The 288,358-nt window shown below is 47.2% G+C and overlaps 2 protein-coding genes and 1 non-coding gene across 8 annotated transcripts; 2 read left to right on the forward strand and 1 right to left on the reverse strand.

The window, feature by feature from the left end:
* Positions 1-4,299: 4,299 nt before the first annotated feature.
* Positions 4,300-223,454, forward strand: MEGF11 (multiple EGF like domains 11). Of its 6 annotated transcripts, XM_041744104.1 has the most exons (25): positions 4,300-4,402; positions 8,702-8,803; positions 12,856-12,956; positions 50,002-50,094; positions 148,709-148,955; positions 150,158-150,278; positions 157,698-157,834; positions 162,481-162,693; positions 169,976-170,150; positions 190,628-190,748; positions 191,704-191,867; positions 192,933-193,035; positions 198,344-198,490; positions 198,857-198,991; positions 204,188-204,316; positions 205,337-205,465; positions 205,966-206,094; positions 206,809-206,937; positions 208,466-208,702; positions 210,235-210,353; positions 212,408-212,474; positions 213,095-213,196; positions 215,604-215,660; positions 222,275-222,481; positions 223,108-223,454. In XM_041744104.1, the coding sequence occupies exons 1-25, from the start codon at positions 4,305-4,307 to the stop codon at positions 223,266-223,268; spliced, it is 3,423 nt and encodes a 1,140-aa protein (XP_041600038.1). In that variant the 5' UTR covers positions 4,300-4,304; the 3' UTR covers positions 223,269-223,454. The 6 variants fall into 6 exon arrangements, with proteins under 6 accessions (XP_041600038.1, XP_041600034.1, XP_041600039.1 ...); XM_041744100.1 differs by having other exon boundaries at positions 222,275-223,454; XM_041744105.1 differs by lacking the exons at positions 210,235-210,353; positions 212,408-212,474; positions 213,095-213,196.
* An 8,512-nt stretch (positions 223,455-231,966) lies between these two features.
* On the reverse strand, positions 231,967-249,921 carry RAB11A (RAB11A, member RAS oncogene family). The gene is made up of 5 exons (XM_041744107.1): positions 249,653-249,921; positions 242,898-243,093; positions 242,470-242,663; positions 241,425-241,505; positions 231,967-232,353 (listed from the first exon to the last, which is right to left on the reverse strand). Exons 1-5 carry the CDS (start codon positions 249,690-249,692, stop codon positions 232,214-232,216), a joined length of 651 nt encoding a protein of 216 aa, XP_041600041.1. The 5' UTR covers positions 249,693-249,921; the 3' UTR covers positions 231,967-232,213.
* A 237-nt stretch (positions 249,922-250,158) lies between these two features.
* Positions 250,159-250,230, forward strand: TRNAQ-CUG. Its single transcript has one exon. It is a non-coding gene; the product is annotated as a tRNA-Gln (tRNA).
* Positions 250,231-288,358: the final 38,128 nt, after the last annotated feature.

Genomic DNA, 288,358 nt, shown 5'->3' on the forward strand with positions numbered 1-288,358 from the left:
GGAGCAGAGTGTTCCAAACCGGTACCCTGAGGACCTCTCCTTCTGGAAAGACTACTTTGGAAAACAGTGGATCAAACAAAGTACAAACAGATTTCTTTCCTTTGGGTCTTCTCAGAGCCTAAGGTATGGTCAGATAACACTGGAATATTTAAAATGTGGAAATAAGCACACGCAGCATTTCCTGAACTAATTCGCTCGTGGAAGTCTTTGGGAGATTTCTATCAATATCTCATGGGACTAGCGTTGCACAGAACCTGATTTTGGAAAATGCTTCCCAGCATCGCCCATGTGGCCAACCCCTGCTCTGCAGTGCACACCCTCTTCTGCCTCCAACACCACCTACACGTCCCTGCCTCCGTGTGCTTGCTTATGCTGTTCCTGCTCCCCAGATGCCCTTTCTCTGCCTGCCCCCTTTCCCTGGTCTGTCCCTCTTACATCCCATCTACTCCACAGAGTCTCCACGAGCCCCCCTGGGGGACTTCACCGCTTGCTGGTGGTGGTCCAGGCGTGCTTGGCTGATCAGTGCAGCCTGGGGCAGGTGTGCAGGTGGATCACACCTTGCGGGCAGGCGTGAGGGCTCACCTCCAATCGCCTTCTCTCCCCTGCAGCCTGTGGCCTGGTTCATCAGGTGGGAAGCAGCCATACCCCACTGCCAGGAAGGAAATGTCCCCATGCCTGCAACTTCACTTCATGCCTGCAACTTCACTTCCATTCTCTGCTCCTTAATATGCAGGGAGCATGGACCAGAGGGAGGGGAACCAACTGATCTATTTACATGTTCTCTTTCTCTGAAGTGAAACCAGGGGCATTTTCTTATTTAATTATTAATGCCCTAAATCAGATGGTGCCCGATACGTTAACCTCTGTCACTCTGAATGGAGTCGGCCTAATAACCACAGTGGCGGCATCATTGATTTTCCCTCAGTCATCTCGTGAGCATATGTCTTTGGGATCCATCCTCTGAGCAAGAGCCCAGGGAAGCCCCACTCTGGTTCATGGCCAGGAGTCCCTGCCCCCATGGGGAGGCGGAGGTGACTCCTTTCTGGTCGCTCTTCGCTTAGCCTCAGTGAATTGTCTGAGACAAGTAGAAATACTTTTTCTAAAATTGGTTCCCGAAAGGAGCTGACTAGCTTGGCCTGGGACTGGACCCAACCTTTGAGGCATTTCTGCGGCACGTGTGAAAGACGGAGTACACAGGCTGGAAAAGCTGGCAGCGTGGGATGGGAAGTGGAAAGCACTGGGCCATGTGGCCCAGGCTATAAGCTACATGCGTGGAGCATGCCTGGCACCCAGTAGGTGCCATGCCCAGCAGGGGAGCCTGAGCTGGACCTCGAGTTGATGGTACTTGGACATGCAAAGTTGACAACAGTGACGGGGTGTTGAGGGCAAGGGGGGGCAGTGTGAACAAAGAGCAGGAGAGACCAGTCTGGGCTGGAGGGGGAAGTGTGGGTGATAACGTTGCATCTTTAAGACTGGGCCAGGTTTCAAGAAAGTCTGAGGGGCTGAGGGAGTCCAAGGGAGGGCCTTCCACCCTCAGGCTGGGCATCCTTCTTCCTTACTCCCCTCCCACACTTCCACAGAGGCAGATGTAATCGCAGATGGGGGACTATGTGGCGGCTGGTAGCAGGGCTGTTCCAGGCTTGGGGGTGAATGTCCCCTGCTCTGCTGGCCTTAACACGACCGCATGGACAGAGGTTGAGGTCGCCTGGCTGCCCGTGTCCCTGTGCCCCCTGTCACCTCCCCTTCCCATGTGCTTATCCAAACACTTGTCCCCCTCCCCCTCTCTGCACCTAGCACCCAGGTGTCTCACTGCCAGTGGGCATCAGCCAAACTGTCCTGTCCAGATCTGACTCCGAGAGAAGAGGTTTTCATGAAGATTTTAAAAGATCTCCCATATTCTAGCAAGGATCTGAAGTTGCCTCCATCTCCCACCCCTCTCCTGTCACTGTGGATCTCTCCTGTAATCCAGGCAGCTTCATCCTTTGATGCTTGAAGCTTCTGAAATTTGAAGATGAGGTTTGGGGGGGGTGGTTGGCTCGGGAGATGAGAGGAGTGGTGGAGTTAGTGAGTCTGGGGCCATAGAGAGAACCAGAAAGGGGCAACCTCTCCTGCGGGCATTGTGATGCTGTGCCTTTCAGAGCACTGTGTCTCTTCCTTTATTTCTTTATTTATTTGATGGCTGATCTGCCCAAATTCCACGTGGAAGATGATGCTCATCCTACACTTGATTTTCCCCAAAACTTAATGCCCTGTCTGGGCAGGCTCCTTCTCATCCGGACTGTGGCTCCTCCTCTGGGAGGGGGATGAGCTGAATTGTCCTGCAGCCCTAGAGCTGTGTGTGCTCCAGGCTGTCCCCTGCCCCCTGTGGGCCCCTTAGGCTTCCAGGGACTTGGGGGGGGGGGGGCGGATGGTGTTGAGTGGGGAGGGGAGATGAGGGGCTATGACCTGCATCCTCTTGGACTTTGCTGAGTAGAAACACCAGAATTGCTTTTCTCTTTCCGAACTGATTTTCAGAATTTGTTTAGCCAGATTATTTTCAGATCTCAAACAGAAAAACCTCATTAATCATTAATTTGGACCCCTACAGTTATACAGAATTTGTGACAATTTGTTTATCTTTGAAGGAGCTGTTAAGAAAGAATTTGGTGAGGAAATTACTGGGGACAAGGAGGAGAGTATTTAACCTTTCACGAAGATGGGGGCTCTATTTAGCTTCCCTCCTGGTACAGATGGGGGTATGAGTGACGTGCATGTCACTCTTGTCTGTCCCTGAATGGTGCGAGTCCTTTCTTGTTGGCAAGCTCAGGGCCAATGGACTGGATGCTCAACCATTTCAAGCGTAGGGACCCCTTTCCAATGTCAAAATATTTTCTATACCATCCCCACCCCCCAGTTCTTAGAAGTTGCATTTTTTTTTTTTTTTTTTTTTTTTTAGCGTGGCAGATTGAGAAGAAAAGCTACTCTGAATTCGGTAAAGCTTTTAAGCAAATCATGATAGCATCTGTGTATACATGAAAAATAGTGCTATCTTTCTGAGTCACGGTGTTCATTCATTCTATAGCTGCTGTTTGAGCACGTATGAATTCCAACTCCCCTGGGCGAGATCCCCCCACCCCCACCCCAGATCCCCCCCACACACAGGTGGGAACCCTTGCTCTAGGACCACAAGGTCCTGGAGTGCCAGGGCTGGAAAGAGCCTAGGGGGTCACTGCTGCTACACCCACCTTAATGATTCTCTACCTCTATGAAGAGCCCTTTGTTGGGGACCTTTTAGGGGACTAAGGGGACGGATCCCTGTGTAGGCTCACTTGACACCTGCCATACACCATAACTTCAGGGGCCTGAATCAAACGCTACAAGCTGCTTCCTGCAAGCCCCCCAGCAGCCCTTCATTCCTCAGTGGGAGTGATAGGAGTGTGGGTCAAGCTAGGGGGTGGGGGTCAGTGATAGCCCATAGCAGCAAGAGAAGCAAGGGCCAGCCCCTCTGGTTGGCCTGGGAGAGTTTTCCCAGCTCAGCTTCCCCAGGGGCCACTCCAGACACCATTCTTCTCTTTCTTTGTTGCAGGAAGGAGTCCGGGTGGGGAGACCTGGACATGCAAAAGTAGATCAAAGATGAGGGGGAGGGGACAGAGGAAAGACACTGCATTAAGGCCAGGACTTCTTTTACCAGTGTGAGCTCAGGGGCCTGAGGATATCCTGATCTTAAAGCCAAAAGTCATGCATATGGGCATTTTTCTGGGGAAGATTCCTTGAACTTTCATTAGATTCTCTCTCTCTCTCTCTTTTTTTTTTTTTTTTAAGATTTTTATTTATTTGAGAGAGAGAGAGAGAGAGCCAGAGAAAGCACAAGCAGTGGAAGCAGCAGGTAGAGGGAGAAGGAGAAGCAGGCTCACAGCTGAGCAGGGAGCCCCAGGCGGGGCTCAGTCCCTCCCAGGACCCTGCAATCATGAGCTGAGCTGAAGGCAGATAGAGGCTTTAACCGACTGAGCCACCCAGGTGCCCCCCTTCAGGCAGATTTGCAAGCCAAAAAGCTTACAGAAGCCCCGGCCCGGAATATCATCTTTTCCCTGACTCAGGCTTCCCACTCCTTGGTTACTCAGAACTGGTGAAGTGTAGTCAAAGCCTGCAAGTGTGAAATATCAAATGCTCATTACATGACGTCGAGGGCAAACTTAGTCTGTTTAGCAAGTCTGTTTTGCTGCTTCATGTGAGAAGTTTCAGTGGTGAACAGATGCCCAGGAAACCGGCCTGATTAATGAAGCTGCTTCTTTGCCCCCCCACCCCACCCTTCCACAGGGCCCGGGATGGCACTCTCAGTGACAGAGCTCCTTGTCTTCTCCCTCCTGCAAACTGCCTTGTCCCTGAACCCCGAGGACCCCAACGTGTGCAGCCACTGGGAGAGGTAAGATGTGGGTCTCAGAAGGCCGGGCCCTTCCCTGGGGGGCCTCCCCATGGGCTTGGTACTGTTGGGACAGCAGCTGCGTCAGGAGGCACAGAGCTGTCCTCCATGGGCGTGCAGTCTGGCTGGGGACACAGCACAGGCGCCGAGAGCCGGGCCCCAGCTGTGTAGATTCTGACTCTCAGGGCTGTGGGAGCTCCAGGTGGAGGGCCTTGACTTGGGGTCGCTGGCAATGAACCCTTGTCCTTCCCTGCCTTTGCCCTTCCCAGCCATTTTACAGATGAAGAAGTAGAGACACAGAGGGGCTCGATGCCTGTGCACAGCCAGGCAGGGTGCAGCGAGTGACTGCGGTCCCGTTGGGTTACTCTCCAATACCGTGTCGCCTTTCCTGGTCTCCCGGGACTGGCAGTGGTGCAGCAGCTCACTTGTGCAGCCAGCAGTCAGTCCCAAGGAGGGCGGGTCAGGGGACTCTGCTGCTTCTGGCTCGTGGGGGTGGGAGGCCTACCCGGGGAAGAGCGGCCCAGGGCCTCTGCAGAAGAGCTGGCTGCCTTCTGGCTGCGGTGCTAGGTCCGTGGGGAATGGGCCAGGGCCCTGCAGACAGCCTGACTTTGAAGTACAAGGTTAAAGTATTGATTTTGGTGAGCAGAAAGATAGTGACCAGAGACCCAATCAGGAAAAACCGAATTAAACCCTGGAATTGATTGGCTGTGCTGACCAGGACGACTCTGCCACTTAGATGTTAATAAATCAAATGAATAAAATTAAGATGAGGGCCCAGTGGGGGAGGCAGATGGTAGAGGACAAGGGAGGGGGGCTGTCCAGGCTCGGTGAGTGCGAGGGTGAATGTCCCAGCCCCACGACGGGCAGCACCAGGTCCCAGAGGGCTGGGCTGGGCAAATAGAGGACCTCTGCCCATACTGGCATGATCACTGGTGACTGGGCACTCGATGGGAGGCCCTATAGGGTCGAGGCTGGAGCAGAAGGCAGTGCTACAGTGTGTACCTCTCAGGTGAAGTGGGAAGAACACGAGATCTGTAATGAGAAGACCTTGGATCATTCCAGTCTGGATCTTGCCACCTGCTAGCTGTAATGATTCAGGGGAAGTCTCTGAACCACTTTGAGTTTGCTTCTACCTCTGTAAAGTGGGAAGAATAATTACCCTGGCCTCACAGGCTTGTTAGAGGATCAGGGTACCAGTTTCACTGAAAGGGCTTTCAGGACTGTAAGGGTCAATTACTGTCCTTTCTTGCTGATACCTCTGGCTTTGCAGGAACTGCTTCTCACAGACTAATGCCCATCAGGCTCACTGGAGGCATGGATGAGAAACAGTCTCCTGGGTCCTAGCCCCAGAGACTCCGATTCTGTAGGTCTGGGGTAGAGCCTGGGAACATGCATTTTTCATAAGCTTCCCGCACGACTCTGCAGTTACTCAGGCCCCTTGCACCTTCTGGTCTTGGTGCACTTAAACCTTTATTTCCCAGGAGGTGAGAGAGCTGTCAGGTGAAGTTGCATATTATTAGTCCCTGGTTTGTAGACTCCAGCTTCAGAAGCCTCGTCCCGGCTGAGACACACTTGCTTCCTGCCCCTGGCTTTGCTATATCCCCACCTCTAGAATACCCCCTCCCTGTCCGCCTTGCTCTGCCTTCCCCAGGTCCTCCCACCGGGCCTCTCTCCTCCAAGGAGCCTTCCCTGATGGCAGAGCTCATCCTTACTTCCCTCTTCTTGGGGCCCCCCACTACGGATCACTCTGAACAGTGGATCAGTTCAAACTCAAAGCAAATTCTCTAATTTTTGAAACCTCCTCAACATCAGTAAATTTGGAATGTGAAAGCACTTTGAGCTGAGCCCGCACTGAGCTGGCTGTTAGCCGAGGCGATCATTCAATGGGAGGACCAGGACCGAGCCTATAACTAAGGTGAAGTCCGGGCCCTCCCCAGGGCTTCTCTAGTCCCTAGGGAGGAGGCCTTGCGGGCGGTGCCCCATGACATGGTGTGTCTTCTTCTGGGCTTGCCCACCTGAGCTCCCCTGCCGATGACACGTGGACAGATTTAGTCTGTGTCTTTGCAGAAACATGCCCTGGTCCCCAGAGACCGCTTAGGGAGAATTTCTCAGCTGGATTAGTGCTTTTGGCAGGTTTCTTGTTAATTATGTCCCCTCCACCATAAAACCCAGTGGAGAGACCTCCCCTGGCTAATAAAGCCCAGCTCTACAAGATTAATCTGGTCCCTCATTAGCATGTTGGCAAATGAGCATGTTAAGCTGCCCAGCCATGAAACTGGGGGCACCCACTTCGTCTCGGGGACTTGGAGTGGATACAAGGTCTCATTTCCAGACTCGGTTGGCCCTGTGCACCCCTGCAGACCTGGGACCTGCCCTGGTGACACTCTCTTGCCCCTCTGTCGGGCTGATGCCCTTTCTCTGAGCGCCCACTGTCTCTGGTAGGACTGGAAGGGGTGCTTGCACCCCCCACCCTGAGTGCTTAACAAAGGTGGGGAGTCGGTTCTGTGCGTGGGTCTTTCTCCTCCTCCTCTCTGCCACCATGTTCAGGGAGTTCATCTCAGTGCCTAGCACAGGAGGTGACCTACGGTAGTCACATAATAGTGGTGACCAGCATCTATTAGATGCTGTGCATCCATTAACAACTTTCCATGCGTTATCTAATTTTACGCATCTTCTCTTGCTTTATCTTCCCACCACCCTGAGAGGTGGACACTCTTATTGCCTGGCTGGATCCTCAACAATGACTATGTGAATATTTGTTGTGGATTTACAGGTGAGGAAAAGGAAGCTTCCGTGAATTAAGTAACATGTCCAAGGACGTGCCACTGACAGGTGACAGGGTTCAAATGCGACCCAGAGCTCATGCACTCTCAGCCATTTATTCTCCTGACCTAAAGGGGGGTATTCAGGAGCCATGTGTGAGCTTAGGGTCATGGAATCTGAGAGTTGGAAGGAGCCTGTGGGAAGCCTGGGGTGGTTGTTGAGCTGCCTCAGTGTCCCAAGCCTGGAGATAGAACCAGATTTGGCCCATGTCTGCATAGATGTGTGCCTCTGACACATCTCCATTGTGCTGGCTGGTAGAGGATGAGCAGGGACCCTCCTTACATCCTCAGTGCTTCAAAGAGCCAGAATTTTCCAGCACCCTGAGTCCCTGTGCCTTGCTGACTGCTCCTGGGCCCTCTTTCTGAATTCCAGATCTTTGACCTTTTGGGCATCAGAGAGCCTGCTGAGACCCACTCAGGGAGCTGGCCTGCCCAGCCCCCTTGCAAGCAAACCAACAGTTTCCTCAGGCGAAGCAGACGGGCTTTTATAGCCTGGATCTGGCCATCTGGCCCAGGTCAGTGAGCCGTCTGGGGGGAAACAGTGAGGAATACCAGCCTACATAAAAATGAATTCCTGATGTCTCAGCTGGGGCCCTCTCCCAGCCTGCATAGCAAGTGTGAATCTTTCCTTCAGCATCGAGGCTTGACCGCCTTTTCATACAGCTCCTGCTGGGGGCAGGCAGGTAGAAAGGCTTATGGGTTAAGGCTGAGATGTTCCTCCCCGTGACTTCCACCCACTGTTCAGGTTTACAGCCAACAGGCAGTATAACAAAATACTACTTCGATTAGGAGGTCTGGGGCATGTACTTGATGTTTCCCCAGCTTTACTGGAGGGAGAAGAGAGCAGGAGGTAACTGAGTGACCTTGAGGAAGTCTCTTATTTCTTCACTGTCCTTGTCTGTAAAATGAGGATAGCCATGCCACCTACCTTACAAGATTGTGAGGATTAAAATGGCTTAAAACACTTAATGCAGGGCACTCAATAAATATTAGCAGTTACTGGTATCGGCTGTGGGGTCCTGGACAGTCCTCTCTGTGCCTTCATTTCTTCAACTATGACATGGGACCACTTACTTCATAGAATTGCTACAAGGATCAGCTTCCATGCCTGTACTTTGAAAACTGTAAAGATCCGAACAAAATATTTTAAAACTTGTTGGCTCTGCCTTCCAGAGCCTTATAGAATAAACCTAATTTCTCCTTTATTCATTCTCTGAGAAATGAACAAATGAACTAGGATTTCAGAAAATGAGCTGGGTCACAGGGCAGTAAGGGATATGTCTTGGATCCAACCTGGGGCCAGGGAGGTTTAAATGCGGAGGGCATCCAGGGCATGAGGAGGATGAGGGGCAGGGGGAGGTTGGAGCCCCCAGACACTTGCCAGTGGGCCTGGATCTGCTGGGGAAGGAGAGCCCATCTTGCATATCAGCTCAGCCTCACACTCATTGACCATAGCTTCCACCTCCTGTCTGGTTCTCAGCTATGCCGTGACCGTCCAGGAATCATACGCACACCCCTTTGACCAGATCTACTACACGCGATGCACAGACATCCTGAACTGGTTCAAGTGCACCAGGCATCGGTGAGTACCTCTCTCAGGTGATGGGGCAGGGGGAATGCACTGGGCCCTCGGGGCTTGCCTTTGTGCCCGTCAGTAAACGGCCCCTGGAGCCAGGGGGCCCCCAGCTCCCTCACCCTTAGGATAGAGGGGAGAACTCTGAGGAACATTCTGCACATATCCTGGCATATCTTGACTTGGCCACCTTTTACCCCTGACTCTTTCCCCGCCTCCCCTCCCAGTGCTTCCTTAGATTACCTCCTGAAGAAATTGCTTTTCCTTGAATCTTTGCCTCAGGGTCAGCTGGGGGAAATCCAACCTAAGACAGATCCCTCAGAGCAGACATAGCCCCCTGCCAGGGCATCTGACTTGGGGAACTGAGCACAAGGTAGAATTGGACGCCCTCTTGGCACCTTGCAGGCTGCCCATAGGAAGCACTCATCTTTTTTTTCTTTTTTAAAAGATTTTGTTTATTTATTTGACAGAACCAGAGAGCACAAATGGGGGAGGGGCAGAGGGAGAAGGAGAAGGAGACCCCCTGCTTCAGCCTGGGGTCATGACCTGAGCCGAACGCAGATACTTAACTGGCTGAGCCACCCAGGCACCTGGAAACACTCAAACTAAATGGCTACATGTGGGTCTCTCTTGCTCTCTTGTCCGCGGCCCTCCTGCAGATCATGCTAGTCTCTCATGTCACTGGGGGAGAGAGGAGGGAAGGAAGAGAGAATACATTTTATTGGGTGACCTGGGCAAGTTGCTTTATTTGGGGATTCCCAGTGTACTCATCAAACATACAATGTCCCTTGCCCTACCTACTCACAGGGCCCAGTGAGGTCAGGGATGTGAAAATGCTTTGAAAAGTGCAGGGAAAGAGAGAAAAGTGAGCTATTAGATCGGGGCAAGGTGGCACTATTATTTGAGGGGTGGAAACCAGCAGATGAAGGGTTAAGTGAGTGCATATCAGGGAGGCCACCTGTTAGGCCTCTTTCCTAGTTGGCGAACATCTGTGTTGGTTCCAGATATCTCTGGCTTCCTCCTTGTGGACCTAGTCCCTCTTTGTGGTTTATGTCTGAATCATGGCAGGTAGTATTGTGGATAGGGAAACTTGCTCTATGTGGAAGAGGCAAAGTCCTAGTATTCTTCGGGGTTTCGGTCATAAGTTGCTGTGAGTGTTGACATAATAGCTGCTTTAAAATCCTTATTTCCAATTCTAACATCTGTGCCACTTCCGTGTGGTCCTCATTCGTTGTCTTTTCTTTTATATAGGCAGTATTTTCCAGTTGCTTCGTGTGTCTAGTAATTTTTAATTGTGTTCTGGGCACTGTGAACGGCAGAGACTATAGAAAATGAAATCGGTTACGTTCCTCCTGAGAACATTGATGTGTTGTTGTTGTTTGTTTCAGCAGTCAGCTAACCTGGCTACATTCAATTCCAGACCCTGCAAGTTCAATATTTTTTAGCCCTAGCTAGACTGCATGAGTCCTGCCCTCTACACCCACTATTCAGGGGCCAGAAGTTTGGGAAGAGATTTTACAAAGAATATGGGGCCTCCTCTCTGTGGCCGTCTTTTCTGGGGTTTCAGTGTTCACTTTCAAGTTGCTGGATTCACTCTGGTCTTGTCTTGTGGTCCTTCAAACCAGTGAGGCTGTGTGTTTTCTATCTGGATTTTAGCCACCTGGAACATGGCAGATTGGGGCCTGCCCTTGAACTAACCTCGCCCCATGCCATTTCCTTCTTCGAGTGTCTCTTTCTCTCCAGTACCCACCTTTGTTCTCTCCCTAGTGCCTTCTGGTAGTTGTTTTTTATATTTCCCCCAGATTGTATAATTGTAGGATCTTTGGTCAAATAGGAGCTACTCCACCATGACTGCAACCCCTCCCCCTAGCCCTTGACTGTGACATGAGGAGGTGGGAGCAAATACCTCCTTCCAACTTCCCTTGCTGGGCCAACTTAGCTGCCTGTGGCCCTAGTCAAAGTTGGAGGCAGAAATAAAACTCCTCTTCCCTCCATGAGCTCTGTCAGGCCCTGTGCCAGAGCCAGGTTTGCTCTGAGGTGTGGCTTTGTTGGGTACCCAGAGGCCGGGGCTGCCATCCATCAGCACGGGGGGCAGGAGGGGTAAGGTGAGTGAGTGGCTGCTTATTAAAATAGGCTGCATTCCTGGAACATGAATTATTTTGCTAAATTATTGAGTTGCCTTGCAGCTTTCCTGCTGACCTGGGGTATGTGTGCTGACAGCCACACCGTCAGTCTGCTTTAGGGTGGAATGGTTTGTTTAAATGCAGCACCCCTTTCCTGACAGCCTGGCCGCTGGTCTCTTCCCTCTCCTGCTCCCCACCCCAGCACTGGGAGCAAGTGAGGTTGGGACAGCCAGAAGCAGTGGGAGATATCTCTCTCCTGGGAGGCTTTTGTGGTGCTGAGGCCACTTCTCCACTGGAAGGGCTGGGGGATAAGCCAGTGGGGTGGGACGACTGGGTTGAGATGAACTTTGAGCTGAACCTGACTCTTTCTCTGAGAGGCTTATGCCACCCCCGAAATTGCCAGGAGCTGCTTTCCTGTGCCAGGGAACTAGCTTCACTTTGAGGCTGGCTCACTTTTCATTATGGGCTTTTGACAAAGTAGAATGACCTTAGTTTACGACATTCCCAAATATCACAGATTTCCCTGGAGCCCTGCACTGTCATTTGTCATAAAGTGAGGGCTTTAAGGACTGGAGGGCTGGCCCAGCCTGTGCTATGGGACTCCCTTCCCACGTTGGCCTAAACCTCCATGGAAAGCATCTCCCATGTCTGGACCCTGTTACTCTGCCCCTTAAGGAGGGGTCAGCAGGGCAGGCTCCCTTGGGGTGTGGGTGGGGATGTGAAGGAGCTCTGGCTTCAAAGCCTGAGGACTTGGCGTTGAGTCCTAGACACACATCATGACCTTGGGAAGTTACTTCCTCCCTCTGTCCTTTAATGGCACTTCAATCTCTTCCATTTGACCCTAGTGTGGGGAAGGGGCTTTGTCTACCAATACCCCATTTTGACTTCCTCCTAAGGACTTGGTCCTCCCACCACCCATTTACCTGGTCTTCCTCCATCGCTATGGCCATCCTATATGGCCAGCCACCCACCCTATGGGAACTGGCACAGAGCGTGAGGTTAAGCCTGGTGGCACTGAGATAAGAGTGACTTGGGTTAGAATCCTGACTCCGAAACCGATTCATTGTGTGACCTTTTGTGAGTCATTAACTTCTCTGAATAACAGTTTTCTTATCCATAAAACAGGAGGTACATAAAAATAAGAATAAAAACTCTAAAAATAAAATAAAGATAACACAGCAGTGCTACCTGCCTCAGATAGAGAATGGAATGAGGTTTTGCCTATAAATCCCTCTGGCACAGGATGAAGTGTCAATACCTGTGTCAGCAGAAGGGCCACACTCCAGGTCTCTGACTCCCTGTCCAGAGCTTCTCCCTGGGATTTGGCTTCTTCCTCTGCAGAACCAGGGGGTCGGTTCTGAGCCTTCCTGGGCATGGCATGTGAAGCTCTTGCCCAGGACCTGTTATTTGTGGTGTGAGGGGGCATTCGTCTGCTGTCTGGGACTGAGTGAGACTCAGAGGGCTCTTTGCTGACTCTGTTTCAGTTCTCCAGCTGGGTGGACCAGTTCTCTGGGGGTCATGAGCTCTCTGGGGGTCATGAGCAATCTGCTTATTCGGGTGGTAGCCATGGCAGAGATGCTCTCAGGGCCCAACTCCAGTCCAGTTACCCCTGGGTCTGGAGGTTTTAAGGAAAAGCCCCTGGTTACCTTCCATGATCACGCCAGAAAGTATCTTCCACAACCCTTCTCAACATCATGCTAAAGAGTCTGGGGAAAGTCAGCAGGTATAGCAAACACCATGTCAGGAATACATCCTGCATCACAGTGGCCCAGATGCAGCCATAGATTTTTCTTTATTGTGTTCCTTCATATTCGAAGCTGCCATGCATTTTAAAGTAATTATTGAATGGCATCCTCAATATAGCTTAACACAAATATCATTCTAACAGGAGTGATTGATTTTCAATACTTTCAAGTGGCTTTCTCCCTTGTGCCTTAGGATCAGTTATAAGACGGCATATCGGCGTGGCCTCCGGACCATGTACCGGCGCAGGTCCCAGTGCTGCCCTGGCTACTATGAGAATGGAGACTTCTGCATACGTACGTAGGAGCTGCCTCTCTTTTGGCTTCACTGGGGCTGGGAGGTGAGGGGAAGGAACCAAGGGGAAGGGAGGTAGGGGAGATAGGGCTGTTATCCAGGCCCTGGGCAGCAGGCCTTGGCTTACTGAGGGCTCCAGAAGCCCCTGCCTGCTGCCAGCTCTGGGAGGATCATGGGTCTGGTCAAACACATTAGCACAGATTTGTCCATCATATTGATCTCCTAAGAGGAGACGCAGGTCTCCAGGAATGGATGAGCACATTCCTTTTCTAATTTCCATTAGAGGTTGTTGGTAAAGCTCTTGAGTAGACGCAGGTCAGTTCTAGGCCCTGAGGGTCAAGAGAGAAGTGGACACTTTTGGAGAGTGCTCTGAGGAGCAGTGGGGAAGAAGGACTGAGTGTCTGGCACAGATCTGAAGGGCTCAGAAAGCTTTGCTGGATGCAAGGAGACATGAATGGTGAAATGGGTGGCAAGATGGAGGGGGGTGGATGGATGCAGAGAGGGTAGAAGGGAGGAAGGAAGGCAGCCGGGATCGTTGGACAGCAAGACCATAGTACCTAGAAGGAGGATGGCAAGAATTTGATAGATCACAAGGGGCCAGTTCTAGGAAATGGGAGCATTTCCAGAAAGGATCAGGAGACACTGAGGACAAGGTGGGTGCATAAAAGACACATGCAACCTTCTTCCCTATTTGTCAGCCAGTGGCTTAGAAAACAGAAGCCGTAGTATCCCCAGAGAGACTCTGAGATGGAAGGGCAGTGCTGTACAGTGGGAGATAGATACCCAGGAGTCTGCAGATCTGGGCTCTGATCCCAACTTCCCAGGGATGTGCCTTTGGGCAAGTCACTTAACCTCTCAGAGAGAATGGCTATAGGGTTAAAGTCTCTTAGAGTCCAACGGACTCTCTCCCACCACCTCTGATAGGTGCAGTGGGGCCAGTATGGGCTTTCCAGTGGTGGTCAAGGGTTGTCTCAACTGCAGGAGAGTGTCAGAGAAGCTTTGAGTCCTGCCCCCATTAATGACAGAGGGGAAGCCACCCCCAAAACTTCTGCCTCTTAATTTGGAAGCAGATTTGGAGAGGGAATTTCTTTGTTAACATTCTCCTTGCCCTTCAGGTGGGCAGAGTGAGCCAGTGTGAGAGAGATAATTTGGGCAGGGTGGGCGTGTTCGTGTAGGGAATGAAATGACAATTTTCCCCTGCTGATGTTACATATCCCCTCTTGCTGGAGAAGCTCGATTCTAATTGCATTACGGGAGCGAATGAAAAATCCTCCCACAAATGGGTTGAGTAGTAATAGTTTTGCAGGAAAAATACAGAGATACTCATGCAAAGTAATCCCCCAAAGGCTGTGTCTCAGGAGCAGAGCAGAGGACTGGGCTGGGACTAGGTGTTGGCCAATACCTCATCTGGGATGGGGCTCCCACGGGGACCTGGGTGTAGAAGTGAGATCAAGACCAAGGTTTTACTGCTGCTGCTCTGTCTGCCCGGAGGAGAGTGTGAGGCAGGAGTGTGGTGTGACCTAAAACTCATAAAGCCCGAGCAGAATGGATGTGAGTGGCCGGCCCTTCAAGGCTCAGGGCCCAAGGATGGACTCGGGAAAATGATGAAGGGAATTCAGATGTCAGCACAGGGCTCCAGGAATGGATGAGCACATTCCTTTTCTAATTTCCATTAGTGGTTGTTGGTAAAACTCTTGGAAAATGAAGGGCAGGCCAGAAGCACTGAGTGTCCTGATTGCACAGGCTAAGTCTTGCTGACAGGGAAGGGCAGCTTATAACCTCCCACCTACTCCTTATGTAATGGCCAGGTACTGCTTGTGGGGCTGGTGGCCGCAGGCCATCCACCTCCAGGAAGCCAATTTTAGGACTCAAGCCTCTTTCTGTAGGGGACAGGAGTTCCAGCACTGAGTTGGGTCACTGGCATGCGGGGTGCTGGTGGTGATGATGCAGAGGGGCCTGGGTTTGAGTCTCAGCTCTGCCCCTCCCAGCTTCTTCCTCTTATGCTCCTCCTCGTGGTCTTCAGAGCACACCCTACCTCCACTTGATACACATCAATGCATCAACTCCTCATAATAGCCCTCTGAAATAGGTACCCTGCTCTCTCCCATTCTATTGGAAACTGAGTCACAGAGTGGTTATGTGACTTGACTGGGTTCATGCAGCTAGGAAGTGGTAGAACTGGGATCTGAACCTAAGCTGTCTGGCCCCGGAGTCGGCTCTGACCCACTTGGACAGGCTGCTTCTCTCTCCATGAGCCTAGCCCAGATGCCACCTCTTGGTACCTCAGTTTCCATTCATGTAACATAGGGATAGTGATACCTATACCTCCAGATGCAGGGTAGGGGCTTAATAAATGCCAGCTCCCTACTCCATGGCTTTGGGTCTTACCATTTTTTTGATCTTGGCTTTTGTTTTAATTTCTCAGACCTCCAGGAACCCTGTCCCTGGGAAAATGTGCATGACATATATAAACCTACGTGCGCATACACAGCCCTTTGCACATAGTTTCCCTGGGTTCATGGAGCCCTCAAATCCCTTACAGAGTCTTTGGACCCTCAGTAAATAATTTCTGCTATATGTTCATGTTTATCCATTCAATTTACACTGTTGCTTGTCAGCTTGTTTCCTATGCAAGTGCTTGTTTGCTAGACACAAAAGATAGTTGCTACCTCGAGGAGCTTGCAGCCTAGTGGAAAGAGATGGTCGGCACGTGGATAACTGCCCCCAGAGTTACAGATGCTTCAGTGGGTATCTTGGTAAAGTAGGGTCGAGTAGAACGGAGAGACTGTCTTCTTCAGCCATGCCCACTTACCGAGTGTTAATGAGGAATCAGCTCTAGACAGAAGAGTCAAGGGGGAAGCCCTCGAAGGGTGTTCAACCCAATATTTATTAGATGCCTACCAGGGCCCATCCATAGTGCTAGGCCTTGGGATATAAGAGAAGTGTTAGGAATAGTTCCTGCCCTCATGGAACCTACAGTCTTATTGGGAAGGCCAGGCCATATGCAGAAAAATCGGTGGGTAGCAGCCAGAGGAGAGCCTGCCTGGACTGGCCTGCTCTCACTCGGGGCACCTCGTGAGGGTTTGGGCTGGATGGAATGGTGTCTTTGGGCATGGATGAGATGGGGAACCCCATCAGCAAAGATGACTGGCCCGACCATGGGGGGTGGGGCTGATCTGGGTTGGGAGGCCGGCTGGGTGAGGCAGTTACTCCATTCCCGAGGGTTGCTGTTTCAAGAAACACAGCCTGGCTGGCTTCATCAACAGGAGCATCCTGCCTTACCCCACGGGAGGCTTGAAGTCCAAATCAGGGGGTCAGCACGGTTGGTTCCTTCTGAGGCCTGTGATGGGAGATCTGCTCCAGGCCTCTCTCCTTGTTTCTGGTAGCCCCGTGGCCTGTGGCGCTGTAACTCCATTCTCCTCCTGATCCGTGTGCGTGGCTCCAGGTTTCTCCTTTTTATAAGGACACCAGTCTGACTGGATGAGAGCCCACCCTGATGGGCTTGTTTTAACTTGATTTCCTCTAGAAGACCCCATCTCCAAATAAGGTCACATTCTAAAGAATTGGCGAGTAAGACTTTAACGTGAATTTTAGGGAGACATAATTGAGCCCATGAACAGGTGAGTGCCGCCTATTGCTAGCGTTCTCTTGTTCCTGCTTATTGTCATGGGAAGAAAGGAGGGGGAGCAGCCAGGCCTTGTCAGCTGTCCAGAGGCGAGTGGAGACCTCGGAGTCAGGGAACTTGTGTGAGGGGTTGTGCCCAGGGTTCTGGGTGCCAGATGAGAGGCTTGCAAACCCAGAAGCATTCAGGAGTTGATGACCTGCAGCTCCTGCCCCACCACTTCTCCTTCTCCACCCCTTGGGGGCCAGAGAACCTCCAGGTTGTTTGGGACGCCTGGGTGGCTCAGCGGATTAATGCCTGCCTTCAGCCCAGGACGTCATCCTGGAGTCCCGGGATCGAGTCCCACATCGGGCTCCCTGCATGGAGCCTGCTTCTCCCTCTGCCTGCGTCTCTGCCTCTCTCTGTCTCTCTCTGTGTTTCTCATGAATAAATAGATAAACAAATCTTAAAAAAAAAAAAAAAAGAACCTGGTGAGAACCCATCTGATGCCAAGAGTCCTCAGGACTGTGCACAAAGCATCTGTGCTTTGTTCCCAGCTGAGGGGACATCATCCTCCCTCCAAAGCCACCTTCCTGGTGCTCATTTCTTGGCAGAAGGTAGAAGGACACAGGCTCAGAGTAAAAGCCTTGACTGACTCTGCCACCAACTTGCTGTGCAATCTTGGGCAAGTCCCTTTGCCTCTCTGTGCTCACTGTGACATAGGATAGATCATTCCCGTGTGTGGAAGGAGTAAGATAAAACAATGAGTGAGCTTGTCCCAGAACACACCGTCTTCAAGCTAAGGACTCACGTGCTTTATAAGTTCTGGAAAATTCTCAGCCATATCTCTTCTAATATCTCCTGTCCTTCATTCGCTCAGCTTTCTCCCATTAAAGCTCCAAAATGTTGGACATGCGTTTCACTCCCTCTCTCTCCTAGGCTCTCATTTTTCATCTCTGTATCTCTCCATGCTGTATCCCGGCGATTCTCCTCGGATCCATTTATCAAATCCTTTAGCTTTGCTAATTAACCTGTCTGTTGAGATCTTAATTTCAATACCAGTGTGTTTCATGCCTAGGAATTCCATTGGTCCTTCTTTAGGTCTACAGGTTTGCTTTTCTGTTTTTATGTTTTTCTGTAGTGTCCTATTCTTTTATTATAAATTCTAATCCTTCAATCATTGCTTTAGTTATTTCAAACATATTTCTTTTATAGTCTTTTTTTTTGGATGGTTTCATCTTGAGCTATTCGTTCTATATGGTCCAGATAGTTCTATCTCAAATCTGTGAGTTTGGTTGGCTCAAGTTCCTAGAGTATCAGTCCTCCTGGGTGTGGAAACTGCTGATTCTCCCTTGTGGTGGATTATTTCTCTGTTTATAGGTTGTCATTTCTTTTTTTCTATTTTTTTATTTATTGCTGTGAAGGCTTGAGCTTTTTTTTCTCCTCCCCGCACACTCTGGGGTGTATGAGTGCCCCACACATCTGTCTTGCATTTTCTTATCAGGAACACTCATGGTTTTCTTTCTTTTTATTTTTTTTAAAGATTTTACTTTATTTATTTATTCATGAGAGATACAGAGGGAGAGAAGCAGAGACACAGGCAGAGGGAGAAACAGGCTCCATCCCAGAAGCCTGACGTGGGACTCGATCCCGGGTCTCCAGGATCACGCCCTGGGCCAAGGCAGGCGCTAAACCACTGCGCCACCGGGCCCACACTCATGGTTTTCAAACCAAACTTGGTATGGGGTTCTATGCTGAGGCTGGAACTATGGTAAAGGCTTAGGGTTTTTTTGTTTGTTTGTTTTTTTGCTTATTCCTCTGAAAAAAAATTGATGTGAAATTCAAATAATACAGTAGTAACAATTTTGAAGTGTGCCCTTCAGTGGCGTTTAGTGCATTGACAATGCTGTGTTCCTATCACCTCTGTCTAGTTCTAAAAGGTTTTCATCACCCCTGAAGGAGACCCTGGACCCATGAAACAGTCACTCCCTATTCGCTGCTCCTCGTTTTTTGTTTCTTATGGAAAACTTTTTACTTATGCAGAATCTCTTATTTTTCACTTAGGTGGTGGGAGCATTTTCAAGGTTGCCCTACATGGAGCTGGCAACTCTCAGGGCCACATCTGCCCCTGCGTCGGTGTTAAACTTCAGTCTCCTAGCCAGGGCTGGGGGCAGCGGGCAGCTGACAGCTGCTAGTGGGGTCCCACATTCCCTGGGCTATCTCAGCTTCCGCATCTGCCCTTCTGCACTTCCTATAAACTCCCCGCCTTTTCCTACACTTGGGGGAAAGTTAAGGTCACATTCTAAAGAATTGGCGAGTAAGACTTTAACGTGAATTTTAGGGAGACATAATTGAGCCCATGAACAGGTGAGTGCCGCCTATTGCTAGCGTTCTCTTGTTCCTGCTTATTGTCATGGGAAGAAAGGAGGGGGAGCGGGCTCATTAGAGCTCAGTAAGATATCTATATTTTTATTTTATTTATTTGGTTATATTTTGGGAGCATTTTTGTAGCAGGAGGGGCCTACCTCTGAACTTTGTCCCTGTCACTGGAACTATGCCTGTTTTATAGTGAGCAGGGGAGTGGGGGCTTTATGATCAGACCCAGTGACATTGAGTTCAATGCTTTCTTGGACTGATTGTTGACTTCCAACAACAATAATAAAACAGTGTAACGTCTGGCAGGGGACCTGCCACTTTTCCATGTGGTGTTTCACTTGTTTCTCACAGACAGGCGGAGGGTTGTTAGGGCCCCTGCAAAGTGGAGGGAGCTGACACCAGGGGATCCTGAGTGCCTTTTCCAGTGGAGAAGTACAGCCCAGGAATTGAGATCTGTGCTCCCCCACCAGCCCTACAGTTCCTCTCCTGCAGGGGTTTTCCTCTCCGGAGGAACCTGTGGCCAGGAGAGACAAGTGGGGTCAGACAAGAAGGTAGGTGGAGAGGTTTGTAGGGAGAGGAAGGGACAGAAGACAAACTGGTTTGATTTCAAAATTTTGCTAAGGTAGGTCTCAGTAGGTGCCAGGATGGAGGTAAGGAGTGGGGGATTGCTGCATGTATGTAGACACAGACCTGTAGGTCTCGTAAAATAATTCCCTGCTGACCCTCTAGAAGGCTCCCCGGGGAATGCAGCCAGCTGCCAGCCCCAGAAACAGCGCTGACGCTCCTCTCCTGGGTCACCAGCACCTGGTGCTGAGCTTTGCTGCCTAGAACAACATTCATCCTTCCATCTGTCCATCCATCCATCAACATTTATTAGCTTTCTAAGGCACTGCTGAGTCCTGGGGTTAGAGAGATGAAGAAGAAGCATATGGTATAGTGGGAAATATATAAAATTCCAACATAGCCTGATAAGCATACTTTAAATAAGTAGGCAAGGAAACTGAGGGTGTCACCGGGGGGGTGGAGGTGGGGAAGGAATGGCTGTTTAGCTGCCCCAACACATCCTCATCGAGTGGGCAAGGTTGATGCAGCCACCATGGTCTGGTCTCCATTCTCCTGGGCTTAGAATATTCATTTAGGACGCCCGGAGCGGCTGAGCTCCAGGTGGTGATTCACCCTGACCAAACTCATAAGGTACTGATGCTTAACCCTACTGCCGATTAATTCATTTACAGTGAGCACACAGAACGTTTGCTCCTGTCCACTTGTTAGTGCTTTTCAGGCCCTCATAAAGAATTGTTGAACATGCAGATTCATGGTAACAGCACCAAGGCCCAGTGGGTTGTCTGGACAGCCCGGTTGGCACCTATTTTAGATTCCTTTGATTTTACTGTAGAAGACCACCTGTCTGAGAGCCACATGGTCCCTTCTGTCACTCAGTCCCACTGGTTGTGATGCTACCTCACCTGTCCATCTATCCCACGCAAAAGCGAATTCCCGAAGCAGAGGGACCATGTCTTCTACGTGGGTTATTCCCTAGGCAGGCACAGTGCCTGGCGCTTAGAGTGATTAATTACTGAATGAGTAAGAGAATGTGTGAATAAAATAAACTCAGACCCCCAGCACTCAGAAACCTCTTTGGGAGAAGCAACCATAACTCTGGGGAATTATGGGGACTGGGGCATAGTGGGGATCAAAAAATACTCTTTTTTAAAAAAACATTTTATTTGTTAGAGAGAGCATGAGTGTGGGGCAGGGGCGCAGAGGGAGAAGCAGACTCTCCACTGAGCAGGGAGCTCAGCGTGGGGCTTGATCCCAGAACCCTGGGATCTTGACCTGAGCCAAAAGCAAATGCTTAACTGGATGAGCTACCCAGGTGCCCACCCCCAAAAAAGACTTCTTAAAGGAGGTTAGTTCTGAGTGGAGTCGCAACGATGAGTAGGAACTTGCCAGGAGGGCAGGCGATGGGCATTGGTGAAGACAGACCCTGAGTTTTAAAGCCCATTCCTTCCCCTGGGAGACTCCCAGAGCATGTTATTTGCTTCTCTGTGCCTCGGTTTTGTCATCTATGAAATAAGACACTCGTATTAAGTACCTGCCCCTCTGGGCCGTCGTGAGGATGAAATGAGTGACTGCAAAGAAAGCATTCGGGACAGAAGCTGGCATATGGCGAGGGCTCAGTAAGTGTAGCTGCTGCTGTTTGTGTTCTGGATGTGAGGAGGACACTCTGTGGCAGAGAGGCCAACGTGCGCAGAGGTGGGAGGTGGGAAGGAGCAGACGGGATCAGAGAACCATCAGCAGGCCTCTGTGGCCAGAGCATGGGAAGTGTGGAAGTGGTGCTCAAAAGGGCTGGGTGGGGATGGATATGGACCCTGAGCACGACCCCGAGGATCCCAGGCAATCTCATGAGGGCACTGAAGGGGGAAAGCAGCCATGGTGATGTCAGGGAGCCATCGGTCTGGGGGCAGCAGCCAAGAGGTGGAAGAGGAATCAGGAGGTGCGTGGGGATGGGCCAGCCATGGGCAGCTATGCTTGGTCAAGAAGACACAGGAACTCTGGGGTCTGGCTGGCTGCATTTTGCTGGCCTAGCCCTCAAGTTCCCCGCTAGGCGTTTCCCCTACCTGCAGCAAGTGCTAGCAAGGTCCTGGATGCTGACGCAGTCACGTGGAAGGATCTAGGCGCTGCTCCTTAATTACCAGCTGCAGCTGTAATTAAACCTCTCCTATTGGACCGGACAGCCTCTGAGAAGGAAGCCTTAATTGAGGCTTAATCAGAGCAGCTGGGCATTTGTGTAAAGTCCCTTTCTGGGTGTCCTGAGCCAGGTAATGCCTGGGAAGGAGTAACCTGTCCCCTGCCCAATTCTCTGTATCTCTGCGGAACTTCCCAAAGGCCCCACTTTCCGTCTTCTGAGTTCCCTCAACATCTATGGGATGCGGCTGTGATTTCTGGTACTTGTTGGGTGTTGGCTGCTTCTCTGATGGCCTCACTGTGCCGGCCCCAGCTGACTCCAATCTGCCCCCCCCAACGCCCCCACGCTGGCCTCCTTGCTCTTGTGCTCATGCCCCACTGCAGCACAGGGGAAGCCTTGTGTGCAGTCCCCTCTGCTGGAGCACTCTTCCCCCAGAGAGCCAGGTGGCTCTTTCCCTTATTTCACTCCATCTCTTCACAAAAGTCATATCATCAGAGTCTTTCCTGACCACCCTATCTGAAATAGCAGTCCCCCCACCATCTTTCTATTATCCCCTTTATCCTGTTTTGTCAATTAGTGCCATTGCTACCTGATACAGAGACGTAGAACACGTCAATTTTTATTTTTGGTCTCCCCCAGCTAGATTATGTGCTCAGTAGGGATCAAGGACTTTGATTTGTTCCTAGCTGGTATCTCTGCTCTTAGAACAGCCCCTGGCATATAGTAGGTGTTCAATAAATAACGAATGAATGAATGAACAAATGAAGTATAAATTCCTAAGGGCAGGAGCAGCCTTTTGAAAACATACCACTGTGTGGTCTACAGTGGCTCACAGGGGCCACGGACGGAGTAGGGTGGCCCTACTTCCCTCCGGTGGCCCCCCACTGCTGCTTACTCCCAATGCTGTACCCCAGGCCCCTCCATGCTGAGACTCCTCATTCTGTATCTTGCTTCCCTAGGGTCCCATTGTGGTCTGTGAGCCTTTCTGCCCCAGCCAGGCTCCTGAATTCTCTGCACAGTCTCTCTCTGGGATCTCATAGCAACTGCCCGGGCTTTTGGAACCCCCGGTACTGCATTTTCTAGCAGCTCTTGGAGACTCAGTGCAGAGCTGCATGGTCTCTGGGGAGCCCCACCCGACACCTCCTTCTCCCCTCCCAGTCCTGACCTCAGCCGCCTTCACCCTACCTGCCCTTACTTATTCTCTTTCTCCTTGAACAGTGAGCTTCTTGAGAGCCATGGCTGTGGGACCCGTCCGTGTCCCTAGCACCCACCACAGGGCCCAGCAGGGACACGTGCTTTGTGTAGCCTTGTTGACTGGAAGGAGGCCATGTGGGCTGGCTTTTCCTGGGGACCCTCAAAGGAGCTCCTTGAGAGCCATGGCTGTGGGACCCCTCCGTGTCCCTAGCACCCACCACAGGGCCCAGCAGGGACACATGCTTTGTGTAGCCTTGTTGACTGGAAGGAGGCCATGTGGGCTGGCTTTTCCTGGGGACCCTCAAAGGACACTCAAATGAGTGGTCCTTGGGTGGGACCCTGAGATCCCAGAGTGGAGAGTGGCCTGCCTCAGGGTCCTTGTCCCCATTTCTCCTCCTCCCTCTTGGGTTCCCAGAACCCTCCAGAGTTCTGCTGTCTGCACCCAGTATCACACATGTGTGCAAAGAGCCTGGAGACCCTGCTCTGGGCTCTGCAGGGATTAGCCCACTGTCCCAGAACCCAGGAGGCTAACCCTCTGGGTTGGAGCTAAGCTTCCAAGACAAGCAAAATTCCTCATGCAATGCTTCCTGGCTTGTCAAGCTCCTTCTTCCCTCCTGGCTCCTGGCCTTTGTACTAGAGAGGTTTCAAAACACGGCCATTAATGGGGCTTTGTGGGTGATGGACAGGCCAGTCCCCAGGTCTCTTCCACTGTGTGTTCTTTGATTAAGGGAAGCTGCGTGGCCTCTGTGAAAGTGAAAATGACATCTTAGGGTCTCCCTTTGCTCCAGTGTCCACTCAGTACTCTTGTCTTTGAAGAGCCTCCATCAGCTATTCATCAAGTGGATGGGATGGGGGCCAGCTGGGAAAGCTGGACGCCCCCTCATACCATGCTGGCTGGGCATTGGCCAAGACTCACAGAAGGCCCAGGAGCCAGGTCCCCTAATCTTGTTGCAGGCACACAACTGCTCTCTCCGGCTTATCCATACCTGGGGATAAAATTGAAAATATTTAACTACATGTGTGGCTGTCCTACCAATAGGTTAGAATGGAGTAGGGACGTAGAGGCCTTGCTGCGGTGCCAGGGGTTAAGTCTGTGGGTGCCCGATGAAGGGCAGGTAGGCGGCCGGGGGAGGGGCAGGCCTGGAAGCACTTACCAACTAGAGCAGAAATATTTAACTGTTTTATGTTTTTAGTTTTTATTTTTTAAAAAAGATTTTATTTATTCATGAGAGGCACAGAGAGAGAGAGGCAGAGACATAGGCAAAGGGAGAAGCAGGCCCCATGCAGGGAGCCTGACACGGGACTCGATTCCGGGTCTCCAGGATCACGCCCTGGGCTGAAGGCGGCGCTAAATGGCTGAGCCACTCGGGCTGCCCTATTTAACTGTTTTAATATCCACTACCCTTCTACCCAGTCTAAGTCTTTGGCCTGAACCTGAAGATGTGATTGATCTGGACCACATGCATGATATATGGATGCTTGAGCTTCCGGCTGTGTGTACGTGTGTGTGACATTGTGAGTCCACATGTGTGGATGCTACTCCCAACCCATGAATGGGGGTGTGTCTCAGGGTGCCTGACTGGCTCAGTCCGTAGAGCATGTGACTCTTGATCTTGGGGTCATAAGTTTGAGTCCCACATTGGCTGTAGAAATTACTTAAAAATAAAATATTAAAAAAAAAAGGGGGGGGAGTGTCTGTGTGACATGTTGTGCCAGACAATGTAAAGGTCAAGAACACAGACTCTAGAACCAGACTGCCACCTCCTGCCTCTGTGACTGGGGGCGAATTACTTAGCCTCTCTGTGCCTCAGTTTACTCAATCATAAAGTGGTGTAACAATGATACCTTTCTCACAGGGTTGTCATGAGCATTAAATAAGTGAATAAATGTAAACCAAGCACATGGTAGGTGGTGTGGAAATGTTAGCTTTTATTATTGCACACACACTGGTATATTTGTGAATATTGGGTGCGTGAGGAGCTCCCCCTCTCATGTGTGTGTGCGCATGCGTGTTCTCGGCATCTAGACTTGCTGCATGTGTGTGTCACATATATACCAATGCAAAGGGCCCCATACCCCTCATGCCGAGTGCAGATCCGCATGCTCATGTATTTAGAGAGTGTGTGTGTTCACGTCTCCTCTGGTTCTCCTGAGAGTCACCTTCCCCATCGTGCTTTCCTACTTTGTTTTCTCCTTTTCAAGCAGCCAGTGGTGCTGAATTGTCACCAAGGGAGCCAGAATTGTGTCTTTGCTCTGGATGAGGGGGGAAGGGGGAAGCAAATGACACCATCAATCTCCTTCTGGGATGGAGCAGACCTGGATCCAAGGGCAAAAGCCAGGGAGGCCCTCCTCCCACCCCTGGCCAGCCAAAGAAGTCCACCTCTGGCCACCTTTACAGGTGGGCTTAGCTGATGGCAAGAAGAGGGAAAGTCTCAAATCTGGGAGTCCGGGGGACCCCAATTTAAAGGCAGCCCTCATCCAGTCAGTCTGGTCAGGTGGAAGGACCAAGGCCTTGGCCTCTGTTTATCCACAAGGTTCCATCACCAAACAAACTGCAGAGGCCTGATAGTAAATCAGCAGTGAGTGTGATTTAGAGGACTGTTTGTTTGCTCAGCTAAGCTTTTGGCAAGGTAAATGCATAAGCTGCAGAAAATCTCTTTGAAACAGCCGCAGGGCTCAAACGCCCTTCAGTCCTCCATAAAGGATTCTCAAAATTATATGGACTAGATTAGTATCTCTATTACATAAAACCATTTCAATGCCTGCTCTGGGCTTTGAGAATAAAGTCACCGGACAGACCTTTTGTTGCTGTGTGCCCCTCCGGCACATGGTAATTGAAGATTTCCCTTTAAAAGTGTGTCAGGTGGAAAGAGCTCCTAATTTACTAAGTGGAGGGGCCTTTGTTAGGGAGAGTGATGCTTTGTTCTGCTTGTCCCTTTTAATCTTGTTTTTGCACAATGGACTTATATAAAGCACTACCAGCTGAATTGGTTCTGGAGGCAGGAAGGAAGGCTAGCAGGGCCTTCCCTTCCCTCTTCCATCTGAGGCTCTCCTCCTCCTCCTCCTCGCCGTCTTGCTCTTACCTCTTCTGGGCCCCGACCTCGATCCCGTGGGGCAGGCACAGGCCCTGGGACAGACTCTGTGGCTTCCTGGCAGTGGCTGCTCTAGCTTTTTCAGATCAGAACACACCCTCCCTCTTTTTTAATTGCCTCTCTGCATGAAACCCCAGAGGCAAGATGCGGGGTTGGGACTACATTCTCTGCTGGTCACTGGGTCTGAATCGAGATGAGATTTTCAGCCCCAAAGTCAAATGCCATCTGGTGCCTGATGGGACGGTTTTGGTTGGAGGTCCTCCCCAGCCCTGGGTCATTAAGTAGCATTTGTTGTTGGAGAGTCCTCCCCATGCTGGCTTCTGGCTCTGAGGAGGAGGTCGCTGACCCTGGCTGAGAGGACTCTCTAGCAGGGAGCCACCCCCTTGGGGCTTGAGCCCACCAGGGTACTATCAGATGCCAGCCGGGACCTGGCTTTCAGAGATGGAGCTCTGCTCACTCTCTCAGCTATCATCTTGCTTTGCCGGATACTGGATTCCACCTCCCTGGGTTTTAGCTTTCTCAGGGTAATTAGAAGACCTATAGGCTCTGAGCTTCTTTGCAATGCGAGTTCCAGTGATGGAGACTGTGGGGCAGAGGGTTTTCCCATTGCCAAGTTGATGGACACAGTTAACATGAGCCCTAGGACCACGGGAATAGTTTAAAATGGAAATAAGCAACTGGAGGAAGAACCAGATAGCAGAGTGGCACCACGATTGGCCAAGGATCATGAAACCGAGACAGGGAACTCTCTGGAAATGCTGCAAGGGGTGGATGTACATATTCCTGGGCTTATCATGACAAGTTTCCTACGGCCGAGAGGTTCATAAGCTTCCCGAGGGCAGGACCTTCTGGGGGTGACACAGGCCTTCACAGTTTCTCCTAAAGATTTAACTACCAGACGGGGTGGGAGAGGGAAGGGGAAACTGTTGGAGAGGCTGTTTAGGCACCAGGCCCATGGGAACACATCCTCTATAACGACTTCCTTTGGTGGGCATTTGCCTTCACAAAGTGAGGAACTCAGGGAGTTACTTTTTTTTGGTGTCAGGCTGTCACATATGTTACCTCATTTTATCCTCAGAATGACTTTCCTTTCTAGGAGCTGTTGCTCTCTTCACATGTGTGAAACTGAGAGGACTTTAGTGTTTTCACCAAGGGCCAGCATCCAGTAAGTGGTGAGCCCATTTCCAGTGGCCTGGCAGAGAGGAACCTTACACACTGGGGCCCCAGACCAGGCTAGGGGCAGGGGTGACCTGTCATTATACTCAGGCTCCGTAGCAGAGCCTTCAGCTCAGGCTCAGGAGCCTGGGTTGCAGCCCTGGCTGTCCACTTCAACTAGCTGAGCAACCCAAGACACCTCATTCCCGCCTCATTCCCCTTGCAGAGTTTCTCTTGTGTATAAAATAGTATCAAACCCATCCTGCAAGACCACGTGATGGGGCTTTGTAATCACGAGCCCCTGCTGACCCCCACCTTACCCATGGGGTGGCAGGAATAATGATCTTCTCCTCCCTCACCTCTTCCTCCTGCCACTTCTTGGTCATCATTGTAGCTAACACTTATATAGCACGAACTATATGCCAGGCCTCCCTTCTGTATTCACTTAATCCCTACAACACCCCTGCAAAGTAGGGACTATTAACATCTCATTTTGTAGAGGAGGAAATGGAAGCACAGGGAGGTTGCATAACCTTCACAAGGCCACCCAGCAATGAAGCAACACGGCTGGAAGCCAAACCCAGGCATCTGGTGTTGGTTCTATACTCCTGACCAATCTGTTACAGCCAGTGGTCTGCAGGCTCAGCTGCCACAAGGCCACATTTGGAAGCTTCTGGTATCTCTGGAAGTTGAGAGTAGGTAGTATTTAGGTAATAGGACAGTGGCTATGGAGTCTCCTGCAGCGTGGGGCTACTCCACTCCCCAACCTGGCCATCTGTCCCACTCAGTTCCTATGCTCCTTCCCATTTCCTACTGAGATGAAACCTCATCTAAAGGACCCCACTATGTGTCTTCTCTTTGCCTCACTTTCCTTATCTGTGTAATGGGGTGATAATAGTGCCTTCCCCTTAGACTTACGAGGATTAGGTAAGTTCCCAAATGCTTGGGACCATGCCTGGCACACAGTAAGTGCTTAATAAGTGTCAGCTCTTGTTTTCTAGTATGGCAAGATAATGCAGAGAGCGCTTCCCCGCTAGGCTGAAGGCAAAAGGAATCATGGTTTTCAGATCTGGGAGGAAGCCCTGTGTGTGTAAGCATAGGGTTGGGAGGTGGGGTACATGGCCCCTTCCCATATCCTCCTAAAGACAATGTTTGAAATTGTCAGAAAGAATAGCAAAGAAATCTTATCAGGCTCTTGGTACGTGTCAGCTTTGTAGGTGGTGAGGCCCCCGTCACGGCTCTGCTTGCTCCAGAACAGAGCGCAGATTGCAACATTGCCTCCTAGAGAACAAAGACAGAAACTCTATTTCTGCAGCACCAGGGGTCTGGGGTTCAGCTTACAGGTGTCCCAGGGAGAAATGGTGATTAAGAACCCCAGATGGGGGTCCGAGGAGCCAGCCTGCTGGTGACAGCAAGCATCTCTGTCTGGCAGCACTCTTTATTTTCTGAGGGGCTCGGTGCCTTCTTTAAATCACGAGTTAGTCTTAAAGGTCTTTGTTTTGTTTTTAAGATTTATTTATTTATGATAGACATAGAGAGAGAGAGAGGCAGAGACACAGGAGGAGGGAGAAGCAGGCTCCACGCAGGGAGCCTGACGTAGGACTCGATCCTGGGACTCCAGGATCGCGCCCTGGGCCAAAGGCAGGCGCCAAGCCGCTGAGCCACCCAGGGATCTCCAAGGTCTTTGTTAATAACTTTACGATTCAAATGGTGAAAAGGTACACCTGAGCCGAGCCTGTGTCCTCCTGTCTGTGCTGAACGAGCCTCCATCAGAGGGTGGACAGCGTGACCTCTGAAGGTCACTTCTAGCCCGGAATTCCGGGGTGCATCAGAGTGGGGTGAGGACTCCCCATGTGCAGAGGAATGGCCAGCTGAGTTCCGGGCAGCCTCTCTCTGAGTCTGTGATGGTTAGAGGCTCCCCTTGAGTAGAAGACAAAGCTGGCAGGCCTCACGCACCTGTATTTACCTTGACGGAGCTTTAAAACGCTGCTCTGACATGTGTACAAACCACACGTGGAGCAACACGGATGCCTCAGCTGGAGGTCTTAATGACCCGCTAAGAACAAGAGACGCTTCTAAGATCTGGAAGCTGCTGTGCGAAGTGGTTCATTTCCCAGGGCAGGGTGCGGAGCAAGGGGAGCCATATGGCCCAGCGGTGGAACAGCTGTCTCTTGAGAAAGAACAATTCGGCAGCTTCCACCATCTGGGTGAATTATGAGACTTGCAGTTCTCATGCATATGTTGGGGCAACCCACCAACCCAGCAGGCAAGCAGGTGGATGATGGAGGGTGATAGAATGCCTGGTGCTTGGTGCGCTGGCCCCCTGCATGGCCAGGCCACCCCCAGATACCCCAACTTAGCGGCCTCCCCCGGCCCGGCTGCCCTGACCAGAGCCTTGCCAGCTCCCTGGGAATTTCTAATCTCCACCACCAACCCCCGGCTGGTGGGTCTTCCACTTGCTCCAGAAAATATACATGTCATTCCCTTAACTCTGGCCACCGCTTGCCTCTTTGGCAGGGCAGGGAAAAATCTAGTTGAAGAGTGGTTAGTGGTTTGGGGCTGTTATATTTTTTCTGCTCTATGATCCGTGTTAGGTTAAAAGGGCCAGAGCTGCTTTTCCTTCCCACAGAAGATAACTCAACCTGGACAGGCTCCCTCTGGGAGAGTTAAAGGTGATGAGGGACTTCTGGTTGGCTGGCACCGTTAATATCCTTCCCCCAAAGTGGCCCTCTCCTGTCCCCAGTTCCCCAGCTGGTTGGAATGACGAATATATTCCAGTGTGTTCGCATCCCAAATGATAGCTCTCTTCTTTTGCACGTGCTGCTTATCCAGTGGGGCAGAAGGAGAATGACGTGATGGGTCCCCCCACCGCCTCCGTCCACCCCGCCACCCCCACCCGGTGTGCCAGCCCCATGACAGGTGTTCCTACAATCTGGCAGTGCTTGGTGGTGAGTTGTGTCCTCCCAGTTCACAGATAAGGAAGCAGAAGCACCTGAGAGGCCAAGTGACTGGCCGGAGATCCTTGAGCTAGGAACCGGAAGAGAAGACTCAAAGTTAGGTCTGTCTGACTCCAAAGCCAGTCTCTTTCCTGGAGACTGTGCCAGGCCTGGACAGAGGCGGACCTACCAAATCGGTGTTCGCTAGGGGCGTGTTCTTAGGACAAAGGCATCATGCAGGTTGCTGTGTCTCAGGGCTTCTCAGTATCTCTCCCACTGACAAGCCAGGAATTTTCACATTAGAGTCTCCTGGTGATTTCCTGGTACTCCAGAAGGTTCCTGCCAAAATGTAGCCCTGTTACCTGGGGAGGTAATGTGTTCACCTCCATGCTCCCCAGGACAGAGAGAGGTTGGTATCGGTGATAGGGGAGAGGAGACCTAGATGGAGGGTAGTAGTGGCCTCATTCCTTTAACACTTGTTCCGAAGCTATCTCTGTCCCTATCCTCATCCCCACCTGCCTCTTATTTTGAGATTGCACAGTCAAGACCTCACAACTGACCTAAGTGGGTTGGCCTTAGATTGACTGCCCTAGTTCATTGCCAGGACATCCCAGCAATGAGGGGACGTGGCCTGTGGCCTCCTTCACATCCCTCATTCTCTGGCTCGTGGGGTCGAGACATAGGCTTAAGGTCCCCCTGTCTCCCAGCCAGAAGAATATGCTCTCCCCAGAGGCCCAGGGCAGGCTCGGGGTGCCCTGCTGTTTTACCCGTTGTCCTTTGTGTGCACTCTGTCCTTGTCACCTCTTCCCCTTTCTTGACTTCCACTCTGTTTGGGGAAGTTGCCTGGAAGGCCTGTGAGGCAGGGTTTGGGTCTGGACATTTCTATGTCTCTGTGGAGCAAACAGGCCATTGGAAGGGTTTCTTGACCATTTCAGTGTCTGCAAGGAGGGGACTTTGGGGAAATCCAACTAGCCCCTCCTAAAAGAGGCTGGGGGCTTGCTTATTGATCTCCAGTAGCAGAAGTCCTGATCCTAGCCCTTAGGGGCCACAGTTTGGGTCTCCCCCTCTTTCCCCCCACCCTGAGACAGAGAGGTCTGGCCCTGGGAATGGGCATGGGGATCCAAGCCTATGGGACCCTTTGTTCTGATGTGGTATGGCAATGGCTGCCAATCAGTGAAGCCAGGGAGGCTGGACTTGAGAACTTTCCTGCTTGGCTTCCCCCTCTCTCCTTCTCCTTCATGAATTTCTCTTCTCCTTGTGTGGAGGCCATCTGAGAGTTCTCTCTAGTTACGCCCACTGAGTGGGGAGGACTGCAGGTGACAGCTGTATCCAATGACCTTCAGAGGCAGCTAAGGGGCTGGCACCCCATCCCGAGATGGCTGCCTCCCCTCCCCTTTGTCTCTGGGTCCGACTGTACCTTGGTCTCCCCATGCAATGGTGCCTTCATGCTGGGGGAGGAGGGGGCACCTGGGAGCTGGCTCTCAGGGATGGCTTTTAAGGGTTGTGTGAGAATGAGATTATGCCCAAGTGGAACCCACAATAAGGGTGGAGTTTCGGTTTTCTGATCCCCAGTGAAATGGGGTAGCTGAGGCTTGGAGCCAGGTGGTAAGACCCTCTGGTCCAGAACCCCAGGCTTCATGTCCCCTGGAGCTGGGGACTATGAGTGGAGGCATGGGGGAAGATCCTGATTCCTTTCTATTCCTGGATCAGGGAATCACATGTTCTCAGGATTAAGTGGAACCCTGCCGTCCACTGACCCTGGACATGCCTCTCTGGATGCTAATCTGCCTGAGGCTCTGGGCCATCATTCATACTCTGGTTATGTAAATAGTGCCCTAGGGTTCCATGTAACCCAGAGGCCCTGCTGCTATTACAGCCAGAGATGGTGGTTCTGGCTCAGTTTGATTACCTTGGCTGACAGGGAACTCCCTCTCCCCTAAGGAAGCCCAAGTGGTTTGAACTACTCTCACTTGGAGAAAGGTATTTATTTTGGTCCTAGAACAAGTCTCTCTCTTCCACATAACAGCTTTTTAGATGTTTAAGAACTGTCCCCTCTCCGTCACCCCCTCCTTCCCATTCTCTTTTCAAGGTGAAACACCATTTGTGGATTTAGCGATTTATTTTTAAGTGATGTGCCACACTCTAGGCGAGGTGATGGAGAGACAGAAATTAATGAAACAGAAATGGTCATTCACTTTAGGGAGCTCACAACCCAGCAAGGCATCATTTCCAGACTTCTGTCCTCTCCTCTTGAATGTGGGAAGGGCTGCAGGTCTGGCTTGATCAGGGCAGAGGTGACAGCCCTGCTGTGCTCTCCATACTTCCTTTAACCTCCGTGTAATGCTGCGGAAATCATGTAGCCTCCCTGACCACCATCCTCAGGATAGCGGCACCTGCCTACCTGCCTTGCAATGCTAATGTGTGGGATCTAATGGGAATTAGAACCTTATTTTGTTACACACAAATGCAAGGTGCTATTTACATCCAATCCCGTGGAGGCATGGAGTGGGGGCAGGAAAAGAAAAGTGTTTATTTTTGTAGTGTCTTTATGACAGTAATTACTGCACCTTTTCAGACAAAAGAGTCATTTGTTTAATGCATTTGTTGAGTGCCTTCTCCAGTAATGTATTCATTTATTTTTTATTCAGGCAACGTGTATTGCGTGCTTACTGTACTCAGGGCTGGGGCCAGGGATAGAGGTTCAAGGGTCAGCAAAAGAGATGCGGTACTTACCCCCATGAAGCTCATAGCCTAGAGAGAGACTGGCTTTCAACACTTGCTCCCCAGGTAAATGGAAGATGCCGTTTTCAGTGGGTGCCCTGAAGGGAAAGAGCATGGGGTGCTGAGAGCCACTACCAGGGAGCCCTCCTTCACATAGGAAGATGGGGACCTCAGGGAAGAAGGTTTGGGGCTGAGATGTGAAGGGTGAGGAATGAAGCCTGGGGATGGAGTGGGAGCTCTTGGCTGAGGGAATCACATGGGTGAAGACCCTGAGATGGAATTGAGATTCATGCACCTAAGAAACTAGAAATTGGCAGAGAGTAGAAGAGAAGAGGCAAGCAGGGCCAGATCCTACAGGGCTCCTGTGGGAATAACCCTGGCCTTGGTGTCATCAGCTGGCCCAGAGCTAATGCAAGCAAGGGCCTGGAGCAGAGCTGGGGACTGTGGAGGCGTCACTCTTGCTGCAGGTAGGAATGCTGTGCCCTGAGAACCCCCAGGCCATCTGGGCTAGGGAGTGGGGGCCACTGCCTTGTGCAATCTTGCAGGGCTCATCTCTTCCCTTTGTGGGAACAGGATTCCTGCTGTGGGGTGGGCGGTGCCCCATTCACCTCTGGCTCCCTGTCTAGATGTTCCTTTTCCAGGACACTCCGGTGCCCCGTGCCCAGCTAAAGCAGGCTTTGCTGGACTGGGTTCTGTCTGTGATCCTGCGTGAATTTGTTGTGTCACCTGCCTCCTCTGAGCTGTTTGGGGGGTCCTCCTCCGTGTGCACCTGACAGTCCTGGCTATGAGCAGTTAGGGAGGGGAGCAGGAAAGCAAGGTGGTGGGAAAGAAGGGTTCTAGCACTGTAAGGTGCTAGGGGGATGTAGAGTCCCTCTGGTAGTGGACACTGGCCCTCAGGGTATTTTTTGTTCCTCCTTTTGCCAAGGCCAGGCTACCTTTACCTGTAGTGCCTGCCAGCTGTTAGTTCCTGCAGGCATGAGGGGAAACAAGGCAGCCAGCAGCTAAGTGAGTTGCCCTAGTAACTAGCTAGTAAATAGTAGATTGGAAATTTGAACACAGCAACTCCAGCTCTGGGGCCTACAGTTTAGTAGCTATATCACACCTTGTATTTTTTGCAAAGCACTTGTTGTTCTGTGTACTTTGCTGCAAGGAAGGTGTCAACCTCCTCATTCTCCAGATGAGAAAACACGGGCATGGAGAAGCACTCACCTGGTCTCCTTCCGGGAGGGCTTTGTGGGGGCCCAGAGGAGCACGGAGGAGAGGCAGGGGTCCGAGTGTGCACCTGCATGTGCAAGGAGCCACGAAAGCACGTGGGCTTCAGCCCTGACTGCTGCCTTCTGAAGGCTTGTCGGACTCCATGGCAACCCACGTACCACCACTCTGGGCCTGATCTTGCCGCTCGTTGTTTGGGTAAATGTTTTGTTGAGCGCATGCTGTTCATGCCCTCTGGAAGTGGGTGCTCTGGGACAGGGGGTAGAAGAAGCAACGTTATTTATGTGTTTAGAGGCCGAATTGTCACTTTTCCTGTACATTTGTGTCCTCAGGGGAAAACAAGTGCCCTGCCTTTTCAGGCTTTCTGGTTTCTGGAAGCATGCTTTCTCAGTCCCCAGGGGAGGCCGAAGCACTGTGGTTCACACCCCATAATGTGAGGCCCGGTCTCCTGGCCTCCTGCCCAATACCACTCCTTGCTGCTGGACCTGGAGCAAGGCTTGCCTTGTGAAGGCTCTCAGCAACCAGCAAGCATCCCTGGGCCACTGGGCCGTGCCAGACTCTGGGCTATGTCTCTGCCCTGGAAGGAGCATCAGGCAGGGGTCTTTGCCCTCCAGTGGCTGATAGTTCAGCTTGCAAGATGAGCCCTCCACCAGGTGGTATTTAATCAGGCCAGCTGCTCCAGGAGACAGGTGGAGAGAATGCTGCAGGTGAAGAGAGACTGTGTCAGCGCCAGGGGGTGAGGAGCCGGGAGGTCAGGCTCTCAGCTATCTCTGGTGTGGGTGACCCTGGGCAAGTAGTACCTTCATATCTCTGAGCCTCGCTATCCCCATCTGTAAAGGGAGTCTAATAACAGACCTGTCTTGCCTACTTCTTAGGGGAGTTGTGAAAGTCGATGAAATGGCAAACATAAATGTGCTTTAGAAATGCCAAAGTGCCAGATGAGTAGGAACGATTACCTGCGTGGAAAATTCGGAGGCAGAAATCTGTTTTATCTTTCCTTCAGCTTCTTCTGTCTGCTTTTCCTCCTTCCTTTCTGCAAATAACTGGCCAAATGGCTCTCCTCTGCAAATACCACGCTAGGTAATGAGTCAGGGTTGAGGGAGAGAGCGGGGCACAGATAAAGACCCGTTCCAACCTTTAAGGAGTTTGCCATAGGTAGGAGCCAGAGGTCACCGGAACTGTGATACAGAGTGGAGTGTGCTCCCTCCCTGACAGCTGGGCTTCCAGGCCGGCTGCCTCAAGAGCAAGGGCGTAGGCTGAACCCTAAAGAAAAGGTAGAAAGGTAGATGGGCAGCAGAGGGAAAGGACAGTCTGACATTCCAAGGGGGAGTTTGCTCTAGTGGGGAGAGCACAGAGAAGGAAGGGAACAAGGACCCAAGGAAGATGCTTTGTCAGCAGGCTGCTCTCTGCTGGAATGCAGCTGTCTCTCAAGAGCTGATGCTGACCAATGGATGGGCCGGTGGTGGGGGGCACATCAGCTTCCTTCCTGCAGGGTTCTCTGGGGAGGTTGGTGTCTGACCTGAAATGACAGGGCCCTCTGGGCCACGCTGCAGCACCCCACCCTTTGCCCCACCCCATCCCCCACCCAGGGCCAGAGCTACTGGGTGTGAGCGAGCCCACTGTCACTGGAGATGAAGGAAAGGTGGAGCTTGTGAACAGGGCTGCAGATTGTTGAGTTAATGAGGAAGGGAAGTGGAGCCAGCAAGGTGAGGGAGCAGGGAGAGAGGCAAGAGAGAAGGAGAGAAGAGAACAAGCAAGGAGGCCAGAGGAGGGGATGAGACAGAGGCAGGCGTCTAAGCAGATTAGGCTGATAAAAGTGGGACTGAGGGAGAGCCAGGGTCTTATTTGGAGGAATCAATACTGCTCTCTGCATGATGCAGGAGTAACCGCCACCTCGGGAATCTGTGCGATTGTATTTTATTGGGTCTCCCAGTGCTGTGCTGAGGCCAGCCGCAGCCCTTCCCTGCATGCCAGGGGCCCCCTGGGGAGCCCGCTTTTGGCAGGTTGGGGAGTGGGCCACGGAGACCTGGTCATCATAGCCACAGAGGTGACGGCCAGGCCCTAACTCATCAGGAGAACCCACCTGCGCTCAGTGCTTGACCCCTTGACTCAGATGAAAACTTCCGCAGAACTCCTCCTTCCTGGGTGGCACTTCGGGCCCCACGGGGCTGGCGGGCACTCTCACCTGGGACTAGTAAGTGTGACACTGCCGGGTTTCCTCTCCTGGAGGATTCTTGTGCATGGTGGGCCTTATTATTATTATTTTATACAGTTTTAGTAATATTTATTTTCCGTGCAGATAATAACCTTCACCTGGTTCAACATTTAACCGCTAAAAAGGGGAGGCACTCACTATAAGGCCTTCTTCCCACATGCCCTCCTGGAGGAGACCCCTGTAACTCGCTTCGGTGCATCTTTCCAGTGCTATTTTATGTACAGATGAAGAAATAGATGTGTGCACTCTTTGCCAACACATTTTCATTTTTACACCAGTGGCAGCAGCTTCTAAACCCTGCTCTGCCTTGACTTTTTCCCCCCCTTTGGCTCTAGCTGATGTCCTCTGTATGAGAAAAGCCATCTGGTTCCTTTGTTTCGGCTGCACAGTATCCCACACGGTGTGGCTCCGTCATCGTTTCTTTGCCCCTTTGCTTGTGGATGGACCTTTAGCTTATTTCCAAGCTTTTGCTCTCCTGGACCAGTGGCTGTAGGAAATGACCCTTGTTTTTGTCATTCTTCAAGGGCAAGGATGTTGACGTGATGCAAAGATACAGAGGGTGAAGTATTTAGGGGTGAACAGAGTCCCTGCCTGTTGTGTCTCGGCTGTTTTTCCTGCGTAGCAGAGGGCCGTGGGCTGGGGAGGCAGGGGGAGGGGGTTCAGGGTGTCAGGAGGGCGTGAAAGTTGGGGACCTCCTGCAGAGTGAGACTGGAGGGTCCAGGTGGGATGTTGGTTCCCTCCACCCAAGTTGCCAGGGCTAGAGAGCGATGGCAGATCCTGCCCAGGAGCAGTGAGAGGCTGGCGACCCTGCTCTGGCCATTGGAGTCCCAAGACCTCAGCCTGCCCAGTGAGACGCTTCATGCCACCCAACTGAGGGGTTTTCTCCTCCTCTGGGAAGCCTTCCCTGCTCACCCAGCCCACGGGCAGCGCTCTTCCTTTACCTGACTGCCAGGCAGGCCTAGGTCTGCTCCGGAGGCCCTGTGACAGGGTGCAGAGGGGAGTGCCTGCCCTGGGCCTGCAGAGCCCTCGGCTGAAATCCAGACTTGCTGCTTCGAAGCTGTGGGACAGGGCATGGTGATTTAAAAAATAAAAAGGTCATTTAAAAATAACATTTTCCCCCAAGGATTAGATGTTCAAAAATTATTCTTTGGAATGTAAGGAAACCCTCCTGGCTTGGTGCTGGGTCAGGGATGGTTGGGGTCGGGGTTGGGTGAGGGAGCTGGAAATCCATGGCTGTGAACCATGGATCCTCCATGGATTCATGGAGCCTGAGCAGGGGAGGTCTGCAGATCGCCATTCACAGGACCTCAGAGGACACAGGCTCCGAGCCTCTGCCTGGTCCTCTCACCACGCTAGTGCTCCAGCGGAGGCTAGGAGTGATCCCCAGGGTGCATTAATCACAGAACTGGGGGCGGGGATGGGGGGTGGGCCACAGGCAGAGTCTTCTAGACTCTCAGGCCAGAGTCTTTCTAGAGAAGACTGTTGAGGTCCTGAGGTAGCAGGAAATTCCTAAACAGCCCAAGAAGACCCACATACACCCCGGCTGTAAAGGGGTATGGATTGAAAGAGGATTGACTCATAAAAGCACCAACTCCTCTTGGTGGACTGTCAGGGAATTTAGGCATCCTCAGGCTGGGCAAAGAAGTGGAAGGACCAGGCAGGAGTGCAGGGGGGTGGGGTGAGGGTGGGGGGAGCAGCTGACTGTGACCTTCGTGGCTGCCTTTCCTATTCACTTTGCATTATTTTTATTAAAGCCCTAAATCAGTGGTGCTAAGTTGCTCCTGATTTAGCTTCTCAGTAGGAATAAGATTTAAGCCCAGCAGGACGTCAGGGCCCCTTGCTGCTGGGGGCACAGGGCAGTGACAATGCTCCTATACTTTGGGTGGGCTTCATCGTGCTGGTGGGTGGCAGCTGCCTGGCTAGGGTATCCAGGACAAAAGACCAGCTTTGAGAGAAGGAAGGACACTTCTCCATGGGCAGGCACCTTGGGTGCCAGCCACACGCTGCTCAGAAGCCATGGGGTCCTATTAATGGGTTTCCGATCTGCTTCTGTTCTGAGAGAGAAAAACTCCCCAAAGCCTTGTTATGTGGAATCAGGAGGAGACATAGGAAAGGGCAAGACGGTAGCTGGGCAAACTCCGAGGAGGCAGATTTCAGTTCAGTGAAGCAAAAAGCTTTCTAGTGATCAGAGCGGTTTGTTAAAGGAAGGGCTTCATTGATTCATTCATTGGTAGATTCAGCAGATGTGTATCAAGTTTCTGCTTCGTGCCAGGACTGTGCTGGGCCCTGGACTAAAGCCAGTGCTGAAGACAGTCAACAAGCCAAGTAGTGACATGTGACCTGTGCTTTGATGAAGAAGGGCAGGTGCTAGGGGAGCACGTATGAGAAGCACCTAGTCTATCAAGGCTGGCTAGGGATGGCTTCCCAAAGTAGGCACCGTGGAAGGTGAGACCTGAGAGATGAGTAAGCCAAAGAGGAGAGGAGAAGAGTGGCTCCAGGAAGCAATACAGCATGTGCAAAGGCCCAGAGGTTGGAGAGAGCCTTTCCCACTTGAGGGTGTGGATGCAGTTGAATGAGTTTGGGGCAGAGTGACTGCATTCCTTGATAGCAGAGGCATCTCAGTCGAAGTTTGGCCTAGGATGTAGGAGAGGGGCTCCAAGCTCTGGATGAGGTGATAGAAGTGAGGACTCTAATTACGTGGCCTCTTGTGCTTCAAGATGCTGTGGTTCAGAGCATCCACTGAAGTCCCTGAGTTCAGTATATTCAGGTGTCACGTATCGACTGCCTCCTCTAAAATGAATCATGATAGTAAGAGCTGGGACTTACGGGGTCTTTGCTAAACACCCACTCTGTCAACCGCTCCATTATTTCAGCCAGCCCCCCGCCAACAACACTCTTGATTTAGGCAATGCTGTTGGTCTAGTTTCACAGATAAGAACCCAAGGCTTTGCAGTGTTGGGTCCTTTTACTTGACTTTACTTGACTCAAGAGCACACGGCCAATTAAATGGAAGAACCAGAACTTGAACCAGGTCCATCCAACCTGGAGCCCATGTGCTTAACCACGTCCCTCTGCCTGGGATCTCTCTGATATCCATCTGCCCATTTGCCCAGTGCCCCCTCCTTTGGGACTCTGTCATGCGTGGCCATGAGAAGGGGCTAGCTCCTTCAGGAAAGGGAAGTTGCAAGACAGAACCAGGGGACTGGTTTTTAAATCAAAGCATTAAAAAAAAAAAAATACTCGACAAGCTTCATGTTTTGCTTTCCTCGTAGGTGATGAGGATCAATTTCCCAAAGAAAAAAAATCAATCAGTTGGAATGTGTCTTTCTAGAGAAAGCCTGGCATCTGTCAAATGGGAAAAAAAAGACCCAGAAAAAGATTTTCTTGGGTTGTGTGCTGGGGGTTGCTGACTCAGGCCGTATGCTCCAACATCATTAACAAGTTGAAAAGCTGTTGCTCCTTGCAGGAAATGCAGCATTGGTGGTTTGAACAGCTCAGTCCAGAAAATCCTTTACAAAGCAAAGTGAGGTGGACTGAGAGTACCAGGAGCATCCACCAGCAGCTCTGGGGCCTGCAGGATGGATTAAGGAAATTGACTGCAACACTGGGGCTTTTGTCAGGCCCAGTGGTTGGACATGGCTGCTCTATGTGGAAACCCATTAGGGACATCCTGACAAGTTGGCAAATTTAATTGATAAACCATTATTAACAATCAAGCCATATTGAGGCAAGCCATGAGAGGCAGGCTTATATCTTAGGGGTGATTGGTAGAGATACAAGAAAGGTTCCCAGGGGAGTCTGGGATCTGATACTGGTGATGGATGATTGATGGCTCCCAGGCTAGACGGGGGAGGCCCAAACCCCAGACCGAAATCCTTCGTGTTGGGTTTTGCTGGATAGCTCTTGTTTATTAGCTTGAGTCACTGGAATTGTTCTAAAGAGTGTTTCACTCTGCCACCATGAGATGATTTGGGGCCTGAAATTGCCCTGGTCTCTTAGCTGAGTTAGGTATTTAATCCCTACCAGACTTGAGAGACATGTAGGGCTCAGGATGAAGGGAAAGGAGAGAGATCCTTTGTGGATTCAGATACATATTCAACATTTATTTATTGAGCACCTGCTGTGGGCCAGGCACCATTCTAGGTGAGTGGACATAAAGGTGAACAACAGAGACCCATTCTTTGCCTTTGAGGGGTTTATAAGAGATAGGCAAGTGGATAAAGTAGTCAGTTCTCCACCCTATGGGGCAAACCAGATGTTCAGGAGCAGGGAGGGAACCAGCCCAGCCTCGGGGTAGGAGGGTGGGCAGTGTAGTCAGTCAGTGAAGGCTTCCTGCAGGAAGTGGCATCCAAGTTAACGTGAAGGGTAAGCAGAAGCAGTAAGGGAGCTGGAGAGCTGGGTTGCAGATGGAGTTCTAGGCTCTATGAAGGCCCAGGGTAGGGAGAGTTGAGGCTCATTCACAACCAGAAATTCCATGTGCCAAAGACGAGAGGGCAGGATGGACTGCTGTGGCTGAAGAGGTGAGAGATGGGCAGGGGGAAGGTAAAGGAGGTTTTCTTCTAGTAGAAAACCCTAAGAAGCAAAATTTCTGTGATCTGGGAAGTGTAGGAAGGCTGATACAGTATCTGGCATGTGCTAGATACTCTATAAATGCATTATGAATGAATGAATGAATGTCAGGTCAAACATCCCCTTCTCTGTGAAGCCTCTCCCCTGTCTGCCAACATGCAGAGTTGCCTCCCTTCTGTTGGCACCCATTCTGCGTTCTGAACTGGCTGTGACCAGAGACCTTTTATTTTTCATTTTCATTTTCATTTGTAGGATTTACTTATTTATTTTGCGGCAGGGAGGGGCAAAGGGAGAAAGAGAGTCACAAGCAGACACTGCGCTGAGCATGGAGCCCAATGCAAGGCTCGATCTCACGACCCTGAGATCATGACCTGAGCCAAAAGCAAGAGTCAGAGGCTCATCTGACTGTGCCATCCAGGCACCCCCAGCACCAGACACATTTTAGTGCTCTTGCTTGCTGGCTCACTTACTCCCCTGTCCCCCACTCCCCCCATCCACCTGGCTATCCACCTACCAGCTTGCCCATGCACTCAGCGGCTTGCTCCCTCTCCCAGCATCGCTCTGTGGAAGTGGGAACTCTGGCCTACTTGCTTATGGTAGCCCATGTGCTTAAACTAGCACCTAGCACAGTGTCTGGTACAGAGTGGGTGCTTAATAAATGCTTCTGGAGTAAGCGATGCTCAGAGGTAGGGGGATGGAATAGATGACCTTGAAAAAAATAATAGCTAGGTCCCTATGTGCCAGACAGTGTGCTAAGAAGTAAGCGGTTTGCTTGTATTGATGGTTTAACTTTGCAACCAAACTATAAGGTAGAGAACCAGTGTCCCCATTTTAAAGATGAGAAAACCAAGGCCCAGAGAAGAAAAGTAACTTGCCTGAGGTCACCACTAAGAAGTGGGCTTGAATCTAGGCAGCCTGGCTCCCAAGTCCATTCTCTGCTGTCTTCTCAGTCTTGGCCCCTGTGGAAATTCGAGTGCAGTTGCCTTGGGCACAACTCCCTGAGAGGGTGAGGGTCTGGTTCCCAAGGGATCAGGAGGAGTAGCACTGCCTGGGAGTCCCATGGGCAGGGCAAGGCCTCTGCGTTTTGGACTCACCTTCATAATCCCTACCCCGGGGGCGGGGGCGGCCCAGCACACAGCACATGCTAGCTAAACACTTGTCCAGTGAACACATGTGTGTGTGGGGGGGTGCATGAATGAGCAGAGGGTGCAAGGGGGCAGGGAGGACACCTGGCAGCAGGTAGCCCACCCCCACTCAGGTTCACATTTTCCCCCAGAAGCATGGCCAGCAGTCCTCTAGGAGAGAAAGAGCCTGGCAGCCAGACTGCAGCCTCCTTTTGTTCTAGACTTCTCTTCTCTGAAATGACAGTTGTAATTCACCAACGAGCCACGTGGGGACCCCGGGGGGGGGGGGGGGCCTTGTCTGCCCGTAGTACCCACACTTCCAGTGTTCCCAGTGCTACACCCCCGCCTCCCTGCCTCGGTGAACGAGGAAGCCTCTTTAGGTCTCACCCAGGCCTTTCTGTCATCCTTTGAGCTGGAAATGAACCTAAGAATGCTTTGGGGCTGTGGCATCCCAGCTTCCCTGGCCAGCCCTGGGAAAAGGAATATTAATAGCACCATAAAGAACAAAGCCAATCAGCAACAACTATAATTGACCTCTGGTTCTAGGTGCTTTGTGTGAATCAACTCATTTATTCTTTGTAATAACTACCTAAGTCCCCAGCCATCTTGTAGATGGGGAAACTGAGGACAAGCTGTGTTGCTTAAGGACACGCAGCTAATAAGTAGCAGAACAAGGACCAGGCTTTTATCTGTCAAAGACTAAAACTCATCAAAGGCACCACCAAATTAGGATGAATGGCTATGGGCTGGCTTGGCCGATTGGTGGGGGCAGCCAACCCCTGGTTACCTGTGTGAGCCCTCCTAGTGCTCATCCCTACCTGCGCCCCCGCCAGTGGGAAGAAGGGGGACCTATAGGCCCATGGGCTCCAGACAAGAAGAGCTCTTGGCTCCTGGTATCATTTCATCGTATCAACTCTGCAGGTGAAACACTTCCTTTCTTTTGTTCTAATTGACTATTTATGTCTTGGAGTCAGATGTTACCAAAGCAATTCAAAACTCTAGATGTGCTGAGAGGAGGAGCCAGCTGTTGTCGCTCTTCCTGACCACCCAGGGGACTTGGGGCTGGCAGTTATAAAGGAAGGAGTAATACACGTCGTCGGATGAATTGTTTTGGAACTCCCTTTTGGTGACTCCCTGACTCGGGTACCTGTACCACTCCCCCACCCCCCCTCCCCCCCTCCCCCAGCGACATGCCACATGACCTTGGGTGTGGCAAAATCACTCATGCTAAGTGTGTCACTTAGGAATTGGCACTTGGGCCCACTTGGATGTAGGTCATTTTATTTCCAAGCAGAATCAGATGACAGCCTGACCTGTGGCTCCTGCCAAGAATGCTAATGGAGGACTGATCAATGTACCTGGGGGCACCAGGGACACTGGGTTGGGGGGAAGCTCCAGAAGCCATGTGCTGCAGAATTCTGGGAGGCCACCACCTCCTTTCCCTGGCTCCCTAGTCTTCTTTCGTCCTAGCTGAATATCAGCCCCGTTGGCTAGGGAACATGGAAGTTGTCTTTATTTATCTTGACCTTTTCATGTAAGTAATTTTTATAGTTCCATTAACTAGTAAGACCATTTCAAAACCGCCAGGCAAAATATATTACTGTGAATGCCCCAGGGACTTATGGGTTTTCTTGGGTGGAATGCTAATAGGAGTGAGAATTGATTCAGAGGGCTCACCATGAATGAGGGACAGCAGACGGGGTGCCTTGGTCAGGGAAGGGCCAGGATGTCTCAGCGGTTTGTTTGCAGAGAAGAACCTAAGTCTGACCTAGACACCTTTGCTTGATGCCAAGATGCCTGGACTAGGGGATGCTCCAGCCTCACATCTGTATCTCAGAATACATTTGTTCAATGACAGGCTTTGTGTTTGCATCTGTGGAATGGATTCTTCTCAAACTTGGTATAAATCAGTAAACCAAAAAGCCAATTGCTGCTGCAGTGGGGCCCTAGACTCCCAGAGCTGAAGGAACATTTAGATCATGTCCTTCAACCCCTTCATTTCATAGAGAGGGAAGCTGAGACCCAGAGGAGGGAATGGACTTGGCAAATCCGTGACAAATGTGGTGCTGGAACTTACTTAACTTATGGTTCAGGTGGTGGTGGAGCATGTGGGTTAAGAGCCTGTTAGCATCACTTAGATGTGGGCTCAAACCTTGGCTTGGCCACTGGATCAGTTAGGGTCCTGGCAAGAAACAGATGGCATGTTAACTGAGGGGATTTTAATAAAATGATCACAGATATCCACCTCTATTTGTGTTACACCATTTTACATTTGCAAAAAACTTTTACATTAGGACCTGTTTTTGCTAACGGGAAGAAATCCAAAGAGGATTTTTACTTTCATGAAAATGGTGAAAGTGAAAATAGTGCTCGAAATTTGTTTTGCAGCAAGTGGTTATAAACTTAGCACGCACCCTGAGGAGTAAGAGTGATGCCCCAATCTGCTTCCCCAGGAACTACATTTAGCATCTCAGCATCAAGCCTGCATGGCTTTGAATTGTGTCTGGGCATCTGTGCTTTATCTCAATTTAATTTTGTGCATCTGTTAGCAAGACGTGTCATAAGGTATCAGAAAAGCCTAAGAGGTTATTTTCTGGGTCAAATTTTTTTTTTGTATAAATTAATGGTAATTGCTTTTTTTACTTGATGCCATTTTTGGCTTACAGAAGGGTTCATAGGAATGTTCTACTTTCATAGAGGAGGAGGGATCAGTATTTATGACGGCATGGGAAGGGATAAAGAAACCAAGTGGAAATTTAGGTCTAGCAACCAGAGAGAGCCCCTCCATGCTTGGGCTGAAAGAGGCTCCCCCCACCCGCCCTGAGCACCCTGACCAGTACTGTCAGCCCTTACCGTCCCATCTCCTGCTGGTATTTTCCATTGACCAGACCCATCCAGAAGCCAGAGGGCAAGGAGGCCCATTAATGCAGTCCATGGAGGTCTTCTTCTCAGGGCACAGAGGGGACGGGCACAGAAGGGCAGAGCATGATCCGGGAGGGCAGATGGAGACTATGCCTTCTCAGGGGGGTAAAAACTGGTTCTCAGTCTGTTTATACAGAAAGCACAAACACACTGTATATCTGGGTAGGTACTGGGTATATATCTGTGGTATCACAATTTCATGGGAGGGAGCGATTAAGAAAAAAAATGTCTAAAGTGGTTCCCCAAGGGGAGGAGTTGATGGTGAAAACACGGTGGAGAAATACTGACCTCGCCCAGTAGCTGTGGGAATCTGCACAAGTTACTAAGCCCTTCCTGTGGTTGATTCCCAACTGTAAAAGGCGTAGTCATTCTGTCTGCCTCAAGGATGAAAGGGGGCAACAGGAATGCGGTGCCCGGCAGAGAGAAAGGATTCATCGCTTGGCTTTTCCTCACTGACCACAGTGATTAGTGTCTGATGAGAGTCATATGGCAGGTGGTACAGAGCCCGAACTCACACTTAGGTCTCCTGCCTCTTAATCCCGTGCCATTTCCAAAGGAATGGAGGACAGAGACCGGGGTCCCTGTGATGTCAAGAGCCCTAGAAAGAGGATGGGGCTTGGGGGCCAGGAAGTGGTACTAGGGCAATGGCAGAGATCCGGGCATTTCCTGGAGGGGGTAGGGCTGGGTAGGATGCTAGCTCATGATGATTCTTAGCTGAATGGGACTTTATAGACCTCATCTGGTCTCATCTCAATTTATAGGTGAGGTTGCAGGGCCCGGAGAGGAAAGTGGGATGCTGGGTATCATTGAAATATATGTGGTGGTTGCATACCCCGGATCCGCTCACACCTGTAACTCGGCTTGTTCTGTAACCCCCTACAGCACCATTGCTCAAAACCACCAGCCACCGTAGGCCCCCATGGGCAGAAACAGCCTGAGCCAAGGGACAGGGCCCAGAGATTGGGTGACTGCTCTGTGACTGAGCCGTGCCCTCCCTGCATGTGCTCTGAAGCTCTCTCCTTGGGACCCACCAAAACTGAGACACCTGCTTTGTCTCAGGCAGCATGAGAGCTTCAGAAAGGCTGAATAGGAAGTGGCTTTTGTCCTCTCAAAGGCCAGGGATTCACAAAGGAGAGACAGATGCTGTGATGGTTAACTCCTTCAAGGTGTACTGGGATGGCCTGTGTTGAAAGTTCTGAGGCCTGGCACACAGTAGGTGCTCAGAAAATGGTAATGGACAGGAAGCAGCGATACCAGCTGTCAGCTGGACTTAGATGTCAAGTCTAGACCACATGTAGCACACGTATGTGTGTGTGTGTGTGTGTGTGTGTGTATGTGAATAATCAAGGCAGCTCATGCTTACTGAGTACTTGCTGGACACACAAGTACTCAGCATTTGGCACTGGCCTCAGCACTTTACACTGCATTTCATTGAATCTTTGCAGCAACCCATGAGTTAGGTACGATCAGTGTCCCCATTTCACAGATGAAGAAACTGAGGCACGGAAGGTTAGATACTTTGCTTATTGTCCTGTAATTGTAATTGACAGACACAGAATTTAAACTCCGGTCATTGCATTATCTCACCCCGGCCTCCCCACCAGGGCTGGAGATGGGGCCACCCTCCAGCACACCATCCCCAAACAGGGTTTGTCAGCAGATCACTACAGCCCTCCCCATGTGTCTGGGGCCTTAGTGGAGGGAGGGAGACAGCTTGTGTGTGAGGACCCCCACTCAGGTCTGAGGACATCCTACTACATAAGAGTAGCGAGACCCACACAGTACTTTACCCCAGGCACCGCTCTGGGTGTTTTGTCAACTCCTATAATCCTCACACACAGCCCGAGGCCCGTCTTGTGACTGGGTCACTGGCCCCCACTGAACAGATGGGGGCTGACACGGAGACGACGTTAACTTGCCCGAGGTCTAGAGCTACTAAGTGGCCTCCCTGGGTCCAGACCCGGCTTCTGGTGCAGTCTTTGCTCTTAGCCACTGTGCTGTGCTGCTTCTCCCTAAAAATGCCTCTAGCACCCGGATGTTGGAAACGGGACTGAGGCAGGAGGGTAAGGTGGTGGGAAGCCGAGAGAGCAGAGGTTCAAATTTCTGAGTGGGGCCGGGAGAGGGGAGGTGGTGGTGTCAGGGCCAACTGCTGCTGGGGGTACAGCAGTGGAGAGAGGGACTCAACTAAATGCCCCTGTTTAGAGTTGCAGGAGCCAGAGAAGAGGGCGACCAGGGTGGAAGAGCTCTGATTGAACCCCTTGTAGGGGGTCAGCCAGCATGAAGAGCAGGGTCAGAGAGAACTTAGGGGACACATATGCTCTAGGGGTGGCTGCTGTGTCAGCCCCTGCCCTCTGCAGAGGGGCTGCCCACCGTCAGGCTACGCAGAGTCAGGAACCCCAGCCCCAGGGAGGGACAGGGATCTCCCCTTCTTTCCCCCTCAGGAGACTTCCCTCACAGCACCCACGTCCTATGGCCTCCCCACCAGGTACATAAGCCCACGGTGGCCCGATTGCCAAATATGGCCATCTGAACCTCGGATGTTTGCTATCAAATTTCATGCCTCAAACAACACTGTCTAAACAACACCTGTGAAATATGAATGGATCGAGGTTTTGACGAGCAAATAGCCCAGGCATAAACCCAGGGCGATGGGGAGGGGAGGGGGATAACAAGGTCTGGAGGGGCCATGGGGATGCAACACCATCCCTGGAGCCAGGCCCACGGTTTATGCAATGACTCCTCTCCACGTAGGGTCTTTGGGAGCCAGTGGGCTGGATACAGGGCTGAGCTGAGGGGAGCTCCACAAACTGTCCTAGGGGTCCCTGGGGTTTGAGACAGAGACCAAAGGGAAGGGTGGTGTGGAGTTTGGCTAGAGCACCTGAAGGCCCTGCCCTTCCAGCTAGGAAGAGGGTTCAGGAGATAGGCCTATGGCCAGGTGTGTAGGGTGAGCAGGGCCACGGAGAGGCGAGGGTTGGCAGGGCACTTCATTAGCATGTCAAGCTTCCTCTCTGCTCCCTTGAGCTGCTCTGAGCCCCCTGCCCAGCTCCCCTGCAGGGCACTCAGTGTGTTGAAGCAGCTTCTCTGGCTTCTGCCTTCATGTCTCACCCTCCCGGGGGGCACCCACAGTACCCTGTGCCATCCCCATGGGCTGGCTCCACCAGCCGCTGAGCTGTCTAGGCAGGGGAAGGCACCTCTCCCTTCCCTTTACCTTCAGGAGGCTCATCTCCAAGCTCCTTGCTTCCTGGCAAAGAAGCCACAAGCTGTCCACAAGGTCACAAACACTTGGGCCTCTGTTTCTCCATGCATAAAATGGAGGGGCTGGACATGATGTTCTCTGAGGTCTGTTGAGCCCTGATAGTTGGCAGATTCATTGTTCGCTATCTGCCCTCACTGCACCCCAGCAGAGCCCCCAGGAGTCAGGGTGTCACTGTGCAGTCAGAAAGCAGCAAGAGGTGTCTCGAGCTGATCTGACAAGTTGATGGGAGGGTCTGCTGGATGGCTGAGGGCCCCAACAATGGATCAGCAGGGACCTCAGCCTATGGGGGTGCGGATAGGTGAAGGAAGCAGCCGAGGCCAGGGCTTGGAGCTGGCTGGGCTGAGGTGCTGGCCTCTGAGAGGGCCTGGGGATGGACAGCTGGTGTCCTTTGTGTTCTGGACACATTGACCCATTTGAGTTTATTTGGAAAGTCCAGTGAAGCAGGGTGAGCCAGGGCAGCAGGAGCGGTCAGATGAGGTCTTGCTAGCTGGGTGAGCCCCTCACTGTGGCTCTAAGTGGGATTGGTCACTGGAGCCCGGGGCCATCCTAGTTCCCCAGTGACAACTGGGTTAGCCAGCCATTCCCCAGAGCTCTGGGGCTGTAGAAAGCTTCACATACCAGAACCTTCCCTGAGAGCCACCTGTACAGATGATAGAAGGACGTGGGTGCCAGGGCCCTCCCCCAATATACCACAGCTAGGCTTGTAGAGGATAGGCTGACTGCAGACCACTGACCATTGGGGCATCTGACATGGCCCTCCTGGATGCCTTTGCATGGGGCCTTGCGCAAAGCCAAGGCAAAGGCTTCAGAGTCAGCATCTGGGTTTGGGAGGGCCAGAGGACCTCACACCAACCATAAAATGAACTTTGTTGTCTAACCTGACAGTGGCCTCTCAGTGGGCATTCAGGCCAGGCAGTGGGCATGGCAGTGGAGTGGGTGTTTGGAGATCAGTGGCTGCTCCTCAGAACTCACCACTGGGGGCCACCTGTCCCCTCACCCTGGGCCAGTCCCAGGCAAAGAGGTCTCTTATTGCTTGTCAGGAAAAAGCACTTCATCTAGGTCCCGTCTAAGAAACTGACAGGGCTGATGGTAGCTGCTGAGTTCCTGAGCTTACAGAATTGGCCTGGGTGGCAAATGGGAGTTTTTTGTAATCCCTCACTGATGGATCAGATGGTGGGGCAGATCTCTCAGGAGCAAAAGATGACCTTGAGAACATATAGATGTCAAAGGAAGAGAGAAATAATCCCCCTTCCTCAAACTGCTGCCAATAAGCCTTCTTGACACTGGAGGAAGTCGCTGGAAACTGCGGCTGCTGCCTCCCAGCTCAGGCTGTAGCATTTGCTTGCATGATAAGAAATTGCCAGGCACTTTCTAATTACAATTATCATCATCATAGATGTCTCTCTTAATTACTTTCTTATAATTAGCTGTTGCTTTTTCCTCGGCATTTGTGTACTTTGCAGATTTGCTGACATTTGAGAGCCCCCAAAACAGGGGCATTTGGGGAGGAGAGCAAAAAAAGGTGGAGGAAATACAAGAGGAACCTATTCTTTTCAGGCAACCTGATAAATTCCGGCGCCTCTGTAAGAAAGAAACTGGGAAAAGCAAAAGATGGCCATGACAGGTCACTTCCCGAGCTCATAGGAAAGAGATTAGGAGTGTGGATTTAGGGTTGGGGTTTGTGGAGGGTCTTCAAGTGTTAAATCTTGGAGAGAATATTCTTGAAAAGCTAAGGCTGACGTCTCTCGGGCTTGGGTTTCCTTTTAAGAGATGAGACTGGGATGAAGCACACTCTTGTTGGATCCATTTCAGAGTTAATTAAATGATGCGGGTCAGGAGTAGCTTGATTTTCCCCAAAGTCAGTGATGCATTGTGAGCATCCCTGGGCCCCGGGGGATCATTACAAAGTGGTTCATGCTCTTTGACCAGATGTTTGGTTTTCACTCTCTGTTTCTGTGCTTTCTCCCTCTCCCGGCCCCCTGCAGCCCTGTGTACGGAGGACTGTGTGCACGGTCGCTGTGTTTCTCCGGACACCTGCCACTGTGAGCCCGGTTGGGGAGGGCCCGACTGTTCCAGTGGTGAGTCTGGGGTCTTTGGGGGCCAGGAGTTCCCTTGGCTGTGGCGTGGGAGGGGCCATGCCATGTGCATGCTGAATTCTTTGTGTTGGTCTGGGGCAACCTAGGGGAGTGTGGACATCGGGGAGGAGGCATACCTGCAGTTTACATGGTGATGCTTGGGGTGGAAGTCTCCAGAGGCATGGAGGTAATGGTTTGTGGGGTCTGGAGAAGCATTGTGCATTGCATTTATTGGAAACTGTGGAGTATTTGTACAATTCTGACTTGATGAAATACTTCGAGATACAGTCTTTTAAGGGTTGAGATGCTCTTGGGACCGATGGACAGGGCCAGAGACTGCTGCCTCCCACAGCAGCACAGGGTATTGTATCTGCCTTGGGGCTGGCCATCAAGAGGGTGAGGTGCACCCAGCAGCTGCTAGGGGAATTCTCTGCCAAAAACCCAGCTGGAGACAACTCTTGCTCTTCTGGCTCATTCCCCTTAAATGCTCACAGATGACCCTCTTCCCATTGGCACATTTTGCACTCGATGGTTGGTCAACATGATGGTCTTAGATGATTTTCGAGCAGGCTTTGATTAGTGTTGAGACCCAGTTTTCTTCCTGCTTCGAGCTGGGGTAGAGCATCTTCTTTATTGTGACTTGAGTAGATAACATATCTAAGCTGATCCATTAGGGATCTGACCCCCAGTATTGACCCATCTTGGGGAGCCACCTCCCTGGTCCCTATCCCAAAGTAACTCTAATGGTCATGACAACTTGAAGAGGGGAATGATAGGTCCATGTTGGCCCAATGTGCTGCTCTTGCCCTTTTCTGCTATCTCTGTTGTGGTGGAAACATCTAGTTATGGTCCTTTTTCCCAAGGTCCTTGACCAGAGCCTTCCCATCTACCCAGTGCATTAGAACATATACCCCAGCAAGGCTATGGGATGTGGTCTTATTTCAACCCTGGGTGGTTATTTTGGTTCGGGGAGTTCTGGGATCTGTTTGGGGTACTTGGGAAAGTCTTCAATGCACTGGGGCCTTGGTGGCTTCCTCCTTCCAGCTGTTTCACTGCTTTGAGTTGGGCCATGCAGAGGAACAGGGCCAGGGGTTCCTCCAGACAACGAAAAGTAAGTTTGAGGGTATACGTGAGGTAAAGGAATGTGCTCCACCAGTCTTTCTGTGAACTACAGCAAACATCTTAAAAGTTAAAAGGTTTAAGAGCTTGTCCCCACACCTTGTCCATGTTTTGTTCTATGTAACTTTGCTCACAGTGAACCCTTGATGAGAGCTAACTTGGATTAGGTGAACCCTGCAGGGACAGGTCTGCTTGTTGCCTACTGGACTATAACATCAAGGGCAGGCTGTTGGAAGTTGGAAATATAGCCGGAGTCTCGGGGGCCCTGAATGCATATAAACCCTCGGTCAGTGCAGGTGTATATGGTCCTCACTATATACTGGACTGTGCCAGGCCCTGGGGTGGGCCCTGGAAGGTCTTTCCAATACAGTCTTTATCTTTCAGGGTTACCCTCCTGGTGAAAGAAGTAGAATGAAGGCAGCACTCGATGCAGCAGACCCAGGCAGTTTAGAGTAGATCTTACCCTTAGAGTGAGTTTACTGAACAGACAGGGAGATGGCCTTGCTAGCTGCCAGTACAAAACTGTACTGCCTAATTTGCCTGACCTCAATTCATTCATCAGACTTAGGGATGAGCTATTTCCTCAATTAAATCCATTTCCATGGGCTGAAGAGTCACCCCCCTCCCAAGTCTACTCAAAGGCATGTACTATTGAGCCTGTAGGAAGTCCCGGAAGATGGGTTCGAACCCTCTGCTGGAACCAGTGTGGAATGAAAGGTATTTGTAGATTCTCACTTTCAAAATGATTCAAAGCACTAAATGCTTACCTGCTTCCAAGAGCCTTCCAACTTCTGCTTGTGTCCCTCCAAGTTGCTCACTACGTCCTGTGAAAGTATGTCCTTACTATTGGAAAGCTTCCCCTTCTGTTGAGTGGAAATCTGTCTCAAGCTTTTATTAGTCGGTTCTCGCTCATGATGAAGTCTAGGGCAGGGTGATGGATCACCATGACTCTCCTCACCATGTCTGGAATTTCTCCCAAGGAGATCAGTGGATAAGGCCATGGACTGGGTATGGGAAGATGTTCATCAGAGAGTAGTTGATAATAATCACTGAGGCTGCATAGAAGAAACTAGAGTCCCTTTGGGTATTAGAAGACAGCAAGCACTTCCCTCCCCGAGTTTTTATTCTTCAAGCTCCTGTGTTTATCACCTGACATGGTCTGATCTGCCTTCCCCATCTGATTCTTCTCCATTGACTACGGCCTTTATTCCTCTTAAACTCATTCCTAGGTCTGATCACACAACTGCAGGCTGGTATGAAAAAATAACAATAGAAGTAGGTCCTACTTACTGGATTTTACAATGTACTAGGGGCTCCAGTTATCTTCTCACATAATCTCTGCAAGGACCCTGTGGAATAGGAATTCTTATTAGCCCCATTTACAGATGAGAAAGTTGAAGCACAGAAAGGCTAAAGAGCTTTCCACAGGCACACAGCTGGTAAATGGTGAAACTGGGACTGTCCACCGAGCAAAATCCTGAGTTCCAAAGATCACGTCCTACCTCTCTCTAGATGCTCAACCTCTATTAATATAGCCTAAGGTTAAAATAGGTCTTTGATAAGAAAACTGTGTTGCTCACAGTAGAAAGAAGGATCAGCTTAGAAGATGTGGCCCTGAGATAGTGTTGTGGTGGTAGATGAATCAGCCATAGGACACAAACTGTGAGCAGATGCAATTTGAGCCTGTTTGCTAGTGTGCCGCTGGATGCCTGTCTGCCTGAGTGTGCCTTAGGATCTTTGTGGGGGCCGTGCCCATCGGGATGGGTGTCCTGGTCAGTGTGGTGGGTACCTCTGGAGATTTCTGCATGAGAGCTGCCCATGTACAGGTCTATACATATGATACCCTTGCAGGGTAGCTTGAATTTTTGTTTAACTGAAAGCATCATTCTTGTTTTTTTTTTTTTCTCTCATTCTAAAATTACACCTGTTCATGTTCAAAAGGAAATCCAAACTGCACCAAAATCCTACAAAAAGGTGAGACACACACACCCAGAGATAGCCACTTCTGGCATTTGGATGCTTTTCCTCTCTGTCATTTCTCTGTATTTGCACCAAGAACTAGGCCTGGATACAACTTTTATGAATTAGATCATGAATATGTGCCATTCTGTAACTTGCTTTTGAAATTTAACTTTATGTCATGCACTGATATCTTTGTCAACAAACATGAATATCCCTTTAAAATTTTTAAAACCTTTATAGAGTTTCCTTCTGTGAATTACCAGAGGTATTTGACCAGTCTCTTGTTGATGAGCTTTTTAGTTGTTTGGTGGGGTGGGGGTAAGGGTTCATTATTGTAGGCCCCATCATCCTTTATTCAGGATCCTTGGGGCTTGTTGATTTCAGAACTTCAATTTTTTCAGAGTTTAGAAACATGTATGGTGACTGCATGTATACAATCTAAACCTCCAGTGGGGTCTGGGCTGCATCCTGGGATGAAACATAGTAATATCTCTGAAAGTGACTAATCCCATCTAGTGACATCAAGACAATACACAACCACAAACCAGTTCCATGAAGATCGGCCTCTAAATGAATTTTGGTGCTGACCTTTAAAAAAATTTATTCTTTTCTTTTTGGCTTTTTAGGGAGTTTTGGATTGAAAAATGCTACAGTGATTCTTCTCATGCGTATATCTTTGCCTATTTGTCCTGATTTCTTCTTAGGATAAATTCCTGGAAGTGGCAAGGAAGGTTATAAAGATCCATCATCCTACTGCCTGCCCTGTCCTGCCTTTGTGGCTGCCAAGGGATTTATGACTTTGACACTTGTGAAGGGGACACATCTAGTACTGGGGTGGAGGTGGCAGACTTTTCATCCTTTCCAGACTTACAACCCCATAGCCTAATTTCTTTCAGTCCTGAGCTAAATTCTTTCTGCTCCATGAAGAAAGTGAGGTAATGCTAATTTGCCTGGGGAGTAGGCACATGAGCTATTGTGGGTAATTCTGAGATGTTAGAAGGACTAGTGTGAGGAAGCGGAGTGGCTGCGTGCATGGTCATAAACCTCCATCCCGTTGAATAACGAGGAGTAAAAGGATGAAATGTCAGTTTACACTGAATAAAGACAAGAGTGACTGTTATTAAATTGCACTAATCTCACAAGTGGAGATAAAAAGAAAAAAAGTTTTCCTATATTGAATATCTAGCTTTTTAAAGTAATTAGGAATATTAAAGCACTGACAATGATTGAGATAGAAACATTATTCATAACTTTTATTTCCGCACTGGGCACTGATCCAGTATATTTCATTTATGAGGTTTCAGCTGTAAGGAAGAGGACGTGAGCCAATTCCTAAATTAAATAGGCCCTGTTAACTTTTATAAATGATACCCCAAGAATCAACTTGGAAATTTTAGCCTTCATTGTGCTATTTAATTATTGTGTTTCCTGGGTCCTGCCTCTCTGCCTCCCAGCCCCGTGGTGCTTTGTAGTTTGGGTTCCAGGCTCCAGCGTGGTGCTTTGATTTAGGTCTCAGGTGCTTTGATTGGGGTAGACATGAGAGAAAAGCCTGCTCCTCCACCTCCTCCCCTCCCCTGCCCCCACTCCACCTCCCTCTTCTTAGATTCCACTGGACTCATCTCAGCCATGTGTACAAAGTGCAGGACAGTAAAAGCTCCCTTGCTACTCAGTGTCTCATTGTCTGAGTAAGCCTCCTCCCCACCCCACGCTGGCACCGGGCAGGACTGCAGTCTCCCAGTATTGAAGGCAGCAGGAACCACGCTGGGCCACCAAGAGCAGCTCCTGCCAAATCAAATGTGTTCTTATCTTGAATGGTGTGTGAGATCCCTGGCCTGGCCGACTTGGCTTGCAGATTAAAATGAAACATTTACCTGCTCAGAAATATGTCTACCCCCCTAACTAGCCTGGGACCCTTTAGGTCAATGCTTTTCTTTTCTTTTTTTTTTTTTTTAGGTCAATGCTTTTCAAATGAAGGTGTGTGTTTACTAGAGGGGTGTGTGTGTGTGTGTGTGTGTGTGTGTGTGTGAGAGAGAGAGAGAGAGAGAGAGAGAGAGAGATAAAATTTATGTAACATAAAATCTACCCTATTTTAGCCATTAAAAAAAAGATTTTATTAGAGCATGCGCACAAGCTGGAGGAGGGGCAGAGGGAGAAGCAGACTCCCCTCAGAGCAGGAATCCCCCCCTCACCCCACTACGCCAAACAGAGCTCGATCCCAGGACCCAGGATCATGACCTGAGCTGAAGGCAGATGCTTGACTGACTGAGCCACCCAGGTGCCCCTCATTTTAGCCATTTGAATGTACAGGTCTGTGGCATTACGTACATTCACGCTATTGTGCAATCATCAACACTATCCATGTCCAGAACTTTTTCATCTTCTAACTGAAGCTCCGTCCCCATTAAACATCAGTTCTCCCCTCCCCTTAGGCATAGAAGCCACATTCTATTTTCTGTCTCTAAGAATTTGACAATTCTAGGTACCTTATATAATACCTGTCTTCCTATGGCTAGTTTATTTCACTTAGCATAATGTCTTCAAGGTTCATCCATATTGTAGCATGTGTCAGAACTTCTTGGCTTCATAAGGCTGGATAATATTCCATTGTCTGTATTTGCCTCATTTTGTTTATCTGTTCATCCATCAGTGGACACTTGGGTTGCTTCCACCTTTTGACTACTGTGAATAATGTTGCTATGAACACAGGTTTACAGATAGTTTTCCTGCTTTCACCTCTTTGAGGTATATACTTCTTTGCATTGCTGATCCAGAAGTGGATTGCTGGACCATATGATAATTCTACGTTGAATTTTTTGAGGAATCATCATACCTCATTCCATAGCATCTGTACCATTTTGCATTCTCACCGGCAATGCCCAAGGGTTCCGCTTTCTTCCCATCCTTGCCAACACTTGTTATTTTGGGTTTTTTCCTGATTAAAAAAAAAAATCCCAGTGAGTGTGAAGTGATATCTCATTGTGGTTTTGATATGTATTATTTCCCTAATTAGTGACGTCATGCTTCTTTTCATGTGCTTGTTGACTATTTGTAGATCTTCTTTAGAAAAATGTCTACTCATATCCTTTGCCTGTTTTTTAATTGGGTGTTTTGTTGTTGTTGAGTTGTAGGAATTCTTTATATATTCTGGATATTAATCCCTTATTGGATATATGTATGATTTGAAAACATTTTCTCTCATTCCATGGATTGCCTTTTCACTCCATTAATTAGGGTCCTTTCTATGCACCAAAGTTCTAATTTTGATGAAATCTTTTTTTAAATAATAAATTTATTTTTTATTGGTGTTCAATTGCCAACATACAGAATAACACCCAGTGCTCATCTCGTCAAGTGCCCCTCTCAGTGCCCACCACCCAGTCACCCCCACGCCCCGCCCTCATCCCCTTCCACCACCCCTAGTTCATTTCCCAGAGTTAGGATCAATTTTGATGAAATCTAATTTATTTATTTTTTCTTTTGTCGCCTATGCTATTGGCGTCCTATTCAAGAAATCATTGCCAAATCCAATGTCATAAAACTTTTACTCTGTTTTGTCTAAGAACTTTATCATTTTAGCTCTTGCATTAAGATTTTGATCCATTTTGAGTTAAATTTTGCACATGGTATAAAGAAGGGGTCCAACTTAGGTTTCTTTGCACATGGGTATCAAGTTTTTGAGCACCATTTGTTGAAAAGACTTTTGCTAAAGATTTTTGAAGCTATGTAGTTTAATTTTTTCACCATGCAATGGTACCTTAGTTATCTGGTAAGTAATTTAAACACTGCTCCTTAAATTAAAACAAATAAAGATTTATTATAGAATTCTATAATAAATAATATATATATTATTTATATATAATATAATATATAATATATAATAAGTGCAGACTTGGCATGCTTTAAAAAAAATGTGATTATTTGAGCCTTTGGTAGAACTTTTGGAGCTATGCCACCAGACCTCCCTGGGGCAGGGCTAATTCAGGGGAAAAGTTTGAGAAGCAGTAGAAAAGGCAAGAAGTCCATATCCAGAATTAGCTCTCCCGGTGTTGGTGACTGTTTGCAAGGATGGTTGAGAGATCAGGCTCTGAACCCCTTTCCCCACTTGAATTCTTTGGCACTCTGTCTGCCCCCCAGCATGCTGGGCTATCTGCATCCCCCACACTGTGTCTGGCTCCTTGGCTCTGGATTAGCATGAAGCTTCTGGCCCAGCCCACACTACCTCATCTTGGGTGGTTCCAGGGTCTCTGCATTTTCTGTAGTGCTCAGTGCTGGCCCTCCAGAGCTGTGAGTCATATTAATCTCACATTGCTGTTTTCTTGAAGATCTCTTCACATCTTTTTCATTTAGCCACCAATTCCTGGAATACAGTATTAGAAAGTATGGTCTGGAATCCTGGAACCAAATCCTGGAGATCTCATGATTTAACCTGAAACCACTGAATCAAGAGCTAGGAGGGACCACAGAAATTGTTGGGTCTACTTCCATTTTACAGATTGGTAAACTGAGGTCTAGAGAAATGCTTCTGGAATTCTCAGGGAGGTAGTGGAAGGCTGTGCTTGATCCTGGGTCTCCTGACTCCCGTGCCTTTGGCCTCCCACCAACTGCTCTAGGAGTTCAGGGCTAGATTGTCTTAGAGGCAGATGGAGCTCATTATACAAAAGCAAATAGGTCATGTTGTTCTATAGACTTTTGTGTGGATGATGTAAAGGTTCCCAACCCTCCTAGTTCCTTCTTGGCCTAGGTCTAGAGCACAGATTCATGACCACAGGTCATGGCCAGGGCTCTGGGATTAGAAATTTCCAGAGGGGGCAACCCTGCCATCTGCCTGGCTTGAAGAGTACATCAGAGAAGAGTCCCCATTTCAGGGGCCCCTGGACACACTTCTCACTGATGACTATCACAGTCTGGCAGCCCAGGACATGGGGGCAAAGTAAAAAGTACAGGATGTGGGCCAGGGTTCCTGCCTCTGGCCTGGGGCAGGTGAGGGGGACCCAGAGGAGATGAGCAGGGCATGAGGGGGGAGTGAGTGGGCCCAGCCACATAGGTCTCCTGGGAAGGGCCACTGCCAACACTTAGGAGATCCTTCTCAGTGACAGATGGGGTAAGGAGCCCAAGTGTGAGTAGTGGGAGAGGAGCAGGAAGCGTGAAGGGGCCACAGGGTCTGAGGATGAAGGTGAATGGGGACTTCCTGCCCCTACCTATGAGCCGATGCCAGACATAGACAATATCATTTCATCTCCCAGCAGCTTGGAGAGGTCACGTGTGTTATCCCTATTTTACAAAGAAACCAAAGCTCAGAGAAGTAGAGTAATTTCTGATCTTCACCTCACTAACGAGTAGCAGATTCAGGATTAGAACCCAGAACTGTGTTCTTCCCACAGCCCCATGCTGCCTGCAAAGAAATGGAAGTCCTGTGCTGTAAAGCACAGGAAATCTGGCTTCAGGTCATACCTCTGCCTGGGTGACCCTAGCTAAGTCCCTCCTTCTCTGTGAGCCTCAGTTTTCTCATCTGCGAAATGGGAAGGTTGGCCTGGATATTCCACTCTCAAATCTTGTAGTGCTATTTCTGGGAAGTCAGTATCCAGCATCGCCTAATCAGGGGCCCTGGTGACCTTCCCACTGACCTCTGGGGAGGGGGGGGTCTCCTCTCCCCTGCCCCCAGGCTGGGCCTTCCTGAGATTCTCTGTGATCATTCTGGGACCTGGGAAAGGAGTGGAAAGGGGGCCAGCCATGGGGGGCGGGGGCAGCCACATGACTCCCCTCCTTGCCTCCCCGGGTGGGGAGCCCTTGGCCGCCTCTGCTGGGACGGGGTGTGCGGAGGGGTGTCCTGCCACCCAGAAGCCTGCAGCTCCCCGGTTGTGTTTTCACTACACTGAGCAGGCTGTCAAGGTTAAAGCAACTTCAGATGAATCACCACAAAGCAATTACACTTGCTTTTTCTCGCGTGCTGCCCTGCCCAGCCCGCGGCCCCTCGCAGACCGCAGACCGCCTGGGCCGCCTGCCGCCGGCATCTGGTGCGCCTGTGGCCTCCCCGGGCCGGCGAGCCCCGTGTCAGCAGCGCACACTGGGGTGCAGCCACCGTGACGGGAACAGAAGGGAGAGGCGGACGCGGCAGCAAATGCTTTTTCAAGGTCTGTGCGTAAGAGAAGCTGCTATTCACCCCAGAATTCTAATTTTGAACAAAAAAGAAGTCTGTAGCCAGGGCCATGGGCCCCCCGGCTCAGTGTTCTCCGTCCCTTGATTCCACTTAATATACATTATTGAGCTCCTCAGAGGACAGCCTTGCCAGGGGGCCAGGGCTGAAGCAGGGGGGAGTGGATTTAGGGGTGTAGAGGGCAGAGCCCCCAACCTCAGGGAACTTTGAGCAGAAGCCAGAACTACTAGCACAGAGAGGAGGCAGTTGGAAGAGTCCAGGGAGAGAGAAGGCCCTGGCTTTCAGGGGTGGGGGCACCTGGATGGCTCAGGAAAGCCCGCCTGGGGAAGGTGCTGGAAGGAAGGAACCAGTGTGCACTGTGCCCCCGTTCTAGGCGAAGAGACAGCCACAGAGAGGTGAAGTGATGGTCTGAGGGCCGCGGCTGGGCCTGAGGTCAGGGTTGGGTCTCCCTGGCTTTTTCCCACAGGCCACAGGGATGAGAACCGCAAGAGTCATACTCCCTTGTGGAGGAGCCTATGGGGGAGGCTGAAAGAGACCTCAAGCCAGAGGCTGCCCCAGTCCTGGCAGCTGGGGGCTTCTGGGGAAGGATGGCCAGGAGGCCGATTTGCCTTTGGCTGTCACCTGCCCCCAGCCCCAGCCTCCCTCCTTTCAAGACCCCCGTGTTCTGGAAGCTAATGAAAAGGCTTATTCCCTCCCTTCTGGGGTTTCTTCCTCTCCTCTCAGGAGAAATGGGGAATGAGAAGGAACAGATGCTGGTGTGCTCTGCCCTTATGGGGGCCCAGACCATTGTAGGGGTGAGGATGAGGCTGGGTGGGGGCAGCCTGTGGAGAACCCACGACGAGCCCGAGGGCAGCTGGTCTCCCCACCCCATCTCTACCCTAGGACTGCCTCTTGCTCCTGCGATGACACCTACCAGGAAAAGAGGGGAGACCTAAGGACCTCCTTCCCAGGTGGAAGGGAGGCAAGCCATGGGGCAGAGGGGGCATGGACTACTGCAGCCCCTCAGGCTCTCACCCCATCCCCCTCTGCCCCTGTGCCTCTCAGACCAGCGGGGAGGGATTGGGACCAGCCCGATCCGAGCAGGATCACGGGTCAGGCAAGACCTATACGGCCAATCCTAAAATTCAGTTTTTGTCTGAGAATTCCAGAACCTGGGTAGCCTGGAGCCACTGTGAGCTGCATGTTGGAGGGGGCTGTCACAGGGTGGGGGAGGGCGGTACCTTCTTCCAGACTCAGCTCCGGCCATCTGCTCCCTGAGAACAAAATTAATAAATAAGTGACACACTGGGAGTCTCACGAACCCGGGAGAGGGAGGAGGGTGGGAGAGCCCGCGTAGAATGTGGCAAAAAGCAGAACAGAACGGCAGCAGCCAAGCTGGCGTCTTCGTGCGGGGCTGGCAGGCGGTGCTGCTCCCCTCCCCGGGCCCCCCTCAGGCATGAAAAGGACACCGTGCCCACCCCCGACACACACTCACACGGAGGAGCACACGTAAGCGCTCGGCCTCGCCTCCAGGCTGGGCGCGTGGGCTGCGTCTCCATGGGAAACACAGGCCCCCCAGGGGAGGGAATCGCCGACTGTGCCATCTTGGCCTCACCGGCCCAGAGAACTATCTGGAACCCTGACAGGGAAGGGGAGGGAGGGGGCGCATCCTCTCTGGGTTCGTTCTCCAAGCCCTGCCTGGGCCCCCTGGGACTTTCAGCTCCATCACAGGCAGCACACTGGGCCCCCCGAGATGGGGGTTCATCTCCCTTCATCCTCCTGCAGCCCGGTGAGGTGGGGGTGACCACCTTTATGCTGCTGGTGAGGAAGCTACGGTCACTCAGAGGCTCCAGAGTATGTGTCCCCTTCATTCAGAAATATTTCCACCAGGGTGTGGGGCTGTGGGAGAGGTGGCTTTGAGGCTGAAAGGGAGGGAGGCCTGGACTTGGCTCCCACGTGGACCTCTGTCCCAGCTCACCTCAGCACTTCCTGTACACAGCATCCCATTTATTATTTGGGGTTATTTGTTGTTAGCCCATCCTTCAGATGCGGGAACTGAGACTCAGGGAGGCCTGAGGGCACACAGCTAGCAAGTGGCAGAGTCACAACCCGGATTCATGCTTGTTTGCAAGGGCTCCCTGCCTTCCCTCTCCAGCCCCTCCCACACCTGGGAGGTAGGGAGGCAGTGAACAAGCCCATTAGCCCAGGTCCCTTTCCCACTTCCCTTTGTCTGCCCCTGCTCCTTGGCCAGGCCTCTGTGGCTCCTTTGGGTCTGACGCCTGCCTAGTTCTTAACCTCATTTCCCATCACTCCACACACCCCCCTTTATCCACTGACCCATTGCTCTTTTGCTTTTAAAGCGCAGCTCACATGTTACGACACTTCCTGATTCCCATCACACAGCCTGTGTGATCCATGCCCTACTGAACGATTAGTATTTGATGGCGTGTTTGCTATCCTCTCCGTACCCATCCCCTGCCACCTTCCCCATGGCAGGACCCAGGTCTTATCTCTGTGACTCTGGGGCCCTGCATGCCGCATAAACGTGCCACACACTGCTAAGTTGGACCCAGTAGATTCATTTTATCGTGGTTTCCTTCCTATGGATGGTGATCCAGTGGTGGTGGTAGGACTGGGGAAGATTATGGGGCTCTGCGCTGGCTGCTTGGGAGAATTCAAAGCCATGTCCCTTCATCTTCCAAAAGTTCTCACCTACCAATGTCTCCCTGGCATGCGTTCCCAAGGATTGTGATGTTGAGGCCCGGAGTCAGGTTGGCCCTTCAGAAGAAGCAGAGGTCACATCTAGCTGGAAAAGTGGGAAAGATGCTGAGAAGACACTGGAAGCAGAGCTCAAAGAAGGGTGAGATTTGAAGTTTGAGTAGTCAGGTATGGAGGCAGAGACAAACCTAAGCCAAGGTGCTGAATGATGAGCAAGTCTCTGTGGCTGAAGCAGAGGGTGCCTGGTATGGAGGAGTGGGAGCCAGGTTAGGTGGTGTGGTGCTTTTATAATAGCCCTAGGAGCTCGGACATTATTCCATGGGCCCTGGGAGCTCCAGAAGGCTCACTTTTCATCAGCTGAGTCTATTGTTTCCTGGCGAGGCAACCCCTGAACTCTTCCTTCTCCCAACTAACCTATGCCCAGGTCTGGGCCCTAGGAATGGGAACAGAGAACATGCTGGAGCTCTGATCTGCCCCTCCAGTCCTGGCTAAGCCCCCAGGCCAGCTGGGCCACGCTCTTCTTCCCCTGGCCCTGACTGGAGGCCACTGAAGAACATATGGAGGCTACCTTGGCGTGGTGCAGGGAACAGATTGGAAGGAGTGTGGTGGAGGGGAGACTGCCATGATTTAGGGTTGGTGAATGGCTCTGGGCAGAGGGTGACTCAGAGTGGCCCAGGTTGGATATATTTTGATACCCTCCTGCCTCCTTGGCCAGACCAGGGAAGACAGTTCTGATGCCCAGCTTCATTGACCTCCAGGATCTCTGAGTCCCAGCCTGCCTGTCAGGGGCAGCCCTGCCATCCACCTTCCATCCTCAGACACCAGTGGGGTCCCCGGGCAGACAGCAACTGCCCAGCAGGGCTACACAGAGGTAGCAGCCGAACTGGGGAATCTGTCACCCTCTAATAAGGAAAGCCCATTTTGGCAGGCTCGGTAATAGGCCTCAAATTGAATAATTAATAAAGTTATAAAAATATGTCTACGATATGGCCAGAATAATTCAGCCCAATTAGAAGCAATTATTTCTTGCAGTTATGCCACTTGGTATGTTTTACGAACAGCTGCAGCAGGATTCCCAGCTTTGGCCGCCTGCTTGAGAGGTTCTGTTGACACCAAATCTTCCTCTAGGGCATTTTCCAGATGAGGAATATCCATCCATCCATCCATCCATCCATCCATCCATTTAACTATGTATCTATTGGTTTATCTCTGTATCCATCCATCCTTCCATCTGACCATTCATCTATCCCTCCCTTCCTCCATTCCTCCATCCATCTGTGCTTGCATCCATTTATTCATCCATTTATACATCTGTCCATTCACTCAGCAGATACTTCATGAGCCCCTTCCTTGTGCTAAGTTCTGGAAACATGGACACAGGTTAAGACCCTGCCCAAAGATCCCCCAGACCAAGCAAGCAGACCTTTGAGTAATGCAAGCTGTCATTTCTGCTCCTGTTCTGAGGTCCTGCTGAATAGGACTTTTGTCTTTTATCTCTTTTTTTGTATCCCAGGGATACACCTAGAGATGTTTGGACTTAAACCTGGCTTGTGTTAGGTAAAAAGTTCCTTCTCAATACTGTCAGCTCATTCCCCTACGTTTGAGTGCTTAGGGGTCATCTGGCTTCAAACTACCCACTGCTCTGGCTCCCAACCTTTTGTCAGGTGTAGGTTGGGAAACACGGGATCCAGCCTTGCCCTGGCCCCCACTTTCAACTGACCCAGACAAGACATTTACTTTTCCTTGGTTCACCTGTAAAGTATGAAGAATCACTTGCTACTGTGAGCTCACAGGGATGACCAAAGTCAAAATGCTTGGGGCCACCTATTGGAGACCCAAATTTGCTTTCTGGAACACTGGACAGAAGTTGAATTCTGAGTTAAATCAATAACGTTATATGAACATCCTGCAGGAAATCCTTCCATAGAGCCAATGCTCTTTGGGCAGTGAAGATAACCCTCTTTCTGATTTCTCTGCATGGACATTGAGACTTTTCTTGTACTGCAGCAAACGCATAACTCAATTCATTAAGTCTCCATAGGAGCCTTGCTGTAAGCCCAGCTGTCTGCAGGACAAATCTGACAATTATCAAGTGAGTTATATTATGGGCACCAAACATTTACTAGAGGTCTGTTCTGGGCATGCAAAAAGACCTAAGCTTTTACCGTGCTCTAGAGTCAGCAGCTCTGACATAGGTCCCCTTTTGCCTCATTGTGAATCAGAATGTCAGAGCCGGCAAAACTAAGTAAAAAGGCAAGCCACTGACTGGGACAAGACACACGTAACACATACAATCCACAAAGGATTAATATCCAGAATGTGTATTATTGAATCCTACAAATCAATAAGATCAATCAAACACCGGCCAAGACTATAAACATGCATTTCACAGGAATAGGATATATATATATATTTTATGATAGTCACACACACACACACACAGAGAGAGAGAGAGAGAGGCAGAGACACAGGCAGAGGGAGAAGCAGGCTCCATGCACCGGGAGCTGGACGTGGGATTCGATCCCGGGTCTCCAGGATTGCGCCCTGGGCCAAAGGCAGGCGCCAAACCTCTGCGCCACCCAGGGATCCCAGGAATAGGATATTTTGATGGGCAGTAAGCATAGGAAAAGACACCTCACTGGTAATCAAGGAAATGCAAATTCAAATTAAGAGATGCCCCCTCATCACACTCAATGATTTGGGGAAAATCAATTTCTCATAATACCAAGTGTTAGTGAAGATACAGGCAAATGAACATTCTCACGTGCTGCTGGTGAGAGAAGGTGAATTGGTGGTAGTACCATTTTGGGGAGCAACTTGGCAATTTTAAATAAAGCTGAAGATAATACCAACCCCATCACAGCCTGTTTTTCCAACACTTTTCATATCACAACCTGGATTAAGAAACACATTTCATAGTGTGTCCCAGCACACACAGAGGCATACACTGATGGTTTAAAATCTCTTCAAGTTAATTTTTTTTGAGTTAATTTTTTAAAAGGGTCGTTGTGACCTTTGATATTAATTTTGCAGCTCTCTTTGGGGTTCCAGGCTGCAGATTGAAAGGCTCTGCCCCAGAGAGCTTCTCCAGCCCGTGTAACCTGCATCATTGTTTGCTAGTGGTGAAACGCTGCAAGGAACATAGAGGTCCCTCAAGAGGGGAATGGATGACTCATAATATATTCCTACAGTGGAATCTCCTCAGCAGTTAAAAGGAATGAACTAGTGCTGGATCTGTCTACTTGCATGGATCTCAAATATGTAATACTGAGTGAAAAAAGCCAGTTGCAGAGGGCTACATACATCCCACATAATATCATTTATATAAAGTTCAAAAGCCTGCGAAATAATGAATATGCTGTTTGTGGGTACACTCAGATGTAGTGAAAGTATAAAAACAGGCATGGCAATGATAAATGCTGGAGTCGGCCTTAGGTTGCTCCCGGGAGGGAAGGAGAAGGAGGGCTACACAGGAGTTTCAGCTGTGTGCTGTTTTATTCGAAAATGAAAACATGTGTAGCAAAACTGGGGGAATGATAAGACTTGTTGGGAGAATATGCTCTGCTTTAATTTTCTCTAAGCTTTATAAAGCGCTTGAAATATTCCACGTGCAGAAGAAAAGGCCGTCACCTCCTTCCGTCACCACCTCCTGTACCTGGCAAGCACCCAAGCTCATGTGAACAAAAATAATGTGTTGGTTTGTGTTGGATTTAGGTGTTTGTTTCATTCAATTTAGTTCAACAGGTGTTTATTGAGCACCTACTAAGGGGCCTGTCAATGTCAGGGGTGAGGGACAGAGCAGGTGGGAAGGCAGGGAGGATATTGCAAGTAAAAATTAGGAGCGTGGCTAGGGCACAGGCCGCCCATCACCTCTGCTACAGAAAGCAGATAAACCTGCATGCCACAAAGAAGGGCCTGGGGCTCCCTGTGGGATCAGGGAGGGCTCCCCGCAAGAGGTGAGGGCTGAGATGGCCTTCGAAGGATGGACAGGGATTGATTGGCAAGGGACTCTGGAGACAAAAGGAATCTTTTGAGCTCCAGAAAGCTCCAGGTCTGCATGGGAAAGAAGAGGGGACAGGGCAGCTCAGGCTTCTGAACCGAAACACTGCAGCTGAGACAGTGAAATGCACCTTTGTCTGCAGCGCCCAGCAGGCCAGACAAATGGAGTGGAGAGGTGGGTCTAATTTACCCCAGGGGCTGAGGTGCATGGGGTTCCTGGAGGCTGCAGGAGAGGGTAGACAGCCGGCCCACCACAGAGGGGCACAGCCTCTCAGGGACAGCCCGCTGCACTGCCCATTCTCAGGCGAGGGCCCCCAGCAGGGAAGAGAGGGACAAGGTTCTGTTCAAGTCCCAGACTTCAAGTAAATTTATTTGACCAGCTCCCAATAAATTGCTCATGCCAGAGGCCTCACCATCCATCTCAGGGCGGTGGGGCAAAGACAGAGATGGGGGTGGACAGCACAGGAGATGTCTGTCTTAGGTTGCTCAGGGACCTGTCCACATGTCTTGCCAGAAGGCAAGCCCCTAAATCCTCCTCTGACTTGCTTCCCTCCTAGTAAATCTGAATAGTTTAAAATAACTCCCTCCGACCTTGAGGATGATGCCAACTTTGTGTCATCCATAAGCCCTGGCCGATTTCTTATTAAGGTTTTGCTGCTCCCTTGGAAAAGTCGCCACCTTAAATCAAAAGGGCTGGTAGGGCAGGGGAGAAACAGAGGAGCTGGAGACAGTGGGGTGACAGCAAGTTGGGATGGTGAGACTCTAGTCCCATAGCAGGCGTGAAATGGATGACCTGCCTGGAGCCCTGGTTCTGTGGCATCCCCTGGGGGCCTAGGGACATTCGTCGTCTAAGGTCTGTACGGCTTGAAAGAGCTGCCCAGGGAGCAGCTCGGAGATGAGCATCTTCCCCCAAGAAGGCTCAGGTAAAGTGGGCTCACCGCACTGAGTGCACTTACCCTTCACTCACGCACTCACCTAGGAGTGCATTTCACCTCGTATGTTTGTGTTGGGTGCCAGCTGTGTGCCTGTTGTGGGTGCCTGAGAGACAGCAGCAAACAAGACAGAGTGTACGCCTTCATGGGGCTTACCTTCTAGTGAGCAGCAGGCACAGAAATAAATGCGGTAGCTTTCAGATGTTGGTATGAAAAAAATAAAGCAGAGTAATAAGTTTAAGGGAGGTGAGGCAGGGTGGTGAAGACCTCCTCGAGAAGGGACATTTGAGCCAAGACTTGGATGATTAAAAGAAAAAAAAAAAAAGCCAAGACCAAGGGTTCATGTGTTGGTAAAGTTTACGACTTGGTCTATTTTTGACTCAATGGAACAGAATTTATTTATGTGTAGAGGACAGTGGCTAAACAGGTTCTCCTTAGGATTTATGAATTGCCAGGCAGGTTCCTGCCCACACAGTGCCTTCAATCTAGGGGGTGTGATTACCCCACCACCCGAGGAACGACGGGGCGGTGTGTTCAGGTGGGACCACAAGTTGTGCTAAAAGCTCAGAGAAGGTGCGGGGCCCTTCCAGTTGGGATAAGCAGGAAAGGGCTCCCAGAGGGCAGAGTGCCTGTAGGGAGTGGGCTGGCGGGATATGTGCTCTGCCAACAGTGTTGGGCCAGGTCAGTTGTCATTTAACCCTTCAGGTGTGGGCCCTGGGGTGGGGTGGGGTGAGGGGTGTCCCCAGTGTGTGAGCTGGGGCAGGGAGGGCCTTGGATTGGAACCAGTTTGCTTCAATAATTGGCAGCAGGATGAGTGGCATGTGTTGTTTTTTTCCTTACTATCGCTGCCCCCAAAGGAAATCACTGAGGCTTCCCCTCTTTGCTGCACCACGTGTTTCTCGGCTCTGGGTCACAGCCCTGATGGGGAACCGGGAGCCCTGGATGGGCCAGAGCATGGGAAATGACAGATCTCCAATACAGCTGCAGGGCTTCTCTGGGGAGAGCATAAACCACAGAGGCAGGGCTGCTGTGGAAGTGAACAACTCTCTTTCGTAAGTCAATACAGTTTGCTTAGCAAATAAGATTAGCAGGACAGACTTGCCTGCCTCTGCTCTCAGCTCTGAAAGTCTCTCAACATTGGTCACAGCCGGAGTGTCCAGAGGACAACCCAGAAATGCAGTGACTTTCGGTGTCAGCTGACTGGCTGGTGACTTTAAGGGCCGGTCCAGCACTGTAGCTCGCTGTGGGAGCCCCCAGAGAGCAGGCTCGAGGTCAGGTCTCGAGGAGACGAGGCAGTAGGGTGCTACCCCTTCCCTTAAGGAACCTAGAGCCTAGTAGAGGGAGATAGGCGAGTGAGTCCGAGAGTGACCATGTTGTAGGTGCTAATGTCCGAGTCCAGGGTAGGCGGGCAGGGAGGGGGCAGTTCTATAAGGTAGGCCTTGGGCAGACCTTTTATCTCTCCTGCTCTATGCCCACGCAGTGCTTGGAACAGAATAGGACAAGCTATGAGACATCATGGCCACTAAATGAGACCAAGAGGAGCCACAGCTGAAATGAAAGACAGGTGTCTTTTCCTAGTTCTTGATGGAGAGGTAGGTAGATCAAACCAATACATAGTTTTCTCCCAAATCTATGTGTTTCTTTTTTAAAATCTTCCTATAGCTGCTTGACTGCACAACAATCTAGGGACGGGGAAGGAGCATCAGTAAGTGCCTACTACGTGGCAGATTCTGGGCAGGTCCATGTCTGTGCTCATTTAATCCTCCGGACCGCCTTGCAAATTCTTCTAATCCAAGAGATGAGGATGCTGAGAAGCAGAGTTGTCGAGGTCTCGTGGCTGCTGGAGGAGAGGCAGATTGATCTGAAGAGCATGTCCGTGTAAGATGACATTCGCCTTAGCTCAGAATTATCTAGTTAGCTCTGCAGCAACTTTGTAAATGGCGTTAGACAAAGGCTCCCGCAGCACCAGGCCAGCCTCTTCTTGAGTACGGGGTCACAGATTGTGACCCATAGATTGTTGGGCACCCTTCTCGTGCAATGGTGATTCCAGAATGCTGAGCCCTCCTCCTTTCCTGCCTGAGTGGATCTCGTTGTCACATCAGGCACCCTCGGCCCAGCCAGGGCAGGTTTGGCCATGAATGAGTCACAGTGTGGCAGGTAACATCCAGGGCAGGTGTGCCTTTGAAGTTTCTGGGGCCCAGCTCTCTGCTCACTGCAAGGCTCTGGTTCAAAGGATAGCCAAGTCTGACACGGTTCCCACAGCTTGCACGCCCCAAGGACTTTCACCAAAGCTGGGCTTCCCGAGCCCTCACCACCTGTGGGGGCAGCCTTGGGGCTGACCTTCCCTGCCCCACAGTCCACATGTATGACTTTTACTCCAGTCTTTCCTGAATGTTCTTCCCAGACCACATTGGGCTCATTTCCCCTGGGCTGGAGAAAAGAGAGGTACCTAGGCACTCTCCCTAATTAAAGTAGTTCTCTCAAAAGGGGTCGGCAAACTAAGGCCTGTGGGCCGTATCTGTTTCCTAGCCTGCCTTTGTAAATAAAGTTTTATCAGAACCCAGCCATGCCTATTTTGTTTCTGGAGGTCTCACAATATCAGATAATTTTCTCACAATAGCGGCAGGGTTGAGTAGTTGTGACAGGGACTGTCTTGCCCAAAAAAGTAAAAAATATGTATTGTCTGGCCCTTGACAGAAAATCTTTACCGATTCCTATCTTGGAACATTAGAATCTTTTGCCTCACTGTTTTTCCCCATGAAAAGCATCAAACAGCTTAAAGAGAGGATCACCAAACCTTTTCATCACCGAGGTGAGGATATTATCATCATCACCACCACCACCATCATGATCACCATCACTGCCCCTGCCACTACCACCACCGTAGCAGCAGCAGTCCTGGGGTAAATGCTTAGTCCTGGAAAGCTTAGGGCGTAGGTTATGGAAGCAGACGGGCTCACATCTGGTTTCCCTTCGTTCCAACTGTGGGGTCTTGGACAAGTTGTATGACCTCTCTGTGCCCTGATTTCTTCTGCTATAAAATGGTAGCTACTTTGGGCGCATGTTGCGTATAGTTCTTAGATGGCGTCTCAACAAAGTGTCCAGCAAATGCTGGTCTACACATTTAATCCTCACGGCAGACCCCTGCCGATCCAGAGTTTTGCTATCCAATTCAGGAACAGAAAAGAGGGACTTAACATTTTGGCTTCATCACTCACTATGACCACGTCCTCTGAGCTCAATTGGCCTTGGATGGCGAGGGACCCTTGTACTTGTGATCTTAAAGTTGGTGCCATCATCACTCCCATTTTACAGATGCAGAAACTGATGTTGAGGCCAGGTGAATGTCCACGAGAAACAGGATTCTCTCCACAATTTCTGAGCGCAAAGCACCCAGTAACTACGCACCTGCCCCTCCCTGGTGACTCCAGACCAGCTGAGTCCCTGGTTAATAGTAGGTGCCCATGTTTGATGAACATGAATGAGAGGCACTGTAAGAGCCATCTGATCACACAGGTGGTTGCGCCCCATGCATTGTCACCAGAGCTGGGGACGTTGTACAACTAGTGACCCAAGCCGCCCATGACCAGTACCTGTGTTATCGGATAACTGCAGGACAGCCCGGCAGCAACTGGTTTCCAGTTTGGAGCTCATGCCCATCCCCCGACGGGAGGGCTGCCACAGTGAGCCACTGAAGACAAGGGTGAATGGAAGAAGCACTGGGCTTCGAATCAGAACACCCGGGTGTGAATCTCAGCCCTCCCACCAACTTGCTCTGTGACTTTTGGAAGTCGCTTTCTCTCTCTGGGCCTCAGCTTCCTCATTTTTCAAATGAGGCCATTAGATCAGGTGAAGAGGGAGTTGCCCCTCCGGGGACACCTTACAGTATCTAGAGACCTTTTTTATTGTCCCAGATGGGGGAAGGGTGCTACTTGGTATCTAGTGGCAGAAGCCAGGGATGCTGCTAGACATCCTACAGTATATAGGACAGACCTACAACAAAAAATTAGCACAGCCCAAATGCTGGCGGTGCTACTGTAGAGAAACCCCGCAGTCTATAAATCCAGCTCTAATAGTCCACCCTTCGTTTGTTCATCAAAGATAGATTTATCAGGGATCCCTGGGTGGCTCAGCGGTTTAATGCCTGCCTTTGGCCCAGGGCATGATCCTGGAGTTCCAGGATCAGATCCTGCATCGGGCTTCCTGCATGGAGCCTGCTTCTCCCTCTGCCTATGTCTCTGCCTCCCTCTCTCTATGTCTCTCATGAATAAATAAATGAAATCTTAAAAAAAAAAAAAAAGATGGATTTATCAGGTGCCTGTTATGTGCCAGGCAGTGAACAGGGCAGAGTCCATAGATTAGAAAGATAATAATAGGAGTTCGTAGCGGCTGAGTGCTGACTATATATGGAGTTCTTTACGTTAACCGGCACCCCTAATCCTTGCAAAGTCCTGTTGCTCCCATTTTACAGATGAAGAAATGGAGGTTCAATAAAATAAAGCAGCTTGCCTAAGGCCACACCACTAGTAACGGGTGGCATTAACATTTTTATTCCAGAGCCCAGGCTCCTAACCATGCATACTCTTAACTGCCCCAAAACAAGAAAAAGGAGGACAGGTCCCCGCTAGCCAGCGCCTCCCTGGAGGAAAAGCAGCTCAAGAAGGCTTAGCCCTGTGGTTGTTTTATCATGCAAACCGTTTGCAAACCTGGGAAAGGCCTCACGACTATAAACCAGCTGGTAATGACCTGACAGGCAAAGGGGGCTGAGAAGTGTTAGGGCCACGGAGACATTAATCTGCTTTCAGCCACTGCTGCTGGAAAGACATTTGTTAGACCTGTTATGGGAGCCATAAAAGGCTATTTGACGGCAGCCCTCCCTAGGCGGGCGCCTCAGTAAGTAAAAAAGGCATCCCTCGGGGCTTAGGTGTTACAGGCCCTGTTGGCCAGAGGCAAATGCTTCCTTCTGCCACAGGTAGGATGCTTGGGAGAGTGACAGCAGAGAGTGTTGCCCCAGGAGAGCTGGATCCTGGCCCCTCCTGTGATTCTAAAACAGCCACAAGGCCACTAGCAGGTCCTGGCCATACTCTGGGCCTCAGTTTCTCCATCTGTAAAATGGAGACATTAATGTTTTTGCTCACAGGGCTATTTTGAGGCTTTAGTGTGGTGACAGATGGGACAGTGGCTGTGACCTGTTTTACAGAGGCGTTAAGCATCATTATTGCTTGCAGTAGAAATAGCAGTAATGGTTGCTGCAGCAGCAACACGCAGGGCTGTCTCTCTGAGATTTAATCCGACGTTAGACCTGAGTGTAGCTTTATAGATTCCTCTGGTTCACCTTCCCCACCGGATAAGTAATAGCTTCCATTCATCACACACTGACTATGTGCCAAACATCATTCTAAGCACTTTCTCTGAATTAACCCATTTAATCCTTACATTGAAGCTATGAATGGATATTATCTCCATTTTGCAGATGAGGAAAGCATCCCCCTAGCTCCACCCTCATACACGGATGAGAAACGGAGTCGGTTGAGGGGTGGCAGGCAGATAAGCACGTCCTTCCTGGGGGCCTCCATGGCCTCGTGATGGCTGGGGTCACGGGGTATCACCTGACCTCAGCCTTCCTTCGGGGAGACAGTGGCACACTGGTTTGTTTTTGAGGGTTTTGACTCTTTTCCCAGGAAGTTGGAGGGCCCCAAGCCTCAGCTCTAGGTGGGGTGGGCTAATCCAGGGCCATGCATTCAGGAGGCAGGGCTCAGCCTTCTGGCTTCCATCCAGAGGAGACATTCTGGACCTCATGAGGGGCTTCACCCCAGGGAGCCCAGAGGTCTGGGCGGTTTCTGTGATTGGAGCTTGGTGTGAGGACAGGGCAGCAGGCTCGCCTCAGACTGGAACACACAGGGGCTGGCAATCTCCATTCGGGAGCAGGCCAGGAGCACAAGAGAGCAGGCCCCCACCCCAGACAGACACAGCCTGTAAAGCAAGGCGGGTGGCACGAGGCTCAGATACAACGTGGTCACCCAGGTCTGTCCAACATGCTGATGTTTGGGTTTTTTAAATTATCATTGAAATAGACACATAAAAATGTTAAATTCCTGTACATTCCTTCTGGGCATCCAACGATATGATAGCAGCATTACTCTGGAAGAATCCCAGCACCTGAGTAGGGGAGGAGGCCGGGAGTGGGAAGGGAGTGTCCAGCAGGCTCTGGGACTGGGACCCTATGATTTACTCTGTCATGACCCCAAGTCCCTGGCCGCTTACTGCAGCCTTTTTCTTCTCCCTGCTTCTGTTCTCAGGAAAGTGTCCTCCGTGCGGCTCTCGTGATCACAGTCCTGAGCTGTCGGAAACCCCACTTTGCAGTCTCCCTCTATTCAGAACCTTCTTCTAGGGTTTGAGAAGTCCTCAGGCAGAGGCTAACCTCCCCATAGCCTTCCCTTCATGTTGACTGTCCTTCGGGACCCCCTTTTAGAATGGTCTGGAAGAAGAGATGGACAACATGGCTTTTCCAGTCTCAAATGCTGTTAACTTGAGGTGTCTCTGTACAAGGTGATGGGTCAAACTGCTCATACCTGACCCTAAGGTATGATCCTGAGACTGGGGCCACAGCCCCTCTGCAGCAGGACAGTTGGGTAAAGGTCTCCCCTGTTCCTTAGAAGATGACAGAGGGAACCCCAAGTGCTCCCCACTGCACCGTGCCCTCCTCAAGTATCCCCACTAGGGAAAAGTCTGGGGAATCTTGGTGTTTGCCAAGTGGAAATCGATAGGAAAAAAAAAATCTCATTTTCAAGCTTCTAAGCAGGTATTGTAATCAATAATGCAAAGAGCAGCAGGAGGCCATTAAGCCACACTTGGCAGTGTCCTCCCAGCCCAGGAAATGTTTGCTGAGGAGAGAATTTCTAGGGCATCTGGGCACCCACCCCTGCCTGTCCCAGGGCAGTGTCTCTTAGGGAGCTGGTCTGAAGTTTCATGGGGGAAACACCACTTGGAAGTGAGCTAACCAATCCCCCGGCCCCAGTGTGGACCCCAGTGTGGATCCCAGTGTGGACCCCAGTGTGGAGGGCCTGCAGATCCAGACATGTAGAGCCAAGGGCAGTCAAATAGGGAGGAGTGGGGGCAGAGGCAGGGGCTGTGTCACCAATGATTTGGCAGTAGGTGGTCTCACCAGGAGGGGCCGCTCACCATTTTCCCCCTCTTTTTTTCAATTCTGGTGATAAACTTCTTTTTTTCACCTCCACTGAACAAATAGACTCATGGTTTATGTTCCCTAATTTCCTAGTCTATTAATTATACTGCAAAAGTTTCACTTTTAAATCCTATTTCTGACAATTGCCCAAAAAAGTAGGTGCCACAGTGGGGTCACAGGGTGTGCTCTTATGGTGGGCCTGTCCCTTCCTGCTTCATCCATGGAAAAGTTTGCTTCTCCTCTTGCCTGTGTCAGCTGCAATGTGCTTCTAAAACCTGTAGGGTCCATATGGACACAGGGCCCAGAGAAAAAAATAGGGGCTGTGGATGGGGCCTAGTAGGCGGGGCTGGTGGGGGGCTCCAGGGGAGGGGCTATAGAAGGGTGACGCTGGTCCCCCAGAAGCTCTCAGGTTGGTGCAGGGGGCCCGAGGCTCTGACTCACAGAGCTCCCAGGATGAGGGAGGAGTCTAGACCCTGTCTTTAAGACAGTGGAATAATAGCACTTAAATTAAACATGTAATCCACAAACTTCCACCCTCCTAAGAGATGGTCCTAACTCAAGAATTATCCTGGAATGCTGTTATTCTAGGTACTGCTTGGGGGAAAGTGGGTTATTTGGAGGAGGTTTGAAGTTGTTTTATTAAGTGCTTTATTTTGGTGTTTCATCCAAGCGCCAGGTGGCTGGCATGGTGAGAGGTTCTGAAAAATGCACCTGGAGTCAGATAGACTGGGGTCAAATCCCAGCTGCCGAGCTGAGAGTTTCTGTGCAAACCTGGGCCCGTTACTTGACTTTTCTGAGCTCGCCTCCTCATTAGGAAAAAAAAAAAAAATGAAGGCAGTCATGCCAATCACACACTTCACTTCAGAAACGAGTGCTCCCAGGACACTGTCTGATAAGCAATGGGTTCTCATGCAACATTTGTTTTACTTCCTTTATTCCTGTCTTCTGTGAGTTTTAATCTGAATGAGGCAAATTTAATGGCTAACTCAAGTGTGGGGAACAGGAAGTGTAAGGAATACTCCCAAGTGTGGGGGATTTATCAGGAACAGCTCCCTAAAAAAAGCTCAGCATCTGCCCTAAGCACAACCTGGAGTCTTCCTAACCTAGGCAGAAAAGCTAAAGATGAGGATCCTAGCCTTGCACATGGTAGGAACTTGTACAGTACTAAGGGCTTGCTTCCTGGTTTGGGCTAAAGGTGTGGCCTAGAGGTTTTGCTACCCAAGGGTGGGGAACAGGCTGTGTGATTTGCCTTGCCTTTGCAGGCCACCCCAGGGCCTGCCAGAGACCAGCCAGGCTGGTTGGTGGGAGGGGACGGACAACAAGGTCCCTCATCATTCACCAAGGCTTGTGCGGCTGGCTGCCTCCCACCTGGCTGCCCTGCATCTACCTTCATCCCTCTACAACCCATTCTCCACGCAACAGCCAGTGTGGACTCTAAAACCTGAGTTAGATCAGGTCCCTCTTCTGTTCAAAACCTCCAGGAGCTGCTTAGAAATGATATTTAGAGCTTCAGGTATATCCCAGAGGGTTTGAAAATAAAAATATCACTTTAAGTACAAAACCATTGGTTTCAAATTAGCATTTGAATAAAAATGAAATTGGGGGGCAGTGAATGTACACTGTTTACCACTGTAGCTATGGTTCAGGGGGGATATCTTAATTGCTCTGAATCTCTTTATCCATCCTAGTTGTTTTTGTAGATTATATTTTTAAAGTTTTATTATTTGTTTTTAAAAGTAGGCTCCATACCCAATATGGGGTTTGAACTCATAACCCTGAGATCAAGAGCCACGTGCTCTACCAACTGAGCCATCTAGGTGCCCCTGTAGATTGTATTTTTAAAATCCACATCTGAAAATATGCTTTTTCATAATTCAAAGGGATTGTTTAACAAAATATCTATCAGGATAAAAACAAAAAAAACCCAGGCGCCTGGGTGGCTCAGTCAGTTAAGCATCTGTCTTCAGCTTAGGTCTTTATCCCAGGGTCCTGGGATCAAGTCCCACATCAGTCTCCCTGCTCAATGAGGAGTCTGCTTCTCCCTCTATGCCTGTCCTCTGCTTTTGAGCTCTCTCTCGTGCGTTCTCTCTCTCTCAAATAACATTTTAAAAAAATCTTTAAAAACAAAAACCCTCAAAAACAAACAAAAACCCTCCATGTCACTCAGTCATGTCATTCAACTTCATCTACAATTATTGCCATGCATGTCTGTCATTCTGACCTCCTTGGGATTCCTCTCCTGCTTCAGGGCCTTCGCACTGGCTACATTGTCTTCCTGCCATTGTTCTCTTCCAAACATCTGCATAGCTCTCTCTCATCTTATTTCATTTTCTACTGCTGCATAATAAATTACGACAAACCAGCGTGAGCTTACTACCTTGTAGTTTCCGTGGGTCAGGAGTTTGGGCGTGATTTAGCTGGGTCCGGTACTGAAGGTCTCACAAGGCTGCAACCAAGGTATCAGTGGGTTGTAGTCTTCCCAGGGAATCAACTGGGGGAAGATCTACCTCCAAGCTCCCACCAATTGTTGCAGAATTCAACTCTTTGCAGCCATAATATTGAGGTCCCGTTCTCCTGCTGGTGAAGGTGAATGCAGGACAACCGGGTGGGAAGATATGGGTTGAATAAGTGAATTAGATCACATCTCACCTACTAAAAATCCTCCACTGGCTCCCCTTTATCCTTAGAAAAATCCAAATTCTCCCAAGTCTTGGCTGTGCTGGCAAGACCCATCACTCCCTCACCCTGGGCGGCCTCCTCCAGCCTCCCCACTGCAGGCTGTGCATCAGTCACATTGGCTTCCTGCAAGCCATTTTCTGACTTGAGGCCTTTGCACTTGCTGAACCCTCTGCCTGGAAGGAGCTTCCTCCAATCTTTGCAGAGCTAGCTCTGCTTTGTCCCTCATGTATCAAAAGTCCCCTTCCCGGAGAGGCCTTCCCTGACCACCTGGCCCAAAGGAGGTGCCCCTACCCCAGGCACCGTGTTTCCCCCCCACCCCCACCACCTCCCCTCACCATACCAGCTCTGAAGACCATCTGTGATAATTTTATTGACCAGCTTACATGGCTGCTGTCCCTCTCCCCTGTAGACTGTAAGCACACTAAGGGGCCTCCACTGGTCGTCTTCACCAATATTAGCCCCAGGACCCAGAACAGTGTCCCCTACTCAAGAAATATGAGAATGAATGAATGAATGAATGAATGATCCCAAGGCTGAGATGTGGGTGGTGAGGTCTTCCCAGGTCTAGGCCGAGGATGCAGGTGGAGATATTAGGGGAAGGGGACAGTGTGGTGGGAAAGCTGCCTTGCCCTGAAGGCTTGGGGACGGCCTGGGATGGCTCTCTTCCCCTTCCTGGGCTTCAAGTCCCTTCAGCAGTTGGGATGGAGCTACAGTTTCCCTGGTTGTCTGAGCAAAGTCAGGGCTTAACCCCTTGGCCCTACCCATAGAAGTCCCCCAGGGGCTTTGAGCGGGTGGGAGGGCAGCCTTCAGTTACCACAGTTTGGTGACATGCCTACTAAGTCACATTTCCCGGTCCCTCCTGAGGCCCTAGTCTCCTCTCTCCATGTTCCCCATCTTCTGCTACTCTAGCAGAAGGGCTAGACTGGGGGCTCTCTGCTTTCCAGCCCCCAGTCTGGCTGCTGCCTCCCTCAGGCCTACTGGGAACCAGGGCCATAAGGGCAGACACGTGTAGAGAACCAGATGACCAATGTGTTGGGCAGGCCAAGTGCCTTGGGGACCCAGAGGACAGGTGCAGTGGAATGGAGGAGGGCACTTGGTAGAGGGCTCTGCAGAAGCAAAGTGCTTAGGGTCACTCAGGAGCAGGGGACTGGAGCAGCAGGCACACTGGGGATCGAGATAGGTCTGTGAGGGAAGAGACCGTGGCCAGATTGGGGACCTTAATGTGCGCCCACACCCCCACTCGTCTCTTCCCAGGTGCCCACTCAGATCCTCGCCCATCCTTCCCTGTGGCTCAGCCTCCCAAGAACCCAGGCAGGGAGGTGTGGCTGCTTTCTGAACAAGAGCACAGATCCACCTTAGTTTCCAGCTTGCTTGTTTTACTGTAATTAGGGAAATAAATCAGCACATTAGCTCCTTTCTTGGGAGCCTGGCTTCTAGAAGGAGCAGGTCTGTCTTACAGAGAGCGGGCAGGGGAGTCTCTGGGGGGCTGAGACCTAGCCCCAGCATTTCTCGAAGATGAGCAGGCCTGCCGGCCCTCCCCCTGTCCTGACAGATGAGAATCACTGGAGCTCTGCCTCTCCCAAGCCTGCGCGACTCACGTTCCTCTGACTCAGGAGCCCAGAGCAAGTGGTTTGCTAGTCTCGAGGGGTTCTTTGGGACTGGGCAGGACAAGCGGGCTCAGGGCGCGGCTGAGCCAGAGGCAAGTGGTCATGAAGGCTGCAGGTGCTGCTCCTGAAGCCATGCTCCCCCTTTTCCCCCCACTGTGTCTGCAACTGGCCTGAGGCCAAACACAGCAGCCAACAAGCCCATCCTGCTGGCCAGGACCATTAAAACCCAATTAGTGCAAAGAGAGCGGGGTGCTGTCTTCCTCTGCAGGAATGCCAGGGGCTGGGAGAAGGGGCAGGGGGCCCCTAATGAGGCAGGACTCAGCCAGAGAAAGTGATTCTCGGCAGCAGCAAAGACTCAGGTTAGAACTGAGGGAGGATGTCCAAGTGATAAGGATGGGGGTGGGGGTGGAGGGGTGGGAACCCAGCACCCAGCCTGGGTTTGCCCAGGCCATACCACTGGGCGGGTCACACCCTCCCACTGATCCTCCATGTGAGGGAAGGGGCTTAGGTACATGGTTTCTAAGTAGGACCAGGTCCAGAGCTGCTCCTCCAAGGGGACTAAAGGTGTTGTTAGAAATATATGTGTGTGTGTGATGAGGGTACTGACCCAGCCACCCTCAGACCTCAAGCTGCCAGGCCGGGGCAGGAATGAATCCTTTCACTGCTGGCTGGTTGGGAGTCCTAGAAGGGCAGGTCCCAGTGAAGGGGGTGGGATGGCTGGGGCAGTGGGGAGGAGGACTTCCAGGGCTCAGGGAAGTGGGTCTTTACCAACCACATATGGACATATTTCAGGATTATAGGAACTGGGACAGATGTGCTGACGTGTACCTGCTGAGGAACAACATCACTTGTATTAAGGGAGGCAGCACTGTCTCCTCTTTCCTGAAAGAGGGGTGGGCGTTGCCCTGGAATCGGGCCACCCTGGAAGGAGGGGACTGGGTGCAGTGACCAGCTGAGGAAGGAGTCGGGGTGGGGTGGGGGGGGTTGGGAGAGGTATATAGCTGGGACATCCCAGCCCTGCACACCCTGCCCCAGATCTGCTCCTGCCTCATGGCACAGGGGTCCCCAGAGCCCAGCCTACAGCTGCCCCTCGACCCCTTGGAGTAGATGTTTTTAGCAGCTCCCCAAAACTGCTTCCTCAGCTCCTGCCTTGTCTTAGCCTAAGGAGGCCTTTTGAATTTATTAGTTCTGGAGGTGGAAAGAAAACAGCTCCTCCAAAGAAGTGTGTTTAGTGCCACATTTCAAACTTCCAGACTAGATTGAAGTGGTATTTAAAACATTGCAAGGTTCTTAGGTGAAGTTGCATTTGCCTTCCGCAAGGCCTGGATTCTGATATTACCCGTTTACAGCGGTTGCCCCCATTCTATTACTGAGAGGCATGGCTTTATCGAGAGCTGTCAGCCCATCTTGCAGGGATGTGGCCCCAGCTTCCATCTGTGAGCCCATCTCATTGAAGCCACCAAGAAAAAATAAAAGTAGAATAATTGTGCATTTTAATTAAGCCTCAGTGTGCACCCTGTCGTGGAGATGCTAATATTAAAGAATTCTTTCCACTTTGCAGGAAGCTGGGATATTTGTTCCCCATGTCATTTTTATATTCCTTTTGTGTGGCAATTAATATTTAACTCCTGGGAAATAAAGCTGCCACCCGATATGGTCTTTATGGCCTGGTATTAAAATAACTGTTCCTGATAAACTATTGTAATAAAGTATTAGGAAGACCCTGCTGGAAGGGGGTTTAGCTCAGGTATTAATTCTACTCAAGGAGCTGGGCCCTGAACAAGCCTTTTTATCCTAGTTCATTGCATTTTTCACCATGACATGTCAATGAGCCTAAACATAATCATAATAACCCAGGAGAAGAGAATATGATGTATTTAAGGGATGGGGGACCTGGTCCGCCTTTCTTCCCTCCCATCAAGCTAGCTCCAATTAGGGTGATCACCTAGTAACAGTGGTGCCTGGAACTTGGCCTTCATCGGCTTACATCACCTCTAGCCAGAGCGTGTCCTTGATGTAGGAGAGAAGGTGAAAGCGGTGCATTTGTAGTCACTGGTAGGAGTCCAGCTTTACCTGCTATCAACCGTATTTAACTGGGAGACCTAATTTGAGTTTACAAGTGATTACAAGCCGTCCTGCGGGACTCTGCTTACCGATGAATTCTCAAATAAGTTGCAAAACAGTGACGAATTAACTTGTTATGCTGTCAAAATCAATTATTACAGAAGACAGCTTAACTTCCTGGCCCATTCTCAGGGCCCGAGCCAGCTCCGCTACCCTCTGCCTTGTGAGGATAGATCGAGGGAGAGTGCCCCATCCCAGCCTCCTGTCTTCCGAACCTTCCTACCCCCACCTCCCCCTCCCCCTATTTCCCATCCTAGCTTTCCTTTCTCCAAGTCCCCAGCTTGAATTTTGGAAAGTAAATTCTCCAGAGCAAGGAGTGGGGGCAAGCGGGGGGGGGGGGGGAGAGTCAGCCTGACATATGGTCCCCCTTGCCCCCCGAAACGATGTTCTCTCCCATGAAGGCTGGGGGAGATTGATTCTAGCTGGGGCTTTTAGTAAGATAAACATCTGAAGGGCCCAGGATCTTTCCTTTGCAGCATTGAATGGAAGATGCAATTTATAAATGTTCCCTTAATATTTCTGAAACAGATTGGCCAGTAATTTATAGACTGCAACATTGAGGACTGAATTAATTTTCCCAGTGAGAAAAGTCTGTGTGCAGCTTGGCAAGAGCTGTTCCCTGCATCTCGGAGCAGAAGCAGAGAATGATAGGGTTAGAAGGGCCCCTGGAGATAATGAATTCCACCCTCTCTGTGGCACAATTGGGGAAACTGAGACCCAGAGTCACACTGTAAGTTTCTGGCTGAGTCAGGTCTGAAGTCCCAGTCCCCTAAGTCCTAGATGGTATCTTCTACTTTGTGCCCCTTATCAGTAAGTGACGCCTCCCTTGTGGAACTTGCCTGTCTGTGTTATGGGTACATGCAGCCTGATACCATTGAGGGGGTCCTGCTTATTTCTCTGGCTTTTATTTCCTTTTTTTTTTTTTTAAGATTTTATTTATTCATTCATGAGAGACACACACACAGAGAGAGAGGCAGAGACACAGGCAGAGGGAGAGGCAGGGTCCATGCGGGGAGTCTGATGTGGGACTTGATCTTGGGACTCCAGGATCATGCCCTGGGCCGAAGGCAGGCGCTAAACCGCTGAGCCACCCTGGCTTTTATTTCCTTTCCTCTGAGGAGATGAAAGACTTTTGGGCCTGAATTAGGAGTTGTCGGCCTATGGGCATCTGGGTGGCTCAATCGGGTGAGTGTCCGACTCTTGGTTTCAGCTCAGATTGTGACACCGAGCCCCACATCAGGCTCCGCACTCAATGAATGGGGAGTCTGCTTGAGATTCTCTTTCCCCCTCTCCCTTTCCTTTTCCTTCTCCTACTCACATGTATACGGTCTCACTAAAATAAATAAATAAATCCTTTTTCTTTTTTTTGAAGATTTTATTTATTTATCCACGAGAGACACAGAGAGAGGCAGAGACATAGGCAGAGGGAGAAGCAGGCTCCCTACAGGGACCCCGGGATCACGACCTGAGTGAAAGGCAGATGCCCAACCACGGAGCCAGGCATGTGCCCCTAAATAAATAAATCTTAAAAAAAAAAAAAAAGTTATCAGTCTAATGCTCAAGATCCAGCCAGGCTAAGGGGCTTGGCTGCATGGCTGTCCAGCTGGGTATGTAGGGTTCATGTAGGCAGGGACTAGCATCAGGCACAGGGCTGGACACTAGATCTACATTGTTTGTAACCTTCACAATAACCCTGAGTGAGGCAGGTATTTTGGTCTCTCATTTTACAGATGGGAAAAATAAGGCCAGAAGGTTAAATTCTGCTTACTTTGCGCCATCCATAGCTCCTTCCCCTTCTCAAGCCCAGAACAGTAAAAAAATGAGATAGATCAGAGACTTCCTGTGATTGAGAGGAGTCACTGGGACCTTAACTAGACCAGAACTCCTTAAATTGTAATGTGCACCTGTGTCACCTGGAGCTCTTACTAGAATGCAGGTTCTGATTTGGTAGCTGGATTAAAATTTAGGGCCTAAAATTCTGCATTTCTGTTAGCTCCCATGTGATGCCCTGTGGCTGGTCTGGGACACATTTCAAGTACTAAGGGCTGGATCACCCTATCAGGGCCAGCTCCCTCCATGCTTTCCAGAAGCCTTTGACCCAGTATCATGCATTCACATACTCCTGCTACTGGCAATGCCTTCCAGGGGTCCTGAAGTCCATTCTCTTGCCACTGGAATTTGGAGCATCCTTTTTATCATGAACAGTCTCTAGGAAAGAGATGGGAACAACCCCCCCCCCAACCGCCCCAAGAGATTCCCAAGTCAGAGAGAGGCTGTTCTGTATTTAAAATCCAAGCAGTGTGGCCATGGAAGGCTTCCCAGTGTTGTGATTTAATAACTAGTAATTGAACAACAAATTGGTGCCTTATATTTACTCGATCCTGGAATCACAGTAGCTTGCTTCAGGGGTAAGATATTTACTGTGAAAATTGAGTCGAGCCCGGAATGTTACCAAACATTATAAATAGCACCAGGTTTATTTTCCAAATGCTACATATTCTGAAATGAGAAAAGAAATGCACAGAGCCTAGAAATCAAAGAGCCTGCTCCTTTCCTCCTCGCACAGTGGTGCAAATATATGCCACCGAGTGAGGCACCCTCCGCAATTAGGTTGTGGATCACGTTTGAATGTCTCCTTGTCCATGACATTTACAAAGAAAAACACTTGCAAACTAAATGTTTGATTAATATTACATCTTTTAGAGTTTAATATGGGCAAGTGTAATTGAAAGCTGCGTTAGCTAACGCTTATGAGCTTCAGAGGAGTGTTGTCCTGGGTCTGTGAATCTCGATAGTCCTATTGAGTCCTTAGTGCCAATGGTCCAGAGTATTTATACTTTATGTTTCATGAAATAATCTAAAAGGACAGGAGTTTGCGGCCTGTGGGAGGAAAATTGGCACAGTTGGAATATAAATCTCATCCAATGGCAATGGGCGATTCACTTTGGGGCTTGGGATGGTGAGACGTACTCTTGTCGTGTGTGGTTCAACACGGGAGGGATGGCTACCCAGTTACCCAGATTCGGTGTCTACACCCACCACTTATCCAGATTCCATGTGTCTGTCAGTAAGGTCACCTGCTTTTATTGCCTGCTTCTAGAGAATAGCCTCTTTTGTAACCTCAAGATAGAGACACACACTTTCTGGGCTATTCCCTTCTTCCTTTTCATGTCTCATCCTCTTTTTTTTTTTTTTTCTTCTTTTCCTTCCTTTCATCTTCCCCTGACCACTCCTGTATACCCAGTGCTGCCTCATGTTTGAGGGCTGCATCAACTCTTCTGAGGTAGGTCCCTATTTAGGGCCCCCCCTTCAGTGACCTGGATGTGGTGTTTAAAGGCTAAGTTGAAGAGGATCAGGTGAAGAGGCTGGAGCAGGGAAGGGAATTCCAGGCAGTGGAAATAGCATATGTAAAGGCCTGGAATTGGAAAAGTGCCCAGCATGTCTGAGAGATGTTGAAGACTCCATGTGGCAAGAGTTTGGGCTTGGTGGAGATAAGGGGCTGGAGCTGGAGCTGGAGCTGGAGGGGCCTGTTAGGATCAGGCTAGAAGGAGCCCTCAGAAAAGAGCCCACCGAAACTTTTAAAGCAGGAGAGGACCCAGTCAGGTTTGCATTTTCAAGATCCGTGGATACCTGGAGTGTAGGATGGACCATAATCTGGTGGCAGGGCCTGGGTGGGAGCTGCTGCCTCAGCCCCACAGACTGGTGTGTTGGAGTCCGGGCCCATGCTGGGCAGCACTGCCAGAGAGCCTACTGGGAACTGAGCAGAACTGGGAGCTGAGGGTCTGAGCAGAGCAGGGGTGCTGGCCAGGAGGGGAGAGCTGGGGAGAGAAAGGCTAAGGCCTCAGGTGGAAAGCAGAGATGCCAGGGTGCTGAGTCATGGCCCCTTGGCTGGGAATGGAGAGGGGTCAGTGTTAGGGGCCCAGACATTCTGCAGGCCCTTGAAACCTATCTCCATTGGTGGGGGTCTGGGCCCTCAGGGTAGCAGCTAAAATGTCACCAGAGTCAGGATGGCATCTATCAGTGATGCAAGGGAGGCTGGGGACACTGTGTTGAGTTGGGGAACAAAATATTAGAAATAATGGTAATAATAATAACTCTATCCTTCCTGCATATTACACATTAAAATTTATCTGGGCCACTCGACCTTAACAAGTTGGCAGGGGTTATTATTACTGTTATTGTTGTTGTTTCTAACTCCATGAGAAACCTAAGGCAAGTTGACTGGATCAGAGTCACAGTAAATGAGGGATGCAACCTTTATTTTTTTTTTTTTTTTAAAGATTTACTTATTTATTCAGAGAGAGAGAGAGAGAGAGAGGCAGAGACACAGGCAGAGGGAGAAGCAGGCTCCATGCAGGGAACCCAACGTGGGACTCGATCCCGGGTCTCCAGGATCACACCCCGGGCTGCAGGCGTCGCTAAACCACTGCACCACCGGGGCTGCCCGGGATGCAACCTTTAAACCCTCGTCTTCTCCTAGTCTGGTGTTCTTTTTTTTTTTTTTTACTATTTTATTTTTTTATTATAAATTTATTTTTTATTGTTCAATTTGCCAACATATAGAATAACACCCAGTGCTCATCCCATCAAGTGCCCCCCTCAGTGCCCGTCACCCAGTCACCCCCACCCCCCTAGTCTGGTGTTCTTGCCATGCAAGGGGGTTAGGACTTCCTTGAGCACTGGTTGTCTCTGGCTCTATGCTGAGCATTATTGGGGAACATAAAAGATGTGAAAAATCTTTGCCCCAAGAGAGCTCACAGTTTTGGTGACAAGAGGTCAACCCAATGTAAATAGCAAACAATGGCAAGGAAGTATATCACCCACCCAATCCACCTATATCCATCCATCCATCCATCCATCCATCCATCCATCCAGGCACTCACCCTACCTGTCTATTGCTCTACCTACCCATCCACCTATCCATCCATCCATTTAGCATCTGTTATAATAATTATAATTTGGGCTATCCAGATCCCAAATGGGTTCTCCTAACTCTGGCTGGATATTAGAATAATGTAGACATTAAAAAATACTGCTGTCCAGGTGCCATCCCAGATATTCTGGTTTATTCAGTGAGGAGTAAGTCTAGGATTTGGTTAGAAAATTTAAGCTCCTTCGGTATTCTGATAAGTAGCCAGATGTGAGAACCCTCGAAAGAGGTTTAGAAGTTCAAAGATGGGAGGGCCGGTGAGGATGGGCCCTCCTGGGACTGGGATGTTCAGTAAACTTTAGATCTGGAAAGGTCCTGAAAGCCCTTTGTACAGCCTCCCATTTTAAAGAAGAGGAAACTGAGTCCTAGCAATGAGAGGCCTGGTCAGTGTGGAGTCAGGCCATGGCCCCTCATCCTCATCTTTGTCCTCTCAGCTCAGAGCAAGCATCTCCTTCTCTTCCTCTCTTTTGACAGTCAGGGAAAGCATCTGGAAGGAGGTATGACTTGAGCGGAGCTTTGAGGACTGGGCAGGCCTGGGATAGGCAGGAGGGAGAGAGGATTTCGAGTTGGAGTGACAGCACTGCCCAGGATCTGGGACCGGGAATGAGGGTGCTGTGTGTGCTTGGAGGGCTCTTTCAGTGCATAAAAAAAGTGCCCTTTTCAGAGCATAAAAAGCTCTGCCCAAACACCATGGCATCCCTTCTGTGGAGAGCCCTGACTCGGGCCCCACACCTTCCGTGGATTCTGCTGTGCTCAGAGGGAATGCCAGGCCCCCAAGCCCCTCAGCACAGCCCCACCCAAAGAGCAAGGGGGAGAGCTGAGTCTTTGCGGGGAGGAAGCTGAAATAATTACTTTGCTCTGATTGGGAAGGGTAATGGCTCTCTTTGAGGAGCCACTTTCCACGTGAAGGTGGAGATGATGGATACTTGCCCCCCCACCTCCGCCCACATAAATCTCACCTGTGCGCCTTGGTTGCCTCCTCATGATGCATGTATGAGATAAATTCTCCAAATCTATTTTTGTGCCGTTGCCAGCAGCCTGCTGATGGAGTAAATAAGAGTTATAGCTGCCATAATGGCATCACTTATGAGAGGCTAAAAAAAGCAAACATGTCCACACAGTTCTTATAAATCTATTATAAATGTGGGCTCAAGTTTCCGAGGAAGCCTCGTGAGACTGCGCTGTACACTCGCTGTCCCTGGGTTCAATGAGTGACCAGGTGGGCCGAGCCCAGAGAAGGTCATGGAAGGGGGAGAGAGTGGGCTGAAATGACCAGTGATCACTTCCCTGTCACTTCCTCCCTCCGAGTTCTGAGCCCTGGTCAGCCACGAGAGCACAAGCCACACAGGGCCCAGAGCCACGTCCCAGAGGCTCCAGCCCCCAGGGGCTCAGTGGCTTCCATCAGCACCTTCACCCAACGACTCTGGGATAGGCAAACCTGAGGCCACACGCAGGGACCCATGAGGAAGAGCTGGCTGGGGATGAGCCAACCCTCGTCTTCTTCCCATACCTTCTTCTCCTGGGTGGGATGGAGCCAGGTTCCTCTGTGGGAAAGGGGGTCTTGGACCTGGCAGGGCTTGACTGGACCAGGACTCAGAGTCACCTCGTGGATGTCTGGTGTCTGTAGCTGGGAGGAAAACGTTCTTTGCTCTTGCCATCCCAGTAGGGAGAAAGGGCTCACTGGCGTAGGGGGTGGGGAAGCAGCAAGACTCAGGACCCTCCCCACCCCAGGCTCTTGTTCCAGCCTCTCCTCCCTGTCCTCACTTTCTGTCCCCCAACTGAGGCCTCAGTTTCTCCACCTGCCAAGCAGAAACAATAACAATAAAAATAAAAGGAGCTAACTTGCAGGATGTTGTGAGAGGCACATGAGCTAATGCAGGTGGGAGTACTTTGCAGGTGTTAAAGCGCTAGGAGTCATGGAGCTTATTCTTTGGGGCTTTCCCTCTCGGGAAAGGGGCCTGAGTCGTGTGTGTCTAACTAGGGGCCTCGGTGACTCCCTGGGGGAGAGCGCTTAGCAAATGCTGCAGTAAGGCTAAAGACCATTTAAAGCAGGCGTCCTGTCATCCAAAGATAGGCTTTAAGCCCCCAGAGGGCAGTGCCGACCTCTGTAATGGCTAGAAATCCCAGCTGAGCCTTATTAGAGAACTTTCTCAAGGTCAGGATGGGCCCCTGTCTGGGGAATTTAAGGATCACATTCCCCCCTGGGGTGGGGAGTGCGAGGACTTCTCGCTTGGGTTATTGCTAACACCTCCTCGCTGCTCTCTTTCCGTCTCTCTGAGCCCCTGTAATCTCTCTACAAAACTGCCTGAGCAGGGCATGCCGGTTCTCCAGCACTCCTCACAGAATGCAGAGTAAGAGCCAAACCCCGTTGGAGACCTGTGTAGCCCCGTGTGACCCTGGGCTGCTTCTCCCCACCTTGTTCATTCATCTCCAGCTGCACTAACCTCCTTAATGTCCCCTGCACGTGGCAACCTCAGGGCCTTTGCACTGGCTATTCCCCCTGCCTCCAGGGCTCCCTCCTTACTACTTCAGGACTTTGCTCTTCTCCATAAGGCTGTTCCTGTCTGCCACACTGAAAGTGCAAGTCTTCCGCTCTAGCATGCCCTCTCCCCCTTGCTTCCCATATTTTCTCCCAAATACATTGCACAATTGATATTCTACATATTAATTTTGTCTTCTTTACTAGAATGTAGGTTTTGTGAAGACAAGGACCAGGTCTGTCCTGTTCTGTGTTGCATCCACAGTGCCCAGCACGTAATAAGCCCTTGGTAAATGTTAGCAGCTTGCATGGATAAATGGATGGGTAGACAGACAGATGGACTGTAGAATCAAGGCCTCTGGCTGGGCTGGAGGAAGGTGGCCACATTGGCTGGAGTCACAAGGCTGGACACGGTAACCATGGGAAGGCATAATCTTTCCTGGGAGGAGGGTGGGCTTGGACCAGAAGGCAGGCCAGGAAAAGAACCCTGATCTTTTACTTTTTTAGCTTGTGAGAGAGTGAAGCCTCCAGGCCCGCTCCAGACCAGAGCCATCCTTTCTGCCTCCTCTTCCTGGCATGGACCAGTGCAGAGAGAGGGTGTAAGGATGCAAGATCCGCTGTATCTGGAACCCACATGTAGAAAACTTCCCAGAGCCCCTGACAGTCACCTCTCCAGAAAGCCAACAAACCTGTTAAAATGCAGCTCGACCCACACCCTGTGAAGTATGCAAATGACACAGGCTAGGAGAACACATCCACAGGCTCTGAGTCCCCATTAAAAAAACATTGCCTCCCTCGCTGCAGCACTTGGCTTGCAGATTCTAAATGTCAGTAGTTCCCCCAGTGAAGGCAGGCAGAAGGTTGAAAGGTTGGCCGTCTTAGGAAGCTAATTGCCATCGGTAAATTAGAACTATGAACACACCGTCTCTTTTCATTTGTCACCTCTCCCCCCACCATGACCCTCCCCCTGGCCCAGGATCAACACGAGTGGGAACCTCGAGTACAGTCTTTCTGTGATAAGGAAGATAATGGAGGGATAGGTTCCTACCTCCCTCAGAATATGTGGATCCTTGGGTGGGTTGTAGCCAGGCTGGGCCACAGCCACCAGTCCAGAAGTCCACACTTCCCAGTTCCAAAGGCCCATGCCCCTGCCATTGCCCTTGCCAAAGGGGCACAGGGGCTACCTGCCCCAACCCCTTGGCTCCCCTCAGTAGCCCTTCTGTCCTGTTCCAAGAAACACCCCTAGTGGTCTCTTCTGTAAAGCTGGACTGAGGAGCATCAGAGTGCCTTGGTTTCCCTAACTGCAAAATGGGGATGATTGAGAGCGTGCTCCTCACAGGGCTGTTGTGAGGTCCAAAGGGAATAAGGCCGTTAGAGCACTCACTCAGTGCAGGTCCCCTGGAAGGTTCTATAAATGAAAGCAATTGGGATTTTGTCTTTTAGTTCTAGTGCCTCCTAGAACTTGCAGTATCATTTGTGGGGCACGTTCACCTCCTGTGGTCTCCCTTGGCCCCCTGGGACCCTGGATGTCCAGGCCTTTCCGTCCTGTTTGCCGCCCACCAGGGTGGCAGGGTGGGCAGGAAGCTCCGTCAGCCAGTGTAGGCCAGGCACTGGGTGTCAGTGGTCCGACCCACAAATGTTTCCATCCATTGTCTCCTTTGAACTTGACGGTGAGCTGAGAGGCAGGTGTAATAGGAGGAGGAGGTGGTTCCTGAGACTCAGAAGTAGACCTGCCCATGGTCACATGGCTGCTGTGCCCTGCAGAGCCCTGTGCTACAGAGAAACCATCCTTGCTTGTCAACCCCCACACAGATAGCTGTCTTTTTCTTTGAATCTCCAAGAGAAGGGCACCTTCCAGATTCCCCCCACCTCCCAATGACACCATGCAGGATCTAGAAGCTTAGAGAGACCCATCGAGCTCCCTCCTTGGGAGCTCCACTGATCCCCACTCCTCTGAGGCTGCTCCTCAGAGGTCAAGTGGGAAAACAAACATTCCTCCGGGGCGGGAGGGTTACTTCACGTCCCACAGGCTGCGATCATCCCACCCTGGGCCCAACATGGCACCTTCTGGGTCAGTCTACACTGCTGCCCCACTGCAGGATGAGTGGGCCAAGGAGTCAGCTCAGCCTCAGTCCCGGAGGGTGGCCTGTGGGGCAGGCAGCCTGGCATCCCATGCGACCTGCTCCGCCTAGACTCTCCCAGGCTCACCGGAGTCCTGTCTGCTGCCAATGCCTTTGTTCTCATCTTTCAAACAGTTTCACTAGGAGTTTGGATAGAGCTTGTGGGCCGGGGATAAAGGGGTCCTAAGTGGAAGGACATGAAAAGAACTGAAGAAGGTATCTATTCTAGATACTGTTCATCTTTGTGGAGTGAAGTGGGCCAGTAATGAATAGGCCGTTGTAAAGCCAGGAGAGCCAGAATTTATTACAGCCCAGTACTCTGCAGTGTGTGTGTGTGGGGGGTGCACACGCATGTGTATGCATGTACAGGTGTGCACAGATTTCATTTGATCCTTACGATGAACCCACGAGGAAGGCAGTTCCTTTTGGTAGATGAAGACACCAAGGCTCAATTAAATAACTTGCCTGGTTAGCAATTATGGAAGAAATAGCAGTTCGGAGATGTTTAGTAACTGACTCAAGGTCACCCAGCTAGTCCGGTGTGGAGCTGGCATTCAAACCCAGTTGTGTGTCAGGAAAAAAAGAAAGGACTTTTCATGATGCCGTGCTACAAGCAAGCACACAACAGCTGTTTAAATATTTGTTCTAAACAGCAGGCACTGGGGATCCCTGGGTGGCTCAGCGGTTTAACACCTGCCTTCACCCCAGGGCATGATCCTAGAGACCCGGGATCGAGTCCCACGTCGGGCTCCCTGCATGGAGCCTGCTTCTCCCTCTGCCTGTGTCTCTGCCTCTCTCTGTGTGTCTCTCATGAATAAATAAATAAAATATTTTTTTAAAAATAAAATAAACAGCAGGCATTTGGGCCTGCCTTCCTCTGTTAGGAAGAGCTTTTGCCTCCCAGGTGCCTCTCTTGATGGACATAGGGGCAGCACAACAGCCTGGATGATTCCCTTTAGACCCCAAATTTTGGATCTGCTGAGCTGAGGATCAAATGAACTTACGAGATGCACTGAAATCCACATTTACTGACTTGGTGCATTCACCCCCAGAGGGCACTCTGGGAGGAAGACCCTCCCTGCCTCCTTTTCCCCATTCCTGACAGGTGATGGTAGGGGATAGGGTATGGACTTAATGGGCTGATTGTACATACCTGAGCTTTGGGCAGAGTCAACTAGGCAGAGACAAGAGAAAGGTGTTTCTGGTCCAAGGAGTGGTCTGGGCAAAGGCCATGGAGCTGAGCAAACAGCAGAGGCCCGTGTTGGCAAAGCCAGCCTGGGTCAGGAGGGATAGGGAGGGGCTGCCCCTTGGCATCTCTCTTCACCACTGCTCCAGGCATTCTCTTCTGGAGTGGGCACAGGATACACCACAGATGAACAAATCCCCTAAGAACAAAACAAACAAGGAAGCCCTGCGACCGTGACCCTCAAACTCTAAAGCCTGTAAGAGAAGCCTCTCAGTCAAGAGTGGAAGCCCTCCGCTCATGGCATCTGCAGGATGCTGAGCAGTGACGGGCCAGAACCCAGCTCCTCCCAGACTTGCTTCTGCGAAGCTCTGGAGGCAGCCTGACCATCAGGCCCGCTGCAAGAGCCACGCCCTGCAGGCTGAGTGCCCACCTTCTTGAAGTAGGGCTTCCTGGGCCTGGGTGGGACCTCCCTGCCCTCTGTTAGATTAGAAACTTCCAAGGGTAATTGGGGATATTTGGCATTGGGGATAGTGGAGATAGTGGGTTTAGAGGTGGGGAGGTAGGAGGCAAGCTAAGGCAGGAAAGAGAGTGGAGGATAGCTCCCTGTCACTTAGCTGTCATGTGACCTGTAGCAGGTCGCTAGGCGTCTCTGAGCCTCAATTGCCATGACCACAAGATGAGGCTATACTAATCCTTACCGCACGTGGTGTGGGGAAGCTCAAATGAGATCATGGTAGGGCAAGTGCTCTGCAAACTATAAAGCCCTGTGCCCACATGAAGCTCTGCGGCTGTTGGAAAGCAAGGGACTGTGCCAGAGGCACACCTGTTCTTCTGTGCTTCAGTTAGAGGTGACACATGTCACACCTCTCACGTCCCACTGGCCAAGACTATTCTCATGGCCCCTCTTGGCTACACGGGGCTGGCAATGGGGCAGAGCACATGGATACTGGGTGAGCATTCATATCTCTGCTACAAATGGCCAAACTGAGATGCCAAGCTGTGGGGCCCTGAATCGGAGGAAGCTTGTGCAGAGGGAGACTCAGGCCATGAAGTAGGAAGGTGACCCTGAGGCAGTGCCTCCAGTGGACCAGTGGGCAGCAGCAGGCTCCCCATCCTTCTACCCTCTCCAGCCATGCCTAGAGTCCTGCGGCATAGGACCTTTGTACAAAAGCCCTGCTGGGTCCTATGGCCACAGGACTCTAGGTTCAGACAGGAGAAGGAGAAGGTATGATGGGGGTATGTGCTCTCCTCTTCTGTGGGAGACATGGAAGCCTTATGTTGAGATGGTGGAGCCACAGAATTAGAGCTGTCTGGATTGCTGACCCTGGAAATCTGCCTGGACCCCCAATAGATTTTGTGTGAACCAAACATAAATCTTTGTTGTGTTGTTCTTCTTAGATTAGGGAATTGTTTCTTATAGCCGCATGACCCAGACTCTCCTGACTATTGCACTTTCTCACCTTGCACTATTTGGGTGTCATAAATCAGACTGTCCCCTCTGCAGAGCACTGTGCTAAGACTTCACTCTGGTTCTATGTCCTATAGACACAAGCCTCCAAGGTAATACACCATGCCTCCATTCTTCCTATCCTCCAGTTTAATTTCTTTTTTTTTTCTCTAGTTTAATTTCTAAGACCAAGTGTCCCCAAAGGCAGACATAAGAGAACTTCCCATCACCCATTTACTCTTTAAGATTTTATTTATTTATTCATGAGAGACAGAGAGGCAGAGACATAGGCAGAGGGAGAAGCAGCTCCCCCACAGGGAGCACTTGAATCCAGGACCCCAGGATCGTGACCTGAGCCAAAGGCAGATGCTCAACCACTGAGCCCTCGGGTGCCCCCATCACCCATTTACTCTTGTGAAGAAAATCATGGGGCCCTTTCTGAGACACTGGCTCTGTGTGTGACATCAAGGATATGAAGATGTACACTCTCCCCTTCTGCCTTAAAAGAGTCCATAACATAGAGTGGAATACAAAAAGAATGCAGTGTGGTGATGGATGATGGATAAATGTATGAATAAATAGATAATGGATGAATGGGTAGGTGGTGGGTAGATGGGTGGTTAGATGGATGGATGATGGATAGAAGATGCATCATACCTACTGATGATGCATCAGTAGGCAGATAGATGGATAAAATGATCATTGATTTAGTGCCTACTGTGGACAAGGCCCCTTCTTGTCCATTAGCTTTCTTAATGCCAACAATTCTGTTAGGTAGGTGTTATTTCCCCAAATTTATGGGTGGGATTTGAACTCCTAGCTGACTGATGCTGGATACCGTCTCCTTCTACATCATCTCGCTATAACAGAGATGCCTGTTTTATAGAAGTTCCCCAAGTATAGAAGCTTCCTCTTCTTTCTCAGATTAGACCCAGATTACTGCCCCTTCTGGGAAGTATTTTTTAAATATTTTATTTATTTATTCATGAGAGACACAGAGAGAGGCAGAGACACAGGCAGAATGAAAAGCAGGCTCCATGCAGGGAGCCAGATGTGGGACTCGATCTTGGGACTCCGAGACCACGCCCTGAGCCAAAGGCAGACGCTCAACCACTGAGCCACCCAGGCACCCCGGGAAGTATTCTTAATACTCAAACTCCACCCCATGCTCAATACACTGAGTTTATTTTATTTTTTTCCTTATGGAATATTTAAAATATATACACAAGTAGAAGAATATGAATCCCATGTAACCATCACTGAACTTCAATTAGTATCAACTGCCGGCCAGTCTTGTTTCACCTACATCTCCACCTGCTTTGTCCAGGTATCTGTTTATCTGTAAATACTGTAGCATAATTTACCTATTTCTGCATATCTTTCTCCACTCTGGGGCTGGGATTATGGTCCTTTTCATCCTTAAATTCCTAGTGCTTGGTTGACTAGCAGCAGCTCAGGGATGTCTTTGTTGAGTGAGTAAGCGACTGGGTTCTATGGGGGGTGGGGTGGGCATTAGTTGGTGCGTGGTGCTCTGTGCTGCCTCCAGATCGGCAGGGCCAGCCCTGTGGCTGGCATTTCTGGATGGCACACTCCTTAGATTATGTGTGTGAGAGAGAGAGCCTTTCTGTTGAAGAAATATGGGACTTTTGGGGTGACCGATAAGGTCTTCTCAAACATGGCTCGTTTTGCATCAACTTCTCCAGGGCATAATTACATTTGCTGTGCAAATGTGCAGGCAAAGGGCCACTGGGCTGCACATTATCTGGCATTAGAGTGGCCTCTACCCAGACGTCCCTCAGAAGCCCTGCCAGGAGAGCAGATGGGGCCAGTGCAGGGCCCTCCTACCCCAGGACGCCCGCGGCATCCCAGCTGGCCTGGCAATGCCTGGTTTATTTGCATCTGATTTCAGCCGAAGAGGAGCCACAGAACTGGTCGGCCCCATGGCCCTGTGACCTAGCCACTTTTCCAACAGAGGCATTGAGAGGCAGTTTGACATGATCACCAGGTTGCCAGCTACTACTGAACACCTACCGTGTGGAGGCAAGAGGGAATAAGGCCCAGCCTCAGCCTCAAGGAGCTTTCGATCTATGGGGACAGGGAAAGTCTAGAAGAGGACATTTGCCATGGAAATAGCCATGAACTCACCCCACCCTCATTTCCTGAAGGGCTCTGTTGCCTCTCTCTGTCTCTGGCTGGCTCCCTGACACAGAGAAGGGTTGGGACAGCCCCTTCAGAGTTTTGAGCTATTCCTTGTTATGGGCTGAATTTGGTCCCCCTCAAAAAAGCTCTGTGAGGTCCCAACCCCCAGTACCTCAGAATATGACCTTACATAGAAACAGGGTCATTGCAGGCGTAATTACTGCAGTTAGGATGGGGTCCTGCTGGCATAGGGTGGGATCCTGACCCAATATGACCAGTGTCCTTACAAGAAGATGGCCATGTGTAGACAGAGATGCGCAGCGAAGGCAGAGATGGAAGTGCTTGCCCATGCACTTGACCAAGCAATGCCGAGGCCTGCCCGCAAACCACCAGAACCAGGAAAAGGCAGGGAAGGATTCTGCTACAGGTTTCAGAGAGAACACGGCCCTGCTAATGCCTCGATTTCAGACTTCCAACCTCCAAACTATGAAATGTCTGGTGCTTTGTTATTGCAGCCCTAGGAAACTGATCTACTCCCTCAGGGCTCTTAGCTCCCCTGGAAAAATTGGGAGAAGTTTATTCGAACCTTTCTTGGCCTCATTGCCCATTTCAGCCCTGACCAGGGCTCCCCTGTGTGATGATATCTGCTCATTCTCTATCACGCACAAGCAAGGACCCCCTTCTATTTGGCTTTAAGCTACTGCTCTCGAGCATCCCCTTTGTCTTTGGGGTCCAGGACCTTCTAAATTGGCCGCTGCCCATGCCAGTTTGATTCCCAGCCCTACCATTTCCCCTCTGTGTGACCCCAGACAAATGATTTAACTGTGTCTCAGTTTTCCTATCTGTAAAATAGAGGTGATAAAATTAGTACTTAGTATATAGGGTTGTTAGAAATGTTTAAATGAGTTAATACAAGTACTGGCGTACTTTTTCTGGAAAGAACCAGATGTACATATTTTAGGCTTTGTGAGCTACATGAACAGCTACTCAACTCAGCCATTGTGGAGTGAAAGCAATCTCAGACTATACAGATGAATGGCTTAGCTGTGGTTCAATGAAACTTTTTTTTTTAAAGATTTTATTTATTTATTTATTAGAGAGAGAGAGAGAGGCAGAGAGACAGAGGAAGAAGCAGGCTCTATGCAGGGAGCCCGACATGGGACTTGAATCCGGGTCTCCAGGATCACGCCTTGGGCTGAAGGCGGTGCTAAACCACTAAGCTACCGGGGCTGCCCGGTTCAATGAAACTTTATTTACAAAAACAGGTAACAGGCTGGATTTAGCCTATAGGCCATAGTTGGCGAACCTTTGAATATGTCTGAGACACTTAGTCTAGTGTATAGCAAAAAACTTCCCTCAATACATGGGAATGATTATTGTGTGGCTCTTCAGAAGTTACAAAACCCTTTCTCCTACTTAATTTCATTTAGTCTCCCTGTGAGATAGGGATGGTGGGTATCCCCACTTTACAGACAAGAAAACTGAGGTCCAAAGTAGTTATGGGAAGTGGAGAGCCTTGTGTCTTCTCAACAGCATATGTTTGTTCACCTTTCCGGCTCAGGGTGGGTCTTAACAGACCAGGTTTCTCTCTTTCCTAGCTGATCCATTTACCAAGGCCCTGTTGTGTGCTCCGAGCTCTGTTTAGCTTAGAAAGGGGAAACTGGAAATGTTGAGAAATACTCAAGAAAAGTAAAAGTCACAGCAGTTCCTGCCCCCATGTTCTAAAAGCTGGGTTCTCATTTTTGAAACGGAATAACACACCTGCTTCTTTCAAAGCTTTTCTTTCTTCCCTGTAGTCGTTCTTGGATTCTTGCTTAGTTTCATGCCTTCAGGAATGCAACAAACATGTACTGAGGACCTACTGTGTGCCTAGAACTGTGGGGGGGCGGAGCAGGGATACAGCCAGGAGCAAACAGGCACAGTATCAGGCAGGGACACCACCAAACCTAAATGAACCCTTTGTGAAGACTGCAAAAAGGCAGCCCTTCCTCTGAGTGGACTCAGCCCCAGTGACAAGCTGAGGGCAGACTAAATATCAGCCCATTTCCCTTTGAGCCAGGCACCTTGAGCAGTGCACAACTCCCACAACCATACCTGGTGTTCCTGTTCTTTGTTCCCTATAGCTTGAGTCTAGTAGAGTTTTGAGGCATGGAAGTGAGTGATTACAGTAGTGCTGTGATTTCTCCAAAAGAGAGGAGAGTACAGTGCTCCGGGATGCCCTTGACTTCCCTCCCCATCTGCTGACTTCTGACTCCCCATTTGGAGCTGCCACTTCTATGCCTACATGACCAACCTCGGCCTAGACCTTCACCACCACCCCCACCGAAGAGTGCCTGCCTCACCTTGTAGCGCTGGGAGGGGCACCACCTGGAGAACTGAGTGCACATTTGCTGTGAAATATACTTCCCGACGTACCCAATTTGCATTAATGTGTGCCATTAAAAGATAATTATTGTATGGGAAAGAGGCCGAGGAAACATCTGGAATTAGTTTAGAGGACTGATGGAGAGCCAGTCTGAGGTGCCAGACTTTGTGCAGCCACCACCACTGCCGCTGATCTGGCCAGAGTCTGAGCCCTGTAGACCCACCAGGACCCTGCCCCTGCACCCAGGAAACCCTCCCGCCCTGCTCCAGGGCACCCTCCTCTGTCTCCCCTCTCGAATTGCTAAACCACTCTTGTTGGTCTTTAAGCGCTTACTATCTAGCCTTAGGAAATGTTTCTGTTGGGTTACATTTTTCTCCCCAGTTGGCCTGTGAATCCCTCTAATCCCACATCTGGTATTATCACCCTTGACCCCTCAGTGAGCATAAAAGACTACCAGGCCCAAAGCCCTACTTAAAGTGAAGGAGGGTTTGCTAAGAAGTGGAGGTGGGCCAGGGCTGGCTCCCACCTCATGTCCACCTGACACAGCTCAGAACCCTCAGCTGATGGCTTTGCTCTGCCCTCCCTGGAGGTACAGGCTTTGGGGCAGGGCCAGGGTCCTGGACACTGCCATCCAGTGGAGAGAGTAAGGCTGAGGAATTTGAAATCCTCGAGACCTGGGTTTCCCGTTCCACCCTGGTGCAGCCACTGGGGCAGGCTTTGCAAGCTCTCTGGGCCCGTTTCCCCATCCATAAGTGCGGATCGTGCCGCCTACCTTTTGTTTGCAAGAACTAGATGAGCTGGTGAAAGTCAAATGTATGGCTCAGTACTCAGCTCATCAGAAAGCCACAGCACATGTCCTTCCTCTCCCTCTTCCCGTAGCGGGAGATTGGGCTCCCAGGCCGGCATTAGGCTGCATCCCAAAAACATTGAGCTCCCCTCCTTGGCTACCAATGCCTGTGCTGAGCAAAGTACCTCCACCACCTCTTGGCACCGGTCCTGCTCCTGGGGCATTTACCCGGCTGGCCTCCTCACCGTGGAATGAAAGCTTCCCTCCCTTGTCTACTGCTCTTCGTATCTGCTCACAGGAGATATTTTTTGGTGCAATTATGAATCCTGGCATTCCAAAAATCATATCACCTAGGTCGCCACCTTGTGACCTTGTCTAAAAGTGGACCCATTTATCATTCATTTCTGAATGATAAACAGATTCAACAGGTCTGAGGTGGAGCCTGGGACTCTGCATTTCCAACAAGCTCCCAGGAGACACCCCTGCTGGTGCTGCTGTCTGAGGACCACACTTCGAGAACTACTGCCCTGGGCTCCGCTCCAGCAGGAGTGTGCGCCGTGAATGAGCTGGGAAGCCCCACTGGTGCTGAAGCGTTAAGCTGAGTATTCCTTGCTACTTCTGTTTCTTTTCTTCCCCCTCCCTCTTGCTTTGGATCTGGGTGCTGCTCAGCACAGGTGTCAGTGAGACCCAGGTGATTGGATTAGCAGACTTGGCTCTGTCCCCCATCATCTGCTCTGTGAAACTGCATCATATGGTGGAGAGAACAAAGGCTTAGAGGCCAAAGCTGGGTTCAGCCTGGTGTTTGTTCCATGACAGGGATGACCTTGAGCTGCTGGTAGTTGAGATTAAAGCACTAGTGACCTCCCTCATCTGTGCCTCAGCTTTCTCATCTGCGAAATGGGGACAACAGTGTTCTCCTGGCACATCTCTCATGTTCTCATAGGATGTGCTTGAAACGGCTTGGTTACGCTAACGTGCCACACAAAACTATGATCTTCTTATTCCCGATGTGAAAGAAGAGGAAGGAGTGAACACTGAGCTTTAACAGCACAAAGATGAAAGCCTTAGCCACAGAGGGCACTTTGGGGGATCACATCCTTCAACATCTTCCCATTTTTCAGAGCAGGAAACTGAGGCGCAGAGACAGGGAAGTGACCTACTCGTGGTTGAAGAACAAAACCAGGAGAAGATTCCAGCTTCCCCCTGAGCCCCGCTCTTTCCTCCATAGCAGAGTATAAACATCCCCCCACTGCCCCAAAGCTGGCCTCAGGAGTCCTACATCTCCCTGTTACCCCATCTTTGAAGAGAAACAGGTGCAGGCCTGGATTTATCATCCCTGACCCTCTTAGGAAGTCTCCACTCTTAATCTTCTTAATTACTCCCTTCTTTTCTCGCCCTGGTTCTGGGCCTGTCTCCTTTTCTGCCTCTCTAAGCCAAGACTGAGACAATTAAAAATTTTTATTACACATAAAACTGCTTTGGTAAGTGCTGCCATTAGCTGATAATAAAAAGAATATTTTTGAGTGTTGCAACCAGCTGTTTTGACCTTTCCTATTAATTGTTCAAAACTTTAGAGCTGGTGTGGCCATGGGATGTCAGGTTGAGGGTGCCTCCTCTCTGTGTCCCCAACATCTGCCCTGCTAGGGAAGAACTGGCCCTAGGGAGGGACGCTGCCAGCAGCATCTTGTCCTACCCCTGGAGACGTTCAGTCGGCTAAGGGAGGTCAACTTGCATCTTCCCCACCTCAGGGAAAATCCAGTCTCATGAGGGGATTAAGGCCAGCCTTCAGAGGGCAGTCAGGAGGATGAGAGAGACCTGGAGGGAATGTGGCATTTATCCACTGTTCGGATGAAGGAACTCATTCCTGAATTTGAGACCTGTCCTCTGTCCTGCCCCCACCCATCAATCAGGAGGGAAGAGAATGTCCAGCCTGTAATAGCTAACCCCCAAGGAGCGCTGACTATATGCCGGCATTGTTCTAGCTACTTACACATGAGAACTCATTTTGTCCTCACAACAGTTTTATCAAGTGGAAGCTGTCCTTATCCCTGAGGAAACTGAGGCACGGAGAGGTTAAATCACATGCCTGAAGCCAGCCACCAAGAAAACAGCAAGCTCAGATGTGAAAACTGACAGGCTTGTTTTAGCAGATCATGAGTTTGCTCAGTCCCTGACTATAGTAGGTGCTCAATGAATGCTTATGAGTCATTGGCTCTGCAAGTATGGGATAGAAATGCTGGATTTTGGTGCCTGGGAGAGTCAGGAAGGCTTCCCAGAGAGTGTGGGGTTTGATCAGAGGGAGGGCTGGATGCTGCAGAGACAGTCCCTGGCTCACCTGCCCAGCATCACCCAGGCTTGGCCAGTAGCAAGAGCTTGGAACTGCTGCTTGCAGGCCATCTGTGTGCAGGTGAACAGGCCGTGAGGTATCATTACTAGTGTGGTGTTCCAGAAAGTCGCTCAGGTTATTACCGGCGATGCTGGCAGACCTGCCTGTGCCAAGCAGTGCAGCCTCTGCCTCTGTTCTTCTGCAGGAAGTCCGTGGGGCCTGCGAGGACCCCTGGGGAGGTAGGGAAGGAGGAAGGAGGAAGGGAGAAGGACAAAACACGGAGGAATTAGGGGGAGGAAGAGGAAGTTGATGGAGTCCTGTAATCCCATTCCGTGTGCCCAGCACAGCAGTGTCTACTCTGGGAATGAATGGGCGATCATTTGAGACTCGATGGTGATACCCAGCTGGATCCGGTGGGGGGTGGGGTCCACCAGATATCCCTGAGCTTATTTGGTGAATTAATTTCCTTCCTTGGCTTCCTTCCTCTGCCTTCAAGGGCTGGCCTTTAGGTAGGGAGATGTGGGCTTCAAAGAGCTGCATGGCAGTGGGAGCGGAATGGGACTTGGAGTCAGGGAGCCTGATGGAGAACACTGGGGATGCAGGAACCGGGCAGGAAGGCTCACCGCGGCTCTGTCTGTCACAGCGAAATGCTGGAGGCCACGTAAGTGTCCCTCAGCTCAAGAGGGGTGTATGCTCAGACCTGTACCTTGCATGGAATACCACGTGGCACTGGAACGGAATAAAGGAGCTGTATGTAAGAACGTGGATCGTTCTCCAAAGCGACGTTGAGGGCAAAAGCAATACTGCCTTAGCTGGGGTGCCCGAGGACAGAGCTACATGCACGGAGCTCCTTTGGGAGCTGTCCCTGGGGGAGAGGGAGGGAAGAAAAGGGGAGACCAGGGAAGAGGAAAGCCAGCCAAGGGGATTACCAAGCAGGTCACTGGGGGTGGGGGCCTTGGTGAGGAACCAGGTAGCATGCCCCTGGGAAATGGCCCCTGATGGCCACCGGGTACCCCAGGTGGTCCCCCCACCCTCAGCTGTGCTGAAGGCAGCAGGGCCGAGGGCACATGGCTCTACAAAGAGTGCCTGCTACAGATTCCATACATGTCTGTCAAGCTTAAAAACATGCAAAAGTACAACTGGTATCGACAAGGGTTATACATGTGGTAAAAACCTGGAGACAGTCCCGACAGTGATAAACATCACACTCAGGATGCCAGTTCCCCCTCTGGGAGGACAGAAAGAAATGCAATCAGGAGTGAACTGCGAGACCTCAGCCGCATCTGTGATTTGCCTTTTCTTTCTGAAGCTAAGTGGTAGATACATGGGTATTGGTTTCATTACTTTTTTGTATGTTTGAAACATTTCACAATATAATGCTAAACACCATAGAAATGCATGTGGAGGGACCTCAGGTCGGGGGGTGAGAGTGGGCAATTCATGGTGGAGTTTGGGTGAGAGGCTTGGGGTGGAAGGAGAAAAAAGGTTTGGTTAGACAAAGGAGGGAGAAAAAAGGTTTGGTTAGACAAAGGAGGGAGAACGGCCTGCCCAGCAGGGGAAACCTCTCGAGCAAAGGCATGGAGGTAGGAATGAGCAGGGGAGACCAGCATAGTTGTGTCAGGGAGCTAAAGGGAGGCCATACTGTGGCTCACCATCAGTGCCGTGCTGAGTCTAAACTCCCCAGAAGGAATGTCAACGAGGCTGCAGTATTAGTAGAAATCACAACTAACAATAATCTATGACTAAGAAAACAACGCTGTACTACTAATCATTAAGCTCTTACTCTGTACACATTGGTTCATTTAAATTGCACAACGACCCCACGAGAAACATTCTGCTATTATCTTTTTTAAGGTTTATTTATTTGAGAGACAGAGCGAGCAAGAGCAGGGGGAAGGGGAGCGGGAGACAGAGAATCCCAAGCAGACTCCCTGCTGAGCACGAAGCCCAACGTGGGGCTCAATCCCAAGACCCTGAGATCACAACCTGAGCCAAAACCAAGAGTTAGACGCTTAACTGGCTGAGCTACCCAGGCGCCCCTGACTGTTCTATTATTGTCATCCCATTTTATACCTTTGGAAACTGAGGCCCAGAGAAGATATATAGGTGCCCAAGGTCACATGCCTAACAGGTGGCAGGATGTGGATTTGAGTTGGCTTCATGCCAAACTTTTCTACCATTCTTCCTTTACTGCCTTTCCATGATTTGCATATGGATGCTCTCTCCTCCGTCCCCAGAAAGTTGCTGAATGTGGCAGCATTTCTCCTGGATTGGCACATAGTTCTCCTGCACATCACCTCTGATCCAGTGTTGGGTTGAGGGAGAACCCCAGCCCAGGCTCGGGGTGGGCAGTGGGAGGAGAGTGGGGTGATCAACAAGCAGCGCTGGCCAAGAGGGTCTTGTGTTTACTAACCCTGCACATAGGCCTCCTCTCCCAAGGCCGCAGCCTTGCATATTCTGTGCTATATCCCAGCAAGGGAAACCAGCCTGAGCCTAGGAGGACATGGCTGTGCATAAATGGATGAAGCACCCCCACACATCAGGTAACAAGGAGTATCAGAGGTTAATGGGTATTGAGAAGGGCCTCTTTTCCATGCAGAAGTGGAGGGACCTTTACTTGGGCTGAGCACAGAACTCATCAAAAGATGCTTGTAAGACATTCTAACTTTGGTCTTGATGCTGCAGGAAGGCAGGCAGAAAGGAGACCCAGCCTCCCTCCGCTCGGACAGGGTCTGGTACTCTCATATCAAACTGATCATCCTAGTGGTTTGGACTTGGGGACAGGATCGGCAATTGCAAGTGGGCCCCAGATCCCACTAACCCTACTAAAAGCACAAGCCCTTTTAGTTCTCCATTTATTTTTCCCTAAGTGGGAATCAGGCCCTGGGTCAGATCCTCAAACCAAGGCTGGGAATTAATTAGGCATGTAATGCTCATTAGCAGTAATGAACATTCCTTGCTGAAGGCCTTGTACAGCTTGGTGGGGGATGTGGCCTCTGGGAAGAATCGAGCATTTTTCTGTAAGCAGGATCTTGACACTGCAGGAGCCCCAAAGCCTTCATGTGAGGGTGTGTGTGTGTGTAGAGTGTGTAATGGATGTGTGGTCTGAGGCATATATACAACATGACATATATGTGTCATGCATGTTTGCATGGCATGAGTCTTTGGGGGTGGGTTTTACCTGCTAAGTTTTTGGTATATGTGTAGTGTGTGTGTGATGTAGAAACGTGATGTCCGTTGAACACACAGTGTGAATGCCTGCAATTTTGCATGTGGCACATATGTAGTACGTATACGGCAAATGTGTGGCATGGGGTATGTGGGAAGTGGCCCCTGAATCTGTCTGTGAGCATTTGCTCAGGTATCCGAGCCTGAGGACTTTGTCACTGTCAGAAGCGAAGATTGCTGAGAATTCCCATGACATTGGGCAGAATTATGATCCCGCTTAGCGCTGAGATAACATTGGTTGGAGAAAGGACGGGTGAAAAATGTCCCCAGGAATAGAGAAAGGAATTCAACTGGCTCAGCAGAGGATGACCCGGGGTGGGGGAGGCAGCAAAGAATACCTGATTTAAACGGAAAATCTGGGACGCCTGGGTGTCATGCTCAGCGGTTGAGTGTCTGCCTTTGGCTCAGCTCGTGATCCTGGGGTCCTGGGATCGAGCTCCACATGAGGTTCTGGGCAGGAAGCCTGCTTCTCCCACTGCCTCTTTGTGTCTCTCATGGATAAATAATAAAATCTAAAAAAAAAAAAGAGGAAACAGGAAGCCCAGGGGGCCATGAATGTTGAGGGGAGGGGGGCAGACAGAGGACATTTCAGGAGGGGAGAATGAAGGCATGGATGTCCCCCACGAGGCCCCCAGAAAAGAGACAAAGCACAGGAGCTATGAAATAGGAGGGGCAGGTGAACCGGGGCCCACCTGAAACACTTCTTGACATCTCTGGACCTGGGTCCCCCAGGAGAGAGATACCCATCCCCTCACATTATTGGTCTTTTCCTCTCTTTTCCTGCTGGCATGCAGTTTGAATAATGTGACCATGTCCCAACTGGGACACTTTCAGGACTAAAAGGGGCTATTAATAATTATGCCAGGACAGCAGGTGAAAATGGGGACTGTCTCAGGCACAAGAGATGTCATTGCTCAAAGCTTGAAGGTGGGATCCCTGGGGGGCTCAGCTGGGATCCCTGGGGGGCTCAGCAGTTGAGGGCCTGCCTTCGGCCCAGGGTGTGATCCTGGAGTCCTGGGATCGAGTCCCGCTTCAGGCTCCTGGCATGGAGCCTGCTTCTCCCTCTGCCTGTGTCTCTGCTTCTCTGTGTGTGTCTGTCATGAAGAAATAAATAAAATCTTTAAAAAAAAAAAAAAAAAAAAGCTTGAAGGTAAGGATGGGTGGATGTGGAGCGAAAGCCTTCTCCCTCCTCATTGGGGCTCAGCCTGAGTCCTGTGTGAGAGACCCTGGCAGGAAAGACCTTGTGTGCAGTCAACTCCTTGAACTTGAGCATCCTCTTGAATCCCTCCTGGGCCCAGCCCCACACTGCGGGGCAGCATGGGCTTCTGGGAGACTGAGGAAATCCAACCTTCCCAAAAAGGTACCTCAAATCATTTAAGAGCACCCAAGAAGGCAGGGAAATTCTGCATTGGCGTAACCACGCTTCTTTAAGGCTCAGGCCCATCCGGAACTGCCTTGTTTATCCAGACCCAGGGAATCAGGCCCCAGATACTCTGGGATAGAGATGGAGCTGGATCCATCCCCTCACCCCCCTGCAAAATCTCTACTCTTCTTCTCTCTCTCTCCTTGCATTTTTAACAAACATTTATTATTTGGCTAGTTAACTTTTGCGTTGTGAAAATGGCATTATAACAATCTTACCAGCAGCGTTTAAAAATAAAAGTAAATCACCTCCAGTCCTACCACCTTAATGCGATAATTAATTTCATTTTTGCGTAGTTCCTTCTGATCCTTGTCAGCATGCCTACGTTTTCATTACCTAGTTATAGTTCGCATGTAATCTCACATTCCGCGTTTTTGATTTCACATTTTATCATAAGCATTTTTCCATGTTACATAGTTTTCATAAATATTTTAAATGGCTACATAATAGTTTGTGGAGTTTATATACCATAATTACTTAACAATTCCCTATTGTTGAACATTTAGGTTGTTACCCGTTTGGGGCTATTATAGATAATGTTGCAGTGAATATCTTCATGGATATATAACACTTGTTCTTTTGAACGATTTCCATTGGACGCAGTATTAAGGGTGGGATTACTAGGTCAGAATGAATAAGCATTTTTATAACCCTGATAGATACTGCCATATTGCTTTCCAGAATGATCATTCCAATTTTCAGCATTATCAGTAATAGGTGTACCAATTTCCACAGAACACTGTCAGTGGTGCATGTTGTCATTTTCCCTCCTAAATTGCTAATTTAGGAAGTATAAAATAGGACCTCCGTGTTACATTAATTTGCATTTATTGGCTTGCTAGCAAGGGCAAACATTTTCTGTGTTACAGAAGACTTTTATTGGCTACTTCCTGTGTGCCAGGGTCTGTGGTAGGGGTCTGTGCTTTGCAGGCTCCAGAGATGCTAAGACAAGGGTCCTCTTGGGCAGCTCACAGTCCAGTCCAGGCTTACATATAAGTGGCTGCTAGGAAGAGGAGACTGAGTACAGTAAGAGACGTCTTGCTGGAGCAGATACCACTGAGGAGGCTCTAGAAGAGTGGCTGAGCTTTGACTCCAGGGAGGGAGGAAGGGCAACCCATGCAGAGGTGACAGCTTGAGAAAAGTCATGGATGTGGGAGGGCATAGGGTGCAGGGTGCTCCTCAAAGGGGATGGAGGATGGGAGGGAGAGCCAGCTGCAAACATGAGGCACAGCCAGTAGGGAGAGCCTGCACTGTCAGGTAAAGGGCTCTCCGGGGGGACCATGGGTGGTGCTGGCTGGCTAGCTGGACCTGGGGTGGTGCTCAGGGAGGGACCCAGGAGGATGCTGGTGGGTGTCCCGCACCACACTTCTCAGAGCACCTTGTATGTGTGCGTACATCCATCTTTTCAGAGTGTTTCCAACTCCTGATCCTTTTTTGACCCTGTATGTTCTCCCAGGATAATTGGCGTCACTGTCCACACTTTACAGATGAGGAAATCGAGGCCCAGCTCTGTTAAGTGACTGATTGTATGTAGGTCATGGCTTAAGGTGCAGAGCCAGAACTTGAACCTGGGGTTTCTGATCCCAAACCCAGTGCTCAATGGAGAAGGATGAGTTCTAGGTGGTCTTGCCTTGTCATGGGTCCCCTGTACCCGGGTTTTGAGCCTGTCGGTGGGCGTCTATGGGGTCAGCTTGAAGAGACACTGTGGGCAGACACCAACCCAGGGCTGCTTCAGAAAAGGGTAATTTGGAGGCTGGTTGTTTACGAGGGCTGCTGAGAGCCCGAATGTGGGCTCAGCCTACGGCCAGAATGGGCAAAGGTGAAATTCGAGCCCAAGTCCTCTGGGTCTTTGTGTGCTTATCAATCTGGAAGGATGCTTGGTTTTTTGTTGTTGTTTTGGGTTTTTGTTTTGTTTTGTTTTTAAAGAGTTTATTTAGTTATTCATGAGAGACCCACAGAGACAGAGGCAGAGGGAGAAGCAGGCTCCCTGCGGGGAGCCCAATGTCGGACTGGATCCTGGAATTCCAGGACTACACCCTGAGCCCAAGGCAGATGCTCAACCACTGAGCCACCCAGGCATCCCAGCATGCTTGTTTTTCAGTGCGCTTTCTGGCCTGGCCAGCGGTTCGGAGTCGGATGGGCAGGTCTGGGCTGGTCTGCATAGCTAGTGTGACCAGTGCATGCTGGATTCCAGGGCTATTGGGGTGCTGGTTCTTGAGGGTTGCCAAAGATAGTCGGCCAGATTCGAGGCACAGAGGGGTCTCTGAGGGTGGGCTGTGTGTTGTATGTGCCCTTCAGTGGCAGGTAGATGTAGAAAAGAATATTGTATCAACTGACATTTCATTAACTTGATACCACATTATTCTCCCACTGGTCTTATAAGGCTCCTGGGGCATTAACAGTGTACCTGTTTTACAGAGGTGGATACTGAGGCCCGTGGTTGATAAATGCCTTGCCCTAACAGAGCTAGGACAGTTCAACTAGGAATCAAAGTGGCCACCAGGCTCCAAATCCATTGCCATTTCAATTATGGGTGCATTACATTCCACAAGTGCCTCCTGAGAGGGATGCTGTGCAGAAACCGGTTAGGGCTGGCAGGGAACAGAGATGACCAAGCCAGGGTGCCTTCCTCAGCGTGGCGCTACTCAGAGTGTAGTCCCCGGACCTGTAGCATCTGCATCAGCCGGAGCTTGTTGGAAGCACAGAATCTTCAGCTCCACCACAGGCCTCCTGAATCAGAAACTGCATTTTAACAAGCCCTCCCAGGTGATTCTCGCACACATTAAAGTCCAAAATGCCTGGTCTCTAGGCGGAGGTTCTGCATGCTGGCTGCACATTAGAATCACTGGGGAGCTTTGGCAAGAAAAAGCTCCCCTTCCCTGGGCTCCACCCTAGAGATCTGAGCCGAGATCTGGGGCTGGACCTTGGCATTGCCTTTTATAAGTTCCCCCAGGTGATTCTCATGTGCAGCCAAGGTGGAAAAGCTGGCCCTAGATGCCCTAACCAATTCTGATCAGGCCTGTCTCTCCTGACTGCCCCCCACCTCCCCACACCATGCCCTTTCTCCTTCTAAGTGTTCGGTGCAATGTGCTATGTGGTTGGAGGCATTGTTAATTATTATCTTGGGGAAGAGGTGGACCAGGAGTTCCCCAGTGTCATGGAGTCTAGAGAGATGGATCCTGAAACCTGGGAAGCTGGGTGATGGGTGTGAGGTCAGAGGTTCACAAAAGCTCAGGTCTGCAAGCCCAGGCTGAGTCTCGGGACAGGAGAAAGCTCTGAGGGCCCTCCGAGGGGCTCCACCACTTCCTGATTCACAGAACACTGCCCAGCAGGAATCTGGGTGGCAGTTTTATAATTTCCACTTTATAGATTAAGAAATTGAGACTTGGAGACTTTTTTATTTTAGCTTGAGGTCACTTAAGTTTGTAAGAGCTAGACTTGAACTCAGGTTGACTATTGTGCTACCTTTGTTCTCAGGGTAAAGACAGGAGACCCAGTGGACCCCAGTGCTGCAGTCCCCTACCCACTGCTCCTAGGCTGACCAAGTGGCCCAGCAGGGGTGTCACTAAGCCAAGCTAGAGTGGGCCAGTGGGAGGCCCCACCCAGGAGTCAGTGTGGGACCAGCCCCTACCAGAGGCGGGTGCCAGTGGCCAGGGATGGGGGGAAAGAATGAGTGTGCATGTGGGCGTGTGTGCTCCCCCTTTCCTGGGCACTGGCCCGTGTTGCATCTACATGCTGGAAGAGAGAGTTCAATTTGGCCTTGATCCAAACTCCACAGTCACTGAACTGCCATCTTCATTTAGTTAACGCTCTTTCTGGGCAGACCTGGCCAGGATTCATCTTCATTATCCACTGAGGGGGCTCAGTCTGGGCCAGGCTTTGATCTAGGAGCAGCAGAAAATCACCTCTTGCAGATGATTTCCCCTGTAGGCCATTAGCAGGGGTGGGGGTGGGGGTGGGGGTGGGGGGGCTGAATTACAGGGAGGAGCCTGCCACAGTTGTCCCACCAACACAAACCCCTCATCCAGAGAGGTGCCCAGTCCACCTCCAGTAAGACCCCGCTCGCATCTGGCCTCCCTTAGCTAAGCTGAGGCAGACTGAGATCCTGGCTTCTTCCTCTCTCTGCTCCCCAAGTACCCCCTGCCCAGCCCCAGCACTGATGACTGACACCCACAATGCACTTTACAAATCCCATTCATGTTTGATTTTCATAAGCTCTGCAGCCAGACCCACTGGAGTTCAAATTCTGGGTTGGCCACTGACATGCTGTGTAACCTTGGACACATTGCTTTACCTCTCTGAACCACATGTGCAGAATGGGGTGATCCCCCCAGCCTACAGCTTTCCTGAGATGAATCTACAACACAGTGTACATTTAGGGCCTCAGCACAGGGCAGTAATCAGGATTGCTTCCATGAGGCACATGCCCCCATACCTGTTTCACAAACAAGGAAACGGGCTTGTGGCATCGTCCACGACCAGCCATGGGACTCTGGGAAATCACTTTTTTCTGAGCCTTGCTGTTCTCCTCTGAGGTCCAGTGGGTAACAGTCCCACCTTCTGAGGTTGCTGTGAGGGTCAGGTGAGATCACACTGTGGGAGGCCTAGGAGCCCCAGAGAGCTGGTGCATGTTCAGAATTCTAGAGATTGTGGGGCTGACCTCAGGGGGGGTAGTTTGTTCTGGGCAACCACACTGCCCAAAGCACTTGGACTCTAAATAGGAGAAGGACTTCAGGAGACTCAGTGGCTCTTATAATTCTTCCAGTGATCAGTTTGGGCTCTAAGAACACAGATAATGCTGAGTCAGTGAGATTCGGACTCTGGCTCCCAAGAATAAGCAAGCCCTATCCTGAGCCTACACTGTCTCCCTGTTGTCCCCCACTCCTTGATGTTGTTCGTGACCTCCATCCCCTCTATCTGAACCCTCCCTGCCCTAGTCCCAGCCCCTGCCCTCTCCATCCTCAGCCCACCAAGGCAGGCCTTCCCCAAGGCCTCCAGGCTGGACCACCCCTCCCCACCCCCATCCCATCTTCCCCAGCCCCATTCTTGGCTGCTAGCTCAGTCACAGGCCTTGCTCTTGGGGCCCATGGCCCCTGGCCGGTTTTTAATCCCTTGTGATTGGCACTTTCTGACAGTGCAGGGTAAGGACGTTTGGTCAGAGCAACTGGCAGCTTCACTGCTATTACCTGCCTGCTGTGGCGGGGTCTCTAATCCAGCCCATTGATTGAGCCACTTTCCTTCTGCACACGCACAGAGGCACTCCAACCCCACTTGGATTTCTGGGAACTCTGTGGCTAGCAAAGACAGAGGAGCCTTTTCGCAACTGAGGGCTGTGAGTCTTTGGGAGGCTTCTCCATTCAGAAAGGCCAGCTAGGAAGGATTCATAAAGTGCCTCACAGAGCTGAACAAATGCCTTGTGTTCCCCAGCATGGAGCCTTGGCCAGCTTCCTCACACCTGACCACCCATTAATCTGCCTTTTAACTGGGGCTGCATGTGGCTGAGGCACATGGTTACATTCTCCGGCCCCAGCTGGGCCTCCTATAAACTAGGTCACCCTGCAGGGTCATGTTTAGTGGCTCGTGTGGATATAACCCTACTTCTTCCAGGCAGGCATCAGCCCCAGGGCCTGAGTTGATGGGCAGTTTATTGCTACCTGGAATTCAGGGCAAGAAGCAGCTGCCTTTGGAGTCTGTCCAGAGGATGATCAGAATAGGCTCTCCATCTGGGCTTTTTTTTTTTTTTTTCTTCTGAACCCAGCGGCCCTAGAAATTTAAACAGAAATTCAGAACCTGAAGTCTGTGGACCAGAGCCCTAGGTAGACCCTAAAGTCCTTGAAATGATTTGCAACATTGCATATTACGTGTGTGTGTATATTTTGGCAGGGACAGTCCATGGCCTTCATCAGATTCTTAAAAGTATCTGAGACCTAACAGTGTGGTCAACGCACAGCCACTGCCTTAGACGATCAGTCCTGACCAAGAGCACAGATGGGAGCTTGGGGGTCCCCCAGACAGAGCCTCTAGCTTTACAGCTGAACCGAGTGGGCTAGAAGGTCAAGTCTGGGGAGCCACATGGAAGGCAGAGGCAGTGATCTAGCTGTGAAATAGTAGGGCCTGAACGAAGGTGAGTGGGCATGCGAAGGGGGTACCAGGGAGTTCGGGGAAAGGAGGATTGTTAGAATTTGGTGACCGATGAGTTCCAGAGGGTAGGGGAGAGGAAGAAGATGCCTAGAGTGGTTTCCAGATTTCTAACTGGGATTTGGGAGACAGGGGCTCGGGAGGCGGTACTGAGATCAGGAGAGAAGTGGAAGAAAGGGGAAGGAGGAGGAGGTTTTGCAAATTGGATGGCCTTTCTTATTTTTTTTTTTTTAAATCTTGTTGCCACCACGAGCGAAGATATTATCAGTACTGAAAATTTGGCCCCAGCCCTAGGCCAAACAGACCTTGGACCGCACACCCTTCTCTTCCCCTTGGATGAGTTTCCATGTTGCACTGGATCCAGGAGAGAATGTATTTGCGGGGCTGGTGAGAGGTAGGGGGACCGGCCCATGGTTTGCTTCTGGGAGAATGTGGTCCCTCTGTCTGGCCATACAGGGAGAAGGGCCTGGGGTATGTGGTCAGACGGGGGACCATAGTTCAGCCCAGCCTCAGAGAAGTTGGAGGATTTGCCCATGGCCACAGCCAGGGAGGACAAGTCAAGACAGCGCCTCTTCATCTCTGCCCAGCACATTCCCTCTGTGCTCAGGACTGTTTGCTTCCATGTCTTGAGAAAGAGCACAGAGCCCACCCTCACAGCACCTCTCCCTCTGGATGGACCCGGCCCTATGCCAGGGCACACGACCTGGTGAGTGAGGTCCAAGCCAGGCCCGGTCCCCGCTGGCCCCTCCCACCGGGCACCCTTTTGCAGCAAATATCCTGCACTATTTGACATGGTGGCCCACGGGGACACATGTGACAGAATAGACAGCTGGCCCCAGCTCCTGTCACCATGTCTGGGTCCCAATCCACCAGGTTCTACCTGCAGGAAGGAGCCCTGAGCTCAGCTAGCTGTGGCCCAGGGCCGGGGTGGCTTTATGTTGTTTGCGGGGCTCTTTATATCTGGCCTCTTGCCTATCTCTGATCCAGAACCCTGACAGAGACCCCAGACTCACCCGGCTGCCTGCTAGTTCTAATCTCCCCATTTGCACCCCCTACTCCCTTTATACCCAGCTGCAGCTCTTTCCTGGACTGTCCCCTCCTCACACTCCAGCCTCAAGGCGCCCTCTGACTTTGAATTTTTCTCTCTTGCCAGAAACAGCTTTGACACTTGCAGACTTGTGAGTGAGGAAATAGTGAAGAGAAATGAGCTCCCCACCAGTGCCCGTGCTCCCCCTGTCCTATCCTCTCTCCTCCTCCTCCTCCTGAGTTTTCACACCAGCTCACTGGGGTCTTGGCTCCACACTTTGCCAAGCCAGCTTGGAAAGGCAGAGGCATCTGGGAGACTCCTCCGATGCCCAGAACCTTCTGTAGAAAACTGTTCGGGTTTAAGGTCCCTGGTGCTGGCTGCTGCTTCTGTCTCCCTGAGACATAACCTCTTTCTTTCTCACAGATTCTGAGAGGCAGAGCAGAGCCTGCAGCCCACTCTGGCCAGTTCTCCTGTCCTTCAGGTTTTGCCTTTAGGACAGCATTATTGGTTGTTTCTTTTTGTTGTTTGGTTGTTTATTTGGTTTGCTTTGGTTTGGGGTTGGTTGTCTTTTTGTTTTGGAGTTGTTTTCTTTTTCTTTTTTTCTTTTTTTTTTTTTTTTTGCCTTATTTTAATGTGTATCTCCTAGTCCCAAAGAGATTGTGAGGTCAAGGATAGGATTCTTTCTTTATTTTTATTTCTCCAAGTATCTAAAATATAGTAAAGACTCATAAATATGAATGATGTTAGAAATAGGTTTGAGTTCATCCTATCCAACACTCTCATCTCCCTGGCTGGGAAATAGACTCAGAGGGGCATCCAAGCTACCCAAGCTTCCTGACCCTGAGCCCATTATTCCACTTTATCTTTGTTGTTGGTTGCCTGATTGATGATGACAATACTGAGGAGCAAGAGCCACAGGCCAGGTAGGGATGGGGCAACCCCAAGAGTTGTCTCTGTAGGATCCTACCCCACCTCCCTGAGGTATGCTGGGAGTTTCACAGGGGAGCCAGCACTACAACTGCTGATTGCATTTGAATTCTTGAAGATGCATCCAGGGTTGAGGGGACTGGGACCAGCCAGCACGAAGCCTCCACCATTTCTTCCAATTGGATGCCCTGCTTTCCCCAGACATTTCCCCAGGGATGAAGAAGGTTTTAATTAGTGAAATGAAAAGACATGCTTCAGATCCCAGGCATTAACCAGTACTGTTTTATTGCAAGTGACAGAAACCCAACCTAAGATGGCTTAGGCAGAAAAGGGGATTTATTGTCTCTTGTAACTGGAGAGAACAGAGGTGGATATTGCTCTGGACAGAGCTGCATCACAGGGCTCAGATGATGTCAGTAATCTGTCTCCACCTTGGAGCTATTTTCCATTGTGTTGGCTTCATTCTGAAGTGTTCTCTTCCTAAGAAGTACCAGAGATGGACCCCCATAGCTCCAGAACCACAGTTTCCCAACCTAACATCCCCAACAGAGAAAGAGAGAGAGCACCCTTTTACCCAGTTATTCCAGCAGAAGTCTCAGGATTGTCTCATTGGCCTGGTTGGCTCCCATGCCCATCCCAGAGCTAATCACTACGACCAGGGAATAGCATGTTCTGATTGGTCAGGCTTGGGTCATGTGCCCTTCCTCTGGGGCCAGGGGTGAAATCAACCCTGCCCATTCCACATGGCCTGAGCCCAGGGAAAAGGTAGTGGTTTTATGCTGTCAAAACTATAGGGGCATCTGAGTGGCCCAGTCTGCTGAGTGTCTCACAGTCGTAAGATCGAGCCCTGCATGGGGCTTGCAATCAGTGAAGAGTCTGCTTAGTATTCTCTCCCCTCCCCATCTCTAATAAAATTAATAAATCTTAAAAAAATCAGAACAGAGGCCTACTGTCCCCTTCCCAACCCCACTTAGATTTGCTTACTGGAGGTGGCATGGCCTGGTTTGGGATAAGGTAAAGAATGTGAGTGAGACAGCAATAGAAATGGCTTAAAAGCATGGGTCCAGAAGAGGGTAGGTTGTTTTTGGGGGGATAAAAGTTTTTGGATAACTCTGCCTTGCTCCCAATCCCAGGAAAGGATAATCATTGATGTACATAAAGTTGTTCACATCTGTTGTGTCTTTTCTGACCTTCATTAGAATGTTGTAAGGCAGAGAGAAGGAGCAGGTGCAGAGAGCAAGGTCACATGACTAAGGTTACCCAGGAAGTCAGCGTTGCTGCGAGTGTTCGAACCCAGCTCCCCATCCCAAGCTCTCAGCATTGCCCTAGTCTTAAAAGTGGGCCACCACCCCTGAGAAGCTGGTGATGGCCAGGAGGCTGGAGGGGCCTGCCATTCCCTGTCTACTCTGAGAGCTTCCCAAAGCACTGGCGCAGGGGACTGCTGCCCTACCAGGGGAAGGGAGGGCAAAATTGGCCTGAGACCAGGCAGGCTGAAGGAGGGGGACAGCCTCCTGCAAATGAAATATTCATGGTGGTTATTGAATCAAGTTTTATTGGAATAAAAATACACTTGCTGAATACATTTATTTCCCCTGATTCCTTTCAACCCCCTTCTTTCCCTGAATGATTTGATTTGGGGGCCAGAGAAGTTTTCTTCCCCAAGTAAATTAGACTTAAGTCAGCAGAATACCCATGTCGTGTCAGGATTGGGGCTTGGCCAGAGAGGAGCCTGCTGGGGGCTGTCGAGGATGATTGAGATGTGAGGGATGTGGGGGTGGGGGGGCGAGGAGGGAGGGGGCCAGGGCCCCTCTGCAAGGCATGCACCTGGCTGATACGCACAGGCCCTGCCCACCCAATCCATCCCCATGTTCAACAGACATGTGTGCTTTCCCCTCTCCTTCGGCCTCTGCTCTTCCCTCATCCCCCACCCCCACCAGAATAGCAGGGGCCAAGGCTAACACGGGCAAGCAGAGGGAGTCCCATAGCTCTGGGGTGACAGGGACTGGCTCCTATGAGGCTGACCCTCAGGTCCATCTCAGGGGTCCCCCATCTAGGGGATGGGCCCTGACTCTCTGCCCTCTCTGCTCAAAAGCCATCCTTGGACGGCTTCCCTTCCTCTCTGTCTCTCCTCTCCGTCTCTACAGATCCCCATTCTCTTGGTCGTCATGCTGGGCCTGTCTCTGGGGCCTCTGCCTCTCCAAATATTTCTCTTGATCTCAGCGTGCCTTTGGCTCTGTGTCTGCCCGACTCCGTCTGTAAAGATCTCTTTAATTTTTTTTTTTTTATTTATGATAGTTACGGAGAGAGAGAGAGAGAGGCAGAGACACAGGCAGAGGGAGAAGCAGGCTCCATGCACCGGGAACCCGACGTGGGATTCGATCCCGGGTCTCCAGGATTGCGCCCTGGGCCAAAGACAGGTGCTAAACCGCTGCACCACCCAGGGATCCCTGTAAAGATCTCTTTGTTGCTCTCACCTCACATCCTGAACTTTTCCCACAGGTGCACGCACAGTCTCACACACACACACCCCTCAACGTGCTCTTCACTCTCTGCCACATTCACATTCGCAGTTCCACAAGCATATATATGCACTCCTGCACACGCGTGCAGTCACCTACTGTCACTCACAGCCTGTCTCACGCTGTCAGAGCCTGGCTTCCCTTCCTGTCTGTCCCTGACCGCCGCCTCTGTGGCCCCCCCAGCCTGGTCCTACAGGTGGCGCTGCTCCCTGAGGCCTGCAGGACTCTATCAGGTCCGAGAGGCCCTGCTGGGGAGGCACTCTATTTGGATGTGGCTCCCTATCCCTGGGGCTCATCTAGCATCCCTGTCACACATATCCTGCCCCCTCTCCCCCCAACCCCCCCCCCCCACAGTGTCCTACCTCTCACCTCCACTAACTCCACTGTTTCCTGTTCCTACCCCACCTGGCTCCTCTCCAGAGAGGTCTGAAAGTCAGGCTCTTTTCCTTCCTGGAAATCTTCTCAAGTCTTATCTCATCTCCCTTTGCCTGGCCTTTACCGCTGGCTCCCCTGGGTCAGGCTCCGAGTCTGACTGCGCAGTCCAGCCTGGCTGACCGGTCAGGTTCTCACTGCCTCACGCCCCCCCTGCACACATGCACCCACGGGATCTCTCGGGACACCTGTCAGCAGGGACCTGACCAGCAGGCCTTAGAGGGTGGAGAGCCCAGGCCGGAGTCATTTTTGTGCCTGCGGCAAAGACAGCAGCAAATATGCCCCCTGGCTCCAGCTGCCCAGGCAACTCAAGCAGGAGGAGTGCTGAGAGAGGAAGGGGCACCCTGAAGTCAGCACTTCCTGGGGAAGCTGAGAAGAGGAGAAAGGATAGGTCCAAGGTCAGAGGACCATAGCGTGATGAGGGGAGGTAAAGCCAGCTTTTTCTGAAAGCGAACATGGTGGCTAGACAGACCTGGCCCTCATCCACCTTCTTCATATATTGGCTGTGAGACCTCAGTGTCTCTGAGGGTCAGTTTCCCCTCCTGGAAAATGGGCCCAGTAACACTCATGTAGGCGCTAATGTATGAATTGTGCTTGGCCCACAGAAGGAGCTCAGTTAATGGCAGTCACTATTGTCACCATCATTAGCAGCGTCCCAAGAACCTGTGTGTGCCAGCAGTTCCTTGACGTGACACCCAGGCCTCCTATCAATCTGACCACCTCTGCCAGGTTTGACATACGGCTGTCTCTCTACAGATGACAGATCCATTTTGGTGGTAATAATGGTCCTGGCTTGTGAGTCCTCCCCTCCTCCATCCCCCTGCTGCTTATGATAATTTAATTGATCCAGCTCACACCAGCTGTGCTTCTCCAGCAGCATTCCATGGCTTAACTCAGACAGGAAAGAAAGAAAAAAGTAACCCCTCTCCAATATCCCTGTAATTAGGTGGTTTGGCTCAGCCCGGAGTCAGATGACCATGAGTAAACCAGAGGGAGCTGCAGAGTCCTCCCCATGGGGAGGAGGAGAGAAGTCAGCCGCAGCCCAAGCCAGGCCACCTTTGGGACAACATCTGTCTCTGTAGGCATTCCCTTTCCCACTCCCAGGGAGTAGATAATTAAACCGGAGTAATAAAGACTCATTCGTTGCTAATTCCTGCAGTGTTGAAGCAAATTTACATTCCTGTGCAAAGGGGAAAGAGAGAATTAAAAATTGAAAATAAATAGAACCTCAAATACTTGCATAGCACTCACTATGTGCTAGACACCCTTCTAAGACCTTTACAAATAATAACTCATTTAAACTTGTCGTTCTGAAGGTGATATTTGGCTGTCAGCTTGGATTTGTAGCTGGAAGCTTTGTGAAAGAAGGCAGTTTGGATCAGAGACAATTTGTCAATGTTGCAGGTTGTCAAGGGCGTTGCTAAGAGGAGTCATTGTGTTTAAATTTTGTTTTAACTCTTTGCTTCCAGAGGAAAAATTGGATGGATGGGAAGGAAATTCTTTTTTTTTTTTTTTAAGAACAGATTGTTTTATTTTTATTGGAAAATTGAGAGTTTTGATTCTGATCTCAGATACAGTTCTTTGAACCATGTAAAACAGACAGCTTGCTGCTCTCTGGTGGCAGTGTACAGGTATTGCAGGAAAAGTACTCAGGAGGTTCTTTTGCAAACCTGGAGTGATAAAGGAGTAGCAGCAAAAACGCAACCAATCCTAACTGATCATTGAAAGAGAAAAACCAGGGGGGAGGAAGGAGAGAAGATAGGTTGAAGCAAGATTGGCCGTATGCCAATGATTACCAAAGCTGGGAGAAAGATTTTTTTTTTAATTAGTTAAAAAGATAATTGTATAAGTGAATTCTTTGCCCTATCCCGTTCTGTGGTTTGAGGCCTAGAAATGTCAAAGGATCTGTCCTATCATGAATCAAGCCATCTCCTGCCTACCTACCCCAATGGGTAGGCACTAATGAATCTGCCAGAGGTTTCCCCCAACCCCCAACAGCAGATGGGGAAAGAAGATGACCACTGGATGAGCAGAGATGAAGGGACAAGGGAAAGGTGCAACCTTCCCATCATCTTTCTAGACTGTAGCCCAATGGCCATTTTTGCAGTCCCCAGAGCTCCCAGTGTGAAACCTTACCAGAGCAGGTGTGTACCATCTATTTAATGATTTCCTGCTGCAGATTTGCTTTCCAAGATTTAACAAACACTTGCTGAGCCCCTAGTCTGTTCCATGTACTGTGGGAAGCTTTCTGTGTGTGTTCTCATTCCATTTTCTGGAGTAGATCCCTGACCCCCACTAGATGAGACTGATACCAAGCCCACGCTGTTTGAATTTTTACGACTCTCTTTCGACTGAAAGATGAGTTTCTTGACCCAGGGACTATGTTTTATTGTTTATCTTTATTTCTCCATCATCCGTAACAGTGAAGCTTCAAAAATTGTTGAGCAAATGATTAATCACGCAACAAGAGGCTATGTGACTCACCCAGGTCATACAGCTGGTGATAGAATCTGGATTCACATCTGTCCCCGAGCACCTTTGCAGTGCTACACCTGCCCGAATTATGCTGAACCCCCACAATGAGTAAGAATTTTGCCACTTCTAAGCTTGTATCCATTGGTTGATGACCACTGCAGAGATGCCTAATCCCAAAGGTACTGGCTGGTGAGGAGGGGGGGATTGTGTGCATAGACCCCTCCTTGCAGATGACTGTGTGCAGTGGTGATCTGAGCTGGCTCATGCTCGCTCATGACAGCTGATAGTGTACATTTCTTCCCAACTCTGTGTTCTGTTGCTTCATAGTGGTGGCTTGAAATTGGCCACGATAGAAGTATTTACACCATAGAAGTGAGTAAATGCTATAAATCAGGGCTTTTTTCTTTTTTCTCCTGAACACCTGATTATCAGACATTCACAAGCATCCCACTGACTAGGTAATTGGGAGCTTCTGGAGTGCAATGTGAGCATGAGGTATGCATCCGCAGGTAGTTATTCTCTCTGGAGAGACCCATCAGTCCTGCCACTTGGCGCACAATGCTTACAGGAAGTCTGTAGAAGCAGAAGATGAGAACTTGAGGAGTGGTTGGGGAGGGCTTGCCAGGGCACTCAGTGAGTAATGGGCAACCCCTGGATTTCCTTGGATACCCTGTGTTCTCCTTGGGTACTCCAGGAATCTCAAGGTGGATTTTGATGACGATCACTCTCCTGCTGGGATTTGTCCTTCTAAATAGTCTTTCTCAGGCTTCCTGGCTAAGGATTCTGGAGCAAGCTCTGTACCCTACAAGAACAGTGAAAGTTAGGTAGTTGTTTCACATAATCATATCTCAGCCCTAGGAAGGGACCACACTGTGGGGCAGAAGTATTATTCCCCTGGGTGCTGCCCTAAATGGTGACCCCCAAGCTCATATCCACCCGGAGCCTGTGAATGTGACCCCATCGGAGAGTAGGGGCTTTGCAGATGTCATCAGGTAAGATGAGATCCTGCTGCATGCCAGTGACCCAGACACAAAATCCTGGAGACTCCACATTCAGTCAAGCTGCAGGTGATGTCAGCCCTACCCATATCTGGCTGTTGCTTTCTTCCTTGTCCCCACCACCACAGCCTTGGCTCTAGGTTTCATTAGCTTGTATCTAGACTATTGTAGTAACTTTCTAATGGTCTCTGCTTCATCCAGGCTCTCCCCACTCTTACCCACCCTCATCAACTCAGGGTCCCTGAACAACCACCCTGGCCATGGCCCTTCTCTGCTCAAAGCCCCAAGCTGCTCTCACTGGCCCCAAAGAGGACATCCAGGTTCTCCTCCGTTCATTCATGAGTCTTCAGTGATCTGGCCCCAACTGATCCCTCCAACCTTGACCCCTCTTTGCCTTTTCACTTGCCTTAAGTCATCCTGTATCTGATCTGAACTATTCTTGTTTATTCCCCTATTTCCCTGTCTTGGCCAGTTTCAAAGTGTCACTCTCCTGTTTATTGACAGGATGCCCTTACCAGTGTTGTTATGAGGACCATGTGTATCTTCTAGTCTCCACTATTATATGCCTCTCCTGACTTCTTTTCTTTCTCTCTTCTGTGAAGGAATCATGATGGGCTTTGGAGTAAGACAGTCCCAGGCTCAAATCTTTGCTCCTTATTCCCAGGGGGAATATGGCAAGCTACTTTATCTCCCCAAGCCTGTGTCATTATACACCTGTTCTTTGGCAAATTGTGGAGATTAAGGTAGATCACGTGTGTGAGGTGCCCAGCACAAAGAAGGCATGTAGGCAGGATGTGGCAGGGAGGGGGCAGTTCATCTGATCTCCATGGCCTCAGGAGTAAGGTGTGTAACATAAGTCATCATGTTGATATCAAGAGCAGTGTGGAGTCCAGAGACCTGGGGCAGGGGTGGGATGTCTGAATTCTCAAGGCCCAGAGGGCTGATAACAAGAAGCAAGCTCAGAGCCAGGGTTGGAGGGTACAGCTAAGAACAGACAAACCTGGTTCACCAAGGCCACAGTAGTACCAAACTTCTCTGCCTGATGACAGACCCCATGGTAGAGGATGGAGACACAAGATCAAACCTGTCCCTGCCCTCCAGCCTCCACCCAGCTCCATGTGGGTGGGACAGGACAATGGTGGCCAAAGACTCAAGCTCCAGCCCCAGCTGCATGATGACTCCATGGGCCATCATGGGCAAGCCCGTGCTCTCCATGGACCTTGGTTTCTTCATCTACAAAATAACAGAGCAGGAGAGGGACTTTCCAAGATTCTTACTACACAAGGGACACTGAGATGGAAGTTAATCTCTACCCACCAATAGAGCAGCAGAATTCTGAACATGTTCTAAAACAAAGCCCAGAACTGCCATAACCCTTTCTGCAGAGCCCCTGCTCCGGGACAGCCCTGTTGTCACTCCCCTGCCCTGCTTCCTCAGGGAAGCTAATGAGGTCAGGGATGGCCTCCCCAGAGCTCCTAAGGGAAGTGCTGCTGCCTGGTGGCTGTGGCAGGAGGGAGTGGGGGGGAGGGGCAGGGGCAAGACAGAGATGACATCTGCATCTGCCCTACTCGTGTTTTCTTATTTGTTCCCAACAGGAAATCGATGATGTCAGAAACTGTGGGATAACTCTGCAGCCCCAATCAATAGACCCTGATTAATTCAGTCATGGCTGTTGGGTAAATTTGCTGCATCATAATTAGAATTATTAATTAAAAATAGGAAATCGATTGACACAAATTAAGCAAAGGAGGAGCCAGTTGGGCCACTTTGACATTGCTTGGGCTGGTGCTTGAGGACTCTCCGTGCTCAGCTCTAGCTTCAGGGTCCCCCATCCCCGAGGTGTCTACACTGTGGGGGGGTCCAGCCTCCAGGGCCCCGCAGCTAACCAGGGAGCAGAGAGAGCCCCCAGGCCTCCACATACAAGAGCTGGAGGCCTCTCAAGAGCATCTCACCCAATACCCTTATTTTTTAACATTGAGAGATGGAATTTGGGGAGAAAAAAGTCTGTATTTCTGCTCATTATTTTACATTCTCTGTTCACATGCATACATCATTTTATCATCATAATGTATACATATGGTATGTGATAGTATGTTTTTTCCCCTCTCATCAGCATGTAGGTAGGATCACTCTTTTATTTGCCACATAATTATCATTTGGAATGGCTGCATAATATTCCATGAATCTGCTTAATCAGTTCCCTATTGTTGGCTATTTGAGTTGTTGAATAATAGTAATAATAGCTAAATTCATTGGAAGTCTGTTCTCACAGCTTGCACTGTGGGCTTTACAAGCATTGTTTTATCCTCACAACAATCCCATGAACTATTATTATCCACATTTTATAGACAAGGAAACTGAGACTCAGAGGAGTTAAGAGACCTGTCCGAGTGAATCGCCCAAGGCCACATGAGGCTTGTTGGAGGTGGAGCTTGTAAGAAACCAGGACTTCTTGAGCACAGTGCTGTTCTGCTTCCAATTTGTCTATATTCACATTAGCAGGTAGCCATACACAGCTTCGCACATCGTTTTTCTTCTGCGCATGTCATTTTTACAGACAAGGAAACTGAGGTCTGAAGTAATTTAGTCCAAGTCCCACAGGCTGGGCAATGGCATATCCAGTAAGCAAATCACACTTCCCATCTCCCTGGTTGGGACTCTTTCCACTGTCCCCATCTCCATCTCATGCCTCCTTCCTCCTCAGCCCTTCCCTCCTCATTGATCCCTCGGGGTCTTCTAAAATCTTGTGGTGGCCACATCTGGCCAGAGCAATCCCTGAGAACATCTGTCCTGAATGCAGAGGCTGAAACCAGTGGAGGGGACAAATAGAGAAGTTCTTACTACACCTGGGCATTTCTATACCAGCTGTGAGGCAGGTCCCACATGTGACTGCCTCTGCCGGGTCCCTTTAAACACCCTCATAGCATGCCACATAGAGCTACTGGGGATCCTACCACTCTAGCTGGGTGATTCCCATCTTCCACCCTCACCTAATGGCTCCCCACCTATCAGTAATGGACCATCTGATGGAGTCTCTTCAACAACAGCTTTCTCAATCTTTATTCCACTGAGACACAGTGACATATGCTGTTCATGTGGGCTAGGGCCAAGATGGGCAATCTCAGGGGCTCCTGGTGGTAGACCTCTGCCCTTTCCCTCCCATTTAAGAAAACATTTAGAAATGCAGGTAGTATAGAGGGAAGTCACTGCACGCTTACAACCCTGACACTTCTGTTGCTTAGTATGAAAAATAAATTATTCACCAGCTTTGTACTACATTAGTAGCAAATCATTTGTGACAAACCTCACACTCTATTGATTTGTCACACACGACACAGAAGGAAGAGCACCTAGTCTAAAATATACAGATTGCTCTGCACTGGTACCAAAAATCATTCTCTAAAATACCTGCAGCTTTGGGCAGAGTCTTCCAAGGCTTTCCTCCAATATCCCCTTTTGTTTAGAAGACCAAATATGACAGCATTTTCACTCACTAGATTCTACTCAGCGCCCCCAGGCCCTGCTTTTGAAATGCCAACACTCTGCCACTTTCTTTCACTCTGACATCTCTCCTTCCTGAACAGGGTCATGGGCTTACAGTCGCAGATGTCAGCCAGGTCAGTGGGCCTCGAGTTTTAGCCTCACAGCCCAGACTACATCTTCCCTCCTTTCTCTGCCCCTTTCTTCCCATCCCCACAATCTATAGTCCCCTGGCCCCTGGGAAGGGGCCCCCAAGGACACTCCTTCCTCTCAGAATGAGGTGCATGGGCCCCTGTGCATCCCAAGAAATACCGTTAAGGGACCGGTCTTCCTTCGGAACCAGTAATTTACTGTACTCATGTGCCATAAAAAAAGTTAGTTTGAAGTGTTCTCTAACCAACTTAATTACCACGAGCCTCCTTCTGAAGATCGTTCCAGCTAGTTGAATATTAATCTGCAATTCAAAGAGTCCCCAGGCACAGATTGCAAGATCTCGTACACGCAAGTAATTAAGACCATAAGTAGACAGACTCCAAAGAACCAGAAATTTTCTCTCAGAACACAAGAGTGAAAAGCTCTTATGAACTTTAGGTTACACTGCTGTCCTTCTCATTAGCTTCCCAGCCCACCTGGCAGGCCAGGCCAGGCCAGGCATGCAGGTTTTGTTATTTCATGGGTTCTGGAACAGGCAATATTCTTTGATAGAGGCAGCATGATTTAGTGGAAAGAGCACTGGACTGGAAGTCCCGGAACCTAGTTTATAGTTAGCCTGTGACTCTTACTTTTGGCAAGTCACTCCCCCTCCCCAAACACAAGAATCCTGATCTATAGAAGAAAGGAGTTTTATCAGGCTGTAAGTCCTGTGGGTCAGGAATCTGTATGCACACAGGTGTATGTGTGCATGCATGCTTGTGTGTGTGTGTGTGTGTGTGTGTGTACACATGCACTGTGCATCTATGTGTCTGTGTGTGACTTTATTTTCCTAAGGTTGTCCCAAGTATGGGTTTGGCTATTTCTTGAAGCTAAAGTTGCTTAAGTCTCATGCCAGTAATTGCACATGTTAACTCTGCCCTTTGCATGAGGAGATGGCCAGTGACTCACCTGTACTGACCCAGGAGCCTTCCTAACTTAGCTCACTCAGTGCTGGCACTGCTTCCCAGGAAAAGCATGAAGGTCCCTTTCCCATTGTGTGTCCACATGTACAGACTCTACTTTCTCAGACACTGGATAGACTGCCAGTGGGGAGCTGTCCTTGGCTCTCTCCCAGCCCACCTCTCGTGCTTACTGTTCGGGCCTTTAGAAAGGACTTTTATATACAGGTTACTTAATGTCATTCAGATATCTTATTCCTGGGATATAGACTGGAACAAAAAGCAGAATGACAACAGCAATTAGTTTTCCTGTCGAGGATGCCAGTAGTAGGGAGGGAGCTGGGCCAGAGCCAGGGAGCTCAGTGAAACATCAAGATTTTGAATTCACAACCCAGGCTCTGTCTGTGGTCTCTGGGGTCCACTGTGTATGAATCATGCCCGCTTTGGGGTTTAGCCACAGGTGCAGGAGAGGAGAGAAGCCTAATTACTCTCTGGACTTTGATGCTTGACCCTTCCAATCAGAGAATGAAATGAAAAGAAAGTTGTTGGCTCGGCCACTTCTCATCTCCCTCAGAGAGCTCTAGGCCAGCATTGCTTTAGCTTTTATGGACTCCGACAACTCAGCAAGAACCCCTGTGCTTGGGTATGTTGTACATCTTAGCTGGCAGGGGACCAAGTCCCATCCTTCACTTTTTAGATGTGGAAGCTGAGGTCTTGTGGTTGAATAGGGTAGAGCAGAGACTAGAACCCTCCTCTCTCAACTTCCAGATCATCATCTCTCCTCTGCCCCATTCTGCCTCCCCCTTCCTGCCCCTCACAATAACAAAATGAGTGCAGGTGTGTCATTCTTCTCACCCTTATCCAACTTATAAGGTCAAGCCTTGTTTTTTCCATTTTGCAGATGATGAATACTGAGGTTCACAAAGGATAAATACCAACCATCATATAGCAAGCCCTTTGTCATCCAAGACTCCATTTTACTCTTATAACTATCCTTATAACCACAACTCTTTATTTTATTTTATTTATTTATTCATGAGAGAGACAGAGAGAGAGAGACAAAGACACAGGCAGAGGGAGAAGCAGGCTCCATGCAGAGAACCTGATGCGGGACTCGATCACGGTACTCGATCCCGGGACTCCAGGATCACACTCTGGGCCAAGGGCAGGCGCCAAACTGCTGAGCCACCCAGGGATTCCCTATAACCACAACTCTTATAAACTTTAATATACCCATTTTCCACCAGACAAAACTGAGTGTTGGAAAAGTGAAATGAATTTCACCAGGTCACACCACTAGTCAGTGGATAAGCTGGACTTGAGTCCAGATGCTGTCCACTATGTGAACAGGTTACTGGCAGAGAGCCAGGACTAGAATGTGGGCCCTGATATTCAGTCCTCAAACCCTTTATGTTTTCCTGGGAGGACCCCATTTCTCTACCCAGTGAGACTGCCCCTCAGCTCAGTGAGTCCATATAACACCACACCACTTAGAGATGCTTCATTACCCACCTCCACTCTGAAATTTTGTGATGCTTGCAAATGTCACCAGACACCATCTGAAAAGGTTTTCATTTACCTACAGGGAAGCAGTTTTTCTCTAAACTTTCCCAAGTGTTCCCTCAGCTTCACTTGACCCCCAACACTCACTGCCTTCTTTCTTTCTTTTTTTTTCACTGCCTTCTTTCTTTCCCACTCTGAGAGATAGTTCCACTTCATATTTATTGGAGCAGGAATCATAATATTATTACCAATTAATAATTCTGTTTTACTCAAGTGTTTTCAGAAGCATGTTCTCAAGCATTCTATCACCTGGTGCAATTATCTGCACTTGACAGATGAAGAATCAGAGGCTCACTATAGTGAAGGAATTTGCTGTGGGTCATGAAGCCTATGGTTAGCTGATCTAGAACTCAACCTCAAACTTTCTGTTCCCCAGTTCCGTGCGTTTCAGTGTAAGGTCGGGAAAGAAGAAAATACTAGCAAAAGGTGGGGATGAGAGAAAAAATTTCAGGAAAGAAAATGCCAGAAACCCTTTTAAGAAGGGCTTGTCCTTGTCATTTTGGTCACTAGAATGTCCTGAAAATTGAAGCATTAATTTGTATCTCAGAGTGACAAGAATGGAAGGAATGTTATGATTTCCGTGGTCTGTGTTAAGAAGTTTAGGTGTGTGGGATTCAGCTCCAAGGACAGCACCCCTGGCCCCAGCGGCCTGGCACTGTCAGGCCAGAGAATCAGGGGTCCTCTGAGGTCACAGAGTCCAACCTTCACCCTCTATACAAACCACTTCCACAGTATGTACAGCCCGTATGACCTCTGCTTGAATATCTTCTGTAGTGTGGGATCTCACCACTCCCAGATTCAATCTTTTCCATTGATATATATATTTGCACTTAGAGATGTTTCCTCCTATTGAAGTGGAGGAGGGTAGAGGGGGAGATAGATGAAGACGGCTGAGAAGAGGATCACAGAATTCTTTTTTTTAAATTGTCAAATCTTTATGATGTAGAGGCAAATAGAGAAAAAATATGAAAAACATGCACCATCCAGACTGAAAAAAAATAGTAAGATTCACTGTATTTTTTCATATCCTTTAAAAATTTTTTTCCTAAGATTTTATTTATTTATTTATTTGACAAAGAGAGAGAGCACAAGCAGGGGGAGTGGCAGGCAGGGGGAAAGAGAGAAGCAGGCTTCCCATGGAGCAGGGAGCCCAACAACTCATGGCTTGATCCCAGGACCCTGGGATCATAACCTGAGCTAAAGGCAGTTGCTTAAGTGACTGAGCCACCAGGCACCCCTGTTTCATATCCTTTATAAAGAAAGAAAATGCTGCAAAGATATCTGAAGCCCCGTTTTTGCCTCTCCTGAGTGAATTCTCTCCTCCCTCTCTCTCTCCTCAAGTGTCATCTGTATGACAGTGGAGAGACCCTTCAACCCAGAAAGTTAGGTCAGACCTGAGAGGATTCCTGGAGGCCTTCTTCTCCAACCCCCTCATTTAGCTGAGCAGGGAACCAAGCCCTGGAGGGAAGTCTTGACTAAAGGTCTCATTGGTGGCCCTGAGCCCTTTCATGGCCACCATCTTCCCTGTCAGTTCAGCCCAGTCTTTGATGTGGGGTGAAACATGGATTAGTATACCCATTTTACAGGTCTTTGGGTTGTCTATCTGCCTTTTTAGCTCTCTACCTCAACTCAAAGATATCAAGTCACCCTCTTGCATATGGAAATACCAGAGAAATCATAGTTGGAAGAATTCCTTGTCTCACACACTGTTTTCCACATGAGAAATTTGAATCACAGTAAAGATAACTGAATAATAAGGGAAATCAAATCTACTTGCTTTATGGGGGTTTAGAATGGAATTACATGGACCAGGAGTCTGGATGATGGGCCAGGGGGAATAGCTTCAGCAAAGTGTGAGGCATACGAAGGCAGATTGTACTGGGAACCTGAGTGGGAAGGAGTGCCTAGAGGGACTGGGCAGTGGAAAGGCTGGACCTGTGTGTGGAGGGCGTTAAATGCCAGGCCCCCATACATCTGGACTTGAACCTCAGGTCACTGTGGAGCAATGGAAGTGCTCTACACAGCGTGATGACCTCATCGGATTGGACATTTAGAAAGATTGCTCCAGAAGTTAGGCAGAAGTGAGATGGAGGAAGATGCTAGGAGTTGGCCCCTGGTTTGGACCCTTGTTACAATCATCTACGGCCGCCTGAATCTTTTCTTTCTCCTGGTGCTATTGAGTTATTTGGTAGATAGCAGTCAAGTCTTGAACTCTGATGGCTTATCCTGGACCAGCTTTACCTCCTCACCCTCAATTCAGCCACTCCCAGGGATAGAAAATTTGTCTTCGTGAGCCATGAGAAGAATAAGGGCAAATAAGGGAAACCACCATAAACCCACTTTTAAATGGCAGGGAAAAGGCAAAGGGGAGTGTTTTGCACTATTCATTGCTGACTCGCACCTGTGGTTCAGTTGCAGGGCTGTGGAAGAAGCAGCCCTGGGGCTCTGGAGACCTGTTGCAGGCTCAGCATTGTTCCTAGTTCACCATGTGACCTTGACCAAATCACTTTTATTTTCTGGACCTCTGATTCTGCACCTGCAAAAGGGGAGCGCTGGACTAGTTCATTGCTCAGGTGTCTACCATTCTAATTATTTGTAATTACATCCTCCTCTCTCTGAGAATCATATATGGGATTCTTTTTTTTCTTTTTTTTTTTTTAATTTTTTTTTATTTATGATAGTCACAGAGAGAGAGAGAGAGGCAGAGACACAGGCAGAGGGAGAAGCAGGCTCCATGCAGGGAGCCTGATGTGGGACTTGATCCCGGGACCCGAGGATCACGCCCCGGGCCAAAGGCAGGAGTTAAACCACTGAGTGACCCAGGGATCCAAATAGTAAGGAAATTTAATAATTTTCTTCTGCCTTAGTTTCCCACATCAATAACTGCTACAATTTATTGTCTGTTTATCATGCGCTTGGCACTGTGCTAAGTCCCTGCATTGAATTACAACTACTCTACTTGGTAGATGCTATTATTTGCATGTTACAGATGAGGGAAACTGAGATACAGAACATTCTAGTACCTTGCCCAAGGTCACCCGGCAGAAGCAGAACCAGAACCCAGGTCTGTTAGCCTCCACAGCTGTGCTCGGAATTCCTATGCCTTACTTAAGGCCCAGCCCCAAACTCAGATCCAGGCTGGGTCCCCATGCTAGTGCCTTCCAAGTTCTCCTTGGTCCACATCAAATCATGAGAGAGATGCTTGGCTGGGGCCCTCCGAAGCTTTGCGAGTGACCCTGCCCCCATCCCCCACGTGGAGAGCTCAGCTGAGGAGCTGGCCTCCTGTTTGCTCATTTTAATAAAAGAGTTCTCTCTCCAGAGCCTGAGTGATGACAGGTAGCCAGCTAGAACTAACTACAATGTTAACTTTGCCTTGAAATCCTCGGCAAGCTCCCCAGCTGGAGACAGCTTGAGCCATGAGCTCATTAAGCAACAGAAGCCTGTCTCCCTACAGCCTAGATGCAGGCAAGAAAACCTGTAATAGATCTGCTTTTACTTTGAGTTGAAAAGACCTGCACTCACCCAATCCCCGGCAACTTGCTTTCAGCCCCCAGTCGGCTCCCCCTCACCAGTATTCAATTAGCTGCCAATTAGGCATCAGGGTTCCCCAGCCCCCTGCCAGCCCCTGACCAGAACAAGGAGAGGACCACAGAGCTCTCAGCCCAGGTTCAAAGACATTTTGATTGCGTGCCTGAGTTTATCCCATCCCTTCACTTGAGCCTGGCTTCCTTTGAAAGTGAAATGTTTTAAAAAGGAAAAGAAAAGAAAACTCACACACTGGGGAGGCCCACTGGGACCCCCTTTGGTTCAAACATTCAGTTCAGAGGGCTTCCCGACTGCCCTCCCACACGTCTCCTAGCACACATTCTGGGCTCAGGCAGCCTCACCTAGTCCCCCCCCCCCCTTTGGGTCCTAGCCATCACAAGAAGGGAGATGAGAAAGATGGGTAGGGCAGAGGAGAAGGGGGTGAGAGTATGAAGAGAGGCAGCAAAGATCGAAATCAAAACAGATAGAGGTGGAAGGACATCAGTCCAGCTGCTGAGCCTCCTGTACTCCTAGAGGGACACTGAGCTACGAGGGCCATCTTTGTTGTCCTTCAGCTTCCAGGGAATTTGATTCTTGATAGCGACAGCATCCTCTACTGGGCGTTTGGAGTGCTGGGGGCAGTCCCCATCAGTCCAGCCTGGAGAGGTGTCCCTTCTTCCACCGTTTCTAAGCATTTCTTATCCCTTTCTCCTCCCATATACCAGCCAGACAAGGATGCTAGGTACAGATGTTTAGGTTGTGCACTGCTTGGAATAGACATAGAAAAATTTGAGGCTGCCAGAGTGGGCATTCGCTCTCCAGTACCTCCCCGCTCGCTGTGTTTTGTGCCATTGGCAGAGTCACAGGAGTTTGTCAGAGGCAACGTTTGGTGTGTAGAAATAGGCACTGAGCAGTCTGGGAAATCATGAGCATCTGTCAACAAAACAGTTCCCCACAGTGTTTACCATAGTTGATGTGGGGGGCACATGGGTAGATGTGGGGACCCCTGCCCTCCCAGAAGTCCTGGAGAAGCCTCTCTTGCACACAATCAGTGGCACACACTGCCTGGAGGCTGCTCCCAATCCTGATTCTTCCTAGACCTGAGGTCCCTTCCCTTATGAGCTCTCTGAGGCCGAATTTCTGTTCCCAAGTCCAACTTTCACCCTGACAAGGTTAGAGAAACTAGAGATGCTCCAACCACCTCTCGGACCCTGTGGTCTCCCTCCATACCTATACTCCCCATATTCCTGCCTGCAGGTCCTTGCCTGTGTTGTTCTCCAAGTCTCCTTACTTCTTTCCCTTATGCCTGAGCCCACTCTTCCTCCAGGGGAAGCAGGTCCCACATCCTCCTAAAAGCCTTCCCATCCCCGAGGCCTCTCCTCTTCTGGGCCTTGGCTCCTTGACTTTGAGCGAGACTCCTCCTTTGTCTTTTCTGTGTGTCCGTGTTCTGCTTTCATCCCCATCCCAGGTCATGAGGACCCCAGGGCAGGAGCCAGGTCATCTTTTCGTCTTCAGCTCCTCTAACCATTTCTCAAGTAGAGTTGTTGATGAATTAGTCATTGAATCAATAAACATTAATATCGAATGCCTAATATTGAGTACCAGACAACACGTCAGGTACGGTGTATACTGTAGGAAACAAAACAGACTTGGTCAATGCAGCAGATGCTCCTGATCCCCTGACTGCTCAGTGCACATTTGTGTACACCAAACGCTGCATGTGACAAACTCCTGGGACTCTGTCAGGGACACAGTACACAGCGAGCAGGAGGTGTCAGAAAGCGAATACCCACCCCAGCAGCTCTCAATGAAGGGCAGGACCAAGAGGTTACTGAATAAAAGCCCTGTCTTCCTTGCCCCTTGGCTGGGGTACTCTGAGCCCTGTTCTCCATTGTCTCCCAGAGGTGCAGGTGGTGCTTTGTCACCCTTTTCTCCCCCATAGAATCACCTGAGGGACTGCTTCTGGGGCAGCCCAGACCAAGTCACCTCCCCACAGGAATTTTCAGCCAGGCAATGACAATAATGACCCCTTAGGATGGGTCTAATGGCCCATTATGTTGAGTAGCTAATAATTCAACTACCTAATGAATTACTCCTGCACATAACATGATGCCTCAAAGCACCTCAAAGTGGCTCAGTTGGTTAAGCATTCAACTCTTCACTTCAGCTCAGGTTGTGATCTCATGGGTTGTGAGATCGAGCTCCACGTGGGGCTCTGTGCTCAGCGGGAAGTTTGCTTGAGATTCTCTCTCTTCCCTCCCCTCTCCTCATGCTCTCTCTCTCTCTCTCAGATAAAGAAATAAATCTTTAAAAAAAAAAACACACAATGCCTCCATCACGGACTTGAAGATTTTATTTATCGCCACATTTTCTCAAAGGGTTTTTCCAATAGTACTGAGCACCTTCTACTTGTCATTGAATGTTGCAAAAGTACCCTATATCCTGACCACAGCCCTCTAAGGCTTGTATGAGCCCCATTTTATAGAGGAGATGAGGAAGCTAAGCCTCAAGGGATAACATAGCTTGTCTGATGTCACACAGGTGATAAGATGCAGCAGTGGGATTCGAGCCCAGCTCTGTGTGATTTCAGAGTTCAGGGGTCTGATGAGTAAGCATCAACCTCAATGCTAGGCAGCTAAACAGTAGGCCCAAATGAATTTAGAATGAGGTGGGGAGCAGGAAGTTTCCTACAACATTGTCTAAGGAGGAGCATTTAATCTGAGCCTCAATGATAAGGGAATTTGGGGAGATGGAGAAGCCCTTCCCCTGTGTGAGGTCTACAGGCCTCATGGAGTGACTCCCATGGGGAGGACAAGGACAGGTGCTCTGGGGGGGGCTGAGTGCCCCCCCAAGACAGAATGAGGGGTGCTAAGGGCACTCTTTTAAGTTCATCTTGTTAGATTCTCTCTGAAGTCCCAGGCCCCTCGGAGCTCAAGGGATGTTCCAGAAGCATAGAATGTGGATGTCTTGCTTAATGAAGCTTGCTGCCACTGCTTGTTGTGGGCCATGCCTGTGGTCATCAGAAATCCTAAGGGTCATTAACCTTGTTCTGTTTGCTCCTGTGCCAGCTGTGTTCCTGAGCAGGTAACTGACTGGGACATCAGCTGCCAGAGTGGCCCTGGCCCTCCCTGCAACCCCGGGCTCCATCCCACGGTTCTCAGCTGCACAGGGGGCCCACCCAGGCTGGGTCCAGCCCTCTCCCCTCACCAGCTTCTGGCACCCATGGCACCCACAGTTAGTGACAGGTGAGATAGGAGTTCCTCTTCAGGAGTCCCTGCTTGGCACCCAGAGACATAAATCACAGCAAGGGGAGCTATAATTAGCAAGGTCTCCACCTCCCTGGGGAGTGTAATTTATGACATCTCAGCTTGTGTACAACTATCAGCACATTTTCTGTATCACCTGGACGCCAAAGTGTACTAAGCTGCCCCGACTGCTTCTCCTCCCCATTCATCCCCTTCCCCATTGCCTCCTGCCTGGCACAGGGGTGGGGAGATCTCATTGGCAGCAGGCAGCGCTGTGAGCAAATCTCTCTCTCCCCACCCCTTTCTTCCCCCTTCTTTCTCTCTCCCTCTCACTTCCTCCTTCCTTCCTAAGCCAGGACTTCCCTTGATGATGGGCTACAGACAGGGACCATGCCCCTTCTGGTCCAGGGTTGGGATTCCTGCTCACAGAGAAGCCTGCTGTATTACTGTCATTGAGTCGTGATAGAACCCTTTAGGAGCTTCCCATTGCTCTTAAAATCCTGGCTCCCTGCCGCTGCCATGCGTAGTCTGGTCCTGTTGATTTACCCTGAACCCTTTCCCTCTCTGATTGCTCTCACAATGTCCCTGCCATGCTGCCCCCCTTCACTGTCTTGACCCCTGCCCCAGCTTTCCCCATCTTAAGACATCTGTCCATGCTCTTGCTTTTACCTGGAAGGCTTTTAACTCTTGCTCTTCCCACAACTGCCTCCTTCCCATCCTTCATTCAGCTCTCAGCCTAAATGACTTAGGACTTAGGACTTTCCTCCTCCGAAAGACTTTCTTTGATCTCTAGAATGAAAGGAAGCCCCTGTCTTTGTTTACTATCAAGCTCTTATTTGGACTTTCATGCCCTTACCACAACTTGTAATTACATATTTACTCGTTAATCCAGTCACTTGTTCAGCAAATGTTTATTAAGCATCTACTAGAGACCAGACATTGTTCCAGGGACTGGAGATATTAGAGTTAATAAAACAAATCCTTGCCCTCATGGCTTTGACATTCTAGAGGGAGTCCCAGATAATTAAAAAAAAAAAAAAGATGAAAACAAACATATGATGCAGTGATTATATAATATCAGATCGAATAAGTTGTAGGAAAAAGAAGAAAGAAAGAAAGAAAGAAAGAAAGAAAGAAAGAAAGAAAAAAGAAAGAAAGAAAGAAAGAAAGAAAAGAAAAGAAATGAAATCCAGGGAGATTGGAGGAGATAGGGAGGCACCATTTGAGTAAAGGCCAAATCAAAAGATTTAATCTGCTTGTTGTCTCTCTCTGCTGCTGGACCGTTAGTTTCCAGGAAGGTTCTAGGGTGTTTTACTCCGTACTTGATCCCCAGCATCTGGCACATAGTAGGTATTTGGTAAAGCTTTACAGAGGGAATGAACAAATGGACAGCTCACCAGACCTCCCACTGTAGCACAAATGTCTTTCCTTGGCTTCCCCCTTAGCAGATCCCAGCATCAGCCAGTCCCTGTCCTTGATAATAACTCTCAATAGACGGGAAGGCAATTTGTCACTTGCCCTCAGGCCTCCTCTCTCCAGGGAGACCAGAGGTCCTCGCCTAGCGGTGATAGATAGAGTGTCCTCTGACTGGCAGGCCCAGCTGGGAGCTGCCCTCAAAGTCCCCCCCTGTAACAGGGACAAATGGACCATGACACAAATGACAGAAATACCAAGAGACTCCAAACATCAAAGAGCTATGGCTTGCTGCTGATAGGTAGGCTCTGGCTAAATGACCCCCCTGGGGGAGCAGTACTGGAGAGAATGGTACGGTGGGATCAGAGTCTGAAGACTTGGAGTCTTCACTCTGCTGCTAACTAGACCCGTAGCCTGGAGCAAGCTGCTTCACTGCTCTGGGCTCCAGGCTACCCATCCGTGCAATGGGAATGCCAGTCTTTGCTCTGAATACCTATAAGCATAGAAGTAACTTAGCAGGTCAAAAGTGTGCGGATCAACTGGGTTGTTCCAAATAGTGAGTTAAATGCACACAGACTTAGAGGAATGGTTGTATAAGGTGAGGCAAACCTGCATTCGTTGTCCTTGTTACGAAAATTCTGTTTATGCCTGTAACTGGGCGGCCATCCATGAGCAGAAATTCAGAGCACACACGTGTGCTCTAAGATTCAACACTTTCCTTCCTCCTTTGGGTTTGCGGCTCTTCACATGCCTGTGTCTTCCTCCAGGTGACTCAGAGAGTCCAGGGTGCTGGAAATGGCGCCTTGGGGATCATCTTGGTCTACCACCTTTATTTTACAGTGGGGGCAACAGAGGTCCAAAGAGGGGATGCAATTTGTCTTAGGCCTAAGGCCACATGGAAGCTCAGCAGAAGAGCCTGGACTGTTGCCTGGTGTCCATAGCTCCCAGCTGGGGCCAGAGGCTGGAAGGGGGTGGAGAGGAACACTTCCCTGTGATTGGGGCAACATCTAGACGCTCTGCTTACGCAGGGTATTACCTATCTGTGGCTCAGTTTCCTCATCTGGAAATGGAGATTGTAGGGTTGTGGGGAGAATTAAACAGTGCTCCCTGTGCCCGTTAGCTGCTAGGCGCTGGCTAGACCAGCAGGCACCACTGCAGCCGCATGGCCATTCCGATGGGTGGAGGCCCTGCTCTGCCAGTTAGTATCCTTGGTGTCACCTTGGTTACCTTCCTCATTCCCAAGTTCCTGTTTTCTTTTAGGCAGCACAGCAGCCTCTTTGGGTCCACTGACTTCCCAAAGGAGACAGGAAGGACAGAAATCTTGCACAGGGCAGCCCAGGTGGCTCAGTGGTTTAGCGCCGCCTTCAGCCCAGGTTGTGATCCTGGAGACCTGGGATCAAGTCCGGCGTCGGGCTCCCTGCATGGAGCCTGCTTCTCCCTCTGCCTGTGTCTCTGCCTCTCTCATGAATAAATAAATAAAATCTTAAAAAAAAAAATCTTGCACAGCCACATCTCCAGGAAAACCACATTAACCCTGCCTTGACTGGCTCTTCCTCCATCCTCTGAGCTGTGTGCTCCCCCAGTGTCATTCCAGGGGCCCAGGAGCTGTCATTGGGATAAGTAAGAAGTCGAGAGTAAACATTTAGAAACTTGCAGCAATGTTGACATTGCTGGGGCAGCCAAGCCCACGGTTGATGGACTGCTTGACTGAATAGGGCATAGGCTTAGTGTCCTCAGTGTCTCGTGGTGAGTGCCACATGGTATGGTGCGAGCCGCGCTCAGTGAGGATTGTGTATCTCTGATGGAACGGAAAACAAACAAAACAAAGCAAATAAGGCAGGTCCTTCCCCATGGAGAGTTTGAGAAGCAGTAGTCTAGCCTTCCTTCAATGAAACAAACTCCTTAGTCTGCTTCCCAGACCCTCTGCTGCTGGGGCTGTGGCATCCCTCCTTTCCAGATGGCTCTCCACCCTGAAGCCTCCCTCCCTTTGCCTTTGCTGTCCTTCTAGGTCCTAAATCAGATCCCCTTCTGCCCAGAGGCCTTCCTGGGGCAGATTAACCCCTTTCCCACAACACCCCCAGCCTCCCAACCATGCTACCAGCAAGTGCTACCATATATGAACCTCTGATCATTCTGCGGTCCCCTGGGAACAGACCAGGCCACGCAGTCTGGACCTTACATCTAATTGGTTTTCAACAAATGTCAGCCCAGCTGATCCAAAGCTGACCAGGTACCCCGGTCAGCTCTAGGTACCACCTTTGCCAAAAGAAAAAGTGGCTCAGATGTAAATCCTTTTCCCTGGAACAATTGCAGTGTAAGCCCAGCAGGACAACCAGAGGAGCCAGTGTGTCTGCTGGTGAGAACAGCCTTCCGCCAGACCTCTGGGGTGCCACAGTAACTCCCAGGATGAATGGCCAGGGTGGAGGGTTCCAGTCCATTCCGCCCCTGGCCCACAGCCTTCTTCTGGCTTTCAACATGTCTCTCCAGGCTTTTCCAGGCCCAGGCTGCCTCAACTTGCTTTCTCTCTCCCCGGTGCCTGTGAGCAGCTAGTGAGTGAACAGCTTTAACACAACCCCCACCTCCCCCTCTCTCCCTTCCTACCTGAGGAGAAAGACCCCCGTTTCCATTATGAATAGGGCGACAGGTGTACGAGGCCTTAGTTCAAAAGTGTTTTACAGGCCCACAGGGGAGCCAGGCCTCTGCACAGCCTTTACTTCTTCTCTTTTTGCTTCCTGCATATTCCCTGTGGGGATCTGGCCACAGTGCCAGACAGGAAGTTCCTCAAGGACAGAGACCTTGAACAACACTTGGGCTGCTTTGGCATGAGGGTCCATGGTGGTACCTGGCTCTGAAGAGGCTGCTCAATGAGTGAGCAGGTGAGGGAAAAGAAATCGCTTTACATTGCAGCAAGAAATGTCTCAGACCTGTGGCATAACTTTCTGACTATAAGGGGAATTAAACACAGACTTTAAAGGGCCAAAAGGATCTTAGAAATTGTGTTTTTGCCTCCCCATGCCAACCTGGAGCTGCTTCATCTTCTGTCTTTATGTGAAAGCCCTGCAAAGCACACAGCAGCTCTGAAGCTGCTGGCATGGCCCCAGCCCCTACCCTACACACAGGACCCCTTTGGACTCCATGGGTCACAGCTTGACACCCACCCATCTAGACTAATCCTGTCTCTTTGCCAAGGGAGATGCTGAGGCCTAGAAGGGTGGTACCTTGCCCAGGGCCATGACAGCCAGGGAGAGGCTCTTTCTACCAGGCCAGACTTCACTGTTTGGAGAAAGTAGAATGATGAGGAAATGGTAGGCAAGGTGGTGCAATGAGTTCGCTCCTTATAGGAAAGCAGCCTGGCCCCCATGACTTTCCTGCATCCTTTCCCGTTCCAACTGTGAGTTCATTTCCTTCAGAGCTTACATCTGGGGCTCCCATCCCACAGTTTGGAGCTTCACCAGATTCCCTTTGATGCCCAACAGCCCCCCTCCCATATCCCCAGCATAGAGTTTGCTCAGGAGCTTTGAAAGCGAGGTTGGGCGGGGCGGGGGGGGGCATGCTGGGGAGGGTGCGGGGCCAAAGCAGTGGTCCCCCAGCAGGTCTGTGGTGTCTTTGCTGGCTGCCTTTGAAAGCTCTTCCAAAGAGGTAATTCCTTTGTGCACAGACATGATTTATGAGGCTTTCTAGGCAAATTGTGGAGATAAATGGTCTTTGGGGCTGGGAAGCTTCAAAGGCAGTGATGCAGGCAGATCAGAGGGAGCCAGGCAGCCAGGAGCTGGGCCTCATTAAAAGCCTGTGGAGGTGGGGGGAGGTTATAAGCACAGCTGAGATCAGACCAGCTCTGGTCGCCCCTGGATCCATTTGGGGACAGTCCCCAGCTTACCTCTCACCCTGGGCCTCACTGACCCTATCACAGAAATGTATGAGCCAGAAGTGCTGGGGTCACCGAGGTATATTTATCCCAAAGAGGGGTACAGGCTGGAGAAGAGGAGTGGGGCGGGGCATGCATTCTGACCTGGGCTCTGGAAAGGAAGGGACTGAGAGTGTCAGGAGCCCATGGATTGTGCACCAGCCTGTCTGCTCAGCGTGGCCTAGAAACCGCACATGGGTCCCGAGTCTCACCCTCTCTGGCCTCTCGCTGGCGGCCTGGACTGCTCCCTGCCCTCTCTCAGTCTCAAGATCCTCTCCTGGACAAGGAGAGCACAGGCGTAAATGAACCCCAGAGTTCCAGCTCCGCCACACTTCGCACCCGATACTCTGCTGTTCAAGGCATTGGTGTTAAATGTCCCCATTCAAGAAACAGGCCGGAGGTCACTCCAGCTGTCATGTCATGTGCTAGTCACCTAACCACACCTAACTTGGTTCCTCCCTCTGTAAAATGGGGATAATTCTAGCTACCCTCAGGCATTGTGGCTTGAATTGAACGAATTAGGTTCTACACAGCACCTAATACCTCGTTTTCTTTTCCATCAGCTGTCCGTGCAATATTGTGGCATTTTATGACCAGAGAAGTCCATGCAAAGTTGAGAAATTTGACCTTTGTACCTTCTCATTTCCTCTTCCCAAAAGTAGATTCACACACACACACACACACACACACACACACACATACACATACACACACCTTTCCTAATGTGGCTCCCAGGTCTGCTAGTTGCCTCTCAGATATTAACAGATAACTGGGGTATTAATAGCTGATATTGCCTCGTGTTGTGACACACACACACCCCTTACACATACGTGGGCCATGTGCATTTCAGTAGGAGATCCCAGCACACCCTGAGGACTGGAGTCTTCATGGTGGAATGCCAGGCAGACTTGGCGATATCCTGAAGCTGGGGCCAACATGGGCTTCCAGATGCATCTTTCTACAGCAAGATGCAGGGCCCCAAGAGAATGGAGTTACTGGATCTCTCGACTCCCTTGTGATATTTTGATGGTTTGATGACATCAGGTTAAAGTAGACTTGGTTTCCTGAAACTGTGGTCAAGCCACTGTGATGGAGCTGAGGAAGGTAATGAGCTAAAGTGACCACCTTTGCTCAGGGCATTTTAATGTACCTGCTGGCTTCATGCCTTCCCCCTGCCCCACTATTTCAAGACCCTCCTGGGTCTCCTCATTCCTGCCCTGACAGTGGAGCTCCCTCCCTAGGTGAGGCTGCCCCAGCAAGGTTCGCCCAGCATCCGCCAGTCACTCATGTTCTGACGGGTCCACGTTTGCCATTTGCTTGGCTGTTTCTCAGACTAACTGTGGGCTTCTCAGCATCTAGAACATAGTAGGTGCTCAATGATTGTTTGACAAGCAATAAATGAACCTCACTCATCTTCTAGAAGCTAATAAGGAGGGATGCAAAGAGCCCTAGATCAACATGGCCAGCTGGTTTCCATTTTAGCTGTTCACTGCATTAGCTGTGTGGCCACAGGCAAGGCACTCAGTCTCTCGGGCCCAGAGTTTCCTAACCTGTACCGTGTGCTTGGAGATGACCTCCAAAGCCTAGCAGTAAGAAAGGCAGGCTAAGACTCTCAACTCTGCCTTTTGTCATCAGGGATAATTTTGTCCTCAAGGGGACATTTGGCCATACCTGGAGACATTTTTGGTTGCCACAATTGCGGAGGAGGATTTGCTACTGGCATTCAGAGGTTGGAAGCCAGGGGTGCTGCTAAACATCCTCCGTAGGACGGCCCCCACAACAAAGAATTCTCTGGCTCAGAATATTGCTCATGCCCAAATTGATAAGCCTCAGTTTAGTTATTTAAAGTTTCTGAACCTCAGTTATCTCAGTTGGAAAATGGGGTAATAATCCCAACTGACATGGTTTGCCACAAATCCTCTTTGGGATAAGGCAGGGAATGAATAGGTGGCACAGAGTTAGAAGAGGAATGGGTGCAATAACCCAGGTGAGGATGCAGCCGACCCACAGTAGCACAGGGGGAGGGGGTTTCCTGTGCCTGTGTGTTTCTCCCTCCACCCCTGCGCCCTGGGAAACAAGCAGGCCTGGAGGTGCACTCTCCATCCGGGGCAGCCACTGCGAATCCTGCCTCTCCTCAGAGGCTTAGGGGAGATATAGATAATGCGGTTAAATAACAGAGTAAGTAACAAGTGTAATAAATAGATCACTAAGAGCTAATGATACATCATTATAATCCTGTGCTGTCAGCATCTTCTGGCTTAGGGACTGCGTCGGGAGATTTGGGTTTTAATCTATGGCACCTTGGTCTATTAATATTTAATTCCAACAATCTAAGTGGTGGAAGGATAGGGAGCTGAGCGATGGCTCAGCTCAGAGCCCGGGTAACCACCTCGAATTTTTCTTCTCTACACAAGGACAAACACACCTCTCACCCCTGTCCCCTCACTGGCCTGTTGCTCAAGTGGGGACATTTAGCATCAGCGTGGAATCACATAGTATCAAAGCTGGAAGAGACCCCAGGATTTACCTACTGGTGTCTCTAATGAGAACACCACTGGCACTGGAGAGCATAAGCTCTTCCTCGTGCAGGACAGTCCCCGATCATTTGTGACAACCTAATTCCCCCTGCCCCCATTTCAGATGCTCTCTTGGGGAGGGTGACCTACTCCAAGCAAAAACCACTGGTCCAAATCTATCATTTTACTGATGAGAAAACAGGCCCAGGGAGGGGAGGGGGTTACCCAAGATTGCACCGCGCTGGCTGTGATTCAGCCCCGATGTGCCCTCAGAATTGCAGCTGGAGCCTGAAAAGAGCAGAGGTGCTCAGACTCCAAGAATTTGTCTGTGCTTTTATTAGGGCAAGTCAGTTGACAAATGGCCTCCCTCACTGGGAAGTCACTTTATTTATCAGCTGGAATGGTTTCAGGCTACTGCGGCTCCATCTCTGCCTCTGTGCCCGCTGCTTTGTAAACTCAGGAGCACTCACCCCCATGACGTGTTAGCTCCCCCTACATCTTCTCAGGGTGGGTGGGGGTGTGGGGGCCATTGCTGGGAGGTGCTCTGACTGTATCAAGCCTGTCTGTCCATGGCTAAGGGCGGGTAGGGAGGCCTTGGCCCAGGCTCTAGTACAAACCAGGGCAGCTCAGTGGGTATCGGATTCATTTCTAACACTTGACCTTCACTTCAGCGGCCAGTTTGCTTCCATCCTGAGTTCTCAGGACTCCCACCTGTGGAATGGGAAGAACCATGCATCTCTCCCATCCCACCTCAAGCCCAGCATCCTCCTGCCCATCTGAGAGGACCAGTGAGAATGCAGGTCACCAGGATGGTAGCTCTTGCCCGCTGTACTTTTTAAAATAGGACCTATGCTTGGGCTCCCACCGCCCTGGAAAAATTAAATCAGAATGTCTAGGAGTGAAGGCCAGGCACAAGTGTTATATTTTTTAAACCTTCCAGGGTGATGCTAATGTGTAGCCAGGCCAAGAACAACCATCTGAGGAAGTGAATCCTCACAAGCAGCAGAGAGAAGGTTCTTTGGTCTCTGGAAAAGCCCTGGCCAGGCACCCTTGTCAGATGGCTGACGGCTCTTCCCGTGCCCAGCTCTGGGCTGGACTCTGGGGGAGACTGTGTATGTGGGGGACAGAGCTGCTACAAACAAGGTCATATCCCAGCTCCCCCCACTGCAACCCATGGAATCTCCAAGGCTAATGGAAGAGACTGGACGCAAGCCACCTAGACCTGCTTATATAGCAGTGATGGCAAAAAAATAATGGTGAGCTGAGTTATTGTTCCAAACAGAGAAAGTCAATGAAGGCATGAAAACATAGTTGCACCTTTAATAAATGATCTTTAGGGACTCAAAAAAAATATTGCACACCAGTGTTTATGACAACATTATTCACAATAGCCAAAAAGTGGAAACAAGCCAAGTGTCCGTTGACAGAGATACGGATAAGTGAAATGAGGCATATTTATACAATAAAATAATACCATGGAGCCTTATAAAAGAAGGAGCTTGTGCCACATGCTACAACACAGATGAACCTTGAAACGTTATGCAAAGTAAAATACACCAGCCACAAAAGACTAATATATGGTTCCAAATATAAAATATCCAGAATAGGCAAAGTCATAGAGACAGAAAGGAGAGATAGGAGGCAACCAGAGGCTGGAGAGAGGAGGCAACAGGGAGCTGTTACTCCGTAGGTACAGAGCTTCTGTTTGAAGGGGATGGAAAAGTCTGAGAAATAGTAGTGGCAATTATACAATACTGTGAATGCAATTAATGCCACTGAAGCATATGCTTAGAAATGAATAAAATGGCACAAGGTATATTATATATATTTTACACAATAGAAAAAGGTCTAAATAAATAATCTTGAGAGAATAAAATTAGGAAAATTAGGGCCAGCCATTGAAAAGCTGGGACCTAAAATCACCATTCACACATTCACCAATCCTTATATAAAAGTACATGTGAAGGGGCACTTGGGGGCTCAGTCCACTAAGCGTCTGCCTTTGGCTCGGGTCGTGATCCCAAGGTCCTGGGGTTGACTCTCTCATTGGGCTCCCTGCTCGGTGGGGAGCCTGCTTCTTCCTCTTCCCTCTGCTTGTGCTCTCTCTCACACGTGCGTGCGCTCTATCTCACATAAATAAATAAAATCTTTTAAAAATACATAATCACCAAAAGACTAAGAAAAGTATATATGAGAAATGAGCCTCCAGTTTCTCATCTCTTTGTGAATTATCCAAGGTGGCTGTTTAAGCCCAGGCTGGCTGTCCCCTCTTCTGTCAACACCAGACCACATTCAGTAGGACAGCAGTGGTTAGGAGCTCAAATGCCCAGTCACTCCCCAGCTGTGTGACTTGGGACAAGTTACATAACCTCCCTGGGCCTCCAGTTCCTGATCAACAAAAACAGAGATCATAATCGCACTCCTTGCAAATGAGTTGTGGTGAGAATTAAATGAACCAGGAACACATTATCCCTGGACCCCAAAGTCTAGAAGAGGCCAGCGTGGAGAGGTGCAGACTGGGAAAAGCTCAAAGGAACCAGCCAGGCCGCACACGAGCTGCCCAGAGAAGATACAACCATCTAAAACACCAGCCAGAACCAAAAATAATTAGGAACGTCTGTGACAGACAAAAATTGTGCGAAGGGGTGTCATTCCAAGGCCAAATTGGAAAGAGTTTGTGAATATCTGTGAAAGAATGCAAAGTCCTGTTGTAATTTTAATGACCGTAGTTCTTATTCACCTTCAACAGGAAAAGATAATTGACTCGCCACAGCTCTGCCTCATTTCTCTGTCATTGTTGGGGAATGAGGTGTTTTTAAGTGGATTTTCTAGATAACTGAAGCTTATCCCTGTGAACCCGGACATTTTTTTTTCTTCCATTTAATCACTCTGAGGGGAAATTTATGTGGAACAGATTACACACTTCCCTGCTTCCCTAATCAGAATATTCTAAATTGAATGTAACCTCTTCCTGTCAGCTTGGATTTGTGGGGCTTTTTGCCCCTTTATTAATGGTTCTGTTAATATAGCAAATGCTTTGCTTTTTTTAGTCTACAAATGTTTTCTGTTTGTTTCCATGGTTTCCAACAGTGATATGAAGTGCTTTCTATGTATTTTTAGGAATGCCATGAAACCTGCAGACACATGGACACAAATTTACACGTGTGTGTGTGTACATGCCACTCACCCTGAGAACCCAGATTGTCAGGCTTCATGGGATTGTGTTTACATGTGCTTCTCTGACACTCCTGAAACATCCCTATTACTGCATTTCACCACGTGCCACTTATGCTGTTCCAGCGTCTCTGTTCCCACTAGGCTGTACGATCCAAGAGCGCAGGTCACTTTCTGGCATGAGTTGGTGTTGGGCCAATGTTTGTTGAATGGGCAAGTAGAAGATGGAAAGCACCTGGGTGCTAGTGCAGCACTCAGTGGTAAGGGAAGGCATTGAATGCCTCCTTGGATGTCCCTTAGGCACCTTAGACTCGTTGACCAAAATTAATATCATTCTCTTTTCTCCAACGTCACTGCTCTTCCCCTTGGGTTCCCCCTAAAAAGATAGGTTTAGTGGCACCAATATCCACCCAGTGGCCCAAACCTGAGCCAGGCTGACATCCTTCCTCCCTCCTCTTTCTTTCCCCAGCATCCCATTGGTCACCCAGTCCTTGCTGCCTATACCCCACAAATACAGCTGGAAACTTCCCCTTCTCTGTGTTCCCCATGCTGCTTCCTTAGTCAAGCCCACTGCCATCTCTTTTCTGCTAAAACAGCCGGTCCCCCTGACCCCGCTGTCGCTCCATGTCTCCTGCCCACACAGCTATTCTCAGCAGAGCAGTCTTTCTATGGCTCCACCTAATCCTGTCTGTGCCTGGCTGGGAACGCTTCCAGAGCTTCCTGGCTGCCCCTGTAAAAAGTCAGCGCCCCAAACACAGCTCACAAAGCCCTTGGACCTGGGACCTGCCCAGGAAGCTGACCTTAAAAGTCTATACTCCAGACACACATACCTTTTTAAATTTTCTCTCATATCATGCTTTTCTCCAACTCCAGGCTTTTACATAGATCAGTTACTCTGCTTAGAACCATTCCCCATGCTCACCCTCTCACCCCCGTTTCGGGTCTTTTCTTTGAGAACATATTCCCTAACCCCCCAGTCTGGATTCAGACCCACCCATGCCCTTCTATATTGTCCTGAGCAACCCCTACTGTAGCATTTCTGCAGTATACCTTAAATGCTGCTTTAGCATCTCCATCCCCAGTAGACCGTGCACTCTACAGTTTGGGGTTTGGGCTGTGCTAGAGAGAATGGAGGTCACCTCTGATAAGCAAAGTGTAAGTATGCCCTAGGATGCGCCAAGAGCAAACTGGCTCTGGACTCTGACAGTTTCCTTCAGAGTCAAGGTGTGAGGGCAGTAACCACAGCCCTAACAATGAAGGGAATCCCTTATTCTGGACCCTGGGATTGTTCCATGATGAACACAGAGGAAATGGCTAGCCTATGTGGTGTCTCTGCACATGTGCTTTACAGGTGCCACCTTATGCCCAATCACACCTCAGTTTCTGTCCTCAGGATCATCATTCAGAAAGTGTGCCCTTTACCAACAGTGGAGATTGCTGGAGCCAGACCTGAGCCCACCCTTGACTATAACCTCGGGACATCACTTAACCCCTCTGACCCTTTATTTCCCCATCTGTAAAATGGAGAGTAATAAAACCTAACTTACAGGGTTTTAAATGTCACAAGTGAGCATTTAAAATGTGGCTGTCATTATCATTACGATGGAGTCACATCATATGTACATAAAATTTATGGGAATTCTACTATGTGTGCTTGGCAACAGAAAGAGAGAAATGTAGAGTAGGTAATTGGGCTAGTCTTCCCACTGCTGATATATGTCCCAGAGAAGGGGTGAGGTGAGAGACCCAACTGCTGGGTGCTTGGTCACAGTCCTGTGAACCTCTTCCAGTGTGAGTGGAGGTTGTAAAGTATAACTGGACTTGATTTTTTTTTATTGAGCTATAATTGATATATTAGTTTCAGATATATAACATAATGATTCCACATTTGCATATATTGTGAGATGATCACAAGTCTAGCTAATATCTGTCACCATACATAGTTGCACATTTTTCCCTTGTGATGAGAAACTTTAAGATCTGCTCTTAGCAACTTTCACATATTATTAATTATAGAGCATTATTTTTTTAAGATTTTATTTATTAGAGGGTGCATGTGCATGAGTAGAGAGGAAGAGCAGAGGGAGAGGGAGAAGCAGACTCCCTGCTGAGCAGGAAGCCCCATCCCAGGACCCCATGGTCTTCCTAGAGGACCTGACTTGGGGCGCTGACTTTCTACAGGCAGCCAGGAACCTCATGACCTGAGTCGAAGGCAGACATTTAACCGACTAAGCCACCCAAGAGCCCCTATTATTAATTATACAGCATTATTAGCTAGAGTCACCAGGACTTATTTATTTTATAACTAGAGCTTAGTGCCTTTTGACCACCTTTACCCATTTTGCCCACTCCCTATGCCCCACCTCTGGTAACCACCATCTGTTCATTGCATCTATGAGTCTGGTTTTGTCTATTTGTTTTTTTAGATTCCACGTAAGAGAAATCATATGGTATATGGTATTTGTCTTTGTCTGACTTATTTCACTTAGCATAATGCCCTCAAAGTCTATCCATGTTGTCACAAATGTCAGGATTTCCTTCTTTTTGTGGCTGAATAATATTCCTTTATATATATATATATATATATATATATATATATATATATATATATATACCACATCTTCTTTATCCATTCATCCATCAGTGTACACTGAAGTTGCTTCCACGTCTTGGCTATTGTAAACAATGCTGCAGTGAACATGGGGGTGCAGATATCTTTTAGAGTTAGTGTTTTCATTTGCTTTGGATAAATACCCAGGGGTGGAATTATTCGATCGTATGATAGTTCTATTTTTAATTGTTTGAGGAGCCTCCATACTGTTTTCCATAGCGGCTGTACTAATTTACATTCCCTACAATAATCCAGAAGGTTTCCCTTTTCTCCACATCTTTGCCAACACTTGTTATTTCTTTTGAGACTAGCCATTCTGACAGGTGTGAGGTGATATCTCATTGTGGTTTTGATTTGCATTTCCCTGATGATGAGTGATGTTGAGCACCTTTAGATGGACCTGTTGGCCATCTGTATGTCTTCTTTATAAAAATGTCTGTTCAGACGCTCTCCCCAGTTTTTAATCAGATTGTTGGGGTTTTTTGCTGTTGAGTTGTTGGAGTTCTTTATATATTTTGAATATTAACCCCTTGTCAGATACATGATTTCCAAATTTTTCTCTATTTAGTAGTCTGGTTTTTCATTTTGTTGATGGTTTCCTTTGATTGTGCAGAAGCTTTTTAGTTTGGTGTGGTCCCGCTTGTTTATTTTTGCTCTTGTTGCTTTTGTTGTCAGATTCCAAAAAATCATCATAAGACCAATGTCAACGAGTCCACCACCTATGTTGTCTTCTAGTTTTATGGCTTCAGGTCTTAAACTTCAGTTTTAGCTCCATTTCAAGTTAATGTTTGTGTATGCTGCAAGATCATGGTGAAGTTTCATTCTTTTGTGAGTGGCTGTCAGTTTTCCTCACACCATTTATTGATAAGATTGTCCTTTCCCCACTGTATAGTCTTGGCTCCTTTGTCATAAATTAATTGACCATATATGCATGTGTCTATTTGTGGACTCTCTATTCTGTTTCACCAATCTATGTGTCTGGTTTTTTTGTTTTGTTTTGTTTGTTTTAAAGATTCTATTTATTCATGAGAGACACAGAGAGAAAGAGAGGCAGAGACACAGGCAGAGGGAGAAGCAGGCTCCATACAGGGAGCCCGATGTGGGACTCGATTCCGGGTCTCCAGGATCCCGCCCTAGGCTGAAGGCGGCACTAAACCGCTGAGCCACATGGGCTGCCCTCTGTGTCTGTTTTTATGCCAATACCATACTGTTTTGATTACTAGCTTTGTAATACAGTTTGAAATCAGGAAGTGTGGTGTCTCCAGCTTCATTCTTATGCTTTGGCTCTTGGACCTGATTTTGCCTCACTCACTGTAGTACCAGGAAGTAAATACAGGGTGAGACTTACTCATAATCTGGCAGTTCAGTTTGTATATGTGATTATTTGGGGCACAGATAAAGAAGGAATAAAGCAGGATAGGGTAGTTGGGATTTGGGCTTAGGCTGGTTCCATCTTCTTTTTTTTTTTTTTTTTTTTTAAGATTTTGTTTATTTATTCATGAGAGACAGAGAGAGAGAGAGGCAGAGACACAGGCAGAGGGAGAAGCAGGCTCCATGCAGGGAGCCCGACGTGGGACTCGATCCTGGGACTCCAGGATCACAACCTGAGCTGAAGGCAGTGCTAAACCACTGAGCCACCCAGGCTGCCCTGGTTCCTTCTTCTAAAGGATGAGGGACAGCCTCCATGACATTGATTACTTGACCTTGATCAGCAAGTGGGAGGTACATGCAGGGGAGTTTGTGGGGCTGATGGAGTGACTCCTCCATCAATGCCTTAGTCCCCAAAGATCCCAGGTATTCACTGGCCTCACTAGAACCTTGTGCTCTTGTACCTGCCTCGCCCTCAAGTGCCACTGTCTCTTTGTTCATACTGAGCCTGCCCAGAGACACCTTCTCCAATCCCACTCACCTGCTTCCTTCCCTTTCTGGGTGTCTAAACCCTAGAATCACTGGAGCACAAAGGTCAACTGCTCATCTCCTTGTCTTCAGGAGGTAGGATGTCTAGCCATTCCAGTTTGCCCAGGACTGAGGGATTTCTCAGAATGTGGGATTTTAGTGCTGAAACCAGGACAGTTGGTCACTCTGATAGGCAGACAAGGGAGAGACAGCCCATTTCAGATGCTCTCTCCTCGGGAAGTCTTGCCTAATCTCCTTAGCTGGGAGCAATCTTTCCACTCACCTCCTGGAACATTTTTTGTGCCTATCCATGTCCATGCTTGAACTCCACATCTGTCATACTCCAGGATTCAAGTGAATGAGGCTATGGTGTGGGGACATCTTGTTGTGTGTCTTGTATGCACCAGGTGAGGGTCCGAGTGGGAGGTGGCAGTAGGCTGGATGACCTACCTGGGGCTCTCCATTCAGGCCCTTTTCACAGCTGTGGACATTTCTGCAAAGCGGGCTCAGATAGCACCCTTTGAAACATTTAATTACATACGATGATCTTGAAAGCTGTCTGCCCCCTCCCAGGGAAACATTGCTTTTTCCTGCACCTTCCGAGGTTGGCTACTTGGAAAGTAAAGGAATTGAACTGAAAGTGAAGCAACGGCGGGGGCAATGGCCCTTGCTGCCTCCTGGCCAGGGGAGAGCAGTGCCCAGCGAGGAAGGCCGTCGGGGCCTTAGCACTGCCCTCCATCCTACGGAGAGTCCCTCGGGGCCTCCCTCAGCCCTGGCCGGCTCCTGTCTTACAGGCTGTGACAGCGACCACTGGGGCCCCCACTGCAGCAACCGCTGCCAGTGCCAGAATGGAGCCCTGTGCAACCCCATCACGGGGGCCTGCGTGTGCGCCCCTGGCTTCCGCGGCTGGCGCTGCGAGGAGCTGTGCGCGCCCGGCACCCACGGCAAGGGCTGCCAGCTGCCGTGCCAATGCCGCAACGGGGCCAGCTGCGACCCCCGCACCGGCCAGTGCCTCTGCGCGCCCGGCTACACCGGAGTCTAGTGAGTACCTGCGGGTGAGGGGGTGGGGGTGGAGTGGGGGGGCTCCCTCCAACCGAGCGATGGTGGGAACAGAAGGGAGTTCAAGCCCGTCCTGGCCACCAGCTCTCTGGTGCTGGGACTCCAGGTCCTACGCAGGTTACATGCCCAGGCCTCTCCCCCCACCCAGGCCCCAGGGGGACAGGTGCAGCCTGAGACCAAGCAGGGCCAGGGGAGCACTTTAAACTCCTCCCCCGTCCTGTCCCGGGGCCCCAGAGCTCAGCTTAGCAGTCTCCTCTGATCACAACCCAAATGTTGCTACTCCCCTGGGTCCTGATCCTTCCAGGCTATTTGAGAAAGAGGTGGACGAGGGCCCCGGGCAGGTATCGTGTATAGATTCGGGGAACTCACTGTTGCCTGTTGTTCCGATCTGTCTTCTCCCCTCAGACCCCAAACAGCCCCTCACTCCAGTGTCCAGGAGTGTACTGCTTCACTGAGACCCGCCCCCCCCCCCCCCCCCCCCGCCGCCAGAGGCAAGACTGAAGTTCTTCCCATCCTGTCGAAGGCTCAGTGGCCTCCCAATAGCCCTAGGTCCTGAGAGGGCACCCAAGGACACTGGCCAGGGACACATCCTTGACTGACGATGTTTCCTGCCTGGCCAGTTCCCGCTCATGCCCAGGGCCAGTGCCCTAAGGCCCAAGGCCAAGATCCTGTGCAGATGCTCCCTCATACCTCAGCAGTGCACATGAGCCTGTTACAGTAACTGAGAACCTTCCAGAGCCTGGAAATGGGGCATGCTCCAGATATCCTCTCTCCCTAAATCTTTTAGAATCTAGATGGATCCTTAAAAGCTGGATTGATAATCCCTTCTCAGTGTCATTACTCATGGTGCTCCTTTTGCCTGCCATGCCCTTCCCTCCTTTCTCCCAGTGAAACTAACTTCACCCTCAGGACCCAAGTAAAATGTCGTCATCTCACAGAAGGCTTCCTCCCCAGAACACTCTTCTTGACACTATGAGCACTTAAAGTCATCCCACAGGTACTGGCCAAGCACACAACATTCCAGTTCCTTATATCCGAGCCCTGTTTCCCCCTTCTGGCAGGAAGCAGGACTGCATTTCAGCTAGTGGCCCAGTTCAAACGGACTGTGAACTCACTAATTCCTGGGGAGCCCTGGCCCTCCGACTAAATGCTGCCGTGGCTAACACCTCTGCTTCTCCATGCAGCTGTGAGGAGCTGTGCCCGCCTGGGAGCCATGGGGCTCACTGCGAGCTGCGCTGCCCCTGCCAGAATGGGGGCACCTGCCACCACATCACGGGAGAATGTGCCTGCCCCCCAGGCTGGACGGTAGGTGGGCCCTCAGGACCTGGGTGGGACCCCGTGAGAGGTGTGGGCATCCCTCGCTCACACACCTTGCCAGGCTAAATTCTCCCATCCCGAAAACCCTCCCTCCTGTCCGTGGTCATGGGCATCCCTAGACGCTGCCAGGGCTGCCATGGACACAACTCTGAATCACGTCTGCCTCTAAGCACTGTGTGAACTGATGGCAAGTTACTTAACCTCCCTGTACCTGTGGTCCCTCATGCTCAAAGGAGTTGAAATCTAGATTAGCCCTGTCCCCAGGTGCAGGTGCTTGCCTGAGCTGCCATGGGCTCTGGGCCGGATGTGACAGGACAGAGTGTGGTGTAAGGACAGGGCAGCCAGTGGGAGGTGAAGGGAAGATAGCAGAGCATGGATCCCATGCAGTTCTAGAACTTGAGATTCCCAGCCTCTACCCCCTGATCTCTGACACACACATCCTGATTCTGTGGGCCCAGATCTGTATTTTTAACATGTGCTCCAGGCAATTCTGTTGCAGCCTTAACCTGTCCAGGCCTTATGTCTGGAAACCACTACAATGGACAAAGGGGATGGGAATTATAACCTCTCGGGTCGAAATTCAGGTGCTCTGTCCAATGTTGACCCTGAAAAAAGTGCTCAGCTACTCTGGTCTCTGCTTCCCCATCTGTAAGCAGAACTGCTAAATAGCTAAGCCCTAGCCTTCCTAGCAGCCATGCTTGGCAAAAGGCTCAGATGAGGCAGTGCACGTCCAAAGTGCCTTGCAAACCCTCAAGTCCTTTATAATTGCTTGTGTTACATCTCTGGATCCCACAGCCTATCCATGAGCCTCCTTTTCAGCTCACGTGCTCTTTCAGCGCTCCTCTCCCCCTGCCACAGACCCCAGCTTCTCAGGAGCAGAGAGTCACTAAGACTGACTTTCCCGGGCTCTCTCCTGCCTCTGACTCTCCAGTAACACACCCTGTGTCATGGGAAGCTCAGTGACACAGCCAGCTGTCTCCCTTGGGGCCTGAGACTTGGCAAAGCTGGAGAGGACAGGGTTGCTGAGCAGGAGCAGGATATTTCGGGAGGCTGTGAACGCAGGGGTCACAGGCAGCAGGCAGGAGGGATGCCCACCAGGCCCACGGACACAGGCACAGATTCGCCAGGATTTTTTAGAGCAGGAAAGGACCAGGAGTTGATATGGTCCAGTTGTGTCCAAACCCGGCTGCACACCAGAGTTTCTGAGGACGGGGGGCTTAAGTACAGATTCCCAGACCCCACCAGGGACCTTCTGGGGCCTGGACCTCTATCTTTTAATAAGCTCCCTAGATGATTCTGAGGCAGCCAAGCCTGTCTGTAGGTCTGCATTTGGAAGTAATTGATCGAGACTGTAGGATTTCCTTCTGTGTTTCACAGACCCTAGGGTTTCTTAGGGGTGAGGATGAGGAGCTTAATAATTAGCACTCTGGGTCCCACATACCTGCTCTTCTCCATTTGGATCCACTTTCTATATTGAGGTTCTAGGTAAGATTTCACATAAAAACAGGGTCTCCCAGCTTTTAGAGGTTTGAACACCACTGGTCCGTTAATACATTACTTTCTCAGACGAGGAAGCTGAGGCCCAGAGAGGCTGAGTGAGCTGCCCAAGGCCACACTTCTGGTGAAGAGGAAGGTGGGCTAGAATCTGGGTGTCCTGACTCCGGACTCTCAAACCGCAGCCCTTGGTGTCTGAGGACAAAGGCTGTTGCTGCCTCTCCCACATCTGCCCATTTCTCTCACCCTGAACCACTCTCTGAAAAGACCCACTTATCTCCAACTGGCTTCCAGAATTCCACCACCCGTGGAGTGGGTCCTCAGAGGCCTAGCTGTAGGCAGTGAGATTGGATCAAGGTGAGGTAGGAAGAGAATGGGCCCAGGCCAGGCCCTGTACCTGTAAAGGCATCTCCAAAGAGACTGATGGAGGCCAACACATGGAGGATTTTTTTTCTCCCCAGCACAGTGAGAGGTTTTTTTCTTCCAGATGACAAGAAGCTCTGTCAATAGAAGCCTCTGAATTTGGGGACTTTATGTTTTTAATTTTATTGTAGACAATTGCATTTCTATTTTTGACATAGCATTTAACTTGCAGATTTGTATGAATTATTAATACCCCTTGTGCATGCAGAGACACAGTGGAGTGAAACTGTGGCTCAGTCCCTGAGACCCCTCCAAGGAAGGGCTGGGGCCAGGAAGAGGGTGCTGGGCAGAAGGGTCCTGCCTTCCTCATCCTCCAAGACCTCACTTTCTCCCTGGTCTCCGGTGGCTTCGGCTATACTCAAAATCTAAAGAATACAATTGCTAACTCACACAGTGCAGCTCCCCAAAGAACTGAGACATTGAGCAGAGCTGGAGAAAAGTTGCTAGCACCCCTGGCCCTCCAGGCCCCTCCTCAGAGATTCCTGGCCACCAGGCTCTAGGTGTACCTGTAGGACACTCCACTTGCCTAGCTGTCGTTGTCTCTTTCCAGGAGGGGCCTTTGCAAAGAGCCTGGGAAATTATTACTCTTTTTCTTTCACCTTTCAGAGGAGAGAAGCCAGGTGTGAGTAGTTGGATGAGAGTGAGAACTGCAGACAGAAGGGGAAGTAGGAGGAGATGTGATCAGCTCCTGTTAGGAGTTCCTAGTCTGAGGTGGAAGCTGGATATAGTGTGTTTATGTGCGTGTACACACACCCACACCCACATAGAGGAAGCAACAGGCCTGAGGAGAGATGGGGCTGACATGCTGGGAACATGTCCCAGAGAGCCAGCAATTGGTCTTTGGAGCCGAGGCTGTAAAACCACAAATGCTCAGGTTCAGGAAGGATGGCTGGTCGAGACCCATGCTCTGGCCTGTACCTGGACCATTTCCTCAGCATCCGCACCAACCACTAGTCACCACTGAGAGCATCCATGCTACCTGGGACAGTGGTGGTCATTGGAATTGCCTTCAGATGGTTGGAGAGGCTGGGTCATCCCTTCTCTGGAGGAATTGGTGTGGCCTGCCTGAGGCCTCTTATTTATGCTCCATTTAGCCACCGTCCTCTTAAAGAGTGGCTGATTTCCAGATTTTGACAAACCATTTGGTCTAACCACTTCTCAGAGGAGCAGGACTATTGCCTCCCCTCATATGCAACCTTCTGGATGCCACTCCGCCCAAGAACCCACTGCAGTTGGAGACCTGCCCTTAGTTGACCAGAGGGCAGGTGTGTGAGTCTGCTGAGGTGGTTGTGACAAAGTAGCAGAGACTGGGGACCTTAAATAACAGAAATGTATTTGCCCACAGTTCTTGAGGCTAGAAGTCCAAGATCAAGGTGTTGGCAGGATTGGATCCTTCTGAGGCCTCCCGCCTTAGCTTGTAGATCCTACCCACTCCCTCTGTGGGTGTCTGTGTCTTAATTGACTCTTCTTATAAGGATACCCATCAGATTAGATTAGGGCCCACTTTCAGGGGCCTCATTTTCACTTTATTACCTCTATAAAGACCCTATCTCCAAATGCAACATTAAGATGATATGAATGTGGGTAGACACAATTCAGCTCATAACAGCCAAAGAAAAAACAAAAAACCGGAAGAGAAGCCATAGCCTTCTCTTATTTAAGTGAACACTTCACTGCCCACTGTCTCCCCCATCCATCCCCCAAGCCTGTTCCTCCAATCAGCAACATTATCAGTTAAGGTTTCCCACTCTTCCCAGGCTCTGCTGGTGCTGGGCCCCTAGTAGGTGCAACACCAGGTGTTCACTTGGGTGGAATTAATATTGGTTAAGGGCCTTCTCCTTAGGATACTGTACTAGGTTCCTTCACATCTCCAACCTCACTTGACCTCCACAACCACATTGGAGACTGGGAGTTTTGACTCCCGTTTTATAGGTGGGGAAACTGAGGCTCAGAACAATCGCAGGACTTGTCATAGCTCAGCCATCTGGGAGGAGGCAGCGCTGAGACTTGAGCCCCAGTGCTCACTTTGAGTCCAGTGTCCCATCAACCACACTGGGCAGCTGTCCCTTCCAAGGTATGGAACTACTTCAGGCTCCAGGAGCTCCAGCCTGAGGAGGGATTCAGGCACCTGGGGTACCTGCGGTTGGGGAATGTCGAGCAGAGGCTTCTTAAGGTGCTTGCCCACCTGTCCAAAAAGTCTCCAGGATGCCTGATTTCCTTGGGAAATGTTGGAAGGAAGTACTCTGTGCACCAAGCTTCCCTACTGGCCTCCTCAGGGAGCCCTCATCATGTCTCAGAAGCTTGTGCAGTGCAGTGAGGAAGGCAGGCCTCTGTGGGGGACCCCTCCCACCCCCTTCTGTGACTTCCCTGCCCCTCTCCTCACACGCACACTCATCTTGCTGTTCTCAGCCGCTGCCTCTGCCCCTGCAAGCCCTCTCCCCCTGCCCCATCTCAGCCCCTCACCTTCTGACAAGCAGGGAAGAGAAGTCTGAGCTAAAAGGCCTCCCACTTAATTCATTACAGTAAACTGGATGATATTGAAAAATGACTTGGGTCTGGCAGCATTTTCCTAAGCAAACTGCTTCCTCCGGGTTGGCAATTATTGGTGTGTAATAACTGGATGTTGAATTAATTGATTAATTAATTGCATGAGAATCCTCATTCTCTGTAAGAGAAATGACTATCTCTAGTATGGGAGAGGCTGGAAGGGCAGCTGGTTCAGAGGTCTGTTTAGTAAAGACCTAAGATTCATAGATATAATATTTAAAGTTATCTACTCTCACAAGGCTAGTATTGGAGGAAGGGGAAAATAGTCCTCTTACTCATCCAGGAAGGCAGGTATGTTCACATCCTGTGGGTGATTCTTCTGGCATTTCCCTCCATATTTCTGCATCACATACTTCACTGCCATTTCCCGACTTTTCCATTATAGACATTTGTTGAATCTGTTGACTTCCTACCACAGATGAATATTCAAATCAGATACAGACACATGCAATCTTTCCCCCACCCTCTCACGTGGGACTTTAAGTGTTGGTTGAATCATTTTGATGACATTAATGATTTCATAATATCAAGACATAATGAATTCAAAATCAATGGTTATATTAATATGCTCACTTCTGTATTATCACTAATTTATCCCTAAAACTCTCTGGCAGAACTTGAAACCTGTCAATAAGGTCAGACACATCAGCAATCTCTCAATTTGCTTTTCATTTCTGTTTTTTTTCTGAGGCCGCACTCCCACACTGGAGCTTTGTGTGCTTCAGTTCCTGCTAACCCCGTGTCATTTTGGACTTCCTTTCACTGGCATCCTGAAATTCCCTTCACTTCTCTGCTCATTTGGTGTCCCCATTTCTTTCTTTTTTCTTGAATAATTCCGTTGGATGAAAAAAAAGAATCCTCCAATAGCTTCCTGAGAAAGTTCATGGAAAGTTAATTTTTTGAGGCTATTTGAATGTGAAAATGCCTTTGTTGAATCCCTATTTACATGTTAGTTTAGCTGGATATAGAATTCTAGGTTGCAAATTATTTTCCTCCGAATTTCTAAGGCATTGCTCCATTATCTTCTGGTTTCTAGTTAAGAAATCAGGAACCTTTTGGTTCCTGTTCTTTTGTTTTTGTTTTTTTTAAGATTTATGTATTTATTCATGAGAGACATAGAAGAGAGGCAGAGACACAGGCAGAGGGAGAAGCAGGCTCCATACAGGGAGCCCGATGTGGGACTCAATCCTGGGACTCCAGGATCACACCCTGGGCCGAAGGCAGACACTAAACTGCTGAGCCACCCAGGAATCCCCTGGTTCCTGTTCTTTTGAATGTAAGTTTCTAAAAGCTTTGAGGAGAATTTATCCATCGAAGTATAAATTTTATAGTGACACGCCTTAATGTGGGTGTTTTTCACTTTCATAGACCTTTTCAATTCAGAGATCAGTGCTTTCCATCCCTCCATTCTGGGAAATTTTTCTTGTATTATTTTTCCCATTTAATTTAGATACCTCCACTTTTTCTGTCCCACTGTCTGCAATTCTCTCTTAATCAGCTATCAGACCTCCTGGACTGATCATCTAGTTTTATTATATTTTGCTCACAATTTCCTTCCTTAGTGCCTCCCCCTCCTCCTTCTTTCTTATTCTTCTCTGTGGGAGATTTCTTCATCTTCCAACTCTTCTATTGCAATTTTTTAAATTCCTGCCATCTTATTTTTAGATTTCAAAAACTCTTTGCTTTTCTCAGGCTATCCCGTTTTATAGCACCCCACTCCCATAGATTAAATGATTTCATATAACTACCTACAGATATCCATTTTAATGATAATAGAAGTTTATAATTCTCTTCTTAAATGTTTTCTTTACTCCCTGCATAGCTCCCATTACCTCTGTGTTCCTTTTGTGTATTTGTCTGCCTGCTTAGGTCTTCATCTGTCATGTTAGAGCCTCATTTGAAATATCTGGTGACCCTTCACCACCTGTTCATGCTTTACAGCAAGCCTCAGGAAGGCTGGTTGGAAGCCTATGGGTAGAGGGTGTTGCCAGGCTTGTTGTGACCGATAGGACCCTTAAATATCGCTATCGATAGGTCTTTCCCTTTGAGTTTATTGGTGCCCCCAGGAAAGAATCCTCCAAAATTCTGCCCGTGGGAATAGAGTTGTAATCAGCAGTCTAGTTGCTGAGCAGGTGGAGTTGCATGGGCTCCTCATTTCTCATGGCACCCCTTCAGCTGTAGCTTGGTATACCTATGACCAAGCCTACATGAGCCAACCTCTTCAAAAGTCAACTGCCAGGCTTCTGCCCGACTGGGGAAGTCACCTGGCTCTTTGAAGTGGGAGCAGAGGTCTGGGGTCTTGTTCTCTCTTTTATAAACTTTCAGCATACCTGCACTTTGACCCTCAGAGTCTCCGGTATCTCTGATTCCTGAGCTTTTCTGAGGTTACTATCTTCCAGCATGTGACATCTCATGTCCTGCATGACCTCTGCTCCCATTCTTTTTGCCTTTGTAGGCTCATACCTTTCCCCCTTTGCTCTTATGTTAACAGGGTTTGGGAAAGAAGTGTGTGTTTCCAGACCATCATGTAGAATCAGTCTCTTTTTTTTTCCTCAGCACTTTACCGTATGCCAGTGTGAGAGCACTTAGCATATTGTACTTTAGTTATCTGCTTTTCTTGCCTCTCTCCCCAGTAAACTGGGAGGTCGCTAATTGAGCCTCCCTCATATTTTTGTATCCCTAATGTCTAACACAGTGCCTGGTATACGGTAGGCACTTCATAGATGTGTGCTGAATAATTGGATGAGCCAATTGGCCTCAGTCTCCCTATCTCTCAAGTGGGACTTTAGAACCACAATGTCCAGCTTCTTATGCTTCTATAATTGAGGAGAAAGTCCTACTGAGGAAATGGGGTGGTCCCTGGGGTTGTACTAGCTGTGCCTCTTCTAGGAGAGAGTGGCATCAGGATTGCCCTACCCCTATGTCTTCCCTCATCTGCTTCAGGGAGCAGTGTGTGCCCAGCCTTGCCCACCAGGGACATTCGGCCAGAACTGCAGCCAGGACTGTCCTTGCCACCATGGAGGGCAATGTGATCATGTGACTGGACAATGCCACTGCACAGCTGGATACATGGGGGACAGGTAAGAGAATTGTCAACTACTGTCCTTGCTCTTTGTGTTGCTCATTTTCCCAGCAGCCTTGCAGAGAGTGGCTGAGGTTCAGTACCCCACAGCATTCCTCTGTGAGCTTTCCTACTTTCTCAGAGAGTATTCAGAGTCCTCCTGCCTGGAAGATTCATCAGCTCATCCTTCCTGGCCCTTGGTCTACTACACACACACACACACACCTCCCCCTGCTTAGTGACCCAAGCCCTAGACTTGCTCTGACTTACCAGGAGAGGAATGTGAACACCTCCAACCCTTTCTGCTTTCTGCCTCACTGGAGGGAGGCAGTGGCACCAATAATCCAAAGAAGCTAGGAGTGTAAACTAGTTCACATGTTTTGCATGATTTCTTCTAGAACTCCATTTTTATTCCGAATTTGGTTTATACCAAAAGGATATTGGCATCAGTTTGCCTCCTCGAGGGTGAGTGGCCTGACAGCTGAACAAGGGCACCCATGTCCTGGAATCAGACCAGCCTTGCAGAGCAGATAACCCACAAAACACGTAACTGAGGAATTACTGTACGTGCACATTTGCCATTGCAGGAAGATGCTGTGATGATAGGGTAGGTGCTGTGGAAGATGAGTGAATTCGGAGCTGGAAGAGGACATTTGCCCACAGGACCCAGGCCACGCCTCAACTACATATGTGTCTTCTAGCAGAGGGAGGAGCGGTAGGGTGGAGGCTCTCACACCCCTTCTCTGCTTCTGTGGGATCCATGTTTCATCTCTGGCCCTGGGTTTTGTTACTCTGCCCAGACAAAGTGAAGCAAAAGGAACATTTTTTTCGCCATCCCTCTGCTTCCCCTGCCCAGGTAACATCAGCAAGCAGGGATTTAGGCTGAGTCAACTAATTGATCCTTCTGGCTGTGACAACATAATTGGGCTCCTCCAACTGTCACTGGAGTCAGCCCCAAATTTTTGATGATGGTCAGAAAAGCAGTTTTCCTTTTTTTTTTTTTGCCTAAGTTTGTTGGCCTCTAGCCTGAAGTCTTTTGAGCCAGGTCTGATGTCTTTGTGAGCTAGAGTGCATCTCCATGGGCTTCCCAGCCTTAGAACATGGGGTATGGCATCCAGAGATCCTCCCTGACTTCTGTCAGAGATGGGGTCTCTGGGGTAGGTTAGCAGGGGGGTGGGGAGGGCTGAAGCACTGAGCCCAGCTTTCTATCCCCATCCTCTCCCCTAATAAGGCAATGCTCAGGATGAGCAAGTAGGGTCAGGAGGCAAAAGACCCCAGAACCAGAACAGGACCCTTTGTTTCAGTCCACTTACACATGAGAGGTAATCAAGCTCACTTGTTGCTGGAAAGGTGCAGGCCCAGACTTCCAGCTGGATGGACTCAGCACCAGTAGGCCTTATGTCACAGACTCTCTCGGTTTTCACTGCCAAAATGTACCCAACAGAAAAGTAATCCTAATCCCTCTTCTTGTTGGGGCCCGCGCATGATCCTGGGGCAGAGAGAAATCCCAAATCCTTGGGGCCCTCTGAGCAAGCTTCACCCATCAACTAGAGAGGGTTCAGTGGGAGGGCCAGGTAGCATTTGGGTTTCCCACCTCAACGGGCCGCCTAGTGTTTAATATTTTAGAAAATTGCCTCCATTAATTTTGTAGGTGACAACTGCATTAACCCTCCCCAAATCATTGCAAGCATATTAAAGTTGAGTGGATGTAATAATGCGGGCCTCCCCAGATAGGCAAAATCCAGTGCAAATTAAACATGAAACGTAACGAGGGCTTTGCAGCTCATTTTGTAATTTAATTGAGCAATGGATCTGGGTGTTAATGGCAATATCAGACACATTAGATTGATATGTTGCAAAGGAAGGATGTTTAAGTAGAAAACTAATTCCTGCTGTGATTACCCTTCTGTTCCACAGGCCCCGTTATTAGCATGCTTTGTGGAAAATTCATTAGCAGTCATTGCTTGATCTCTAAATAAATAAGTTGTTTAAATTGTGAGTAGGAAAAAAAAAAAAAGAGAGAGGCTGATTATGTAAATGGATTAGCTTGTCAATATTTCATTTCCAGATTCTTTTTCTGGGGCTGTGGAGTCAGTCACTTCATAAATATAGTAGGGTGGGGTAGTGCCCTTCAGGAGGAGCTTACCGGCCAGGGCTCACTCTGCCCAGTTCTGCTGGGTGGCAGGGAGCAGGAATGTTCCAGGGGGAGGGAGGAGCTGTCAAGAGGGCCTCCTGGCTTGGGTTTCTTGCCCTGGTGCCTGAGACATCTGAAGAGAACCAGACTGAGTGATTTCTGGGAAAATCCATTCTGAGGCTGAAAAGGAGCTAGCAATTCAGATAGTGGCTTTCCAGCTGTTCGGTGCTTGACATCCAACTGTCCTGCCTCAGTTTCCCTCTTTCCCTCCTCCATCCTCCTCCTCCCCCCCTCCTTCTTCCTGTCTTCTACCCTCTGTTTCTTCTCTAGACAACTTCTTCCTTCTTCTATCTTCTTCCCTTTTATGTTTTCTTACTAAAAGGGACCTCAGCCTGGCTAAAATGCAGCAACATCTGCAGGGGAGCAATCTGGGGTCATGTCAGCCACTTGCAGGCTGTAGGAGCTTGGCACACACCTCACCTGTCTGCACCCCAGCCCCCTCAACTCCACATTGGGGGCGATGGGCATATCCACTGCTTTAGGGGCCTGGGGCTGGTGTTAGGGCCTGCTTAGCTGGAAGCTTCTCTCCAACTGCTGCCCCCGGTTGCTGCCTTCATCCTTTCTTCCACATCCCTCCTTTTGCCACAGTGACTCTAAGGGGAGAATGGGTGGCATCTTCCTTGGGGAAGCCCTGAGGCCTAGACCCCAGTCACTCTCCTCCTCTCCCTGTCATCATGGGCACAAGGTGACAAAGAGAAGAGAGACAGAGGTGCCCCATGCAGAGTTGCCAAGACTCGCATCCAACACCCTGGCCACTAGGCCTCAGGCACTTGCCGCCCAGCCCAACAGTATCACTAGGGCCTGGCCGTGCCCCCTGGTGAGCAGCACCCAAGGGGCCCCAGACATGGCTCTCCTTGTCCTAGTCCCAACACTGGTTCCTACTCATGACTGTCCAAGATTTAATAAAGAAATTAGGGCTGTTTGGGGGGGTGTTTTTTTATTCCCCCCCCACACCACTACCCTTATTGTGGAAGGCATAAGAATCCCTGAAAACAGTTGTCTAGATGACAATTAGAACAGTTTAGAATTCTGTAAGCCCACTCCGTGGTTGACATTTTGGAATTCTTCCCTTTGGGCCTTTCCATGCCCCCATCTGAGGCGGAAAGTCAGATGGGCTCTGCTATGAGAACTTCAGAAAACAGTATTAACAAGAGTATTAATCATAACCATCATTCTTACTGAGCCCTCACCGTGCGTGGGACACCTTTCCAAATGTTTACACCCATTATCTCGTTTAATCCTCAAACAACCTAGTGAGCTTTAGTTATTATGATTCCCATTTTATGATGAGAAAGCAGATGTCAGAACTGTCCTTCCAGCACCCCTGAAGCAGTGCTGGGACTCGGGTCATTTCCCTTGTCTCTGGGATGCAGGAGTCACCCACCGCTGTTACCCTGTATGCCCCCAGGTGTACCCCTGACCCTGTCAGGATCCAGCTGCAGTGACAATGACTCCACACCCCTGGGGAATAGCCCTGGTCTGGGGTGAGAGGTGTCAGGCAGTCAGCAGTGGGGGCCCTACTCCTCCACAGAGGATCCACGACTAGTGGCTGTGAGGCAATGAGTGGAGTCATCACGGTTATGCTGGAACCTCCAAGGAGCAGCAAGCTAGTTGACACAAAAGGCAAGACACGAAAGGGGCTCTGTAGTCCTCCTTGGGGGGGGGCCTCACCAGCAGATGGGCAAGGCCCAGCCTTTGCCTTGAGCACACTTCCCCCGCCTCCATCCAAGTAAAAGGAAATAGTCACTTTTGTTGGAGATTATCCCATCTGGTGAAGGAGGGTGCCTCTTGTACTCAGGGAAGGTCTACACTGGTGGTAGAGACACGTTTCCAGTCTGACCAAGGGAGACTGGGTATCTGCCTAAAAGATAAGAAACAGAAACAGTGAGTAGAAATGAAAGGACCACATTTCATCAAACCTAAGGTGCCACCGATGGTAAGACGCATCGGCGTTACCTGCCACTAAGAGTGAAAACACTGATAATTAAGCTATGACATGCCATCAGCTGGAAGACTGAACTGATGGCAGAGATGCTAAAGCATGTTTTAAAAACACAAGGTTTATTGTGTAATGGGTGTGGATATTTCAGCCTGGGAAGATGTGAAGGTTCTGGAGATGGTGGTGACGGTCGCCCAAAATGTGAATGTACTTAATGCCACTTAAACATGGTCAAAACGGTAAATTTTATGTTATGTATATTTTACTGCAATCAAAAAGTGACACAGAAACCACACTTAAGGCTTAGAATCAATGAAATATGGGAGTACAAACTCAGTGCCTGGGGACTGAAGGGACCAGGGACGAAGCAGCGACCTCACAGGTGCTCCCTGGAGGACAAGAAGGGAGCCGGGGAGGCTGGGATTGAGTGCAGTATACCAGGCCCAGGCCTGGAGGCAAGGGGGTACATGCTCGGTGGGTCTGGAAGGGGAGGCAGGGGGCACAGCCTCAAGCCTGGTCTGTTGTCCTGCAGGTGCCAAGAGGAATGCCCCTTCGGGACTTTCGGCTTCCAGTGCTCACAGCGCTGTGATTGCCACAACGGAGGCCAGTGCTCGCCCGCCACCGGCGCCTGCGAGTGTGAGCCTGGCTACAAAGGCCCACGCTGCCAGGAGCGGCTGTGCCCCGAGGGACTGCATGGCTCGGGCTGCACCTTGCCCTGCCCTTGTGAGGCCGACAACACCATCAGGTAGGATCTGGGCTCAGGTGAGCCTGGGGACAGCTGGGTGGGTGGGCTCTGGTGGAGAGGGCGCTTCTCAGAGCACAGACCCTCGTCTCCACCTGGTCACCCAGGCAGGGCGGTGAAAGAGTCAGGACCACAGCAGTCACCGTTGCTTCTAACCACTTTGATGAAAACAAGGGAAGGGGATCCCTGGGTGGCACAACGGTTTGGCGCCTGCCTTTGGCCCAGGGCGCGATCCCGGAAACCCGGGATAGAATCCCACATAGGGCTCCCGGTGCATGGAGCCTGCTTCTCCCTCTGCCTGTGTCTCTGCCTCTCTCTCTCTGTAACTATCGTAAATAAATAAAAAAAAAAAAGAAAAGAAAAGAAAAGAAAAGAAAACAAGGGAAGGACAGAGCTGGACAGGCAGCCGGGACTGGGACCCAAGTCACCTGCCTCGGTCTACCACACCCAGCTGCCAGCTTTGAAAATGGGCCAACCTGAGACCCCCCTCACAAAGGAGCAAAGAGGGAGTTTGGTGACCCTCAGGACCATAGGGTGGGATGGAGTCACAGAGTCCTGGGGTGCAGGGACGGCTGGGCTCACATGCCACAGACTCGGGGGCCACTGTCCTTGAGAAATTTCCCTTCCACCTACTTCCACATCTAAGACATTCCCCAATCCCTTGAGGCCCAGAGGGCAGAAGCAGGGGCTTGGGCCACAGAGGGCCAGTACTAGAAGGGACCTCAGAGATCAGTGGGGCTCTCCCGGGGCCCGGAGAGGGCTTTCGCAGCCTGCCCTGTGCCCTTTCGGGCTTGAGGACACCTCAGCTGAAGCCGGCCCCAAGCGCTGCTTCTCGAGGAGCCTGAGTCTGGGAAGCAGAGGAACCAGAGCAGCCCCCCCATAGCCCCCGACCCCTCTTCACATCTCTTCACTCCTGCCTCATGCACCAGCCGGCACCACCCTCTGGAAACAAATGCGACTGTCAGCTCCAGATAAGGCGTCCGTAGCCCTGTATGTGGCTGCCTGTCATCTGGGTGGTGAAGGGTGAAGCCTCCCTTCACCCCTCGGACCTGCAGGGCAGCTTAGGGGAGGACTGGCAACTCTGAGCAGGGGGTGTTGCTGCTATTTGCAGGCCGGAGATGCCTCCTCTTTGCAAACCCGTTGCTGGGACAGCCAGGACTTGGCCTCAGCCCCCTCTTCACTTCCAGCTTCTGATTCTCCACAAATCACCCAAGAGCCTCTGGTCTGGTCACTGCCAGCAGAGGCATCTCAGTGGTGTTATGGCTCAGGTGGAGGCTGTCCTTGGTCCTCAGTCCCGGGGGCTGGGCAGCTGGGGTGGTGCCCCCTGCCAGGCGGGAGGCTGGGAAGGAGGCTGTTGAGAGGGGCTCGAGCCAGTAGCAGAGCAGGCCTGTCCATGCCCCCAGCACTCATTGGCTCAGGCAGCCATTCAGCAAACACTGAGTGCCGGCAGGGCCGGACCACGAGGGGGAAATAGAGTCCCTCAGCTCCAGTCGAGCCCTCAGGAACTCAGGCCAGAGCGCTCACACACCCCGAGTCCCTTCTACCACATTTCTGCAAATACAAGACACTATCAATAGTGAGGCACAGCTCTGTTTTATGTATTACTAAGAAAGGAAAATGCTAGCAACTGAACCATGACGTACCATTGATTGTACAACACACCCAATATCCGAGATGTGCAATGGGGGGGAAAGTGCATCTTAGAATCCGTGAGCTGTGTGTGGCTGGCCCCGCTGGGTCCCAATGTGTGCTCACGTCACTGTGACCAGGGCTGTGTGTAGAAAGCACCACAGGAGATTGTTATGCTGGTCAGGGAAGTCTTCTTGGAGGAGGTGGCACCTGGGCTAGGTCTGGAGGACACAGTAAGAGCTCTAAGGCTCTAAAGATGGGGTTCCATATGACTGGTCAAGGGCTGGGCAGCTGCCTCAGCCTGTTGCCCAAGTGGAGAACAGCACCAGGACCCCCCACCGCTGCTCTGGCCAAGGGAGGACTGTCTAGGGACGGAAGCGAGGCCACCGCGGGAGAACCCCTGCCATAGGGACCCAGTCAGCCCCTGAATTAAAGAGCTATTGTTTCCCTCCTGCGCCTGAGCAGCCGTGCCCTGCATAATTTATTCTTCCTCTGAAGGAGTCCTCAATGCATTATTAATCTGGAAGGACTCCCTCTTCTCCGTCGCTAATCTCAGCCCATCCAATATTGATGATTGTTTGCTTTACTGTCTTTAACACGTGTCCTGTTTCAGGGACTGGGAGGCAGTAGCGGTTCTTAGAACTGGGGGCTCCAGGCTGGGCTCCTCGGTGTCTGCGTGATGCGGGGCTGGGTCCCAGGCCAGGCTCCTTGAGGGCAGCAGTGGCCTGGCTGGGCCCCTCTGCAGGCCCAGCACAGCACGGTGCCTGGCACAGAGCAGGACTTCAGGAAGGAGATTCCCTCAACTCCTCTGAAACAGCCCAGTCCTCAAGGTGGTTCTGCCCCTGAGCTCATGTCTGCCTCATTTATTTTTATTTTTATTTTTTTTTAAGTAATTGGCACGCTGGCCCAATAACTAAACCCACAACACTCACAGCGCTTTCATTCGATCTAACTCAGAGGTTCTCAACCGGCCTTATTGACATTTGGGGCTGGATAATTCTTTGATGTGGGGACCGTTGTGTGCATCGTAGGGTGTTTAGCAGCATCCCTGGCCTCTACCCACTAGATGCCAGTGGCTGCAACCTGCCCCCGAGTTCTGACAGGCAAAACGGTTTCCTGGGTGGGGAGGGGAGAGGCAGCATTGCCCGTGGTCAGAGCCTCTGTTCTGACTCTCATGCTGCTCTTGGTTTTGTTCTCGTGGTCACAGAGAACACCTCTTTTCTTCTGTGTGGACACAGGTCACTCCTCCCTTTCATGAGCCTTTGTCCCATCACAGAACCTTCTCTTGGGATCCAAGAAAAGCAAAGGGAGGACCCTCTGACCCCCAAACTCTAGGCAGTTAAGCTGTCCTGGGTGGGGTCTTAGACCCCTAAGTCCTGGCCTCAGAACTACCTCTGTGTCTGAGCAAATGTCCCGATATGGCTCCTTGTCCTCTCTGTGCCTCAGTGCCCCAACCTGTCCTTCACCTATCATCAGCCCAGTGGGGGCAGAAGTTCTCTTGTGGTCTTTGCAAGTGAAGTTTCCACCCAACTCCCCAAGAGATAGAGTGTGGGATCCCCAGAAGCCTAGCCCCATATACCCCCTGGCTTCCAAGAGAGCTTATGACAGAGCCCCACCAGGACGGCTTGCGAGGCGTTGAGCATCTTTCCCAGGGAGACACAGTACTCTCACCCCCCAACCAAAGAAAACCCTACTCATCTGGCCCAGCCTCTCTCTCTGCCTGGTGCCCCTCTGGAGAGGCTACTTCAAAGAGCTTGAATGCACGGGCCCGGGGAAGGACGAAGTGGCTGGTGAGATTCCCCCATCAGTTCGTTGTTTTTATAAATGCTTTGTAGCTCACACAAAGAAATGATCCTCCTTCACATAGGGATCACCTTGAGAAAGAGAGTGCCTGTGCGTCAGGCCTCTGCTGGGTCCCCTCCGCAATTGGATTGTCATAGACGAATTCCAGCAGCCATCATTGTGCATTGCCTTTGAAAGATTTTATTTAGCCAACAGACGCAGCATTGATAGAAATCTCAGAGCAGGCCCCAAAAATAAATAAATAAAAAGGCAGAAAATCTGAAAAGATTCCCGTATTGGTCAGCTTTTGGTTTCTATTACCTTGTGATTAATCTATATGTGGGGGAACACGGCAGAAAGGCAAGGAAGAGGAAAAAAAAAAGAGCAGAGCAAACCAAGCCAGCCTGAAAACACCAGTGTTGGGGACATCCGCCTGAGCCTAACCAGCCATCACTTCCCCACCGTGTGATCACAGGGGATGGCTCTGGCCCAGTGGGGGGAGGGGGTGCCCAGCAGAGACCAGACGTGACGAAGGCGCCCGGTTCTGTGTCACAAACCACTCAGCCAGCAGTAGTTCCTCACCTTCTCTTCAAAGGGATTTCAGAGGCTTTATAATAAATGATAAGCCATCGAATTAAGAAAACTAGACATCTTGGTTGTTTTTTGTTGTTGTTGTTTTTACATAGAATTTTAGGGACATGAAAAGAGGGAGAAAGAAGTGATTTCAGAATCAGTTTTGAGCTTTCTGGTTCTCAGAGTGAAAAGTAAATTTGGCAGCGAGCTCGCCCCTGAGCAGCCAAAGCCCTGGCAGCTGAGACAGCAAGGGGGCAGCGCAGGAGTTCCTAGGAGTCCGTGTTCGCTGGCTGGCATGCACCTGGTTTGCTTCCCACAGGGCGGTGGTCCCACCAGAGCTGGGCCTGCAGCCGGAGAATCTAGCCACGGGAAGGGCAGACACACCCCTGGGGCCCAGCAAGGTTGACAGCCTCAGCCCCCGCTGCCAGGTCCTATGCTGGACTCAAGAGTGTCAGTCTCCAGGACTGTCGCTGAGCTGGTCCCAACCCCAGGGGAGGCCCCTGGAAGGTGGGAACCGAGAAGGAGCTCGCTCAGTGTTGAGACAGAGCAGTGTGCCCCACGTCTGTCTAGCAGAAGGTCAGGGCCACCACATGGGACCCCCACCCCAGCCCCGTAGCACCCATGCAACCTACTGTTTCTTGCCTCATGGTCCAGGACTCAGGGAGGAGTTTGTCTGGAGCCATGAAGGTAAAGAAGTCTTCAAACCCTCATCCTCTGACATGATTCTCCTTTTCTACATGTTTACAATTTTTATTGCTTTGCATCTGTTTATAAATATAACAGATGCTCAGTTTGGGAAAGTTCAATACCTAGAAATTTAAAGAAAAATCTTCAAATCACTCATAATTTCTCAATCCAGATATGAGCCCCCAAACCATCTTGTTGTGATTTGCTCGTTCCTCATCCATGTGTACATGTATAGATCTCCATAGAGATATAAATATCTTTTTTTCCGTATTTTAGATCATGATTTTCTATATCATTTGCTTATTTCACTTCACTTTATATCACTAACGAGTATGGAAAATATGGACTATTTCTCCAACATCCCTTCATACGAATTGTCATAATCCATTTAATGAGCACTTTGTTGTCAAAGACAGCATGGGGCAGTAGACGGAACATGGTCAGACACACCTGGGTTTGAATCCCTGCTGCAACTGACTTAGCCGTGCAACCTTGGGCAAGTCCCATAACCTCCACGTGCCGTCTGTAAAATAGAGGCTCTAATGCCTAACTCACAGGCTTATCTGAAGATTAGAAATATGTGAAATGCCTGATGCTTTAATAGCCTGGTCACATTATTATTTAAATTGCTTCCATTTCTCCACTGTTATAAATAATGCTTTAGGGAACATCTCTATGCATAAATCTTTCTCCACAACTGTGATTATTTCCCTAGGATAGAATATTAGAAATGGAATTATAAGACCAAAGGGTCTGAGTATTTTTAGGACTCTTGATACATACGTAACCCCAAATAGTTTTCCAGAACCCTTTACCAGCATTGAGTATTGTCCCTTTTCTTTAAAAAAAAAAAAAACTTTACTATTTTGGTAGAGAAAAAGTGATACCCAGTTGTTATTTTGACTTGCTAATTAATGAGACTAAACATTTTCCAAAATGATTATTAGCTACTTGCATTTACTATTCCAGGACTGTCTGCTCTTGTCCATCCCTCATTTTCCGTGAGGAAACCAGAGCTCCCGGAAGAGAAATAGCTTGGCTGGGCTTCACACAATTAGTGTGTTCATTAATTCATTTGCCAAATATGTATTGAGCATCTCCAACGTGCCAGGGACTCTGCGGGGCCCTGGGGTACAATACAGTGAAAGGTGACTTCCCCCCTGGAGCTGCCACCTGGTGGGGGAGACAGATGATAAACAAGTCAATAGACACAGAAAATAATTACTCTAGTGAAAGTACTCTTCACTCCCAGATACTTAATTGGGCGGTGAATACAAGCCAGGCACTGGGCATCCACCAGTGACCCAAGGAGACAAAGCCCATGTCCTTGTGGAATTTAGTGGAACCAAGAGTCGTACCCAGGCACCCCTGCCAGCCCAGAGCATGCTGCTTTTGATCATATCCCTTGAGCTGGACTCCTGAGCCAGGGGACAAGTGACACAGGGAATCTAGCTAGGAAGGCCGGCTGGTCTCTAACATCCAGCATCTTCTTGGAGTGTTAGTCTGGGTTCTCCCCACGTGCAAAAGATTTACTAGGGAAGCAGCTATGAGGGAAAATGGAGAGGAGACTGGGGAGGCTAAGAAAGCATCAGACTGCAGTGTAGGTCTCACCCATGTGAAGAAGAAAGGAAGGAAGGCTTGGTGGAAAGTCTTAGGCTCTATCACATTCTAAGGAAGATTGGCAAAACTGGGACTCTTCAAGCCAAATGGCCCATCAGAGGAGTCTCAGATCTCCCGGGAATGTGCTGACCTTTATACCCCTGCCCTGCTCTAACTGGGATCAGCCCAGGGAAAGTGTGGGCTCTGTGCAAATATAACGATGGTTTTCAGACACAGTAGCTGGGGCCACTGGGCATTTACACTCCCCTCAAAAGCTCTGAGAAGCACACGGTCACCCTACCAGCATCCCCTCTGATCATGAATGGATATTGACTGTTGGATCAGACCTCTGCTAGCCAGAGGTTGCCCTATTCTCTAAAGGTCATCCCGAGCAGCCCCTGCCCCTGGCCTAGGCAGATAGGGGGTGGACATTATCATACTCACCCTTAAAGAGCCCTAGCAAAGCCCAGATGGAAAGTATCCTTTCCAATGTAGACCTTGCCAGAGGTGGGAGGCCACACCTGCCCTGAGGTCTCATTTTAACTTAACAAATGTCTACAGAGTATCTACAATATGCAGAACCACTGGGTCCCACTGCAACCATCTTGTGCCTGCCCTTACAGCAGGCGTCCGCCTTGGGTACAGGGCGAGGGAGGCTCTGCAGCTCGTAGTCCTTGGGAAGTGACTGAAGAAGGCTGCCTCCTTTAGACTCTATGTATTTGTATTATAAAGACCACTTTTGGGGAGTCAGAAGACCTGTGTTATAATCCTGATTTTGCTTCTTCCTTGCTATGTGACTTGAGGCAAATTATATGGTTACCATGAGCCTCAGTTTCTTGGGGCCATTAAGACCATGTGACCTTGGCACCTTCTGACAAACAAGTCAGTAAGCAGTTTAACCTGAGAGGCCCTTTGATCCTGCTACCCTGACAGACCAGACTTGGGGTGGGCAGAATTTGGGACGTGGCTGCCTCCCTGGCCAGACTGTTCTCTCATTCTTTTCTCATCTGCTCAGCTGCCACCCGGTAACTGGAGCGTGCACCTGCCAGCCAGGCTGGTCTGGCCACCACTGCAATGAGTCCTGCCCTGCTGGCTACTACGGCAATGGTTGCCAGCTGCCTTGCACCTGTCAGAACGGCGCTGACTGCCACAGCATCACGGGCAGCTGCACTTGTGCCCCAGGCTTCATGGTAAGATGGGAAGGGTCTCCCATGGCCTCATGCTCTTCACCCCACTCAGGAGAGAAGGGACCAGCTCCTCCCACCTCTGAGTAGAATCGGGCAATGTGGCCCTCTGCCCAGGGATGAAGAATGGGAGTGCCTCTGTGCCCCGCTCAGAGACACAGCTCCTGACCACAGAGCCCCCAGACTGTTCTCGAAGGGCCAGCCCTGCTGGTGTGGGTCATTGTAGATGTACTAGAAGAAGAGGCTCTTCCCATTGTCCCCTCGCCTGAAACATCAGTTGTCTTTGCACCTGCTCCTCCCTGTCTAAATCTGAAGCACACCGTGTTTTTACATCATAATAACCACAGTACACACAGACAGTTTTGCATTCTACTTGATTTCTCCCACATTTGCTGCTTGGGCTTCTTAATTATCATTTTAAATATCTGCATACCACTGCAGGAGCCGATGTACCCCCAGTTTACAGCCATCCCCTTACTGCTGAATATTGAGTTGTTTCCAGTGTTCACAGCAAATGTTGCAATAAGCATCTTCCTACAAACAGCTTTTCGTCTCCTATTGAATTATTTCCTTAGGGTGAATTCCCAGGGTCAGTGGGCATAATATATTTATGGCTCTTGATGGATGTTGCCATATTACTTTCCTCAAGGGTTGTATAAATCTATACCGCCACCAGCCATGTATGAATGTACCTATTTCAAAACAACTTTGCTAACATCCTTTTCTTGCTTGCTTTTTTTTTTTTTTTTGCTAATTATATCCGTAGAAAATGGCTCCTCGATGTTGCTCTAATTTGCATTTCTCTGATTACTAGGGAGAGTGAACCTTTCCCCCACGTGTTTACTATTTGTACTTTCTCATGAATTATGCTGGTTTTTATGAGATTGGGGAACTTGACACTGGAAGTGGGCTCCTGTTCGAAGGTGGGTGCGGTGTGCCCAGGGGGTCTGAGGGCCCAAGCACCCAGGAGTCCCCCATGGCCATATATTGTATTGCGCTGTAGGAAGTGGTTTGTGCGGTACAAAGTATGGTCTTTGGAACCAGACTGGGGTCACGTCCTGGCTGTCCTTTCACCAACTGTATTGAGTTCACCTCTCTCAGGATCCGTTTCCTGACCTCTGGAATGAAACTCCTGCCTTGCAAAATTGCTACCAGGTATAGAGATGACTATATAAAGTGCCAGTGCTTCTCAGACTCTGGTGAACATATGAATCAGCGGTGGGCCCCAGGACATTGCAGATTCTGACCTGGTAGGTTGGGGTGAGACCTGAGGTTCTGCATTTCTGACAAGCTCCAGGTGATGTAGGTGCTGCTGGTTGGTGGCCTCACTTTGAATAAGAAGGGGTGGTGCTCAACTTGGTCTGCCACTGGAATCACCTGTGGAGCTTTATAAACACTGATGCCTGCCCCCCACATAGCCCCCAAGATACTGGTATTTTTTATCTAGTTGAGGCCAGTGTGCTGCCAAGGTGGAGATCCACTGATCTACAAGGAAGCCCTACTCACGATGTGGGAATGTGGGTTCGCCTGGTGTCTTTTGCGGGTAGGTTGCCCTGGTATATAGAACAAAACTTCTTCCTCCACACAAGGATTGATAAAATTGGGTGAAAATGAATCCTAGTAGCATCTTCGAAGGAAAAAGAAGTCTGTTCCTCCTGCTGATCTTCTTTCTAATTTACCTTTATTGGTGTGAGCTTTGGCCATAACATCCACAGAAAAATGGAGTGCCCTAGGTTTGGGGCTTGGGTAGGAGAGAATAGTCCTTTGGGATTAAAAATCTCACGTAACCAAGTGATCAGGAGAGAGAAGCAGAAGTGAACTGGCCCCACCAGACAGTTAGTGGGGCATTCTGACCCTAGTCCCAGTTGGGCTGCTATGGCTTCGAGCAGGTGGCTTTCTCTCTCAGGGCCCCTATTCTTTGTCATCTGTAAATGGTAAGTGTGCAGGGAGAAATGAACCCATTGATTTCTAAGATGGTCCACTATGTGGACTCCACAGACCATGTCAGGAAACACACCCTTATGGGGAAAATAAAGAAAGTAGGAGCAAGGAGGGGTGTGTGTGTGTGTGTGTGTGTTCGCCAAGGGAGAGGGGGCTCATTGAGGTCGTATACATCATATATGGGTCTGCCAAGAGTCCCCTTTTTCACCACCACTGCCAGCCTGGTCACTGTTTCTCAATAGAAAGAAGAATTAGCATCCATCCAGGGTTAGGGAGGCCAGGGTCTGTGTGCTCACTGCTCCCAGGCCAGGGTTCCAGCAGTTTGGAGGCCAGCCCCCTGCTTCTCTTCTTCCCATCTGAGATGCAAATGACTTCCTGCCCTTGAACTTTGGGAGACTTGGCACTTGCAGGAATCATCTCTTTGTGGAGTCCCACCTGCCTGGGGCTCAAGGCTAAGACAGATTGTAAGCCAAACTGCCCTGGTGAGACCCCGTGAATTCTCATCCATCTCCTCCTGCCCAGCCTCATTATACCTGGAAAGGCTCTTCTGGGGCCCTGTTGGGTGTTGAGCAGGAGCTGCTGGTGAGGTGATTACAGAACAGTCAATTGTTCTCATCCAGCGTGACTCATTCCTGCATGCACCAGACTCCAAGGGGGAACTCATTACTGTTGCCTTTACCCTAGCTTCTGAATGAATGCAACTTCCTGCAATTAGCTAGCTCTGGTCAGGGTCAGGGATTGAGGCAATCAGCAGAGCTGACTTGGCTGAGACCCTCCCCAGAATGCCCCGCAGTCAGTAATAATTAGCAATGCCTTTATTTGCTAGTTAGTCTATAAATTTATGCAGATGCCCTTTTCCATGAAAGATTTTTAGGATGAGCAATTAATTAGAGACTAATTAAAAGAGCCCTTTTCTGAGTGTTTGGAGACCTGGATCCTAGGCTCACTAACCTTGGACTTGTTGCCTCATTTTGCTGGGCCTCAGTTTCCTCATCTGTAAGATGGGAGTCACATCAGTCCTGCCTGCTACTGGATGTGAGTAACCAACATGGTAATGGATGTGAGGCCACATCCTCAGCTGGCCCCTCCCACCAGAGCCCTCCCTGCCAAGGGCTCTTTAGGGAGGATGTCAGGATAGCTTTAGGAAAGCAGAGTCTCTGAGGGCTGCGAATGGCCTCAGGCTCAACATAGATCTTAGGACCACTAATAAGGTAGTGCAGAACCACCCCTGGGAGTCCAGTGATGTGCCTTCTCCAGCCACGCAGTCTCCCAATCCTGCAGAGGCCATGAGAGTAGGAGGCAGGAGCCAGCACCTGGCAATTTGTGTGTGGTGGCCCTTACACTCTTTCTTCTTCCTCCAGAGCACTAGATATTTACTCTACCAAGGACTTGGGGGACATCTGGGGGTATGCAAAGGCTAACCAGACATCCATGCAGCCTTCAAAGAGTTTGTGCTCAGCAATAATCATCTTCACACTAGTAGCAAACACTTACCGAGTCCTTGGTGTGTGCTTCATCTCTATTCCTCACAAGAGCCTGGTGGAGGTGCACTTTCACACGTTCCTCAATTTGAAAATGAGGAGCTGAAGTTCAAACAGGACAAGTGACTTTGCCCAGGATCACAAACCAACTGAACTCTCATATGTTAGATGACAGACTTTGATTGATAGGTCACCATGGAACCATACAAATCTGATTTCAGATCCTTGCCCTCCAAACCCCACCCTGCCTACTGGCAAGTCATTTATCCTGCCTAAGCCTGAATCTCCTCATTTGCTAAGAGAAGACTTTGCCATGAGACTGAGAAGTTTCATATGGAAAATTTGTCATTCAGTTTCTGGAACACAGTAAGCACCCAGTAAAATGGTAGTAATTATTGGTACACTGCGAGAATAGTAGGGAAACAGTGCTTCTTCAAGCCCAGTGCCCTTCCCGTCAAGGAGAGTGTCAAGATGAGCTACACCCAGGGGTTCCTGTTGGAGCAAGCAGAATCATGAATATGCACATCTGTAGGTCCAAGCAGGTCCACCCAAGCACCTGTGAGTCACCCTGAGTAGTCTCAGGAGGCATTGTGGGGTGGACACACCTGTCAATATTTGGGGAAATGGACCTAGGGCTGGAGATAGGAGTGAAGTGTTGGTGTTTTACATGCTAGCTTGGCAACAACAGTGGAATCCCTTGAGGCCTGCTTTGCCGAAGTACGTTAGGGCTGCTGGGTGGGGCAAAAGAGCCCTGATCTAGAAGGTGAAAAACCAGGTTCCTCGCTCTGGTTCGAGCTAACTTTCAGGACTTCTATTTCTTATCCATAAAGTGGGAATGACCCACTTCCTCTCTACTCAACAGGAACAGTGTTGTGGGAACCAGTCATTAAAATGTAGGAGGCACTGTTTCAGCACCTTGGACAGCCACCCCGAGGCTCTCCTCCGAGGTTGCTCTTGTTCTCTTGGAACCTAGGGTCCTCACCCAGTCCGAACACCAGGGGGGACAGGGGCAGGGAAGGGCAGAGTGAGGGTCTGCTTCTCTGACCCACTGGCTTCTCTGCATTTCAGATAAATAGGTAATGACAGAAAAGCTGTCCCCCAACATCATCTCTGGGATTTTTGGGGGGCAAATGGTGTGAGCTCCTACCTCAGAGTGGCTACTCAGAAACTCTGGAGCAAGATTCCCTCCCTTCAAATACCAGCTTTGCTGCTTACTAGCTGTGTGACCTTGAGCAAGATATTTTACCTCTCTGCGCTTCTGTTTTCTCATATATGAAGGAGGAATAATAATAAAACCCACTGGATTACTGAGCAGGTTCATACTCTTCCAGCAAGAGTTAGCTTATTATTATCATCATTATGGTCAAAACTGCCACTACTATTGTTTTTATTTACCCCAAGGGGTCCCCTACCTGAAGAGACTGACTGGTCCTGTCCAGAATACTCTCTTCGGGGCTACAAACAGAAAAGGAAGCAAGAGGAAAAGAGTTAGTTTAAACTTCCTTCTGGCTGCAGGAGCAGGGTTGGCGGGGGCTCCTGGGCTCGCATGGGCAGCCACAGGACCGAGAACAGACTTTCTCATCACAGAGGGGAGAAGGCCAGCTTCTCGGCCACTCCACGTGCCTCTGCTGCCCCAACTTCCCTTAATTAAGGCCTCACCTAGGTGGCCAGCCTGATGAAGCCTCCTCTGCTGCTCTTGGACTAATTGCTGCCATGTTGACTGTTGTAGCAAACAGCCTGTGAGGTCGCCAGAGCTGCAGAGCCTGGATTTCCCAGACCTCCCCCTGTGTGAAACCCGTGTGGCTGGGAGATAAGGGGCCCTCTGGTCATTGCTCAGCACAGATGCTCCCTTTCAGCTCTGGCTATAATGGGTATGGGGAGCACAGGAGGTGGGGGAGAGGAGCCTGGTGTCCCCTCCCATGGGACTCGGGGCCTATATTTCTCCCCTGGATGACAGAATTTCTATTACCTTAAAGGGCTCATCTATTTATGCTGCAATTTTTTGAAGTCCTGTCTGCCGTTATTGAACCCTGCGTGCTGGCGAGGGGAGCGGGCACTCCATCACCCAAATGAACAAACTCGTTTCCACATTTTTCTCCCTTTCCTCTGCGCTGTCGGGAGGTCAGATGCAAACTTCTGCTGCTCTGGCCGGGGAAGGCAGGACAGGGGTGAGAGTTATGAAAATCCAGATCAGAGGAGCAGTGACTGAATTTTCCTCCAAGGTTTCTGATGTCCTTTAAAGACGTCACTGTCCCCTGGCCCCAAGCCAGACAGAATGTGTGTCTGCCTTTTGTGCGGCTCCTGAGCCGGAACTCAAGGAGGAGGACAGCTGAGAGGCCAGAAGAGAACGTGGACTGAGCAAGTATACAGCCAGGCGACATGTAGATGATGATGTGTGTGTTTCCTGTTCTAATTGTTTTGTTCTTCATCAAACCTGAGGTTGGCAGGCTATTAGCCCTAAGCTTTTTGTGCCCCCATCCCCACCTCCTGCGATTGACTGGCTTCCTAATTAGAATAAAAGATTTTCCTGGATGCTGCACAGATGAAGAATCCACCCTCCAGCTGCCCTGCCCCTGTCAACAGAGCACAGATAGTACAAAACAGCAGAAATGGTCCAAAAATATAAACACACACGCGCCACATTGCAGTACTCAAATCCCAGCTCTGTTATAGCCCACTGGGTCGTCTTGGCCCCGTTAGTTACCTTAGGCCCCTCAAGCCTTAGTTTTTCATCTACAATGAAAATAATGGTACTGCATTCTAGTGTTCTTAGGATTGAGTTAGATAAATATGTACAATGCTTAGAACCAAGGCTGGTAGGTAGCAAATGCTCAATAAATGATTGTCAAGGTCCCTGCTGTAGTTGTGTAGGGACGATGCCCTGGAGGCAAAGGCATGGACTTTGGGCCCAGACAAGCCTGGATTGGAATCCCAAGTATGTCCCTCAGCTTGTGTGAACTTGGTACTCAGCCTCTTTGAGCCCCAGTTTCCCATCTATAAAATGGGTTAATACTGCCTGCCCTTCAGGGTCAGTGTGAGCACAAAACAGGTCACACAGCAAAACACTGGCGGAACTGGGATGGACATCAGGTGGCATAACTCCCAGTCCCATGCTTTTACTACCTTCATCTCCTTCTCCTTGGGTTTGCTGTCCCAAGAGCAGACATCTACTGATTTTTCCCAGGGCAGAGAGGGATGGGGTTGGGGGAATGGTCACCGGAGTATTATATCATGTTGGCAATTCATCCACAGAGCAAAGTAGGGAAAATTGGGTTTATGTCAGTAAGGCTGAATCCAACCTTCCCCCTCTGGGCCCTGGCAGTTTGTGGCTTTATTAGGGAAAACTGCTGACTCTTCTGTTCTAAAAAATAAACGTTCCCGTGTCACACCACCCTCTCCCCACTGTGCTCTTCATGTCTTTATCAGAGCCCTCGTTACTGGGGTTTGGAGCAAGGACTTTGGTCCAGGCTTGGTGCCTAGAGCTTTCTCCATGCAACAGAGGAGGCCATGGGAAATAAGCAGCTTGGAGACTCTCTCAGGCCTTTTCCTAGGAAAGGGGACAGTCCCCGCAACCTCCTTTCTCAGAGGAGCCTAGTGCCCTCCCTCACTTTGTGTTTGAGGGGAGGTGGATGGGCCACTCAGTCTCCCTCCCTGGCTTTAGGGCAGCCCATCACAGCTTACCCAGACACCTTGCCGTCTCCTGTGAGGAGCAGGGTGAGAATTGTTAGCTCTGTGGCATGGATGAGGAAATGGAAGTTCAGAGTCTTGTCCGGGGTGATGTGACTTGCGAGGCCATCACCTGGGCCTAGGACCCAAGGCTTATGGCTCCAGGGCCATGCTTGCCCCAGGACAGCTGTGCGGGGAGGGGCAGGTCAGTACCCACCCAGCTCCGACCCTGGCTCTGCAACCACCTCCCTATTTGACCAAGTCACTTCACTTCTCTGTGCTTTAACTTCATCTTCTACAAAGATAGATGCTCCTTGTATCCTGGGGCCTATGTTACGCTGGAATAAAACACTCCTGGGAGGGACTGGAGGCCAGGTGTGTGCACCCAGAGGCGGGAGGAGGAGCAGGTGAGGAGGGGCGGTGGGCCCCAGCCCCCGCAGACTGGCTCCCTTGCCAACCTGGCAGGTCTGGAACAGAGGAAGAGCCCTCTCCCCTCCTGCTGCCCCTGCCCTCAGGCTCTGAGACCCCACCCAGCCTGCCCCCCCCCCCCAGCCATCTCCCCACTTAGTCATTAGCACAAGTAATCTCCTCTGCAGAAGTGATTATGCACCCCGGGGGGTAAGGGAGTCCTGCCAGAAGAGGTGATCGTGTCTGGAAAATGAAAGATGTTGCAGAAAAAAGTCACGAATAAATTACTTCCAGGTGGGGCTAATAGAAACTAACAATGGGGGTAAATGCAAAAAAACAAAAACAAAAACAAAAAACAAACCAAAAAAATCCCTGAAAAGTTCTTTCCAAAAATGCTATAAATGATTGTTCTCACCTCTCCTGAGAGTTGTGAGGAGGGGCGTGAATTTCTAAGACAGGTACAGGGGAGCTGGGCAGGGGCTCACCGGCCTTCAGGCCCAGATATGGCCCAGATGAGCAGGGGCGGAGGCAACATGCAGAGAGGGGGAGTGGGAGCAGAGTAGCCGAGGCCCTGTGTGCTGGGGGTGGGATGGGGGGGGGGGTAGGGGGACCTGAGCTGAAGTCAGCAGGCAAGGAGTTGCCACTGAGCAGGGGCGTGATGAAACATTGCTCCAAACCCTGCGTGGGGAGATGGAGACATCACTGTCCAGTACATGCTCAATAGATGCTGGTTCCCCTTCCTCCCCATGGTTTGTCAGGGGAGGCTGCTTGGCTCAGCGCTGAAAGCCTGGGCTTTGAGCTAGGGGAACCCAAGTTTGAACCTCACCATCTGGGTAGCTTATAGCAGGCTCACCTCTTGGCCCTCACTTCGTTCGCCTTTCACATTTGCAGGATGGTGGTGAGGGGAAGCATAGCTAGAGCCATGAAAATGGCACGAGTAAACCTCAGTATCTTCCCTTACGTCTGCAGTAGCCCCGGCTCTTATGGAACTTATGTAATAATCAAAATGCCTATAGCATTTATGGCACTTCCTCTGGACCAGGTGCTGTTCTAAGAAGATTACTTATGCAACCTTATTTAATCTTCACCATTACCCCTGGAGGAAAGTTCCACTATCATCCCCATTTTGCAGCTAGGAAAACTGAGACACAGAGAGCTTAACAGCTTGCCCAAGTTTGTCAGCTATACCCCATTAGAACGGAAAAAAATAAAATGCCAAAGGTTCTATAAGTGTCAGAGCCAGGACCTAAACCCAGTCAGGCTCCAGAGCCCATTGGAACCTCTGCCTCTTCTAGGGACAAACCCCAAAGAACTCTTGCTGCTACCCCCCTGCCCCTACCAGAATAAGACTTTGACCATGGCCGCAGGGGTGCTCCAGGCACAAGAGCTGAATTTGACAGTAGCATCAAACTGGGGAGCAATCAGGCAAACATCAGGTAGTTCAGGGGAAGTGTCAACATGCCACGTGGTGGTGTGGATGGAGCACCAGATCCCCACCATGGCCTCCATGTGTACCACAGTTCTTCCACCGCAGAATGTTCTCCTATCCATCATCTCATGTGATCTCACAGCCCTGTGGGGCGAGGTGTCACTGCTGCCAATGTTATACACAAGGAAATAGGCCCAGAATGGTTTACACGGATCTGAGCATCTTGGCCTTCCCCACTGTCAAGCCCAGTGCTGAGCCGCTTCCCAGGACAAGCCCCTCCTGTCCCATTGCCCTCTGAGGCCTTGCTCCTGCTTGTCCTTGGCCGGCAGCCCCAGAACGGCTCTGCCCCAGGCTGGAAACCACCATGTCCCTTCCCTACAGGGAGGCCAGATCTACTCTAATGTTCTCTTCAAAGCTGCCCCCCCCCACCCCGAGGCCTCAGGGCCTTAGATGGGGAGCACATTCCAGGCCCTTGTTATATGGAGTGAAGCATTCTCTGAGAAGTTGGCCAAGAAACCTCCGAAAGCCAGAAAAATCCATAGGGCACCAGCTGTAGAAAGATGCAGAGTCTGCAGTTGGGGGCTAAGGGGGGGGGGGGTGTGGGCAGCAGAGGCAGCCCCTTGCACCTCCACTCCCTTTCTCTTCCCCAGGAAAAGCCTCTCAGGCCTCAGCTGCTGGGCCTTCTTTATAGTCAGTCCTGCATTCATTTTTCTTTAATGACTGATTCCACAATCAATAAGCAATTGAACTTGCCGGAGCCTGGGTTCTCGGCCTCTCTCAACCAGAAAGGAGTGGCCCAGACTCCTGCCTTTGGCGGAGGGGGTTCCTAAAATAGGCTGGGACATGAGTCACTTACCTGCTGTCCAGACCTGTGTCTTTAGGGCAAATTATGAAGCCTGGCACTCAAGGCCTTCCTGGCTGGGCGGGTCTGAGCTCCAGGCTCCTGTCCCGCCTCTGCCCCTCAGCCCCAGAGCTCCAGCAAATCCTAACAGCTTGCCTTACCCTGGACACCCACTCAGCCATGCGCGGCCCGCCACCATGCCTTCATTCCACCGCTTCCCGGGAATGCCCTTGCTGTCTATCCTCCTGGCCAAAGCCTGCCCGTGCAGCCTCCAGGCTCAGCTCTGTTGCCACCTCCTCATGCAGACTTCTTGCTTTCTTCCCACTGGGACATAACCTCCCCATAGTACGATGGCATGTCTGCTCTGGTGGCACGCTGTACATGTTTCTGTCGTCTTTACTAAACAGCTGCACGGGGACAGGTCTCTCAGATTCATCCCTGTGTCCCTGCCCTTTTCTCTACCCTGCCTCCCTCCTACCCAGCCCCTCCCAGGCCTGGCACAGTCTCCTGCACAAAGTGGGATCAGTAACTAGTCATTGAATAAATGCATGGGTAGTTTAGAAGCGTCCCTTAAATCATGAATAGACCACGTTTTGCTTGGACCCTGGTAAACACTCCCCCTGGCATCTGTAGGACCCTCTGTTTCCCTAATATGGTTCCCACTTGGGACCTTGTTGAGACTCTGGCTCTACAGGCCACTGCACTGGGCACATATCACCCAGCCGCCACCTCAGAGGATCTGGGTCCTGCAATACACACACACACACACACACACACACACACCTTGTATATTCAATCCCCTTGTGAATCTCCATGTGAATCCAGCATGTCCATACCATACACACCACACTCAAAGCTACCATGTACAAATCGTCCTTGGGGCTATATGGCCAGGATTGGCCCAAGTGTCTGACATGTAGATGCTAAGCTTACCCCATAGCTGTCATGCCACTAATACAGAACACACGGACACCAAACTCTTACACTGCATGGACCACACATGGGGACCCTGATAAGCTATGCCACCCAAATCAAGACCCTGGGACAGTAGGCATAAATGCTATCCCTAACCTATTCTTCATCACATATAAAGCATGTATAATATATATATATATTATATATATATATTATATATATATTATATGTAGGCCCACGTGTATTATTCATGTGACATGCATACCACTGCTTGTGCACACATACAAACACATGCACACGTGCACACACACATAGGCTCACCAGAAACATCTAGAAGTAGGAAGGTGGCCCTCCTGTGCTAGTCTCATCTTGTGCCCCTGCCCCACTCTGTGTTCTGCACATTGTCTCCCCCAGGCTCATGAAGGCCTCCCCTAATGCCCACAGTAGGCTCTCCCAGCAGTTAAGAAGCAGTGTTTTCCTGGCACCTTTTCAAACTACTAAAGAAATCATGAAACCTAATGCAGAGTGATTGGGGTCATGTACTGTCACTCCTGCCCAGGGACTCTTGAAGATTTGGGCTCAGCCTTTGCAAGGGAGTTTTGTCCTGTTCTCAGAGGCCTGCAGGAGAGGCTCTGACCCGCTGTGGCTGGAATCCTCCCCACCTTGCCCTCCGGTCTCTGAGGGAGCAGTGGAGCTGGTGCAGGGAGAGGCAGGGAGAGGCAGGTGAGGCCTAGAGTGGGAACGCAAAGCTGACTTAGGAAGTAAGGCCTCATAAGAGGTGTGCGATGCTGACATCTTGCCCAGTTGCCAGCAGTGGTGTCCCCATCATCATCATCACTGTACCCAGAGCCTTTTCAGAGGATATATGCCACCTGATGGATGCTGGCACTCTCCCCAGGCTAACCCTCGCTCACAGGGCCTGTTGTTCCATCATCTTAGCTTTATTCCTTCAAACTTTAAAGGCTTTTAGGAGTGTCAGGAGTCTCCTGATACAAGATACAAATGCCCTCTAAGATTGCCCACTGTGAGCCCCTAGAAGCCATTTCTGCCTCCAGCAACATGCATTTAACATGCAATGTGTCGGAAGGCACCTAGGACAGGGCGTGGCATAAAGTAGGTGCTCAGGACATCTGGGTCCCCAGCCTCACTGGCCTGTCCACTGTTGAGGTGGCCAAGTTGAGGGGAGAGCTCAGTCTGTGGAGTCAGCCGGCCCCCTTCCCACAGTGACTTGGGGCCAGCTGACCCCTCCAGCCTCAGTTTGGCCTTGCTCTAGGGTGGTTCTTTCTCTAAGAAGGAAGGAATTCCTTACCTGAAGGGCTATTATAAGAACAGAAGGGGACAGGACACCTGGGTTGCTCAGTGGTTGAGCATCTGCCTTCGGCTCAGGGCATGATCCCCAAGTCCCAGGGTCGAGTCCTACATCGGGCTCCCTGCAGGGAGCCTGCTTCTCCCTCTGCCTGTGTCTCTACCTCTCTGTGTCTCTCATGAATAAATACATAAATAAAATTTTAACAACAACACCACCAAAAAAACCCCAGAAGAGGACAGAGGACATGAGCGCCTGGCCCAGCTGGCAGCAAGGGAGCTGCACAGTGGAGCAGTCTGTCCTAAGCTAGTGGGTCAGCCCTGTCTGTAGGGGTACAGGGCTGTGGACAGTGGTGAGGACCACAGTCCTGCCCACCCCTGCTCCCCCTCTGCAGGGCCTGGCCCTCTGCATGCCTGCGAGAACTCCACGGGACCTTAGAGTGTCGGGGTGCGGGGGAGTTGCCTGATACAGAGTGCTCAGTAAGACCTTACTAGCTTGTGATGCCTTCTCTGAGCTCAGGAGGAATCAGGTGGAGAAGGGGAGAGGACTTACAGACGGGGACAAAGGGCAGCGGTGCAAAGCAGAAGAGAAACTGTTTTACCAAGACTGCCACTGAGTCTCCAAGAGGACCCCCAGTCTTGCAGCCAGGACCTGGCTTTCACTTGAGCCCAGATGTCCTTCTTTGGCCACATGCACTACCTCCCGGGTCTCCCCAAGATATCTTGGTATCTGTTTAGGAACTTTTAGGAGGTATCTGTGCTCCTCCAGAGAAGATGCTTGAGGGGTCAGAGTTACAGAGCATATTTGTGCAGATGCGCAAAAGGGTATCCTTTCCTCAAGACCTTCTACTGACATCTGCCAGAAAATTGATGTCATACATACACAAAGTATGATGACGGTCATGTGCGTGTCACCTCTAGAGTTGTGCAGTGCTTAGCCTGCACAGCTGTACAGAGCAACCTCAGCTCACTGATAACCAATTCATTAGAACAGATGTAGATAGGGCTTCCGGGCCTAACCTTCAGCCCTTTCCCACCCATCCCCCTTGGGAGCCAGACAGAGTGATCCTGGGCATTACCTCTTCAGCATGGGGAGGCAGGGATGGGAATGGATGTGACAAGTGAATGACCTCCACCCAAGTGGCCTCCACCCTTCTCTCCTCCACATCTCTCTGACCCTCTGCTGCTCATGCCTTATGCAGAGTTTCTTTTCCTCAACGTGCATCCACTGTCAGTTGCTGCTTTATCAGTGACACACTAATTAGGTCCAGTGAGGTTTGCTCTACACTGGAGAGGCCTCTGTGGTTGGCGTTCAGTCCAGGCTGTTCTCTCTTTGCCTTGTGAGCCATGTGTCATTCTTTCTTTCTGGAAAATCATAAATGAGGCTCCCTATCTGGGAGTCCCACTGCCAGAGTCTGGGAGCTGGGAGTGGTGGTGACAGAGAAGGGTGGGCAGAGGGAGAGCCAGCAGCCCAGGGCTGGCACTCTGCTTGGCAAGGAGCAGACACCTGCCTGGCAGGGGGCTTTGTAAAGAACAAAGCATACTCCGCATGTGTGCTGCCCGCATTGACGTGACGTTGGACACCAAAATCAGCCTGCACTGGTGACCCTGAACCTCCAGGATTAGTAGGGTAGAGAGAGGAACAGAAGCAATCAGAAGATCCGGGAGGCCATGGAAGGCAGAATGGCGACAGGAAGTTAGGGAAGGGACTAGCCTGTGTCCTTCTCATGCCACAGCCTCATATACTCGTGCTTGAAAAACATTTCCAAAATGACTGAACTAAGTCAGTACATGTGCACCGAGTGTGGGCGAGGCTCTGGGGCTGGGGCCATAGGGCTGAATAAGACAGGCCCAGTCCCTACCCTCATGGAACTTACAATCCGGTGAATGAGAGCTGATTTTTTTTTTTAATTCATTACAATTGTTGTGCCGCAGAGGGGCAGGTGACAGGGACCCCTGCTCTGGACGCAGGACGGCAGGGGGAGGTTCAAGAACATGGTGGATGTTGAATAGGACCTTAGGTCACATCTAGTCTGGTGTAGCTATTGGTGAGACCCAGGGCCTGTCACGGTGCCTGGACTATAGTAGATGTTCAGCAAAGGTCTGTGGACTGAATGGATGGGATGTGTGAGGCCGCATCACCATGAGCCAGTGCTTCTGCCTCACTTACTGCCATGTATCCTGACCCCAGATGCAGGGCCTTGTCTTTAGAGAGAAGTATAGGACCATCTATACTTCTCCAACAAGAGGGCATGTGGGTCAGGATGGCTTCCCTGGCTGGCTGTCCCAGAGTCCTCAATGCTAAGCTCCCATAGGGAGCATACCCACCACCCTGGCCTGGGTCTAGAGAACCCAGTTCCACTCTGTTTACACTGCCTCCTACCCACATATTTAAGGAGACCCAGAGATGAACTTGCAACATTGCCTCCCTCTTTTGTGAGAGGGAGGGTCAACCGCTTTCCATCCTCCTCCTCCTCCCACTCCAAAAAATACTCATTAACCTCTGGCCCATTGCAAGGAAAATGGATGATCCACAAGAAGCCCAGCTGCTGATTAATTTTCCCAAACAGGGCCAAACTACAAAGCAGCATATTGCAGGGGAGAAAATTCAATAAACAGCATTTGAAACAAATTTAATAGAACATATAGCTCATTACCCACTGGGGTCCGGGCCTCTGCTGCCACGTTGTGCAAGAAGGCAGGTGGAAAGTGTAGGGGAGATTTGCATCTCTTTAGCAGGACCAGCTCCAGGGGTTCCATTCGGGCAGTAGCTCTTTCAAATCAAGTTCAAGATGTTAATAGCCAATGCTGCATCTATAATTAACAGGCCTTTGGGTGGGAGGAGGTGTTTACATCCATCCTCCATTCACAGAGTGGAGATGCTGAGCAGACCCGGCAGGCTTCCCCCAGTGGAAGCTGGAACCTCAAGGACTTGCCCCGATGGGAGGGCTCCCTTCCTGGGGCTGTGGGATATGGGCTGTGTGGAGGGGAGATGGAGAGATGGGGATGCATAAGAATGTAAGAATACTCAGGCATCAACTTCCAGGTGTTGAGAAAGGCTCAAAGCATCTGGGCCTCAGCAAGCAGCCCTTCCTCAAGGTCAGGGTCATGTCTTGTGGGCGCCGTGGGCGCCCGTGGTGAGTGTGCTGTCAGTATGAGCAGAGCAGCATAGGCTCTCTGAGAGTTTCACTCCATCTAGGCTGTTAGGATCCTGTGCCTGAAATGGGAGCCAAGAGATTCAAGGTCCAAGCCCCTCCCTGCCTGGCATTGAGTTGTATGGCCTTGGGCAGGTCGCTTCCCCTCTCTTGGCCTCAGTGTCCTTACCAAGGGATTCCCTAAGTCCTCCCAGCTCTGGTACAATGGGCTGTCCCCCCAATGTTGAATGGTATATGGTCAGGTTCAGGCTATGCATTAGCAGAGGAGGCAGCCACCTAGCTGGTGTGATTCTTGGAGCCCCAGGAGGACTCCACAGCCCTGGGCCACCATTCCTACCATCCCTCCCTCCTTTGGGTTAAGACCCCTACTGCAGGCGAGATGTTCAGAGAGTCATTGCTGAAGGGCCCTTAGAGACAACCCAGCCAGTGGTTCCCAGCTAGACATTTTGCAAAGGCTGTAGCAGGTTGCCAGGAGAGGTTTTGAACGTTTCACAGAGCCTACAGGCAACCTCCCATTGCCTGTGATGAAGCTAACTAAAGCACCAAGGTTTTTCTTTTGCTTTTAATTAGAATTAACTCTACGTGATATCTCAGGTTAGTGTGCACTCACTAGAAGCTCTGATTGGTTGTAGGTGACATCATTGGAATTTCTAGGTCATGGTTGGGTGACAAGATGCTGCCACCAGAGTCACATGGCATGTGGTCACTGGCCAAATTGCACCTATTCAATACGTGAGTGGCCTTAGACATCAGCACAAAGTGTCAGCAGTGTCTTTCAGATTCAGAGGGTTTTGTGGAGGGAGGATACTCCCAAGGGTCCATGGTGTCGAAAAGTTAGGGAGATGGATTGATTTTAATAACCACATATAATCAAAAAGGAAACTAAGGCCTGTATATTACCCAACACGAACACAAGTCCATCAGTGAGACATGTGCTGGATGGAGATCTTGGGGAACAGCCTCAGTACAGGGCCCTAGGGTGCTCCTTGCTGAGGGACTGAGGGTACCAAGCGCTAAGCTATGTGAGGCACAGGAGATGCCAAATGCAAACTCCCCAGCTTCACTCTGATGTGAGCTCACAAGCCAGGCCTGTTGTCCTGTCCTTTTCCCCAGAGTGTGAAAAGACCAACAGATGTGAATTCAGGGCTGGTCTGGGCCAGAGCGGGGGGGTGGGAAGCAGACAAGACCCGGCCCCACAGCCTGTCCCCTAGGGAGCACTGGCCTACGGGTCTCAGGTCATGGCTCTCTGGCTTTCAGTCTCCTTTTCATGAAAGCTATGGGCTTGATCATCTCTACCTTTCTGTTCAGCTCAGAGGGTCTTATCTCCCTGAGTGGGTGCCCTGGAGGCCCACAGGCTAATTTTCCAGCTGGACTTCTCACCCTCAGCCTGGCCAGGCAGGGTTTGGGCCAGGGTGTGGCTTGGAACTTTAGACCAGGATCTGGCCTGGCTCTCCCTGTTCATGAGCGCCCCCAGAGCGGCCTAGAGTCAGTGTGATAGCATAGGACCCAGTCTGAGACCAGACAATATTCTGCTTCCTGTGTGTGATGGACGCCACCCAACGTAGGCCCGCCAGGGCCCCTCACCCGTCTATTCAACACTGTGGAATCCCTGTAGTCTATGCCAGGGCCTGAGCTACAGATGCTGGGGCAACTCAGATAAGATCCTTGTTCTCCTGAATCTCTAGTCTACCTAGGGGAGCAGACAGCAAATCCATGGACAGATACACATCTGGAGGCCGGCGGGTGTGTGCCTGTGCTGACACAGCCTGGGAACTGCCCGAGGGCAGAGACTGGGTCTCAGCATCCTGCGTGCCCCTGGAGCACACTACCAGGGCTGGCTCAGAGTTGGTCCCATGCAGCGAACAGTCATTGAATTGCCTGGCATGAGAGAGAAAGCATATGGGAAGTGCCCAGTCTTTCTGGTTGTCCACAGTAGAAGCAGTAGAAGCCAGCGTGTACATACAAACATCTCATTTCAATTAAACAACCTTTATTGAGGGCCCATTATGTACCAACAGGGTCTCAAGCCCTGAGAATCTAGACATGAATAAAATCATATTCCTGCCTCCTTGAGCTCACCACCAGCCCAGGGCAGAGGCAGGCACATGAGCCCACCAGGATCCCCAGGGTGCTCAGAGGGTGGTGGCTGTGTGTGCACCCATCGCCACCAGAGCAGGCCTGGGGAGGGAACACAGCAGGAGGGGAAGATGACGAAGGAGTCACAAACTTCTACCCAAATCCACACGGGCAGGTAAACAGATACCCCTAGACACACACACACACACACACACACACACACACTCATAGGTGTATACACTGACTATCTAAGTGTGTGTAGACACAAAGACTGACTTCTGTAGACTCAGACTCCTCACAGGCCATCATGATTAAAGCCCAGATTGGGGGATGTGTACGGGGGAGAGAATGGCCTGTGTGTTGGGAGTTGATACCTGGGGCACCTTGGGAATCACTCCACCACCTTGGCCAGGGGGATGCCGGGGAGGTGGGCAGAGCTGTTAGTCTAAATCCGAGAAGTTAGGCTGACTATTGGCTTGCTGTGAACGTCAATCAAGAGACAGCCAATCAACAATAGACCAGGCCTGCTGCTCACATCAGTGGCCAGACGTAGGGAGTGGGACAAAAGGTTTAACAGCTAGTACTTGTGCTTCTTGAGGAGTTGAAGCAGGTAGGAGTCAGGACAGCGGGGTGGAGGAAGGGGAGTGCTCAGGATTTGCCCTACCAGGCTCATGGTCCTTCAGCGAACTCTGCACTTGAGAAACTGCTCTCTTCCCTAAGTGGACTTTTTGCTCTTAGGAGCTAACAAATCGAAAGTGGAGGAGCTCCTGGCACATGGTAGCCCCACAGGGAACGGTCATTCTGTCCCCTAAGACCATGCCCCTGGTGTGTGGTGATGAAATTTCTGGCCTGTTTCAACTGTGAGGAGGGGAACCAGAAGGTGGGAGGGAGCAGGTGACCTTGGGGGCATGAAGCTAGGATCCCTGCCCTCCATGAGCACCAGCTATCCTCTACTGCACAGGGCCTGGCATTGTTCATTGAGTGAGAGAGGGATCCCTCCTCCAGAACTGCCTTCTGCCAAAACCTTGGAGAGCTTCGTGTATTCCTTGCACAGAGATATTTCCTTGCAGTCGTAACAGCTTTTACAGCACTCTCTACCTTCCAGGCACAGTTCTATCTACTTCAAATATAATTTAACAATCGTACGAGGTAGGGATGTCATTTTTCCCATTTCACAGATGCAGGAACTCAGTCCCAGAGTGGTTTAGTAAATTGTGCATGGTCACGCAGTGAGTAAGCGGTGGAAGCAGGATGGCACCAGAGTCCATTCTGTAACCACTGGGCCCTGCCACGCGTCTGGAAGGAAGATCTGATTCTCACTCCTCCCTCACTATCTTCTCCTTCATCCTCACTAGTGCCCTAGGGGGCGCTGGATGAGGCTCTGAGTCTCCATTTCCTTCTCTAGGAAGCAGAAAGTCCTCTCAGCCTGGCATCCTCAAGCTGTCAATATTCCTGCATGGGTTTTGCTGGGAGAAAATTAGTGCCTGGGTGCAGCCTTCGGGGGCAGGGGGCAGATATTTCAAGCTGGGCACTCTGCATCTTGCCTCCTGGAGTAGGGCCAGGACGAAGAGCCTTCTCGGAGCCCCGTCAGCAGGCCCACAACCAGGCTCACAGGCCCCTGGAGGCCCCCCGGGAGGACTGGGGCTGGGGCCGCTAATGAGGAGACCGGGAGAGAAACCCTTGTCCCTTAAAGTAAACTCATGCAGAGAAACTCATAAGCTGTGCCTGCAATTTGCACGCTGGCCAAGGCCCTCAGAGCTTAAATCTATTCCTAGGGGCTATTTATAGTCTTAGAAAAATTAGAGTTTTCTGGTAATGGGAGTACTGCAGACTCCAGCTGATGAGGGCCTGCCAGTGACCAGCAGAGACTAGAGTGGAACCATGGAGCCTTCTGGTGAAGGACTTCAACGTCTAGCAATGACATGCTCAGAGCAAATAGCCCTATAATGGGCTCCTGAGTAGAGAAGGCATGTCCTGGGGGGCTCACGGAAGAAAGCCCAAGCCCCCTTACCTGGCATTCAAGGCTCTCAGCTCCCCTCTAAATAGCCCCCTCACCTCTCCCTGCACGGACTCCTCCCCCAGCTACCCTTAGAATATTCTCAGCTCTCATGCTCCTCTGCACTCTTGTCACACTCTTCTCACCTGGATTGCCTTTACCTCGTTCTTCTCTGGGGAATTGAATGGTCCCACCCCTCAAGCCTCCAAAGTCCCCATTGCCCTGTAATGTGCCCCCACTCTGTATCCTTCACTGGAAGAAATAGCCCACCTATGGAGGCCTGGGCTGAGGTACCCAACTTCTCTATACAATTGCTTTACCTATAAAATGGGTATAATGCTGAGGCAATCACCTCTGGCGAGTATTATGAGGATTAATGTGATGATGCGTGCTCCTGACATTGAGAATGCGCTCAGTAAACATTGACTATGACTACCTAGATTTAACATCTCTGAGGTTCAAGTAGATGGGGATAGAGTATTATTACCTGTGTTATGGGGTTGTAAGAGAGTCAAATAATACTGAGAGGCAAGGGGTTACATTCTGTGCTGCCGTGCCCTATACAGACCCAGAGACCAAGTTCTGAGGGGCTTTGCCCATCTGGAGCTGTAGTTTGGAAACCCCTCCCCTGACTGGTGACAATTACTGCATTCGTTTCCTATCACTGCCATGACAAACTACACATTGAGTGGCTTAAGGCAACACAGATTTATTACCTTACAGTTCTGTAGGTCAGATCTGGGTCTCATAAAACTAAAGTCAAAGTCTGCAGGCTCTGTTCCTTTCTGGAGGATCCAGGGGAGAATCCACTTCCTGTTCATTCAGGGCATTGGCGGAATTCAGTTCCCAGGGTTGTAGGACCGAGGTCCCATGTTCTTGCTGGCTCTAAAATGAGGATTGATCCTACCATTCAGAGGCCACTACATTCCTCGGCTGTGGTCCCCTTCCTCTGTCTTCAAGGTCAACACAGGCAGGTGGAGGACTTCTTATAGCCGATCTCTCCAACCGTCTTTAGTCATCTTCTACTTTTAAGGACTCATTGTGATTAGATTGGGTCCACCTGTGTAATCTAGAATACTCTCCGCATCTCAAGGTCCTTAGTCACATCTGCAGAGTCCCTTTTGCCATGTAAGGGAACATATTCACTGGTTCTAGGGATTAGAACATGGATATCTTTTGTGGGGGCTGGAGGGGAGGGCATTACTCTGCCTTCCATAGCCCCCCAGCATGGGACAACCTCTGATCTAAAATTTACCTCCTTCTTTTCCAGGGAGAGGTCTGTGCGGTTCCATGTGCTGCAGGGACCTACGGCCCCAACTGCTCATCGGTCTGTACCTGTCACAATGGTGGCACCTGCTCCCCAGTGGATGGTTCTTGCACCTGCAAGGAAGGTGATGTGCCTTCTGCCCAATCCCATGCCCTCAGATGTGCACACTTCCCTGGGTGGGCTGCCCGCTGAGCTGCCCGGGCTGTTCCTGCCTCATCTACCCCCATGCAGGTTCAGGGAGCTTATATGTCAGGTCCCAGCCAAGGAGACCCAGGCCGGGGACTTCAATAGCAGAGATATAATAGAGGGGATTAGTTATAATGGCATCAGAATCACTGGGGGGAAAGTGAGCAAACCAGAGATTAGCAGCTGAGGGAGGAGCTGCCACTGCTCCTGCCTAGGGTGGGAGGGACAAATGGAGGAAATGGGGTTCCAGAGGGCCACCAGGTGGGAGCGGGGATGTGGATAGAGGGGCTGCATGACAGCAGCGAATACAGGGGAGACCCAGCCATTGCCACCATCAGGGGCCAGGCGGGAGGCAGACAAAGCAGAGGAGGGACCAGGCATCACTTCTACTCCCCACCTGCGGTCTGTGAGCTAGGTCTCCCATTATGAAGCCCACCTGGGAGCCAGCTGAAGGGGAAGCCTGGTATATGCAGTTGCAGGGATCAGCCCCCCGTAACTCAGAGCTGGGGAAGCAGAGGAATGGATCTGAGAGCAAACAGGCCGATGACCAGCCTCAGAATGGAAAACCAGCCTGTCTTGCAAGCAAAGGGCCCTAAAATAAGCCACCTGATTCTATCCTGGGCTGAGTTAGCCCTCTGCATCTCAGCTGGCTCCCCGTCCTAGGCGGGGTCATGCACCCACAGTGAGAGCAGTTGAGGGGAGGCAGGAGCCCTGGGGTCTGGCCCTAGGTCTCCTAACCGCTGTGCCGTGTTTCTGAGTAGCAGGTGGAATGTGTGTTCCAACCCAGTGATCAGAAAAGCAGTGGTTTAGGTGGCAGGTACCGAGCTGGGGGGTAGGCAGAAAGCCGTGCCCAGCCCCGATGGAGAAGTGACAGAGCCTTTCCCTCCCCTCAGGGTGGCAAGGCCTGGACTGCACCCTGCCGTGTCCCAGCGGGACGTGGGGCCTGAATTGCAATGAGAGCTGCGCCTGTGCCAATGGGGCAGCCTGTAGCCCCACAGATGGCTCCTGTTCCTGCACCCCCGGCTGGCTCGGAGACACCTGCGAACTGCCCTGTCCCGTGAGTGCCCACGGCTGGGAAGGGCGGGCAGGCCCAGCACCCCCCTCACCCTTGCCCTGTGGTTAATCTGTCTTCAGAGGCGTGCACAGAAGAGCACTGGCCCAGATGGTGGGACCCTTAGATCCAGGTCTCAGCCCAAGTTCTGACCTCTGTGGACACTGTCCAACTTTGGCCCTCAGCCCTTTCATCTATAGAATGGCAAATATCGGGCAGGTATAGTGCCTCCATGTCACTTCCCCCTTGCTGCACTTGGTTAACATTCTTAACTGACCCTGGCATGTTGACCTGAGCCCAGTGCAGCCTCAGAATCCTCAGCATGATGCTACAGGACAGCCCTACTGCCCCTCAGAGTTGCTGTTCCTCAATAATTTTATGATCAGGGTATGAGAGGACAAAACCAAGCACTATTCAGTGATAACCACCGAGACTTAATCACTGGATTTTAGTCTAAGATACAGTTAAGTTCAACCAACCAATATGTGATATTGTTGAATGAGGCCTGCAGTCCTGGGTTCAAATGTGGACTTTGCCACTTCCTAACTATGTGATCTTGACCCGATTTCTCATCCTTTAATTGTGAATATAATGGAACCATCCCATAGATATGCTGTGGGGATTAAGAAATATGAGTAACAAAAGGTTCTTGATACCTAATGAGCACGCAACAAATGTTGAGTGCCACTGTCTTGCCTAGAAATGAAGAATAAACCAGTCATTCTCTACCTGTGATCAATGTATTATGATTTGCAAAGTGCATTCTCACCTGCAGTTTTAGCTTACAATCACTAACTACAGCCCTTCGAGCTTGACCACCGAGAAGTAGGGCAGGACCGTCACCACCTTCCTCCAAACCCCATACTCCTATTAACACAACCAAAGAATTATTTGGAGTGGCCTTGTGGCCATGTTGAGCACAGTCATAAATAAAAAGTGCTCCAGCTGTGCTCCGGCCACAGTCTCTCTCTATCCCCTCAGGACACTGGCTCAGGTTGTCATCAAAATCCAACAGAAGCGTGTGAACCTCTGGGTGTCTGGGTCTGATCATTTCTCTCCTTCCCTACACAGGATGGCACATTCGGGCTGAACTGCAGTGAGCGCTGTGACTGCAGCCATGCGGATGGCTGCGATCCGGTCACGGGCCACTGCTGCTGCCTGGCTGGATGGACAGGTAACCACCCCCACCCCACCTGTGAAACCAGGTCCCTGGTGTTCTACTTCTCTTGACTGTTCTTTCTCTTTCACATATTCTTCTTGCTCCTTACATATGCACCTGTCCCTTCTCTCTTCTGGGCCTTTGTTCTCCATTCATTTCAAGCAAACAAGTTATTGAACACCTGTTATGTGCAGGCTTTGTCCTAAAGGCTAGGAATATACCAGTAAGAAATCAGACAAAGGCTGACACACAGTGGGTGTAGGTGCTTAATCTGTGTTCACAAAGGATATGGTAGAGTCAGGGATGGGGACTTCCTGCTTAGCCCAGAGTCACACTCCTGGGCCCCTATATGTGTCCATCAGCATGCCTCCCAAACACAGGGAAAATCCCACTGCCACCACTGTGGTCCTCTAAGCACCATCTCTCAGCTGGCCCTGCCATGGCCTCCTACTTGGTCTCTGGGCCTTCTCCCCTCTTGCCCAGCTATATCCATTCTGCATATGGTGGCCACAGTGAACTTCTCAAAACCCAGCTCCGTTCACAGGAGGAGTCCTGCTCCAGGTGCCTCAGTGGCTTCCCATGACACTTGTTGAAAATCCACAGGGTCTATATGACCTGGCCGCCACCCAACTCTGCCACCTTTTGCCCCTTCCCATCACTCACTACACTGCAGCCACCTGGGCCAACCACCTTCCTGACCTCAGGCATTTTGTACATGCATTCCCTCTGCGTGGGTTGCTCTTTCCTTTTCTCTGCACCTGATAATGCCCTCTCTCCATTACAACATAACCAAGACTATGTACGTCTTATTAATTCTCATAATATCCTACACTCTTCTTTTTGCCATACTTACCTCAATTGGCACTGAAGTCTCATTTGAGTATTTATTATCTGCCTCCCCAATTAGACCATCAGCTCTCTGGAGGCAGAGCCTTGCTCACCACTGTGTCCACCACCTGCCACCCAGTGAGAGACAGATGACATGGTGGTTAAGAACACAGATCTAGGGGCACCTGGGTGGCTCAGTGGTTGAGCATCTGCCTTTGGCTCAGGTCATGATCCCAGGGTCCTGGGATCAAGTCTCGCATCGGGCTCTCTGCAGGGAGCCTGCTTCTCCCTCCGCCTATGTCTCTGCCTTTCTCTGTGTGTCTCTTATGAGTAAATAAATAAAATCTTTTTAAGAGAGAGAGAGAGAGAGAGAGAGAACCCAGAGCTAGAGCCAGGCTGCCTGGGTTTGTGACCTTGGGCAAGCCCTTTAACCTCTCAGGGCCTGAATTCTCCATCCATAAAATGCAGATAATTGTAATCCTCACAACTACAGGGTCATTTTGAAGTTTAAATGAGTTAATACCTGTAAATGCTAACAGTGCATGGTGCTGTGCTCAAGAAATGTAGCCCATGAATACAGGAAGTGCTTAATAATGCTATGCTGTGTGAATGTGCTCAGTGGTGGATAGAGAAAGAGAGATACAGGCATTACTGGCAGTGTAGGTCTTGAAATAATCATTCACACCAGGTCGCTCAGCAGCCTCTGTTTTCCACAACCAGAAAGCGTCTGAGCAGCAGAAAGCCAGGGACATGGCTTCCTCTATAGCATCTCTGACTTGGCTCCCCTGACCTGCCCCATGGAACAGAGTGAGGCCCCACTCTAGTAGTCACTGGTACCCCAGATCCCTAGCTGGAGCCAAGTGGAAATCCACTTTAATTTTTCATTGCCTTAATTTCAAGTGAGTCGATAAGATTTTAATGATATCTGGTGCTTAAAAATTCTGTCTTTGATGGACAACTTTTCAGCAAGGCCTCTGCTGTTCTAATGTAAAGCTAATTTTCCCATATATGGTGCTGAAGCCTTTTCAAAGGAGTGATTGATGTCCTGAGGTTTGTCGTGGAAAAGGGGACCAAGGAGGGAAAAGGAGGCGACAAGATATAGGCCTCGGACTCCCACTTGGTGAGCTCTCCCCACCTATCCCTGCCCCAAGAAGTCCACCCCTGACTTCCTAGCTCTTGGCGTATTGCTCATGCCTTAGCTCAACACCAGTTTTGCTCTGCCCTAAATTCTCCCCTTGCCCACATAAGCCTCAGACTTCAGCAAGTGCCATCATGTCTAATTCACCTTGCCCTGTACATAGTACATAGGAAAACAGGGCATAGATAAGGCCTCTCTTCAGGTTGAGGGTTCCCTTCAACCCTGCAGAGGGTTGTAGGGAACAGCAGTGTGACCCATGTGCCTGGGTCAGGCCACAGAGAGAGCGTGAGACAGAGATGGGATCAGAGGTCCCTGTCAAGCAGCAGTCTAATAAATGTTTATTGAAGTAAATTTAAAGAAGCTGGGCTATACTCATATATGGTTTTTCCCCTTAAAATGAAGGAACCTCCAAGGTAATCTACTCTAACCTCCTCAGACTACAGTTGAGGAAAGGAAGTTGTCCAAGGTCTCAGGGCATTAGTGTCAATAGGATGGGGACGTGAGATCATTTTGCAAGAAGGAGCCATCTATTTGTTCGATTAGCATTTATTGACCCAAGCAACCACCAAGTCCTTAGTTGGCAACTACTGTGTACCCAGCACTGTGTCAGGCCCAGCAGTAAATAGCAAAACTCAGTAACAGCACTAGTCCCTGGACACCAACTAGTGTCCCTAGTGCCTAGGCACTAGGGGCACAAAAATAACCAGGATGGCATCCTGTCCACTAGGAGCACCAAATCCATCCTGTCCAAAGGAGGGTCATCAATAAGCCATGCTCCCTGTCTTCAAATTGCTGGCAGGGGAGACAAGACTTATGCATGAAACATTCAAATAATAGGCAGGGACAAAGCTGTATGCCACTATCAGCTAGCTGCTCGAATCCCTGAGCAGCCATCCAGAAAGGCTTCCTGGAGAAGGAGGATCCAAACCAGACCTTGAAGGATGTGGGTTACTGAGTTGTTGGCCTTGTGACATGAACCTGAGGTCACAATACATAGATTCTTAGCCTAGCTTTACCCATCAATGTAGATGTTTAGGGGGTCCTGAAAAAGAAAGCAGGGAGATTCTATAAGACAGGGAAGGACCTCTGAGGGGGATTACTATCCCTATTCACCTACTGGGAAAATAGGGCATAGATAAGGCCTCTCTTCAGAAGTTGTAGTTGGGTGACCCTCCCACCAGGCCAAGGGGCAGCTTCTTTGACCACTCCAGTAGAACTAGAGCACTCTATGCAGGCAGAAACCCTGGACCCCTCTCCCCACTCAGGTCCCAGTGTCTTAAGTTCTGGTCCCAGTGTCTTAGTCTGTCTAAGTTCTTAGTCCTTAGGACATGTAAAAACCTCCAACAGGGGTCCCTACTCCCACAGAACCTGGCCTAGAATATAATAATTGCCAGATCCTAAGAACCATGAGCCCCTGCTGTCACCTGCAATCTGCATAATCATCTTGCAGCCATGGTTCTCAGTCCCCAAGAAAGAGGACCCCTTTTTGGCATGAAAATATTTTGAGGTTCCCATACGGGACAGCAGCTGTACTTTTAATATCTGTCAATTGGGAGAACACACAATAGCAACAAGCTGCCATGAATTCAAGGGGGCTTTTGCACGTGTTGTGTTTTACTAATCACAGCGGTGTCTGCAGAGGGTTGTAGGGAACAGCAGTGTGACCCATGTGCCTAGGTCAGCCCACAGAGAGAGCATGAGACACAGATGGGATCAGAGGTCCCTGTCAGGCAGCAGAGTCTGCCCTAGTCCAGTGTGCCTCCGGGGACAGCGGAGTCCCTTGGCCTGCAGTCTGATCCTGGCTTTCCAACAGAAGTATTCCTTGGAGCAGGTCACAGCTTCTGTGTCTCTAGAGAAGGGGAAAGTTGAAGCAGCATCCAAAGCTTTGAACGGCTTCGTGGTTCTGGCTTCCCCAGGCTCTCCTCCGCTCAATCCAGGGGATTTGTGCAGGGTTAGCCCCTGGAGCAGCTGAAACTGCCCCGAGAGATACCTCCACTGGGGGGCAAGGCCTGCAGGCCAGATTCCCTCCCTCCACAAAGAGGCCTCATTTCCCGGAGAGTGGCATCTGAAGCCCTGGCCCTGCTGCTGAATTGAGATGTCACAGGGAGGGAGCCCGGGGAGGGGATGTGGGCGCCAGACTAGACAAGCACTAGAGGATGACCAGAGCCTGTTGCAGCCCCTCCCTCGCCACTCTCTCCGGCTGCTCAGCCCCCCTTCCCTTTCCCACGGGCTCAGGTGGGCTCGTACAACTCCAACCTGCCTCCAAATTGGTCCCACTGCTCTCCCGCTGCTGCTGGGGCTGGCTCTCTTCACTGGGCCCAAGCGTCTTCTTCCATCTTTCTTCCTCTTTCCTGTCCCGATAACAAGGCAGACATGATTTTTAAACTAATTCTGCTCTTCTCTGAGCCTCTGATGTTCACCTTCCAAAGCCAAGCCAGTTTCCTGTGTCCCGCTCACCTAATGCATGTCAGATTGGAAGTATCTGCCCGAGAGGAAACCCCACCCCAGAGCCTCAGGCCTTTTGAAATTCCTTCTTAGCCTTTGGGCTGTAATCACCTCAGTACATTTCTCCTCTATCTCAGCTCAGAAAGCCTATTTAATCCTTCTTCCTCTTTCTTAATAGAGTACATGGCAGTGCAGAGAAAACATCAGAGGGCATCACATACGGTGACAGTAAAATGTCATTTTGCAAAGTGTCAGTTTCTATCTTATCCATGTGTGCACATATGACCTAAAATCCACGTGGCACCGAGGGGCTGTAGTCCAAAGAATCTGAGAAGACGCCACCCATTGTCTGAGCCTGCACCCTGGGGCTGGGTGGCTGGAACCTATAGGACCAGTGGCTGCAGGGCTAACATGAGTGGGTGTGTAGGTCACTCCCAGCTGCTTCAGCCCTGCCCCATAACAGCGTTCACTTGCCCATAGTTGGTTTCTCTCAAGCTTAACCTTGGATACCAGCTAAGATGTCAAAAGTGAAGGTGGCCCTTCATGACCTGGTCCCTTCTCTTGGTCCTACAATCTCAACTCTTGCCATACCTCATTTTGTACTTTGTGGTTCAGCTACACTATGCTATGTTTTCTTTTAAGGCATGATTCTCCTTCTTGCCTCCCATTTTTTGCACACACAGTTTCCTTTATCTGGTAAATTCCTTCTTGGCCCTGAAGACTCACTTCAGGCATCACCTCTTCCTGGAAGCCCTCCCTGACCAGCCAAGCCCGGACTAGAGTTTTCCTCTACATTCCCAGATGCACCGGGCTCACCTCCACCCCTTTATTCTGCACAGTGCCCCTTCCCATCATCCTTCCTTCTGCCTTCACTCCTCTTACCACTAACCCAAGTCTACCTCTGGCCCACAGGCATCCGCTGTGACAGCATGTGTCCGCCTGGTCGCTGGGGTCCCAACTGCTCTGTCTCCTGCAGCTGTGAGAACGGTGGCTCCTGCTCCCCAGAGGATGGGAGCTGCGAGTGTGCCCCTGGCTTCCGAGGACCCTTATGCCAGAGAAGTAAGGCTGAGCCCCCACCCCACAGATGGCTCACCCTCCCCACCCCTTCCCTGTTGGAACTAGACCTGGCCTGAGAGGGGCTGGGTTCACGGAATCAGCCCCCATCCTGTTCCTCCCTCCTAGTCCCCTTCTCTTCCTGTGCTGGCTTTTCTGTCCCAAAGTTCAGGGCCCAGCCAGGGTCCTCAGTGGAAACAGGACTAGACCACACTCCTCTCTGCAGAGGACAGGCCCTCAGAGGTGCAGGGTAGAGACAGTTCTCCCTATACCCTTAAGGAGCCTCCCTTCATCCCTGTGTGGGACAGGACAGGTAGCCAAGCTGACTGGGGCCCCTGAGGCTGCTGACCACTGTCTCCACTTCATCCCCAGTCTGCCCCCCTGGGTTCTATGGCCATGGCTGCGCCCAGCCCTGTCCACTCTGCGTGCACAGCAGCGGGCCCTGCCATCACATCAGCGGCATCTGTGAGTGCCTCCCTGGATTCTCCGGAGCCCTCTGCAACCAAGGTAGTGTCTCCAAGGGAAGTGTGGGCCAGGGAGGTGAGACATCCTGGGAGGGAAGTGGCTGGAAGGAGGGGCTTGGGGATTCTCATCATACTCTGTGGAGGCAGCTCCCTGCCCATCAGGGCTTCAGGGCTTCAGGGCTTGGGCCTACCTTTCTGCGAATTAGTTACCAGCAGGCATGAGACAAAGGTATTATGCAGTTAAAGGAACAGGCTCAGAAAGGTTAAATAACTTCTCCGTGGTCTCACAGCTAGAAAGTGGCAGAGCTGAGAAATTCTTACTCCAAAGCTGATGAAAAGTGAAATTCGTATAACTGACTTCTGCATAAGAAGTGTCCCCAAATGGCTTATGCTGAGTGCCAAGTAGTAAAGGCAGAGGATGATGTGGGAACTCAGAGGAGACAGTTCTGGCATGGGCTTGAAATGGCAACTTCCCAGCCCTTTCCCCCCCTCTCCCCACAATCCGGCCAACCTCACTGATCCCTCTCGGCACACTTTCCTGTCTCAGCCGCAGAAGCCTTTGCAACTCCACCTCCAGCCAACCTCCACCACTCAACAGGACTCCAAAAGGGAGATAAAGCTTATTTGCATTGGTGTGCTGCTAAACTGGCTCTCTGTAGAGGAAAAGCCTTGCTTTGTAACATTTGCCAGCAAGTTCCATGATCTAAGTATCTCCACCATGGCTGACTCTGTGGCACCAGGGGTTTACCATGGGTCACAAATTCCTGAATATTTAACAACCAGTGTGAAGGTAGAAGCTGGCCCCAGCACACACCGCTGCTTATTGTCATCCCTGGCTCAGTTTGGCCAAAGTGGCGTTGATTTGCGAGATGGTTCTGTGCTACGCAGGCCTTCAGCTAGGCCTCAGCCTAAGAGGCAGAGAAGGAAGAAAGGCGGAGAGTAAGCAGCACGGGTGTGGACATCCAACTGTCCAGCAGTGGGGAGAGGCTGTGGGATGCAGGGGCTGGGTGGGGATGGCAGAGGGGACTGAGAATGTAGCCTGGGGCCTTTGGGACAGCTTTGAACACAGGGTTACAGAATTTGCACTCTGTCCTGTAAGGAGCAAAGAGATCTCAGACTAAGGTAAACTTAGAGCTTAAAGCAACTTGAAGGTCATCTGTGCAAGAATCTCATCTGATCTGTGTTTAAATGCTTCCACTGAGAGCTCACTACCTCCCGGGGGAGCAGATCCTTTTGATGAATAATCACCACTGAGCTGGGCTGGCTTTGTAAGTGTATGGGCCGTTAATATGGATGAGTGGAAAGTTCACTCCGTGATGCTTTGAGGTCATGAGAAGTTTGGGCTCCAGGGAAGTATATGTGACAGTTTCATTTGCTTGCAGCCCTCCTAGGACAGTTTAATCATAACCTGACACGTCGAGGTTTACTTATTAAACATCGGAGAGCCAGCCGTCAATACAGATAGGCTGGGTCTAAATTAGGATCTAAGCAGCCCGAGGAGTAACTCTCAGATCCTGCGATGTCTGATTTATCGCCCGCTGGCCTAATGAGTATTTTCCACATATAGATCTAATAGAGTTTGCTATTAATGGCAACTGCCCTGGTTAAGTCTCAAGCCTTATAAAAAATGGAACTGACACTTTCTAATGACTGGCTTTCCAGCGAGTTACAAATTACAGACACTGCTTATGCAGAATCATTAAACATAGATTAAATATAACCAGATGTTTTCTTTTCACCAGCCCCCTTCTCCACCGCCCCTTTTTGCCTCACTCTTGATTCAGCTAAGAAGTCGACCAATTAATGTATTAGACTGATCGCATTAGCAGCTCTGTAGGTGAATTTGTCAGTCTTGTGTGAGTGAGAAAGACTTCAAAGATGAGACTATCTTGTTAGAGCAGCTCAGAGCTGGTTTGGGGACTATGGGGAGGTGGAGCAGTCCACTCCACACTGCCCATGCAGGGCCAGGACTGGGGAATAGGCTCCCCAAATCAAGCACTTCCCAAAGGCTGGGAAGAGGAGGAGTGGCAACCTGCTGTTCTGGAAGCTGAAGCTGGAACCTGAGCTGCAGGTGGCAAGGTGTATGTCATCTGCCCCAGAAGGAGCTGAGGTTATTGCCAGGGTTAAAACAGGGCCCCACATCAGCCATCCCACTCCCCACAGCTGTTAACTATGGCCTGAGACCAGTGGGAGGGGTGAGGCTCCATTTCAAAGACAAAGCAACAGGGGCACCTGGGTGGCTCAGGGCATGATCCCGGGATCCTGGAGTCCTGCATCCGGCTCCCCACAGGAAGCCTGCTTCTCCCTCTGCCTATGTTTCTGCCTCTGTGTGTCTCTCATGAATAAATAAAATCTTAAAAAAAAAAAAAAAAAAAAAGATGAGGAAACAGGATTGAGAAGGGATCATAGGGTCTGCTCAAAGGTGCTTGGCTAGTAAGTGGCAGATCTTCCCAGCTGTGTGACCTTGGGCAAGTTAGATAATCTCTCGGTCCCTCAGTTTCCTTATCTGTGAAGTAGAGTTAATAATAGAGTAATAATTAGAATATCTAACATTGACAGTATTACAAAAGATTGACTAATACTTGTGAAGCACCTTGAACAATGTCTGGAGCACGTAAGTGCCATAGAAGTATCTGTTGAATACGTGAATAATATTAAGACCCAAACCCAAAGCTTTAGATTGGAGCTTTAGATCCTGCCTTAATTATTTGTCCCAATCACTGATCATGTCCAGAAGGGCACAGGGCGGACATAGAGCCCAGGCTCCAGCTGCCCACAATCTGGTTGGGGAAGGGCTGGCAATGGGAAGCAGTGTGGCATAAAAAGAGGGTGTGAGCCCAAGGGCTAAGAGAACTAGGTCCTGGGTAAGTTGTTTCTCTTCAAGAATCAGCACTTTCCCGTGATCCTCCATGTATGTAGCTCAGCTGACTGAGGGCCTCGGGGATTCAAGGAATTCCTTTCCCATGACAGGAATGCAAGGAAGCCTTCTTTGAGGTAGGACTGACTAGAAGTGGGCTTTGAGGAGAGAAGGTTGAACTGAGAAGAGCTCGAAAAGATAGGAGTCACTGATCCCAGTAGAACCTACTGGAAGGCCACTGCACCTAGGGCCTGTTTTGGATTATTTTGGCCATTTTGGATTATTTTCTGAGTGTCATGCACTGTGCTGGGCACTCAGACATGGCAAAGGACATGAGAGCCAAATTCCCTGCCCTCACAAAGCCTGTAGTCTAGAGGGGGAAATTCAGAGCTCAGTCTTCACCAAGAGAACTCGGGAGTTGAAGGGCAGCCAGTTTACTTCCACAGGTTCAGCCACCCTGCCTGGTTTTTCCAGGCATCATGGAAGACAAAGACATGGGTAGAACTCAGGCCTGGCCTGAAATCAGCTCACAGGTCCCAGTAACAGAAGACTAGGGAAGAACAGAGAGTATGGAAGTTCAAATAGGGACATAACTCCCCAGAACAGAGATGATGGGCAAATCAGGATTAAGTTCAGTTATGAGTGACATAAAAATCCCAAATAACTGGCTTAAAATGACAAACATTAGCTCCCTCAGAAAGAAGAAAGAAAGAAAGAAAGAAAGAAAGAAAGAAAGAAAGAAAGAAAGAAAGAAAGAAGGAAAGAAGGAAAGAAAGAAGAAAGAGAAAGAAGAGAGAAAGAAATTGAACAAGGAAAAAAAAGAAAAAAGAAATTGAACAAGAAAGAAATGATCCAGAAGCAGACCAGTGGAGAATGGCAGGGGATCTTACAAAGAGATCAGGGACCAGCCTCTTCCTGTCTTGTAGCTCAGCCGTCCTTGGCAGATGACCTCCAACTCTGAGGGAAGGTAGTTGCTTAAACTCCAGCCACCTTATCCATAGTTGTTAATCCATAATCCATATTATCCTTCAACAAGGATGAGGAATGGACAATAAAGACATGCATTTCCACTTACCAGATTGTAGTCACATGGCCATACCCAGCTGTGCAGGAGCCTAAGAAATGAAGTCTTTATTGCGGGTGGCCATAAGCCCAGCTAAAACTCCAGATTTTACTTCTAAGGAAGAACAGACTGGATTATTGAAGGACTAGCAGCCTACTGCCAAGGGATCATGGGGAAGCTAGCATTTAAAATGAGTCTTAGGGGCACCTGGGGTGGCTCAGGTGGTTAAGCATCTGATTGTTGATCTCAGCTCAGGTCTTGATCTCAGAGTTGTGAGTTCAAGCCCTGCCTTACCACAGGGTAAGATTGCCACAGCTGGACAGGAGGGTCAGGGAAGTTCTGGAAGGGAACAGCTGGAGCAAATACATGGGGTGTTATAAGGAAGTGGTGTGTGGGCCAGTGGCTTATGTGTCTGGGAGAGAGGGGTAGTCACCAGGTGAAGGAGCTTAAGTGTTGATGTTTAGGATCCAGATTTTATTCTGGGGCAGTGGGGAGCCACAGAGGATGTTTAAGCAGGGCACAGAAGTGTCCTGAAGAGAGCGATGCTTTAGAGAGCTCAAGTTGTAGGAAGCAGGTAAAGGATGACCTGCAGGGGAAATGAGAGGTAGGTGCTCTATTAGCACTCAGCCCTAGTTCTCTAGGAACTTGCAGTCTGGTTGAGGAAACCAGCCCTTCCTTTAGGGACCACGGAGTGACTCCTTCAGGACAGGTGAGAACCACAACCCTACAAGTGACTCAAAGTGGGAATACCACAGGAGCTCAGTGTGAGCCCAGGAAGGCTGTCCTGAAGCTGAGCCAAGCCTTGAGGGACAGGTGGGATTTGGAGAGACAGAGGAAGCAGGTGGGCAGAGAGTCCTCCAGAGTCTGCACGCCGACCTCACCCTGCACTCAAGACCTCTCCTTCCAGCTACAAACTGTCATCCACCCTCATGCCTATGGGATCAGTGATGCTGGCAAGAATGTGGTAATGGAAAGCAGAAGGCTGTGGAGCAGTGTGGGGAGCACTGGACTGAGGGTAGAGGCAGGATTCCCAGGCTCATGGCTTCCATCTGTGAGGCCCAATTCAAAAGACTTCACCCCTCTGGGCCTCAGTCTGTGCCTTCAGAGGGGATCATTGAGCCTCCAGAAAAATGCAGCTGTGGGCACAAGAGGGGAACTAATTTATGTACAATGGGAGAAGGGTGATGGGGCTGTGGAGGTGGGCAGTTCCCATCCAGATCTGTGAGCCCAGGGCTGGCATGGCTGTGGCCTGGGAACTTCTAGGGGCGCAGCAGCTGTGTGTGGTGGTGTGGGGAGTACAGGCTGTCCTGTGCCCACAGTGTGTGCTGGAGGACACTTTGGGCAGGACTGTGCCCAGCTCTGCTCCTGTGCCAACAACGGGACCTGCAGCCCCATTGATGGCTCCTGCCAGTGCTTCCCTGGATGGATTGGCAAGGACTGCTCACAGGGTAAGCAGCTGCCCAAGGAATGCCCTCCACCAGGAGTCAGGCCCCCAAACACACCCTCCTCCTTGCCCAGAACCTCTTCATCCCCTGGTGCCTCCACCTGCCAGGTCTGAAATGGAATGTCCACCCGCGTCCCAATTAGAGTCCCACAACTAACATGATGAGTTATTAGGATTGATCGTTGGCATCATTAACTGTTAGTATTAAACGTATTGACATTGTTTGGAATACTGCTGATACTACTGAGAACTAATACTCCATGAGCACCTGAGCAAGGAGTAGCCTTTAAGTTTGGTTGAAGAGGAGGAGGGGACAGGGACTAGCATTCTGGGGTTTGGAATGGGGAAGTGAGGTGACGCCAAGGCATTCACTTCACAGGGGTGAGAGCGTCCCCTGAGTGACCCATGTGATGTCCTGGGCACATAATAAGCCCGGACAAGGCATTGTAGAAGCTCTTCTTGTCAGGTGCACCCAATCTGATATGGAGGTGACAGGGACCAATCTAAGGGTGGAGGCTTAATCTCCACCCTGGAGCACCTTGTCTGATGGGCGAGACAGGGACAGTACCACTAGGGAGGCCCCAGTTAGATGGCCTGGCCTGAGGGAATTTCCATTCTGGTGGAGGAGACTCAAGTGTCATCCTCAGGAAGCTTACCAACCGAAAGTGGGGAGTCCCTATCCTGGAAAAGTCCCCGTTGTCACAGGGAAGTTAACACACAGTGTTCACACTGTAAACTGCAATGTTTAGTTTACCACACACACCCACGTGCTCCAGATCACAGCCAGTCCCCCTGAGAAGGGAAGTTCAGGAGCCCTCAGAGCTGGGAGAGTGGGCAGAGAATATGGGCTTCATGGGAATCCCGGGTAAGTGGGCCAAGAGGGGAGTGGAGAATTCTGGGAACAGCGGGTCAGGAAGGCAGGAAATACCAGCTGGGTGTATCCTGGCATCTTGGCTGACTGGTCTCTCTCCCTGTCTGCTTCGCTCTGCCTCGCCCTCACCCTCTGCATCCCTCCCGCCCCCAGCCTGCCCACCGGGGTTCTGGGGCCCCGCCTGCTTCCATACGTGTAGCTGCCACAACGGGGGGAGCTGCAGCGCTGAGGATGGGGCCTGCCACTGCACCCCTGGCTGGAGGGGACTCTTCTGCACGCAGCGTAAGTCCTGCCTCCCGGCCGCCCGGCTATTTGGAATCCCATGCTGCGGCCTGCTGGCTGCCTTGGGCATCGTCCAGGTCTGTGGAAAGGAGGAGGAGGCGGGCCCAAGGGTCAGGAACGACCCCCACCCCACCAGAGGATTGGGAAACCTGGATGGATTCAGGGGGTCGGATGGCCCTGTGTCCTGGAAGGTCAGGGCTGGAAGGCACTCTGGCAAGCACCTAGACCAGACCCCCTGGACAGAGGGGCCCAGAGGGAGGAACAGCCTGTGGCTGCACAGCAGGGAGACCCCCGCCTGGCCTCTAGCGCTAAGGCACCTTGGCGTAAAGGACCCCTCACAGCCACCCCTACCCCTTCAGCCTGAGCATCCAGAGTGCAGACAGCTGAGGAGAGGCGCAGGGTCTCACTGGCCCTCACCCTGTGCTCAGAGAAAGAGGCAGCAGATGGACAGGTTTGGTCCCAACTGTACTGCTGCAGTGGTCCCCACCCTGTTTCTCCAGGCTGCCCTGCAGCGTTTTACGGGAAGGACTGCGGGCGCGTGTGCCAGTGTCAGAATGGTGCCAGCTGTGACCACGTCAGCGGCAAGTGCACCTGCCGTACGGGCTTCACCGGGCGACACTGTGAGCAGAGTAAGCTGTCCCAGGCCCTGCCCCGGGGTGTCGGTGCCGGGCATCAGCCTTCTGCCAGGGAAGCCTCTCCCAAGTCCACTCATTCAGGGCTCTCTGCACCTCCTGTTCCCTGGAGTTTGGGAGCAGCTTCCAAGAAAAAAGGCTGAAGGAGGTCATGTCTACGTCAGTGTTTATAGTTTTTCTTCCTCCAGTTGTGGGGAGGGGAAGGATGGAGGATGCTGAGAGAACAGAGTCCTGAGAGGGTACTGAAGGAATAAAAAGAGACAGGTTTTTGTTTTTTTGTTTTTTTTTAAAGATTTTATTTGAATAGAAAGAATGAGAGAGAGAGCACGTGTGCATGAGCAGGGGGCAGAAGGGAGAGGAAGAGGGAGAAGCAGACTCCCTGCTGAGCAGAGAGCCTGACTTGGAGCTCAATCCCAGGACCCTGGTATCATGACCTGAGCTGAAGGTAAACGCTTAACCAGCTGGGCCACCCAGGCACCCCTGGAGACAGATCTTCTTGAATTCTTTGAAGCCTCAATGACACCCCGCACAGGGCCTGGCATGTGGAAAATGCTGCATAAATGTGTCAAGTGGGGAGGAAGTAGGAGTGGGTATCCCCCACTCAGGGCTAAGGTGCTCCGTCCACCCCCAGGCATCAAAACTGAACCACAGTGGGATGGGGAGAATGGGTGTATCTCACTGGCTATCCCATCTCTTCTTCATGCTACACAGGATGTGCCCCAGGAACCTTTGGCTATGGGTGTCAGCAGCTATGTGAGTGCATGAACAATGCCACCTGTGATCACGTCACTGGTACCTGTTACTGCAGCTCTGGATTCAAAGGAATCCGGTGTGACCAAGGTAATACACAGGTGGAGAGAGTCCCTAGGCAGGGGGCTCTGGAGAGAAGCCCATGGAGGCAGGACCTAAAAAAGATTCCAGTGGGAACAACTGGATTTCATAAGGACAGTTTGTGACTTCCCTTTTACTTTTGGAAGGAGACCAGAAGGGGTATGTTGCAGAGGGGGAGGCAGAGGCTACAGGTACTGTGTATTAAAGGCAGATGGAGCAGGAGCCTCTCAGTCTTGGTTTCCCCATGCTCATCCTTGGCCAAGTTTCCTGTGAGCCAAACAAGGGTAACCGCAGCTAGTCCTGTGGAAAGGCCAATGGACAGCTGAAGATGGGCCAAATTCTGGTCCTGCCATTACCTGCTAGATGTCCTGGGCAAGTCATTTCATTTTACTGGGCTTACTATTCCACATGCAAAGTAGGAAGGGTAGATTAATCTTTGTCTCCCAGCACAGTACAAGGTTCTGTTGAGGGCCAAGGAGTCCAAAGGGGCTCAACCTGGGCTCCAGCTCTACACTCAGAGGACACCCCATAGTACAGTTGTGAGGACCAGGTATAGATAATACGAATAGAGGACTCAGCACAGTCCTGGCACATATGCAAACAATAACTGATTTTTGTATACATAAGAACCCTTTGTGAAGTGCTGCAAACAAGGGATTATATCGTTTGTTCTAGAGGATGAGGAATGAGAATGGGCTCTCAATTATCCACAGAGGGAGCCATAAGACATTCCCATTGCATCCTGATGATATAGAGAATGATAACGCAGCACGTTACTTCCCCAAGGATGTTCGCTAGCTCCAGTCAGCCAGTTGCTGATAGCCAAGTAGAAGTCTGAACAGTGCCAGGCAGCAGGATGACCCCCACTGTGGGCTTAGATCAGTATGGAGCAGCAACGGTATGGAGAGTTAGCCCACACATTTATCATCATGAGGGGTTTTGTAGACAATAATCCTGGGCACAAATGCACTTTCATTGCCAGTCTGTCATATGGTGCTCACAGTTCCCTGGGGAGGGTGGGATTACTGTCCCCATGTTACAAATGGGCAAACTGAGGACTTGGGAGTCACACAACTGGTAAGCAAGGAGATGGGCTGAGTCCAATTTTTCCCAACTTCTGAGGAAGCTGACTTTACCAATTACTGGTTATATGATCTTGGGTAAGTTATATAACCTTGCAATGACTTCGATTCCTCATCTGTGAAAGAGAAATAATTAAACAGGCCCTATCTCATATGGCTGCTGGGAAGATCAAATGAGTTAATATCTGTAACTCAGTTTTTAGAACAAAGTACTCAGTAAACATTTGTTATTTGCCATCCAGATTACATCTTTTCTTTGCCATGTCACTGAAACTCCATCCCCTGTAGGCAGTTGAAGAAACAGGCACAGTGAAGGATAGGGTAACAAAAGGATTGAAGAATAGGGCCAAAGACCAGAACACCCAGGTCTCCTAAAGTTAGAGGGTTCTAGGCTCTGAGCCAAGATCTGAAGCGCAAGGAGGCCTGCCCCACTCAGGTCCTCCCTCCATCCGCAGCTGCCCTCATGATGGAGGAGCTGAATCCCTACACCAAGATCAGCCCAGCGCTGGGTGCAGAGCGGCACTCAGTGGGTGCTGTCACAGGCATCGTCCTCCTGTTGTTCCTCATTGTGGTGCTGCTGGGTCTGTTTGCTTGGCGCCGGCGGCGACAGAAAGAGAAGGGCCGTGACCTGGCTCCCCGTGTCTCCTATACACCTGCCATGAGGATGACCAGCACTGACTACTCGCTCTCAGGTAAGGGCTATGCCCTCAGCATCCCCTCTTCTACACACACACGCATCCACCCACACACACCAGGAAGAGCCACATGATATCCCTGGGGAGACCCAGGTTTATTGTCGAACTTAAAGTGGTCATGCTTGCAGGATTGTCCTTCTGGGGCTGGATGCTCAGATTCTCCTGGAGAGACAATGCAGGTGGGGAGCAGGAGCCTACTTGGAAAAGGTAGATAGGGTTTTATGAGAATGTCATTTCCTGGGTGCTTAGCTCTGAGCAGCTATGATTAGGAGCCTCCTTCCATTCCCCCAGAGCTTCCCAACTTTCTCACTGGGCTTTGGCCACAGAAACACCTAAACAGTAACTTTCCTAACTCCAGGGGAACCTCTTCCTGGCCCTAACTGGCCCTGGAGCTATTTCCAAGCCCTGTTCCATCTTTGTTTCCTTGGTGAAGGCCTCAGAGCAACTCTCCCTCCCAGTTCCCAGAGTTAGGAGGGTCCTATTGATACAGTGGAAGGGGATGGTGCCTGACTTGGGGTGAAGAGGGAGTTAAAAGTTTGGGCAATGACCCAGGATGTCCACAAATTTGATAATATCTCCAATGGGCATTCTATCTACAGTTTGAATGAGGTGGAGGTGGGGCTGTTGTGCCAGAACCCTGGACTGCTGCCTTAGAAATGAGGCTGTTTGCTGCATATTTAGTTAAACAGGAGAGATCAAAATGCTCTGAAATTGCCCATAGCCCTGGGCCACACAATGCTGGGCCTATCTGGGTAAGCACAAGGATCATCACGTTGTCCAGCTAGCTCCATTAACTTATGGCTGACCTATAGCCTCCTGCATCTTGGATTTAGAAAACCAAGATCACATCAGCCCATTCCTGCTAAGTACTGCCTAACATGTCCCAACTCCATGCCAGGCGCTACAGGGTAAACAGGGGCAGCCTAGCTGTGACCCTGCCTTCAGAGAGCTCCTGGCCTACTTGCCTCCCTGGGTTTCAGCCAAAGCACATATCCCCTGGTGAAATTCCAAGCCCACAGAGATGATTTGGGGATTTTCTTCTGTGACTATAATGAGTAAGTTTGGCTGAATTCCCACACCATTCCACTGGAATTCCCCAATGCTGTGGAGGGGTCCTGGAATCCACAAGAGGGCAGCACTGGGACTAAGAGGATTCTCTTTATGGCCTCACTCCTGGGATAGATCTCAGAGGGAGGCAGGGGAGGGTCGTCAGCACAGCCCTCAGTAGCAACTCAGGGACACATGAGGCAGTCAGAGCCAACACTCCTCATCCATGCTCTAGCTGCTGAGTGCCACCCTCCACCCTGGCAAGCCTAACCTGCATCCTGCAGGGAGGGATACCATGAAGGAAGAGACAAGGCTCTACAGATTTCTGTGGAGACAGTGGATACCAGAAAGCTGGGGGATGGGGGACTTAGGTGTCTCTCTTTGCAGAGCACTCCCAAGGCTGCCCAGCCCAAGTGTTAATATTGGGGTATCTCATGCCAGGGGCAGGGGTATGATGGTATGGCACCTTGTTCTCTTCCCAGATTTGTCTCAAAGTAGCAGCCATGCCCAGTGCTTTTCCAATTCCAGCTACCACACACTGGCGTGCGGGGGGCCTGCCACCAGCCAGGCCAGCACTCTGGACAGGAACAGCCCCACCAAGGTACCGGGCCCTTGACTCCCTAGCCCCTACCCACTGTCCTCCCAATGAGCCTTCACTTCTGCACTCCACCTGGAGGGTTCATGTGGAACTAACTGTCAAAACATTAAACACAGCCCTGTGATCCATGGGACATGTAAACACTGGGAAGTATTTAACAGGAAGCCAGCAGGTTATATGGAACCAACAAGTGCCATGTAACCAGCAGACATCATGTATAACCCACCCATAGCATCATTCTATAGGATATATACCCCCACACACCTGTGTGTAAGGAACTGGTACCAAATCAGGTGATCATCATGTGGAGCCGTCTCTTCACATAAACCATGTAGGCACTTTTGCCATATAACATGTAATCAAAACACTACACCACCTACCACTATCACTACGGTGCCTCTCCAACAGGATGCATGTAACCAGCACCTTTGAGTGTAACTACTATTACTCAGGTACCCACCTGATGCTTATATCTGGCATTCACGTTATTGCCACATACCTACAACCTTTTTTTTTTTTTTTTAAGATTTTATTTGAGAGCTAGAGAACCTATGAGCGAGGGTGGGGACAGGCAGGTGGAGAGCCAAGCAGGGAGCCCAATGTGGGGCCTGATCCCAAAAGCCTGGGATCATGACTTGAGCCAAAGGCAGATCCTGAACCAACTGAGCAACCCAGGTGCCCTTTATCTGCAACCATTTTTCTCAATCAGAACACACACGGAATATGAAACCCAAACATCAGCCATACCCAGTGTTCTCACGGACAGCAAGCCCTACGGGCCTTCGAGGACAGATGTGCGCCACCCTGGACAGGGTCCTCCCTTTACAGCTCCGAGCATAACCCTGGCTGATGGCAAGAGCTCCTCTTATAATCACAGGTTCTTGGGCGAGGATGTTTCAGCCCACATGTGGAGGGAACCCCCTGGCGTGCCAGGACCCATACTTGGTAGAGCAGGGGGTTCAGAATTGTAGAAAAGCCTCAAGGACCACAAAGGTCTGACAGGCTCATGTTGCACACCTCCTGACACCACCTAAGCATGCGCACATGCACACACACACACACAACTGCAGATGCATATGTACAATGGCAGGACTGTTAGGAGGGCAATCCCCAAGCTCCTGGCTTCCTGTAACATCCTTCCTGTGTTGAGAACATGGACAGAAGCAGTTTCCATATTCTAAGCCTCTGCCCTAGAGTTCTGGGAATCCTTTCTCCCTGTCTGGCCCACAGACCCTTAGCAGTGCAGCCTGGACCCCCTAACAATAACATAGACACCGTACAACCCCAAGGGCAACCACTGTCAAGTCAGCACCCCAAGACTACTTTCTTCTACTTGTTCTCAGCCTCAGTTTTCCTAGGAAATGGCAGTGCTGGATGCAGGGTGCAAACAAAGTCTGTGGCCATCATACCCATAGCTTTGGCCCCTCTTCCTATATATCTTCTCAGCTCAGACTTTGATTCTTAGCTTCAGCTTTAGGCTTATCTGAGGAGCTGGAAGCTCAGGGAAGGGGATCTAGAAGGCTCTTGATTAACTAGAGCCACATTATCAAGACTGCAGCAGGTTAGAGGGAAACAATGCCAAGGACGAGGCTTTCCCTTGCTGACACAAAAGGGAGACACACACAGGCCAGGTCAGGTAGCAGAGGTGACAGTGATGTTGCAAACAGCTTCAACACCTCCTTCTGTGCTGGAGATGGCCTCATGTTGCATCTGAGACACTGCCAGAGCCTGTTCTACAGCTCAACCCCACCTGGCTGACCTACTTCCCCTGGCAGAGCCAACCAGCTAGGCTCAGGCCATTTCTTGGCTATTGGGCTGCCCTGCACGACTTTGTCCCAAGGTCTGGAAACCCTACAGTTTCAGCCAGAGAGCTCAGAATGGGGTAGATTCTGCTCCCTGATCTGTCATGCCAAGGTCCACCTAGCTCTTCCTTTTCCTCAATGATCTAAAATGGAGGTGGGGCATGATCATCCTAAGTGTGCTGGGCAAAATGTGAAGGCTGGGCAGGGGCACCTTGGAAGCAAAGGGATTAACTTGCTCTCCTACTCTCCAAACAGCTCAGTAACAAGTCCCTTGACAGAGACACAGCAGGCTGGACCCCCTACAGCTTTGTGAACGTGTTAGGTCAGTAGTGGTTTGAGTCTGGTCTCCTACCATCATGCCCACCTAGTCTCCTTTTTCCACACTGAAGAGGGCCCTGTTCTAGCTCCAAGGGAGGTTAGTAGATGAATCCTGAGCATGGGTTCCCCCAGGGAGAAGGGGTATGGGGAGGAAACCTAAGTCCTTGTTTCAGTTCTCATAAGCAAATGAGGCCCAGGATGCCCCTCCATTTCTATTAGGGGAGAGGGTGGCTATGACCCAAGGACCACAAAGGAAACAGCTAGGGCCTGGATATGGGGCTTCCAGATGCAGGCAGAAAATGTATTCACTGTCTAGGAAAGGGGCTCTTGCCTGAGCCAGGCCCTGCCAAGGTACTCCCTTCCAAGGGCTTCTTCCCTTTGTCCCACTGCCCTGGTGGGCACCAAATTCGGGGGGTGGGAGGTGGGGGTGAGGGAGGAAAGGTAGATGGCCTCAACTCTAACTGATCCCCCTGGCCCTAGCCCCTTTGGATATTATACACAGGGGCCCTAATTCCTTCCAGTTTATCCTACCCTGACCCTCACCCCCTCCATTACCCCACCACCACCCCTCGCCATACCAGGGCCCTGGGAATAATGGCTCCTCCCTGTCATTCCTCTCACTAGACTCCCATTTCCAGATCAGTGCCCTGGAGGCCAGGTACCCGCCCGAGGACTTCTACATTGAACTTACACACCTCAGCCGCCCCGCTGAGCCACACTCACCAGGTCAGACCCAACACCTGCCCTACTCCTTCCTGCCCCTTGACTCACCCCCATGGTCCCAGACCTCTCCCTGTTGAGCCCTCCTCCTCTCAACATGGTTAGTCTACAAGCCCAATCGCCTATCTAAAGGAAGCTTGCCTCGATTCATCCCCCTTCTGCTCCCATTGTGGTCAGTGGATGTGGACAAACTGCTATTAAATGAAAGGAACACAACATAACTGTACTTCCTACAGGCCACAGAATATAATCCCAAACCACTGAGAAATGACTTGAGGGTGGGAACACCTTTGGGGCTCTCTGGACCCTGTGGGTGTGGATGACAAGCCCGATGTCCCCCAGAGAGACCTCAAACCCACCTCTGGCTCAGGTCAAACTCTCCCAGATCATAGGGTAGGGTTGTCAAGCAGGGATCTGGAGAGGCTAAGGAAGGATGTGTCAACCAACATCCTCTCTGCTCTGTATTAGGCTCAAGCTACTGGGTTGAGAAAGATGAAAAAAGGAGACTTGCAAAGTCAGTCCTGCTGTGGGAGGATGTAGAGTTATAGAAATAGATGCTATAGGAGTAAGCATGGTGAATCAACAGAGAACGCAGCTCCCCCTATGAAGTGGCCTCGCTAAGGCAGCACCTTAAGTATACTGGACAACTCTCAGGCTCTAGCTCATTTCTAGAGCTCAAGGAAATGCAGCTCTGCCAACTTCTGCAGGCCCCTGGGTGCAGTAGCACTCAGAAGTATGAAGGTTCTGGATTTATCTGTGCATTGAGCAGTTATGGGCTGCAAAGACCCTGAGTCTGTACCTAGGAGGCTGTGCTCTTGGCTGCGGTTCTCCTGGGCCATGTCTAGGTCTTTCAATAACCCCACCAAATATAACCCTCCCAACGCCCTGCCACCGCCCCCCCCCCCCCCCCCCAACGCTGCATCTCTTTCACAAGGGAGCATCCTCTGGGCTCAGCCCAGATTTCTCCCTGCTTTCTAGATGTACAGTCTAGAGTGTAGCCAGAGCCACCACATGCTATCATGCTATTTTGCCTTACACTAAGGCAGGCTGGTGGCCAACGGGAAAGAATACTTAAGGAGATCTAAGTTGTAGTTTTATGTAGTGTCAGATAAGTCACTGTCCCTCTGTTTCCTGTTCTAAAAAAAAGGAAAGTTAACAGTCTAGCCTCCCTCCCTCAGGAAGGATGAAGAAAGCCCTTGTCTAGTATAAAGGGCTGAACTGATGCCAGGGATACAGCTTGCTAGTCATGTTTCTGAAGGGCACAGGTACCTATAGACCTTTTAGAAGAATAGCAAACTAGAGGAAAACTTGGTTTGGTTCTGCTCTATCACTCAGTAGTGTATGGAAGGCAGGCACAGATTCCGGTAACTTCAATTTAGGAACTCTGTGGAGGAGGTATGGTATGGGGATGTATCTAAACAGCAGCAGGTTGACCTTCAGTGTCCAAAACGGGGGGGAGAGGGGGGTCAAAGGTAGTCACATTGTATTTTAGTAATTATTTGCTGCACGCCTTGCCTGGTAGTGTGTCCTCAGTTAAAAGCTGGGGAAAAAGAAAAGGACTCTGAGCCAGTCATTACAAACTCAACCTAAAAATGCCAGACAGCTTCTTTTCTGGTATCACCAGCAGCAAAGAACCTGAGCTTGGTCCCTAAAGTTTTATGTAGCTAAGGACCATGGCTATAGCTATAGCTAAGGACCATGCATTGTAGGAGCTGGAAAAATTCTGACAGCCAAAAGGGAGAAAAATCCTTCAGACTAAAAATACTAGTAATACTTTTCAAAGACAATTCTCAATTACATACAAATGGTCCACCTCCAAAAATGGGTAACCAAGAGAGCAGTCTATGGATGGAAATGACTACATCCTGAAAAGATGACTAAATCAAGAATCTCAGCCACCTATCCACCTCCCTCCCTGGCTCCACTCAGTTGACTTCAGATCCAGGAGAGGAGGCAGGACCAGAGCTGAGAGGTAAGAAACAGTCTTCAATCCCATTCCAAGATCCAACAGAACTGGGATTTGGAATGTCATACCCTGTCCCCAAGCTAAGAAAGGGCTCTGATTCATTCCTCATCTTATACTTCTGGAGCTTGAAACTTCACCTATAGCGACTTCAGGTGGCATCAGAACTGCCTTTGATCATGTCACTGAAGACCTTGCCCTCATAGTTAAGGTTAAAGAGGAAAAGGAGGGGGTGCTGTAGCTTACCACTAATGCTTCTGAGCCCCGTAAGAATTCCTGCATGGCCAAAATGATTTAGAGTAGATTAATCCCAGAATATTCCTATATCACTAAAGAACTAATTTTATGGGTGAGGGAAAGAAAGGCAAGAAAAAAATAAAGCAAAAACACAAGCAGTCTAAGTAAATGTCACTCACTCTATTTTTCTCTCTTTATACTATTTTAATGCAGGTGCTTGTGGAATGGACAGACGTCAGAACACATACATTATGGACAAAGGCTTCAAAGGTAGAGTATCCAATCCTGACGTCCCATTAGAAAGGGCTTAGCAAGATAAAGAATACAGATCTGAAATGACCAGGAATTCTACCAGAGACACTGCGTACATCTCTTCCCTTACTCCCCCAAAAAAGTAAAAAGACCACAAGACCTGGGGCTGCTGGGTAGCTCTGCTCAGGAGGAGCAATCATAATAATAATGAATTTATATCTCAATTTAAGTTGCACCTGCTTAGCAAGCACTTGTGGGTTTTTTATAGACGCCAAATAAATGTCTTCGGAAATGTAGAATGTCATTACCCACCAATTAGTATGAGTTAAATGGATTATAAATTCTGAAATAAAGTCAATCTACCTGCCCCAGAGGCCTCCTGTCGTTGCGCTGGTGAGGACTGCCACCCCGCACCTGCTGGCTTTCTGGAGTACAAGAATGAAAATAATACCTAGTGTTAATACTTTATGGCACTCTACCCTCAAGATCTCTGCCCCTGACAGCGAGGTCAGACCTAATCCCTAGCACATGGGAACTGCAATTGGATCATCCCTTCTAGAAAGTCTATGAGTGAAACCAAAGATGAAGGTCAGGTCCTGCCCTGGGCTTAGGCCCTACATTTAAATAACAGAATATATGAAATAGGTAACTTTGGAACTATGTCATTTATTACTCTGTCAAGTATTAACTGATCTTAGACTGGGAGCTCTCCAAGGCCTAGTTTCTTCATCTGCCAAGTTGGGACAATTATGCCTATCTATTGTCTAGTAGGGTTATTGTGAGTATCCAATAAAAATCACAGATGGGAAGATTTTGCATATTGTAAAAGGTTGTACTAATTTAATAGGGCTGTCCTTTTGTCTCTGAGGTCTATTTAGGAGTCTCAGCCATACAGAAAGAGATGACTGACAGCAAAGATCCCAGTGAGTATCAGAGATCTAGCTGCGCACCAGAATCACCTGGAAAGCTTATTAAACTTACAGATGTCCACACCCTATCCTCCCAAGACTCTGAAGCAGTATATATAGGGTGGAGTCCTGGAATCTGCATTTGTAATAAGTACTTCAATAACACCCAACTAACACTTAGGAATCACTGGTCTAGACTGACCCAGATTTCCTGTATTACTCTGCTGGTCTTTCAGACTTAGCCTTAGTTATACCGGAAACAACCATTTCCTAAACCAAGGAGAGCTATTCATCTACAGCCCTTGGTGGAGTGGTTAACAGAAGTGGGGTGAGCTAGAGGTGGGTTGTTCTGAGCAAGAGAGCAAGAAGGGCAAGTCTCCATGAACACAGTAGGATGTGCACAGCCCCAAGAGAACAATCTGAGAACAGGAGGTCAACCCTAGGCTTCTGGTCAAAGGACATTACTCCATTGGAAGCATCAATTCTGGCCATTTTCTGCATATTGACTTAAATCTTCCAAATGGAGGCAAACACCAAAACAAAGAAAGCTTTACTGTTATCACTGTGACGTGAGACAGTGAGTTTCTTTCTCAAAGAGGTACAGGAACTGGGTAGAAAAATCTGTTAAGAGACTTTACAGCTCTGAAAATATGCATGACTCAAGCATGGATAAGTTCAGACAGGCCCAATCACCTCAATAAATGAGCACACGACTTTCCTATGCACTTTGTTTTCCTGTGCATTGTGATTAGGGTAACTGCTTTCAGACTTGAAACCATAAATGTAAAACAAAGCTAAGGAGGGCAGTGTCTCTGCCTCAGCGTCATTCATTCCTGTTTTGTGGGATCATGTAGCTGAGAAGGCGAGATTCTGCAGCCAGATTTTGTTTCACCACTCTGGCTATCATCCTTAAAATTAGAGAGAAAAGAAGCTACAGGTAAATGTGCCAACAGGTGTTGGGAACCAACACATCAGAACAAGAGAATTCAAGAAGAGGAAAATGAAATGTCAGTTTGGAACTTTACAGAAATATTTACCAAAGACATGGAATAAACACCACTAGCTGGCCGAACTCCCAAATAAACATTTAATAAACTAGTCTGTACCAGGAATGAAATTATTTCCTAAAACTACTGGGCCAACCCAAATGAAAACCATTAAGAGTGTAGAGTCTGAGTGTTCTCTGAATCAATGAGCAAGCTTTTGGATTCTAGTCCTACTTCTTACTGTGTGGCACTATTAACACTTATTTTCTGCATGTTGGTTTCTAAGTCTGTTAGAAGGATGGGTTTGTACTAGCACCATCTCTAAGGCCCCTTCCAGGTCTTAATTCAGCCAGTGTTCCTTCTTGCCTTTCTAACTTACTTTAGACCTCTGCTCATGGTCATCCTGAAGTTGCATGGCACCACACACTGCCGTGCTAACTCCATTTTACCTCTAAATACCTGTCCATCTCTCCTTCTCCCCTGCAACACAATGACACTATAACAAAATGTCTTATGTTCAATTCCTTGTCTGCCAGGCATTTCAAAGTGCTACAAAAAAATTCTCTCTGGTACTCTCCCCATCACCTTTATGATCCTAAAATGCTGAATCCCAATATTGCTGCCACAAGGAAGCCACCCGTATGCTTTTTGCTAATCCAGCCTCCATGTCTTTCCTTGCAATAACTGTGGGTTCCAAGATAGTTAGGAGTCCAGTGACATTCAGAAAACTTTTTTTAACCAGTGTGGTTCTCCTTCTGACTATGAAATCTCCCTTTTCCTCTCCCCATATTCTTGTCTCTCAATGAAAAGAAGATTGCTAACCTAGGGTCCAGGAAAAAAGACAGCGTGGCTTTCTAATAATAGTCATTGGCTGAGAAGAAACAGATGTTCCGGGCCTGGGTTTTTCCCCAAGAGTGAAATATTGACTTTACCTAGATGTTCTTGTGATCCTAAAAGCCTTAGTAAGTTCAGATCCCACTCAGCAGGCGGCCTTGCAAAGTCATTTCCCCTCTCTAGATTTGCTGCTTCCTTTATAAAATGAAGATGTTTAGGCTCATTACCAAGGCCCCTCCTGCATCTAATGGTATAAGGCTGTGATTTGGGAGGAGGAGGAACTAGATGAGGCATTATAAAGCCAAGCCTTCAGTCCTGATGCTACTAATTACAGGCCTTGGAGGAGTGACTCTCCGAAGCTTAGGTAGCCTTGGTTGACGCTTCCCCTTTCCTTGCAAAATGCCTTAAGTGCAGGGACTGGTAGGGTGAGGCTATAAAAGGATGAGGAAGTGTCTTAGAGAGGTTGGTTGCTCTTTCCCTTACCCCACCCTCCCTGAGGGCAGGCAGGTAGATGACTCAGCTGGAGAGAATAGCTTTCTAAAGTGTAAGTTTTCCAGCTAGACTTGCCCTTTCCTACCTCCAGTCCCCAGAAATAGAATCCAGATTATTCCATAATCCAACACCCTCTCCCTCCTGACCACCTCAATACACACATACAGTTCTCCAGCCTTTCTCTTCCTCTGGCCCCTTTATGGAAGGTACGGCTTCTGCCTGAAACAAATCCCCTCCTCCAACCCCAACTTCTCTTTTATCCACTTAGGTGCATCCCCTGCTGCACAGCAAACTATTGACAGTCTCCTTTATCTGCAGTTTCTCTTTCCTCAGTTTCGGTTACCCAGTAGTCACAATCAAAGTCAATAGTGGCCTGTCACAATGCCTACCCCTAGGTTATTCACCTCATTTCAGGATTTTACATCATCACAAGAAGGGTAGTATAGTACAATAAAATCTTCTGGGAGACCCTATTCATACAATATCTATTACATTATATTGTTATAATTGTTCTATTAGTTATTGTGGTTAATCTTTTACTGTGCTTATAAACTTTAGCACAGGTATGTACGCATAGAAAAAACAATATATAGAGGGTTCAGTACTATCTGTGGTTTCAGGCATCCATTGGGGGTCTTGGAAAGTATCCCAAGGACTGATGGGGTGGGAGGAAATAGGGAGACCGCTGTATACCCCCAAACTTGAAGGCAGCTTTGACTTTTCTGGTGGAAATGAGAAGAGAGGCACTACTGGCTGACTGAGGCTCTGTTAGGCTTTGAGCCACAGCTTCAAGACTCTCCCATTGCCAGAAATAAATCAATCATGGGATAACCACAAAAAGGTTAGAGCTTGGCCTCTCTCTCTCAGTAGGGAGGGCTTGGCTTCAGTGACAGAAGGTATTCCTTGTTGGGGGGTAAAGTGAAGCTATTGCAGCTATGGTTTGTATTTAGTGATCTAGAACAGGAGCATAGGTAACAAGATCCAAGGGGAAAACCCCATAATTGGATACCAGAGAAGACAGGTTGAGCCTTAACTACTTTAGGCAAACTTTATGAGCTTCAATATCCTCATTTCTAAAGTAGTAATCATAGTCCTTCCTGCCCAGCCCTCTTCACAGATGTAACAAGTTTCAAAGGACCTAATCAGAGTGAAGATACTAGCATAAGGGCTACGTTTTCTATCACTATTCTTCAAGTTTTAGAAAACCTGCAACTAAGCTAGCCACAACAAAGTAAAAGGATGTGCCTGGGTAGGGAAGAGAAGAGGGGTTTTAGGACTTTTCACTTAGAAGATGACAGTCTTTCCTTAAGCAGTTCTAGTCCACAGCTTCCAAACCAGCAGCTCAGCTCATCCTGCCTTACTCCCTGGCTGCCAAGTTCATAGAACCTAAAGTGGGACAGATGGCCCATGCTGGGGTTCCTGGACATGACCCCAACCCCTCGTACTAAGAAATAAAGTACTCGCTAAAAGCAACTTCATATGGCTCTGGGCAGACTGTAGCCCAGAACTCCTATCCCCCTTTCCTTATGAGAGCGTCACCAGCAGCTGAGCCTGCTCACTGTCCAGCAAGAATGTTTTCTCCTACCCCTCTCTAGGGTTCTATGCTAGAAAGAGTCTACCACCTCAGACAGGACCAAGGCCAACACCTCTCTCTACCTGTAGGCCAGGATGAGACGGGAAATGCTCTGAGCATGGTTGTGGAGCTCACCCTACTACTGATGAGCAGTGTGACCCTGTGGAGGACACTTCCTCATGCCAAGCCTTGGTTTCCTCATAAGCAGTAAAAGTGAAGGAAAGAATAATTACTGCTCTAGCTACATAACAGGAATAAGGAATGTCTCAATGAACTAATGGGTAAATGTATTTTTGTACAAGATTGAGGAAATGTTACCTACTGAAACAAATATCAGTAACCTTATATCCAGAAAAGTAAATCCCCTCCCAACCAGTCACCTCTTATGGGAAAAAAGACTATTATTAGTGGTGGCACACAACTCAACTTCTGGCCACATGGAGAGTTCTGCTCTTCCAGGATCTAGTGCCCCCTTGAGTTACAATGATCACTTTATTATTATTGTTTTTATTTATTAATTTCACAAGCTGGAAGCAGAGAGCATGTGATGGTTCTAGTGGAAGACTCCAAGAATTTCACCATCTGCTACCACTTAAGAGAAATTTAGAGCTGAGAAACGCAGAAATTTCACCATCTGCTACCTTTTAAAGAAATTTAGACCCCTGAAGACCACTCATTACTGTTAAGCCCCCTACAACTCCATGCTTAGTTCTAGAACCCCTGGCTGGCAGATGGTCACAAAGAATGAGGGCCAGAGTTTCCAGATTACAGAGAATCTGATGCTTTTTCCAGGCAAGTCTTGCCTGACTTGAAATGATCTACAAAAGGCAGTAATCTTCCCAAAAGGGGAAAATGACAGAGGTTGAAGGGGAAGGAGGCTCCCCTTCCTTTCTGTGACTCCCAGTCAGTCTGTCTCTCTCGCTCTCTCTCTCTCTCACACACACAGTTTCTTCCTCCAATGAGCTCCAGTTACCTTGCCTCATATTTGGAAACTAGTCTGCATCCTTTTGTATTCTAACATACCCTGTAGTCTGGGGTGATGTACCTCAGGAGCAACAGGAGAGGAAGCATGAGTTCTCCTAGTATCAGAAAATGACACTGTTTCAGTTAACATTCATAAGAACTCGGGGTATGTGACTTCAGAGGATACACTGGAAGACTTAAGAGAAAACAAGAACTTTCCAAAGGCTAGCCTGAGACTCAAGTGCTTTTTACACCTCTATTACACTTTGGTCTGCCCCATCTCTGATTGCAAGCTTCTCGAGAGCAGGGATGCGCCAAAGTTTGCTGCCTAAAGGTTGCCAAGTTGCTGACACCTGTGCCAAAACACACACCTTCTTTTGAATCTAAGCTTCTTACTCATCAAAATGAATTCCAAGGAAGAATGATACCACAGAACAAAGGCCAAGGAGTCCTGAGGCATGCATTCAAGTCTTGGCACTGCCGTTTATGAGCTTATAGGACATTAGCTAAGCCACTTCATCTCTCTGGGCCTTCCTTCTATAAAATGCAAAGTATCAATTATCTTTGCAGGATTTTGGAAAAGTTAAATAGATGTGAAAGCACATTATGAGTATCTTGAATTAATCCCTTTCTGGTTCTATACCTAACTACTAAGAACAATAATGTCCCTATCCCTCCAAAATCATAAGATGCTTTAGGAAAAGAACTCTGCCTACTCGGAAAGCACTCTTCAACATATTTAAGAAGGAAATCTTGGATTATCATAGGCTTTTACAGCTCTAAGATTCTAAAGGCACATAAACTCCAATCTGTTTCTGGTATTGAAATTAAGTCTTCTGTTCCTGCATATCCTAAGAAATCTCTCTTGCTTTACAGATTACATGAAAGAATCCGTGTGCAGTTCTAGCACTTGTTCCTTGAATAGCAGTGAAAACCCTTACGCCACAATTAAGGACCCACCCATCCTCACCTGCAAGCTTCCAGAAAGCAGCTATGTAGAAATGAAGTCGCCTACGCACAGGGGGTCTCCGTATACAGATAAGCCATCCTTGTCGACATCTAATAAAAATATATATGAAGTTGGTAGGTGTCTCAAATAAGTAACTTAGTGAAATCAGGGCAATAGTGCAACATCTGAAGTAAAAACATGCCCTCTCCACTCAACATGTTTTGAAAACACACCCTTCTTTTGTTGCTTTTTAAGGAATCCAAGGTGAACGGTCTTTCCCAGGATTACCCTCCTCTCATGCAGAAAATCAAATTCTCTTGTCAACTCTGCTTTAAAAAAAATACCAGGACTAGTATGAAAACAGAAATGCTGGGGGTGGGGAGTCAGTAGGGACACACTTCAACTGTTTTTTTTTTTAACTGGGATTTGTATCAACAATCAGAAGAGACGCAATTGCAAGTTTCTAAATCACCATTTTCTACCTTCTCCCAGTTTCACCTATGTCCCTGGGCTTATTAAGACCGCTACCTCCACGATATTCCAAACCTCTTGGTTTTGACTAGAGCTTAAGATTCCGATAGTATACTCACTTAGGTTTTCCATTTCATGAGCAAGCCTCAATCCTAACCCTCATATATTTATCACAGATTTATAAATCCCTGGCTTCTCTCCCTGCCAAGTTAAATAGAACTCTATTCCCCTGAACAAGGCAATCAAAGCTAATCTGTTCTCTGAACTCATTTTTCACTATATTCCTTAGAGCCCACAATCAGTGTGGTCCAAGAAGGCCGTGGTCATAACTCCAGCTATATCCAGAATCCATACGACCTACCTAGGAACAGCCATATTCCTGGTCATTATGACCTCCTCCCAGTAAGACAAAGCCCTGCCAATGGGCCCTCCCAGGACAAGCAGTCTTAAGAGAGAAAAGCCTCTCTTGCAATGTGCTCTGCTGAATATTCTGACTCTGAAAGAAGACAATCCCTTGACTTCAAATACTGACTCCAGCTGCGTATTAGTTATAACTTTCACCTGGAACTAAAGAAGAGCTTCCAAGTGGGACTGGGGTAATTGTTCAAATGGTCTGTTCACAAAGGCAAATCCTATCACCCACCCACACCCAACCCCAAATGCCTAGGATTACATGATCTTTTAAAACATTTAAGATACAGCTACTCATCAACATCAGCTAAATATATATATTGATATACTTAATTCTCTGAAATGTGATGCTCAGAAAGCATACAGTGTAGGTTTCACAAACCTTCCTGGGGGAAAAGGGAACTGGGAGGGGGAAAAGATTACTTTAAAGCTCCTGAAATGTATGTGTACTTTTGGTTGCTGTTACCATTATTATCTGTTTTATTACCTAAAATAAATAGCACACAGACACAAACTGTGCTAATATCAATCCGAAAATACCTTTACATCTGTACCTTTACATCTAATCTGTCAAATCATAACAGCCAAGATTACAGTATATAGTCTAACATCTTCAATTTTTAAAAGTAAAACTTTAATAAATACAAATTAACTTTCCCTCTTCTGCCGTTCGTGATAGTAGGAGGGAAAGAAGTTTCCAAAGTGCAGCAGCCTCTTTCAGGCTACAAGATTTCTAGGCCAGCTTTACCAAATCTTGCTGATTCAAGGTTTGAGAACATTGCCACATCAATCCCAGCCTAGTCACATCCCCTCAATCCATCCAACACCTGAGTCATTCCATGTGAATCAGAACTCTGAGATGATGCTTTAAGCAAGCAGACAGACTGGTAAGAAGTATCCCTAAAAACAGCTATTTGGACTCCTGAATTTATTTGGTTGGGCATTCCTTAACTTAGAAGAGTACTTGCTTTCAAGCATTTCTTCATTCATCTTGAGCCTGATGTAGCATAGAACCTACAAGTGTAGGGGAAATTAGACAAAAATGGATATAGCAAGTTTAATAAGGTGCTTAAAGTACATGATGCTTTTGGATGGAACTAAATGAAATGATCAGAAAGAATGGACTGTAATCAGTTGGTGTAACATGATGTAAAATTTACAGTAAACAGCAAATAAGGATATCAGGTACTACTACCTTAAAATCCCCACCTACTGAGATGGCCAAAAACATATTACAATGAGCTAAGGCTCCGGATCCCAGTATTCAAACGTGTCCATACCTTCCACTACTAATGAACACAGGTAAGCTGGGGCTCAGTTTAAGTCAAACTGGAGCCAACTCCCAAGCCCTAAAAAAGAGGACCTTCTCACAAGAATTAAAGACCAAAGGGCAAACTGAAGAAACTAATGGTTACCCCTATACCACTCCATTCTCTGATAACAACCAGCAAAAAATACTTCCAAAAAGGTATACAGAAGAGGAACTAAGTGACCTCAAAGCTGGAACAGCTGCTACAGGAAGTGTGGGAGTCCTGAAGTCCTTGATACAACCTGGAACTCTGCCATGGAACTCATTAGTTTGAGCGATTACCAGCAAAAACAAGAAAATAAATAAATGAGTAAATCCCCCTCCCTCACTTCACTAAAGGCTTAAGCAAATCTTATCGTTAGGGGAAAAAATAGAATACTTACATGAATGCTGCATGTGTGCATGGGAGCAAGTGATCAGCAATAGCAAATTTCCTTTCCACAAAAGCCTTATGAAATATAAATATTAGAAAATTCCTTTGTAGACCCAAGTAAATATTCCTCATACATATGTAGAAAGAAATAGAGATAGAGACTTACCTCAGTATTTCAGGGCAGCAAGTGCTCAATTATCTTTGTAGAGCAAGGATCAAAAAGCATAGTGAAGTCAGATCAGCCAGGAGAAACTTCATCTCAATCCCAGGCTTTATCTTCTTCCCCTACCCTGCATGTACAGTAACTACTGCCTGGCAAACTGCAAGCAAGCAGCATCACGCCAGTTTCAGGTGTCACCTCTTGTTTGCCAACTATCTTATGGGAAAAATTCAGCAAGAGGGAGCATAGTAGAACCACTAAAGCACGGGGTCAAGAGATTTGAGTGTTACTTGCCCTCTCTCAGCAACTTTTTTCCTAATGTATTAAAAAGGGGGGAAGTAGAGAGAGGTAAGGAGCTCTAGCAATCCTTTGGCTCTAGCATTCTATGATTTTTAAAGAAATGTAATACAATTCAAATTAGGTAATACAGGGAGAAGGGCAAGGCAGAGGGTGTGATTCATCTGTGGTTGACAACAGCTGCTTTCACATAACTAAGAGTTACTGGTAAAAGACATTTCAATCTTACAGAGCAACTGTTAGGAACTTCTGTCTAGCGCTATCACACATAGGTTCATGGTCAACCTAAATACGTGCACTGTGCATTTTATTGGCAACCTGCAAAGATCTGTTTATTTTACAGAAGCCAGTTTTCACTCAAAGTGGTGTGCATACAATTCAAATAAATAAAGAAAACACTATTATTGTACAATAGCATAAGTGAGACTATGAAATGGCAATACTTTTTTAAATAACCCAGATTTGTAATATATTTGTTCACTGTGCAGAGACCAACTGTACCTTGTACAAAATAAAATGAATTTCTCAAACTAATTTAAGAGGAATGCCTACTGATGTGTTGCACACCGAAATGTGTCTATAATCTACAACTCAGGTTTAAAAGGTAGAACTAAGCTACATGTTGTGTAAGTCACTTTAGGCAGCCAGATAAGTGAAAATTATCCCAATAGATGCTTGAAAATAAAGTGAACAAGTTCTATCATATTTATAATGAGTCTCTTTGTTTAAAATAATGAATGGGAACAACATATTCGTGTCCAAAAATTATTGAAAAATCTTGTGCACATGAAATACTCAGATAGAAAATTTCTCTGCTTTCACAAAAATTTAAACTCAAAGGCAACTATTACAGCCTGTGCTCAGCTCCAGAGGCACAAAGGTACTTCTATGGGATGGAATAAAAGCAAGTGTAAGGGCCACCTAATTTGCATAAGTGCAATGAATAGCTTTCCACTAGTAGAAGTTATCATGCAGTAACATTACTGTGGGTGCATGTTTTAGGACCTTTGAAAAAATTACTTTGTGACCTAACTGGTAAAGCAGCAGGATTAATTTTGTAGTAAAACATGGATGCTAAAAAATAGTTTACTGAATGCTTTCAAAAGTAGGCTTAAATTTTTTCCTTCATACTTTCAAAGTTTGTACATAATCCTATTTAAGTCAACCTAAGCCTTTCAACTTGTCAATTCACAAGGCTTATTACATGACACTCAAAAGTTATTCCCAATGTTTAACCAAGAATTAATACATTTTTGTTAGAGACTGTGACTCATTCAGAAATGGTCTAAGACAATTCTCAAGGGCTGGAGCTTGCTGTCTCCGTGAAAGACAAAACATGACCAAGAGTTATAAGGCTAAAAAGGTATTTACTGAGAACAGTAGTATTAGATTACGACTCATGAGACTCGGAATACTACCCGATACCATAAATGATAACCAAAGGCTGCAGGTTTATGCACTCAACACAGAGGATTTAAGAATGATACATTCTATGAGCCATTCATCTAACCAGAAGGAAGGCAGAAGAGGCCCATTTAATCAGTATGTAACAACAGAAGATGGAAAAATCTTTCTCAGAAGGGACAGACGGATACACAGGGATTCATTATATGGTCATTTGTACTTCTGTATAATTATTATGTAGCACTTACTTAATCATAATTTTATATAACTTTTAATTAAAACATTTTTTAGCCTTAATGGTAATTCTCAGACTATAGCTCCCCAAGCTAAACTAGAATGAATCCTAGGATTAGCCCCCTCACTCTTTTAGATGTTCCTTTATTGTTCTGACATGGAATAGTAGGGGGAATAGATGTTAGGAATGCAAATATGATTAAAACACATTCCCATGCTATGGATCTTACTACTTAGCAATTACAAAAGGGCAGAGAGAAATGCAGGGCCCTAGTGATTAGCAGGATACTATTGTAGATTCTTTTCCCTGACTTGCAGAGCTAGAAAGAGTGGCAGTCCAATCCAAACCCATAAAAGGTGGAAGCTCTAGTCTATTGTGACAGACTGTCAGATTCCCTCAATTTTAGCTTCTACCTCCCAAGTCACTGTCTAGCCCAGTACATGGCCCTCCAGAGCCTTGGAGAGGAGAAAGCACAAGGACTTGAGGTCTTAGAAAATACTGCTATTTAGGCATCCACTTAAATGTAAACCAGAACCAGATAGTCCTAATAGATCCTGCTTATCAAAGAGAGCCTGCAGAAATAGTGTTGCTTCCTGGGGCTTTCCAGACTGTCCCATTTCAGGCATGACTTTCTATAATATACTTAGGGCCATATAATGAAATGCTCTGGCAGAGAGACTAGTACAGTGGTCAGCAACTTCTCAAAGACAAGACAAGGATCTGTACCACTTCCCTAGAGAGATTTGAGACAATGGTATGCTGAGACGAGAAGTTGTGAAGGGAAATAAATCTAAAAGCAATATACTTATTCATTGTGATGGGGATAAGAGGCAAATTAAGTTTCACTGACTCAAACACAGAAAAGGAATCCTACTGACTACTAATTTTCACTACCTTCACTAGTACTGGTAACAAAGTAGTTAACAGCAAATAAATAGGTCATCTGTGCTGGGACCTATCAATTCTATGCTGAATGATTGAATTCAGATGGTTAGACTACTAAACTAACAAAAATAATGTTTATATCATGTGTATTTTGCCACAAAAACCTATGTACTTGGACTTAATCACTGGTTCTCTTGGACAGCTAGCTTTGTGGACTACTCTACCTTCTTACAGATCCCTATAAGAGATAATAGTTAAAAATTAAACACAAAATGTTTTTAAAAGTTTTCTCTCTCAGACATGAATATATTTTAAAAGTATATATTAAAAGCCAGCAGAATCTTAACAGTAAAAGCCAAAACAAGCAGTTCTCAATTTACAGTTGACATATCAGCCCCTCAAGTGCTCTTCCCCCCTTAGGATATGATACTTTGATACATATTATTGAAAATGACAGTCATTTTGCAAATGTTCTGAAAGCTTTCATGTTATGGAAAGGAGTTAACATGGAAATAATAACATTTTAATCATGTTATTATAAGACCAAAAACATTTTGCAAAGTGATTTTTTACTTACTAAACTTGAGTTCAAATGTGTAATAATTTGGCTCTAGTACCTGAAGAGCTCATTCACAGAATTACTGAATTGGAGCTGGGATGAACTCCAGAAATAATCTAACCCATTCCCCTCACTAACTGGAAGAAGGTGAGGGCTCAGGGGTAAAATGACTAAAAGAGCTGTGACTAGAATCCAAGTCTTTGTCACCCAGTCCACTACTCTATTAATACTTGCCACTTTCAGTCTTTAAAGCAAATAGTTTAGCATATTTCTAATATATACCCAGTATCAATGTCCCTTCAGACATTCTTTCTCTATACTCCAATTTTCAGTGAAATGGATGCTTCAATTAAAATTTCTTAGCCTATGATCTCATTTACAGAAGCTGTAATGACATTCTATATTACTTTATTGTTACCCTTGGCCTCCTATAGTTTGGGGAAATACAACCATTCTTTAAAACATTTGAATGACTGGGATACCTGGGTAGCTCAGCTGCTTAAGCGTCTGCCTTCAGCTCAGGTCACAATTCCAGGGTGGTGGAATCAAGCCCCAGGTCAGGCTCCTTCCTCAGTGAGCAGCCTGTTTCTCTCTCTCCCTCCGCAGCTCCCCCTGCTTGTGCTCTCTCACTCTTTCTCAAATAAATAAATAAAATCCTTAAATAAATAAAACATTTGAATGACAACTTTAGTTTATTTGGCATATCCTTTAGGTGAATGGAAAAAGTGACCTGTCAAATCCGAGAAAGGGCCTGGTATCAGTGCCAACCCAACCAAGATAACAAAACTCAGCCCTTCTCTTTTTAGCACTAGCCTATTATTCTTCCCATTAAAGCATGTAGTAGAAGGTCCTTTCATGGTCTTGGTTTTTTTTTCCCCCCACACAGGAAATACATGCCATGCACAGTACTTATACATAATTCATATTTTGTTTTGAATTTTTTCAGGCTTATTAGTATGTTTGTAAGACATCAAAAAACCAAGTTCTATTTTCTTCCCATGTTTAAAAAACAAAAACAAAACTCCATAAATTGAAACCTAATAGTCTGGAATAAGTTCTTAATTATCAACCCAACCTTTGAATTATTCTGCTCCTGGTATTGGCCAAAACTGTCTAAATAATTTTTTCTCTTTAAGGTACACAGAAGTTGTTATGACAACATTTAAACCACTGAGAGCATTAGTATTTTGTAAATACAAATTACTGAAGACAAAATTATGATGTTCATTTTCCCAATGATGAAATAAAAAGGACTAGTTCTGATGGGCAATCTAAACTCAGAGGTTTAGATTTTCTGCAGAACCTTTCAGAACTTAAAAAGACCCCTGGTGTAAGTCACTAGCTAGCACCCCTTCTTAGAATTTAGCATACAATAATGCAATGGCTAAAGATAATTTACCGCTACAGAGTTATAATTACTATTAAAGAAAAATCATAAAAAGCACTTGAGACCAATGACATACAAGTTTAAATCAAGTCGAGATGGCTAACTGGCTTTTCAGAATAGGTTAAAAAACAATTCAAAGTTAAAATAACTGAAAAGCAGAGTCAAGCAGCAAAACACTTCTAAACTGCCTTGAGCCCTAAACTGTCATAATATTTTAAAACTTAATGTTTCTTACTGGAGACAATTTGTCTCCTGAGATACTACTCAGAATAAAGACACTGTTAAGCAATCAAAGACATTTTCTACTACTACTTAAAGGGTTCTTAGAATTCTCCTAAGATCCAACCATGCCCACAGCAACATTAAGTCTATACTTGATAAAAATTCAGTTATTCATTTTCAATTCACTACCTAGAGTTTCTTTCTCTTAAATAATTTTGTCAAAGATTTACTACCAATTTTGAGTAAATGCCTCTTCCTGGGTCTGGGGACAATGTAATATAGGAAAGTACAAAGATTACTTCCTTAATGTTTTTGGTGATATGTTTTCTAAGTAAAGCATAATTGAACCTTATGTCTAAAATCAAAGCTGAATTTACACAATGATGCCTCCAATTCAATGTTTACTCTGTAATGCAAGGACCTATGCTCTTGCTGATCAGAATCAAATATTCCATGGCTATGGTATCCAAAGCATCAAAAGAAAAATGTAATCTGACAACATAAAGAATAGTCCCCCTATAACTGTTTATTAGAATGTGAATATATTCCAAATCAATAACTAAAAAATAAAATAAAAATAAAAATAAATCAAGTTACAGAGCATGCATAAAATACAAAGTAGCAATTTACAAATAGATAATATTATCTTCATAACCAACCAATACTCTAAATAATAAATGGCTACAGAAGAAAACCAAAAAGAATGACCACAGCAATGCCTTCCGTGTGCCCCACACGTCATGAGCACTGCAAAAGACAGATTAACTATGAAACATAGTAATCTATGCAAGCCCACACACATACATTTTTATACTTGGGGGATATCCCACCATCCTGAAGAGTATCAATTCAATCGACACAACTTTCAGAACACTGCAGAGTTAAGTGCTTAATATTATCCACAAGAAAGTAAAACTCAGTATTAGTGTGCACATTCCTAAAATGGGAAACTAGTTGCTCCACTGATTTCAATAATGTAGTGGGGGGATAAAGTAGTTCAGCTTTGAATAATGCCTAAATGCATTCTATTTAAACTCAAGGTACTACGTACTAAAAGAATACATGCCTTTAAGTGGTACAACTTGAGCAGAAATTAACCTCTCACTAAATTCTTTAGACATACTGAAACCAGATATTCAACTGGACTATATTCCACAATATGTTGCAAAACTCAAAAATCAGCATTGTTAAAATAATTAACCATGCCTGCTGATAGAGATGGTGATAAAACTTGGTTGCATTTCATTTACTGGAAGGTTTTAGGACAAAATTAACACTTCACAATTTGATACTAACAGCATTAAACCAGTTCTTGCCTGAGCAATAAAATGCCACATAATCTACTGCTGGGAAATTAGAGGAGTTCAAGGATTTGGGCTGCCTAATCATGTGCAACAGAGGCATCGCAGATGGAATTCCACCAGTCTCTCGTGTTCCCAGCCTGCCAGGCAGCCTGGTTTAAATATGGCTCCATAACCACACTGCTACTGAAACCATATAACAAGCTTTTGTTTATTAACATAATCCTCGTCCAGAAAAAACTGTCCCCCTCTCTAATCAACTTTGATGCTTACAAAAATTAAAAAACAAAATTTACTAGACTACTTAACCCTATTAAGGCATTTTAGAAACTGATTTCCAGAATAATGGAAAATTTTCAAGCTCTCAAAATCCTGCTATGTTTATAGGGCAATTCTTAGATTTGTGGAAATATACACTGCATGGAGAGAAGAGTGTATGATATAAGCTGCTCCTTATAAGCTGCTCTGTGGCAAAATGGTAGCTTATTTCTTCTAAAGTCTTCTTAGTTTGATTTGATCAAGACCAATAGGTCTGAGCTTCAAGTGATCAAGTTCTAAATATGTCCTACAGTGACAGGCTTCCATGATGAAAAGTAAACAATAACTGAGGAATCCAAACATTCAGTTTATTAAACTAAGGCTAGTGAAGCCATAGCATGAAAAAAAGCTGCAGTCATTCGGGACAAGTGGATGATTTTATAAAGCTAAAATCAAAAGACTTAAGACATGGGAAAATTCATAAGTATGAGGAAGTAATAAAACACAAAGTGACCACAAGAATTACAAATATATTTAAATCTCAGACCTGGGAAATGGACTATACACAGCCTTCTAGGGGAGAAGAGAAATGCCTTATATGTTCTGACAGCACTGCACCTTTGGCTTGTTTTCAGTGGTTGGTGGAACATGAATAGGAACCACATTGTTGCTTGGAGACATGTCATTTTCACGTCTGTCTGACATTTGCTTCTGGGAAACAATGCGGTATATCTCTGGAAAAAACAACAGCAATACTCACTGTGAATAAACTCATTAATAGTTAATATAAAAGTACACAGAAGTAGAAAACAGATTTGCAGAAAAAGACTGCAAATAAATTTGAACAAGGAAAGCATAAATTTAAAGTTTTATTTTCAAATAACCATTGATTAGAGTAAGGGCAGAAAAGACAAAAAAAGATTTTCCTTTTCAGAGGAAAGGGTTCACCAGTCAAATAAATCTTGGTTTAAAGAGATTACATAGTTTATGGGATTAGATCTAAATTAAACCATGAAAAAAAAAAAAAAAATTAAACCATGAGAATATTTTCAGTCTACCCTTATCAAAAATCCTGTAAATACACTGATACAGTACGCCACAGAAAAATAAAGATAAATCTGCACCATGAGATACATTAATATTTTTCCTGGCTGTGTAAGGAAGTGCAGAACTTCATAAACATGCCAAAATCCCAAAGGACTCTTAGAAAGGGAGGGAAAGATTATGCCTATCAATGCCTCCTGACCTAAGTTAAATTGTAATTAAATACTTTTTAACAGAGTACTTAAGATTTTATGATACTTATCAAAACTAACTATACAAACATAAAAACTGTGTCTACTTCTTCCACTAAACTCTAAACTCTGTGAAGACAAGAACTCTATCTACCCTTATTCAGTTCTGTACCTCCAGCACATGGCATATAGTAGGGGTTTGGTAAGTCACTAGTTGGTCCAATAAGTGTTCTTAAATTCCTCTACACCCGGTATCTTTATTTAACTTTTTATTTTTTTCCTTTTTAAAATATTTTATTTATTTATTTATGATAGACACAGAGAGAGAAGCAAAAGACATAGACAGAGGGAGAAGCAGGCTCCTCAAGGGGAGCCCAATGTGGGACTTGATCCCAGGACTCTGGGACCATGTCCTAAGCCAAAGGCCGGCACTCAACCACTGAGCCACCCAGGCATCCCTATTTAACCCATTTTATTTGGTCTTCTATTTCACTGCCTAAAAGTATTTCCCTCTGACTAGATTCATAATCTTAAGGAATCTCTGAATTCCTTACAGAGAATGTATCTTATTTATCTTTACTCTCCCAGTTCTCCCTCAAAACAAAAAATCCTCAAAGGTAAGGGAATTCTAAAAATGGGATAAATTGACATGATGTGCCTATTATGATGTACTATGAAAGACACAATGTGTTCCTACAAAGGATACCTATGTATTCCTGCCAAAAAATGCTTAAAATGAATTTATCCTAAGAAAACATTTAGATAAATTCAGATTGAGGGACTTTCCAAAAATACTGGCCAAGAGTCTTCAAAACATTTATTGTTATAAAAATGCATTTAAAAGATGAGGATAGGGGATCCCTGGATGGCTCAGCGGTTTAGTGCCTGCCTTCGGCCCAGGGCGTGGTCCTGGAGTCCCAGGATCAAGCCCCACATTGGGCTCCTGCATGGAGCCTGCTTCTGTCTCTGCCTATGTCTCTGCCTCTCTCTGTGTCTCTCAGGAATAAATAAAATCTTTTAAAAAATAAATAAATAAAAGATGAGGATAAATGTTCTACATCTATAGTGCCCAATATAGTACATATTTAAATTAAATTTAAAATCCAATTCCTCAATCCACTAGCCCTATTTCAAGCGCTCAATAACAACCTGTACCCAGTAGCTACTCTATTTAATAATACCCCAGATATGAAACAATTCCATCAATGTGTGACCTTTGGCCAAATTGACATTTAAAATGTAAAAACCAAATCTATAAAAGAATTATTAGTACACTTGGAGAAATAAGAATATGAACTGTACATTAGCTAATACCACATAAACATAAATTTCTTAAATATGATATGGTATTGTGATTACTCATAATGCCTTGTACTTAGGAGATAAAATGCTTCAGTATTTACTTGTAAAGTGCGAGAATGTCTATAATTTATTTTCCAAAGACTGAGTAAAGAGGGAAAAAAGTATATACACACATGTAAATAAGTCAAATATAGTAAAGTGATGATCCTAAAGGAAGGGTATAAGGTATTATTCCTATAATACTTGGAATTAAAAAAAAATTGTTTATAGGGTAAAAAAGGGAAAGTAGAAGTCTATTTTCAAAATGCTCCAAGAACATGTCAACCAACTGTAATGTAGTAACATCATTTGGATTGGATTCTAATTTGAACTGTAAAAAAAAAGAAAAAATTTGAGACTAGAACTTTTAATATTGTTTAGATAATAGATGATAATAAGAAATTGCTGCCAATATTTTAGTGGTTTTGTTGCTTTGGGTTTACGCCCCAATCTTTTAGATCTACATCATGAAATGTTTACAACTGAAATGATGTAATATCAGGGATTTGTTTCAAAAAATAAGGGAGGGAAGAGGTGGAACAAACACTGGTCATGAACTGATGGTTGTTGGTGGCTACATGGGAGTTGAGGATACTGTCCTACTTTTGGTATGTTGGAAACTTTCCATTACCAAAAGATAGAGAAAAAGAAATGTTAAATGAATTTATTTTCTCCAAATTAAGAACTAATTTCTCTTAAGTTGAACAAGAGCAAGCTGTAGTCAACTGAATGTATAAACCAGCAAAAACACTGACAGCTATAATGTACCTTTCCTTACTTTTTTAGGGGGGGAGGAGGTCGGCTAAAATTTGGGTCTGAGAAGGTTGACAATACTCAAAAGCTTAAGAAGAGAAAATTAAGAAAGCCTACTGACTAAATTAAAAAAAAAAAAAGAGGCTATGTGTTCTTCATTTGGATTCTTTTCATTGCAGAGATTGAACTGGAGTGTGTCAAGGGTAAAGGGAAAGACACTCATTCAATCAGGCTAGTGACTAAGAAATAAGGACAATTATTGACTTAATGTAAAACTTGATTAGTCATTCTTTAATGTTTTCTCCCTAATCCCAAACTGGATGGCTCTTCTTTTAAGTGCACATGATTAAATGGGACCCTCTACAAAATTTAACTTCTTTACAAGTTGTTTTGGAGATTTAGAGGAACCAAAACAAAAAATATTTTGCAGACTCTTATATGAAAAGCAAATACTCGAAGAGTGGAAAAGAAAGAGTTCTCAAAGAACAGAAAGTTAAATATTAAAGAGATCTCATTACAAAGCAAGAAATTTGAGCAGTATTGTATAACTGGTCTGCAAGTACTACACAGTTCTGTGGAAATGGATTACTGCTACATTTGTTCCAGTCACCGAACAGATGTCCACTAATGAAAATGCCAAAGCAGTGAAGAAAATAGGAAAAGTGCTGATCAAGAAAGAAAAAGAAAATTTTCTTTCAAGTAGAATGGGCACTAAGAAACTACTCAAGTAATTTATTTAACATCTCCTGTGGCTGGGTGTGTCACTTAAATACTTTGATAAGAAAATAGGAAGCAGGTACCCTCTAGGTGCTATCTGATTAGAGATTATTTAAGGAGGGAAAGGAAACAGGACTAGTAAGTAACATGTTAAACCAGATGCAAATATTTTCCTCTTTCAAGGGCATGTTCTCCTTTAGAACCAGATGTATGTGATACACTAATTCCTGTACAGTCCCTCTTCCAGATGTCCAAAGGCTAGGCAAGGTTAAAAAGAAAAGGAATTCTGCTGTGCTGTTCCTATGTTAGACACAATCTCTTACAGATCTAAATAGAAAGTTAAAATGTTAATAGAGAGTTTTAAATACAACCTAGCAAAGTTAAATTAAAAAGACACATGCCTATTTCTCTATTCATACTCTCTTCATACTCTAATAAAGTATGAAGCAATTTGCAAAGTACACTCTAAGGAAGTTAAATGCAATTGTTCCAAACTAGGGAACAAAAAGAGCTAAAAATCTTTGCGCTCTCCAAAAATTGTAAAAATAACAAAAGCTGGGTTATTCCACTACAGCTTAAGTCAGAATTGCTTAGGTCTTCTACAAACACTCTGCTCACGATTAAGTTTCTTGAACATCAAAAACATGCTCTGATTTTATATACTGGCATGTATTTGAAAAATTGTCACATGCCAAGAACAAAAATAATACACCTCAGGGCGTCTGGGTGGCTCAGTTAGTTAACTGACTCTTGATTTCAGTGCAGGTCTTGATCTACGTTCAAGCCGCACATTGAGCTCCACGCTAAGGGTAGAGCTTACATTAAAAGAAAAAAAAAAAACCACCTTGTTCAATGATTCTCACTACTTTAGCCATAAAATTAAGAGTTCAGTCTTCAATAACTAATGATTTGGGCTTATTAATTAAATGGAGAAACCTTGCAGTTACCACTTTAACCAAGTGATCAGATTTAACATCACCAGTAATGAATACAACAAACTAATATCACAACCTCCTGATGGGATACACTGAGATCGCTTTTGTGGTATTTTTGCTGAAACTGCATAATCTGAATTTAATTATGAGGGATCATGAGACAAACGCAAATTGAGGGACACTACAAAATAAATGACCTGTACCCTTCAAACAAAATATATCAATAAACAAAGGATTAAGGATCTGTTCAGATTAGAGGAGATGAAAGAGGTAGGAAATCTGAATGCAATTTGTGATGTGATCTCACAATTTCTTTTGCCAATAAGGACATAATTTGAACAAATGGCAGAATCTGCACAAGGTCTGTAGCTAAACATTGATATGGATTACTATCTAACTCTGATTTTTGGCAACTGCACTACAGTTATCAAAGAGAACATCCTTGTTTTTAAGAAATATGCACTGAAAAGTACTTAGGTGCAAGAGGCAACAAGTCTGCTAGTATGAAATGGTGCATGAAAAAAATTAGTATATAGCAAGAGGAAAAAAAAGAATAAAGCAGATACGGTAAAATACCAACATTTGGGGAATATGGTGAAGGGTATTTACAAATTCTTTGCACTATTATTGCAACTTTTCTTCTTTTAAAGATTTATTTATTCATCTTAGAGAAAGAATGTTTGTTAGTGGGGGAAGGGCAGAGGGAGAGAGAATCTCAAGCAGATTTGATGCTCGGCATGTAGCCCTGATGCTCAATCCCACAACCCTGAGATCACAAAGTGAGCTGAAAACAAGAGTCTGACGCCTAACTGACCGTACCACCCAGGCACCTCACAACTTTTCTTAAAGTCTGAAACTGTCAAATTTCAAACTTAAAAGAAAAAATAAAGAGTATGGAAAGTATGGATTAAAAACATCCCTTAATGAACTTGACGATAAAAAAAAAAAAAACAAAACTGCACAGCAATGCAAAGGCTGAGCAATCTAGTAGGTTCACTCAAGTACTAGCCAACTATCTCTAAAACTTATCACCAGCAAAATTGTCATGGAGTTACTGTCAAATTCATGGATGCCAAAAATGCCAGGGGTCTATTCTAAACAAGCAACACAATGAACTTTGGAGTAATAAAACAGATAAATATTCTAACATAATTTTCCAACTTGAAAATGAAAAAACGATTTTTTTCTTCCAGCAACATCAAAACACCATGTAAATGCTCCCTTAATGCTGTTAACATTCAAGGTAGAATTAAACCTAATGAGATTACTGTTATCTTTACTGGGTTTTTTTTGTCCTCCCATTTCTTTTTCTTTTCTTTTCTTTTTTTTTTTTTTTTAAGATTTATTTTAGTAGGGGTGAGGTAGAGGGGGAGAGAAATCCAAGCAGATTCTGTGCTGAACAGAACCTAACTTGGTGCTAAACCCTACCACCTCAAGATCACAACCCAACCAGAAACCAAGGGTCAGACACTCAACCAACTGTACCACCAAGGCACCTCATTCCTTCCTGTTGTTTCTAAGTATTAATACTCCTACTGGTATATAAAGAGAAGTTTAAAACAAACATCCTAGCACATGCAAAACAACAGAGATGTCTGCTCCACATGCAGTGATCTCTGATCCCACAGATCAACACTGAGATTTATGCTCCAAGGAAGCTGATAAAATAGTGAATACAAGAGGAAAAATGGTAGTAAGTGAAGCTGAAGTCTTATTTGCTTTTAAGCAACATTAACTAAGCAGTAGTAGCATATGTTAAATCTAGAATGAACTTTAAGAAAAATGGCCAAATGTTCTTCATCTTTAAGGACAAAACAGTTCTGGGACGCCTGGGTGGTTCAGCGGTTGAGCTCAGGGCATGATCCTGGAATCCGGGATCGAGCCCCACATTAGGCTCCTGCCTCTCTCTGTGTCTCTCATGAATAAATAAATAATCTTAAAAAAAAAAAAAAGACAAAACAGTTCAATTTGAAGTATATATCATACTTATTGATTAGTTAGCTCATGTTTGAGTTAATGATTAAGTTCAATGTTACAAAATGATACACACAATAGTTAACTGCAGATGATCTCATCTTCACTTAATATCAGAATAGTCTAGAAACTGAGATCAGAAAGGGCTAGAATCTAGAATGCACAGGAGATCTGATGGGACATAAAAAATATCTCAACAAGGACTAAAAAATTTTTTCAAACGAGGTTTTCGGAGGCCTTGAGAGACTCACAGACCCTCAAGATGACTTAACTCACTTATTATTTAAAACAGTGCAACTCTGAGGACACAGGAAGTTCAGTGACTAGTTACACAGGGAGTGGGAACAAAATGTTAAAAAGTAAAAACCTACAACTCCTAGGTCTAAATTTAGTACTCTACATATTGACTTAATAGAATCTGCACAAGTGGTTGTAAAGAAAAGAAGTAGGATTTGCAGATACACTGCAATAATTAATCAAATCTTGCTTGCAATAGTCTAATGAAACAGAAGATTTTTTATCTGAACAGAAGATTCTAAGGGAAAGCTACTGTGTTCCAAGAGACTATTTAATCCAACCTCAGCACCAGTTCTATTATAGTTACTATTTTTCTCCTAACAGAAAATAATTCTAATCAACTATTGTTTATTATACCTACTATATGTGAATCATCACTATTTTTAATTTTTTTTCATGCTTTAACTGCTATTTAGCTACTAATTCATCAAATGTCCACTCTGTACTAGGTATAAGTTAAGTATTTTTTACATGTATGAACTCATGAATTCATTTTTGGAGTCTAGAGTAGATGTCTCAAATAACAGGCAACTCTTTTCTGTGAGTTACAGAGATAAAAACCTTTAAGTCACAACATAACAGTTAAGTCAAATCATACCACAAGGTATTTATAAATATAAGCCCTCTTAAAAAAACACAAAACTATTTATTTTTAATTTAATGTTGATTTTAATTTAACACATTTAAATTTTACAGATAAAGAATTTTTTTTTCTTTTCTTTTTTTTTTTTTTTTATGATAATCACAGAGAGAGAGAGAGGCAGAGACACAGGCAGAGGGAGAAGCAGGCTCCATGCACCGGGAGCCCGATGTGGGACTCGATCCCGGGTCTCCAGGATTGCGCCCTGGGCCAAAGGCAGGCGCCAAACCGCTGCGCCACCCAGGGATCCCCAGATAAAGAATTTAAGACCTAGAAAAGTTAGGTAATTTGCTTAAGATTACAGAGCCAATGGTAACTGAAGGAGCCAGGACTAAAACACAAATCAGGGTTCTAAGACCATGCTCTTAAATTCTAGGCTTTATTCTCTACATATTTCAAGTCTGAAATATGATACTTTAAAAGTTAAAATTTGTAGATCACGAAATTCTACACCTGAAACTACTATTACATTGTATGTTAACTAACTGGAATTTAAATAAAAACTTGGGAAAATTAAAAATAAAAAAATCAGGGCACCTTTGTGCTCAGCTGGTTAAATATCTGACTCCTTGGGAGACTGCTTAAGATTGTCTCCTTCTCCCTCTGACCCCCTTACTTTCTACTTGCTCTCTCTACAAAAATAAATAAATTTAAAAAAATTTTTAAATAAAAATAAAAGTTAAAATCTGTTTACCTCTAATGCAAGTACTACATACAAAGAATACATTAAAATTTTGTTATATTAAAATTGGAAACGGGACACTTGGGTAGCTCAGTGGTTGAACATCGATCGGCCTTGGGCTCGGGGTGTGATCCTGGAGTCCCAAGACTGAGTCCCATATCGGGCTCTCCCCAAGGGGCCTGCTTCTCATTCTGCCTATGTGTCTGCCTCTCTCATGAATAAATAAATAAAATCTTTTAAATAAATAAATAAATAAATAAATAAAATTGGAAACTTATTAACCATTTCTCCATACAGACCTATTCGAAAGTCATATCAGACTACGGTATATAGTAAGCCTACATTTTACAACAGGAGTTCTTAAAAATAATATATAATTTTAAACTACTTTAATACAACCCATCAAACTACTTACTAGAGAATTAAGATTAAACTTGCTGACAAGTTGGTCATTCAAATAAAGTCAGAGTAAATATGAGTCAACATGAATACAGCCCTGAAATCCAAGACTGACCTGATCTGCACATCTAATTTTAAAACAGCATGAACTTTGTTCTTTTTCCACTACTTATTTAAACTTATTTTTAAGACTTTATTTATTTATTCATGAGAGACACAAAGAGAGAGGCAGAGGGAGAAGCAGGCAGGGAGCCCGATGAGGGACTGGGCCTCAACCACTAAGCCACCCAGGCATCCCCTATTTAAACTTTTCCATATGCAATCACTCACGGATTTTCTCCAGAGATGACACCTTGCTTCTTTTACATCACAAGGGAGTTTTACTTTTTGTTTTTTCATTTAAATTCTTAAAAATATGTTTTCCCCTAGCTGCTTCTATAATGTATCAGAACAAAGCAAGCCTTTTCTTTGCTAAATTTTAAAGGACATTTCTATCTTCCCATAGTCAGGATTTCAGTATCTTATGAAAATGCCTTTAACCATTACTTTGTACTTGTGACCATAAAGTATGGAATAACTGGACTGAAGCAATAATATAAGTAAACAAATTATTTTCAAAGTACTTTTCCTAATTACAAACCAGATAAACTAGGATGATTAAAGCTCAGCAAGGAAGAATTGTTAACTAATTTTGTACTTTAAACAGCTCTTGCTATAGCAGCTCTCAAATGATAGTTATTCTCAGTGTGATATATAGGTTTCCTAATTTGTTTAAATTACATTCTTCAAACTTCCAATTCCCACTAGCATAATCTAAAAATTCAAGTCTTACCTGTCAGAATTGTCTGAAAAGCAGCTTCTACATTTGTAGAGTCTAGAGCGGAAGTCTCAATGAATGACAAACCATTCTTTTCTGGGGGGAGGGGGGGAGATAAAAACTTCAGTCTTGTCAAATTTTATGAAAGAGATGTAATACATTCTAGCCTTCAAAAGGAAAATAACCTAAGTCCTCCCCAATTTCTTGAGCAATAAGGGCATCATTCTATTTACACTTCAGCATATTAAAAAGAACAGTGAAAAACTTTCATTGCCTCCTTAATTAAAAAATACTTGTTACATCTATACACTACCAATGAATGACGTTATTCAAAATGTAGTAAACTTATCAAATACTCAGTTATTTCCATCCATTACTGTCCTTCTCCATCAACCAAAGAATTATGATATGAACATGGATGAGTAGGTGTTATTCGCTTAGAATTCTTTAACAATATTATTTGAAATAAAGCTTCTTGCCTGGAAAACTAAAAAACTATTGTAAAAACCTTTATTCACAGCATAATCACTAGTAGACAGTCACAACTTTCACTAGGTGAAAGTGAAGGTGAAAGTGAAGGTGAAGGTAACTTTTCACAACTTTCAACTTTTCACTAAGAATGCTGCCTTCTAGTAGGCTATTCCAAACAGAAGTTATAGGCAGATCCTCTATTAAATCAAAAAAGTTGGTTGTTGACATTCCTTGGGCCACTGTCTTTCAGACCCACATAGAGCAGCCTTGGTAAAATACTGACATAACAGAGAAAGAGACAGGAAGCACAAAATAAACTGAGAGATATCATCTACCCCTTCCAGGGAAATGAAAGAAAGATTTATATTCAACTCTTGGCAGCAAAAACTCAAAATACTAGTGTTTTAATGACTCAAAATTAAGCAAGAAAGTCATCACAAACTTTCCGAACAATCCTTGCTGAGTATTCACGTTTACCTTTTTGAAACTACTGTAAGCGATTACTGTCATTGGAAAAGTATCAAAACTGTAAGACATAAGAGTTAAAAATACAGAATCACTGTAATATCATGAAATTCATATCACTAACCTGCAAAAGCTCTTGCTTCATCTGTAGGAACTGCCCTGAGATGACGCAAATCACTCTTATTGCCCACAAGCATGATAACAATGTTACTATCAGCATGATCTCTCAGTTCTTTCAGCCATCGTTCTACATTTTCATATGTGAGATGCTTAGCAATGTCATACACCAGTAAGGCACCTACAGCTCCACGATAATATCTGAAAACAGAAACAGGTATTTAATGTTAGAAAACAATGGTAAGATGGAAGGGAATACTGAGAAGAACTAAATATATAGATTATATATTTTTAAAAACACATTTATAAATACATTTCAAAATCCTAATACTGGAATTCTTAAGAAGAAAAAAAAGTTCCTTTTCCAATACCAAAAGTTAGCTAATTCAGTTGATGGCAGTCTAGTTCTCAGAATTTAAAAACTATGAGACTTACGCTGATGTTATAGCTCGGTATCGCTCCTGCCCTGCTGTGTCCCATATCTGTGCCTTTATTGTTTTCCCATCAACCTGGATGCTTCTTGTTGCAAACTCTACTCCAATGGTGCTCTTACTTTCGAGATTAAACTCATTTCGAGTAAATCGAGACAAGAGATTACTCTTTCCAACACCAGAATCTCCAATAAGGACAACTGAAAAAAAGACAAAGAATTTAATGTCAGATGAATGGGGCAGACATCGTTCAGAATACTACCACGCTTCAAAGCAAAAAAGACAAAACATCTGATTTTTTTACAAGGGATGGGGGCAGGAAAGGCAAATAGTCCATGTTCTTGACCTGTTACCAATCGATAAAACCAATTTATTCTTTTTACACATCATCTGCTTAGCACAAATACAGTATCCTGTCTTACATATGCAATTTTAATTATAGGTCTGCTGGACTCTGATTAATTACCAAAAATGCTATACCAACCTTATTACCATACAAGATAGTAACATGAAAGATAAATCCTACACCAAATACACAATTTGTGATATTAAAGTGTATCATACATGAAGGTAACAAAGGATATCAGTGAGTAGAAAGGAGGGAAAGAATGAAAATGTTCTACTTAGTTTAATCAAAGACTGGGTGTAACCTCTGGACTCACACCTGGGCAAAATGAAACACATTTACCGTATGAGGCATCAGGTTTACAAACTTTGCCACCCAGATCACAAAAACTACAAGGACCTTTTCACAGCTGCATTCATCCGATAGGCAGGATGCTAGAGACCCCCACAAAAACGGATACCCCAATTAGGTTTAATAGGAGCCCTACGAAGCTAATAATCCTTGACTTACTCTGAGTAAAAGCCAAAGCAGAGGGCACACACTTTCTGTTATGACTTAATTTTTTAAGACAAGTTTGGTTTAGATGAATTTATTTCCTATGATCACTAATGGAGGCAGTTTATTTATTAACCAAATACATGAGGATTTTTCTTTCACCCAAGACAATGTTATACTTAAGAATTTCATAAACAATGGGGAAATAGGCAGTTCACTTGTTCTAAAGCATTTCTATCTGAATTTAAAGAACAAAATGAATTCACAGGTTTATAGAACATGAGCTAAAAAAATTTACAAAAGAAAAAAATGCTATCAGCATTTCAGGAAATAAGACTTACTTCTACTGTTGACTACTAATCCTTCCTACTAGCTGATTCAGGTACCAAGACTAGAAAATCAAACATGTGAGAGTAACACCAAGGACTAAGACCATGCCTTACTAAAGAGACTGGGATTTGGTGGTTAGAGGGAGAGGTAGGTAAAAACTTTAAGAGCTCAACGCACTCTGGTCAGAGGGCAAAGAGATGTCTATTATGCGTTCCTTCCTTGCCACAAGAGCGGATACAAGCTGGCCTCTGGACAGTCCTGGATGAAGTACATTATCAAATGCATATCTTTCTGACTTCCTCTATTAGCTGATTCAGCAAGAAATCATCCAGGTGGCAGTAAGTCCATGAAGCACAAACTGTAGTTATTTATTTAAAAATTTTTTTAATTTATTCATTAGAGAGACAGAGAGCAAGGCAAAGACACAGGTAAAGAGAGAAGCAATCTCCCTGCAAGGAGCCTGATGAGGGATTCGATCCCAGGACTCCGGGATCATGACCTGAGCCAAAGGCAGACACTCAACCACTGAGCCACCCAGGTGTCCCAGAAGAGAATCCCAGTTTCAGTGTAATAGTCTACCCTCTTGCTAGGATACACTCACTGTTGCCTCTTAGTGCAAGAGGCCTAATTTTCTGCTGAGGAAACCCTTTGAGAGTCATTTCTAAACCCACACTAGCACTGAGGTGTAAACGTCTCATTTGAGGTGGGAATAGGGAAAAAGGGAGAAATCAAAAAGTTAAAATATGTTTACTTCAGAGACATTCAGATATCAATCAGTAATTCAGGAGCCAATCACTTTAAAATCAAAAAGACACCTAAAACGACAATGTCTCTGGAAAATTAAATAACTTACCCAAAAAACACCTCCCTCCCACAGAAACTCTAGCACTTTCAAGTTCTGGTTTCTTCCCTTCTGACCTCCATGTTAACAAATGATTATGCTCATTATCTCCCCACTCAGCATAAAGATAGTGAGGGCATTTTCCCCCTCAATATAATAATTTTAACATTATAAAAAAATAGCACCTTTATCTGAAAACAATTCAAATCTCATGAATGCTTTATACAGTATAAAATAATTATCTCAACTGGACATGGACAGGGTTGTCAGAATAAAAGACTAACAACTTGTTAAAGGATTATATCTTGAAAGACACCAGAAGATACTGGTTAAGAATAGTGCTGCCAAAAAGATGCTAAGAAATAACACAGTAAGGAAAGCTGGTTCTATTCAGTTAGCGAATGAGAAACCAAACCAAGACGGGTTACATTTAAGGTCACCAAAAAAATAAAAGCAAACCAGAATGGACTACTCAAGCAATGTAAGAGAATTTACTGGCTATAGCTGAAAAACCAAACACAAAAGTTCACAGACTCAATTTCTTTTTTTTTTTTTTTAATTATTTATTTATGATAGTCACAGAGAGAGAGAGAGAGAGAGAGAGAGAGGCAGAGACACAGAGGGAGAAGCAGGCTCCATGCACCGGGAGCCTGACGTGGGATTCGATCCCGGGTCTCCAGGATCGCGCCCTGGGCCAAAGGCAGGCGCTAAACCGCTGCGCCACCCAGGGATCCCCTACAGACTCAATTTCTAACCAAAATAGTTTCTTTCATTAAGATAACAAAGTATGATTGCTTTTTAAAAATGTGACAAACTATATGATCACATCCTATGGTTCAAGAAAGGAATGTGCAGTGACTTTCCAATGTTTTCCTTAACTAGTACCTTAGGTTAAAAGTTTACTTCCCATTTTAAACATTTTATGCTATATCCATTTATATAGCATGTGAGGGGGGAGGGGAGTATGTATAATGATATTAACATAAATAACAGCATCTATGTATTAAACACTTATAGCATTTCTAAAGTAACCTAACGATGTTTATTACCACTTGGTAATAAACTTTCCCTGCTAAATTTTAAGTACCATTCTAATACCTAATATTAAATTTGGCTCATAAAAGATCAAATATTAGACTGCCATAGAAGCAGAATATACATATAAATTATACCTTATTTAATAAAAACTTCCACCTCTCCAACCACATTAAGTTTTATATATTCTCTTGCAAGCTAAAGTACTGGACCAAAATTTAATTCAAGAAATCAGAGTATATCAGATCTAAATGTTAACATCTGAAAGGAAAACGGTTAATTTTCATACTGATTTTTATAAAACTTGGGGGGCATCTGGGTAGCTCAGTCGCTTGAGCATCTGCCTTTGGCTTGGGTAATGATCCTGGCTGGGGTCCTGGGACCATTGTAAGGCTCCTTGTTCAGTGATAGTCTGCTTCTCCCTCTCCCTCTCTCCCTCCTCAAGCTTGCTAGCTTGCACTCTCTCTCAAAAACATTAATAAAATCTTTTAAAAAATAAAAAATAAACTGGGGATATTTTTCTACTCCTTCAGCTGCTATATTCATAGTCCTGCCTCACCACAAGTCTTGAAAATAAAATGTATTCTAGTACATCAATAAAGCCTTAGTCTAGACAAGTTTTTCCAGATTCAACAGAATGTGAGTTACTCAACCGAAAGTTGTGAAAGAAAAACTACCAAGATACAAGACAGCAAAGTTCCCAAGATCTTTTCCATTGACAATCAGCTGATGGTTAATTACTACTGACCTTTAACTAGATTGAAAAGAAAATGATGTAGACTATGTACCTAGATATTTTCAAAAAATGTGACTCTGAAATGGCATCTACAACACCAATAAGAAATATGGCTGATGCCTGCTTCGCTTATGTGTCCCACAGGGCCATAACCACATTATATATACATACCTACAGAATCAAAGCTTTTGAAATAAAAAGTCAAGTTTTAAAAAATACCCATACACACACCAATAGTCTCCTTGTTGAGCTTAACTAAAGATTAATGCTCAAGAACAAATACATAACACAGAATAATTGTCCTGCTCTCTCCCCACATTACATTCCCATTTGGACTACTCTATCCTATACTAATCAAAATATACCTTCATTTTCAACTGGTTAAAGTTACAAACTAACTTCCAATTCCCTCAAAGTGTGAAGGTGTGCTAGGTAAGCAATCTTACAAGTAGAAGGGCCTACCTCATTTCAGTGAATAAACCTCTGAAGAATGAAACTAGTTTAAAATGGAATTATTGTTGCTTTGCTTTAAGATATAACTCTATAAATAAAAAATTGGCTAACTAATCAGCACTAAAGTAAAAAAAAAAAAAAAAGTGACTCATATCCTGTAAGAGCTTTAAAAAAGTGGAAATTCTTCTCAGCAAAATCTTTTTAAGACCCAATCTTAAGAAGCAAAATGTACAACAAAATGAAAACATAACCCATGGAAACATAAAATACTTGAAAAGTTCCTACTTTTAAATTTCTTTCATAATACTTGAATGCTCTTATGAAGATTTAAGGTTCAAAAAGCTGACAAGAACCACAGAACTTTCTTCATATTATTATCACTTACTGAATCCTCAAAACCAGTCTCATTTAATTCTGAGAGACAGGTATTATTTCCTTTTTAGAGATGAGGGAACTGAGGCCGAAAGGTCACAAAGCAAGTTTAAGACCTGAGTCAGAATCTGAATCCAAGCCTGCGTGATTCCAAAGCTCTCTGCCCTCAATCACTGTTAGGATGGTCTAATCCCAAAGTTAAGTTAAAATCCCTTAAACCAATCCAGGACAATTAATATTCTTAGTGGGCATGTGGGGGGCGTGGGGAATGATTTCTATAAACAACAGTCAAGCTCCACATCAAACAGGAGAAAGACTTGTGAGTTGCTAGTCCATCTTGTTCTAAATCACTTCAAAGATAGCTAACTGCTACTGCCTTGTACCTTATTTTAAGAAATCTTTTAAGGACTAAACACCAGTCTCTAGGGCCTCACCTAAGTAATTTCACATGACCTCAGATGCCCTCAGCAAAGAGTATGCTAAAGAACCCATGCTTCCTTTTTGTATTTATAAAATGCATTAAGTAAGCTCTTCTCTGCAGATGACTTTCCACTCACTATGGGGGAGCAAGGACGAACCCTGTACTCACCCTATATTTACAGAATATTGTAGCCCAGAGGAGTTAGGTGGTGGTGAGATTTGCAAAGTATTGGTAAAGCAGTGTTTCCTGCTTCCTTCAGTCAATCATTCTTAGCACCCAATGGCAAGGTCAGAAACCATCACCAAGCTTAACACTCTTTTTAAAAAAACTCCACCCTCCACTGTAAAGCCTTAATAGCAATGGCTTCTTCCTCTCTGGTAATGATCTTTGTTCAGCATACTATACTGATGGCTGCCCTAATTCAGGAGCAGTGAAAGAGCATCTGAGTGAGAGCGCATTCACGGAACAAAACAACAAAACAAAAAAGAGCATTTACCGTACTCTTTCTGGTTAAACACTGTACCCTTTATTTTTGTTGATACCAACTATCGGGATTCTTTCCTGAGTAACCAATAAGCAATTCTTTCTATCCATTCCCCACCCTCCAGTATGTTCTGTCCAAGGGCACTAACAGGTTTCCCGATCTCGTCATACATATTAAATTCCACCAAAGAGCACACAACTGTACCCCTAGCCCCCACCTTTCGGGGAAAGGTATGTGGCTAAAAAGTGGGACTCTTTCCCTTCCTGTTCTAAAAACACCAAAAGATCGGGATCCTCCCGGCGTTGCAGCAGGAAGCAACCCGTCCACAGTGATAAAGCAGGCGAGTATTTGTGCAGCGCACAACCTTTCCTGCTCAGGAACTGGGCCTTCAGGTCTGGCAAGGATAACAGCCACCACCCATCCGCAACCCCTTCTCGCTCGCAGTCTGGAGTTATCCCGGGCTGGCTGCCGCTGGGGAGGGAGAGGAGGAGGGAAAAGAAAAAAGAAAAAAAAAAAGCCCAGATGGGAAGTCCCAACAGTGTGTCGGGTCACTGCGACAAGTGCGCGCGTGGGTGACGGGCAATCCCTCCTGCCCTGCCCCCCACCCTCGGGGTCGCACGGGGGACGCGGGAGAGGTCCCGATTATTTGGGGGAGGAAAGGGAGGGAGAGAGCGAGCAGCCCCGCGGGGTGCGGGGGGGGCGGTGCGAGGTTATAACCGACCAAGGGGGCTATGGGGGCGGGAGGGGTGAGGACCCCCCGGCCCGCTCGGATTCCGACCGGGGCCTGGCACCGGTCCGGGGGAGGCAGGGCGCAGAGGTGGGGGGGCCTGTGGTGGGAGTGTGCGCCTACGGGAAGGTGAGCGAGGGCAGGGCCCGTCACAGGGGCTCAGGCAGGGGCGCTGAGGGGGAGGGGCGCCAACCCGAAAAGACACAGGGTGGGAGGGGCGGCCCTCGCCAGGGGCCACCGGACCCGGGAAGCGCAGGCGAGCTGGAGGCGGCGTCCCGCCGTGGAAGGACACGGGGTGGGGGGCGCGGAGGCAGGCGAGGGCCTAGGGGGGTCGCTGCGAGCCCGGCGTGCGCGGAGGGCGCCCCGACCTGGGGAGAGCGCGGCGCGCACCGCACGGCCGGGAAGGGCGGAGGGAGGCCGGCTTCGGTGCACGGCCGGCCCGCGCGGGTCCCCAGGGGAGTGCCCCGGGGCCCCCGGACCCCGACCCGCTGAGGAGAGTGGGGCAGCCCACGGCCTCACCTTTGAAGAGATAGTCGTACTCGTCGTCGCGGGTGCCCATTGCGCGGCCGGGGAGCGAAGGGGCGGGAGCAGCAGCGGTATCGGTGGGACCAGGGGGCGTCGCTGCAGGGGTAACCCGAGCGCCGAGCCTCAGCTGCCGGACCGGGGAAAGAACCCCTCCCTGCCGCTACGTCACTTCCGGCCGGCCCCAGCCCCTCGGGGGAAGCACTTCCGGGAGGCGACGCTCCGCCCCCGAGCCCGGGAGGGGCGGTGCGCGGCCGAGTCGTGTCCGTCTTCAAACTCTGCCCCCCCCAGTTCTCCTCCCTGCTCCAAGAAGCTTAGGTGGGGAATGCAGCTGTGGATTCGCAGCTCTGAGCCGCCGCTTGCCACCCTCTCAATCCTCGCGCCGACGTGCGGGGAAGCGGGGTGCTGGGGAGCGCGTCAGCCGCGCCTGCGCGTTGGAAGGTTGTGGTTGGGGGCGGGGTCTCTATGAATTAGAGAGCAGAAGGCGCCTGTGCACTTGTGGCGGTTCCATGGTGTAATGGTTAGCACTCTGGACTCTGAATCCAGCGATCCGAGTTCAAATCTCGGTGGAACCTGCGGCGGTCTAATTTTTCTTTCCTCACCATACTTTTTATTTCATTTATTTATTCGCTAAGTGATTGTGATACAACATATATATGTATGGCCTTGAACGAAGCAGGGACAGAATTTCTCCAAGGATAATCTCTGCCCACAAAGGCCGTCTGGATCTGTAGCCACTGTCACCCGGGTGTCTCCTAAGGAGCCTCTTCGCTTCGCTTTTTTTTTTTTTTTTTTTTTTTTTTAAATCTGGGTCTTTGCCTTTGTCGAAGCTAGCTTCAACAGCTTCGATGTAACTTGATTCCTTTATGCTACAATTTTCAACCTCTAACTTCATTCAAGGGCAGGCGCTTTTCACTCTTTTTCTCTGGAAATTTCTCAAACTATCTCCAGATGTCATTCAGAGAACTTCGCCCACCCTCCTCATCAAGATTCATCAAGAACTTTTTGAGCCCTATTTGTCATGCTTTAAGCTAAACCCCTTTTTGCCCAAATTTGTCATGCTCTAAGCTAAACCCGTCTCCGTAATAAAAAAATAAAAAAACTTAACAAACAGCAAACACTGGCAATTTTCATTTTAGCGAAAAATGTGGAGTCTTAAGACTCAAGTGACTTGCCAAAGATCTCACAGAAGAGCCTCCCTGTATTTGAAAAGAGTTGGAAAGAAAAGGAAGAAAGAAAGAAAAGAAAGAAAGAAAAGAAAGAAAGAAAGAAAGAAAGAAAGAAAGAAAGAAAGAAAGAAAGAAAGAAAGAAGAAAGAAAGAAAGAAAGAAAGAAAGAAAGAAAGAAAGAAAGAAAGAGAAAGAAAACAGTTGTGTATTATCACAAAATGTTTTTCCCACTTGCTGCCATACCCCCTACCACCTATATGCAAACCTTCAATTTAGATCTTTGGGCAAGAGTGCCTGTGCTGAGCAGGATAATGGTTTTCTGAAGTTGTCCACTTCCCAATCCCTGGTAACTGTGAATATGTTAAATTATGTGGCCAAGGGGAATTAGGGTTACATAGTGGAATTAGAGTTGCAAATCAACTGAAAGAAGACGTGGTCTATGTACACAGTGGAATATTCCTCAGCCATTAGAAATGACAAATACCCACCATTTGCTTCGATGTGGATGGAACTGGAGGGTATGATGCTGAGTGAAATAAGTCAACCGGAGAAGGACAAACATTATATGGTCTCATTCATTTGGGGAATATAAAAAATAGTGAAAGGGAGTAAGGGGGAAAGGAGAAAAAATGAGTGGGAAGTATCAGAAAGGGAGACAGAACATGAAAGACTCCTAACTCTGGGAAACGAACTAGGGGTGGTGGAAGGGGAGGTGGGCGGGGGTTGGGGGTGACTGGGTGACGGGCACTGAGATGGGCACTTGACGGGATGAGCAACTGGGTGTTATTCTATATGCTGGCAAATTGGAACACCAATAAAAAATAAATTTATAAAAAAAAAATAGGGAGCTAGCCTAGATTCTCCAGGTGGGCCTAATTTGTCAGAGGGCTCCTTAAATGTCCAAACAGGAGGCAGTGGTGTGGTGTGAGAAGAGCTCAACTAGCCCTTGTGGCTTTGAAGATGGAAGAAGGCGGCCAGAAGCCTAGGAATGCAGAGGTTTCTAGAAGACAAGAAAAGGCAAGGAAATAGCAAGGAAATGGACTCTTCCCTATGGCCCCCAAAAGCAATACAGCCCTGCAGAAAATATATTGATTTTAGCCGAATGAGACCACCATGCAGAATTCTGACCTAGAGAACTATAAACTAATAAATTTGTGTTGTTTAAAGTCACCAAGTTTTGGTAATATTTTACAACACCAATAAGAAACTAATACAGTGCTGTTTTCATCGCTTTCTGTGATGGTAGAAGTAATAGGTTTACCTAAAGCTAGATACTTGCCTTGTGCAAAGGTAAGTATTACCCACATTGGGGGAGATGCACAGCATTCTCAAGCAGCTAAATGTTATATGCACTGCAGATTATAAGACACACTCCTAGCTCTACTTGGGTGAGTTAAACAAAATGGGCCCAAGAAAAGGAGGAGATTAATTAACTAGAGAGTTCTGAAGTTGTAATTAATCAGAGTTCTGGTGGTAAGAGCCACAGTTCAGAGAGACTGAGATAATTAAGAAAAACTCCCTGGAGGAGGAGGAACTAGCATTGACCCCTGAAGGAAGAAGGAAGGAAACTCATTTTGACCAGTAGAAGATACCAGATGATAAAAAACATGTTCAGAAGGCCATTAATGCCAGAAGAATAATTATAAACTTTTCCCCTTTTAAGACATTTTTTTTTTCTCAAGGTCAATAGTATTATTCAGAAGAAGAATTGGGTGGCTGAATAAATTGAGAAGAATTACACAGTTCTCTCCGCCTTAGAAGTTCCCTTAGCACACTGGCATTTTAAAGTCTAGATATTTCACTCTTAAGAAATCTTTCTTTACCTTTAATCACAGCATTTCCCAGATTCACCAGACCACAGAACTCTTTTCCCATGGAACACTTGATAGCATCCCTCTGAACTCTTTGGGGGACCCATAAAGGATTTTTGGGCAGAGGGATGACTGAAGTCAACCTGGTCTTAGGAAAAGTAAGTTGGCTGTGGACTGCAGGATTGGGGTAAAGAAAAACTGGAGGTGTATCAGTTAGAAGGCCATTGCAATGAACTAGGTACAAAGTAATAGAAATGGAAGACAGCTATGGGCATAGAGGAGAAAGAAAAATGAAAGGCTGTTATGTAAAAAAATGGTAAATGGATTCCATGGACAAAGAAGTAAGGGTTTTCTTGGTTTTTTTTGGAGGAGGGGCAGTAATTGTTTAATATGTCTTTTTTAATCTCTCAAGAAATAAAGGAGTTTAATGTAAATGACTTAAATAATACAGAAATAGAGTAAATCCTTGTTTAAGGATTCTATTTTTAAGTAATCTCCACACCCAATGTGGGGCTCAAACTTACAACCCCCGAATCAAGAGTCACATGCTCTGCCAACTGAGCCAGCGAGGTCCCCCCAAAACATGGAGTACATCTTGAAGGTCCTCCTCTACTTCAATTCCTCCTCCAATCTCAGAGATAACTGCTACATTTTCTTTTTAATATACAGGAAATCAGGTTATGTGTATTGTTTTTCATCTTGAGAAATCTTTCCACATCAGTTTTGACTCATTTGCTACATAAAGTTTTTCTTAGCAAGAATATACTACAGTTGGTACAACCATTCCCATTCTCTTAACTGGTGAAATGGCAAATATTGAAGGTTCACTACATTAAAACCTATTTCTAAGCCATTTCTTTCTTTCCCACTTCCCCTAGAGGCTAAAAAGCCAAACAGTCACTTTCCCAGCTACTCTACAATATTTTATATACTAGGATAAAAATATACTAGCATTATTTTTAATTTTTGCCCATCTGGTTTGCTCAATAATTTCCACTTCCTGATAATCAGTTAATGGAAGTATTTTTTCCTATGTATGTTAGCCTCATAAAGACTCATCTTTATTCTGTAGATTTCCTGTCAATATCCTTCTCGACTTTTTTTGTTATTGTTGGATTATCTTTTCATATCAATGTGAAGGATCTCTTTATATATTTTACCATTTAATCCTTTGCCTGTTACATATCGTACAAATATTTTCTCCAAATATATTACCTGATTTTTAATTTTATTAATGATGCTTTTTTCCGTGTTAGTTTTAAATTTTTATTTAATCAGATCTCTCTCAGTCATTTCTTTTATGACTTCTGGGTATTGCCTCTTGCATAAGAGGCTTCTCCACACCAAGATCAGTCAAGATATTTTTTCTCCAAATGTTTTATAATTTTTTTCTCCATCCAAATTTTACTTATATTGAGGATGATATGACATTGGGATCTAAATTAATTCTTTCCAAAAGGATAGCCAGTTGTTTCAACGTCAATTATTTGAACAGTCCATCTTTTCCCACTGATTTAAAATGCCTAATTTATTATAAATGAGTTTCACATATATAGATGAGTCTGTTCTTGAATCTTCACACCATACTTCTGGCAGCTACAAAGGAGCACTGCTCACATGCCCCTTCAGGAGAGAGCCTGTTTTGAGAAGTGTAGTTGGCTGACAATCTCTAGCTGCCACACCTCCAAGATCGACTACAATGTTCACACTGAAACTGTGCTCTCTCTGGACTGTTCCCAATGACTGAACATGATGGGGGTACTAGAGCTGGACCAGTTCTATCCAAAATGAGACTCATCTAGTGCGCAGTCTGTAGAGCTCTCCATTGGCCTGAGATTTTCTTAGAATTGCACTATAGTCTGGGACACTTGGGTGGCTCAGTCAGTTAAGCATTTGACACTTGATTTCAGCTCAAGTCATGATCCCAGGATCATGAGATCTAGCCCCACTTTGGGCTCTGTGCTCAGTGGGGAGTCTGTTTGCGACGCTCTCCCCCTCCCTCTGCCCTCCCTCCCCCTCGTGCACACACTCTCTCTTTAAAAATAAATAAATAAATCTTTTAAAAAATTGCATTAAAGTCTGAGGCTCCGGCAGCCCTGGTGGCCCAGTGGTTTAGCGCCACCTTCGGCCTGGGGTGTGACCCTGGAGTCCCAGAATCGAGTCCCACGTCGGGCTCCCTGCATGGGGCCTGCTTCTCCCTCTGCCTGTGTCTCTGCCTCTCTCTCTCTCTTTCTGTCATGAATAAATAAATAAAAGCTTAAAAAAAAAAAAAGTCTGAGGCTCTTCTTACCCAATCCTCCTTTCTTCCCTCTCTCCTTGCTTAGGTATTAGACCTAAATTGTTGTCTGAAGGGTGTACCTCTCTTTTGTCCTTCACAGGCATTTCTCCCAAATGAATCTCATACACTTCTAATTCCAGAGGACCTGACCCTGATATAATCCCATTAGCCAAGTTTTCTATTCCTATACCAATATCACACTGCTTTATGCTTTATTATAGTTCAATAGTCTATTTTGATGTCTCATATGTAGTACTAAATGCATAAATATTTGTATAGTGCTTAGAACAGTGTCTGACATCTAATTAGAACCACAGGTATTGGGCAGCTCAGGTGGCTCAGCGGTTTAGCGCCACCTTCAGCCCAGGGCGTGATCTTGGAGGCCCGGGGTCAAGTCCTGCATCCGGCTCCCTGTATTCAAAAGGAGCCTGCTTCTCCCTCTGCCTGTGTCTCTGCCCCTCTCTCTCTGAGTCTCTCATAAATAAATAAATAAAAACTTAAAAAAAAAAAGATGTTATTTATTTAAAAAAAGAACCACATGTATTTGATAAATAAAAATAAATATAGCAATTCCTTCTCACTGTTTTTTTGACTTTCTAAACTTTTACTCTTTTTAGGGACTTTGTTTTTCAGATGAACCTTAAACTTCTTATATTCCAAAAAGATTCATATTGGAGTTTTGATTAGGATTTCATTACTAATCATTAAAAATATTTTTTTTAGAAATGAAATACAGAGTTTGGACAAGATGTACAAAAATATGAGATTCTGCTTATGAAAATACAAAAAAAGAGTCAAAGATCAGAGGTTTAATATCTATTGGAAGAATGATTAATAGGAGAAGGGAAGGGTGCCTAGGTGGCTCAGTCAGCTAAGCATCTGACTCTTGATTTTGGCTCAGGTCATGATCTCAGGGTCGTGGGAGGAGAATCTGATTGCAATTTTCTCTCTTTCAAATAAACTAATCTTTTTTTATAATAGGAGAAGGGAGGGGGATTTAAAAAAAGCAAAATGTTGACTTTAGTTTCAGGCATATCCAATTTAAACAGCTGGTAGGAAAACCAAAAGGAAATATCCAGTAAGAAGCATAGAAATATAGGTTTGGAAATGTCTTTAATGAAAGAAGCAAGATCTGGAATTTATCCCATCCTCCACTGCCTGGGAGGCAACTGTACATGATTGTTGAAAACAAGGTGGGGACTGATTGGTCTGTATGTAAACTCTGGCTCAGCCATTCACTTGCTGTATCACCTTTAATGATTTATCTAATCTTGTTGAAGCTCAGTTCCTTATCTGCAAAATGAGGGCAAACATTAAAGTTGAAATAATGTATATATACCTCTTAGCACCATGCCTGGCACATTGTAAATGTTCAGTTGATGAACTATGTCTCAACAGGGGCCAATTTTGCCCCTGGGGAATTTGATAATGTCTGGGGAGGTTTTGAATGTACATTTGAGAGACCCTACTGGCATCTAGGGGGTGAAGACCAGGAATGCTGTTAAACAGTCTACAATTAGGTCAGCCTGGGGTGGCTCAGCGGTTTAGCACTGCCTTCAGCCCAGGGTGTGATCCTGGAGTCCCGGGACAGCTCCCCCACAACAACAAATTATCCGGTCCAAAATATCAGTAGTGCCAAAGTTTGAGAACCATGCAATAATAGTAAAGACTTGCCAGAGGCCAGGTAGGGCCTATGGTGGGGAAAAACACAGGCATCACCTCTCCAACCTTGCTCATTTTTGAGAAGCTAAACAAATCCCCCCCCCTCCCCCCCCCCCCCCCCCCCCCCCCCCCCCCCCCCCCCCGCAAGGCCTTAGGAAGAGTGCCTGGGACAGACATACTTCTCTTCAGTATCTCAAAGCAGAGCTCAGGGATCTACCAGCCTGACACAAACTACTTCCATATGTGATTCTTATTTCTTAAGTAAACAGACCTCAGTGTCCTATTTTTTGATCCAAAAGGATTTTTACAGTGTCATTCACTTATAACTACTAAACCCTACGTATCAGTTTCCTGCTCCTTTTATAATACTAGGCTTATTTCACAATATGAATTTTTTGAGAAAAGTTAAACAGACTTTATGAGGTGGTGACATTTGTTTCTGTGCTTTTTGCCTTTTTAATTGAGTATATTGTAAGGTAACAAATCAAGATAAGGAAATTCTCAGCTTCTGTTATCTTATTACAGTCACTAGAGCAGCAAATAGTCTTTAAAATAGTAAAATATACATGTGTAAATATATTTAAATTATGCATGTTTAAAATAAATGTATGATATAGTTTATTATTTATACCAAAATTCTAGGTAGCTCAATCAGATTTTTTCCATATCAGAAATCGGAATCAGAATAACTTATTTTACTATAACACTTTACTCTTCACATATTCTTAGTCTTCTAGGTTCAGTACTCATAGATCACAAGTTATAGCACAATCATTTTTCAAAAATTAGAAAGAAGGACACAATCAATAGGGTGAAAAGATAACCCACAGAATGGAAAAAATACTTACAAATCATATATCTGGTAAGTGATTCATATCACCAGAATATATAAAGAACTACAATAACAAAACAACAGCAACCAAAAAAAAACCCCACCCAATTCAAAAATGGGCAAAGGGGGACGCCTGGATGGCTCAGTGGTTGAGCGCCTGCCTACAGCCCAGGGCACGATCCTGGAGTCCCGAGATCAAATCCCATATCGGGCTCTCTACATGGAGCCTGCTTCCCTGTCTGTGTCCCTGCCTCTCTCTCTGTCTCTCATAAATACATAGATAAAATCTTTTAAAAACATGGGCAAAGGACTTCAATAGACATTTCCCCAAAGAAGATATACAAATGGCCACTAAGCACATGAAAAGATGCTTAACATCATTACTCATTAGGGAAATGCAAATCAAAACCATATGAGATACCACTTTTCACTCATTATCATAACTATTATTAAAAAACAAAACAAGTGTTGGCAAGGATGTGAAAAAAATGTACCTTGTACAATGCTAGTGAGAATGTAAAATGGTACAGCCCCTGTGTTAAAGAGTTTGGTGGTTCTGTAAAAAGTTAAACAATTACTGTATAGTACAATAATATATCCAAAAAAAAAGTGAAAGCACAGACTCATAAATGTACACCAACATTCATAGCATTATTCACAACAGCCAAAAGATACAAATAACATGAGTTCCATCAACAAATGAATGGATAAACAAAATGTGATATGTACTAACAATGTCATGTTATTTAGTCTTTAGAAAGGAGCAAAATTCTGATACATGCTACAGCATGGGTGACTCCTGAATACATTATGCTGAGTGAAATAAGCCAGATACAAAAAGACAAATATCATATGATTCTACTTATATGAGGTACCCAGAATGAGTAAATTCTTAGAAAGTCAAAAGGAAAAAAAAAAAAAAAGAAGAAAGTCAAAAGGACCAGGGAACTATTGTCTGGAGGTACAGAATTTCTGTTTGGGATGATGAAAAAGTTCTGGAAACAGACAGTGGTAATGGTTGTGCAACAATCATTGATGTACTTAATGCCACTGACCAACTTAAAATGGTTAAGATGGTAAATTTTATGTATATATTTTAACACAAAAAAACTAAAAGGAACTGGATTTCAGTTTTTAAAAAATGGATAAAAAGAGGAAACAGAAGGTCAGGGTAAAAGGGCAGATAGTGGCACAAGACTGGGACAGGCTACTGTGAGTTCCTCAGGCTTGCCAGGATCCCTGTCATTCTGGGGCTCTTTGCCTCTTTGCCTCTGACAACCTCCCAGAATTCCTGTAGGTTGGTTGGCTTTTAGATCAAAGTTAACTTGTTCATCCACATCCACACCTAGCCCAGAAATGATAACCACTATGGCCTCTGAAATTCCACCATTACAGTCATTTCTTTGGATGAGTACCAGTTAGCAGCTGTCTTCCTTTCCCACACTCTTACCCTGTGCCTCTATGTGTGGTTGTGTGTTTACTACCACCTCCTAGAAGAGTGAATTGGCTTTGGCACCGTGGAACTCTATCAAGTCGATGCGATTCCCCATGGGGTAAGAACTACACTCATTCAAAAGAGAAAAAAATACCTAGTTGACCACCAGAGTCTCATTTTTGTTGTTCCCCAATCATTTGGTGGGGGTGGGGAGGACCTAGATCTTTTAGTAATTTAAAAATAGAAATACTACAATATGGAGCAGCTGGGTGGCTCAGTGGTTGAGTGTCTGCCTTTGTCTCAGGTCGTGATCCCAGGGTCCTGGGATCCCAGGGTCCTGGGATCCAGTCTAGCATCAGGCTCCTCACAGGGAGCCTGCTTCTCCCTCTGCCTATGTATCTGCCTCTCTCTCTCTGTCTCTCATAAATAAAGAAATAAATAAACTCTTAAAACAAACAAACAAAACCCCACAATACTAAATTGGTCATGGTGAGCAAAAATAAATAAATAAATAAATAAATAAATAAATAAATAAATAATAAAAGTGACACTTTTAGATGTAGAGCCAAAGCTTTAAACAAAGGAACGATCACTGTATGACCCAGTCAATCCACTCCTAAGTATTTATCTGAAAGACATGAAAGTATATATCCATACAAAATCCTATATATGAATGTTTATATTTATTTGTAATACCATGAAATTGCGAATAGCCCAAATGTCCATCAAAAGGTGAATGGATAAAAAAAAAAAGGTGAATGGATAAGCAAATCTTGGTGCATCTACATAATGGAATACTACTTAGTAATACGAGGTACATACGACAAAGTAGATGAATCTCAAAATAATCAAGTTGAGTGAAAGAAGCCAAAGGACAAAAAGTACGTATTGTATGATTCCATTTATATAAAATTCCCAAACATGCAAACTGACCTAACGTGAAAGAAAACAGATAAGTAGTCTAAAGACAAGAGTGGAGGGGGCGTTATTTAAAAGGTATGAGGACATTTGTGGGGATGAAGGATACGTTTGTTATCTTGGTATGATGATAGTTTCACAGGTGTGTGTGTGTATATATATATAATTTCACACTTTAAATGCAGCTTGTCTTTTTTTAAAAAGAAAGAGGGAGAGAGAAACCACAAAAAGACAAAAGGTCCTCCCTTATCTTCAGTATTATTGAATACAAGGCTGGAATGCACAAATGCAAAACAAAAACACCACTGCTGCTCTTGCACGCAAGCACACACACACAAACACACTTATCACTTGCTAAGTCACCCAAGTGTTTCCTTTACAATATGTCTAAATAGTGTCCCTTTCCATTCCCATAGACACTGGTCTGGTCTAAGCCCTCTTTCTGAACCATTACGCTACACCCTAGCCTTACCCCCAATCCAACATGGGCTGCCAGAATAATCTTGACAAAGGATACCTCCAACCATATGACCCCAATTATCCAGAGCCCATCACTGGAAAATCCAAATATGTACACCCATAACTGAAAAACCAAAGGTTATAAAAGAAAACGTCAGGGGGCGCCTGGGTGGCTCAGTAGGTTAAGTGTTCACCTTAGGCTGGGGTCATGATCCCAGGGTCCTTGAATGGAGCCCCTGGCTCCTCTGAAAGCCTGCTTCTCCCTCTCCCTCTGCTGCTCCCCCTGCTTGTGCTCTGTCAATAAATAAATAAAATATTAAAAAGTTAAACGTTAGAAGTGGTTACCCCCTAGAGAGCAAGATCATGGATGATTTTTTTTCTTTTGCTTATCTGTTTTCTCTATTTTGCAGTAGTTTTTAAAATAAAAACATCTCTCAAATATTCTTGCTTAAGATTATTCTTTCAAAAAAACAATGAATACTTATTGTAAAATATTAAAATGATACAAACAATATTGAAGTACAGTAAAGTTGGAAAAGGCAGTTTGTTTTCTCCTGGTCACCAACATTGTGGTTGTCTCCCCAACATCCACCCACCCCTCCCATCCAGGAAGCAGCCAGGCACTTTGGTGGGATTATCTCCACTCACAGTTCCAGGAGTGGCTTTTGCAGTTCTCAACCTTGACAACCAAACCGTGATATTGCAATAAACATTTCATAATACTCCTTTACCATCCTGACTTATTAAATCAATAGATCATATGTTATGATATAACTTATGATATAATGCTATACTATAATATAAAGGAGAGATAATAAGAAAATAATTCCTTGTAACATGATATGTATTTCAACATGTAAATGCTTGGGCACAATAATAAAAGAAGACATAATGAGGTAGTTAGATGCTTGCACCTAATGGCAGAGTCACCATTCATTCAACAAATAGTTTTTGAGCACTATATATTGAGCACTGTCCTAAGTTTACTGAAGATACAGACAGAAATCCTCATGAAATTTACATTCTAACAGGGTGATGGGATACAGACAACAAACAACATGATATAAGTAAGTTAGTTATTACATTAGAAGTTAATAAGTATTTTTTGGGGAAAAAAAACGAAACCAGAGTTCAGAGCAGTAGGGAAGTGGATAGTAGGTTGCAATTTAAAATAGAGTGGTCAGAGCACCTGGGTGGCTCAGTTAAGTGTCTACCTTTGGCAGGGTCCTGGGTTCAGGCCCCATGTAGGGCTCCTTGCTCAGCGGAAAGTCTGCTTCTCCTCCTGCCCTCCTTCACCCCTGCTCTCTCACACTCGCACTGTGTCTCTCAAATAAATAAATAAAATCCTTTAAAAAAATAAGAGTGGTCAAGGCGGGTCTCACTAGAGAGCCACACTGGGGCAAAGATTTGAAGGAGGTAAGGGAATGAATCATACAGGTATTTAGGGGGAAAGTATCCAGGCAGAGGGAATAGACCATGCAAAAGCCCTAAGGCAGAAACTTATCTGGTGTATGTGCTTTAAGTGGCCAGTGAGGCGGATTGGGGTTAGTAATAGAAGAAAAAGCAGAAGCGGGCGATGAGCCACAGAGGTAACAGAGCCAGATCTCTCAGGGTTTCATAGAACATTGTAAGGCTTGTACTCTCAGTAAAATGGTGCAATATTAGATGATTTGGAGCAGAGGAGTGATGTGATCTGATCTACATTTTAAAAAGAAAAATCTGGCTGCTCTGTTGAGAATAGATTGTACCGTGGAAGCAGAGGGACCAGTTGGGAGACTGTTACAAGAATTCAGGCGAGAAATGAAAGCAAGAGCTACAAATGCATACTAATATTCAGTACCGTATTTCATAGAATCTAAGATGTCATTGATCATAGAATACATCCCGATTTCAGGGATAAAATATGCAGTGTGAATTGCATTATGCAGTGTGAACTGGTAACTCAAATACCATAAATGGTGTTGGTTGTTGAAAACATGATTTTCTGAAGTAGTGAACGACTCTTGGTAAAGTTCCAAATGAAACAAAAGTACTATTTTCTCTCACTTTACCCATAATTCTCACATCTTGAAGTTCGGAGTATATTAAGACCATGCAAAAAATAGTTCATGTTTATATACATGATGCAGTTAGGGTATACTAGGTTCAGATTATAAACAAGATTTTTTTTCAATGTACATTAATGTCAAGTAGGACATTACAAGTCAAGCAAGATGTGGGAAAATTCTGAATTGTATTGGATTGTCCCATACATTATCAGAAGCTAGTATCTCTGGCCTACATTCTCTAAATTTCCAATCATTATAACAACCAAAATTACTCCCTAAGTTTACAAATAGGTCCCTAGAATGTGATGCCAGCATAGTGCATGATTCAAGAACAGGCAGCTGCCCAGGATTGTGACAAGTGACAGAAGCCCACAGGCCTGCATGTGCCAGCAACCCTCCCACCACCAGGGGGAGCCAGCCTCGGGATGCGGCCTTTATCTTTTCAAAAAATGAAATTATTATTTTTTAAATTGTGGTACAAAATACATAAAATTTACCATCTTAACCACTTTTAAAGATCTTTTGTTTATTTGAGAGAGAGCGCACATGTATGCGAGCAGGGAGGGGAGTTTGGGGGGTCAGGGAGAGAGGAAGAGAGAGAAAATCCTCAAGCAGAGGCCAAACTGAGCCTAGAGCCCAAGGCCAGGCTAGATCCCAGGATGGTGAGATCATGAGCTGAGCCGAAACCAAGACTCAGATGCTTAACCAACTGAGCCACCCAGGCACCCCCCATCTTAACCATTTTTAAGTGTACATTAACATTTTTGTGCAACCAATCTTCAGAACTCTTTTCATCTTGCAAAAAGAAACTCTATACCCATAAAACCACAACTCCCCATTCCCCACTCCCTACAGGTCCTTGGCAACCACCATTCTACTTCTACCTTTATGAGTTTGGCCACTCTAAGTACCTCATATAAATGCAATCATACAGTATTTGCTCTGTTGTGTCTGGCTTACTTCACTTAACATAATGTTCTCAAGAAGGTTTTGCCTTTGAAGGCAAAAGACAAGACAGAGGAAAGCTAGCAGCTGAATGACATCGTTGAATCTTTTTATCAAACCTTCAATAAAGCTCGATTTATGGCTGGACATTTTTGTAATTTGGCCAACATATTCCACTTATTATTTAGGCATACTTGTATCTAATTTTCTATATTTTATATTTCTATACTTTGTCTAATTTTCTTTAATGTACAAATAAAGATGTGTATTTTATGTTTACATAAGTGAAGTTCTATAATACTGTTAAACAACCTAATTTTTTCATGGGCATCTTTCACTGTTAATTAATGTAGATCTAGCTTCAATTCTTTTAGAGTTCAGTTGTATAGATGAACCAGGGTTTGTTTAATGAATCTGCTATTGACAAACATTTAGGATCGTCTGAGTGTTTTGATACTGTAAACATGCTGCACTGAACATCCTTCTGCACATTTATTTCCTATGAATACATTCCTAGAAGAAATATCTTCCCAATGGCTGTATTAATTTCTATTCCCAATAATAATTTGTGGAAGTTCCTGATTCTCTATAGTCTTAAAAATATGGAGTATTTTCAATCATTTTCATCTTTACTTATGTAACATATAAAAATAATATTTAACTTTTATGTAATGAGGAGTTCCCTTTTGCAAGTAAAGAATTTTTAAATTTTTGGGCAGCCCGGGTGGCTCAGCTGTTTAGCACCGCCTTCAGCCCAGGGCCTGATCCTGGGTCTCCAGGATCAAGTGCCACGTCAGCCTCCCTGCATGGAGCCTGTGTCTCTGCCTCTCTCTCTCTCTCTCTCTCTCTCTCATGAATAAATAAATAAAATCTTAAAAAAAGAATTTTTAAATTTTTAACTGGCCATGATACACTACATAGAAAACCCAAAAGACTCCACCCCAAGATTGCTAGAACTCATACAGCAATTTGGCAGGGTGGCAGGATACAAAATCAATGCCCAGAAGTCAGTGGCATTTCTATACACTAACAATGAGACTGAAGAAAGAGAAATTAAGGAGTCAATCCCATTTACAATTGCACCCAAAAGCATACGATACCTAGGAATAAACCTAACCAAAGAGGTAAAGGATCTATACCCTAAAAACTATAGAACACTTCTGAAGGAAATTGAGGAAGACCACAAAGAGATGGAAAAATATTCCATGCTCATGGATTGGAAGAATATAGTGAAAATGTCAATGTTACCCAGGGCAATTTACACGTTTAATGCAATCCCTATCAAAATACCATGGACTTTCTTCAGAGAGTTGGAACAAATTATTTTAAGATTTGTGTGGAATCAGAAAAGACCCCCAAATAGCCAGGGGAATTTTAAAAAAGAAAACCATAGCTGGGGGCATCACAATGCCAGATTTCAGGTTGTACTACAAAGCTGTGGTCATCAAGACAGTGTGGTACTGGCACAAAAACAGACACATAGATCAATGGAACAGAATAGAGAACCCAGAAGTGGACCCTCAACTTTATGGTCAACTAATATTCGACAAAGGGGGAAAGACTATCCACTGGAAAAAAGTCTCTTCAATAAATGGTGCTGGGAAAATTGGACATCCACATGCAGAAGAATGAAACTAGACCACTCTCTTGCACCAGACACAAAGATAAACTCAAAATAGATGAAAGATCTTAATGTGAGACAAGATTCCATCAAAATCCTAGAGGAGAACACAGGCAACACCCTTTTTGAACTCGGCCACAGTAACTTCTTGCAAGATTCATCCATGAAGGCAAGAGAAACAAAAGCAAAAATGAATTATTGGGACTTCATCAAGATAAGAAGTTTTTCAAAGCAAAAGATACCGTCAACAAAACTCAAAGACAACCTACAGAATGGGAAGATATTTGCAAATGACGTATCAGATAAAGGGCTAGTTTCCAAGATCTATAAAGAACTTCTTAAACTCAACACCAAAGAAACAAACAATCCAATCATGAAATGGGCAAAAGACATGAACAGAAATCTCACAGAGGAAAACATGGACATGGCCAACACGCACATGAGAAAATGCTCCGCATCACTTGCCATCAGGGAAATACAAATCAAAACCACAATGAGATACCACCTCACACCAGTGAGAATGGGGAAAATTAACAAAGAAAGGGGAACCCTCCTGCACTGTTGGTGGGAATGTGAACTGGTGCAGCCACTCTGGAAAACTGTGTGGAGGATCCTCAAAGAGTTAAAAATAGATCTGCCCTACGACCCAACAATTTCACTGCTGAGGATTTACCCCAAAGATACAGATGCAATGAAATGCCGGGACACCTGCACCCCGATGTTTATAGCAACAATGTCCACAATAGCTAAACTGTGGAAGGAACCTCGGTGTCCATCGAAAGATGAATGGATAAAGAAGATGTGGTCTATGTATACAATGGAATATTCCTCAGCCATTAGAAATGACAAATACCCACCATTTGCTTCGAGGTAGATGGAACTGGAGGGTATTATGCTGAGTGAAATAAGTGAATCGGAGAAGGACAAACATTATATGGTCTCATTCATTTGGGGAATATAAAAAATAGTGAAAGGGAATAAAGGGAAAAGGAGAAAAAATGAGTGGGAAATATCAGAAAGGGAGACAGAACATGAAAGACTCCTAACTCTGGGAAGCGAACTAGGGGTGGTGGAAGGGGAGGTGGGTGGGGGGTGGGAGTGACTGGGTGACAGGCACTGAGGTGGGCACTTGGTGGGATGAGCCCTGGGTGTTATTCTATGTGTTGGCAAATTGAACACCAATAAAAAATAAATTTATAATAATAAAATAAAATAAAGAAAAAAAATTTTAATGGCCATTTTCATTTCTTTTTTTGTGAAATGACTATTGAAATCTTTTGTCCATTTGTCTATCAGGGTATTCATCACTTGCCTAATGACTCATAAAAGCTCTTTAAAGAATTAGGAATATTGGGACAACTGGGTGGGTCAACAGTTGAGCATCTGCCTTTGGCTCAGGGCGTGATCCTGGGGTCCAGGATTTAATCCTGCATCAGGTTCCCTGTGAGGAACCTGCTTCTCCCTCTGTGTCTCTGCCTCTCTCTCTCTCTCTCTGTGTCTCTCATGAAAAAATAAATAAAATCTTTAAAATAAATAATTAATTAGGAATATAAAGCCCTTGTCAATCAAATATGTTGCAAATATTTTTCCCAATATATGATTTTTATTTTAGCATTTTTAATGAAATATTTTCCACAAAGAAGTTCTGTTTTTGTAGAAGCATTATTTTATTCATATATGAATATCCAGTTGTCCCAACATTTATTGAATAGCCTGTCTTTCCTGTTTTGAAATGCCATCTTTACATCTTAAATCCCCACACTAAAACTTCACAGTATATGGATCTGCTTTAGGGCTTTCTATTTCATTCTATTGATTCATTTTTCTACCCATGTGTCAGCTGCTCCTTCTGATTCTTCTCTTTCTTTCTTTCAAAATTTTCTTGCCTTTATCACATTTCTGCTTTTCAGATGAACTTCAGAAACGATTTGAAGTTCCAAAGAATCTATTCTGATTTTGTTTGGAATTGCAATTAAAGACTAATTTGTGAAGAAATGACTTATTTTTGAAATTGAATTTTCCCTTCCATGAACATATTTGTCTATTATTCAAATTTTATTTTATGTATTTTATTATTTTTTAAGACTTTATTTATTCATTAATGAAAGACACACAGAGAGAGAAAGAGGCAGAGACACAGGCGGAGGGAGAAGCAGGCTCCATGCAGGGAGCCCAACGTGGGACTCAGTCCTGAGTCTCCATGATCACACGAGGGATGAAGGCTGCGCTAAACTGCTGAGCCATCCGGGCTGCCCTATTTTATGTATTTTAGTAAAATTGTGTTGTTTTCTCTGAAAGCTCCTACACATTTTAGATTCAGTTTATTCAGAGGTATTTCATAACTTTTGCTATTACTGTAAATCAAATATTTTTCTAACCGGCATATATATTACTTTTGTATGTATGTGTGAGTGTGCATGTGTGTGTTTACATGCATATCTATAAAGTATATACATCCCCATAGCCACCTTCTTGAACTCTTTAAAAAAAATTTTTCTCCTTTCTTGGAGTTACCTCAATACATAACAAAATGGTCTCCAAATGATTTTTTAAAGTCTCTTTCAAAAGCTATACTTTTATTTTTCTTGTCCTATCACATTAGATAGGACTTCCAGAAAAACACTTAACAATAGAAGTAGTAACTGGACTTTTTATCTTGTTTCTATTTTTTAATAATAGTTTTATTGAGATATAACTCATGCACCATAAAATTCACCCTGTTAAAGTGTACAATTTAGTGTGCTCTCAGAAAGCTAAGGCTGGATCCTAAAGGTACTTATACTGAAGGCTGACAGCTAACTACAGTCCTTTCAGTTGACTGAGCATTATATTTCCACAGTTGCCATATTTGTATTATAATCTCTTAGGTAGGGGCGCCTGGGTGACTCAGTTGGTTAAGCATGTGCCTTCGGCTCAGGTCATGGTCCCAGGGATTGAGCCCTGTGTGGGGCTCCCTGCTCAGCAGCAAGTCTGCTTCTCCTTCTCCCTCTGCTGCTCCCCCTGTTTGTGCTCTCTGAAATAAATAAAATCTTAAAAAAAAATCTCTTAGATATATATGATCTCACAAAGTTTAGAATATCCTCCTCTTGGGAACCCTGGGTGGCTCAGCGGTTGAGCGTCTGCCTTTGGTTCAGGGCGTGATCCTAGAGTCTCGGGATCAAGTTCCACATCGGGCTCCCTGGAGAGGGAGAAGCACAGAGCCTGCTTCTCCCTCTGCCCATGTCTCTGCCTCTCTCTCTCTATGTCTCTCATGAATAACTAAATAAAATATTTAATATATATATATATATAATAAATTAATAAGTAACTACCCTCTAATCTCAGGATATTCAGATAATTCTGGGCAGAAAAGTATTTGATAACAGGTCTTACCAGTGGTATGCTAGTAAATGTTTAACAACTAGTTCTTGTGCATACTGATTGCTAGTGTTTGCTGATTTCTAAGGTATCAATATTCCCACCATGGTCTATTTTGTTACCTACATGATGTCAACCAGGATGCAAAATCCCTGAAAATTTGACAATCAGTCCTCTCAATCTGAAACAAGCCAGCTCCACCACACCACTGGTTCTTAACCAAAGAGGTTTTGGTGTGTTTTTTTCTTCCTTCCTCTTGGATTTTTTATTTATTGAAAAAGAAAATTATAATAATGTTAAATGAAATTTAAAAAATTAATTCACCCATAATTCATCTACTCTAACAACTAATATAACTCCACAATTTTCTGTGTTTTTTTCCAGTCCTTGCTTTATGCATACATATTTTAACTAATTGTAATCATCCAGTTCTTTAAAATGTTTTGTTTTAGCAAATTTTAAATATATAAAACGTTGAGACGCCTGGGTGGCTCAGTGGATGAGCGTCTGCCTTTGACTCAGGGTGTGATCCCAATCCCACATCAGGCTTCCTGCATGGAGCCTGCTTCTCCCTCTGCCTATGTCTCTGCCCCTCTCTCTCTCTCTCTCTCTCTGTCTCTCTCTCTCTCTGTGTGTGTGTGTGTGTCTTGTGAATAAATAAAATCTTTATATATATATACATATATATATATATATAAAAGTAGGCAGAATAAAATAATGACCCCCATGTACTGTTACCCAGCCCCCCAAAACATTAACCTGTGGCCAATCCTGTCCTAACTATAACACCAGCTACTTGCCTCCCACCACATTTTTTTGAAACAAATCCCAAACATCATATCGTTCCATCTGTAAATATTTCAACAGTAACCATTTAATTTTTCATTCAGCTTTTTTCACTTGTAGTCTAAGGAAGACAAAGTCATAAATAATTCAACTAAGAAAATATTTAAATATTCTGATGTTGGCAGTGAGGATTGATTAGGAGGACACGGGAGGAGTGTCTAAAAGCTACACCATCTGAAGAACTTTATTAGCAAATCTTTTATTTTTTCCTCATCCTTCTTTTAATGGCAAAGTGCAACAGACTCAGTTAAAATCCTACATGTTATCTATACATACAGAATCACATATAACATGGATCAAATCAATCAGAGTCTCTATACATGAAAAACACCCATCAAAGCAAATTTTATTTAAATCCTAAGGCAGTTATTAGTCATGTTCTCTATTTTAGCAATTTTTAAGGATTTCACTATTAACCCCTTTGGACATATTTCTTTTTTAACTTCCTGATAATCTCTTGGTCCAACATTTCCTGAAATATGGATTACTGTCTCCTTCCCTCATTCTATTAATTTATGCTGTAGTGCCATCCCTCACACCTTTAGGGAAGAGTGGTACAGAGCACACAACATTGAAGCCCAGTCCCAAATACAAATCTGGCAAACAAGAAGTCTTCATTATTCCCACATTTTCCATATATACAGCATTTGATATTCGAGTAGAGTAACTCTGTGTAAACTGGAAGTGGGGAAGAGAAACTGTTTTTATTAATTTTATAATCCCTTTAGGCTATTAATTATAATCTGGGGCATACATTATCTCTTACCATGGCTCTATCTGCAAGGTAGATTTTTATTGTACCAAATTTTCAGAGAAAATCAAGACCTAGAGAGACTTACTCAAGACCAAACACTTAAATGTGGTGGAGCCAGGATCCAAACCCTAGTGCATCAACTGGGGTTATCTAATTGCAAGCAAAATAAATTGGCTAAGTTCGCCAAAAAAGAAGATATTAAGAAGAGGATATTAACTGAACAGCTCACAGAATGAATGGGAAGTTATATAAGACAGGGCTTGAACCAGGGTAACAGGGATGACCCCATTTTCTGGTTGAGAAAGTATGAACATCAGCCATTTTTTTTCATCCTTCTGTCATTTTACTCAAGATTCAAAGTTCATGGGCAGAGTCCTCCAATGGTCCTTAACTTCAGAAGGGGGCAGGACATGTAATTTACTATCAAGAAGAAGCCCCATTCTGTATAAGTAATTCCTCAAAACGAATTCAGGGCACGGTTTTGAAGAGTGAAATGGATGCTGAGTGGGAAAAAAAAAAAAAGTTCTGTGATGACATCTTGAACGCACTGTGCAGATCTCCCTTCAAAGAGGGACTTGTCACTCCAGCTGTGGGAGTGTTGTTTATAGAGGCTTCAGCTGTCAATCCTTCAGGAATTGCCTTTGCAGCAGAAACCCACTTCATCCATGGTTACACCTTTCCAGAGACAGCCCACATTATTGCAGTTGGGGTATAAAGGCCTGGCCATTTTAGCTTCATGGCATAGCTCTGTAGGGCCATTTTCATTCCAGAGCTCTCTGTCAGCCTGAGTGAGGCTGTGGGGAGAGCCTGCAGCACAGCTCACTTTTTTCCCGTACCCACTCCTGCTTCCCACCCCTCCCTTCCACAGGTGTTGATTCCAAGAGACATTTTAAAAATAAACATCCTGAATGCTAAACTCAGTCTCAGAGTTTGCTTTCTGGAGAAGCCAACCCCACTCACCAGTTCTGTCTGACTCCAAAGTCACACATTTTTACCCCACCAATTGTAATTATGCTTCATTATGACTTTTTTTGTCATGGTAAAGTATATGTAACATAAAATTAACTATTTTAACCATTCTAAAGTATAGAGTTTAGTGGCATTAAGTACATTCACATGATTATGCAACTTCATTTTGGCTTCTTATGAACATTTAGAAACACAGATCCACAGAATATTAGACCTGGAGAAGCAGGAGATCTTTACATGCTAAAATATGCAAATTCAACAACCAGAACTTAGCAAGCATAAAAAGAAACAGAAAGATTGATGGGGGTAAGACAGAGAAATAAATTAAGCAGGCATGTCCCCCTTCTATAGCAAGTGAGCAAAAAGAATAAATTTGCTGCTTCCATAGGGACCTTAGTCCCTTCTGCTTCTCCCAAGAAGACATCTCTCCATGCTGAGGGTGACTATGGACTTAAGATTTCTATTTTGCTATAATATGGCATCAAACACAAACCAACTATTTTATCTGTTCTCAATGAAGAAATAAGGATCTGACCTAATACCAAAGAAAAAATTGGGTAGGGCTTAATAAAAGATGGTGTGTGATAGGGACAGTTTGAGGCCTTGTTAAGGGATTTTCAAGGGTATTTTGACTGTATCCAATTTTTGCCTTATATCTTGACCTTTTAACTTCACCCAGGAGAGATATAACACCCTATACATTTTCCTGCCTTGTGGTAGTACAACATTGGTTCATACCAAAAATCATGACGTTGTTGGGGCGCCTGGCTGGCTCAGTCAATAGAGTATGCAACTCTTGATCTCAGGGTTGTGAGTCTGAGCCTCATATTGGGTGTAAAAATTACTTAAAAATAAAATATTAAAATAAGTAAATAAATAAATAAAATCTTTTTAAAAAGTCATCACATTGTAAAAGACATGGTGAATGGAAGAATAGGGTGAAATGACAAATGGAAAGAAATTCTTATTGAAGTATTTATGGGTTTTTCTGCTTGTCAGACTCTATGGCATTGCTGCCCAAGAGAAGTATGCTAGACACATAACTAATTTAAAATTTTCTAGTAACCTCTTCAACAAATGGTGTTGGGAAAACTGGGCAGAAAGATGGAGAATTAAACCAGACCACTTTATTACACCATACTCAAAAATAAATTCAAAATTGAGGAAAGACCTAATGTAAGACAAGAAACTATCAAAATCCTAGAGAACACAGGCAGCAACCACTTTGACCTAAACTGTAGCAACTTCTTACTAGACATGTTGCCAGAGGCAAGGGAAACAAAAGCAAAACTGAACTATTGGGACTTCATTAAGATAAGCTTCTGCACAGTTAGGAAACAATCAACAAAACTAAAAGGCAGCCTATGGAATGGGAGAAGATATTTGCAAATGACGTATCTAATAATGGGTTACTATCCAAAATCTATAAAGAACTGATCAAACTCAACACGCCCAAAATTAATAATCCAGTTGATATATGGGCAGAAGACATGAATAACATTTTTCCAAAGAAGACATCCAGATGGCTAACAGACACATGAAGACGTTCAACATCACTCATCATCAGGGAAATATGAATCAAAACCATGATGAGATACCATCTCACACCTGTCAGATTGGCTAAAATTAACAACACAGGAAACAACAGATTTTGATGAGGATGAAGAAAAAGGGGAGCCCTCTTACACTGTTGGTGGGAATGCAAACTGGTGCAGCCATTCTGGAAAACAGTAAGGAAGTTCCTCAGAAAGTTAGAAATAGAAATAACCTACAATTCAGCAATTGCACTACTTGGTATTTACCCAAAGGATACAAGAATACAGATTTGAAGGAGTACATGCATCCCAATGTTTATAGCAGCATTATCAACAATAGCCAAACTATGGAAAGAGCCCAAATGTCCATTGACAGAATGGATAAGAAGATATGGTATATCTATACAATGGAATATTACTCAGCCATCTAAAAGAATGAAATCAATCTTGCCATTTGCAAAGACATGGATAGAACTAGAGTGTATTATGCTAAGGAAATAAGTCAGAGAAAGACAAATACCATATGATTTCACTCATGTGTAATTTAGGAAACGAAACAGATGAACATATGGGAAGGGGGAAAAAAGAGAGAGGGGGAAGCAAACGATAAGAGACTCAACATTAGAAAACAAATTGGGGGGATGATGGAGAGATGTGCGTGGTGGATGGGCTAAATGGGTGATGGGTATTAGGGAGAACACTTGTTATGATGAGCACGGGTATTAAATGTAAGTGATAAATCACTAAATTCTACTCCTGAAACCAACACTACACTACATGTTAAACTCAAATTTATTTATTTATTTTTTTTTAAATATCTTTTATTATTTTTTTTTTTAATTTTTTTTTTTTTTTTTTTTTTTTATTTATGATAGTCACAGAGAGAGAGAGAGAGAGGCAGAGACACAGGCAGAGGGAGAAGCAGGCTCCATGCACCGGGAGCCCGACGTGGGACTCGATCCCGGGTCTCCAGGATCGCGCCCTGGGCCAAAGGCAGGCGCCAAACCGCTGCGCCACCCAGGGATCCCCTTAAACTCAAATTTAAATAAAAATTGGGGGGATCCCTGGGTGGTGCAGCGGTTTGGCGCCTGCCTTTGGCCCAGGGCGCGATCCTGGAGAACCAGGATCGAATCCCACGTTGGGCTCCCGGTGCATGGAGCCTGCTTCTCCCTCTGCCTATGTCTCTGCCTCTCTCTCTTTCTCTCTGACTATCATAAATAAATAAAATTTTTAAAAAATTAAAAAAAATAAATAAATAAAAATTGGGGAAAAATAATAATAAATAATTTACTGCTGTATGGAAAAATAAATTTTCTAGTAGCCACATTTATAAAAAAGAAACAAATAAAATTAATAACGTAATTCATTTAACCCAATGTATATCCAAAATATTGTCACTTCAACATGTAATCAACGTTTATGAATGCCATATTTTACTTTTTTTTCATACTGTGTTTTGCACTTACAATGCATTTTGATTTGAACTGACCATAGTTCAAGAGCTCTGAAGTCACATGTGGCTGGTGACTTCCCTATTGTGCAGTCTAGGTCTCAAACATATTCTCCAATAACAGAGACATCTCTAATTTTCTAGAAAGTTTGGTCTAATTGGGTAACATTTGAGGGAAAGATGTGGAAATATAGTAATTTCTGTATCAAAACTGTATGTGCAAGAGCTGAGGAAGACTTTTGTGCACTAGATTAAAAAGTAGGTCAGGGCACCTGGGTGGCTCAATTGGTTGAGCGTCTGACTCATGATTTCAGCTCAGGTCACGATCTTAGGGTCACAATACAGAGCCCTGTGTCTGGCTCCACATTCAGCAGGGAGCCTGCTTAGGATTGATTCTCTCTCTCCCTCTCCCTCTGCCTCTCCTCTCCCTCTGCTCATGTTCTCTCTTTTTCTCTCTCTCAAACAAATAAATAAATATTTAAATAAATAAATAAATAGCAATAGTCTGCTGTTGGCAGAGTGGAAGCCCAAACCCAGACCTATAATGCACCCTTAGCAGACAGAAGTAACATCTCCCAGAGAAGAATATAAATCAATATTTCCAATTCCCCAACAAGCACTGAATTATTAAGGCTTTACAAGGATAATTCACTGCATTCCAATCATGTCTGTAAAATATAGACAAGAAGTCTATTCTGCAAGCCTCACTGCCTTTTATCCCAGAGGAGAAAACAGCAACAGCTAATAGAGAAGGCATGAAAAAAATGTACCAAGTATTAAAGCTTTGATTTAATTTAAAACAACAAAGTCTACATTTTATAATAACATAGATGAGTGGAAATGAGAGCTCAATTTTTACTACTTTGAGATAAAATTGAAATATGGAACTAGGGGGATCCCTGGGTGGCGCAGTGGTTTGGCGCCTGCCTTTGGCCCAGGGCGCGATCCTGGAGACCCGGGATCAAATCCCACGTCGGGGTCCCGGTGCATGGAGCCTGCTTCTCCCTCTGCCTGTGTCTCTGCCTCTCTCTCTCTCTCTCTCTCTCTGACTATCATAAATAAATAAAAAAAAGAAATATGGAACTAAAACAACTTTAACAAAAATGAGACATTTTAGGACACCTGGACAACTCAGTTAAGTGGCTGACTCTTGGTTTCAGGTCAGGTCATGAATCAGAGTCCTGGGATCAAGCCCCATGTCAGGCTCCTTGCTCCATGAGGAGTCTGCTTGAGAATTCTCTCTTCTCCCCCTCCTTCTGCCCTTCTCCCTGCTTACACACTTTATCTCTCTTTTTCTCAAAAAAAAAAAAAATCTTTAAAATAAGAGAGACATCTTAAGACCTTGAACTCCACAGGTGCCTAAGTGTCTCAGTTGGTTAAGTGGCTGCCTTCAGCTCAGGTCATGATCACAAGGCCCTAAGATTGAGCTCTGCATTGGGCTCCCTGCTGGATAGGCAGCCTGCTTCTCCCTCTCTACCGCTTGTGCTCTCCATGTGCTCTTTCTCTCTCAAATAAAAAAAAAAATAAATAAATAAATAAAATCTTTTAAATAAATAAACAAAACCTTGAACTCCATTCTACTAATTCTGTGCCTATGTAATATCAAGCAAAAGAAAGGACTAATTTATTCATATACCCTTAGACAGTTACCACATACACAAACACATAATTTTGCACCTGATGCAGAGTTCTTGAACTAAAAATTCAAAATAAAAACTTCCATAATTAGTGAAACCTGCAGGATCTTGGCAGCAGCAAACTGTGCAATTGACCTGTTAGAAAAACCTTCAAAATCCATGGCACACAAAACTCCATGGAAAAAAACCCTGCTGCAGATAAGCTCAAAGTCAAAATTACGTATTACATGAGGAAATAAATCATTAAGAGGCAGATTACAAGAGGGAGAGGAGAAACAAGAAACAGGGGGGAAAAACTCAAGGTAATAGAACAATCTAAAGAGATTTTTAAAAAACTTCCTTTAAAAATTTTAAGGAATAGATACCTTATGTCAAAAACATGACACTATATAAAAAGTATCAATATGGTAAAAGAGCCAATTAGAAATTTCAAACACAAAACATAATCACTGGGAAAAGAAACACTTAATGGACAAATTACACAGTATATTAGACATAGCTGAAAAGAAATTAATGAACTGGAAGTTGGATATAGAGAAATCATCCAAAATGCAGCACAGATAAAGAGACCAAAAAAAAAAAAAAAACCTTAATAAATTAGAGACATGAAAGATAAAATGAGAAGATCTCACATACATCCAATAGGAGTTATAAATGAAATGAGGGAGGGGCAGCCCGGGTGGCTCAGCAGTTTAGCGATGCCTTTGGCCCAGGTCATGGTCCTGGAGACCCAGGATCGAGTCCCACATCGTGCTCCATGCAAGGAGCCTGCTTCTCCCTCTGCCTGTGTCTCTGCCCCTCCTCTCTCTCTCTCTCTCTCTCTCTCTCTCTCTCTCTCTCTCTCTGTTTCTCTTGAATAAATAAATAAGATCTTAAAAAGGGGGGGGTGGGGAGCAGCCCAGGTGGCTCAGCAGTTTACCACTACGTTTGGCCTGGGGCCTGCTTCCCCCTCTGCCTCTCTCTCTCTCTCTCTCTCTCTGTCATGAATAAATAAATTTTAAAAATTAAAATTAAAATTAAAAAAATGAGGGAGAGACAATATTTGTGGAAATATGGGTGAAATTTTAAAGATTTGGTTTTCTTTAATTGAAGACACCCAGCAGCCAAGCAGGAACAATAGCAATATACCCTGACCTACACATAATGGAATGAAGTTGTAGAATATCAAAGTCAAAGAGAAAAATCTTAGAACTACCAGAGAGATGATAAAGCTTATCTATAAAGAAATGACTATTTATCAAACTTATAGCAGACTTCTCATGGACAACCATCAGCGCCAGAAGACCAGAATGTCACCTTCAAAGTGTGGAAGGGCAATGACCTAGACTATTAGACTCCCCTATAATCTCACTCGAGACATCTCCAGACATACAAAGATTGAGAGCTTATTTTTAACAGGTTCTTGCTGAAAGAGCTATTAAAGGATATACTCAGGAAGAAAGAAACTAAAGTCTAAAGGAAAAAGCATGTCCCAAAAGCAAGTGTAATCAAAAGAACTGGTGAACATACTGGTCAATCTATAAGTAGCTTATAGAAAGAATAACTAGCTGATCATGTATTAGGAATTAAAATTACTTAGATACAATCCCGACATTTTAGGAAAGGGAGAATTCCTCTCCACTCCCACACCAAATTTGGCTCTTATCTTAATTCCACCTAACACACAGAGCAAATAGCAGCTCAGGTTGCACGAATATTTAAATAACAGCATCTTGCTTTAAAGTCTTTTTTAGGGGTATTTTAAGAGCCCTTAAGACAGGAATGATTTTTCTGGGACCATTCTCTCCCATGGAAAGTGCCATTCCCTATTTTCCAAGAATAACAGTAGAGATTTTTTTTTCCTCACCAAAATTTAGGAAGACATGGTTTCAAGAACATCTGTACTTCCCAATTTGAAACAAAAAAATTAAAAAATTTACCTGATGATTTTAGCAATGCTTGCTCTTGAGATTAGTAACTTAAAAATCCAGATTTTTTAAAAGAGGGGTATCTTTGTGCAAATATCAGCTTCTATGTATCTGTTTCTGTGTGTGAAATTCTAGGAATGGTATTTAAATTTTAAAAAAGAAGAGGGGATCCCTGGGTGGCTCAGCAATTTAGCACCTGCCTTCAGCCCAGGGTGTGATCCTGGAGTCCAGGGATCAAGTCCTGCATCAGGCTCCCTGCATGGAGCCTGCTTCTCCCTCTGCCTGTGTTTCTACCTCTCTCTTTCACTCTCTGTGTCTCTCATGAATAAATAAATAAAATATTTTTTAAAAAAAGAAAACACCTTTCTCTGTGCCTTTCTTTCTTTGTGCAACTCTATGACTATCTTAAAACAAACTATTCCTTTGTTCCTCTGTCTGCATCTCTTTCTTGCTTTTTCTTTCCATTTCTTCTCCTAGTTTTTTTCCCCTCTTTATCTTATTTTCCCTCTATTTCCTGCTTTAACTTGCCAGTATCAGAAATCACTTTAAATAAAGTGTTTAAGATAATAACATGTCAAGTCCTAGTTTTTCACTTCTAAGCACTGTGGATCTTGAACAAATTATTACCCCCTCTACCTTTTAGTTTCCTCATTTGTGAAGTGGGGAAATGATATCTATCACAGAGTTGTTGTCAGGATTACCTAAGATAAAGTATGTGAAATAGTTAACATAGACTTAAGTGTCCAGTAAATACTGATTTGTCTCCTCACTTGGAATAGTTTTATGATCTTTGTTCTTCATTTTGAAAGAAAATGAACAAAATATTTTCTATTTCACCCAAAAATTCTCTCTTTCTAGTTTCTTCCAAAAAAGTTACTTTATACCTAATATACCTGAACTTGTTTTCTTTCATTAATAATCAATGGTTTTCCCTGGATGATGCTCACTACATTTCCAATCATCTCACCAGGTGACACAGGCACAGAGCACCCCCAGAACTCTCCAGTAACACACCACTTCAGTTTCAGACAACTTGTTAGGGCACCCACTGCATGGAGTACTCCAGGACCTCCCAGCCCACACCTGCTTCAGCTCCAGTTGTCCTGCCAGGGCCCACCTGTGCAGAGTACCAAGGAACCCCCAGTCCTTGCCCACTGCTGCTCCAGCCATCTTACTAGGCTGGCTCCAGTGCAGAGTGTCCCAGGACCACCAGGCCATGCCAGCTACAACTCCAATCAGCCAGTGAAAGCTGCCAGGCATAAATAGTCCACACAGGGAACGACCCTACACAAGGCCATCCCATTAAGTATAAGAGAAGTAGCTGTTCCATCTAATTCATAGAAACCAACACAAGAAGTCAAGCAAAATGAGGAGACAGAGAAATATGCTACAAATGAAAAACAAGACAAAACCTCAGAAAAAGAACTAAATGAAATGGAACTCAGCCATTTTCTTAATACAGAGTTTAAAGTAATGGTCATAAAGATGCTCATTAAATTGGACAGAAGAGGGAGTAAACTCAGTGAGAACTTCAACAAAGATAGAATATATATATAAAAAAAGAATCAGAGTTGGAGAATATAAAATGAAATAAAATGAAAAATACACTAGAGGGAGTCAGCAGCAGATTAGAGGATACAGAAAAATGGGTCAGCAATCTGGAAGAAAGGGTAATGGAAAGCACCCAAACAGAACAGCAAAAAAGAATTTTTAAAAATAAGGATTAGGTAAAGGGATCTCAGAAACAACATCAAGCATATAACATCCACATTACAGAGGTCCTAAAGGAGAAGAGAGAAAGATAAAGCACAAAACTTATTTGAAAAACCAATAGCTAAAACTTCCCTAATCTGAGAAGGAACTAGACATCCAAGTCCAGGAAGCATAGAAAGCTCCAAATAAGATGAACCTAAGGAGGTCCACACCAAGACACATAATAACTACAATGTCAAAGATTAAAGATAAAGAGAGAATTTTAAAAGCAGCAAAACAGAAGCAACTAGTTACTTGCAAGGGGGAATTCCATAACGTTATCAGCTGATTTTCAGCAAAAACTTTGCAGGCTAGAAGAGACTGGCCTGACATTATTCAAAGTGCTGAAAGGAAAAATCCTACACCAAGAATACTCTACCCAGCAAGGTTATTATTGAGATTTGAAGGAGAGATAAAGAATTTTCCAAACAAAAGTTAAAGGAGTTCATCACCATTAAACCAGCTTTATGAGAAATGTTAAAGGACTTCTTTAAGTGGAAAAGGCCATAATTAAAAGAAAATTATGAAAAGAAAAATTTCACAAGTAAAAGTAGACATACAGTAAAGGTAGTGAAACAATTACCCATAAAGTTATTATGATGGTTAAAAGACAAAAGTACTAAAATCAATTATATCTAAAAAATTAGTTAAGGAGACTCACAAAATAAAAGATGTAAAAAAATGACAACATATACATAAAATGGGGACAGGAAGAGTAAAAACGAAGTTCTTTTAGAATGTGTTTAACTTTCAGTAACCATCAACTTAGTAGAAACTGTTATATACTTAGGATGCTGCTATATGTGAACCTCATGGTAACCGCAAACCAAAACCTATAACAGATACACAAAAAATAAAGAGAAAGGTAGCCAAGATAAACTAAAGAAAGTCATCAATCACAAGGAAAGAAAACAAGAGAAGAATAAACAGAAAAAAACCCCAGAAAATCAATTAACAATATAGCCATAAGTACATATCTACTGATAATTACTTTAAATGCAAATAGTCAGGATGCCTGGGTGGTTCAGCTGTTGAGCATATGTCTTTGGCTCAGGGCATGATCCTGCGATCTTGGGATCAAGTCCCACATCAGGATCCCTGCATGGAGTCCGCTTCTTCCTCTGCCTCTGTCTCTGCCTTTCTCTCTGTTTCTCATGAATAAATAAATAAATCTTTTTTAAAATGCAAATAGTCTAGGGGTGAATGAGTGGCTCAGTTAGTTAAGCATCTGAGTCTTGGTTTCCTTTTTAATTTAATTTTACTTTATTTAAGACTTTATTTATTCATTCAGGAGAGACACAGAAAGAGAAAGGCAGAGACATAAGCAAGAGGGAGGAGCAGGTTCCATGCAGGAAGCCTGATGTAGGACTCGATCCCAGGACCCCAGGATCACACCCTGAGCCAAAGGCAGACGCTAAACCGCTGAGCCACCCAGGCATCCCTGAGTCTTGGTTTCCACTCAGGTCATGATTTCAGGGTTGTGAAAATGAGCCCTGTGTCAGGCTCCATGCTCAGTGTGGAGTCTGCTTGTCCCTCTTCCTCTACTCCTCCCCTCACTTGCACTCTGTCTCTAAAAATAAATAAATAAAATATTTTTAAAGAATGTAAATGGTCTAAATCCCCAATCAGAAGCCATAGTGTGTGAGGTGCCTGGGTGGTGCAGTCAGTTGAACATACAACTCTTCGCTGTGATGTTGAGGTCCTGGGATTGAGTCCTGAGTCAGGCATCATGCTCTGCATGGAGACTTCTTGGGCTTCCCTCTCCCTCTCTTTCTGCCTCTCTTGCCTCCTGCTTTCTGTCTCTCTGTCTCTCTGTTTCTCTCTCAAGTAAATAAATAAATCTAAAAAAAAGAAGAAAAAGAAGAAGACGACATAGGGTGAGAATGAATGTAGAAAAACAAGACCCATCTATATTCTGCCAACAAGAGACACATCTCAGATCTAAAGACACATACAAACTAAAAGTGAAGGGATGGAAATGAGGATCCATGCATATAGAAGCAAAAAAAAAAAAAAAGGCCAGGTAGCAATATTTATATCAGATAAAATTTTTAAAACTAGTTTAAACATTTTATTTATTTATTTATTAGAGACAGCACATGTGTGCAAGAGCAGGGTGGGAGCAGAAGGGAAGGGAGAGGGAGAGAATCCCAAGCAGACTCTGTTCTGATCCCAGAGCCTCATGTGAGACTCAATCTCATGACTGTGAGATCATGACCTGAACCAAAACCAAGAGTTAGATGCTCAACTGATTGACCACTCAGACAAATATATTTTTAAACAAAGACTGTAAAAAGAGACAAAGAAAGAAGGGCATTACATAATGATAAAGGGATGATTCCAACAAGAGGATATAGCAATTGTAAATACCTATGCACCCAATACTGGAATGTCTAAAAACATAAAGCACCAGACACAAAGAGAGAAATTAATACTAATACATTAAAAATAGAGGACTTTATGGGAGCCTGGGTAGCTCAGTTAATTAAGTGACCAACTCTTGGTTTTGGCTCAGAGCATGATCTCAGGGCGGTGAGACTGAGCCTCCTGATGGGCATGGTGCAAAGTCTGTTTCTCATCTCTCTCTCTCCCTCTTCCCCTCCCCCAACACACAATCTGTCTGTATCTCAAATAAATGCATCTTTAAAAAATAAATAAAAATAGAGGACTTTAACACCTCACTTACACATTTGGATAAATCATCCAGACAGAAAATTAGTAAGAAAACAGTGGCTTTGAATGACACATTAGACTAGATGGATATAACAGATATATACAGAGCATTCCATCCAAAAACAGCAGAATATGTATTTTTTCAAGTGCATATGGAACATTCTCTAGAATAAATCACATGTTAAGCCACAAAACAAGTCTCAAAAAACTTAAGAAGACTATAACCATATCAAGCCTCTTCTGACCACAACAGTAGGAAACTAGAAATTAATTACAAGAAAAAAAAAAACTGGAAAAAGAAACTAAAAAATATAGAGGCTAAAAAATATGCTACTAAACAACTATTAGGTCAACTAAGAACTCAAAGGAGAAATCCAAAAAATACCTTGAAACAAATGAAAATACAATGGTCCAAAATCTTTGCAATACAGCAAAAGCAGTTCTTTATTTTTTAGGATTTTATTTACTTATTTTTTAAAAAGATTTTATTTATTTAGTCACAAGAGACACAGAGAGAGAGAGGCAGAGACACAGGTAGAGAGAGAAGCAGGCTCCTCACAGGGAGCCCGACGTGGGACTCAATCCCAGACCCTCGGGGATCATTCCCTGAGCCAAAGGCAGATGCTCAACCACTGAACCACCCAGACATCCCTTTATTTACTTATTTGAGAGAGAGTGAGAGGCCAAGCATGAGAAGGGGAACCGGCAGAAGAAGAGGGAGAAGCAGACTCCCCACTGATCAGGGAGCCCAACTTGGCCCTCAATTCTAGAACCCCGGGGTCATGGCCTGAGCCAAAGGCAGATGCTTCACCATCTATACCACCCAGGCACCCCAGCAAAACTAGTTCTAAGCAGGAAATTTATAGCAATACAAGCCTACCTCAAGAAACAAACAAAATAATCTCAAAGAAACAATTCAAACTTATACTTAAAAGACTAGAACAAAAAGAACAAACCCTGAAGTTAGTAGAAGGAAGGAAATAATAAATATCAGAAGAGAAATAAATGACTGAGAGACTAAAAACAATAGAAAAGATCAATGAAACCAAGAGCTAAGTTTTTGAAAAGATAAATAAAACTGATAAACCTTTAGCCAGATTCATCAAGAAAAAGAGAGAGGACTCGAGTAAAATCAGAAAGAAATAGTATAAATAGTTCAAATTGGTAAGAAAGAAATAAAACCATCATAATTTGCAGATGGTATGATATTATACAAAGAAAAACTCTAAAGACTCCACAAAAACTACAAATAATAAGTGAATTCCTAAAGTCACATGATACAAAAATCTATTGCATTTTTATACATTAATAATGAAGTAGGAGGAAGAGCAATTAAGAAAACAATTCCATTTACAATTGCATCAAAAAGAATAACATACCTAGGAACAAACTTAACCATGGAGGTAACAGATCTGTACTCTGAAAACTATAAAATACTAATAAAAGAAACTAAAAATGATGCAAATAGAAAGATATACCATGTTCATGGGTTGGGAGAATATTGATAAAATGTCCATACTACCCAAAGCATTCTATAGACTCAATACAATCTCAATCAAAATGCCAATAAGTATTTTTCAAAGAACTAGAACAAATAATTCTAAAATTTCTTTGGAAGCAGAAAAGACCCTGAATAGCCAAAGTTATCTTGAGAAAGAAGAACACAACTGAAGGTATCATGTTTCCTAATTTCAAACTATACTACAAAGCTATAATAATCAAAGCAGTATGATATTGGCACAAAAACAGATACATAGATCAATAGAATAGGATAGAGAGCCCAGTATAAACCCACATTCATATGGTCAATTCATTTACAATAAAGGCAAGGACATACAATGGAGAAAAGATAGTCTCTTCAATAAATGATGCTGGGAAAATCAGACAGCTACATGCAAAAGAATGAAACTGGACCACTTTCTTTCACCATATGCAAAAACAAATTCAAAATAGATTAAAGACCTAAATATGAGACCTGAAACCATAAAACTCCTGGAAGAAAACATAGACCATAATCTCTTAGACAGCCTTAGCAACATATTTATGGATATGTCTCCTCAAGCAAGGGGAAACAACAGCAAAAATAAAATAAAATATTGGGAATACACCAAAATAAAAAGCTTTTGCAGAGCAAAGGAAACTACCAACAAAATAAAAAGGCAGGGGTGCCAGGGTGGTACAGTCAGTTAACTGCCCAACTGACTCTTAGTTTCAACTCAGGCCGTGATCAGGGTTTCAAGATTGAGCCCAGTGTCAGGCTCTGCACTCAGTGAGGAGTCTGCTTAAAATTCTCTCTCTCTCTCTCTCTCTCTCTCTCTCTCTCTCTCTTCCCCCCCCATACATGTGCACTCTCTCTCTTACTTTAAAATAAATAAATCTTATTAAAAAATGAAAAGGTAACCTACTGTATGGGAGAAAATATTTGCAAACAATACATCCAATAAGCAATTATATCAAAAGCATATTAAGAATTTATACAACACAGAGGAAATCAACAAATAATGGGAAAAAATGGACAGAGGATCTACATAGACATTTTTCCAAAGAAGACATACAGGTAGCAAATAGACACATGAAAAGATGTTCAATCACCAATCATCAGGGAAATACAAATCAAAACCGCAATAAGATATCACCTTAAACCTGTCAGAATGGCTAATATCAAAAAGACAAGAAATAACAAATGTTGGTGAGGATGTGGAGAAAAGGGAATGTTCTTACATTGTTGATGGAAATGTAAATTGGTGCAACCACTGTGGGAAATACTATGGAGGTTCCTCAAAAAATTAAAAATAGAAATACCATACAATCCAGTAATTCCACTATTGGGTATTTACTCAAAGAAAACAAAACACTAATTGAAAAAGATATATTCACCCCATGTTTATTGCAGCATTATTTACAAGAGTCAAGATATGAAAGCAACCCAAGTGTCCATTGATAGAGGAAAGGATAAAGAAGATGTGGTACACACACACACACACACACACACACACACACGTAATATTATTGGTGGAATATTATTCAGCCATTAAATAAATGAGACCTTGCCATTGTGACAAAATGGATGGACCTACAGGGTATAATGCTAAGTGCAATAGTCAGACAAATAAAGACAAATACCATATGATTTCATTTATATGTGGGATCTAAAAAACAAAATAAATGAACAAACAAAAACAGAAATAGACCTATAAATACAGAGGACAAACTGGTGGTTGTCAGACGGCAGGGGGGTGAGGATGGGCCAAATGGGTGAAGGGGAGTGGGAGGTATAGCCTTCCAGTTAAGAAATGAATAAGTCATGGAGATGAAAGGTACAAGATAGGGAATATAATCAATGGTATTATTACAGCGTGTATGGTGACAGATGGTATCTATACTTACAAGCATAGCATAGCATACAGAGTTGTCTAATCACTATGTTGTTGTACACCTGAAACTGTGTAACATTGTGTGTTAAAATTTATTTTTAAGTAAATAATGTTCAAACTGAAAGCCCAAAAGATGAGTTAGGAGCTTTCCAGGAGAAATGAGAGGGAAATAGAAAAACATAGTTTAGAGAAAACTTGCATATTCTTTTAGCATTCACATTAGTCTAAAATATCACTATTATTAGTTCCTTAAAGGGAAAAATTATTTGCCTTAAAATTTTAATTGAACAATTTGTGGTTAGAAAGGAATAAAGAAATGTGAAAATGGCTTTTCCGAGAAAGTTCCTCTCTCCAATAAACTTAGCCTCTGTTCATGTAGGTTTGTTTGAATTTATATATATGTAGAGTCTCTTTTGCACGAGGCCTTCTCTTTGGAAAATCTAACTTTCAATTGTATTGATACCTACATTTATTTACCAAATTACACACCAAAGCAAAATACAGTCACAATAGGATTTTCACCATCTGAGGTTGGTGCCCATTGCTCTAATTGCATTTGACTTGCAAGTTACTTGATGGCCTATGCCTTCTACTTCTTTCAAACATACAGGGGGTGTTGATAAATGCATTAGACGTTTTCGCCACTAATGTTTTCTGTTTCTATGAGTTTGAGGTTTTTTAGATTGCACATATAAATGGAAGACAGTATTTATCTTTTTCTGCCTGACTTGTTTCACTTAGCATAATGCCCTCAGGGTCCATCCATGTTTTCACAAACGGCAGGATTTCCTTCCTTTTTATAATTGTTGAATTTTTTGATGGAAAACTATTTCCCACCCATCAGTGTTTCCCAAATTGTGTTCCACAGAATCATTAGTACCTATGAGGCAATAAGAGAGATCAAATCAGGGATGCCTGGGTGGCTCAGTGGTTGAGCGTCTGCCTTTGGCTCAAGGTATGATCCCTGGGTCTGGGATCAAGTCTTATATCAGGCTTCCTTCAAGGAGCCTGCTTCTCCCTCTGCCTGTCTCTGCCTCTTGTCTTTCTGTGTCTCTCACGAATAAATAAATAAATTAAAAAAAAAAAACAAAGAGAGAAAGAGATCAAAGCATCTTCATTTTGAAGATTCATGGTGCACACTAACCTATTAAAGGCAATTCTTCGAGCAATTTCTATGAGCAACTTTGTGTTTTCCATCATTCGTTGTCCATACCCATTTTTCATGAAACATCTATTAAAATCCTGCACAACACCCAAGCAAACTCTTAGAAAATGCTAGAGAGATGGATGGGCTTCTACACACTTCAAGCAATTTTCCATAAATATAACTTTTTTCAACAAAGATATGAGTTATATAGCATCCAAATACAAGTATATTCTTTGTCAAAGGCCTGAAGAATTTTAATTTGGTGTTCTGGATCATCTGGGTTTTGACTGTTTCATTCTATTTTTTTTTTAATGTGGCTATCAAAGAATAGTCAAAGGATGCTAGCTGATTGCACCAGAGTACGATCACAAAAACAAATCACACACACTCTTCCAGTGTGTGAGATTAGGAATTTTTTACAACGTGCTGTGAGGGCCCAGTGAGATTACCCATGTGAAAGTGCAGTCTATACCAGAGCAGCTTGGACTGGTTAAAAAAAAATTGCCCTTGGAATACTGGCAACTGTGAGAGTGAAAGTGAGGGGGGCATCCTATTGATCTAAACAGAAATAATCATCACTGCCCAATTGGGTAGGGGGAATGATTTGAGCACTGACCCAACTAGGAATCGATTTTTCTTTCCAAAGGAATTTTAGAGTCCATAAAACACTCAGATCAGATATCCCAGGCCTGGATATAGGAACAAGTTGGAAGGAGGAAAGAAAACACGACTTCACAGGGTTGTTACAACAGCACAGTAAATGTACAATAAATGTTAGCTATTATCAGAGAGCTGTAAATACTGCTTGAGAAAAATATACCCAAGTACATAATGAAAAGTACAAATGCCCCCTTATGGTACTAAAAGCAGGCAAAGTACCCTCAAAATTAAAAGAAAAAATATGCCTAGGAACCATAAAAATATAAAACAAAATAAGATGACAGAACTAAAACTATACTTAATAATTAACATATTCATGTTATTAAGTATAGTTAAGATTAAGATTAATGGAGAGAAAAATACTCAAGCTGATCCAAAAAATAATAATACACAAAAGCCACATCTAAAACCAGAAATTGATAAAACCCAATGTAGGTGACATTGGGGGCAAAGATGTCCTTAAATCTAGTGTTGATGAGAAAATAACTCAGTATAACATTTCTGGAAGGAATTTAGCCTTATTGTATCAAAATGTAAAATGTATGCACCATTGTATTAAGCTGGTCCACTTCTAGAAATTAGTCTGAGGAGAAAATTGTACAAAGGCAAAACGCTGAACACAGGATGTTTCTCATTGTGTACTTTATGTCATCAAAAAATGCAAACAACCTAACTGTCTGACAATAGAAGCCTGGCTGAGTAAATCATGGCTTATAAATATCATGAATGGTTAGCCAGCATTAATAATCACAGTGTCACTCTACAATTTTTGACTTGGAAATCTATCCTTTGCAAATTCTGAGTGAAAATAACAACTACAGAATAACATGTGAATTATGATCCCATGTATGTGAAACTCTAGAGATGTCTAAAGATTATTATGGGTGTTGTTCTTGATGGTGGGATTTGGGGAATGATTTTTATTTCCTGCTTTGTACTTTATCTTGGGTAAAAATATCAGTCATGAGAATTTCCATTTTTGTGTATGCATCTAAAAACCTGTAAGCCTTTAAAGCCACTGGCTCAGCCTCATAAGACCCCAGATGCCTGTATGCTTCACTCCTATATCACTCTCACTGATAAGCTTTAGCAAGGGGAAAACAGTGGATTGCTGTCAGGAAAGCTATGTTCCAGATAGGCTTCCTGCCTGAAGAGATCAACAGGGACTTCTCATGTAGACCCAGCTACCATGTCACCTCTAGGGAAAGTATTTATGTATTAGATTTATTTACTTATTTTTTAATAGATTTTTATTTATTTATTCATGAGAGACACAGAGAGGTAGAGACATAGGCAGAGGGAGAAGCAGGCTCCCTGCAGGGAGCTTTATTTAATTATTTTAGAGAGAGAGAGAGAGAGAGAGAGAGAATACCGGGCGGGAGGGGGGTGGGTGTCAGAGGGAGAAAATAAACTCCCCAACGAGCGTGGAGCCCATGGAGCTCAATGTCGTGACTCTGAGACCAT

This window comes from Vulpes lagopus, chromosome 2, assembly GCF_018345385.1.
Source record: "Vulpes lagopus strain Blue_001 chromosome 2, ASM1834538v1, whole genome shotgun sequence".
Lineage (NCBI taxonomy): Eukaryota > Metazoa > Chordata > Mammalia > Carnivora > Canidae > Vulpes > Vulpes lagopus.

Excerpts from the sequence above, each read along its gene's own strand:
- MEGF11 (XM_041744104.1), top strand. The coding sequence starts at position 4,305 with ATGGCACTCTCAGTGACAGAGCTCCTTGTCTTCTCCCTCCTGCAAACT. Across the intron at positions 162,694-169,975 it reads GAGGCCGACAACACCATCAG|CTGCCACCCGGTAACTGGAG; the intron begins GTAGGATCTGGG and ends TCATCTGCTCAG. Across the intron at positions 206,095-206,808 it reads CGGGCGACACTGTGAGCAGA|GATGTGCCCCAGGAACCTTT; the intron begins GTAAGCTGTCCC and ends CATGCTACACAG.
- RAB11A (XM_041744107.1), bottom strand. The coding sequence starts at position 249,692 with ATGGGCACCCGCGACGACGAGTACGACTATCTCTTCAAAG. Across the intron at positions 243,094-249,652 it reads GTACGACTATCTCTTCAAAG|TTGTCCTTATTGGAGATTCT; the intron begins GTGAGGCCGTGG and ends TCTTTTTTTCAG. Across the intron at positions 241,506-242,469 it reads TGAAGCAAGAGCTTTTGCAG|AAAAGAATGGTTTGTCATTC; the intron begins GTTAGTGATATG and ends CCCTCCCCCCAG.